The 288358-nt window shown below is 39.6% G+C and overlaps 2 protein-coding genes, 1 long non-coding RNA gene and 1 pseudogene across 5 annotated transcripts; 1 reads left to right on the plus strand and 3 right to left on the minus strand.

The window, feature by feature from the left end:
• Positions 1-59283: 59283 nt before the first annotated feature.
• MAN1A2 (mannosidase alpha class 1A member 2) lies at positions 59284-212428 on the minus strand. 3 transcript variants are annotated; one of them, XM_070467237.1, is made up of 13 exons: positions 211288-212428; positions 175559-175814; positions 162626-162722; positions 145084-145202; positions 139497-139577; positions 123653-123747; positions 115459-115582; positions 110425-110518; positions 100985-101100; positions 97793-98012; positions 90881-91053; positions 87800-87915; positions 59284-65159 (listed from the first exon to the last, which is right to left on the minus strand). In XM_070467237.1, the coding sequence occupies exons 1-13, from the start codon at positions 211587-211589 to the stop codon at positions 65027-65029; spliced, it is 1926 nt and encodes a 641-aa protein (XP_070323338.1). In that variant the 5' UTR covers positions 211590-212428; the 3' UTR covers positions 59284-65026. The 3 variants fall into 3 exon arrangements, with proteins under 3 accessions (XP_070323338.1, XP_070323339.1, XP_070323340.1); XM_070467238.1 differs by lacking the exon at positions 211288-212428 and adding an exon at positions 207678-207961; XM_070467239.1 differs by lacking the exon at positions 211288-212428 and adding an exon at positions 180677-180807.
• Positions 180912-186210, minus strand: LOC139035117 (uncharacterized). The gene is made up of 2 exons (XR_011487627.1): positions 184966-186210; positions 180912-182322 (listed from the first exon to the last, which is right to left on the minus strand). It is a non-coding gene; the product is annotated as an uncharacterized lncRNA (long non-coding RNA).
• On the minus strand, positions 182520-184950 carry LOC139035115 (ubiquitin-conjugating enzyme E2 J1 pseudogene; annotated as a pseudogene).
• Positions 212429-230203: 17775 nt separating the features above from the next.
• Positions 230204-236075, plus strand: LOC110134685 (thymosin beta-4-like). The gene is made up of 3 exons (XM_020889345.2): positions 230204-230828; positions 232846-232910; positions 235505-236075. The coding sequence occupies exons 2-3, from the start codon at positions 232888-232890 to the stop codon at positions 235704-235706; spliced, it is 225 nt and encodes a 74-aa protein (XP_020745004.2). The 5' UTR covers positions 230204-230828; positions 232846-232887; the 3' UTR covers positions 235707-236075.
• The last annotated feature ends 52283 nt before the right edge of the window (positions 236076-288358 follow it).

Genomic DNA, 288358 nt, shown 5'->3' on the forward strand with positions numbered 1-288358 from the left:
GTACAAGTCAGTTTTTTTTGGCTGATTTTATATACATTAATATGCGAGAATAGTTACTTTACACAGACTTTGCTGACAAAGGTCCATGTGGTCAAAGCTATAGTGCTTTCAGTAGTCATGTACAGATGTGAGAGCTGGACCATAAAGAAGGCTGAGCATGGAAGAATTGATGCTTTCGAACTGTGGTGTTGGCGAAGACTCTTGAGAGTCCCTTGGACTGCAAGATGATCAAACCAGTTAAACTTAAAGGAAATCAACCTTGAATATTCACTAGAAGGATAGTTGCTGAAGCTTAAGCTCCAATACTTTGGCCACTTGATGCAAAGAGCTGACTCATTGGAAAAGACCCTAATGCTGGGAAAGATTGAAGGCAGGAGGAGCAGGGGGTGACAGAGGATGAGACGTTTAGATAGCATCACCGACTCAATGGACATGAATTTGAGCAAACTCTGGGAGATAGTGGAGGACAGAGGAGCCTGGTGTGCTGCAGTCCATGGGGTCACAAAGAATCAGACATGACTTAGTGACTAAACAACAACAGAAACAACTATATATAGAGTATCTGGCAACTCCGAAACTCTTCTAGACGAATTGAATGTTCAAGTTAGAAAGTTAGATTAGAAAGTTACATTAAAATCTTCCAAAGTTCTGTTGTTCTTATTAGGAATAATGATTATCATTGTATCGGAGAATCCTAAAATGGCATTTCTAATCATTAGAATTCAGGGTAAGTCAGCTTCTACCTCATTAAGCCTAAAACCCTGGCAGACATCCAAGAATTATATCAACCCCAGACAAACTAGCTGAGGACCCAGGTGGGAAGGTTTCAGAGACCTGGGTTCCATTCTTGGCTCTCACTTTGCTGTGTGACCTTGGGCAAGTGTCTCTGAGCCTTGGGGGCTCCCATCCACACAGTGAGGGGGGTATTCCTCAGTCTCATACTTTCTAACCTAGAGTCTGTGTGTCTGAGTGAGCTGACCTTTGTGTTACTGTAGAATGACGCTTGGTCTTGGTTCTAGTTTAACAGGCCAGAGGGCAGTTAGACTCCATCCTTGCTGCCAATGATCCAATACAAAATACATTTCTATTTGTTTTGCACTGAACCAATTCCCCAGGGCAGCCATCCAGGCGGAGCAGAGTTGGTGGTAATGGAGAAAGCCCAAGATGAGGACGTAGTTTCCAGCACTAAGGCCATTAGCCAAGTCTTCCTGACGCCAGGATGGTGAGAAGAAGAGTGGACCTCTCCTCCAGGCACCCACTCATGGAGCCTGACCTGTTGCCTTTGGCCACTGTGCCGACAGAATCCTGTGTCTCTGGCATTGTGTAGAGGGGACACAGCTCTGAGGGGGTGGGCTGAGCAACCATGGGTCCGTGCCACCCATCACACTCCTGTCCTGGGGAGCACATCCAGGAGAGCAAGGCCAGCTTCTTCATGGCCATCATGCCAAGATGGCGCTTGGCAATGTCTGTCAGAGGGTGAGGGCTCAGTCTGGCCTGTCCCTCCAACTGGCCAGTGTTCCCCGGGCCCTTGGTCACATGGATGACAGGGGAGGCTCTGTAGACTGCGGGGAGGAGGCAAGGCAGATTACAGAGCTTTGGAGCAAAGCTGGCCCACCCTTTCTGCTGAATTTGCCTCTTCTCCACACTCATCCTTGTGCCTGGTTATTCCTGGCTGGGTCTGGCCGTGAGCTGTGAAGCAGTAGCAGCTGGGAAGGAGGAGAGGCTGCCGGGGTCGGTGCTAGTGATATTCTGAACAGTAGCTCACAGTTATTTAACACACCGGGAGCCGTACCAAGAGCCGTTTCCTAGAGGTAGGATCTTTTGTTTCACATGGAAAAACTGACGTGGGAGACTAAATGATATGTCAAAGCCACAGGGCTAGTCAGCTGGGAAAAAAGATTTGAATTCAGGCATCCAGCTCCAGCTCTGGCCTCCACTGAAGAGCAGCACCTTTCTCGAATTTTCGAGGGCGGACGGCCTCCAGACACCTCCTGGGCAGCTCTGGGCACACTTTCTTTCAATCCCCTTTTTTGGAGCTTAATGCCATGGACAAGGGGAAAGCAGACCTCTCCTTGAGAAGTTCTCATCATTTGTGCCTTTGTTCCTCTGTCAGAAGCTGCAGGCAGGGGGCACAACCTCTGCCCTCCTAGTCCCAGCTTTTTAAATGCTCCTCAGGCCACCATCTGGGGGAACTGTTAGAAAGATCAACACCTCACACCCACCTCACAGCTTCTGAACCATAAGCAGGCAGAGTGCCTCTTTGGGGAACAGAGCACCAGCGTCAAGGTGGAAAGACCAGGGCTTATGTGCTATCCAGCCGGCTCCATAACCCTCTGAACCTTTGTTTCCTCTGAAAATATGGATAGTGATGACTGCAGCCTGCCTACTGCAGCTTTATTTTAAGGGTGAAATGGGATGTGACAGCTTCTTCATGAACTTTAATAACCAGCTCACCTTGACTGAACTTTCAAACTAAGGACTCGACAATGAATGCTGTGTTCATTTCCTTTAGATGCACAGAAGGAAGCACAGAGAAGTTCAGGGATGGCCGGGAAGTTGATGCTTAGAAGCCGTAGGCCCAGACTTGCTCTTGGCTCCGAGTCAGAGCTGTTGCCTCCCTGCCCAAGCTTCAGTATCCCACATATGCAAGGTAATGGTGATTCGGGACCCACTGGGAAGTGAGCCCAGTGTTCCAGAAAACAGGGTGGAGTAGAGATGCTGTGTAGACGTGTGAGAGCCATTCCAATCAAAAGCAAGCCTGAAAAACATCTCCCGCTGATAGAATCTGCCACTTCAGTCACTGGGTGTGGCTGTGTTACTGCTCTGCCTGCAGACAGAGACACCTGGTGACTAGCGTCTTCGGCCAACCCCAAGTCCATGCCCTGGGCAGTGCTTCACCCACTGCTTCCATCACCCCTTTTGTCAGAAGCACTGTCAAAGAGAAGGGGGATGCTGGGTCAGAAGGACATCCCTTCTGTCACCTCTGCCGCCCAGCTCCTCATTGCTGAGTCCAATTCACTCCCAGCAGGCTTCTGCACCCTAATCTCCCAGCCTCACTGGCCTGAGGGGCAGCCTTCATTGCCTCCACCCCCACTGAGGGGCTTAGCAACCTTCCCGAGAACCCAGACACAGGTGTTTGTACTCTCTTGGGAAGCCTGGTCTGTGGCTGAGCTCTGGCGCCTGAATCTGCAAGCACCAGTCCTTCTAGGTCCTAATGTGTGCAACGAACATATTATAATTTTATAATAGTGTTGGTTACAAAGGAATTGTTGCTGTTTTCCAGAGGACTAAGTCCACATGGGCACTGTGCTGTGCCCTTCACTTCCATTTTCTTAGGGAATCGTCCCAACTAGGAGACTCTTATTCCCATGGGATAGGTCAGGAAACTGAGGTGCAGAGGTCAGAAGTGATTAGTCAATTTCAGCAAACAAGTAAGTGACAGAGACAGGGAGCATGCCGGGCTGTTGGGCACCCAGGCCACACTGGCATGGCCACCACCCTTGCTCCTGGTCGGACCATCTGCCCACATCCAGACTCTGTCACTCCTCTGCCCTCCTAGAGATCAGAATATGGGACCCATGCCGAGATTCCAGGACCCGCAGGTCCCATCTTCTCTGACTTGGCTCCTTCTCTAGTCTCCCAGGCCTCTGCACCGTCCATTAGTCCAGGCTCTGGCCAGCTCTTAGCCAAGCCCAGCATCTTTCCAGAGCCTCCCATCCTGTCTTCAAGCTTCCAGGTTTCTTATGCTTCAATCCATTCTCCGGTGGCTGCCTCCTCCTGAATTACGCATACCCCTTCCTCTGTGTGACGAACTTAGACAGCATATTAAAAAGCAGAGACATTACTTTGCCAACAAAGGTCCATCTAGTCAAAGCTATGGTTTTTCCAGTAGTCATGTGTGGATGTGAGAGTTGGACCATAAAGAAGGCTGAGCACAGAAGAATTGATACTTTTGAACTGTGGTGTTGGAGAAGACTCTTGAGAGTCCCTTGGACAGCAAAGAGATCAAACCAGCCTGTCCTAAAGGAAATAAGTACTGAATATTCATGGGAAGGATTGATGCTGAAGCTGAAGCTCCAATATTTTGGCCACCTGATGCAAAGAGCTGACTCATTAGAAAAGACCCTGATGCTGAGAAAGTTGAAGGCAGGAGGAGAAAGGGATGAAAGAGGACGAGACAGTTGGATGGCATCCCCGACTCAATGGACATGAGTCTGAGCAAGCTCTGGGAGGTGGTGAAAGACAGGGAAGCCTGGTGTGCTGCAATCTATGGGGTGGCAGAGAGTTGGACATGATTGAGTGACTGATCAACAACAACAGCTTCCTCAGCATGATGCTCCAGCCTCAGGTGCAGGTGACAGAGTCAGGCCTAGACTTCGGGCCTGGCATCTGAGGCCTCAAAGTTTGACCTGAACTCCCTTCAGCCTGTCTCCCTCCCTGCCCCTGCTGCCTGCAGTCCAACCATGCCTGCCTTCCCCTGCTCCTCACTGGGTACCGACGATTTCTCCCTCCAGTCACGTCAAGGCACAAGATCACTCATTTAGCCACTCAAGAATACTCATTGATCATCTGCACATGCTAGCATCATTCAGGCACTGTGGGGACCAAAATCCCAGCTCCTGTTGCATGGAGCTAGATTTGCCAAGGAGACAGAGTTAGGTGTCTTTGAGGAGCTGAGAGGCCAGGGTTGTGGTGCAAGGTGGGCTGGAGGCCTCTTGGCAAGTTTGACAGCAGCCACACGGAGGTGGCTCCAGCCAGCAGAGTGCAGCAGAGCTGAGAGACCCCACAAGGGATGGCAGTGACTGGAAGCCCCCGAGCACGAGACAGCATGCGCGGTCAGAAGCACAGGAGATAGAGAGGAGAGAAAGAGGGAGGGCAGGAGCCGTGGAAGCAGCAGCAGCCGGGAAAGGCCGAGCTGCAAGGATGTTGGAGACACAGGAGCAGGGAAGAGACGCTGCAGCGTCTGAGAGACCAGAAGCCGCAGGGCTGAGTGGGGAGGAGCCCGGAGGCAGTACTCCACAGGCCCTGCCGAGCCAGCCAGAGCTTCATTCCTGCTCACAGACTCTGCCAGCGATGCAGGAGGTTGCCCAAGCATGCGTCTGGCCCTTGCACCCCAAGAGCACCAAACACAGGCCAAAGCTGCCAGGAGCTGGCTACGGAGGCGGCTTCTTCAAGGCCTTCTGTGACGATTACCCAGAGTAACCACACTAGACCAAGATTCTGCCCGGAAAGTCTTCAGTGCAAGGAGCATTGGGTGGTAAATTGCAGGATTGGAGAGCACAGAAAGCCACAGGAAAATTCCCGTCAGGGCCAGGAGCAGACACAAGGGGAGAGAGGCCATGAATGACTCCCTAGCTGGGAGGGGATACAGCAGCCGAAGCCCAGCTAGATGGTATGGGGGAAAATAAAGAACTGATGGAACAAATGCCTGGAATCCCCGAGCGGAAAGGCTGGCAGGGAGGAAGGGAACTATGTGACCAGATGTTTGCTTTGCCTCCTGGATGGCAAGCACTGGAGATGGAAAGTTTTCCCGGACCAGTGAGGTCAGAATCTCTGAGCAGTCCCTCTTCCAAACAGCAAGATGCCGGTGTGGGCCAGACCCTGGGACCCCTCGGGAAGGACGCAGGGGCCAGAGGGCAGGCAGCTCGGTCGAGACCTCAGCCCTCTCTGTCTTTGGTCCCCTCTGAGAAAAACCGCTTCTGGACCGGAGGGAGTGTGGCAACGCACCATCTGCTCCCCAAGTTTACAGACCTGGCTCTGGAAGGAAGACCCACGGGGAGAGAACGGCATCCAACCGGAGGCCGGGAAATGTTTCCGTTGGTCTGCGGTGGGGGCTGGTGTTGGCGTGCCGCCTGCTCGTCCACAGCAGGATGGCATAAGTGAGGGCAAACAAAACGGGAGCCAAGGCAGGCAGCTTCTTGGGCTTTCTAATGAGAACGATCCAGAGATCGAAGCCAGGAGCAAGGGAGGAGGGGTGGGGTGGGGCAAGACGACCCCGTGGGAAAGCTGGCCAGCTCCAGGGACCTGCTGAGTAGTGCAGGGTCTTAGGGAAATACAGGGCAGACTCTGCTGAGGTTTCCTTGTGTTTCGTGTGTGTGTGTGTGTGTACACCTGCGTGTGCGTGTGTTTTGTCTACTTCAATCCCCTCCTTGACCTCAGCCTCCAAGACTTGACACCTCTCCTCTCAGTAGGTGGTGGGACATCTCCTTAGAGACCCTTCCCTCCTTCCCCTCCTCCACTTCCTCTTCCTTGTTCTTCTCTGCTTTCTTTTCCCCCAGCTTTATTGAATGTAATTGACATACAGCACTGTATGGGCTTCCCTGAAGGCTCAAAGAGTAAAGAATCTGCCTGCAATGTGGGAGACCTGGGTCCGATTCCTGGGTCGAGAAGATCCCCTGGAGAAGGAAATGGCAACCCACTTCAATATTCTTGCCTTGGAGAATCCCATGAACAGAGGAGACTGTGGGCTATAGTCCATGGGGTTTCAGAGTCAGACACGACTGAGCAACTAACATAGCACTGTATAAGTTTAAGTGGTGTAACAGTGATTTGACTTACATGGATCATGAGACCATTACTACAATAGGTACAGTAAACATCCGTCATCTCATACAAGACAACACTTGAAGAAATAGAAAAAAAAAAAAAAGTGTAGTTGGTCCTTGTGATAACTCTTAGAATGTATTCTCTAACAGCTTTCATTTCAAACATAGAGCAGTGTTAATTATCCTTATTGCGTTATGCTTCACATCCCTAGTATTTATTTACCTTATAACTGGAAGTTTGTACCTTTGACCACCTTCATTTTATTCCCCTCCCCCTGTCCCCCCCACTCCTGCCTTTGATAGACACAAATCTCATCTTTTTTTCTGTGAGTTTGTTTGTTTTAGGAGTGTATTGACCTACAACACTATGTTAATTCCTGGTGTACAACATAATGATTTGATATTACTATACATTTCAAAATTATCACCACCATAAGTCTAGTTACAATACATCACCATACAAAGACATTACAGAATAATTGAGTGTATTACCCACGCAGTACATTTCACCCCTGTGACTCCCTTATTTTGTAACTGAAAGTCTTTACCTCTTAATCTCCTTAATCACCTATTTCTCTCCTTTTCCCCACACTCCTCTCCCCTCTCAAAACCACCTATTTTTCTCTGTATCTATGAATCTGTTTCTGTTTGGTTATGTTTATTTAAGAAAGCTGAGAGCCGAAGAATTGATGCTTTTGAACTGTGGTGTTGCAGAAGACTCTTGAGAGTCCCTTGGACTGCAAGGAGATCCAATGAGTCCATCCTAAAGGAAATCAGTCCTGGGTGTTCATTGGAAGGACTGATGTTGAAGCTGAAACTCCAATACTTTTGCCACCTGATGCAAAGAGCTGACTCTTTTGAAAAGACCCCGATGGGTCCCTGATGCTGGGAAAGATTGAGGGCAGGAGGAGAAGGGGATGACAGAGGTTGGATGGCATCACCGACTTGATGGACATGGGTTTGGGTGGACTTGGGAGTTGGTGATGGACAGGGAGGCCTGGCGTGCTGCAGTTCATGGGGTTGCAAAGTGTCGGACACGACTGAGCGACTGAACTGAACTGATTTGTTCATTTTGTTTAGATTTCACATACAAGTGAAATCATAACAATATTTGTCTTTCTCTATTTGACTTATTCACTTCGCATAATACCCTCTAGGTTCATCCATGTTGTCGCAAGTGGCAAGACTTCACTCCTTTTAATGGCTGAGTAACATTCCAACCCTTCTTCTTCCTAATAAATGTGTCAGTTTGGCTGCAGTGACAAGCAACCACAGCATCTCGGGGCCTCACAATCATACACATTTCTTCTTCCTGCCCATCATCTGCAGGAGCCTGTCGGCTGTGGCTCCTGTGGCTTGGCCCCATGACTCCTCATCCGGGGCCCTGGCTGTAGGAGCTGCCCCAGGGTCAGCTCATTTTTCTGATGCACTTCTGAAGCAAGTGCAATGATGGAAACTCTCTTTAAACTTCTGCTGAGAAGTGGAACACCTCATCACGTTTATTCACAATCTGTGGGCCAAATTGTATTACACAGTCAAGCCCAAAGTCAATGGGGTAAGAATGTACATTTTTCTCACAAGGAAAGAGGGTGTGAATAAGTGCAAACTACTATGTTATGTCTCCCTGGTAGCTCAGACGGTAAAGCATCTGCCTACATTGTGGGAGATCGAGTTCGATCCCTGGGTCGGGAAGATCCCCTGGAGAAGGAAATGGCAACCCACTCAGTACTCTTGCCTGGAAAATTCCATGAACAGAGGAGCCTGGTAGGCTACAGTCCATGGGGTCACAAAGAGTCGGACACGACTGAGCGACTTCACTATGTTACTATATACTGAATGTTAATACAGTCTCCCTCCCTTCCAGCAGATCTTTCCACAACTCAGCAGTCTCCTTTGGGCAAGCCTGTTCTGTTCCCCCAACAAGCTTACAAAATAATAGCAATGGCAAAAGCATACTTTCTTTGTGTCATTCTAAGTGCTTTATAGGCATTCTTTGAGTTAAAACTCACCAGTTCCATGAGGTCAAGACCACTGTTATCCCCGTTTCACGTGGAAGAAAACTGAGGCTAAGAGGTTAAGTGACTGACCGAAAGTCACACAGCTGCTGAGGATCGGGTCTGGGATTCACTCTGAGGGCACCAAAGACTGGACTTTCAACCCCAACATTATGTGGCTTCTTCCTATGAGGCTGTGGTTGGGTAGCAGCCCCATATGACAGATGTGAAAACTGAGGTTCAGAAAGGTGACTTGACCTGACCAAAGATACACACTGTAAATAGAACTAAAATAGAAATGACCTGGGGTCTTCTCTTCCTCAGCAACCTCTCCCCTTTACCAGGATAGGGGCATTGTTGTCCAGCAATTTGGGGAGGCCGGCTCCCTTCCTGACCTAGAGCCCTGCAGAGGGAGGGCCTGGTGATGGTGCCTGCCCCGTCGGCTGGCTTTTTTGCACTGGTCAACCCTGAGGCCACATACTGATATAACTGCTGATGGCCTTGGCAGGTTCCTCAACCTCTTTGAGCTTCACCATCCTGGTGTAAAACATGAGAGCCACAGAGCTCAGGGTGTGATGCCTGCCTCTAGTGACTGGCCTCACTTTCACTTGTCAGCTCCTCCACTCTATGGAGGTGGTTAGTCACTAAGTTTTATCCAACTCTTGCAACCCCACGGACTGTAGCCCACCAGGCTCCTCTTGTCCATGGAATTCTCCAGGCAAGAATACTGGAGTGGGTTGCCATTTCCTTCTCCAGGGGATCTTTCTGACCCAGGGATTGAACCTGGGTTTCCTACATTGCAAGCAGATTCTTTACCAACTAAGCCCCCAGGGAAGCCCCCTTCACTGTAAATCATGCTGAATTTCCTTGGTTAAACCACTCTTGGCCCCTGCCTTCACTTTCTAACCCACACTCCATCCCTTCTTCTTAGGCTCATGTCACCTCCACTGTCTGCTCAGATGGTTTTGAGAGGAGGTGTGTGATGAGGTTGGGACCATAGTCCCACCATACTTCAACAAAGGACCTAATGGGCTAGCTCTCTGCACTATCCGCCTGGATATACATATACACGCCTGCACACACATGCACACATGTGCACATCACATGCACATGTATAAAATACACAAAACACATATATACCAGTACACAAACTTGCACGCACATATCTCTGTATGCACACACCTGTACTCACATACACATATGTACATGCACACACAAAACACATGTATACATATACACACAGACACATGGACACATATACAGAGACACACATGTGCACATGTACATACATATCCACACAAACACCGCATACATGTACACATCTACACAAGACACTGGTATATATGTGTACACACATATCCACAAGCACACACATGCATATATCCATTAACAGACACATGTATACACAAACGCACAGATATACTCGCTCATGCATGCACAGCCACTGGTGGGGTGTGGCTTGTGGAGTATGTAATGCTGACTGTCAGCCACGCCTCCCTTGGAGGGCAAGTGCTTTGCTGGGGGTGGGCCCCTTTCACAGCCAGAGAACTGGACAGCACAGGGGGGCTTTTGGAGGTCAAGACCTTCCCCCAGCTGCATCTTGCAGGTGAGGAAACCCAGGCCCAGAGAATAATTACAGCTTCTCAGTGCTTCAATATGCCAGGCGTGGAAGTGTCCCCGCTCTTCATAAGTATTAACCCACTGAAACTCACAGTCCCCATTATCTTCTTTTTCCAAACTGGGACCCTCAGACCCAGAGTCACAAGTTAGTGGCCACCCAGTGTGCAGTGGAGTCAGGTTCAGGCCCTAGCCTCAGTGACCTGCTCAGCTGAGCTGGCTCTCTGCCACCAGCTACCACTGGGTGACCCTGGGCAGAACAGTGACGCCGACTCATGAGGCAGGTAAGACCCTGCTTCTGACCCCTGCTAGCTCAATCAGCCTTCCCGAGAGGCGCCATTCACCACAAGGGAGTTTATAGGGACGCAAGGACACATGCCAGACAGGTGGGGCCGAGGAGGGGAGGCGCCCGGGCCTGCAGGACGGTGTGAGTGCCGCTGCGGCTCTGCCCCTCCTGCCCTTGGCGTGTGAACGCCCCCACCTCCCAGCCCTGCGAGGGGAGCCCCGTGTCCGAGCAGGCCACATGTCTGGTTTCTTTGGCGACTCAGCTCACATTCTCCTGGCTATGCTTCCTGGGGCTTGATGTAAGTTTAATTCCAGCCGGAATGACTGGAAATACCAAGTATTTCACTAGGATTAGTGTTTGGCTGGAAGAGCCAACTGCCTCCACCACAAGCAGGTACCATGGACCTCAGAGGAGCGTTAATCCTGAGGAAATCTCTGTGACCCAGCCCCGGTGGCTTCTCAGCCCCAGGAGGGCCAACCCAATGTACAGACACCCAGGCTGGGCCGCTGCTGAGCCAGGGAAGGGCAGAGCCCGACAGGATGGCTGGCTGAGCTCAGAGCAGCCCAGCTCTCCCCCGCTCCCACGCAGGGACCCACCCTGGCCAGCCTCAGCAGCACAGGCTGCGGGGAGAGCGGGGGGCCAAGGGCACGGGGCAGGAACACAGGCCGGGCAGAGCTCTGTTCCCTGGGGACGAGCAGGCCCCATGCGGCGGGCCGGGGCACAGCTACCAGGCTTACCAGCACTTAGAGCTTCGCGACCTTGGCCACCACATCTAACTGCCCTGAGCTGTAGCTTCTCATCTCTATGAGAGATGATAACAGCACCTCCCACACAGAGCAGAGAGGATGAAGATTAAGTGAGGCAATGTTTTCAAAATGTGTAGCACAGTGCCTGGCACACGGAGAGCCCCAGATAATACTAGGCATCAGCGTGAAACCCTCACTTGTCACATCTGCCAAGCCTTCAGCATTCTGTAAAGGACACAGTCCAAAATGTGAAACACGCCCCTTCTCAAAGGAATGGAGCTAGTTTTTCCTTCCTACCTATCGGCTCCAGCCTGACGGAGTTCTCTACATCAGAGGAAGGTCGTCTAGCTGTAGACTCAGCCCCACCTGGCAGCTCCTGGCTCCCAAGTAGCACTCGGGGCCTCGCTGTCACTGCCCAGGGCAAAGCATCCTTAACTGATGCTTCTGCCCTACCCCATGGACTTGGCTCCATCTTCTCTGCCCTGGTTCCCATGCCTGGCTCTGAGCAGCCCCGCTGCTGGAACCCCAGGTGCCCTCCGAGGTGGAGCCCTGCTCTGAGCCCCGTTTGGTGATCAGTGATCAGCTGGGAGGATTGACCTTCCTTCCATCTGCTTAGCTCCACAGCTGGGGTCCTGTCACTCACAGACAGATCCCCACTAGTTCACTGGGCATTAGCTGCCCCCTGGAGTCCTTGCTCTGCACCTTTTCTCTCCACAAGATGCTGGAGCAGTTCCAGACCCTGCCGTGTGCGTGAGGGAGTCCTGCAGTGCTTTGCACCCAGGCCCAGACTATCATAGAAGGGGCAAACCCAGACAGAGGCAGGCATATTAGAGGGTAGAGAAGAGAAGGCCTTGGGGAAAGGATGGCAGGTACAGAATGCCAAGGAATGTTAATCAGGAATTTGAGGCTGAAAGCAGCCAGTGAATGATTGCCCACACTGCTCTCCAAGATGAATGTCTCCTTTCTCAGAATTTTCTGATCACCCCACTAGCCCAGCAAGGACTTTATCAACGATCATAACTTTTGTACCCATCATAGACCTTCAGTCCTCCAGGCTGTGCAAAACCTATTTTTTTCTGCTGGCACCATGTGCAAACTCCTGTTTATCCTTCAAAACCCAGCTCAAATGTCACCTCCTCCAGGAGGCTTTCCCTGAATACTCCCTCCCATGTTCAATCACACCCTCTTGAGGTGTCCCACAGTATGCCCTATATCTACGTATCTCTCTGTGTTGTGGTTGATTAGTTCATATGTCATCTTCTCTGTTTTTCTCAGGACAATGAGTGTGTCTTATCCATCTCCACGCCCCCAGCTCCTGTCACAAAGCTTAGCACTGACTGAAGACTCAGTTAAAATTTGCTGACAGGGAAGGCAACAAGAACAACATCTTTTGACTCACCCTTCACACACACACACACACACACACACACACACACACACCCATCCCAGCAAAGCAAATCTGAAGACCCAGCTCAAGGCCTCTGAGGGGCTGGATGTGTAAGATGAACATCAAGACAAGTTCAAACATCACACAGCCTCACGGAAGTATCAGGATGTGCCTGCCATCTGCAAGGGTGAGTCAGAAGGAAGCTTCCAGAATGGCTCAGAAGTCCCCCACTGGGTGTCCTGCAGTGAGAAAGCCATCCTGGCAGGTGGAGATCTGAAGCACCAGAAGAATGAAGAATAAAAAGGCAGGAGTTCCCTGGTGGTCCAGGGGATAAGACTCCACCTGCCAATGCGGAGGACATGGGTTTGATCCCTGGGCTGGGAAGATTCCACATGCTGCGGGGCAATTAAGCTCATACAGCAAAACTATTGAGTCCATGCTCTAGAGCCTGAGTTCTCCGACAAGAGAAGCCTCCACACCACAACTAGAGAGGAGTCCCTGCTTGCCTGCACATAGCAACAAAGGCTCAGCACAGCCCAAAATTAATTAATTAATTAAAAATAAAACAATGAATTTGCTGTATGACCCAGGGAACTCAAACAGCGGCTCCGTATCAACCTTGAAAGGTGGGATGGGGAGGGATATGGGAGGGAGGTTCAAGAGGGAGGAGACATAGGGATACCTACGGCTGATCCGTGTTGATGTTTGACAGAAAACAATAAAATTCTGTAAAGCAATTATCCTTCAATTAAAAAATTAATTAACCATAAAAAAATAAATAAAAATAAAAGAATGAAAAGGCAGAGTGTGACCAGAACTGAGAGGCTGTACTTGCAGGTAAGAGCAGAGGCGGAGCCCTGCAGGAGAACCTGATCAAGGCCTGACCTCTAGCCCAGGGGGCTCCAGGCAGAAGGAGAGCCTGGTAATGTCACTCAAGCTAGGCACCTTGTGGGGACTGAAACTGTCTCCTAAGAGCACTTCTCGATGCCACAGCTCCAGGCCTGACTCCATCAAGACTGTCCTGAAGGGGCCACCACTGGTAGGGGTTGGCAGCTCCAAGTCTGCCTCTTGGCCCCTAGCACATGATGCTGCCACCAACTGCCTGAACTTATGGGGTCCTCTCCTCTCCCAATTGCCCAAATCCAATCTCAGTCACCATCACCTCCCAGCTCCTAGCAGCCAACCTCTGGGTCTGTCTCTCTTCCAGGCTTGCCCCCACGATGCAGCCAGACAGTCCCTGTTAACATGTGGATTAGAGCCTGTTTAAAATTCTCCCATGCAGCCCTTCCTCTGGAGCAAAAAAGGCAGGGGGTCTGATGCATGAGAAACTCCCTGCCCAGCAGACCTGATGCCCTCTGCTCACCTGTCCAACTGCTTCTCATCAGCCCCACCAAGCGACCTCTGAGGCTCAGATGACAAAGCTCCTTCCTCCTTTTTCCACCTGCTGCTCTCCAAGTCTGTTCCCCCAACTGAGAGAGACCCCCCAATATTCCCCAACCCTCCACCCCTTGTCTGCTTTTTTTTTTCATCCCTTGTCTGTTATCTGTCTCTCTGGACTAGGAATTCTGAGCTCCAACTCCTGAGCACTACCAGGAATACGACAGTAAATCAAACAGAAAAATCACGTACTAGATGGAGCATACTTAAGATGCATATGTGAGTTTATATATGTACACAAGATGTTTGGCGCTGGGGAGAAAATATAAGCAGGAGAAAAGGGAGTAAATGCTGGTGGTGATTTAAATAGGATCTGAGGAGGGGAGACACCAGTTGTTGGGAAACTGAGGGAACTTCGTGCTGTGGGGAAATACTCTATATCTTGACTGTAGCAGTGATTACACAGTTGCATACATTTGTCCAAAATCATTGAACTATACACTTTAAAGCGATGAATCCTACCTATATAAATTATATTCCTCAATAAGCCTGACATCATAAAAGAGTGCCCCAGACAACAGAAACCCAGAGGCAGGAGTGTGCCCAGCAGATTGGCACAGGATTGGAGGAGCCACAAGCCAGGCGCTGTGGACAGTGCGTGTATACATGTGCTGTGTGTGTGCGTGTGTGCCCCTGCGTCTGGTGTTCTGGGTGGACCTGGGAATCAGTCTCCTGTGAGCACCACTGGTGTACATGGTGCTTACCAGCATCTATGCTGGCAGCCCCTGGAGGGCAGGGATTGCGCTCCACTCATCTCTGCCTCTCCAGGAGGAACCAAGGAGGTGCTCAGTACACGGTGGGTAGAGATTAAATGGTGTTGATTCCCACCAAACCACATTGCAGGAATCCGAGGCTATCTGTGGCAGTGGACACCTCCTGCCACCCACCCCCCTTGCCCCCCGCCTCCAAGCTGGAGTGGCAGCTTTCCACGAACCTTATAAATGCCCACATGTGGCCATGTTCCATCTTGCTAGCAGCCTCCCAAGCGTGTCAGGGAGGTGAAGCAACAAGGGATGGAAGGGTTAAGTGGCTGCCAAGATCACACAGCAGTAAGTGGCAAATCAGGGCTAGAGCAGCCCCCTCAAAGAGCAGCATCCATCTCCCACCCATCCATCTGTATAATCATCTGTGTGCTTCTGGAAGGCCTGGATAACCAGACTGGGTTGCCCTGAATAGAACTGAAAGAGTGCTAGAGCCTGAGTGTGCCCCCCTCCACCCACCCAGATTCATATGTTAAAGCCTAACCCCCCTGTGGGCTTCCCTGGTGCCTCAGACAGTAAAGAATCTGCCTGCAATGCAGGAGACCCAAGTTCAATCCCTGCGTTGGGAAGATCCCCCTGGAGAAGGGAATGGCTACCCACTTCAGCATTCTTGCCGGGAGAATCCCATGTACAGAACATCCTGGCAGGCTACAGTCCATGGATTCTCAAAGAGTCAGACACAATTCAGCAGCTAACACACACACACAGCCCCCGATGTGATGGCATTTGGAGTTGTGGCCGTGGGGAGGAGACTGGTTCCTGAGGGAAGAGCCATCAGCAGCAGAATTAGTGCTCTTGCAAAAGAAACCCTGGAGAGCTCCTTGCCCCTTGCACCACGTGAAGCCGTGGAAAGAGGACCGCTGACTACGAACAAGGAAGTGGGCCCCATTAGGCAGAGTCAGCCAGCACTTTGCTGTTGAACTTCCCCACCTCCAGGACAATAAGAAGTAAATGTTTGTTGTTTAAGCCACCCAGTCTATGATGTTTTTGTTACAGCAGCCTGAACAGAGTTCAGTCGGGGCAAGGGTACCAGGACCTCAGAGTTTGGAGGAATAATGTCAACCTCCCTATCTGTGCTCCCTGGGGATCAGAGCTGAGCTGGTCAAAGCAAGTTGAGTCAATGATCATTTGGTTTGGGAGCTGCCAAGGAAACATCTGCTTCAGCACTGGGGCTGGCAGACAAGCTGAGATTGAAAATGATCCATCCTTCCCTCTAGCCAGCCAACAGGCAACAACCAGAGCTCCAGTGTTTGCATGTGTATATGAGGAGGCCTCTAACCCTGGGTCATCAGGTTATTCATAAGTTCTCATCAGTTACCCCTTTGGGAGTCAGGGATGAGGACCATGCTGGTGAGAGGCGGGAAGGAAAGGAAACCCTGTCCTTCCCTGAGCACAAATGCTAATGCCTCTGGAACTCTTCTAGGAAATAAAAACTGCCTTCCACCCCTTCCCACCCCTCTAGGTTGTCACAGAGCCCCAGTTTGTGTTCCCTGAGTCACACAGAAAATTTCCATTGGCTATCTATTTTACATATGGTAGTGTATATGCTTCCATGCTACTCTCCTGGGAGGTAAGAGGGAAGGGACATATGTACACCTATGGTTAATTCATGTCGATATATGGCAGAAATCAAACCAAGATTGTAAAGCAATTATCCTTCAATTAAGAATAAATAGATTAAAAACAAAAACTGCTTTCCATCTGGTCCCCACATTTACCTTCTCCCAAGTTCCCAGACAGGTATCCAGCAGATGGACCGTGGGGCCAATAAGCTCAGGGCATGGTCCTCCAGGCCTGGGCGAGCTGCTCCCTGATCCAGGCGCAGAGACGTGTCCTTTGTGCAGGGACCAGCTGACACCTGGTCCGTCCTGTGCTTCCCAAGCCTGTCACTGCCAGGTCCCTGTTTTGGGTGCGCAGTTCTTTTTAGCCAGGAACACCAGTTGCCACAGAACTCCCTGTATATCATCATGCCAGAAAAATTTTCTGCCTAAGGGCTTCCATTCCCTATTTTAGGTCAGCACTCGAGGGCTTTGCATGCACACCTGCAGGGCTCCCAGAATCAAAGTGCTTTTTTCATAAGAGGCGTTTTAGAGTGTGCATCATGGACAGTAGCTTTTGTGTTCCCCTTTTCAACAAATATTTATTGAGCTCTTCTACTGCTTTTCCCTTTGTTAAATAATTGCTTCATATGTACTCTGCAGCGGGGTCCACAGGAGGCAAGCATTTCTCACCAGGGCTAACACATTCCTGAGCCCTCGGCCCTTCCCTTGCCGCTCTCTTCATGAGGCTAGAGGAAAACTCCGGATCAGGCGTCCTGGCCAAACACAGAACCAAGCCAGATCAAGCCTTCTGCCGGTGAGGTGTGTGGGAGAAGAAGGGAAGGCTGGGGCTTCAGAGATGCCAGAGAGCGGCCTTATGAGGTGGGAGGTGATCATGGGGTGATCATGGAGACAGGCCCAGGGAGAAGCCAGAAAGCCTGACAGAGCTGTGGCCTAAACCAAAAGGTGAAGAAAGGGAGACTTCTTAGGTGGTCCAGGAGTTAAGGCTACACCTTCCAATGTGGGGGCTGCAGGTTCGATTCTTGGTCAGGGAGCTAAGATCCCATAGGCCTCATGGTCAAAAAAATAAAACATGAAAGAGAAACAATATTGTAATAAATTCAATAAAAACTTTAAAAATAGTTCACATCAAAAACAGACAAAAAAAGGTGCTTTCTCTCTATGGGGCAAATAACGTCAGAACTCAGTCCAGATTTGGGTTCCCTTCTAGAGCTAAGGGCTAAGGAAGTAGAGGTGGCCTGGGGGAGAACGGCAAAGGGCAGAGGCCCATGGGCCAGACCAGGACAGAAAACAGCAACGCCATGAGAGCGGGTACTGGGGGCCTGCACGTTGAGCCACAGAGCAGTCACCAGCCAACACAGACTCTCGGAGCCTTTTACTGGTGACATCCAGGCTGAACGGTGCCAGATCTCAGCACTGTCTTAGGTGGAACTGTGAGAAGGCCTGGGCTTCAAATGGCAACCTGCTCCAGTATTCATGCCTGGAAAATCCCATGGACAGAATTGCCTGGAGGGCTACTGTCCATGGGGTCGCAAAGAGTCAGACATGACTGATTGCACACACCCAGAAGAAGGCCCTGCAGAGATGAGCCTAACACAGGTGTTCTCAAAGTATGAATCACCCCAGAACTGGTTAGAAATGTAGACTCTCAGGCCCCATCCCAGACCCACTGAGTCAAAACCTCTGGGAGTGGGGCCCGTAGTCTGTTAACAACCCCTCCCCCACCGCCAGGTAGGTGCATTTAAGTTTGAGAATCTCTGGTCTGAAGGAATCCTTGATTCTCTTTTCCTCCAGCATCCCAAGGCGGGGCTGCATCACGGCGGACGGGGCCTGTAGACTTGTGTTCTTGAGAAACCCACACGAGAGCACAGGAATCCTGTGATTGGAGAGTGGTCAGAGTCCAGCCTGCCAGATCCAACGCAGCATCTATCGTCCTGCTGCTCCCCTGCTGGGGGTGCAGTCAGGCTCCCGGGACTCGGGTCCCTCTACCAACCTGCCTCCCAAGAAGAGGCCTGGCCCAGGCACAACATCCCATGATGGGACTTCCCAGGCCCTGAACAAGACCCGTCAGGGTGCCAAGAGGGCTCCACCTCCATTTCACCCCCCTTTCCCCCCAACACCAACCCTATTGAATTGAATACTCTCAGCATCCTGGTTTTACAGTTGCAGTTTCACAGTTTCAGAGAGTTCAGTACCTAAATTGACACCGCTCACTCCTAAGCTGCAGGGGTGGGTCTTGAACCCCTTCTAGCTGCGCACTGCTTCTCCTAATCTCAGCCTCCACTCCATAAATCTTCACTCCAAGCTTGCTTGCTGCCCATCCCCACAGCTTGTGGGTGCAGACCGGCATCTCAGTGACCCTCAGGTTCCCTCTTAGGAGTGGGCATTTGAGTCGGCTTTCTCATCCCAGAGCTTGTGAAAGTGTATTCTGTGTCCAGCATCTCTTAGGAGTTTGCTTACGGAAGGAGTCTCTATTTCCAAAACTTCCTTTCCTAGCCCTTCTCCACCCAGCCCCCCGCTGGCATCCGCAGCCATCTGCAGGCAACACAGAGACCAGCAGGGGAAGCCCACCTTGTTTCTGGTGAGTCAGCCTGGTGGGGCCCCACTTTGACAGGACCCTGCTTTGTGGGGCTCTTGACATCTCGTTTCCACTGTGTGCCCACTTCTGGAGGAAAACAGATGTGACAGGTGGTGCGTGGGCAGGAAACCACAGGGCAGCCTCCCGCCTCGTCCGTCCCCATCACTCGAGGCAGCCCTCTGTGCTGACAGAGGGAAGCTCCCCGGTTTCGATGCTCCTGAGCTCCAGGCTCAGCCTGGGGGGTGCGGTCAGGGTGTCCCGAGGCAGCGGGAAGGTGGATCTCAAAGCTGTGCAGCTGTCAGTGGGAATGGCTAGAAAGGCAGGCTGTTGGCCCAGACTCAGACCCGCTGAAGCAGAGACTCCTTTGGTGCAGCCAGGCAGCCTGTGTTTTAACAAGCCCTCTCGGCAACTGCAATGGGGGATCCTCAGACGGCTGCAGCCGTGTTCACAGCCTCTTCTGTCTCCACAGGCCCTCACCCTCACGCTGCCCTCTTCCTGTGTTCATGCTCATCCTTCCACCAGCGTGTCCTCTTAGCTCTTCTCAGCAAGCCAGCTCTAGGCTACCTTTTGTCATCCCTGACCCCCACAGGCAGCATCTCACGTCACTTCCTTTCACAGCTGCTTCCTTCCACATCTGACGTTCCCTTCCTACGCTTTTGTCTATTTTTCTAACACCAAAAAATCAAAGCATTTGTTCGTAGCGCACCTGCCTCCGCCTACTCTTTGTCAACTGTTTACCACTGTGGATATGGCAGCAGGCAAGCCAGGGGACCCCAGCTCTCACAGAGCTGACGGTGCAGTGGGGACACCTGGAAGAGGTGGGCAAAGACCTTTCCTGAGCTGTCCGTTTACTCAAGAAGCAACAGTTACAACCAGACATGGCACAACAGACTGGTTCAAAATTGGGAAAGGAGTATGACAACGCTGTATATTGTCACCCTGTTTTTTTAACTTATATTCAGAGTACATCATGGCAAAATGCTGAGCTGGATGAAGCACAAGCTAGAAGCAAGATTGCCAGGAGAAATATCAACAACCTAAGATATGAGGATGATACCACTCTAGAGACAGAAAGTGAAGAGGAACTAAAGAGCCTCTTGATGAAAGTAAAGAGGAGAGTGAAAACGCTAGCTTAAAACAACATTAAAAAAACTAAGATCATGACATCTGGTCCCATCACTTCGTGGCAAATAGAAGGGGAAAAAGTGGAAGTAGTGACAGATTTTATTTTCTTGGACTCCAAAATCACTGCTGATGGTGACTGCAGCCATGAAATTAGAAGATCCTTCCTCTTTGGAAGAAAAGCTATGACAAACCTAGACAGTGTATTAAAAAGCAGAGACATCACTTTGCCGACAAAGGTCAATAGAGTCAAAGCTATGGTTTTTCCAGTAGTCATGTATGGATATGAGAGTTGAGCTGTAAGGAAGGTTGAGCGCTAAAGAACTGATGCTTTCAAATTGTGGTCCTGGAGAAGACTCTTGAGAGTCCCTTGGACAGCAAGATTAAACCAGTAGGTCCTAAAGGAAATCAACACTAGATATTCATTTGAAGGACTGATACTGAAGTTGAAGCTCCAATACTTTGGCCACTTGATGAAAAGAGCTGACTCATTGGAAAGACCCTGATAGTAGGAAAGATCGAAGGCCAAAGGAGAAGAGGGTGACAGAGGATGATATGGTTAGCATCACTGACTCAAGGGACATGAATCTGAACCAACTCCAGGAGACAGTGAAGGATAGGGGAGTCTGGCATGCTGTAGTCCATGGTTTTCCAAAGAGTGGGACACAACTTAGTGACTGAAGAAGAATAACAACAACTGTTCACTCTCAAGGCACCATCAGGCCCTTTCTGGATATGTCACTGCTGTGAGCACATGCTGTGACCAACGCCACACCAGGCCAACACTGCTTCCTCCCCAGGCCAGGCCCAGGACTCAGTGCTGCATCAGCAAACCGGGAGGTAATGAGCACAAGCCACACACACCAACACATGTGTGCCCACACACTCCTCGCAGCCCTGCTTGAGGCGGGGACAGAATGCACTGGGCATGGCTGGGCAGCACCCCAGATAACCTTGGTGTCCACCTTCATCCTTAGCACTGATCACTCTTGGTACCACAGGGAAGAGGCACAAGGAAACATCCCCCTTCACTGAACATAAGGGAAAATGGATAAAAGCCATGTTCCATCTGCTTTTTAAAAAAATTTTTTGCTTTCTAAAATGCTTTTATTGCTTTTTAAAAAAATTAATTAATTTTTAATTTTGGTTGCTCTGGGTCTTCAGTGCTGTGAGCCAGCTTTCTCGAGTTGCTGCGAGTGGGGGCTACTCTTCGTTGCCGTGCATGGGCTTCTCACTGCTGTGGCTTCTCTTGATGGGATGCACAGGCTCTAGAGCTTCAGTAGTTGCTGCATATGGACTCAGTAGTTGTGGCACACAGGCTTATTCGCGCTACAGCAAGTGGAATCTTCCCAGACCAGGGATTGAACCCACGTTCCCTGCATTGGCAGGTGAATTCTTATCCACTGGACCACCAAAGAAGACTTGCATCTGTTTTGTGTACCTTGCCTCCTCTGATGGAGGCCAGCTCCCCCTTAGGTTGTCTCAAGTGTTGCTGAATCTCCTGTGAATGGTATTCTCAAAGAGGCTGACCAGAGTCGGCCCCAGCCATGGGGTCTCAGGCTTTGCAGCCCCTGCCAATTCCAGATTGACTGACCAAGAACACCTCTTGCCCATTGCCAGACAGTACAGCAGCTTTAGAGTGTGGTAGGTGAGGGTGTGGCCCATAGAGTCAGATTATCTGGAATCGAATCCCTAATTCACCACCAACTTACTCACTGTGTGACCTTAGACACAATTACTCAACCTTTCTGTGCCTTCATTTCCTCATCAGACTGTTAAGATGGGCATAATAACAAAGCCAGTGTCATGGGATTTTTACTAGGATTAAATTGATTCATGCACACAGTTTATTGAGTAAACATTCAATACATGTTAGGAATTGTGATGAATGGCTGGATGGATGACTCAAAGTCTTGTATTTCTGAGGACTGGCATTTTCAAGTAGCAGATGGCACCTGAGATCCCACCACAAATCTTCTGATAGGAGACTGTCTGCAGGATGGGTAACTCCCTCATGATTGATTATCTACCTTACCAATTAGGCTTCCATTGGAAGGTGCCCTGGGAGTTTTCATAAACCCATAGAAAAGATTCAAGGAGTTGAATATATCCAGTTACTAGTTGAGTTTTAACACGTGCGAGGTAAGGTCAGTTTTCAGGGGATCATCCAAATGGACGAGCCAGACGGACGCCCAAGCTGGTTACTAATCTACCTCCACTGGCATTGCCAGCACTGCTCACAGATGGGTTGATGTCTCAGCCTTTCTTTTCTGGAAGGGTGCTTGGCAACACACAAACAGTAAATGAGTTTCTACCCTTTCACCTAGTAATTCCTCTTCCAGGAATCCACCTCAGGGAAACAAGCAGGGAGGTATACAAAAATTTATGTATAAGTTTTTCCATCATAGCATCATTTGCATTTTAAAATAAAATAGGAACAAATGTCAAATGCTAGAGAAGTTAACTCCATTCCCTGGTAGTCTAGTGGCTAGAATTCGGTGCTTTCAGCGCTGCAGCCCAGGTCTGATTCCCACTCAGGGAAGATGTGTTTAGGCTTCCCTGGTGGGTCGGAGGGTAAAGAGTCTGCTTGCAATGTGGGAGACCGAGGTTCAATCCCTGGGTAGGGAAGATCCCCTGGAGAAGGAAATGGCAACTCACCCCAGTGAGAATCCCCATGGACAGAGGAGCCTGGTGGGCAACAGTCCATAGGGTCACGAAGAGTTGGACACGAAGGGAAATTAAAGGAGGTACATGCCTAGCCTTTAATAATCTCTTCACCCTGGAGCATGGAATGACAACCCACTTCAGTACCCTTGCCTGGAAAATTCCACGGACACAGGAGCCTGGTGGGCTACAGTTCACGGGGTCGCAAAGAGTCAGACATGACCGAGTGTACACACTGTATCTCTTCAAAGATGTTTAACGTTGGCACACGGGCTGGTGGGCTTCATCTGCTCTTCTGTGAAGGAGGTGACCACACTCAATCCAAGGGCTCCTCTGAGCCTTCACCCAGAGAGGCCCTGAGCCCCACAGAGCGAGGCCACCTGTTAAGTGCTCAGTAGAGGGGCTGCTTTACTAGGAGCACCCAGCAGCTCCTGGGAGGTAAGGGCCAGCCTTCCATTTCAAAAAGAAGGAGCAGAAGGGGCTGCAGGCTGGGACAGTGCCGATCCAGGCTCAGAGGGAGAGGGTGCTGCTGCGACTCTCCTCAACGTGCCTTTCCCGTCCTCTTTGGCTGGCACCCCCATCTGTGTAGCCCCTGTCAGCTCTCAAAGCACACTCTACGCGTTATTGCCACAGATCAGTCTGCAACCCATGAGCCCGGCTGGACCAGCGTCACTCCAAGTGCCCAGCTTGAGAGAAGCAAATTCAGATCCTGACACCAGGACTTAGCGGCTGTGTGAACCTCGCAAACCAGCCTCGCAGGGTCTCAGATTCTATTTCTGTGGCTTCAGCCTCTTCTGTCATGAGGAGAAGATGTGAAAGTGTCTTTTCACTTGAGAAGTGCAGTGCCTTGCTCTGTGCCATGCTTTTCAAAGGAGGAAACTAAGGCTCGAAGAGGTTTTAAAAAAATCCTGCTCCATGTCCTGGGGTTAGGTAGACACAAATTTGGGAAGCACCAGCTCTTCCACAGTCCTAACACTTCTTTTCTTATTTTTTAAAGAGTTTTTTAATGTGGACTATTTTTAAAGTCTTCAGTTAATTTGTTGCAATATCGCTTCTGTGTTGTGTTTCAGTTTTTTTGGCCAGGAGGCATGTGGGGTCTTAGCTCCCTGACCAGGGATTGAACCAGTGCCCTCTGCATTGGAAGGTGAAGTCTTAGCCACTGGACCATCAAGGAAATTCTTTATTTAAAAAAAAAATTCTTTAACAGTTTTATGAAACATAATACGTATGCCATAAAACTTACTCCTCTAACCTATACAGTTCAGTGGTTTTTAGTGTATTCATAGTTACACCCCCATCAATACACTCTAACTTCAGAACATTCTTATCACTTCCCCCCAAACAAACCCTGTCCCCACCAGCAGTCATTACCCATTTCCCCCCAAGTCCCTCTGCACAGGGCAACCACTAATCTACTTCCTGTCTCTAGAGACTGGCCTAACCTGGACATTTCATTTAACTGGAATAATACTACATGGTCTTTCATGACTGACTTCTTTCATTTGGCATAATGTTTTCAAGGTTTGTTTATGTTGAGCATGAATCAGTCCTGCGTTCCTTTTTATGACTGAATAATATTCCATTGTGTGGATATGTTGGTTATTCATTCATCAGTTCCTGGACATTGGATTGTATTCACTGTTTAATTATTATGGACAATCCCACGATGAGCTTCTGTGTACAAGTCCTGTGTGGACATGTTTTCGGTTTTCCTGGGCATACACCCAGGAGAGTAACTGCTGGGTCACCCTGCTTTCATTGTGCTGTTTCTCAGAACTTTTTGACATAATGTGCATTTTCCAAACTTACTTGGCCAGGAAACCCTTTTTTTTTTTTTTTCCAAAAAGCATCTCGGATGAATTTGGGAAAGTCTTATTTAGCCCAACCCCCTCATTTTGGGGAAACAGAAGCCCAGAAGGGTTCAGCACTCTGCCAACATCACACAGAAAGTGAGAGGTGCAGCCAGTACAGAAACAGTAAAGATGCGTGACTATCTGAATAGGAAAGGCAAACCAGGAGGGACAAGAGTTACCCCTTAAACGTGAAAGATACTGAAGAAATCAAAAAGGAAAGGAAAGATGGGCATGGTTCACACATATAAACTTCTGAGCCTCTGTGCTGTGCTGTGCGCTTAGTCATGAGCAACTCTTTGTGACCCCATAGACTGTAGCCCACCAGACTCCTCTGTCCATGGGATTTTCCAGACAAGAATACTGGAGTGGGTTGCCATTTCCTTCTCTAGGGGGATCTTCCTGACCCAGGGATCGAACCTGCATCCTCTGCGTTTCCTGCATTGGCAGGTGGATTCTTTACCACTGAGCCACTTGGGAATTGACTGAACCTCAACCTGCATGTAAACAAAGTTAGCAAGCAGATGATGACATAAAAATAGACTACCGTAACCCAATCCTGGTTATATAGGAGAATAGCCTCAGGAAAGTGAACAATTCACAGGCCCAGAACCTGCCCACAGAGAGGGATTTAAGTTTTAAATGGGCATCTAGAATTAAATGCTAGAGGACCTAGTGTTCATGTAATTAACAGATAAACACTTATTACAAGATCAGTAAGAAAAAGTCCTGTACTTCAGTAGAAATATAGACAAATAGCAAACACATTATCTTCTCTTATCAGAGAAGAAAGATAAGAAGTATGAAAGTTCAACTCTACCTCTAGCCAAAGAAGTGGAGACAATATATTTATTAAGCATCTACCATGTTCCATATAGCTTACATTAAGGGGGGTGTGTGTGTATTAATTTCTCAGTTGTGTCTGACTTTGAAACCCCCTAGACTGTAGCCTGCCAGGCTCCTCTGTCCATGGAATTTTCCAAACAAGAATACTGGAATGGGTTGCAATTTCCTTCTCCAGGGGGTTCTTCCTGATCTAGGGATTGAACCCAGGTCTGCAGGCAGTTTCTTTACCATCTGAGCCACCATGGATGCCTCTCAACAATTCCGTGATGTAGCCCCATCCTACAGATAAAGAAGCCAAACCCAAGGAGTGTGGCCTGGTGTGAGCAGGGTTGTGCAGCAGTGGGGGCAAAGCTGTGACTGTGCCCAGCAGTCTGCCCCTAGAACCTGAACTTAAACCAGCACAGCATGTGGAATCATGAGGCCAGGGGATGGATTTACCCATTGCATTAAAGACACTCTGGAAAAGTTAGCTTTCCTTGTTGAAGAGGACCCGCGGAAAGAAATGCTTTCATCCACTGCTGGTGGAATTTTCACCTCTGGATAATCTCTCTGGATAACCATTTGGCAATATGTAGTGCCTGCCTTAACTTGCAGATCTCCTTTGACCCAGGACATCCACTGTTCTGAGGAATAAGTGCAGGTGAGGACACAGGACATTCGAAAGAAGCGGAATCCTGATCCCATTTCACAAAATGAGGAAACAAGGACTCAGGAAGATGAGGAATATGCCAAAGTATCTTGGGTCATAGAAGACTAGGGGTTGCCATGTGGAGTCAGAGGCCCTGAGCCAAGTCTAGGGGTGTGGCTGGCACCTCTCAGAGTCCAGGACTGTGCAGCTATCCAGGGACCATGTATGGTTCCGTGTTGTAACAATCCAGTCCTCCCAGAAGCAGTCGACAGCCCTGTCTGGGCCAGGAGAGGGCTGGAGGAAGACATGACAGGAAGTGGGGTGGAGAGGGACGGCCCACAAATGGAGTTTAACACATGTCTCCCTGTAAAACAGAGTGGAAACACTGTCAGGAGGAGAAGGGGGCAACAGAGGATGAGATGGCTGAATGGCATCACTGACTCAAGAGACATGAGTTTGAGCAAATTCCAGGAAACAGTGAAGGACATAGAAGCCTGGAATGCTGCAGTCCACGGGGTCTCAGAGTTGCACACGGCTGATCAACTGAACAAAAACTCCTTGCATAACAGGTATAGGCATGCATGATTATTCTTATTACCCAAGGCTCCAGTGGAGCAATCCTGAGTCCATCTTTGGCTCCAAAGTCCTGGAGGTCAGGGTCTGGGGCTTGCTCCTATCTTAATCCCAGCCCCTGGCCTGATGCTATCTGGATCACCAGAGGTCAGGGACAGAAAATGTTAAGTATTTAATAATGGTTAGTTATCCTTCAGTGACCCTTGCCTGTCAGATCTGTTCTACTGCAGGACAGTGACACCAAGGATTATTTGAGGAACAAGTCCTCACGACAGAGGCTAGCAGGAAGGAGAGACCAGCCCTGTGCCTGGAGGCACCTGACCTGGATTCCAAACCTTGGAAGTCACTGAGCTTTCCTTCTCAGGTTCCTTGTCTACAAAATGGTTGCAGTGGTAGCCCGGTAGCCCCGAGATATTAGGAAGATGACCGGTGTCATTTTGATTCTGGCATTCCAGGACCTGTCTCAGGCCAGAGGGTGGATGTGTGGTTTTCCACAGGTCTTCCCAGTCCCCTCAGATCACACACTGCTTCCGCATGGACCCATGTTCTAAATTCAGATGGCGCTGCGTGGCTCTGAACCAGGACTGGGAACTCGTCCTGAGCTGCCCAGCCTCTGCCCCGTCTATGCGCTCTCCACACAGCTTGACACGGTCTCCTGAGGACAGCTGTGGTTGCTGACCCACTCTGGCCCACCTGAAGCCCGTAGTCAACACCTCTCTGGGCTACCCAAGCAGATGACTGCTCTCCCTGGCCCTCCCTTCCCAACACCTTCCCCACTCACTCTCCATTCTGTCACCAAGGTGACGCTGAGTATGGTCTGTGAGAGCGGAAAGCAGGTGTCTGAGCTCTCCCAGATCCATTAGTCACTAAGCTGGAAGTGCCCTGGAGCCTGGAGCCTAAGGTGTAGGCAGACACTGCGCACCCCAGGGGCGGGGAGTGGGACTGGTCTCGGAGGCCTGCATGTTTGCTGACCTCGTTCTAGCTCCACGCGCACTGGCTGCATCAGTTTGCCCAGAAGTGTCCAGTCAGCCCTGCAGGGAAGATCTGGCTGGGAAGACCCACTCTCAGCCCTGCCGAAGCTTTCAGAGGCAGGGAACATGGCCATCGGTAAGGCAGTCCCATAGCCCACTGCCTCCCCCAAATTTCTCCCCCATTGTCGCACCAGAGATCTAGAATTCATTGTTGTTTTTTTTTTTTTTTAATTTTTCTTCCTTTTTATTAAAAAAATTTTTTTTTATTTTGTATTGGAGTAAAGCTGATTTACAGTGTTGTGATTGTTCCAAGTGGATGGCGCAGGGACTCAGCTATACATGTATGTGTATCCATTCTCCCCCAGGGGCTTCCCTCCTGGCTCAGTGGTAAAGAATCTGCCTGCCAATGCAGGAAACTTGGGTTTGATCCCTGTGTGGGGAAGGCCCCCTGGAGGACGAAATGGCAACCCATTCCAGTATTCTTGCTGGGAAAATCCCATGGACAGAGGAGCCTGGTGGGCTATAGTCCATGGGGCCACAGAGAGTCAGATACAACAGGCATGACTGAGCACACATGCATGCATTCTTCCCCGAAACTTCCCTCCCATCTGGGCTGCCACATAACACTGAGCAAGTTCCCTGCCCTATACAGGAGGTCCTTGCTGGTTTTCCATTTTAAATACAGCATTGTGTACATGTCTATCCCAAACTCCCTAACTATCCCTTCCTTTCATCCTTCTCCCTTAACCCTAAGTTAGTTCTCTAAAGTCTGTGAGTCTCTGTTTTGTAAGTAATTTCATTTCTGTCATTTCTTTTTAGACTCCACATATAAGGCATGTCATACAATATTTCTCCTTGCCTGCCTGACTTACTTCACTCAGTATGACAATCTCTAGGACCATCCATGGTGCTTGCTGCGCTGTGCTCAGTCTTGTCTGACTCTTTGCAACCCCATGGACTGTAGCCCGCCAGGGATTCACCAGGCAAGAACACTGGAGTGGGGTGCCATGCCCTCTTCCAGGGGAGTTTCCCGATCCAGGGATTGAACCTGTGTCTTTTGGGTCTCCTGCCTTAACAGGCAGATTCTTTAACACTAGCACCACCTAGGAGGTCCATCCAAGTTACTTAGAATTCATTTTTTGACAAATACAATGCTGCAGGCACTGGGCTAGATGTTTGAGTCCCTGCCTCATGGAACTCAAGTTTAGTCCAGGCAGCCACAGACAAAAAGAAAAATCACAACACTTTATAAGGAAAGCCTGCTTTGGGAACAGGTGTGGGGATGAAGCCGGAAGGCTTCCCCGAGGAGGGGACAGTGTCTTGGATTGAACAGGGGCTGTGGAAGGGCTGCTATGTAGAGCGTGAGGCTGCACCCTGGCTTATGTAGGGAGCTTCTTGTTTGATTGGTGATGTCTGTCATGGAGAGAAGATAATGTCTTGTGCCAAATACTCACTGACTCTGTATTGGGCCTTAGCTTGAACAAAGTCATCAGATTCATTCTAAGGAGCTGACAAGTGGAACTCAGATTGTTTTGATTATAGCAAACATTTATTGTTTCTTATATGTCAGGCATAATCCCAGATGATTTCACAACAACCCTCTGAAGTAAGAACTATTTTTATTTCTATTTTCTAGATGAGGAAATTGAAACCTAGAGAGGTTAAATAACTTGCCCCAAACCACAGTCGTCAAATGTCAGTATTTAACCTCAGTGATCACTGGTTGAAAACCCTTCTTTTACAGAGGAGAAAAAGGAAGGCTGGAAGAGATATGTTTTGCACCAGGTCATTCAGAACCAGATATGCAGACAACATCACTCTAATGATGTCAAATCAATCCTGAATATTCATTGGAAGGACTGATGTTTATGTTGAAGTTCCAATACTTTGGCCACCTGATTCAAAGAGCCGACTCATTGGAAATGACCCTGATGTTGGGAAAGACTGAGGGCAGGAGAAGTGGGTAACAGAGGATGACATGGTTGGTTGTATCATCGACTCAATGGACATGAATCTGAGCAAACTCCAGGAGATAGTGAAGGACAAAGAAGCCTGGCATGCTGCAGTCCATGGGGTTGCAAAGAGTCAGAAAAGACTGAGCGACTGAATGACAAATTGAGAGCTGGAAGGATGAGGAGTGGGCCCAGACGCAGCCAGCTCAGGGGTGGGCTGTGGACAGCTAGGGCCTGTCCAGGCTCTGTTTAGAGCGGAAACCTGAGTGGATCACTAACTACCCCAAACATCCGCATAACCATGTAACCTTTTGTTATTCTTTTTTTGATGTGGACCATGTTAAAAGTTTTTTATTGAGTTTGTTACAATGCTGCTTCTATTTTATGTTTTGGTTTTTTGGCCTCAAATCACCTGGGATCTTAGCTTCCTGATGAGGGATCAAACCCACACCCCCAGCACTGGAAGGCGAAGTCTTAGCCACTCGACCATCAGAGAGGTCCTGTCTCCCCCGCAGTCCACCCCGCTCCCACTACCTCATGCATTTTCCATTTGAATAATAAACCTGGTTTAGTTTCGGCTGGGGACAGGGCTGCGGCACTAGAAACAACTACATTTCCCAAGCACCTTTGTAGAATGCGTGGCCATGTGACAGTATAGGCTGAGAGATGTTAACTAAAACAACTCAAGGTCACTTCCCTAAAGACCAGCTCCACACCCTTTTGTCCCCTTCTGGCTGTCTGAAAAATAGTGACGTGAGGGGCACCAGATGTGGAGGGTAGCAGGCTGCCCCAGCACTGCTCCCGGAATGGCCTCTGGGTCTCCTCAGGAGAAAACAGAGTCCTTCACAGTCTCGTGCAGGTGATGTAATATGCATCTCAGAAAGAGTCAGTGTCGCTTTAGCCCTAGACTAGCTCCACGCATTCACCCAGCCACAAGGCACCTGGAAATCAAACCCTACCACGTGCCTGGAAGGTGCTGAGCCTGTGGCAAATAGCAGTAGTGAGGCCACAGGTTACTGTACAGTTCTGCCTGGGCTGCTTCAGAGAAAGGCTGCCCCCGACTCATGAAGTGCAAAAGCCACAGCCTCTAGAGCCACGGCTCACAGACGGACTCGTAGATCAGTGTGGGGGCGTAAAGTCCTCCTGGGTTCCCTGGGCCGCATACCCCGGAATGCAGAGCTGGGTACCAGCCTCTCCACCCCCAGCACCCCCTCCCCCCAGCCCCTGCCCACCTTTGTCTTCTCAACACCCAATCAGGACCTGACTCAGAACAGACACTCAGCCCCAGGTGATGGCGGGTGGATGAAGGGAAGGCTGAGTGGCAAGGTGGCAAGTAAAGCTTAGGCCTCCCTCTTGCAGGGGGGCCCACCCAGGGCTTGTCTGTTTCCTTCCGGAGTCCAGACGGAGTTGAATTTGCTCCTCAGGTTTCTGAGTTGCGTCTGAATCCTGGATGGATCTGATTCGATTCCACAGGCATGGATGGAGCCTCTGCCAGACAACAGGCCCTTTCTGGGCCCTTTGGGGCCACATGAATGGATCCTGCACAACTCCTGCTCTGTCTGGGGCTCTTGGCCTGGAAGGGCTGAGAGACTGTGCCATGGAAGGAGCCACCCAAGGTAAAACTGTCTGAGCAAGCAAGCGAGAGAGGACAGGAAGCAAGCAAGGATCCGGGAGCACAGGGAAGGAGCAGGCACATCTGCAGCCTGGAGGTGGGGGAGGGGGAGAGAGCTGTGAAGATGTCCTGAAGAGGTGACAGGTGAGTGAGCCCTGCATGATGAGTGGGCCGTATGGGAAGGGAGGGATGCAGGAAGAGGGAACTGCCTGAGTGAAGCAGGAGGGCAGGCTCCAGGTCCCGCAGGCAGAGCCAGGAGGGCAGGGGATCACCTCTCCCTTCTAGCCTGGTGAAAGCCGACCCTCTCCACTGCTGTGAAGCGGAAGCCCTGGACAGCCCTGGCTGTTCTCAGGCTGTTTGCCTTGGCGACCCATCTATCCCTCTGGGCCTCAGCTTCCTCCTGGTAAATGAGGGCCCTGAACTGCAATAAGCCACCACAGGAGGAAGCCGCGGGAGGGAGGCATTCCCATTGTCCCTGGGGCTCTGGCACCAGGCTCTGCTCTGCCCCTGGGGACTCCGACACCTGTCGGGCTGGGCTGGGCGGTTGGTTCCCCAGGGTCCCACCCCTGTGGCCTGGGACCTGGGGCTCTCTCTGAAGGTGAAGTGGTGACGTCAGCCAGGGCGCTGTGCACCTTTCCCATCAGCCCTTCCTCCTCTTCGCAGGTGCTGATGACAGACATGGACCCTGGCAGCGGCGGGGAGAAAGGGCCTTTGATGAAGAGGGGCTGGGAGGGGCTCGGCTCTATTTGCTGACTATAAAAATGTCAGCTCCTTTGGGCAGCTTCTTGAATCAATATTTGCTGTTCTGAGGCTGAATTCAAATGCTCAGTAATCCATCAGCCTGGCTTCTTCCTCCCTCACCTGGGTGAGGACTCACCCACCAATATTTGGTAGGGCCCTTCACTGCCTGGGATGGGGAGCCTTCCCACCCCATCCCTCAGAGGGGCTACCCTGAGAGTCCTGTGGGCCAAAGGTAGCTCCCAGAAAGGAGGGTTCCAGGGGAAAGGATTTCCGGGTGTCATTGGTTCATCTGAAAAATGGGTGCAATAATAACTCCTCCTGCCCGTGGTGTTGTAGGCTAAAATCCAAGAAGGGCTGTGCGAGGGTTTCAGCAGCATGACAAGCGTAACGACGATGCTGGTGAGGCTGGTGATGGTGAAAGCCATCTGTCGAAGCTGTCCACATGTTGCTCTGGGGCCATGTTCTCCTCTAATCCAGTCTCGTGGCAGTGATCTGAGAGCAAACAGATTCTGGGACACTTTTCCTTGGGAACCTCCACACCAACTGGTGGTTCTTAGCCTCCAGCAGCTGCCCACCCCAGCCCTCTTTCTGATAAGGGGCCAGTAGAATGTTCGTGGTGAAACATGGGACTCTGAAGGTAGGCGGATCCTGATTCTCCACTTAGTGCTGTATGCCTTTTGGCTGATGACTTAACCTCTCTGAACCTCAGATCCTCTCCTACAAGATGGAACAGCAAGGCTAACCCTGAAGAGTTAAGGGGGCTCAGAGACAGTGCACATATGACACCCAGCGGAGCATCGGGCGTATAGTAGGTGCATCACAAGTATTCATGCTCCTGTTCCACACTTGCTGGCTTGCAATCTAACATGATTTTCCCCCTCACACACCATCCTGGGCATCAACCTGGACAACACCATCCTCAGAAACCATGAGGCTTTTTAGCTGACACATGAGAGGCTATTACTATAGAGACTGCTTCCAAGTTACTGTCCCCTACCTTTGTTTAGCTTCTGAATTGGCTTGGCTGCCAGAGTTGGCAAGCAGTTTGCTACCTGCAAGGCACAGACATCCACTTGGGGCAGGTGGAAGCCTGGAGTCTGATGCTAAGAGCAGCCTTGGAGGGAGGGGTACAGATTAGGTCTGACTCACACGGCACCAGTCTGGGGCTCGTAGCATCATTGCAGATGGACGCAGGGCCCCACAGACTCTCCCAACCCACTGCCATTTACCACGAGATTTCAATAAGAGGGCCGTGCCTTTGTGGAGACAAGGGGGAAAATCTCATGTGCTGGAGGGAATTAAAAAATGATACAACTACTTCAGCAAACAAGAAGTTTCTTTGAAAGCTAAACATACAGTTACTCTATTTTATGAAGAACTATAACAAAACCATACTCTTTCCTTTGAAATGTATTTAAAAATGTATCTTTTATTGAAATTATAAAGGTAAATATCAAGTAACTCAGTAAGATAAAAACAAGAATCGGTAAGAAGGAGGAAGGGGACACGTATGCCTATGACCAGTTCATGTTGTTCTATGGCAAAAACCATCACTGTATTGTAATTATGCTCCAATTAAAATAAATAAAAATGTTTTAAAAGAATTGTCTTCAATTCCCCATTTCCTTTTCCCAAGAGGGTTATCATTTTCTCAATTCTATTTGTTGCTTCCTTTAGCTTTTTTTTTCTTTTCAGTTTTTCATATTTTTCATTCTAACTGACTTTTCACGTTGGAAGATGAGAATTTAGGTCTCTAACCATCACTACCACACATGGAGAAGGAAATGGCAACCCACTCCAGTATTCTTGCCTGGAGAATCCCCTGGACAGACGAGCCTGGCGGTCCACAGTCCATGGGGTCGCAAGAGTTGGACACGACCTAGCGACTAAACTACTACTGCTACCGCACATACCAATAGCTCTTCCCCTACCATCCTTCCTGGGTGTCTACATCTTGGTTTTTGTTGGATATTTAGTATAATGCTATGACTAAATACTGAGTATTTAGTAATGGCTGAGCCATGTACTATACTAGTATTATTTTTCCTTTCTTACACTACTTTTAGTTTTTGTTGAAGTTTCTCGTTTAATCATTTGTTCAGTTTTAATCTTGGCCTAGATCTAATCTAGCCAAAAACTAGAGTTGGGAGTAGGGATTTAAGTGCATAGACCTCCTTTGGGAGATGCAAATCCAGGTGTGTGAGGATGAGGGATACGGAAGGGAGACAAGGAAAGCGGGGGGCAATACAAAGTGGTGTGTTATCAGGCTTGGCAACACAAGAGCCACTAAAGGACAGAGTGGGCTGCTCAGCAGATGTGTTCACCTGCCCTTGCCATTTCCCTAGCTGAGCCATGCCCAGGGTCCTCTTTAAAATAAGGGAGAATTATCTGCCTGTCTCCTTCTTCTCGCTGGTTTCCCATTTGGTAAAATTCATGCCATGTTAATTTATTCCCTCATACTTCCCAGTTGCACTCTCTAGTTCCTTAGTGGGCTGCCCACCTGGGGATACTAGATCCCACGTCCTGTGGATCGGTGTTTCATCCAACACTGGAAGTGATGAGAGGAGACAAACTCTGGGGAGTTTCTAGTTGGCCCAGCTACAGGAATAGCCAGCAAAGGCTCACAGAGTTTGAGTCTGATACAGTTTTCCATATACTTATTACTAACGCAACCCCAGCTCTTATCTGTCCACTTAGAACTCTCTTGACCTTTCAAACTATCAGATTTTCTGTAAGCTTTGACTTCCTGGAGCTCCGTCTCTGGATGCTGTTGACCTGCTCTATTTGGGACTGGTTGCTAGCTATACCTGTTGCACAACTACTGTCCTAAAATCTCCTTTCACCATCATTTGGCGAATTTCTTCCTCCCTCTCTTAAGTTGGAACTCCTGTTTCCTGAATCTCATATTTTCTTCTTTCTTGGTTTACACCTTTGTTTTGGTAGACAGTCTCCTAAGAAATGGGGTATAGTATGCATAAGGTGCATACTAGTTTGATTTTGGCCTTGCTATGAAGCCTCAGCCTTAAAAAGACCAAGGAGCCAAATGCATACTTCAGCATAATTCCTTGCATTCATGAGTTTGTGATATCAATAATCATGTGACTTTGAGAGTAACTATGATATATAATTAGTGCAAAAATGTCAGCGATACGAATATGTCAAGGCATCCAAATTACTGGGTTTTTTTCCTGAGCCACAAGGCATGCGGGATCTTATTAATAGTTCCCCAACCAGAGAGTGAACCCATGCCCCTTGAGTGGAAGCATGGAGTCCTCCCCCCTGGACTGCCAGGGAAGTCCCTAAGTTACTTTTAAAATTAGATTATTCATCTTCAGATATAAGCAATCCCTTGAGATGTATTTTGGAAAGAGAACCTCCTTCTGTTTTAATTCTACAAATTATTTGAATATAAATATTATTCCAAAACTGAAATGCCACCATAATTAAAGAGTAATTTTGTGTATAGTAACAATTATTTTAAAAATTCAAACAGGGAATTCCCTGGCAGTTCAGTGGTTAGGACTCCATGCTTTCACTGTGGGTTCAATCCTTAATCGGGGAACTAAGATTCCTCAAGCCATGCTTGACATGGCAAAAAAATATTTTTTTATTAGTTAAATATATAAGAAACAATTGACATGAGGGTAAGAAAGAGTGTCAATTGACATGAGGGTAAGAAAGAGTGGGTTAGAAAAACAGCTATAGGAAGAAATTTTTGAACCAAAAGTGTTTTTAAAAAGGCCTAATATTACAAAAAAGAATAATACAGGTTAGTTTATAGCATGACTTGAATCATTATATTAATAGACTGGTTTGATATATTAGCAATCTGGAAACTAACAAAATAAACTTCAAGAACTATTTTTAGCTTTTTCATTTAGGCCAAAGATATTTCAATAAAATTTGTCAAGGCTTGTGAGAACATACTTTGCCCCTTCAACATTCCACAAGAAAGAAAAAAACTCCAAAACCATGTATGTCATTATACATGATAAATCATCATCTAACTAAATATCATAGATAAATAAGGGATTAAAAAAAAAACTTTTTAGGAAAAAGTGTGGTAAACAAAACATATTTTCTTCTCACTGATCAGATTTCAAAGTAATAGACATCACATGAGTACTTTAAGATGGTTTTTCATTGTTTTGAGTCGTAGGAAGTTAAAAATGTAAACAAAATACTTGATGAAAGAACTGAATAGGGCTTCCCTGGCAGTTCAGTTAAGAGCCCGCCTTGCAATGCAGGGACACCAGTTCCATCCCTGGTCCAGGAAGGTACCACATGCCACTGGGCAACTAAGCCCATGCGCTACAGCTACTGAGCCCGCATGCTGGAACTGCTGAAGCCCGCATGCCATAGAGCCCGCGCCCTTCAACAAGAGAAGCCACTGCAGTGAGAAGCCCAGGTACCGCAACTAGAGGAAGCCACATGCAGCAGAGAAGACCCAGCACAGCCGAAAATAAATAAATAAATAAATAAATAAGAACTGAGTAAGCTGCCATTAATTTTCAGCTTAATTAAAGATGATGCATTTTTGAGACTTGGTCAAGCTATGAATTCCAGGTCAAAAAAAAAAAGCATATTATGATACTAGAAAACCTACTCCTAATATCTGTTATTAAAAAAAGGACAATATTAGTAATGCTTCTGATATTATGTAATAACACCAACTTTCTTTTGATTAGTATTTATTTTCATGGTGTACCTTTATCTATTTTATTGTTTATAACATTTCTTCTCCTTGTATTTCTATTGAATTCCTTGACAGCATCATATAACTTAGCTTTTTTTTGGTTTTTGTTTCATTTTTTAGTCCTGTTGCTGATAGTTGCTTTTAATTGCAGTATTTAGTTTGTTTATGTTTAATGTCGAGACATTTGGATTTAAGTGTCATCTCATCATTTGTGCTTTATTTGTCTCACCTTATCTATGTGGCTTTTTCTCTCATAAATTTTTATTAATTATTTCTTCCTTCCATTCCATTAGCTTTTATTTTTCTTTTAATGATTACCCTTTGAATTTACAGCAGGTGTCTTTGACTTATGAAAGTCTACCATATATTAAGTTTTTTTACAACTTCCCAGATATGGTATAATAATGTGATATAATGAGAGATATAATTTGATCTTTATCTTCAGTTCCTGGTTAGTGCTCCTAAAACTCTTTGTAATTTCCTAAGTAATAAAGGTGCTAGGTACATCTTTATTCCACCTATTACTTGGTTTTTGATTCTGGTTCCTGACAGAGAGTTCCTAAACCTCTTGGAATTTCCTGCAATAGAAGCATCTTTTGTTCCAATGAGGTGATTCTTGGTGGGTTACTACTGGATAGCTTCAGGATAGGGACTGCTCATCAGAAAGACCAACCAATGATTAGAAGGTTGGAACTTTTAGCCCCAACTCCATCTTCTAGGGAGGAAAGAGGGACTGGAGACTGATTTTATAATCAATTATGCTATATAGTCCATAGGGTCGCAAAGAGTCAGACATGACTAAGCGACTTTCACTTTCACATGCCTACATGATGAAGCATCTATAGAAATCACTGAACAATGTGGTCCAGAGGGCTTCCAGGTTGATGAAGACTTCTTATGTGCTGGGGGGTGACACACCCCAACTCCACAGACAGAAGGTCCCGCTCTCAGGACCCTTCTGGATTTCTTCATGTATTTCTTCATGGGGCTGTTCATATGCCTCCTTTATCATATCATTTATTATGTAATAAACTGAGAATACACAAGTGTTCTCCTAAGTGCTGTGAGCTCTTATAGCAAACTACTGAACCTGAGAAGGGGTCAAGGGAACTCCCCATTTGTGGCCAAGACAGATCGAAATGTGGGTAACCTGGGGGACCCACAGTTGTGATTGGCATAGGCAATGGGGACAGTCTTGTGGGGCTGAGGCCTTAATCTGTGCGGTATGACGCTAACTCCATGTAGACAGATTCAGAGCAGAAACAAATTGTAGGACACCCAGCTGGCACTGGAGAATTGGTTGGTGTCAAAGAAAATCCACACATTTGGTGATGAAGTATGGTGCGAGTCGTAGTGTTTTTTCTTTTCATCAGATAACATTTTAATTCCTTTTACCACCTCTTGCTTTCTGTGCCTTTCATTATGCATTTTAAACATATATACATATGTCTTTGACCCAGCCATAAATTATTGCTATTATTGTTTAATACGGTCAATATTCATTTAGATTTAGCTTCATTGATGTAGCCTGATCATTACTCTCCATTCCTCCTGTATTCCCAGGTTTCCATATGAGATTTTTTTTCTTTTTCCTAAGGAAGTATTTGTTTTGGTGTAGCATCAAATTCTCCCAAGCCTTGTCCCCCATAAAATATCTTTATTTCATCTTCGTTTTTGAAGGATATTTTAAGTTTCCAGTTGTTTTCTCTTCAGCACTTTATAAATATCATGCCAGTATCGCCTATCCTCCATGGTCTCTGTTGAAAAGAAAAGTCAGCTATCAGTATTTTTGTTGCTCCTTTGAAGATGTCTTTTTCCCCCCTCTGACTGTCATTTATTTTGGTCATTTTCATTCTGATGTGCCAAGATGTGACTTTCTTTATATCTCTGCTATTTTGATTTCATAGAACTTTTAAATCTATTGTCTGAATTTTAGAAAATTTTGGCCAGTAGCTCTTAAAATATTGCTTCTGTCCCATTTTCTTTTTTCTCCTCTTCTGCAACTCTAGTTGCATTTATATTAGACCTTCCAATGTTTCACATATGTCTCACGTTCGTCTCTATATTTCAATATTTTTTTTCCTACTCTTTGCACTTCAGTATATATATTTTCTATTAGCCTGTCTTCCTAGTCATGAATTCTCTCATCTTCAGTCAATCTGTATAATGCTTGGTTTCAATTAATTTATTTTTTCCATTTTATAATTTCCACTTGACTCTTTCCATGGGTTCCAATTCTCTGGTGAAATTCTCCATCTTATCACTTTTTCTTAAAAATATTAATCAATTATTTTAAAAATCATGTCTAATAAACTCCAATACCTGGATCATCTGTGAAACTGTTTTTAAGTTTTTTTTCCCTCTTGGATTTTAGTTATGTAGTTCTATATCCTATCTAGCCTGGTATTGAATGGTAATTGGTATGTATAAAAAATTGTAGAGCGAATTTGAGGCTCTGGATGATGTTATATTTCTCTGGAGGGGACTTGTTAATACTTTGGCTTTCTGATAGAGTTAGAGGAAGGACAGATTATATTATTCCAGTGGGAGAGGGTTATACTTGGGTTTCAGTCATTTGTGAGCACCATCTATTTCTGATTTACCCTTGTCCCAGAGTCAGGCTCTTGGGGGTCCTAACGGAAACCTAGGGTGTTTATTAGGGCCAGTTCTTGGTGATCTCAGGACTTACTTTTTTCCCTTAGACTTTTTAGACTACAGAAAACTCTGTTAACTCCCTAGCTTCTCAGCTCTGTGTTGCTCCTAATTGGCAAATGGGCAAATGTTTCAAAGAAAAAGCACTGCAGAATATGGGGTTCATCTCTATGCATCTTTTTTCTCTCAGGGATCTGGCCACTCAAGTTCCAGTTACCTTCAATCTAACTCTGTGATGCTGTCAAGAGGATGCATGTTTGTATTTTGTCTTGCTCTTATTTATTTATTTATACTTTTTTTGGTGGGAGAGTTGATATGCAATAAAACACCCCACCACTACTATTTAATAATGTAATTCAGTGTGCTCCTTCTGTAGCCTGTTCTTCAGTCATTTAGACAAGCAGAACCAGGTAGAAGATTTTTTTTTTTCAGAAATGGTCACCTCAGTGGATTAATGATGAATGTTTGCCAAGGAGTGGGGGTAGGAAAAGGAAGACTAACCCAAAGACCGGTGAAACTGATAGAAGACAGTCACTGAATAGAAAATCAATCTTTAGAATGACAGTAGGAAAACCATGACTTCCCTGGAGGCTCAGACAGTAAAGCGTCTATCTACAGTGCGGGAGACCTGGGTTCAGTCCCTGGGTGGGGAAGATGTTCTGGAGAAGAAAATAGCAACCCACTCCAGTATTCTTGCCTGGAAAATCCCATGGATGGAGGAGCCTGGTAGGCCACAGTCTATGGGGTCGCAAAGAGTTGGACACGACTAAGTGACTTCACTTTCACTTTCAGGAAAATCATAGAGAAGAAATTACAAGCAAAAAACTTTGTTCACATCCTTAAGTTGTGTATTCAGAGCTGTTAACAGTATGTTTTAACAAAATTCCAGGCTGAAGCAAAAAGATAATGGGCCATTTTCATCATTTTCCTTTGTAAAAGAGAAACTATGTGACTTTGAAATTGATCTGTCATTTACTGATATGAGATGGTCAACCAAAATGGAACTGCAGCTATTACATATTAAAAATGGCTTGACTTTTTAAAATGTCTCAATATTATATGTCAGGTAATAATAATACTAAGTTAGTGGGATTTGTTAACAACCCAAAAGTGAAAGTGTTAGTTGTTCAGTCATCCTACTCTTTGCGACCCCATGGACCATAGCCTACCATGCTCCTCTGTCCATGGAATTTTCCAGGCAAGAATACTGGGGTGGGTTGCCATTTCCTTTTACAGGGGATTTTCCCCACCCAAGGAATCGAATCCAGGTCTACCTGCATTGTGGGCAGATTCTTCACTGTCCGGGCCACCAGGGAAGCCACTAACACTCAAAGGTTAGAGGCAAAGAAATAATTCATTTGTTGGAATCTGCTGGAAAAAATAACCAAAATAATGAACCTCGAGAGGGCAACCTTTTCTTCTATTGTACCTGTTGAAATTCTTTCATCTTTTTCTAGGGAAGATGCCAAAATTCGTAGGCATGCAATAAAATCTTAGACCTAGATGAAAAAAAAAATTTTAACAACTTTAAAGCATCACGTTTATTTTTATGTTATTATTTTTAAACTTTTTGGCTGCATTGTGGGATCGTAGTTCTGTGACCATGTATTGAACCCAGGCCTCTGGCAATGAGAGTGTCAAGCTCTAACCACTGTACTACCAGGGAATTTCCCAGATGAAAATTTATAGAAGGGTTTATTATTCTGAAACCCAGTTACGTTACTTCATTTCCACACTTGTTTATCCTCAGTTTAAAGAAATACAAATCTAAGTGAGAACAAAAATCTGAAGTTTTCTTGTGAAAATATAGCTACAATACAAAACTTCAGTTTGCTTCAATCAGATGGCATCTTCATCAGCAACTAAGTCTTCAAGAAGGTCTTAAAATAAGCATTATCTTAGTTGCAACAGAGACAAGGAAAGATTAATATGTTGGGAGCATCTATACCATCAGAGGTACCATGATGCTGGCAAGGAGACACTAAAGTAGCTGCTGTTCCATAATGATCATAGGACTAACTGAGCATCTTGATGAGCTGACAATTTTCATTTCTGCATTATAATGTCAAACTTTAAAAATTGACTTTTAATAATAAAATTATATTATTGGGACTTCCCTGGCAGTCCAGTGGTTAAGACTCCATGTTTCCAATGCAGGGGGCATGGGTTTGATATCTGGTCAGGGAACTAAGACCCCACGTGCTTCATGGTGAGGCTAAAAAAAAAAAAAAAATTATTAAGTAAACTCTAAAAATAAAATTGCTGGTTTAGTCATGTTTCTCAGAAGTTCATTCAACAAATGGTGACTTTTGGCTTCAGCCAATAGCCAATTTAGCTTGGCGATTCTTCAGCATCTCTTCTTAGGTGGTAAAATGTTAAGAGCTGGCTTGTCTGAAAAGTGTCTTTATTTTAGCCTCTTCCTTGATAGTTTGAGCAAATATAAAATTCTGGGTTGGAAATAATTTTCCCGCCAGATACTAAAGTAATGCTCTAGATGTTCTTGTTTCTGGGGTTACTATTGAGAAATCAAATCTATTCTGTTCCTGAACTTTTTATCTGACTTTTATACACTTGACCCTCTTCAGATTTTCTTCTTTATTCACACTGTTCAGAAATGTCAGTTTCACATACGTGGTCTATCTTCATCTCTTGTGATGGGCACTCAGAGTCCTCCCAATGTATTGACGCATGCTTTTTAGTTTGAGGCAATTGTCTTTATCTCTTTGATGACTTCCTCCTCTATTTTCTTTCACAGGAGCCGCTATTATTTGGATGTTGTCCTTCCCACGCCTCAGGAGCTGCCTTCTGCCTCTTGAATTGAGAAGTCTGTTAAAGCCCAAATGAAAGGTTTTATATTTATCTAAAATTTTTCCTTATTTTGTTGGAAAAAAGCAAACCAAAGAAGAAAGACTAGTGGGTGGATGTGGATGGAAATATAGCTGGAGTTGGCCAGTTTCTCTTTCACGGCTCCCTCCCGTCACCAAAACAAGTTCACACCTGACGACAGAAAGAGAAGCTGGCCCACACCAGACAACCTGGTTTCCATTCTCAGATTTACCGCTTACTGTTGAGGCCAGCCACATCAATTTCTAGATTGGTGTCTCCTCATCAGTAAAAAGAAATGTGAAAAACAGCAACCCATCCAGCCTAGCAAAATAACATTGCCTCCCATGGAGAAGGGTGAAGGTCTTGTGACAGCAGAGTTTTTAGATTATCCAAGCTTTGTTCCTGCGGGAGAAAAATTTATTGCAGTGACATTAGAGTTGGTAGTTTTAAGATACCGTGTGTGCATATGTGTTTCTGTCTCTCTCTCAATGTTTTTCTAGTTACTGAGAGAGCAAAGCCACAAATGACAACCCCAGAGACAGGGTTTCAACTTGACAATTTGACAACCACCTCCCTTGACAGCAGGCTTAGAAGGCCTGGACTGCTTAGAGTACTAATGTTGTCAGTTGTAAGTGAAAAAAGGTCAACTTCTCACAGTTCCAGAGGCCTTGACATGGAGCTCAGAATTCAGGCCTGCTTTTGGTACAATGGCTTACATGTCCCTGCTTGAGATCACAAGCTTGAGGCTGTCACTTTTACTTTATCTTAGGATAACCACTGGTGGCTCAGAAAGTAAAGAATCTGCCTGCAGTGCAGGAGACCTGGGTTGGATTCCTGAGTCGGGAAGAAGGAAATGGCAACCCACTCCAGTATTCTTGTCTGGGAAATCCTATGGACAGAGGAGCCTGGTGGGCTACAGTTCGTGGGGTTGCACTGAGCAACTGCCACCAGGATAACTGACAACGTCTTTTACATCTCCATCCTGCCTGTCCTCTCTGTCACTGCCCCAGCCTCAGCTCAGACCTTCCTAGCCTAGAGAATAGAGAAGCTTCCTAACGGTCATTCCTGTCTCCCATCTCATCCCTTAGTCCACAGGCCACGGTACAGGCGACTTCATCTTCCTAAAAAGCACAAGTCAGATGAGTCACACTCTCTTTATGTCAAACCCCTTCATCAGGGCACTTAACTTTTCCCTGTCCTTATCCACTCACTTATGCTTGTCATTAACAGCATATCACTGTTTGTTTTTTTTTTAAGTGCAACAATTTCTGTCTTTCTCCATTTTTCCTTTTTTAAAAACAATTTGTCAAGTTACTTTCTATATTTCTTTTTTTCCCCTTTCTTTAGACATTTGAAATGTTCGCATGCTGTTTTTGTTCTTTCAGTGACCTTCAAAGTTTATCATACATCTTCATGACCCAAATAACCACCATGGTGTGATCACTCACCTAGAGCCAGACATCCTGGAGTGCGAGGTCAAGTGGGCCTTAGGAAGCATCACTATGAACAAAGCTAGTGGAGGTGACAGAATTCCAGTGGAGCTATTTCAAATCCTAAAAGATGATGCTGTTAAAAGGCTTCACTCAATATGCCAGCAAATTTGGAAAATTCAGCAGTGGCCACAAGACTGGAAAAGGTCAGTTTTCATTCCAATCCCAAAGAAAGGCAATGCCAAAGAATGCTCAAACCACTGCACAGTTGTACTTATCTCACATGCTAGCAAAGTAATGCTCAAAATTCTCCAAGAGAGGCTTCAACAGTATGTGAACCATGAACTTCCAGATGTTCAAGCTGGTTTTAGAAAAGGCAGAGGAACCAGAGATCAAATTGCCAACATCCATTGGATCATAGAAAAAGCAAGAGAATTACAGAAAAACATCTACTTCTGCTTCATTGACTACACCAAAGCGTTTGACTGTGTGAATCACAACAAACTGTGGAAAATTCTTCAAGAGATAGGAGTACCAGACCACCTGACCTGCCTCCTGAGCAACCTGTATGCAGCTCAAGAGGCAACAGTTAGAACAGGCCATGGAACAACACATTGGTTCCAAATTGGGAAAGGAGCACATCAAGGCCGTATATTGTCACCATGCTTATTTAACTTATATGCAGAGTACATCATGCAAAATGCAGAGATGGATGAAGCACAAGCTGGAATTAAGATTGCCGAGAGAAATATCAATAATCTCAGATATGCAGATGATACCACCTTTATGGCGGAAAGAGAAGAGGAACTAAAGAGCCTCTTGATGAAGTAAGAGAGGAGTGTGAAAAAGCTGGCTTAAAACTCAGCATTCAAGAAACTAAGATCATGGTATCCGGTCCCATCACTTCATGGCAAATAGATGGGGAAACAATGGAAACATTGACAGACTTTATTTTCTTGGGCTCCAGAATCACTGTAGGTGGTAACTGCAGCCATGAAATTAAAAGACACGTTTTCCTTGGGAAAAAAGTTATGACAAACCTAGACAGCATACTAAAAAGCAGAGACATTACTTTGCCAACAAAGGTCCATCTAGTCAAAGCTATGATTTTTTCAGTAGTCATGTGTGGATGTGAGAGTTGGACTATAAAGAAAGCTGAGTGCCAAAGAATTGATGCTTTTGAACTGTGGTGTTGGAGAAGACTCTTGAGAGTCCCTTGGACTGCAAGGAAGTCAAATCAGTCAGTCCTAAAGGAAATCAGTCCTGGATATTCATTTGAAGGACAGATGCTGAAGTTGAAGCTCCAATATACTTTGGCCACCTCATGCAAAGAACTGACTCATTCGAGAAGACCCTGATGCTGGGAAAGACTGAAGGCAGGAGGAGAAGGGGGCAACAGAGGATGAGATGGTTGGACGGCATCACTGACTTAATGGACATGAGTTTGAGCAAGCTTCAGGAGATAGTGGAGGACAGGGAAGCCTGGCATGCTGCAGTTCATGGGGTTGCAAAGAGTCAGACATGACTGAGTGACTGCACTGAACTGAACTGACATCTTCCTTCCTCTCCTAGAATTCAGCTGCCTTCCTCCCTCTCTGAACTCACATAGTGCTGTTTGAATATTTTTTAACTCAGCAAAGACATTTTTGAGTTTATTGATATTATTACCATTTATTTGCTTCCCATTTTCCTTCCCATTTTCTTCCTTAAAGTTTTTTTTAATGTTTATTTATCTTTATCCTTAGCTGTGCTGGGTCTTTGGTACTGAGTGTGGGCTTCTCTCTAGTTGCAGTGAGCAGGGACTACCCTCTAGTTGTGGGGCATGAGCTTCTCATTGCCGTGGCTTCTCCTCTTGCAAAGCACAGGTGCTAGGGTGCAAGGGCTCAGTATTTCTGGGGCACAGGCTTAGTTGCTCGGCAGCATTTGGGATCTTCCTGGATCAGGAATCAAACCTGTGTCTCCTGCATTGGCAGGTGGATTCTTTACCACTGAGCCACCAGAAAAGCCCATGGAACTTATTTTTTTAAAATAGTTCTCTTGGTGGTAAATGTTCTCAATTTTGTTTGTTCCCTATAAATACTTTGCCCTATTCTTGAGCAATACCTCTGCAATGTGTACAAGTCTAAATTGAGAGCTATTTTCACTCAGTCCTTTATGGTCCATCTTCTGGCTTCTATTGTTCTGTTGAGAAGTCTGATGAATCACTCTCATGTTAAACCCTTCCATGCTAACATTATTCTGATTGCCCTTTTTAAGAGATCTGTCATCTCTTTCTGGCTGCTTTCAAAGCCTTCTCCCCATCTTTGATGTTTTCTCCTTTCTCTACAACGTGTCCAGACACGGATCTCTTTTTTATTTATCTCGTTCCCTGAAGTTTAGATGCAAGCATCCCAACTGCCGGCTCAGTATCTCCGCTCGGCAGTCTAACGGCCTTTTCCACATGCCACGTTCAGACATGAGCCCCTGGAGTCCCCCGCCCCCAGCCTTGCTCCTGTTGCTATTTTCCTGTATCAGAAAGGTCAACTTATTTTTGTTTCTTAAATTGAAAATATTTCACAAGTCCTCCTTGCTTCACTTCTTGACCTTTTAAAGTTTATTCTCAATCCACAGTCATAATCATCTCTTAAAAACGCAAACTGGATCATCTGAGTTCCCGTCCAAATTCACCAGCAGCTTTCCATTCCCCTTAGGACACGACCCAAACTCCGAAGTCGGCTCTTCCTACTTGGCCTCTGCTTGCCTCCCAATTCCTTGTCCCCTCACTGTTCTTCTCATTCATGACACTCCTGCCCCCTGGCCATCAAACATGTTTCCGTCCCTGCCATTCTCTCTGTCTGGGGTACTCTTCCCCCCAGAGCTCGCAGACTCATCTGCTATTTCATTCAGGCCTTTGCTCAAAAGTCCTCACCTTAGAAAAGCCTTCTCTAACACTCTGTCTGATATGGAATACACATGCCTTCCCCATCTGTACTATTTGTCTCCTCCACCTTCTTTTAATTTACAGCACTCATCGTCACTGACATGGTGATACATTCATGCATTCATTTGTTGGCATCTGTCACCCGTCTCTTCCTTCCTGGAATGTATGCAAACGGTTAGGCCTTTGTCTGTGTTACTCATTGCTGCATTCCCAGTCTAAAACAGTGCCTGGGACATAAATATTTGGTGAATGTCTGGATGAGCAATTAAATAAATGAATAGACTTGGCTGGGAAAAGACAGAAAGTATAGGAAACAGAAGAAGGTACAACATCAAGGAGGACTGTTTTAACTCTCTAAGGCCACCTTCTTCATAATGTCCAGCCATGTGGTCTTATTCTCTCTGCCACTGCATGTAATCCTTTTTATGGCATATAATCTACCTTGTAGTTTGGATATGTTTAGACTGTGATCTCTTTGGAACAAGGACTATATCTTATTCATTTCTACACCCCTGGTGCCTAGACCAGTACCTGCCAAATAACAGATGCTCACTCAGTGCTGCTAAGTTGAATTAAAACCATATTGGCTAAACTTTAATTTAAAATGTCTTTATCCTAATTGTTAGCTGAGTCATTTTGCCCAAAAAAACCCAAATGTAAATTTTACTAACAAAAAGACTAGATGGAATGAAGCCCTTTCCAGGGCAATTCAAAGCATCCTGAAAACAAAGTTGAAATGACAATAGAGTGATAGGTCCTTAAGGCTAGATACTAAATATAACTATTTAATATAGTTATATTTATATATATATACAATATAACTATTGTAAACACTCTAGCAGCTTGGCACTGATGATCACTGAATGTGCTTTGTAAGTAAACAAAAGTTGCATGAATGAATTTTTAGAAGAGTCTCCTCTTTCTGACACCTTTTTTTTGTTTGTTTCCTAAATTGCAAATTATCTCCAAGGGCAGTATCTAGGATCTCTTCAAACTAGATTTTTTAAAAATTCTGACTTCCCTTTGACATATATACACTATCATGTGTAAAATGCCAAATAAATAAAAATAAACATTAAAAAAAATTCTAGCTTCTTTTAGGAGGAGGTTGATGGTTCTTAAGTCAAGAAGGAGAAAGCTAAGGGAACTTCAATGTGCGGGGAAGGCACGCTGGATTTGCCCTTTGCATCCTCTTCTCTGCTAATGTTGCTGGGAAACCAGGAAACATGTCAAGTGAGGTCCCTTCTGGCATCTCCTGGCTCCTGGAGAGGCCAAGGAGGACTCCACCTCCCTGCTCTTACTTTGTAAGAGCCTTTGCTGGCCTAGGAGCTTATGGTGCAAGCTCTGGGTGAATGCAGGGATTCTCCTCTCTCTGGTAGTCTCCCACGGCTTCCCCTTGCACCAAGGGGGCAAGGCCTTGTGAGCTGAGTGTGCACAGCCAATCTAAGCCCTCATCCTGAGCCGGGCTGACGGGGAGTGTGGGTGGAGGAAGAAAGAAAAGACTTGAGTGAGCGAGGTGTCACAGGGGCCCTATAAATCATAGACGTTTGCCAAATGGAAAAATACCCAACTCTCAGAATGTCTCATTTTGCATTTCTTAGAAACATTTCGTGAAAGAGGTCAAATGAAATGCACCAACTCTGCTGGAACCAGGTGTGAACTGCTTCCCTCTGTCCTCCACAAACAGGGTCCATTTTCCAGTCTTTGGTCTGAAGCGTGCTGGGCCTGGAATGCCCAGAGGCAATGGCACACACAGTATCACTGCCCTTTTCAAGAGTGTCTTCTACATGCCTGGGAAGCTTCCTGCAGTCTCTAGTCCTCTCTTCATTCCGGAGCTCTTCAGGGACTGCACCCTGGACAGCACAGCTTCCGTCAGCCACAGTCCGAGCAAGGAGGAACCTCAGGGCCGCTCGAGTCACCCCTCGGAGCCCCCAAGGCTGGAGGCTGGCCAGGCTTCTGAGGTCTGTTAGGTGCAGATCCCGGTGGGAAGCCCAGCACTCCAACTAGACTCATCCATGCCAAGCAATGCGCCAGGACCACGATGTGGAAGAAACAGCCCACCTTGCTCTGATGGAGACTGCAGGATCCCTGTACCTTTTCCAGGGGGCCCACAGGGAAGATGGGCTTCAGGCTGTAAGCTAAGGCAGCCAGCACTGGGCCCGCAGACGGACTCCAGCTGTCCTCATCAGAGGTGCTGTGGTTAGGAGCATACTCGCTCATTTCTTTTTTTTTTTTTCCATTTATTTTTATTAGTTGGAGGCTAATTACTTTACATCATTGCAGTGGTTTTTGTCATACATTGAAATGAATTAGCCATGGATTTACATGTATTTCCCCATCCCGGTCCCCCCTCCCACCTCCCTCTCCACCCGATCCCTCTGGGTCTTCCCAGTGCACCAGGCCCGAGCACTTGTCTCATGCACCCAACCTGGGCTGGTGATCTGTTTCACCCTTGATAATATACATGTTTCGATGCTGTTCTCTTGAAACATCCCACCCTCGCCTTCTCCCAGAGTCCACAAGTCTGTTCTATACATCTGAGTCTCTTTGTCTATTTTGCATATAGTGTTATCGTTACCATCTTTCTAAATTCCATATATATGTGTTAGTATACTGTAATGGTCTTTATCTTTCTGGCTTACTTCACTCTGTATAATGGGCTCCAGTTTCATCCATCTCATTAGAACTGATTCAAATGAATTCTTTTTAATGGCTGAGTAATATTCCATGGTGTATGTGTACCACAGCTTCCTTATCCTTTCGTCTGCTGATGGGCATCTGGGTTGCTTCCATGTCCTGGCTATTATAAACAGTGCTGCGATGAACATTGGGGTGCACATGTCTCTTTCAGATCTGGTTTCCTTGGTGTGTATGCCCAGATGTGGGACTGCTGGCTCATATGGCAGTTCTATTTCCAGCTTTTTAAGAAATCTCCACACTGTTTTCCATAGTGGCTGTACTAATTTGCATTCCCACCAACAGTGTAAGAGGGTTCCCTTTTCTCCACACCCTCTCCAGCATTTATTGCTTGTAGACTTTTGGATAGCAGCCATCCTGACTAGCATATAATGGTACCTCATTGTGGTTTTGATTTGCATTTCTCTGATAATGAGTGATGTTGAGCATCTTTTCATGTGTTTGTTAGCCATCTGTATGTCTTCCTTGGAGAAATGTCTGTTTAGTTCTTTGGCCCATTTTTTTATTGGGTCAATTATTTTTCTGGAGTTGAGCTGGAGGAGTTGCTTGTATATTTTTGAGATTAATCCTTTGTCTGTTGCTTCGTTTGCTATTATTTTCTCCCAATCTGAGGGCTGTCTTTTCACCTTGCTTATAGTCTCCTTTGTTGTGCAAAAGCTTTTAAGTTTCATTAGGTCCCATTTGTTTATTTTTGCTTTTATTTCTAAAATTCTGGGATGTGGGTCATAGAGGATCCTGCTGTGATTTATGTCGGAGAGTGTTTTGCCTATGTTCTCCTCTAGGAGTTTGATAGTTTCTGGTCTTACATTTAGATCTTTAATCCATTTTGCATACTCGCTCATTTCAAACGACCATGGTGAGGCTACTTAGTCTGTCTGAGGCTCCATTTCCTACTCTGTAAGTGGGAGTGATCACAGTCCCTACACTCCATGTTGTTACGAAGATTATATGAGATATCTGGAGAATGAAATGGCAACTCACTCCAATATTCTTGTCTGGAAAATTCCATGGACAGAGGAGGCTAGGGGCTACAGTCCATGGGATCGCAAGAGTAGGACATGGCTGAGAGACTAAGCCATCACCACCATGAGCTGATATCTGCAATGTCCTAGCAAGGTACCTGGCATTTTAGAAGGGCTTGGAATACAAGGGCGTTATTGCTAAGCTGAATGATGAGAGCCTGAATTATAGAGGGGTTTCTAGTCATTACAAGATGTACAGCAACCACCCTCTGCCAATAAGAGCCGTGTTAGTCTGAGTTGTTGAGCAAGGCTGAAGCCAAGCGGTGGGTCTGAGTGAAGCCCTGGCTCCTTGATCTGGGCTCCCGTCCAGAACAGCTGTTCAGGAAACAAGGGTGGTCTAAGCCTCAGCTGGTCTAGCCTGGTGGTGCCACATGGGACAAGCTATTTAATCCTCCCAACCACCCTGAGAGAGGTATGTAATATCTCATTTTTCAGATGAGAAGATTGAGACCTAGAGATGTTGGATTTGTGGCTGGTGGTCACCAAGTGAATATGCACCAGACCTGGGATTTGAACCTGTGATGTTCAACTTTACAGAATATCTGTCTTTTCTGTTGTTATTTCTTGCCAGCACTCAGAACTTCTAAGTTTTAGGGAATCCCTTACTATGTGAGTTCAGTGGGAGGAAAGCTCCTTGCCCCTGTCAATCAGAGTGAACAATTGGATCCATCTCCACTGTTCACCAGGCTTCCCTGGTGGCAATAGTGTGAAGAATCCGCCTGCCTATGCAGGTAGATGTAAGAGATGCAGGTTCAATCCCTGGGTGAGGAAGATTTTCTGGAGGAGGGCATGGCAACCCACTCCAATATTCTTGCCTGGAGAATCCCATGGACAGGGGAGCCTGGTGGGCTACAGTCCATAGGGTCGCACAGCGTCAGACACAACTGAAGCGACTTAGCGCACATGCACCACTGTTCACCAAACACAAACTTCAAACCTTGCCCGAGGCTGCAAAGCCCTAAGAACAGGGCTGTGATGGTTCCATGACGGAGGCTGTCTGATCCTGCCCGGGGCTGTCCTGTGTCCCCGGCTCCCGCCCCTTCTCTAAACCCATGCCTCAGGCTTTCTGCAGCTCCGCTGTCACAGGAATTGCAAAATTAGTGTGTTCAAGAATAAATTTTGAATTCAGCCCTCCTAAATCTTAATCTTTCCATTCAGTAAATGGTAACTCTATTCTGCTGGTTGTTCAGGTCAAGAACTCTGGAGTCAACCTTGCCTTCTCTCTCTCTCTCTCTCATGGTCATATCCAACCCAGGGACAAATCATGTGAGCTTTAATCTTCAAATCATAGACCCAATCACTGTCTTTGCCACTGATGTGAGTCACTACCCTTCCTCACCTGGATTATTTCAGCAGCCTCTAACTGGCCCTGAACAATCTGCTCTCCACACAGAAGCCAGAGTGACCCTTTACAAGCACAGAGAAGACCTCACTGCATCTCCCTTGGTCTTTCAGGGGCTTCTGTCTCAGTTATCATAAAAGCCAGTGACTGGGCCCATGTCTCCTCTTGGGTCCCCTCCCCTTCTATGCAAACATGTCATGCAGCCCTGCTTGGAAGGACTGGTTGCTCTAAAGTATAATCTTCAACTTGCCTCAGCATCTTAAATATAATCATATTAAAGATTATATTTCCTTCCCTAGAATGACTAAGGTTATCACTCATTGGCGGCACATGTCCCTGGCTTCTTACTGCTGAACTGCTTCAAAATACTGTGCCCATGCTAATATGTTTTGGAGTCATCCAAAGGTGGGATGAGTATTTTTAAAAGATATTTCCAGGGGACTTCTTTCAACCTTTTCCTAAATAACATTCATTTTGTGTATCTCGTGGGCTCTTTGGTATTGGTAGATGACTAAACCCAGAATTTCAGAAGGGATAGCCACTCCTGGGATCTTGGTGAGCACCCCTGCTTGCCTATCCCAGACCATGGGCAGTGTGGTCTCAGGGCCTAAAAAGGTCTGCATGAGAGGATTGTTCTATGGGTCTCAGTGAAATGGGTGTCCTTTCTCAAGTTCAAGGCTGCTGCTTGTGCTTTGGATCTCATATCCTCATATCCTCTCCTTTCTCAGGTACCTCTGCCTTGTCAAATAGGCTCCTTTCCTCCTTACCTTCAAACTCTACTCCTTGAAAAATTCAAATGTCAGGTTTTAAAAGAATCTTTCTTGATTATTTTCTCTCCTCCTAAACCTGTCCTAAGCTTGATTGAGATGGTCCTCCTACTCTCCCCTATAATATGAATGCATTCCCTCTGATAGAGCATTTGTCATATTAAGTGGGTCAATCCCTGTTTGGGAACAGAGATTTTATTTTGATTGCTATATACTTGAAGCTTACTAGAGCTTCTGGAAACAGAAGGTAAAAGTGCAATAAATGTCTGAGATATATTATAACCATATTAATTATGTCATGAATCACATGCAAATTTTCTAGTCCAGATTCCTCATTTTATAGAAAATACATGGAGAGCCAGAGAAGTTGAATAACTTGTATAAGATTTTACAATCATTCAGAGGAAGATAACAGTCAACAGTCTTGGATCCTTGACTAACCAGAGTTCTCTGTTTATCCCATTAGGCCTTCTGACATTTTGTGCACCAACTGCACGGGGTATTTACCATATTTGCATAAAAAGGACACAATATATGACAAATCCCTTTTCTAATACCTAGACTTTTCTTAGTGTATATGGTTTTGACAATGTTTTCATTGCTAGAAAAACTCCAAATCAAGATAAATTGACCCTAAACTGGGGCAGCCTGGCTTGATGGAGGGCACCGAGGTCTGAGAATGGGGTATTTATTTGACAGATAAAGAAGTTGTTAAGTAGATTAAAAGATGATCACCATACTCTGTCCTTAAGCCTCTGTCAATCTAGTTGGGGATGTAAAGGCATTTCCACAAATAAACGTTAAGACAGAATATAATAAATCAAAAGAGAGTTAAGAATAAGAACAATGGATGTACAGTGTAGAAGAAATTACTCAGGAATGTCAGCAAAGGTCCTGTAAAAGTTCCAGTGAGAACACAAAATGAGTGGAATTTTGATAGATGTGGATAAAGGCCTTTCAGCTGGGAAGAGGAAACTTTAAGGCTAAACTATCTAGAGGAATTTATAAAGAATATCAATAAAAACATCCATCCATCCTTTATTTATTTACTTCTGGAATGGCAGATGGCAGAGTGAGGGGCAACTCTTTTCTCCAAAAAGGAATAAAATAGACAAACTTTCCAGAAATTGGGGAAGGGCACACAACAAATCAAGAAGCATTTATTCAAGAAAATATCACTGGCCTTCAGGTAAGAAGAGTGGGTCTGTAGTATTTCAGCCTAGGACTTCGCCCATCTCCTTAAAGCTCCATGAGCATGGCAGGTCTCCCAGGCGGGACAAGCTGGGGTGGAGGGTGCATTAAAGCTCCACTTTTCTGGGCATTGTTAGAAATAGCAATCTTAGTGGCAAAAAAACAGGAAAGATCAACACAGCTAGCCTGAGATTTTGGTTCTGGTTGGGACAAGCAACAGATTGGCAGACTAGCCAGAAATTTAACAGGGTCATAGGTCCATGGAATGACACAACCATAGTGTACCTAGACATATCCCTGATGGTTGGGAAGGCTGCAAGCAAGAGCAAGGCAGAATATTCAGGGGAGACTAGAAAGAGCCTTGATGTTGTTGAGTTGCTAAGTTGTGTCCAACTCTATGCAACCCAATGGACTGTGGCACACCAGGCTTCCCTGTCCTTCACTGTCTCCAAGTTTGCTCAAACTCATGTCCATTGAGTCAGTGATGCCATCCAAACATCTCATCCTCTGCTGCCCCCTTCTCCTCCTGCCCTCAATCTTCCCCAGCATCAGGGTCTTTTCCGTTGAGTTGGCTCTTCATATCAGGTGGCCAAAGTACTAGAACTTCAACTTCAGCATCAGTCCTTCCAATGTTGATTTCCTTTAGGATTGACTGGTTTGATCTTGCTGTCCAAGGGGCTGTCAAGAATCTTCTCCAGAACCACAGTTCAAAAGAAAGAGCCTTATTTATCTACATACATTCCTGGCTGAATGTGAGGCCTTGGACACAGGCAGCTCTCACTAACGAGGGCCCAAGGTAAAGTGAAAGCTACATGAACTTGTAAACTGCACACAATTTGAATTGTTCCACAGCCTACACACAGATCCACTGGCAAAGGATGGAAGACCTTACTGGCTAAAGATATATTGGAGTAAAACTTCTGATAGATCACTCACTGGCTGACCACTAAGCTATGCTGATGCAGGTGTGAACAAGTTTCAAAACATACAACACTGAGCAGAGATATCAGTGAGCATGAAGCCCAGGAAAGATTATCTCTGTAGAATTAGCCCAGACAAGACAAGTGAAAGTCGCTCAGTCATGTCCGACTCTTTGCAAACCCATAGGCTATAGTCCATGGAATATTCCAGGCTAGAATACTGGAGGGGGCAGCCTTTCCCTTCTCCAGGGGATCTTCCCAGCCCAGGGATCAAACCCAGGTCTCCTGCATTGCAGGCGGATTCTTTACCAGCTGAGCCACAAAGGAAGCCTAAGAATACTGGAGTGGGTAGCCTATCCTTTCCCCCGTGGGTCTTCCCGACCCAGAAATTGAACAGGCGTCTCCTTCATTGCTGGCGGATTCTTTACAAACTGAGCTATAAGGGAATTAGTCCAGGGAAATCACTAAACAAACAGAAAAATGGCAGTAGCAGCAATCACCACCTTCCTGGGTGCAGGAGATCAGATCAGAATCCAGAGTTGCTATGATATTATCTAAAATGTCCACTTTTATATATATATATATATATACACACACACACACAAAGAAACAGGACAATGGCTTAATTTCAGGAAAAAAATAAATAGCTAATAAACATCCCTGGCTTCCACCCACTAGCTGCCAGTAGTATCAGCCCTCAATTCCTAGGTCATGACAATCAACAATGTCTTCAGACATTGACAAATGTGTCCTGGAGGCAGGGAAAAAATTACCCCCTTATTCAGAACCACTACTCTAAAACTACAAGTAAGCAACATAATGTGCTATTGGCATCAGTTCAGTTGCTCAGTCATGTCCGACTCTTTGAGACCCCATGGACTGCAGCACGCCAGGCCTCTCTGTCCATCGCCAACTCCTGGAGTTTACTCAAACTCATGTCCATTGAGCGGTGATGCCATCCAGCCGTCTCATCCTCTGTCATCCCCTTCTCCTCCTGCCTTTAATCTTCCCCAGCATCAGGGTCTTTTCAAATGAGTCAGTTCTTCCCATCAGGTGGCCAAAGTATTGGAGTTTCAGCATCAGCATCAGTCCTTCCAATGAATATTCAGGACTGATTTCCTTTAGGATTGACTGGTTTGACTTCCTTGCAGTCCAAGGGACTCTGAAGAGTCTTCTCCAACACCACAGTCCAAAAGCATCAGTTCTTCGGCACTCAGCTTTCTTTATAGTCCAACTCTCACAAGCACACATGACTACTGGGAAAACCATAGCTTTGACTAGATGGACCTTTGTTGGCAAAGCAATGTCTCTGCTTTTAAAAATGCTGTCTAGGTTGGTCATAACTTTTCTTCCAAGGAGCAAGTGTCTTTTAATTCCATGGCTGCAGTCATGATCTGCAGTGATTTTGGAGCCCCCCAAAATAGAGTCTGTCACTGTTTCCACTGTTTCCCCATCTATTTGCCATGAAGTGATGGGACCATGATGCCATGATCTTACTTTTCTGAATGCTGAGTTTTAAGACAACTTTTTCACTCTCCTCTTTCACTTTCATCAAGAGGCTCTTCAGTTCTTCTTCACTTTCTTCCATAAGGGTGGTGTCATCTGCATATCTGAGGTTATTGATATTTCTCCCAGCAGTCTTGATTCCAGCTTGTTCTTCATCCACCCCAGAGTTTCTCGTGATGTACTCTGCATGTAAGTTAAATAAGCAGGGTGACAATATACAGCCTTGATGTACTCCTTTTCCTATTTGGAACCAGTCTGTTGTTCCATGTCCAGTTCTAACTGTTGTTTCCTGACCTGCATAGAGATTTCTCAAGAGGCAGGTCAGGTGGTCAGGTATTCCTATCTCTTTAAGAATTTTCCAGAGTTTGTTGCGGTCCACACAGTCAAAGGCTTTGGCATGGTCAATAAAGCAGAAGTAGATGGTTTTCCGGAACTTTCTTGCTTTTTTGATGATCCAATGGATGTTGATCCAATGGATGTTGGCAATGTGATCTCTGGTTCCTCTGCCTTTTCTAAACCCAGTATTAGCATAAGGAAAGACATAGATCAAGGGACAAACTTGAGAATCCAGAAGTAAAACTACATTTATGATCAGTTGATATATTGCAAAGGAGCCAAAGCAATTTAATAGGGAAAGGATAGTCTTTTCAACAAATACTACTGGGATAATTAGATACCAACATGCACAAATGAGACCTTTATCATATATAAGGAATTAATTTGAAATAAATCATACACCTAAATTTAAGAGCTAAAACGATAAAACTTTTAGGAGAAAACACAGGTCTAAAGTCTTTGTGACCTTGGATTATGCAAAAAAGGAAAAGCCAGGAAAGAAAATATTGCTATATTACACTTTATCCAAATTAAAGTAGGTTGGATTCAAAATAGAGCATTAAAAAATAAAGACAAACTACAACCTTAGAGAAAATAGATACAGTATAAAGAACCCATGCAACCCAGTAAGAGAGTCCAGTTTTCAGAATGGGAAAAATATTCTGAATAGACATTTTACCAGACATCTGCACAGCTAGTAGCACAGATTCAACATCATTATTCATTAGGAAAATGCCAATGAATGCTGTATTCAGAAACAATTTCACACCCACTAGAACGGCTCTAACAGACAATAACAAATATTGGTGGGGATGAGGAGAAACTGGTACTCTTGCCCTTATACATTACTGATGGGTATGTAAAAACAGTCACTTTGAAAGACAGTATGGTAATTTCTTTAAAAGTTATAGATAACTTTGCCATGTTATCTAGCATTTCCAACCCCTGAGTATATACACAAGAGGAATGAAAACAAATGTCCACATGAAAACTTGTCTGCAAGGTTCATAACAGCACTGTTTACAATAGCCAAAAAGTAAAAACCAAAATGTCTATTAATTGATGAATGGATAAACAAAATATGGAATATCCATATAAATCAAATGTTTTCAGCAATAAAAAGGAACAAACTCTTGATACTTTGCTACAGCATAACTATAGCTTGAAAACCCTATGTTAGATTAAAGAAGCCAACTGAAAAAAAAGACAGCACAAAATGCCCAGAAAAGGCAAATCTATAAAGACCAGGGCTTCCCTGATGGCTCAGATGGTAAAGGACCAATCAGCCTGTGATGCAGGAGGACCCAGGTTCAATCCCCAGTTTGGGAAGATCCCCTGGAGAAGAAAATGGCAACCCATTCCAGTATTCTTGCTTGGAGAATTCCATGGACAGAGGAGCCTGGAGGGCTCCTCTGTCCATGGGGTCATAAAGAGTCTGACACAACTGAGAGACTTAGCAAGCACACATAGAGACCAAAGGCAGATTAATGATTCTCAAGGGCTGAGGGAGGAACAGAACTGGCTGCAAATGGGCATGGAGGACCCTTTGTAGATTGTGGGAGGGTTGTACAATTCTATAAGCTTACTAAAGATCACCGAACTTCCCATTTAGAATGGGAAAGCTTTGTGTAAATCATACCTCAATAAAGCTGTTAATTTTAAAAGTTAAACAAGCAAATGGCAAACAGTAATTCTCTTATATCCTTGCCTCAAAAAGATAACTGCTGTTAACTTCCAGTTTTTTTTTCATCTGTGTGTTTTAACAAAATGTTCTACCATACAGTTTTAAAGCTGATTGGTTCACATATATTAATATATTTGTGTGTCATTAATAACAAACTTCATGGAACACTTCATGAAATGATACATGATGAAATTGAAAAACCACTTTGGGGATCATCCAATGCCTTAATTTTACCCCCTTTTGGTTTCATTTCATTACATATAAAACAAGAAAGTAGAACTAGTTTTCTTAGTTCTTTGCTGCCCTGAACCTCTTTATTAAATTTTTTCTACTTCTTTTGGAATTATTACTCCAATCTGTTGCTAATGAACATAATTAAAAATAGCAACTAACATGGCAAGCTTATTTCAGCCTGGATACATGAATTTTTCATATTTAATTCTCCTAAAAAATCTATATTATCTTCCTTTTACAGATAAAAAATTAAGATTTTCTTAGGGTTAAGAAATTGAAATTCTCTTGAGGGAAGCAGAGAATGGGGAATTATTCCTCAATGGTTACAGAGATTGTTTGCAGTGATGAAAAAGTTTTGGAGATAGATACTGGTGATGGTTGAACACTGTTAATGTAATTATTAGCGCTACTGGGTTATACACAAATATGGCTAAAGTGGCAAACTTTATAAATTATATTTAATTACAAAAAAAATTTTTAAGACATTTGTTAGGTCAGCTAATAGGACTCCTTTTTTAAAACAGCCTTAATGAGGTACAACTGGCATAACATGCTGTTAATTGAAGCTGGATATGCTATGATATGGGGCTTCCCTGGTGTCTCAGAGGTTAAAGCATCTGCCTGCAGTGCAGGAGACCTGGGTTCAATCCCTGAGTCGGGAAGATCCCCTGGAGAAGGAAATGGCAACCCACTCCAGTATTCTTGCCTGGAGAATCCCACGGAGGGAGGAGCCTGGTAGGCTACAGTCCATGCGGTCGCAGAGTCGGACACGACTGAGTGGCTTCACTTCACTTCACTTCTTCATGCTATGATATATGCGTACACTGTGTAATGGATTACTCAAGTCCCGTAGGCCTGTTTTTGCTCAACAATCACTTAAGAAGAGTCATGTAACAGAAAGAGATCCAGTGATTATATAATTTTTAAGCTTGATGGTCTCAGAGGTTGGACTAGAGTAGATAAAAGTCACACAGGCCTATAGCTTGTTTTCTTAAAATTAGATGGCATGAAAATTTCATCTGGCAAGCTCTTCATCTTTCTATAACACTGAGGAATATTAAGATTAGCTGAACCAAAAGAAATACTCTCTGAATGTTCCCACAGTCTCCCAACTGAAAGTCCAAGTTGTTCTACAAACAGGAAGACTGAACTGTGCTGTCATCAGTGGGTACAAATGAAGGATAAACAGACTTTTCACTTAAAGAACATCTTTATTTAATCTTTAATATACAATATTACCTTTAATTTATAAAAATTACGTATGGAGGACATAACTGGAAATCAGTTCAGGAGTGGCCGGTGGGTACTGATTTAGGAGGTTATACTTGCCCCACATGTTAGTTTAGGGAAAAATTATACCAGTGAATTTGAGACCAGTAAGATTGAGAAATGGCATTTCAATTTCTGAATCCAGTATTAAAACTGGGGATGCTTTATTCAACTTATCCAACAAAAACTAATTTCTAAATTTTCTAAAAAATAACTATTCCCAAGAGGTGAGCTTATCTCCATGGGTTTTTCTGGTATATAATTTGCAGTAGAAGTCTGTAGCTTTCCAATAGCTGCAACACATTTTTATTTAAAATCTTCTGCATATTAACATGTATGTATGTGGGTGTATGTGTCTGTGTACTCACACTGATTCACACTGAGCTGAAGCCATCTGTATTGCATGCTGGACTCAGAAAGGTAATTCATTTATGGTGTGTGTCCCCCTGCCATTCTGAGTACAGGCTTCCCCTCTTCTAGGATTTCCAAATATAGTGAAATATTTGGTAAACTTCTTTGTGAAAAAAGCTATCCTCAGGAAGCTCGGTGCACTGCAATGTACATACATACTAGCCATGTGGTATCATGTAATTTCATGAGTTCTGCTGGGCTCAAAGTTTAAAGTGGATTAGTTGTTAAACAGTTAGAAGGCTGAGGATGCTTTAATTTAAATATGATGCACACTGACATTCTGAAATACTAGACCTGAAAAGGATGGAGCAAGTGCAAGAAGAGGAAGGGAACTCTTCTTTGGGACACATGTTTTTTTCTGCATTCCTCAGATTTAGGCTGTTGTAGAGGTAACAAGGGCAATGGTACCTTTCTGCAGTCTAAAAAAAGGAATAGTGGTTGCCACATGGCAACTGAGGCACATAACCCATTTTCTGTTGCTTAAAATTTTTTCAGGAGACTGACTTCTGTAGCACAAAGGTCAGAAATATAATTTCACATTCTTGTCATAGGGCCCTAAGAGTATTCAAGTGGAGGAATTTTTGCAGTTCCAGCCATCCAGAGTTCTGGCCCAAAGGTTAATGGGCAGGCAGAACCTGAAGCAAATATACTTATTTTGATACCACAGAGATCCTTTCTTTTACATGGAGACTCTGGAATTGTGGCACTAAATGACAAGGATAAGGGCTAAGAGCATACCCCACAAACAAACAAAATGCCTCTTTCAAGATAGTTGTACCATACTGAAACCTGAACAACCTCCAGAGTATAGCTATTTTCAAGACAACAAATATATAGCTTTAGGTTACACAAATACATATGATCGTACATACATGACTTTTTTTTTGCTTTAAAAATGAATTATGTATTCAAAACACAGATAAAAGATGCATATCAAAGATTATAGGGTCTTACACAAATTAAAATTGGGATCAAAAGTTAACAACTACGATCCATGGGCCAAATCTAGTCCTCCATGTTCCAGAAAATAAGGTTTTATTGGAAAACAGCCACCGATACCCCTTCCTTTACATGTTGTCTACACTTGCTTTGATGGCTTAACAGCAGAACTGAGTAGTAGAGAGAGAGACTGTATGGCTCACAAAGCCTGAAATATTTACCGTCTGACTCTCTGGAGGAAAGCTTGCTGATCCACAGATCACAGAGAACATGACCTGAATGAGTTGAAGGAAGAGAAAATCATCTTCATCAATGTTCCGGAACCAAGTACATTAAAATATCTCCAGATCATATTTGGTTACTCAAATATTCTGCTTAGAATTTTTGCAGCCAAAACCAGTTAACAACGGTGTTCATTAACAGAAACAATACTAAAAATCTTTCTGTATATCATTGTATTTATGTATATATCTACATAAAGAGTAGATTAAGATATGAACTAGCCAATCTGAGTGTAAGGAAACCTAAAGAAAAATAAGAACTCAAAATACCATTACTAGGAACTGTTATTAGGAACTTAGAAATATTTCAGTATATTCTTCTTTTATATTTAACAGCATGAGACCATTACTAGGAACCACAGCAGAGCATAAACAATTTACAACTAACTGCAAATTTTACCCATTTAATTATGTGACAAAATTTTTTGAATATAAAATAACCAGCATTTCTATAAAACATTAACTTTTAATTATGCAATTAAAGTGATAATAGCAAAATAAGAATGTTTTTATTTCTAAAGTAGATATTTTAGTCAAAGTTGCATCAGAAATCAAGTATTTCTTTTGACATTTTTCAAGAGACTTTAGTTATTAACTACAATTATAGCTGTTAGTATTATATAGTAGCACATTGTTTAAAATATATTATAAACCATTTCTTTTCTTCTTTAATTTAAAGGAAATATAAAATTAAGGATTTTGTAACATGAATCATACTGAAAAACACTTAGAACGGTATGAACAACTCTTATACAGAAAATGCCACTGGAATCACAAAGTGTTCTGACACCTGAAAGTGCCGAGCACAATGCTTGGCACACATTAGGTATGCTGTGCTTGTTCACTCACTCACTCACTCACTCACTCATTCATTCATAAGGAATCCACGCCTAAGGAGAAACTACAAGGGCAAGCACAACAAATTTTACCAACAAATTTGAAGTTTTGACAAAGACTTTGGCAATGGAGAATGGGAGAGGAGACGTTAATGATCAAAATTTCAAACTGCTTGGTTAAAATCTACCAACTGAAGCCCTGGGTTGTCCTAGAGAACATCACAGAGAATCAGGGTCAATATCCCACAACAGGAATATATTCCTTCAATATCCAGGTTTTGCTTTTACACATAAACATCTGCTCAAAGACAAGGATAAGTTGGTGTCAGACATAAGACAGCACATCTCTGCAACCCACCAGAAAGTAAGAATCCTGTGGCTGGGTACCTATTTTTCTGTACTGAGACTTCTTTTCAGTTGGGACCACATTCTCTTGGTTTTAACAACTTAATACTGGTTTGAACCAAAAATGTGATTCCAAAATTCTAAAAGAAAGAAAAATAAATATAGAAGGTAGAAGGGTGTTCAACATCTATTTTTTTCGCTTGTATACCAAATGATCTATCTACTCTGCACATTTGTGCCAAAGGCACAAAGTAATGTGTCTGCTTTTGAGGAGGCACCTGGAAAGGAGCATTTCTAGGCTCTTTGCAGAAGATCTTAAAAATGTAACGAATGTTTAACCTGAGTCATAAGGGCTACAAAATGCAAAGGACTGTAAAGGACAGAAAAAAGTAAAGAATACTCTCGGAAACTAGCAGAATATGGGAATAATATAGGATAAGGATTGATCTTGGAGAAAAGAAATTTTTAAATCCTTAACAAAAATAAAACATGACACTGGCAACTCGTAGCTGACTTAAATGTAATTGCCTTTGGTATTCAGAGAAGAAAAAAAAGAAAAAGGAAGCATTGTCATAAGCTCTAGTCTTCTCACCATCCCAAGGAAGAGAGGAAATGATGAAGACTCTTCCTTCGTCCCTCTCAAGAGTCTTTGCTTGTACCAGAACTAGCCATGCTCATACCCTCTCTGTCTTCTCTTGAGCTCCACAAATACAAACAGATCAGTTGGTGTGGGGGTTGTGTCTTTTCATTTCTTGAGAAGTTCCTGGGGAACCAAGAAGGTTCCTTTACTCTGCATTCTTCTAAATGAAGTGAGGAAGTGTTCACTGCCATCTACAAAGCTGTTCTGGGTCTTTTGCCAAGTCAAGTTTTTCATTTTTTTTAAGTGACTCATAAGTGGGCTTGTGCTATTTTTAGGAGAAAAGCTAATGTTTTTTGAGAACTAAACACTTTCCGTTTCTCTTCTAAAGTTAGTCATCTATGCTTTTCATTTAAAATTTTTAGTTTTTCAACTAGTAAAAGATATTACAATTTCAATATATGTACTAAAATTTAAGTCTCCTAAATGTTTAAATAATGCAACTGGCTCTACATCCTTACTCTCTATGTATACTGAAAATCTTGAGATGGTTATCATTTATGGATCATCTTCTGAACTATGTGAACTGTATGACTAATTGTGGCATAAGATGAACACCCTTAAAATATTTAATCATATTCATTTACTAAATCTTTCTCCAATGTAAATCTACCACATGCTAATAAAACAATAAAAAAAACTATCAAAATAAGACAACAAACCTTCAGAACTCTAAAGTGAGCTTCCTACTCATTGTTTTATGAAATCTTCAAATTCATAGTAAATATCAGACTAATAATACTACTCCCAACTATTACTGCCAATGGAAGCTGTTTGTATTAAGTGTAAAGAAGAAAAAGCATCTTGCACTGTGACATAAATTTAAGGGGCAGAAAATTTTATAAGCCTTATTTATCTTTTAGTTCCTGATAAAATTTAAGTTATTCCCCCACAAATATAAAGAAATATTGTAAAATCTATTGATGGTAAGAGAAAGCCCCTTAGATATATTTCAAATTTAGTGTAATATAATTAAATTATACCACATTTTAATTACTAAGTATTATTTTGAAACTGCTCTGATTAATTCTTTCAATTTATATAAATATCCTTGGAGAAAAAAAGTTGAATTTATTTTTTACATAAAATGTTTATGAAAAGCTCACTCATCTGATGGGATAACAAAGGATCCCCTATCCCAAAAACAGTTAAGGAAGTTTCACTACATATTGTTTTTTATTTAATAAATTGTGAAAGTAATCTGGCTCATCAAGGTAAATTCAGAGCTGCACACAGTGCAGTGAATTTTGCCAAGCCACACAAAGAGCTGAAAATTGAGGGAGTCTACTAAGGTGAAACTGAACGAAATTTACTTGGTAGATTTGCTGGTTTGAAAAAATAATCTCCTACCAACAAAACCAAGGCTTTCTCTTAGAACAGGTTTCAAGGCAACAAACTGCAGCATTTTCCCCACTTTTTGTCATGCTACCAACACGAGACTGAACAACATGCACGGAATTCCAAACCCAGGCTCGTAAGTAGTGGTGATGATACACAGTAGTTTCAATGATTCCATATGGAGACAAAGACTTGAAGAGTATTCTTTGTGAATCATGTCCCCAGAGAAATCAAATTTAACCAAGAAATTTCAATGGACTAGACTGCGACTTGAAATGGCTGCCAGTCTGCATCTAATGGGAACTTGAAAATTCAGAGAGGGATAGGCATTCTGTTTCTTTTTCGAGTCTTCCTGGGGCCGATGCAGTTACATTGTTCTTTTGCTCTTGTTTATTTTAATTCATTCCATTATTAAAAATGGAGGGGGAAAGAGGACAAACAATGTGTAAATATTGTGATGTGAGAGCTGCTCCACTTTGGGAGGAAACAAATGTGTAATTGGTTCCAAAGGCCATCTCCAACTCCTGCAAGGTGCTCCACATTCTTGGCTTATTCTTAGGAAGTATAGCCTCCAGATTCCAGGACTCTAGAAACAATAGCAACAGGCATAATTTCTCAAGTGACCATCTCGTTAAGAATCAAAACACATCAGGTCTCTGTCCTACATACACCAGAATATGTTTTGGTCAGGTATAAAATGGAATCATTTCAAAGTTGAAATATCTACAAGTTGAAAAGTCTTGCAGGGAATAGTCATGTTTCACCCTGCGATGTTGACTTAAGAGGTCCAGGTTTTCAAAAGGCCCCTCTCCAGACTAATTTCTGTAGTGGTCCATGTAAACAAAACACAGGTGAGAATGGTCTTTCTGGAGCTACATTCATCGAACAGCAGGATTTCTTGAAAGTGTGGTGTTGGCTAAATGTAACACGGGCAGAGGGTGAGCCTCTGTATTAAATACCCAGTGGTCTAAAGGTAAAAGGTCATCACCGGAGAACAGCAGATACAAATACCTGAAAATTTAAAAAAAAAAAAAATGAGTTTCAACTAGAATTCAACAAGAAGATCACGTGATCTCAGTTATAATGGGAGAGGACAGCAGTAACCTATTTTAAGCAACTTTGATAAAACACACACTAAAAAGTGAACCTAAGTCATTCAAATGATTAAAAACACAAAATCAATGTATTCCAGAAAAGTGCATAATAAAATCCAGTAAGATGAACAACTAGACCTCTGAAAGAAGGCAGTTAAAAAGCAAATTCCACACACCTGTCTGAAGCACATAAAACAATAATGCTGTAAAATGGCATAAAACAAACCAATCCATGATTTTTTAGAGACATTCTTTTAAAATTCAGATATAATATCAATCATACGTTTTGGCAACTTACAGAGATCACAGTATAACTACAAATTAATGTGTGTGTGTTTGTGTGTTAGGCACTCAGTCTTGTCTGACTCTTTGGGACCTCATGGACTGTAGCCTGACAGATTCCTTTGTCCATGGGATTTCCTAGGCAAGGATACTGGAGTGGGTTGCGACTCCCTTCTCCAAGGAATCTTCCCAACCCAGGGATCAAACCTGGATCTTCTGCATTGCAAGCATCTACATTTATTAACAAACACTAAAGGAAATAAGTAAGCCATATTATTTGGGCACAGCAATGACTTTATATACTCCTAATACATGAGTTTTTATAGTTCTTGGAGAAGATACTACAAACTGTTCAAAAAAGTTCTAGAAACATTATGGATTTACAGGAGGGTTAATCATTCATTAGTCTCTCTTAATAGGTAATAGCATTGTTTATATGAAGACATATATATTTACACCTCTCCATGAATACTGCAGGGCACAGGGGGAACTTAGAAATTTAAAACAGTTTATACAATGATTCTTACCATTATAAGTAAAAATATATGTATATCACATTATATAATTGGGCAAGTTCCAATATGAATTCTATTAGGGGGTTATCAAAGTGAGCATAAAACAACTATACAGAGTTGGCAATCTGGGTTATAACTCTTGATCTTAGCAGTAAGTAGCTGGGCTTTACTTAAGGCTTTGGTGAAGAATTCCTTTACAGTATCTTAGCTAAACTTCCTTTATTTTAAAAATAGGCACATTAACATCTTTTCATTTTACTGTTATTGTTCTGGGTGACAGAATAAAACCATATAGCACTGAGGTAAATGGAGGCTACTTATCAACTGTATAACCGGTAAAGCTGGAATGGAGAGTAACAGGGCCTCTAGTTTCACTCTTTGATCCCAGACCTTGAGATCTGCTTGACCAACTTATTCACCAGGTAACAGGCAGAGAAGCTGGAACGGAAAAAGACTTGGATGGACACAGCAAGAGACTCTGCTGGGTCTGCTTACTGTATGGAGATGAGAAGCACAAGCTCTCTATGTTCTGGGCACAAACATGTCCAGAAGAGAGCTATGTTCTGTGCAGTTCCATGTCTTTTGGTTAAATGTGGGCTAATGTAGCAGGCTCACTCTAACTGCAACACTTCTTGGGAGAGGAGTAGGTAAAGAAATAAAGAGAAAATGCAGTTTCTTGTAAAATGATTTTTTTACATTGTAAAGTGCTATAGAAGTACCTTACATAAATACACAAGTTATGTGAAAGCTTTAGATAACAGAAAGTGGTATTTTATTTTTAAACAATCATGAAACAATAAAACTGTAGTGGGTTGAGTAGCCTCCCTATTCCCCAACTCATGTCTATCTGGTGCCTCAGAATGTCACTTTATTTGGAAATAGGGTCTCTGGTATATAATCAGTCAAGGATCTCAAGAGGAAACCATCCTTGACTTAGGGTGGGTCCTAAAACCAATGGCTTCTATCTTTACAAGAGAAAGGAGAGCAAGTGATCTGGACCCAGAGACATGAAAATCATGTAAAGGCAGAGGCAAAGACTCAAGTTAAGCTCCCACCATCCAAGGAACACCTTCAGAGGAAAATTATTTCTGACTTCTGGCCTGCAGAGCTGTGACAGAATAAACTTCTGTAATGCCACAAAGTTTGTGGTGATTTGTTACTGCAACTCTAGGAAATTAATACAACTTTCATGCCAAGCTTCCAGAGGATTCCTCTGGACCTTAAGCAGTGGTTTGGATGAACTACTTGGAGAGTCAAATAGGCCCTAGACAGCAGGAGCTAGACTATAGATGCATATTTAAAAATTTATAGCAAAATAAATGTTTGAAATTAAAGTAAAATAGCTAAACAACACATGTTAAGGCCATGGTACATTATTACTGACAGAGATTTTTAACTTGGATTTTAAATACAGAACAACTGGAGAAGTGTGATCTTTGCTATGAAAGTTGAGAAAAGTCTAATTCAAATTAGCTATCAGACTACTAGATACTTTCTCTTCCAGTAAGGATTTTTTATGACTACAGTTCAAAGTTGAAGATAACAGATGACAAACGGCACTGCCAAAGGCCTGTAAGTATATAAAAAGTTGCTATTAAGAACCTCAGTTTTACTGGATGTCTTGCTTACTTTTTAGAACTATTTTAAAATGCTGTTTACATATGTCTCTTTTATCTTTCTTTTATCTAGAAAGACAAGACATTCAGAGGAGGTGACGGTACGAGAAGCAATCTCAACCAAGTGTTGGTAGTATTCACCAAATAGGAAAGTTTTACAGTCAAATAGGAAAGAACAGTCAGCCAAATCTCAGAAGAAACATTTAAGCGTCTATGGAGAAATGCTAAGGTTAAAAAAGAACCAACTACCAAGCTAATGTGCTCTTTACCCAATTCTTTATGTTTATCAAATGAGCCTTGCTGACTTGTTTATTCTTTTCCACCACTACCAGGGGTGGTGTTCAGGGTATTATGGATAGATGCTACAACCCTAAAGGCTTGCATTAGGGACTACAACTAACTCACAGGAAAACCTTAGACTCTGAAAAATAATTTACTTTAATCTTCCATTTCATTCATACTCCTAATGTTTAAATAATGTCTTAGGATGGATAAATTGAAGACACGCAGTAGAAATTATATTCTAAAAGATGATACATTAAAATATACAATTATTAACCTCTCCAAAAGATCTGCCCCTCTCTGCCTTTCTTAAATCTTAAAGTTGTTTCCTGGTGGGAAAGGGTGGGGAAGAAAAAAACACTGAAACAAACATGGCAGTATTGTGGATTCAAATCCATTTTTTGAAAGATAAACTAGAAGTGGAACATTTGTGATCTTGAGACACAAAGGGGCTGCGAAAAATTCATCTTCCTCTCTTTTAGGGGTCAAATAATTTAGGGTAACTTTCCTATAGGTCAGAGGACACTGAAACTACATAAACAGTTGGGATTATTTCGTATAACAAAAAGCCCAATAGTTGTGAGTTGGTTATATGGGAAGAGGAACTGGAAAGGATAGGAATGCTAATTTGCTCATGTCAATCACAGGAAGCAAGACTTTGTCTAAATCATATCAAGAAATAGGGGCTAGGTATAAAAAAAAAAAAGCCCAGAGGTAGATGGTAATCTTGGTTAAAGATTAATGAAAAAATAATTTTTTTCCTGGTGCCAAAAGGCCTTATCCCTTTTTCCCTCTTCTTAGGTCATTGTCTTGAGAAAACTTCCAACTATCCCTTTGATACGTATGTAAATCTTAATTAACCCCTTGTCATAAATATAGAAGTATTATTTTTCCTTTGGATAAAGAGAATTAATTGGATAAAGAGAATTAATACACATGGCCTCCCCAGTTACCTTATGAATTCAGAATGAACTATGTATAGCAAATGGTGCTGTCAAGAAACTATCCGTTTCTCATCACACTGCCTTTGTACCTTTGTCAAAAATATGTCTTCCCACCACTTCCTAGATCCTGTTTCAAATATTTGTCCACAAATTGTTATTGTCTATTACACCAATAGATTTTGTCTACTGATCTATTTGTCTATTGTCTCTTTTGTCTATTACACACAATGGATTTGGTATTGTCTATTACACCAATCAGAACCACTGTTCTGATTATGATAGCTTTATAATAAGTCTTGAAATCAGGCAGTATTAGGCTTTCAACTTTGCTTTTTTTGAAACTTGTTTTGGTTATTCTATGTTCTTTGTATTTCCATATGAAATTTAGAAACAGTTTATTAATTTCTACCCAAAAGAACTTCCAGAAATTTTTATTGGGATGATGTAACTACAGAATAATTGAGGGAGAATTGACAATACTGAATTCTCAGAACCATAAAGTGAATCTCTCCATTTATTTAGATCTTTAATTTCTCTCAGCAATGATTTTTAGTTTTCAGTGTACAGGTCTTTAATGTGTTTTGGCAAGATTTACCCCTAAAATTTCATATCATTTCATATGCTATTATAAGGGGCAATTTTTTCAGTTTCAATTTCTTGATTGCTCACTGCTAGTACATATAATTGATTTTAATATATTAATCTTGTGTCCACAACCCTGCTAAATTAACTTACTAATTCTAGTAACTTTTTGAGAAATGCCATAAGATTTTCAAAGATGACAATCATCCTCTACAAAAAAAGTCTTTTCTTTTGTCCGGCTGCAGACCTCCATTACAAGGCTAAGTAGAAGTGAAGAGAACAGAGATCTTTGTCTTGGTCCTAATCTTAGGAGGATCTTAGTTCTTCAATATGATGCTAACTATACATTCTTCATACATGCCATTTATCAACTTAAGAAAGTTCCTTTAGGTTTTTTGTTTGCTAAGAGTTTTATCAGGAATGGATATTGGATTTTGTCAAGTGATTTTTCTGTCTATTGAGGTAAGCATATAGTTTTTGTTTTATAGTTCATTGACTGATCTTCAAATGTTAAATCAAGCCTCCATACTTGGAATAAACCCACTTGGGTCATGATGTAGTAACTAATATGTTGTTAGACTTGATTTGCTAAAATCTTATTTAGCTATTTTATACTTAACTAAGTTCATGAGGGATATTAGTCTTGCTTCCAAGGAGGACTCTCTGTCATTGTTATATTTGCTGCTTTTTGCCTAACTTGTCTTTTCCCTCTGGCTGCTTTTAAGATTTCTTTCTTTATCACTATTTTTGAGCAATGTGATTACAATGTGCCTTGGGTGGAGCATTTTTTATGTTCCTTTTCCTTGAAGTTTAGTCTGTGAGTACAGTATTTGCGAAAAGTTTGAAAAGACTGGGATCAGTTTTCATCCATGCGGCCGTCCTCTTCTCCAGAGACGACGCTTTCACATGTTTTACCATGTGCAGCTGTTACACCGCTCACAAGCTCTCTTCATTTCTGTAAGATTCTTTCTTTTGCTGTTGTTTCATTTTGATTTCTATTCCTATGTTTTCTTGTTCACTAACCTTTATTGCCTGCAATGTCTAATGTGCTATTAATCCTATTTGGTGTATTTATTTTCCAATCCAGACATCGCAGTTTTCATTTCTGGAAGTTTGATTTGGGTTTTAACATCTTCCACATCTATACTTAATGTTTTGAATACACAGAATACAGTTATAACTGTTTTGATATTATCTGCTAATTTTAACATGTCTATGAGTTCCAAGTTAATTTCAATTGATAACCTCCGTGTTTGTTCCTGGATAGTTTTCTGTTACTATAAATCTTAACTTTTGTTCAGGAATATCATTAAGTTACTTGGAAACAGTTTGATCCTTTCAGGTCTTGTTTTTATGATTTGTTATATAGATCCAAAGCTGTAGATTATTCCCCTCTACTGAGGCACAAACTAGATTTAGAAAAGGTAGAGGAACCAGAGATCAAATTGCCAACATACACAGGATCATAGAAAAAGCAAAGGAATTCCAAAAACCATCTACTTCTGCTTCACTATGCTAAAGCCTTTGACTGGGTGGATCACAACAAACTGTGGAATATTCTTAATGAAACAGGAATACCAGACTGTATAACCAGCCTCCTGAGAAACCTGTATGCAGGACAAGAAGCAACACTTAGAACTGGACATGGAAAAACAGACTGGCTCAAAATTGGTAAAGGAGTACGTCAACGCTGTATACTGTCACTCTGCTTATTTAACTTATATGTAGAGTACATCATGTGAAATGCTGGGCTGAATGAATCACAAGCTGCTATCAAGATTGCCAGGAGAAATTTCAACAATCTCAGATATGCAGATGATACAGCTTTAATGGCAGAAAGTGAAGAGGAACTTAAAGCCTCTTGATGAAAAGTGAAAGAGGAGAGTGAAAAAGCTGGCTTAAAACTCAACATTCAAAAACTATGATCATGGCATCTGGTCCTATCACTTCATGGCAAACAGATGAGGAAAACATGGAAAGTGTCAGACTTCATTTTCTTGGGCTTCAAAATCACTGTGGATGGTGACTGCAGCCATGAAATTAAAAGACACATGCTCCTTGGAAGAATAGTTATGACAAACCTAACAGTGCATTAAAAAGCAAAGACATCACTTTGCCGACAAAAGTCCATGTGGTCAAATGTGGATTTTTGGTTTTTCCAGTAGTCATGTATGTACGGATGTGAGAACTGGACCATAAAGAAGGCTGAGAGCCAAAGAATTAATGCTTTTGAACTGCGGCGCTGGAGAAGACTCTTGAGAGTTCCCTGGACAGCAAGGAGATCAAACCAGTCAATCCTAAAGGAAATCAACCCTGAATACTGATGCTGGAAGGATTGATGCTGAAGCTGAAGTTCTGATACTTTGGCCACCTGATGCAAAGAGGTGACTCACTGGAAAAGACCCTGATGCTGGGAAAGACTGAGGGCAAGAGGAGAAGGGGGTGACAGAGGATGAGATGGTTGGATGGCATCACCGACTCAATGGACATGAGCTTGAGCAAACTTCGGGAGATACTGAAGGACAGGGAAGCCTGGCGTGCTGCAGTTCATGTGGTCACAAAGAGTCAGACACGACTTAGTGACTGAACAAGAATAACTGAGGCGGGACTTTCTTGAGTAATCAATTTGGTGTCCCATAAATTAGGAGCATTTCCAATCAGGCTACTGAAACAAGACACTATTCCTGGTCCTGTGTGATCACCACAAACTGTTCCCTTTAATCCCTTACAGATGACTCTCCCCCTCAATTCAGGTAGTTTCTTCATCCTGCTGAACACTACAGACTCTTGGGATCTCTGTACAGCTCCTCCCTCTCTGGTACTTTCCCGTGAACACTAGCTATCATAGTTTCCTTGGAATCACAGCTCCATCTCCTCGAGGAGTCTGCTGCACTCTGCCTCAGAAGCCCCCCTTCCGGCACAGTAAACTGCAAACACTATCATCAGACAGCAAGCTGGGACAAACACCAGGCTCAGCCGGCTTGTGCCTCATCGCTCAGAGATCTCAGACCTTCACTGCCTTTTGTCCAGTGTTTTGAAAACCACTGTTTCATACATAGTTTATCTGCTTGTTTCAAGGGGAAGGGTAAATATGACCCTTGTTATCTCACCTTGGAGGAAATGGAAGTCCTACTCTTCCATTTTTAAATACTTTGTTAAATGATTTGCTGAACACCATGCAATTATGCTCATGGAATCCCTTATGCTCTGTTATTAACCCAAGTAAAAAAGATCATTAGAGTTTATCCAGCAAGAACTTGTTGTTAGGAACACTTTCTGGCTCTTCATGATCACTGATTCTTCTCTAAAGACTTCATACCCTGACCTTCTAGAATTTTGTGAAAATGGACATTAAGTTCATCTATCTTCATTTTTCTCAATCCAACTTTTCCCTTCTTTAAAATTATATATCTATTCTGTTGTGCTTCTCTCCATCATTCCCGAAAGAACATTAATACTGATTACAAAATCATATTTGTAGTAGTACTTTGGTATGTAATTTCTTTGGATAATTGCAATCATTTAAAATAACAAGTTACCTTTCTCCCTTTGGGACTCTCTCTGTCCTATCTATTTTCCTTTCATTACATTCCAGGGTAAGCCATAGGGAATACAGTTAAAAGTACAGATGCTTTGGCATTTTTTTTCCCCCCACAAGTTCCCTTGGTAGCATGCCATTGATTCTCTAATTTTTCATTGGGGTAAAAACACATAACATAAAATTTACCATCTTAACCATTTTTAAGTTCAGGAGTGTTATGTATATTCACATTATTGTGAAACAGAGCTCGAAAACTTCATCTTGCAAAACTGAAACTCTATACCATTTAAACAACAACTTTTTCTCCTCCTCCAGCTCCTGGAGGAAGCTCCATCTTCTACTTTCTTCTTCTATGAATCTTATTAAGGATATTTCAGGTAAGTGGAATCATAACAGTATTTGTCTTTTTGTGACTGGTTTATTTCACTTTACATAATGTCCTCAGTATTCATCCATATTCTTGCCTCCCTAATTTTGATTCTGGAATCCTAACTCCTATTACTTCTAGTAAATATTCTTTAGTCAGGCTAGTATTCTTCCTGTATTTTTAAAGAAAGGTAGCATTTATTTTCTCAAGCTGGATCCATGAAATGACTTTCTGCTTTACCTCACTTATTAATACCTTATGCATTACTTAGCATCATTTCAATCTTTGTCATGACTACTCCAGCCCACACCAAAGTTCCTTTGAATTTCCAAAACATTTATATTCTCTTGAGCACTATACACGTGCATGCGCACATGCACACACACACACATTTTATACTTTTACTGAGTTTGCCCATGACCAGAAGTTAAGAGATTTCTTTTTATGTTGTTGTTGTTCATGCTAGATTCATTTGCAAAATGATGAAAAACTCTTTACTGTCCTGAACAAAAACAGGACAAACGATAAATGGATTTTAATAAAATACATTTTCAACATTCTTATTTTCCTAGTGCTATCCATAGGAAATCTAGCTTACTTTGTGAATATTAAGTATAGGAATTCAACTATATGTACTTGACAAAAAAGAAAACTGATGACAAATACATACATTACTGATGTCTTAAAGGATTTAAAAGAAGAATTTGGATTAACCTCAATTTTAGTCTTTTGTATTAGAACTTAACTTTCATGTACGAAACAATTCTACTGTACCTAATTTTTTGAAATACGATTGCTAAAAGAAAACTGAAACTTGGAAGCTTTCTGTAAGGTAAAACTAACTTTGATAATATTTTAAAGTTTTCATGTGATAACTATTATTAGTTTTATAGTCTTTATAAGGTAATTTTACATTTACTGAAGATAGTCTTTTAACCGCCTTAAAGCCGAGATTTCTTAACTAGATTGTAAGCTCATGATTATAGTGTATGTTTCATACATTTAATTCTCAAATAGCACAATTCTGACAGGAGAGCAGCTACTTAATAAATACTTTTTGACTTGACTCAGTTTATAAATCAGCTTTCAAGGGTTAAGTGAGCAGAGAATAGCAAAAAACAGGAGATTTAAAGCTACTTTTTTCATCTAGCTGGAAAAATAGTTCTCTCATGTTAGAAAGCTAACTTTTAAGATACAGTTACAGATAAGTTTATAAGAGATAAATGGAAGAGAATAGTGGCTTTGTTTCTTCAATCTTCCCTCTTGAACTAATTTTCCTGTGTAAGAATCCTCACCCCAATAATCTATCTCATTGATTCTCCCTCTCTCACAAATAAATTACTAAGACACTTCTGATAACAAACTTGAATACTACTCTTGATGCTTTGTTGACAAAACCACTATCAAAACTGTCTTTGAACCTACTTCAAAGACACTTTTGATAGTCTGATAGCTGGCTAACTATACATTCATTTATGTATATGGAGAATAACTTTACAGGCAAAGGAAGATAACAGTAGCTATAAAAAGAATTAACAGAAACTACTACAGGAAATGACAACAATATCAGCAACAATATCCGGCTTCTTGATAACAATTTACTATCTTCCCTCCCCCCCACCTCAATATTATAAAACTTTCAAACCTACAGAAATTTGGAAAGAATTTTACAGTGAAAACCATATGCATTCCCTTTCTAGATATTACAATTAACACTCTGGTAATCTCATCACAAATCTATTACTCTATTCATGTATTACTAAAATAGTCCCCTAGAAAAAGCATCTAATTATTCAACTTAGCTAAGTATCAAGAAAAACATGCTCAGTAAAAATGCTTGCAGGACTTCCTGATGGTACAGTGGATAGGAATCTGTCTGCCAATGCAGGGGGTATGGGTTCGACTCCTGGTCTGGGAAGATTCCACATGTCATGGAGCAACTAACGCTCCCCACAACTACTGAGCCCCGGCACCAGAACTACTGGAGCCTGTGTGATCCAGGGCCTGAGAGTCACAACTACTGAGCCTGCGTGCTGCAACTACTGAAGCTGGAACATGGCTAGAGCCCGCACGGTCTAACTTCTGAAGCCTGTGTACCTAGAGCCTATGCTCTGCAAAGAAGCCACTGCAGTGAGAAGCCGGTGCACCGCAACGAGAGAAAGCCCCCGTGGAGCAACAAAGACTCCGCACAACCACAAAGAAATTAATTAATTTAATTTAAAAAATTGCTTGCAAAGGGAGAAATAGAAGTCTCGCTAGAGTTTTTTTGAAAGCCAAAACAAACTTAGAACAAACTTCAGTCAACAATTTTACTGGAGTTTTAAGAAGAAGATTGTTGTCACAAATTTTAACTCTCTGTCATCTCTGCTTTAAAGAAGCACCAAGATTAAAACATTTAGAATTTTACTTCATAGCAAATTATTTGATAGTAGCAAAATGTATTAGTTAATTTTAAGGGAAGAATTAAAACATTTCTAGATTAAAAAAACTAAGATTAAGACACTTGTATGTAATCAAACATAATTCCTTTTTTTCTAGATTCCTTTTAAAAGTATATGATTAATGGACCATCAGTAAGTGAATGAATAAATAAAATGTGGTTAGCCAGCCATATAACAGAATACTTATCGAGAGAAAGGAATAACCTGATACATGCACCACCACCCACTGATCAAAAAAATATTATGCTAAAAAGAATGTCAAACAAAAATAAGTGCATAATGCATGATTGCAATTATATGAAATTCCAGAATAAGAAACCTACAGTGACGCAAAGCAGCTATGTGTTCAGGGACTCATTGGAAGATGAGGATAGAAATGTTCCATATTACCTGTGGTTGTAGTTACTCAGGCTTATATACTTGGAAAATACAATGAACTGTACACTTAGAATACATTAATAAAGCCAATTTTTAAAGTTAAGAAAAAAGATCGATGGAAAAGAAAAATAATCTTATTATGTGTTATTGCTACATAAGTACATTTTGAGTTGTAGCTCCCTCTACTGCAGGAAAAGAAAACTGGCAAGGACATTTCAAAATACAGTTCGGAAACTGAAAAAACACTCATATTAAACAGTGCAAGTGAAATCCATTCTGTGTGTGCGTGTGTGTCCCCTGGTGTCTAACATTTAGATTGCACTGACGCTGTGGTAAGTCCTGCATGCTAAGTCACTTTAGTCATGTCCGACCCTTTGCGACTCTATGGACTGTAGCATGCCACACTTCTCTGTCCATGGGATTCTCCAGACAGGGATACTGGAGTGGGTTGTTATTTCCTTCTCCAGGGAATGTTCCCAACCCAGGGATCAAACCTGCATCTCTTATGTCTCCTGCACTGGCAAGCAGATTATTTACCACTAGCACCACCTGGAAGCCCCAGGTTAAGTCCTGAGGGGGATTAAAAAATGTGGAGACCATGGCTGTGGTTCTTCAGTATAATGAGGAGACTGGACTACATAAATATATACACTTGAGCAATGATTTGCCCACCTGACCTCATGGTATACTAGCTATTCCTTGTCAGGATAGGTAACTCCTTGATCCCTAATTGCATCCATTAAGTGGTTTCCTGAGTCACAGGTGTCAGCGGTTCCTGAAGTGTGATCCTCCAGACAGCAGCATCAGCGTCACCTGGTAACTTGTTACAAATGCAGATTCTCAGACTCCACTCTAACCTGCTAATCAGCAGCTTTGGCGAGGGTGTACAGGATCTGCGTTTTAAGAAGCTTTCCAAGTGACTCTGATGCATGCTCAAGCTTAAGAACCACTGCCCTAGGTTTACCAGTTTTTGTAACTTTTAACACCACTTAGTTTGTACTGTTTTTGCTTTTCTCCTTCATGTTGGCATCTGATCTGTGACTCTCTACTGAAAACAGATCAACTTTCTTGGTTTCCTCACTTTTCACATCTTGCCTTCTTCTTGCTTTATCAATTTCTTGATTCATTATTAACTATATTCTAGCACTAACTGAATTCATGCCCTGAGCCTCAAGCAGGAAATAAAATAGGTCTATTATTCTCTTCTTCCCGCTCCCATTTTGGCAAGATCTTGTAAAACTTCTGTTTTTCTGCTCTTGCTCTCTTGGAATCAAATGATTCCAATCCTTTATCCCACAAATATTTAATACTGAAACAAGTATATGTGACTTCACCATTGATGCTGGGGATACAACAATAACTAAAATATACAAAAACACTGTCCTTGTCGGTTCATATTCTAAGGCAAATATTCTTATATCCCTGAAGAAATTACATACTATGTTAGAATACAGATGCTATGGTGAAAATTAAAGAGAAAATGAGGGGACAATTTGAAATTTTACATAGGAAATCAGGAATGCTTTAAAAAATACAGTTAGAAATGATAAAGTGGTACAATTAAAAACTACTACTTAAGATCTGAAACTATAAGACACCTAGAAGAAAACAGAGAAACAGCTCCTTGACAGGGGTCTTGGCAATGATTTTTTGGGATATGACACCAAAAGCACAAGCAACAAAGGCAAAAATAAATCTAACTATATCAAACTAAAAAGCTTCTTCAGTGCAAAAGACTCCAAAAAATAAAAAGGCAACCTACAGAATGGGAGAAGATAATTGCAAGTCATGTATCTGGCTGGAGTTAACATCCAAAATATATAAAGAATACACCTCAATAGCTAAAAACTAAATAACCCAATTGAAAACAGGCAGAGGAATTGAATAGACATTTTCCCCAAAATACACAGAAATGGCCAATAGCTGTATATGCAAAGATGCTCAACAGTATTAATCACTAGGAAAATGCAAATCAAAACCACAATGAGATATCACCTCATACCTGTTTCAATGACTGTTACCAAAAAGAAATAACAAGTGCTGGTGAAGATGGGGAGAAAAAGAAACCCTTGTGAACTGTTGGTGGGAATGTAGTACAAGTCTTGCACATAATGTTCCACACAAAGAATACTTAAATGATGATGACGATGACATAAGAACATCTCATTCCATACAGTTCTTGCTGTATAGTTATTAGATTTTCACACAGAGACAAGCACATGCACAACAGGTAAGTTTAGTAACTATACAGCATGATGATCTATCCATTAAGTGGAAGTGGATCATCATAAAGGTCTCCATCGTCATCATCCTCATGTTGAGTAGGCTGAGGATGAAGAGGAAGAAGAGAGGTTGGTCTTGATGTCTCAGAGGTGGAAAGGGAGGCAGGTACTCAGTATAGCTTTATGGAAATACAGCATAAATTCTGACTTTTTTGCTTTTGCATTTCTCTAAAAATGTTTCGACGTGGTACCAATTACTCCTATCATAGAAGGTCCATGTCGTAAAAGAATTCAAAAGCTGTCTTAAATAATCAGAACCCTCCTACCAGGTACTCTAAGGTCAATTTGTTTCCTAGAACTGCTTCTTCCCCATCATCTGCCACTGGTTTGGAAGGGCTTATCTTCTGTTAATTCTTCTGGTGTGGAGTCTAATATCTCTCGAATTTCTGCAAGATCCATATCTTGAAACCCTTCACCTCCTTCTTTTTTATTTTTTTCCCCCATATCCACAATTTCTCTCATGATTTCCTTGATTGGCTCTGTTGTAGATCCTGTGAAGTCATGCATAACATCTGGACAGTTTTCTCCAGCAAGGATTTACTCTGTTGGGCTTGATGGCTTTCATGGCTTTTTTTAAAAACAATGATGGCATCTTCAAGGCTGTAATCCTTTCATTCATGATGTCTCTATTGGGGTTCTCGTCCACAGTATTAAGTCTTTTATGTAAGTACCCTGTGTAATGAGCCTAAAACATCTGTATGACCCCCTGATCTAGAGGCTGACTTAGAGATGTTATGTTTGGAGGCAAGTAGACCACTTTGATGCCTTTGGTGGTGAACTCTGGAGTTCTAGGTGGCCAGGGTCATTGACCAATAATGAAAGAATTCTAAAAAGCAGTCTCTTATTGGCAAGGTACTTTCTGACTTCAGGGACAAAGCAAGAATGGAACAAATTCAGAAAAGGGTTCTCCTCCAGGCCTTCTTATTGTGCAAACAAAACATGGTGTTTTTTTTTTTCCTTCAAGGCTCAAGGGTTATTAGCAGCTTTGTACATAAAGGCAGTTCTGATCAACCCAACTGCATTTGCACAAAATAGCAGAGTTAGCAGTTAACAGTAGAGCTATCTCTTTCTGCCTTAAATCCTGGTGCTTACTTCTCTTCTTTACTAATAAATGACCTCTGTGGCATTTTTTCCCCCTAGAATAGGGCTCTTTTGTCTGCATTAAAAACCTGTTTAGCCAGATATTCTTTCTCCTCAACGATTTCCTCAGTGGTGTCTGGGAACTCATCTGCTGCCTCTTGGTCAGCAGATTTAAAGCCAAATCTCTTTCTAAAATTTAGCAAACCATCCTTTATTGGCATGAAATCTTCCAGCTTCAGACCCTTCACCTTCCTTTTGCTTTGTCTTATAATGACTTTTTTTCTCAAATTATACTAGTCTGTAGGAATGCCTTTCTTATAGCAATCCTGCACCCACATAAAAAGCTGCATTTTAAAGGCAAGATAAAGGGTATTTTGCAAAAAGTGCAAGGTTTCTGTGTCTGCGGATGTAGCTGCAGCGATGAATCCATGAATTTCTTTTTCTTCCCCACAAGAATCCTTACACAGATTCATTTATCATGCAGTGAGAAACCGTAGCTGCAGACCTCAATCTATAGTAAATGTCAAGCATTCAATTTTTTCTTGCAATGTCAGTGACTTTACTTCTTAGGAACATGTTCAGCATCACTAGTGGCACTGTAGGGGTACCATGGTGCTATTTACAGTTCACAGTATTGCACTAAACATGATGAAAAATATTTAAAAACTACAAGAGACCACTGTTTCCTTGATAATACAATTTACTAGAGAGATGAACTGCTCCTATGGAGATGATTAGCATCACTCTTCATTTTAAGCATATACTCAAATCATTGGACTGCAAATATAGTGCCATGTATAGTCTATGTTTGTGTGTGTTTTGAGAAATTTTAATTTTAATAATATATCTGTATAATATTTCATGGTAGTCTATGATAAAATAGACTAGTATGTACATATATTTTATGAATTCATCCTGTACCTGATTTTTTCCCTTAATTTTTTCAACATTCCTAGGTCACATGGTTCATTTGCAAGTTTTTTCAAATTGCCACAAAACTCTAAAAAACTTTCCAATATACTTATTAAAATTAATCTATATATAAGTGGATCTGCACAGCTGAACCTAAGTTATTCTACGGTCAACTATAATTATCTTTGGGAAGTGAAACTAAATGTGGCATACAGAAAAACTTTTATTTTTCATTTTTTTCTGTTCCATACTACTTAATTCATTTTGCTATATCCAGGCTGTTTTTATACTTTAAAAATATCAACATTCAAAAAACTAAGATCATGACATCTGGTCCCATAACTTCATAGCAAATAGATGGGGAAAATGTGAAAACAGTGCAAGACTTTATTTCCTTGGGCTCCAAAATCACTGCGGACAGTGACTGTAGCCATGAAATTAAGACATTTGCTCCTTGGAAGAAAAGCTATGATAAACCTAGACAGCACATTAAAAAGCAGAGACATAATTTTGTCGACAAAGGTCTGTTAACTCAAAGCTATGGTTTTTCTAGTAGTCGTGTACAGATGTGAGAGAAGGATCATAAAGAAGGCTGAGCACCAAAAAAGTGATGCTTTCGACCTTAGTCCTGGAGAAGACTCTTCAGAATGTCTTGGACAATAAGGAGATCAAACCAGTCAATCCTAAAAGAAATCAACCCTGAATCTTCATTGGAAGGACTGATGCTAAAGCTGAAGCTCCAATATACTTTGGCCAGCTGATGTGAAGAGTCAACTCACTGGAAAAGACCCTGATTCTGAGAAAGATTGAGGGAAGGAGGCGAAGGGGGCGACAGAGGATAAGATGGTTGGATGGCATCACCAATCAACGGACATGAGTTTGAGCAGACTCCAGGAGATGGTTGGGGATAGGGAAGCCTGGTGTGCTTCAGTCCATGGGCTCACAAAGAGTCAGACATGACTTGATGACTGCACAACAACAGACTAATTTTATACTTTAAAAATATCTGTATTAAAAACTATTAGCCTTGATTACTGAGGAGCTACACAAGACAAAGGAAACTGATGTTCATCTAATTTTAATGTGACAAGTGCTATGCTCTTCATTCTGTACAGTTCAACAAACATTTGTTGAGTGTATGTATACTCTATCCCAAACATGAAGCAGTGATGATAATATTTGCAGACTATCAAGACAAAGGAAGTACTTTAAGTACACCTAAAGATGGCCTAATCCTGTCTTAGTTTTGGAGAGGACTCCCAGAGACAGTGATATTTGAGCTAGACCTTGAAAAAGTAATAGGATTTTGTAAGGGATATAAAAAAGAAATGATAAATTTCATGCACAAGTAAAAGCAAGAGTAAAGACACATACACTCAACAAATGTTTGTTGAAATGTACAGAATGAATAGCATAGCAGCTGTCACATTAAAATTAGTCAGATAAACACATCTATTTCCTCTGCCTTGTGTAGCTCCTAAGAAATCAAGGCTAATGTTAACTGTTTTTAATACAAGTATCTCTAAAGCATAAAAATAGTATGTGGATATAGCAAAATGAATTAAATAGCATGGAAAAGAAAACATACAGTAGGCAGGCATGGATCAAATAAATGCAGGGGGAAAGTGATGTAGTAGATGTAACTAAAAAGGTACATGCAGAACTCAATCTTAATCATTCAGCAAAAGAGCAAAGAATATAACAAACACAGAAATAAGAAACAACCTTTTTCATCCATCTTTCTCACTTGTGGAAGTAATGTCTAGAAGTAGGATTACTGAAGCAAAAATAATGTGCTCTTAATATATGAACATGTTCTTTGTAAAAGATTTCCCCACCCACAACAAACAATGTACACTGTCACTTCCACTGCTTATAAGTGACTAGATCCATACATTCTTATTAACAGCAGAATGCGAACTTTTAAAATCTTAAGTAATTGATAGTGAAACCTGGTATTTAATTATTCATTTCATTACTTTATCAGTGGGTCAAATATGTATTTTTCATGTATTTATGGTATTTCCCATCTGTTTTCCAGTGAACTGCCTTAAGTTTTTCCTTATAAGAAAATTTACCCATTGACAGGCATAAGTATTGAAATATATTTACACTGTAAAAGACATTGCATCAATTGTCTTTTACTTTGTCTGATGTTCTTCCCCACCACCACCCCCGCCCTTGCAGATGTTATTTTTCTGCAGTTAAAAATTTAAATCTTTTCTTCTATGGTTTCTGGGTTGTGTGTCATGCCATCTTCATCCCAACAGCTGGGGAGTAAAAAAAAACTTTAATTTGTTTTAGAATTTTATTTCATTTTTAATATTTAAAGCTATTTTCTATATAATTTCAGTTTTAGTATTTACAGGAATCCAGTTTGTTTTTCTAATGGATAATTTTTCTAACTTCATTTATTAAATTATTTAACTTTTCCTCAATGATCTGAACTGGCTTTTTTCAAAGATGACATTTCCACATATAAGTGGGCTTATTTTTGAAATCTCTCCTGTTCCACTGTTTATTCTTACATCACTTCTAAACCTTTTAAATTAGCATAGCTTTATAATACACTTTTAAAATGATCTATTTTATATACAAATATTGCATATTATATGATATGAAGTAGGTTATATTTTTCATTATCTGCAAGATTTGTCTCCTGTGGTGATCATACTTTGTCGGCATAACGAAGCTGGAACTATATTTGTCAGAATTACTTTCTCTGTACAGTTCTGAGTTAGGGTTCGCTACCAAAAGCATACATATAATGTGGAGGAAAAAAAGCATGAGCCATTATGCTCTCAGGGGCAGTGTAGGGTTGCCACGTGCTGTTAAAAGTTATGCATATTGTCAGTGATTACCTGGCTCACCTTGGAGGTGTGGGCAGCTGCCAAACCTGTGGTTTTTTGCAGTTACTACTGGAGCTCCTCATCAATTTCTCCAATTTCCAAGACAGGCTTGTATAGCCCCATGGCAGAAGGTGCCAAGCACTTCTGCAAGTCACCTGCTTATCAACACTGGAGGAAGTGAGACAGATGTGGGATCGTTTGTCCTGTGACTTCTCCAGTTTGTCCTCATTCTCCTTTGCTTCACATCTGCCTTTCTTTCCCCAGCTCCTAGCCACACTGTCCTATAGACACTTTATACCTTCCACCTTATATTTTGTGCCAGGTATAATTCTAAGGGCTTTGCTGTATTAATGCTCATAATAACCCTTTTAGGTGATACTATTATTAATTCCTCTTTTACAGATGATGAAACTGAGGTAGAGAAATGAAGCAATTTGTCCAAAGTCACACAACTATTAAAAGAAAGAGTTGGGAAAAAACAGATAAGTAAGAATACATGGTTAGATGTCTTTAATGTCTGCTTAACTTGGGTATATACAGACAAGACATATCTATTAAATCTGTGCATGACACAAAGCTGGAATAGATAATACATTAAATGAAAAACTCAAGGGTTCAAAAATCTTTCAATAAATTAGAATATGTTAAGCCTACCAAAATAAAATTTAATGAGCAATGAAGGGAAAAGGTAATTAAATTTCAGAAAAGCTAATCATACCAATGTAAGAGAGAAAATAATTATCTTAGTTCATGTTTAAAAGAAAAAAGACCTATAGCAAAATTGCAAGATATATTATCATGGCTACCATAAAACAGAATAACAATACTATCTTCATGTATAAGTATGGCTCAGTCCCTTTGCTGTCCATTTGAAATAATCAGAAAATTATCAATCAGCTATACTCCAATACAAAATAAAAAGTTTAAATAAATAAATATTTTTAAAGAAAAAATATAATAGTATCTTGCACTAATGAAGGTGTAACGAGCAACTCAGTGACTGGTACTCTGCACTGGTTTATTCACATCTGATACGGTGTTCAGTCTAGGAAACCATGGACTCATTCTCCAGAGACACCAACCAGAATGGTATCAGAAACAAATAATTCAGAAACTTGTCATCTTTAGCCAAAATATACAAATATTTTTAGTTTACATCCATGTAGAAGACTCCATATTTCCAAAGGGTAAAGCATGGAACATAGAATGGAAATCACAGTGAAATAGATTTTTAACTCAATATAAGACAGATGCTTCTAGTAAAGATAATTCAAATTGGAAAAGTTAAACTGTCACTGTTTGCAGATGACATGATACTATACATAGAAGATCCAAAGGATGTTATCAGAAAACTACCATCAGAGCTCAGTGCTCTGGAATGAATTATCAGAGCTCAGCAATGAATCTAGTAAAGTTTCAGGCTATAAAATTAATACACACGAATCTGTTGTATTTCTATAGATTAACAATGAAAGATCAGAGAGAGAAATTCAAGAAGCAATTCCATTTACTATCATTCTTTGCATCACAAAGAATAAAATATCTAGGAATAAACCTACCTAAGGAGACAAAAGACCTGTACTCTGAAAACCATAAGATGCTGATGAAAGAAATCAAAGAAGATATAAATAGATAGAAAGATATACCATGTTTGTGGATTGGAAGAATCAGTATTGTCAAAATGACTATACTACCCAAGGCAATCTAAGAGTTAATGCAACCTCTATCAAATTATCAGTGGCTTTTTTCACAGAACTAGAACCAAAAAAAAAATCTCAAAATTTGTAATGGAGACACAAAAGACCCTGAAGAGCCAAAGCAATCTTGAAGAAGAAAAATGGAGCTGGAGGAATCAGGTTCCCTGACTTCAGACTGTACTACAAAGCTACAGTCATCAAAACAGTAATGGTACCACATAAAAACAGAAACATAGATCAATGGAATAGGATAGAAAATCCAGAAAGAAGGACATGCACCTACAGTCAATTCATCTATGACAAAGGAGGCAAGATGATACAATGTTGGAAAGACAGTCTCTTCAACAAACGATGCTGGGAAAAGTGGACAGCCACATGTAAAAAAAAATGAAATTAGATCATTCCTTAACTCCATACACAAAAAGAAGCTCAAAATGGATTAAAGACCTAAATGCTAGACCAGACACTATAAAACTCTCAGAGGAAAACATAGGCAGAACACTCTCCAACATAAATCACAGCAACATCTTTTTTAATCCATCTCCCAGAATAATGGAAATTAAAGCAAAAATAAACAAATGGGATCTACTTAAACTCAAAAACTTTTGCACAGTAAAAGAAACAATAAACAAAATGAAAAGACAACCCACAGACTGACTGGGAGAAAATATCTGCAAATGATGTGACTGATAAGGGATTAGTCTCCAAAATTTACAAACAGCTTATTACATTTAATAGCATCACAAGAAGAAACTCACTCAAAAAATGGGTAGAAGACCTAAATATACATTTCTCTAAAGAAGACATACAGACAGCCAACAGGCACATGAAAAGATGTTCAACATTGCTAGTTATTAGAGAAGTGCAAGTCAAAACTACAATGAGATATCATCTCACACCAGTCAGAATGGCTATCATCAAAAAATCCACAAACAACAAATGTTGGAGAGGGTGTGGAGAGATGGGAACTTTCCCACACTGTTGGTGGGAATGTAAATTGGTACCACCACTATAGAGAACAGTACAGAGGTTCCTTAAAAAACTAAAAACAGAACTACCATATGACCCTGCAATCCCACTTCTGGGCATACATCCAGAGAAAAACATGGCCCCAAAAGATACATGCACTTCAACGATCCTGCAGCACTGTTTATAATAGCCAAGACATGGAGACAACCTCAACGACCATTGACAGAGGAATGGATGAAGACATGGTACATATAGACAGTGGAATATAACTCAGCCTCCAAAAAGAATGAAATAAGGTCATTTGCAGCAACATGCGTGGACCTAGAGAGTGTCATATTGTGTGAAGTAAGTAAGATAGAGAAGGAGAAATATATGACATCCTTTATATCTGGGATCTAAGAAGAAATGATACAAATGAACTTACTTACAAAACAGAAACAGACTCTCAGACTTGGAAAACAAATTCATAGTTGCTGGCGGGGTGGGGGTGAGGGGTGGGGTGGAGAGAAAGCTAAGGATTTCAGGAAGGTCATGTACACACTGCTAAATTTAAAATGGATAACCAGCAAAAACCTATTGTATAGCACAGAACTCTGCTCAATGTTATGTGCCAGCCTGGATGGTAGGTTTGGGGGAGAATGGATAGATATATATGTATGGCTGAGTCCCTCTGCTGTTCACCTAAAACTATCACAACACTGTTAATCAGCTATATCCCAATACAAAATGTTTTGGTGTTAAAAAAAATAAAATTAAAAACAGGAATGTGCTTCTAATATTAGTAATAAAAGCTTCTGAACAATGCAATGGGTTAGCCTTATAAGGCAGTGATGTGCTTCATCATCTAACGAGAGTAACAAAACACCTTATGGCATACTGTTCTTTATGCTGTGAAGAGATCTGTAGCATTGGGAATGTCCATATATAGAGAGGAGGAATGGACTGCAGTGGTGTTTGTTGGATCTCTAGAGTTTTTGCAGCTCAAAAAATTTCTTCTGATTCTAAGCATAAAGACAGCAACTGAATTTGAGGAAGGAAAATAAGCAGTTTATTTTTACCTGATAACAAAAGCAAAACCAGAAAAGGATCTAAAAGAATAACACCAATAAGGTACATCACAGTATACATTTTGATGTTGTTGAAATACAATTAAGACATTCATCTCTCTATATATATATGTGTGTGCACTTAATAACCTACTTAATATTATACTGTGAAGAGTCTATAATATCCATTGTGGATGTGCAATAATTTATATTTAACTTTCCAACTAATACTAACCCAACAGTAACTTTTTATAAACATCCAATAAACATTCATGTACATAAACTTTTTCCATAGCCTTGACTATATAAGCATATTGATGTATTCTTATATAGCTTTCCAGAATTCTGCCATTATATTCAAATTCTGAATTTTGAGATAGATAGGGTAAAAAAGCACATAAGCAAAATACACAGGTGCACACATGCTAAACAATTTCTGCCCCAGAGATTCTGATACCAGTGAAAACAGACACACCATAGTAAGTTGGTCTTGATTTTATGCATTTCTTTTTTAACAGTAAATTTGTTAAGAAGACAATGTTAATGCACAGTAAAGAGCTAAAGACAAAATAAAGGTACTCTTATTTGACAAAATAAGAGTCTAAGTTATTCTTCCATGAGATGAAACTAAAAATTGAAGACTCAACTACACAAGGCTTCACTATATATTTGGAATAAAATTTACTGGAATAAAACATAGTCACAATTGATCATAGAGTGACCACATAGCAAAACCAGCCTACAGTTTAAAAAAATTTTACAGCATCTACTTACTTTAATGTTTCAGCAAGAAAGAAGCTCTGCTGTACATCATCATGCGTAGGAGTAGAGGAGTACACATCCTTCACCCCAGAAAATCCGCCACTGACTCGGCAGTACTTTTCAATAGCCTGTGAAAGAGATCAGACAAGAGTCAGTTCCATAGAATTTCAAGTTTTGAAGGACAAGTTAAAGAACCATAGTCAAAAGAGAGTCTCTATGAGAAGTTTATAGTTTCAGAATAAGACTTTTTAAATCAAATGGAAATAGCCTTGCACTGGAAAAATTAACTGAAGCATCCTGTTTGATGTAGAATGTCTCTCTCTCCAAAACTCTTTAATCTTTTTAAGACATTTTATATTTTCCTAACTTAGGAGTCAAATTTAATCTATTCACACTGAGTTAGATCTGTCTGGTACAATAAAACCTCATTAATTCTGACAAATCAAGAGGGAAGTCAGTTTGAATTAAAAATTTTAAATGCAATTTTATCACTTCCAAGGATAAACAATTCAAATCATGCTAAAAGGTGTATTACTGAAGGAGCTCTCCACAGCAACAGCAATATGATATTTACTATAAACATACTATATGCCAGACAGTGTATTATCATAATCCTATGAATTAAGCATTATAGTTGGTATAAACCGGCAGGAAGAGCCCACCCTCACACCTATTACAATAATAACCACAAATATTGAGAGCTAACAATCATTAAGAATTTACTATGTGCTGAAGGCTTTTCTAAGAGCTTTAAATCTATTAACAATTAAATTTCTAACAACCCTATGAGGCTATCTTAATAGCTTTACTATTCAGATGGGAAAACTGAGGCAAAGAGTAATTTGCTCCACATTATTATTAACGACTATGTTCTACTGCCCAAAGGGGAGTTTATATTCTTAATTTATCTTTCTTCATCTTTGAACCTGTCTGAATAAAATATTCTGAATTAGAATCTATTCAAAACCCTGTTAATTTAAAACTATCAAGCATTCTGCTTTTGTAGGTGTATTACACTTTACAATTAAGGCATACAGAAAAAGTTGAAAGCGTGTATGGTTTTTTCTTTCTCTACTCCACCTAACCCAGAGAAGCTGAATGAAGGCATGGTTATTTTACTCATCCTTAACAGTAAGCTGTGGCTTACTGTTTCTAGCCTTGCTACTTTTCTTACTTATCTGGTCTTCTTCCTTTCTGAAGAAGAGCTAATTAACACTTAGACTATTCATTTTTACATAATTCCTCTAAATAAGAAGCATTAAATGTTAGGAGACATTCAAGTCATATTCACTGCAGGATTACCTTACCTCTTTCCCCTATATTGGAGAATGGAATGGCAACTCACTCCAGTATTTTTGCCTGGAGAATCCCGTGGACAGAGGAGCCTGGCGGGCTACAGTCCATAGGGTTGCAAAGAGTCGGACACAATTGAGTGACTAACACTCACTTCTCCCATACATTGATTTACCTCAGCATTAGTAAGGCATTACTACACAACAGAAGTGTGTGTGTGTCCTAGTCTCAAACCACTGTGCCAACATTTTGTCTCTTTCTCAACTGTGGCAGGACCCTCCTGCACAAAATTCCCCTAGCAGCTGTGGTCCCAATTTTGGACCCAGGCAGAGAGAAGCAGCAACAATAAATGCTTTGTCTGTTCCTGCTCTGTATTTGTAATCACCTTGCTTCTATTAATAGTCTCTTAAACTCCATAAAGAACATCTATGTCTGAATGATAAATGACACATAAGTGCCCTCACCTTAGTTCAAGTCTTTATCACATCATTTCTATATTATTGCAGTGGTCTCCAAAACCCACCAACTTGCAGATTACAATCAGATCCTTTTGTTGTGTTACTCCCCACTAAAAAGTCTTCAGCAGTTCCTTCCCCTTTCATAAACTTTTAGTAGTCCCAGGATGGATTCTTAAAGTTAAGGAGTTTTAGTGGGTAAGAGATGGAGAAGAAAAAGAAGATCAGAGGGATTGTGAGCTAGGCAAAAGACTTTCTACCCCTACTTCGCAAATGAGAAACACTTGCATAGTACATGAGAAAAGTGTGTGTATACGATGTCTGAAACACTAAGTATTCATGCCTTGACCTGACATGCAAGACTATCTACATAATGGCTCCAAACTTTTGTTTGTCTAGTTGACCCGTGAAACCTTCTTTTTACATAAACTGGTCTACATTCTGATCTAAAATACATCTTACACATTCTTGTCTGTGCAATTTATTAACACTATCTCACCTAAATGTCCTTGGTTCTAGCAAGACTCCAAGTTTAAGGTAAATAATTTGAATATGAATATCCATTGTAATTAGTACTATTTATCATAATTAGTATGTCTCAGAGAATAAAATACTTCCTCACTTCCAGTGATAAGTTATACGTTCATGAAAAATTTTAATGATTTTTCTTTCTCCCAGGTACTGACGACAACGGAATTCTCTGAAAGGTTAGGGTTTTATAAGTAAACCATTTGCTTACTTTACTTACTAACCATTAAAAACTCCTCATTTCAAATGTGCATACACACACCCAGGTGGCACAGTGGTAGAGAATCTGCATGCCAATGCAGAAGACAAAAGAGAGGTGGTGGGTCTGATCCCTAAGTCAGGAAGATTCTCTGAGTAGGAAATGGCAACCCATTCCAGTATTCTTGCCTGGAAAATCCCATGGACAGAGAAGCCTAGGGGGCTACAGTCCATGGGGCTGCAGTCTGACATGACAGAGCGTGCCCACAACACACACACATATGGAGAGACAGACAGTATGTTTGTGTGTTGGCATTATCTTTCAGTGCAGAAAAATTTTAACAACTCAGTAATCATTCTTGTGGTTCCACTAAGGAATTACTCTGAACACAGACTGAAGTGAATGGGGGTTAATCTACCTAGGCTGTGAATCTGGGCAATTCTACAATGATTTTACTTTACTCTAGAGGTTAAGCATTAACAGTCAAGTAGAGAAATTTTATAATCATAGTGAAAAACTGCCATGCTAAACATGAAGTAACATGGATGAGGACACATGGCACTATAGGAGGCTTAATTTAACACTCTTGCACATAAAATGAAATACTGGCTTATTTACCAGTGCTGCTTCCCAGCCCCACTCCCTGTATCTTGGATCATGAGTGAATCGCCACAGGTACCAATAGGTTTCAATGACTTCTGGACGGAGGATGTAATACTTTTCAGCCTGTCGGACTGCCACAGCTTCTACTGCACCATCAAACTTGAATGATTCAGGACCGAGCTTTAATGCTGTAACATGACAAAAGAAAGAAATGGGCACGATAAACCATTTTTGTTGGGTTTACCAGAGATTTTCCCTCCCCTGAAAGAATACAGTATGAAGTAATTTTATAGCTGTTTTATTGTTGCTGTTTTGCAAAATCAGTGACTTTAAAAGATCCACATTTGATTTTCTTATAATATTCCTACTATTCTGACATGAAATATTTCTCATAAATAATGTATATCAACATACTGCTACATCTAACTAAAGTGACAAGAGTCTAGTAATTCTTTAGAAACAAATGTAAGGCTAGACATAAATTTCTGTTTTGGTCCAAAATCAAATGAAACAGATAAATAACTGTATTGTGCAAAATTATTTTTTAAGAAGTCAAGACAATTTAAGTCTTTTTAACATAACACATACATGTAAAAAAACATTCCAAAGCTCAGATTTTGAGTTAGATTTAGTTGCAGATTATAATCTTTTAAAGTATACCACAGTGGTGGGAACGCAAACTAGTATAGCTGCTATGGAGAACAGTGTGGAGATTTCTTAAAAAAATGGAATTAGAACTGCCATATGACCCAGCAATCCCACTTCTGGGCATACACACTGAGGAAACCAGATCTGAAAGAGACACGTGCACCCCAATGTTCATCGCAGCACTGTTTATAATAGCCACGACATGGAAGCAACCTAGATGCCCATCAGCAGACGAAAGGATAAGGAAGCTGTGGTACATATACACCATGGAATATTACTCAGCCATTAAAAAGAATTCATTTGAATCAGTTCTAATGAGTTGGATGAAACTGGAGCCCATTATACAGAGTGAAGTAAGCCAGAAAGATAAAGACCATTACAGTATACTAAAGCATATATATGGAATTTAGAAAGATGGTAACAATAACCCTATATGCAAAAGAGAAAAAGAGACACAGATGCACAGAACAGAATTTTGGACTCTGTGGGAGAAGGCGAGGGTGGGATGTTTCGAGAGAACAGCATCGAAACATGTATATTATCTATAGTGGAACAGATCACCAGCCCAGGTTGGGTGCATGAGACAAGTGCTCGGGCCTGGTGCACTGTGAAGACCCAGAGGGATTGGGTGGAGAGGGAGGTGGGAGGGGGGATCGGGATGGGGAGTACATGTAAATCCATGGCTGATTCATGTCAATGTATGACAAAAACCACTACAATATTAAAAAAAAAAATAAAGTATACCATAGTATGTTAAGAAGCAATACGTTTTAAAACTTAAGCTAGTTTTAAAATCATCTCTCTTCTATAACCTCTGTATATACAGCTAGGAAGAGGTTCAAATTGCGAACCACTAAGAACTTCATCAGTAAATTGCCCATTTATCAGTCTGAATAAATATCTGAAACTAATAATACTGTAAATCAACCACAGTTAAAGAAAAAACTTAAAAGAAACCTGGCCATTACACATATACAACATCACATAAAATACCTTAAATGATAGGATTTCCATTCAGGCTGGAATACAGTACTACATGAAAGGCTTTTAAAGAGCCTCTTTCTAATCACACGCAGCACTCTAAACCTGGGCAATATAAAATCACCCTCCACGGGGATGCTGGAGTCACACACAATTACCACTCTCAGCTGTCATCTTTCTTTCTTTTTACTAGTTTGTATCAGTGCCAAATAATTTCAAGGTCTCTCACTTCTCTCAAGAAATGCTAGATACTTTTATATTTTCTCAGAAAAGGTAGCATAAGAACCATGCCAAAACAAAAGCATGCCATATTTGTTGGCATGATATTCACAATGGCCAAATTTTAGCATTGTAAGGGTGACACCATAAATTCCAAATAATCATAATTAAAATAAAGCATTTCATACCACTCCCCACACCAAAGAAAAAGCACAAAACCAAAAAACACTGTAGTGATGGTAGCTCTGTTAAAAGCAAACCGTGATCCATAAGAGAGCTAAAAACCAAGTTGTTACTGCTAAGTCTTGGAGAACTAAAGTAGAACTTAAGCAGGCGTTTTTAACCTGAGGACATAACTCTATGGTAGGCTTTGGAAGAGGGAGACAATGTTGTGTCCAAGAAGCCTCTGAAATTGCATGCAAAACCTTATGTGTGCTCATATAGTTCTGACCACCTCCTCAATGGGATGTGAGGTAAGGACTAACCAAGAAATTATTAATATATTGTAAGAAAACTTCTACTCAGCTTCCTGACAAGATCTGGCATACAATCAAATATTGTTTGTCATTTAAAAATCTTTTTAAAATAAGAAAAGTCAAACAAACATCATAGGCGCTGAAATTATAGTAATCCAATAAATAGGAAGATAAGTCATTTACTCTGGGTTTCATGTTTTTCTTTTCTCAAAGACTAGGAGTGTTAAGTGATCATATGGAATTTTCAAATGTTAACCTTAAAGCTAACTTTAAATTAGATAATAATCCCATAATCATAATATCACTTGAATTAAAGTAGACACTGGCTGTGTGGAACTAATATTTTAGGCTTCTTACTAAAATTTTTATTTCACTGATTAATCATAACTTCATTCATGAGGAGTTGGTGAGTAAAAACATATAAGTCTAACACACATACCATATCCATTATTTTTGCCAAATCATTGCTTTCATGTTTCTGAGGGCATTACTTCTCAGGTGCTCTTTTGCTTAAGCAATGTTGTAAAAAATAATTTCATAACATTCTACCTCTACTTAATTTCTATTCCTTACCTAAAATTTCCCACTTACAAGTGATACATCATTTCTAAAAGGAAAATAACTAATCCAACAAGAAAAATTTTGAGTCAAAATCATAAATAATTTAGTGCTTGAGTAAAAAGAACTCTAGAGGATGCAAAAATCATATAATGAAGGTGAAGGAAAGAGATATGCACAAATTTGAAAAATGAAAGTAAAACATCAAATGCAATAAAAATTCAGTTGTAAGACAGTAAGAGATAATTTTAAAGCAGGCACAGGTTTGTAAAGTCTTGGGAAATAAAATTCATACGTGTCTTTCAAGGCAGGTAGAATCTGTAGAGATGGAAAAATAACTACACTTAAGTTAACAAAAGATATTTAATAAAAGCTAACAAGCACATGACAGAGGATGAGATGGTTGGATGGCATCACTGACTCAATGGATATGAGTCTGAGTAAACTCCAGGAGTTGGTGATGGACAGGGAAGCCTGGCGTGCTGCAGTCCATGGGGTCGCAAAGAGTCGGACATGACTGAACGACTGAACTGAACTGAAAAAGCACAAAGAATGTTCTTGAACAGAAAAAGAGACTCAGATGTATAGAACAGACTTGTGGACTCTGTGGAGAAGGCGAGGGTGGGATGTTTCAAGAGAACAGCATCGAAACATGTATATTATCTAGGGTGAAACAGATCACCAGCCCAGGTTGGATGCATGAGACAAGTGCTCGGGCCTGGTGCACTGGGAAGATCCAGAGGGATTGGGTGGAGAGGGAGGTGGGAGGGGGGACCGGGATGGGGAATACATGTAAATCCATGGCTAATTCATTTCAATGTATGACAAAAAACCACTGCAATGTTGTAAAGGAATTAGCCTCCAACTAATAAAAATAAATGGAAAAAAAAAAAGAATATTCTTGGACATGCAACCTGACTACAGTTTGAATGGTCTAATAGCAAGAGAAGAATTTAAACTATTTTCCTGTATCCTTTCCAATCAACTTCTCTTAAGGAAACAATAGCTGTAAAAACTCTTAAAATATGTCCATTTCTCCATGTTCAATGGATGCTTTGTCCATTGGATGTGTTATATCTAAACAGATTAAATTCCCCTCCCCCCAGATGTGACAGCACATAGTCTAAGGAAGGTTTTATCCAATTTCAATATGAAGTAAATTAAGTTATATAATAGTCATTATTTTAATAATGTTCAGCAGTTTGTCTGTCTTTTTAATCTAGAAACCCAGATAGAGAAAGTACTATATTCTGGACGTCTTAAGATCTGGTTTGGCATTTATTTTGCATTATATCTCAGAATATGGGCTTCCCTGGTGGCTCAGATGGTAAAGAATCTGCCTGCAATGCAGGAAACCTGAGTTCAACCCCTGAGTCAGGAAGATTCCCTAGAGAAGGAAATGGCAACCCACTCCAGTATTCTTGCCTGGAGAATTCAATGGACAGTGGAACCAGCAGGCTACAGTTGCAAAGAGCTGGACATGACTGAGTGACCAACACTTTCACTTTTCATACCTGAGGTATGAATAAACTAAAACAAAGTATCAATCTAGTGGTAAAGAACCCATCAGCCAATGCAGGAGACATACAGTACATGGGTTCGTTCCCTGGGTCAGGGAGATCCCCTAGAGGAGGGCATGGCTACCCACTCCAGTATTTTTGCCTGGAAAATTCACAAAGACAGAGGAGCCTGGTGGGCTACAGTCCACGGGTTCACAAAGAGTCAGATACAACTGAAGCAACCTAGCACACACCACTAAATTACTGCTCTGTTTCATGAAGATTCAGCAATGTTTCCTACAAACCTAGCTAAATATTAAGCAGTAGGCCATGTAAGTGGAATATATGAAGAATACCAGATTTTGAAATAATGTTAATTCTAATTCCAACAAACTGAAGTGAAATCCCAAGGCAGTAATTACTGCATGAAATTAACCCAAGTAACTACTAAGAAGTGGATATATTTTTAAACAAGTTAGCCAAAAATTATAGCACAGCTATAAGAAAATACAGCAGAAGATGTAATAACCTGGCGGGAAGTAAGCAAAACTAGGACTGTACTTTTTAATTAAAAGATCTAAGCTGGAGATTAAAGATAAGCAAAAACAGTGAAAGACTTGAAAATACAGGATACAAATCAAATAGTAATCTTTCGGGGTATACTATGGGAAAGAGAGCCACAGGTTCTTGACTGGCAATGTGAAAATGACGTCAGAACAAGCATGATAGCAACAACCATAGACTGCATTTTTTAAAATTTCATTTAAACTCAAAACATTCTGAAGAAAACAGGCTGGATGTTATTATCCCAATTTTTTGCAAATGGCAACTGAGGCTTAGGAAGGTTAAATGATTTACCTAAGACTCTTGGTTAATAAATAGTGAAATATGGGATTTTTCAACATAGTTCACACATTCTTTTCATAGTATCAGTGTTTAAAATCAGCTTTGGCAATATCATTATGAAATGTGAAAGTCAGAGCTGTATAGTAATATGAGGAATCCTTTCATAACTCTGGCATTCTATGAATTTTTCAAAGGCAAGGAAGACATCTTATTCACACTTTAACCCATAAGAATCTAGCATAATGCTCGGCACAAAACATGTGCTCCATGTTTAATGGAATGAATGATTAATTATAATAACCATAACAGACCATATTTTAATGTGTTTGTTGAATGAAATCCTACTATCTTAGATCTAGTATTTGATTTGTGGTCAAAATTTGCATAACAAGTATTATTATCATGGGTCCTAGTACAAACACTTAATATCCATTCTGTTCCTCAATGTCTTACTAATTTCAGCTATATTTTAAGTATATATTTGATATCCTACAATATATTTTAACTTCAATTTGTAACTCAGGTCACTGACTTCAGATGCATTATGTACTAAGTTAAATCACCACAAAACGATGTCTGCTTCAATGTCCTTTTGACTTAGTTGTATTTTGTCAAGAAATGGAATCTTCGCTTTAGTTACTGAGATAAGCTGAAGGGTCAATTTCACAGTAAGTTCAATTCCTTATTATATAAAAATAACTTGACAGATTAATAAACTAGGATAAAATTTAAGCCAATCGTATCAGTTTCATAGTACCTGATGATACATTAACCCTGAAACACAAATTTAGTTATTTAACTAAAGCAATAATTCAATTTCTGAAATCACAATCAGAAATTCCTAGCTTTCAGTTTTTCAGGGAGCCCATTATCCATTATTTCATATAGAAACATACATTTTTAAAGCCAGAGGAAAAACCTGGAAGACCATGCTCAGTGTTTCTCAATGCTATTCTTCAGGCTTTTATTTAAATCTAATTGCCTTCTCCTTCCATGAAATCTTATATTTAACAAATACATATATACTGTTTATCTATCTATGACTAAATGCATGTGTGTATATGTGCGTGCGCACACACACACAACAATATTTTTCACCCTCAGAAACCAACTTTTGTCACCTATAAAACTGAGTATCATCTCACTTTTTTTAGGTGAGGACACTGAACTCCAGAAATACCACCTATTTCCCTAAAGCAACATGAAAGCTTCTTTTTAAAGGCACAAACAAGTTAAAAATTATTGGTGAACTAAGAGACAAACTACCAATTATCTAGATACCAATTATACATTCAATTTGACTAATATCTTTTGGCTATTCCCAGTTTCACAAGAAGATAGGCAAGGCATGTAACCTAAATCAATTCTATTTTCTTTTAAGCAACTCATTTTATAGAAGTGGAAATAAACTAATTCTTCTATATTAAAACAATGTTATCCCATACATTAAGCCCTACCTATTGTCTTTAAAACAACGTCTTCAAAATCTTTATTTAAAAAAACAGAATTCAGAATAATAATTTAAAAAAAGATTCAGGAACACGTATTTAGAATTAAAATTAAAGTTTTTAAAAAAATAACTTACTATGTTAGAATAAATTATTTTGAAGTGAAAATGCCTATTTTCCTTCTAATCCCTGGACATATTTTTATCTTAAGATTATTTTAAACTAAACAATTAGCATTATTAATATTCTTACCAGTTCTGTCATAGGACTCATGACATGTACGTGCAATTTCTGCCCCCAGCTCTAAATAATGTCCAGCTTTATCCATTTTGGAACCATCTGCTCCTAGTACAAACATTCCCCCAGCAAAACAGGCCAAATGCCCCATCTTCTTTTCCAAGTGTCCATTCTTCCATTCTCCAATAAAGGTAAGACCTCCACGAGACTTCCTAATAAGATGTTTTTCTATAGCCTATGAGAAAAAGTAGATATTCAAAATTTTAGAGGCAAAGTGTTAGTATTCAGATTTACTACATCCTTCTGGCACAAAACCTTGGTAAGACGATATTCTACAAAGCAGTAACTATCCTGAACTGAAAGACTTAGCTTACAATAATTAAGTTTGGGAATGAACAATCAAGCTACATATAATGTTAAACAAGTATTTCAATCACTACTATACTGAGACAAGGTGGGAGAGAGAAGACTGGCCTGAAGATTACCTTTCAACATAACATTACCCGTATTACTGTTTTTCTACATTTTGCTCTAAAGGAAATGTATAATAACCAGTCAGTTGAGGTCAGGATGACAAGTTACAACTCAGAGACCCTGCTAATTTATTTTCTATTTCATACAACAAAAAGTGAATAGGAGGAACAACACTCAAGTTAAACAGAAAAATACGATTTTGATAATTAGTTAAAATGGCTTCTTTTTCATATAATTGTTCAAGTATTTTAAGAAGGCTTAGTAGGTGAAATATCTTAATGTTATAAAACTTAGAAAAATAAATTTAAAGTTCAAACATAAATCCTTAGTCCCTTACTTCACAAACTTAGGCATTTGTTTTGGAGACTGTGCCATGGTTAAGAGAGGCCATGAGATAATATCAATTTTATCCATTCTCCTAAAATGTCAATTTTACTTCTTCTGAAATGTCAACTTTACTTAAAGGAATGGGAATGATGAGAGAAATCTGTACTAAACCTGAATATAACACAAAGTGAAATCCATAACTACACAATTTTTAAAAAGAAAGCTAAGATGTAAGATCCAGGGATATGGATACTTGTAAGCGTAGAGGAAGGCCAGATGAGGATGGAATAATTTAAATACACTAGTTTAGAAAGACAAATTTACAAATGATTTATCTTAAATTAGAAGCAATCTTAAAAATTCATAATCATTCCTATCTCTTCCACGCATACAACATGTCATTTATTTTACTATCTGTATATACTCTATCTTCTAACATAATTCTGTTATCAAAGATAATTAACATTGCAAAAACTGCATACATGTCTCAAAATGAAAGTCAGCTAATTGGTTACTTAAACACTCTTACAGGTGCCCATTTTTGACCTAAGGACTAATAAAAACAGGATACAGACAACAAATATAGAAAGAAAATTAGGACACATAACATATAGCAGATGATTCATGGAAAATAAATTTTAATTTATGAGATTAAGTTTCAAAACAGGCATCATGCTTTTCAGAGTAATATATGTCATTTTAAAACAATGACAAATATGTTCTTTTTCCTGTAGGAAAAATTATTAAAAATAAAAGGGAAAATGTTCTCAGATTTAAATTATTATAAGAAAGTAGTAAACTATGAAGAAAAAAATGATTACACAATATACGACATGTCACACTTTATAAAAAATAAAAATATTAAATACACTCATTTATCAAATACTTTTTGAATACCTATTGTTTCAGGTCATGCAAGACAATAATAAATAAATTAGTCTGTCTTCAAAGAAGCTACAATCTAATGGGAATGAGATGTGTGGCTATTTTCAACACTGTGATACTAAAAATGCTACATTCTTCCTAGATAGTAACTTTTCCTGCATCATAAAAATTTCTAGGTTTAAAGTTTAATAACAGAATAAAATTCTCCAACTTTTCAAAATGCAAGGCTTCATAAAGAATTTTAGAAGTCACCTACTATTCCTGATTATAATTTAGTTCATTTTCTTAGTCAACACACTCCTTCAAGAAACATTTATACCTACGGTAGGCAAACCAGTACAATGCAACATATTAGTTCAACTCCTGTGCATTTTTATAAAACTACGGAGATCAGTTCCTTAAAAAGTGAGAATATATATGGGTAATAAGATCCTTGGTTTAACTTTAAGACAAAAGAACTATAACTCTGAGTATGGGTCATTGACTAGAGTCAGAATGGTGTTGTTATATATAAAATATACAACTTTAAAATATGATTAAATTATTAAAGGAATATGGGTTTATACTAGATCAGAAGCAAATAATTTACAAAGTGACTAACACTTGGAAATACCACATATAAGTGTTTCCAAGAATGAAATCTGTCCCAATTTTAAATGGCCACAACACTGTAGCACAAGGTTACATAAATATAAAACAATATAGAATAGTGGTTAAGAGTACAGGCTCTGGACCTAGACTTTTCAGATATGGGTTCCATCACTAACTAAGCTATGCAAGGTTTACTTCTCTGCACTTTGAGGTCTCATGAGTAAAACGGTAGAGAAGATTAAATGATTTCACATAAGTAAAAGGAATCAGAACAGTGCAAATACTGTAAAATGTATGTTTCGAGAGAACACCATCGAAACATGTATATTATGTAGGGTGAAACAGATCACCAGCCCAGGTTGGATGCATGAGACAAGTGCTCGGTCCTGGTGCACTGAGAAGACCCAGAGGGATCGGGTAGAGAGGGAGGTGGGAGGGGGGATCGGGATGGGGAATACATGTAAATCCACGGCTGATTCATGTCAATGTATGACGAAACCCACTACAATATTGTAAAGTAATTAGCCTCCAACTAATAAAAATAAATGAAACCAAATAAAAAAAATACTATCAAAGTGTTTTGTCCTTACATTTCACCTATAAGGCTCTTGATGTGTAGGTTTAATTGGTCATTTCAAAATAGAAATGCTTATGGAAAAGTATGTTAAGTCAGAAGTTTTTCCAGGCTCTGCAGAAAATAGCTACAAATAATTGAAATAATTTTCATCCATAAATATGCTACACTAAATTCTTCAACAATTACTTTAAAGTGCTACAATAAAGGAAAATAATATATGACTATTATATTGAAATACTAACAAACTCTAAGTGAATGTAAATAATGAAATATATACAGAATGTTCATCAATTTCTACCAAATACATAATATATTTGAGATGTTAAGCAGGTAAATGTTCCAATAATAATTACCTCAATAGCATCATCATACATTTTTCTGGCTTCATGGTCTGTTTTATCTGACATCAACCATGCTTTCAGTAAGTACTCATAAAAACTGTCTCCTAGCCCGCCAACTGACGTGTGATCTGCAACAGAAAAGAAAAGGATGGAGGTGGAAGAAAGAGAAGACAGAGGACAAAAAATAATATTCTTTAATTATAATGACTATATTGCATATCAATAATTTAAACATTATATTGACAGCCCTACTGCCAACATACTTCAAATTTAATCCAGTAGGAGGGTACCATAATCACTTTCTCTACATCTGAACCCAATTTTCTAGAAAACTTTTTCTGCTTGATCTGATATTTTACATGGTTAGTAGTCTTTTTCAAATATTGACGAATACGTGGAAGAACACCAATGATTGGAATGTACATCCACTTTGGAAAACAATTTGGCAGTTTCTTTAAAAGATAAACATATATACCTACCATAAAATACAAATATTCCACTCTTGGTTTACTCATGAGAAAAAAAGGACATACATCCACTCGAAGGCTTGTGTGTTCATAGCACTTTATTTGTAACAGCCCCAAAGTGAAAATAAGCCAAATGTCCATCAACAGGTGAATGGATAAATTGTGGTATTCCACAAAGTGGGATTATGCTCAGAACTACTAATACACACAAAATGGATGAAGCTCAAAATAATTATGCTGAGTTAAAGCATGTCACACGCTAGTAAAGTAATGCTCAAAATTCTCCAAGCCAGGCTTCAGCAATACGTGAACCGTGAACTTTGAGATATTCAAGATGGTTTTAGAAAAGGCAGAGGAACCAGAGATCAAATTGCCAACATTTGCTGGATCATCAAAAAAAGCAAGAGAGTTCAGAAAAACATCTATTTCTGCTTTACTGACTATGCCAAAGCCTTTGACTGTGTGGATCACAATAAACTGTGGAAAATTTTCTGAAAGAGATGGGAATACCAGACCATCTGATCTGCCTCTTGAGAAACCTATATGCAGGAAGCAACACTTAGAACTGGACATGAAATAACAGACTGGTTCCAAATAGGAAAAGGAGTACGTCAAAGCTGTGTATTGTCACCCTGCTTATTTAACTTATATGCAGAGTACATCATGAGAAACGCTGGGCTGGAAGAAGCACAAGCTGGAATCAAGACTGCTGGAAGAAATACCAATAACCTCAGATATGCAAATGACATCACCCTTATGGCAGAAAGTGAAGAGGAACTAAAAAGCCTCTTGACGAAAGTCAAAGAGGAGAGTGAAAAAATTGGCTTAAAGCTCAACATTCAGAAAACTAAGATCATGGCATCTGGTCCCATCACCTCATGGGAAATAGATGGGAAAACAGTGTCAGACTTTATTTTTTGGGCTCCAAAATCACTGCAGATGGTGATTGCAGCCATGAAATTAAAAGACGCTTACTCCTTGGAAGGAAAGTTATGACCAACCTAGATAGCACATTAAAAAGCAGAGACATTACTTTGCCAACAAAGGTCCATCTAGTCAAGGCTATGGTTTTTCCAGTGGTCAGGTATGGATGTGAGAGTTGGACTGTGAAGAAAGCTGAGCGCCAAAAAATGGATGCTTTTGAACTGTGGTGTTGGAGAAGACTCTTGAGAGTCCCTTGGACTGCGAGGAGATCCAACCAGTCCATCCTAAAGGAGATCAGTCCTAGGTGTTCATTGGAAGGACTGATGCTGAAGCTGAAACTCCAACACTTTGGCCACCTCATTCGAAGAGTTGACTCATTGGAAAAGACTCTGATGCTGAGAGGAATTGGGGGCAGGAGGAGAAGGGGATGACAGAGGATGAGATGTCTGGATGGCATCACTGACTCAATGGACATGTGTTTGAGTAAACTCCGGGAGTTGGTGATGGACAGGGAGGCCTGGCGTGCTGCGATTCATGGGGTCGCAAAGAGTCGGACATGACTGAGTGACTGAACTGAACTGAACTGAAAGGAGCCAGAAAATTAGAGTACATATAAAGGATTGCATTTATATAAGATTCTAAAAAATACAAACCTATCTATAATGATAGAAAGCAGATCACTGGTTGCTTCAGAAAGGAGAAGGGGAGTAAGGAAAAAAAATCATGAAGGGATTACGAGGAAGTCTTTTGGGGTAAACATATGTTCATTATTTTTTATTGTAGTGGTAGTTTACATAAGTATATACTTATTTTAAGCTTATTGAACTGCATACTTCAAACACATACAGCTTATTCTATGTCAACTTTACCTTAATAAAACTGTTTTTACAAAATCAAGTAGACAAAATAAAAAGGATATTTGGAATCAGTCCAAACCGATCAGTAACATCAACAAACTTAATTTGTTTCAATTCATCTTTTAAAATAAACTGAGACTCACTCTGGATTTTTAAAAACTCTATATTCTTAATCTATATAAATACTTTTTACTAAAGACACACATAAACACTAAAATTGTGCAGGAAATTAACAAGAAATGGTGAAAAGACAGATGAGGACGGATAGTTTTATACAGAAGATTTAAGGAGAGTAAAGAAAAAGAAAGTAAACTGATCAAAGTTAGAGCTGTCAGGGGTACTGGTGATCCAGTTAGAATTGGATATTATAAATTTGTAGTCATCTTAGTCGCTCAGTTGTGTCCGACTCTTTGCAAGCCCGCCAGGTCCCTCTGTCCATGGGATTTTCCAGGCAAGAATACTGGAGTGGGTTGCATTTCCTTCTGCAGGAGCTCTTCCTGACCCAGGGATCGAACCCAGGGCTCCTGCACTGCGGGCAGATTCTTTCCTGTCCTAGCCATTAGGGCCCAGGTGTGTTATAAATCTGTAGTGACTTTAACCTTTATTATTGATGATTTTCACCAGCAATGCTCAGCTGACAACAGACGAATGGAAAAGGTACACGGCTGGGTTGATACAAGCATTGGATTTGTAGGACAGATAACACAGAAGACTAAAGGTACTGGAGTATTCTCACACTGGTTCAGATACTATGTAGTCTAGGCTGGATAGGAAAGGAAGCAACCGGTGATCCTTACTCCACTGTCCACCTATTGCACCCAGCCAGTAAAAACATCAGCCCACCTGAGAGTCTATTTTACTATTATCCCCAAATTCACAATTTTCACCATCAATGAGAATCTCAGCATCGCTTGTCAAGTTTTCTGACTCCGTGATTTGTGCTCTTTCCCATTCCTTAAAGCAGAGATTTTAAATCTCTTTTTCAAAAGATCTCTAAGGGACTTCCCTGGCAGTCTAGTGGTTAACAATCTGCTTTGCAATGCAGGGGATGTGCATTTGATTCCTGGTTGTGGAACTAAGACCCACGTGCCACGGAGCAACTAGGCCTGTGTGCTGCAACTACTGAGCCTGTGTGTTCTAGAGCTCATGTGCCACAACTAGAGAGTCCATGCTCTGCAACGAAGATGCTGTAACTAAGACCCAACATGAAAAATTAAATAAAGAATAATAATTAAAACCTCTACAGCTCTACCTCTTCCTTAATCTCAGCAGACAACCAAAACTTCAAATTCATAGAAAAAATACAGATCACGGACCCCAAAAATGCATCTTTCAACTATCCGTACCCCCATCTATCAATTTATCTGTTTCTTTTGCCTGTTAAAGAGGAAAAAGTGTTCCTTCTCTGCTGTATACACTCTATCTAGCTCTGAACACTAACCAATTCTGTTTCCTCTTCAGGAGTCTCTCCTCTTGGTTTATCTTTAACTTCTACCTGTCAACTGAAACTACCTCTTATTATTAACACCTTAAAATAATCTAATCTTTCCTGACTCTACCATAATCTTTTGGTTTGATATCTATCAGGTATTTACTGAAACAATGAAGAAAGAGAAATCATGGGTGAAGTCTAGATTTCTTGCAGGTGCAAATGAGTGAACAAACAGTGGGGCGCTCTTCCCTGAAACTGGGAATACTAGAGGGGGAAATGACTTAAAGTGAAAGGAGTCTGAATCTTGGGCATAATGAATCTGAGGAACTAAATGGATATCTAAATGGGTATATAACAAACATGGAAATCCAGAGAGATAAGTTGGCAGTATACCTTTGGGAGTTATAAAATTGGGATTTATAAAAATGTATCTGAGCCATTGTGGAGTTCACTCAGACAGCATGTAAGACATGATCAAAGGACACAAATGGTCCTTTGGAACATCACAGTTATAAAAGTAATTAAGATAATATGTAGGGCATTTAAGAATTTTGCACTTTGGCCTCACACATATATTTCTCAATATACTGTAGATCTAAGGATTAACAAATGAGCAGAAGAAGAAAACATAAAAAATTAAAGTAGATGAAATAATGAGAAAAACCTTGGAAAGGTAAATGTCTTGTCATCACAGTTTAGAGGCAATGATTTTTAGATATGTGAATTACTGCCAGGGTTTACAGATTTAGTTACAGGTTAGTTACTTAGGTTATAGGATGCAGTCCCAGTCCTGCCTAACAGGTTCTCATCAGCTCTTCTAGAATGTTAGTTCAGTAGATGTTTATATATTCAATAAATAAATACACAGCAGAAGCCTGAGATCCCTGGTTAACTATGGAATTTATCACCCAGTAGTCTGACTTTATTTGAACCACTAACCCATGCCCGCCTTGGTGTCAAATTTGATGTACCATGTCACTCCATGATCCTTTTGAAATTCAGAACTTGATAACGCATTAGAAAGTACTACTAAATACCAATGGTTACATTATATGTCTTAACATGTCATAAAGTTAATGAGGTCCTAAGAAGCTAATTCTTGAAGTGTTCTTATAAGAAATTCTAGAATAAACATATCTGTATCATATGCTATAGAGTTTATGAAGTTTTTAAATATATTCATTATCTCATAAATATGATTCACATAACTGTCTTAATAAAATAAGTACAAATAACAGATGAAGGAACAAAGGCATTAGGTTAATTAATTAACTAAATTATTAGGCAGAAAAACCTGGATTAGTCTTTCAACTCCAAATATTATACCCATTCTTACTTTTTTCATATTTTAAGTCAGTGGTATGAAATTTAATGAGTCACTAATGATAAGTTTCCTATATCTTCTTCACTTAAGTCATTAAATGGCATAGGTTAAGTAGTGTACTTAGAAAACTAGCAAAAAATGAAGCAAAAAAAACCCAGGTATTAATGATGTGCCTTTAAATCTAGGCTGCTTACTACATTCTTTTATATCTGTTGCTAAGTACTTTTCCTGAAGGTAATTACCATAATTCTTCTCTGTGATTGCTGTGTGCATGTCACAGACATTATCATTACTCTAATTATAATACAGTTAGCCAAAGCTGAATTGTTACATTTCAGCTCAATTCACTGTTTGTTTTGCAGACTATTTATAGTTATGACAGATGCATACTGCTCAAAGATAATAATGGAATTTGATATACTTTTCAGAAGCTGATATGAAATATACAGAAATAGGAAAAGGAACAAATTGGACAATTTAATAAGGACTGCAGCTGCTGAAGGGATATCAGGGTAGCTCCCCTAAAATTTTAAAGACCTCTTGCCAAAACAACCAGTGAATAGCTCTTTTTATAACATTCTCAAAATTAATAACTGCTGCGGGGGAAGAAATTCTAAAGAAGTAACTGGATTCGTTTTGTGGGAAAAAAACAAGTATGAATAAAATAATTGATTTTTACTTCAATTTTTACTGTGGTAAAATATATGCATATAACACGTATGTTGCCATTTTTACCATTTTTTTAAGTGTACTATTCAGTGGCATTAATTACATTCACAATGTGGTACATTGTCATTATTTCCAAAACTTTTTCATTGCCCCAAACAGAAATGATGCATCTATTAAGCAATAACTCCATTCTCCTCTCAACCAAGCCCCTGGTAACCCCCAATACACTTTCTGTCGCTCTAAATTTGACTAGCTATTTGATATAACCGGAATTATATGTCATTTTGCAACTGGCTTTCCTTTTAGAATAACATTTTCAAGGTTCACCTATGTTGTAGCATGTATAAGAACTTCATTCCTTTTTACAGCTAAAAAACATACCACTGTATATTTATACCACATTTTATTTATCCATTTGAAGGATGCGGACACAACTGAGCAACTTCACTTTCACTTTTCTTGTTTCCACTGGTATTGTGAATAATGTTGCCATGAACACTGGCATGCAAATATCTCTCTGTGTCTTTGCTTTCAAATCTTTTGGGTATATACCTAGCAGTTGAATTGATCGATCACATGGAATTTTATGCTTAACTTTGTGAAACCACCCAACTGTTTTTCACAGTGGCTATACCATTTTACATTCCCACTAGTAGTATGAGAGGGTCCCAATTTTTCCACATCCTCACCAACACTTATTATCTGTCCTTTTGATTACAATCTTCCTAGTAGGTGTGAAGTGACATCTCATTATGCTGTGATTTGCATTTTCCTAATGAATAATAATCTTGAGCATTTTTTTCATGTGTTTATTTTCCATTTGAATATCTTCTTTGGAGAAAACTATTCAAGTTCTTTATCCACTTTTTAATTGAGCGTTTGTCTTTTTGCTGTTGAGTTTGAACATGAGTTTGAGAAGCTCTTTATACATTCTGGATATTAAACCCTTATCAGATATATGGTTTGCAAGTATTATTTATTTGCAAATAAAAACTCTCATTCTGCTGGTTGCCTTTCAATGTCAAAACAATATCCTTTGATGCACAAATGTTTCTAACTTTAATGAAATCCAATTTATTTTTTCTATTGTTGCTTGTACTTTTGAAGAAGTCACTGCCAAATCCAAGGTCATGAAGATTTGTCCTTCTAAGAGTTTTACAGTTTTGGTTCTTAAATTTAGGGTCTTTGATGCATTTTACTTAATTTTTGAATCTGGTATAAAGTAAGTGCCCAACTTCATTCTTTTTCATGTGGCTATCCAGTTTTCACAATACCATTTGACAAAAAGAAAGAGTTATAATTTTAATTAAAATGCCATCAATGAGATACTATTGGTCATTTGAAAGGCTGGCAATTCTCAAACAGTGGTTTATTTTTTCAGTATTCTAAGATTTTGGTGTGCAAGATAGCATCTTCTTCTTATTTAAAAATGCTTTTAATTTTACTTCAAAAGTAAATTATCAGATTAGGTTAATGGAGGTAAACAAAATTAGAAAATAAAAACAAACATTCAGAAAAAAAACACAGGGGACAATCTGGTTCCTATTCTTGTGGTGTTTGTTTTCTCTCTTTTCCTAAATATCTTTCTGCTGCTGCTGCTGCTGCCAAGTCACTTCAGTCGTGTCCGATTCTGTGACCCCATAGACAGCAGCCCACCAGGCTCCCCTGTCCACGGGATTCTCCAGGCAAGAATACTGGAGTGGGTTGCCATTTCCCTCTCCCAAATATCTTTCTAGATACTTCATATTTATCTATGTCAAGTATTCTAATAACATAACTTTTATTGTCTATATAGTGTATCACACCTGGAGGGACTATAACTTAACCAAATCTCTTTCACAAGAGGTTTAAAAACTGCACTGTTCAATGTGTTAGGCTCTAGTCACAAATAACTAATTAAATAGAACATTTTTTTCATCACAGAAAGTTCCATTGAACAGGAGTGCTTTAGAATGCTTCCAAATTATCCCTATTATGTGTGTGTGTGTGTGTACACACACACACACAGAGGTCTGAAAATTTTTTTGAATAAATGCCTAGCAATGAGTCACTGCTTCAAAGGTCATATGAATTTTCATATTTTCTGAAGCACTGGATATACTGGGATGTGTCCATTCTGTTTATCAATTTAGTAGGAAAAAAACATCATCTTCTGTTTAAAAGCTTCACTGATTTGATTAGGGACACAGTAAAGTGGAAAGACAGCAATAAAGGTCTCTGATGACCAAGAGATGCTACAAATATGGTACTAAACATAGTAGTCTTTTGCACATTCTACTAAAGTAGCACAGAAGGAGTGCATTGTCTCCATGTGTCACATATCTTCGTTAGCACCACTCTTAGGATTAAATGTGAACATCTGTGTACTGTCCATTTGTGTTTTGCTCTTTCATAAACTAACTACAAGAGATTAGTTTCATGTTTATCATGAAAACTTTATTTAATGTTATTTAAAAAATCAGTTCCTTCAAAGATCAGTTCTAAGACTCTAATGAGGTATCATCACCCCCTTCCCAAACAAAACACAGTCTCCTGAGACAGAGGAAATCACTTCTACCACAGTCTCACCTAACAACTGGTACATTTCCTCTACTACAACATTTATTTCATTATATAAACCCTGCCTGCTAGCCTGAGAGCTGACTGAATTCAAAGTCCTATATATTCTTCCCCAGTCTCCAGTCTCTTCCAAGAGCCCAGTAAATAACAGACACTGATGCTGTTGTCCACTTAGTCATGTCCGACTCTGTGTGACCCCATGGACTGAAGCACGCCAGGTTTCCCTGTCCTTCACTGTCTCCCAGAGCTTGCTCAAACTCATGTCCATTGAGTCGGTGATGCCATCAAACCATCTCATCCTCTGTCACCACCCCCTCTCCTCCTGCCTTCAATCTTTCCAGCATCAGGGTCTTTTCTAATGAGTTGGCTCATTGCATTAGGTGGCCAAAGTACTGGAGCTTCAGCTTCAGCATCAGTCCTTCCAATGAATATTCAGGACTGATCTCCTTTAGGATGGACTGGTTGGATCTCCTTGCAGTCCAAGGGACTCTCAAGAGCCTTCTCCAATACCACAGTTCAAACTCATCAATTCTTCAGCACTCAGCCTTCTTTATGGCCCATGTCTCACATTCACACAGGACTACCAGAAAAACCATAGCTTTGAATACGCGGACCTTTGTTGGCAAAGTAATGTTTCTGCTTTGTAATATGCTGTCTAGGTTTGTCATAGACGCTTGCTTTTCTTCCAAGGAGCAAGTGGCTTGTAATTTCATGGCTACAGTCACCTTCTGCAGTGATTTTGGAGCCCAAGAAAATAAAGTCTGTCACTGTTACCTTTTAAAATGAATGATCAGATATGGCTTGTCCCAGAGCAATCACACTATTTTCCAGTCATTTAACACACTCAAGTCTTCTTCACATTACTCAACCAAAGACTTATCTCAAGCAATGCTCTTATTTATACCAAGATATAGTTTACAAAGAAGGGCTTAAAAGTATAACCTTTTGCAAATGCCACACTGTATTTTAGCAAAGTACTTACACAAACATGAAATAAAATACTCTTGTGAGATGGCGTATTAATATTTCCATTTTAAACATATAAAAACTGAAACTACAAGAGATGAGAAACTTGCCAAAGGTTACAGGACTAGCAGATCCTACCAGGGTTATATACCATCTGGGTTTCTAATACTACATGTAGTGTACTTATCACTACATCAAGCATAAGTTTTCAGACTATCTTTCAACAGAGCATCGGTTGTAACAGAAATACTTACATTGACCCCAGCGACCTGTTCTTGGGTTCAAATAATTTGGATAAAGACCATTTGGACGATCCATTCTCTGAAGTAGTTTCCGAATGTGCATGACCTAAGCAAAATAAAGAATGCAATCATGAAAAAAAAATCACTAAAGTTTTATATTAATCTGGGCTTTGTTTTTTTTCCCTTACTCGGAACCTACACTCCTACCCCCCACTGTGTGTGTGTGAGACAGATGATAAGAAAAGGCTTCTCTTTTTTAAATGACTCATTATTTCTTATAAGAGAGAATATGAGCATTATTTAAAAATAATAAATAAGCAACAATAGAGCATAAAGAAAAGGGCATAAAACCAATTTTAATTTCAACATTCTACTTTCCAGAAATAATCATCAGGAACATCACTGGTAAACATTATTCTAGACATATTCAGTATGTACATAACTAAATGTTAAGAACAGAAACAATTTCATAAAAATATAATCATAATAGAACATTTATAATACAAAGTATGAAACCACTCTGAAGTTAAGAGATGAAAAAGTAAAACTAAATTGCTGAACTTTAAATATTGATCCCGTAAGAGACATCCCTAAATTCCTAGAATTCCTAAACTTCCAATTCCTAAAAGATATCCCTGAAGTTAACAGGGGGAAATCACGAAATACATTAAGAAACTGGAGACTTTCCCAGGGACTTCATTTTGATTCATCTCTAGATTGGATGATGGATTTTTTAAATGCTTAAAAAAAAATTTTTTTTAAAGCACAAACATGTTCTTTCTTATATTCTTATTTCAGAATGTTATCATCACATCTGAACAATAACCTAGCTGGCATAAATGACTTGAGGAAACATTTTTTTATTCACAGGACCTTATATATACACTTCACTATTTTCTGAACTTGAGCATAGCACTAACCCTTTTAACTCACAGTTTCCAATCTTCTTTTATTCAGCTGGATTCTGTCATCACGGAGTTTTAGGAATTGGCTCAGGGAAGCTTATTACTTGTACCTTGCATGTTTGAGACCATATTTATGTACAACAACCTCAATCTGAATAATTGCACGAAGCAGGTTTAGTCGGTTCTCTCGCCTTCTGAGAATTACACGTACATTGAATCCCCTCAGCTTCTTTTCTACATCTACATTTCCTTTGTAAACCTTTTTATCTATCTTTTAATTTCCATGTTCACTAGCTTGTCTCCATTTTGCCTTCCAAGTCCCTCACTATATTTTGAATGCTTTCTTTGTATTGCTTCCATTTTGTCCTTCATTTTGACTATAATTTTTTCTTACACTCTATTACTGATATGGCATCTTATTATCTCTGAGCACCTGTATCTCTTTTTATATTCTGGTTTCACATAAATGAGAGCTTCATTATCTTCTCTCTCATGGTGATGCTTGGTCAGGTCTTCAATTGCTATTTTCTGATAAATATCTTTTGGCCATCATTTATTTTTCACATTCCTTCCCTTTTCTTCTGGTAATATTATTGTATAAATTCTACATGTGTTCTTTGTTGATGACTTATTACTATTTTTCTTGAACCAGCAATTCAGAAGGGTTTTGACATAAAAGGATAAGTAAAGTCCAGATGTGAATGTGGTTTCTTAAGCCTTTGTTTCTCATCAGGCAACTGAAACCAGCAATGCAGCACTAGAGAATCACTGTCACTCATTACTCTTCTGTCACTAAAGTGTACAAGTACAAAACAGCTCATCAGTGAGATCCTTAACTGAACTGCTTTTCTAGACACATCATATTTAGTGGGGTCCAAAAGAAGAGTCTACCATCACTCTGTAATCTGTTCCCACTGCTACTAATGAGGATTTGGTTTTGTACCTCAAGAGGTATCACTTACTTTAAAGAATTGCTCTATGAGCTTTTATTTTTGAAATCTACAGCCACCAATATCCTCTCCTCTGTTATCCAAACAGCGCTCTGACCTTGATTGCTTATGCCAACCTTTCTTCCTATTTTGTTACATGAAATATCAAGTATCTCAATTTTGTTAAAAACAAGTTAATAGTTCCATTTCTCCTTTTGTTGTTTTTAGGTGATTTTGGTTAAGATTTCTCCACTTAAGAAATATTATATACTAAATTATCTGTTTTACAAATTTATCATCTTTTTAGTCCCTTTATGTTTTTCCTTATTTTCACAATGATCATCTCTTGCCTTTATTTCATGCCAGTAATTCATTTTCAACTATGTACAGGTTACTTGTTATTTTTCATTTGTTTTATAGAAATATGTAAGGTCTCAAGTTGCTTTTTTAGCTCTACTATCTTACTGTATTATTTTATTTTTGGTTTCAAGTTTTAATTTTACTGAATTCAATCTCAATCACAGTATGAACTGCTCATAGACTTACAAAATTTCAAGCTGGGTTCTTGGTCAGTCTCTTAAATGCTCTTTACCACCCTGCTTTTGTTTCCTGCGGCATGTCTGCGTAATCGCATGCTTTCTCTTTCATCGTGCTAATGTTTAACTGGGCCAACTCTGACCTGAGCTTCAGACTGATACAGTGAAGCTGAACTGTCCTCAAACTCCTTCCTATTGCATGTAGGTGGTTGGGCGGAGGGGGGTGGGGCAGGGGGGATGTGTATCTCCCCTCCAGGATACACTAAGATTTGGAATACTAGTGTACTAGCTCATTTCCTGAAGCCTATGTGCTCAGGAGGACGGAAGGTGAGAACACATTTGGAGCTGTGGGCAGTTGTATTCTGTGGCACTGGTCTCCCTTGTAAGATTAATAGAGAATATCAGGAATTTACTGACTTTCTTTCTCTGCCCAGTAAGGATTCAGGATAAGGCAAGAGACAGACTTAAGATATCACAGCAGAAATCTTCTGTTTTTTTATGGCTATCACATGTTTATGACATAAGGTTTCAGCCTTTCCTTCTTTCATTGTTACTGATTAATTTTTGCTGGTCTTTACTACTTTTCCTGTTATTGCTAATTTAATCAAGAAAGGGAAAATTTTGTGATTTGGCTCCCTTTTGCTAACTTCACCTGAAAATTCTTCTAACTGATAAAATATTTCATACACAGAAAGGAATATATAGAGATTCTACTCATACTTAATTTAAGAAATACAACACGACATAACCTTTGCTATTCTGTTTACCATTACACATTCACATATCACTGACTTTTTCTGAAATGTGCTCACAGTCTTGAATTTTACGTTTGTTATTATCTTGATTCTATTAAAATCACTTTGAATCCCTAAACAATAGTCTGTTCAGCTCTGCTTCTTTTTAACTTTTTAAGAATTGTATTATATATATTCTTTTGATTGATGAATGTGACCATAATTAATGTATTTTCACTGCTGTATTGAATCTTATCATATAAACTGCTAATACAAACAATGATTTTATATGTATGATGTAAATGTACATACCAAAGATTGGAATTATTGGGCCACAGAGTATATGTATTTTCAGCTTTACTAGATTTTGTATTTTAAATTTAAGTCTTTAATGTTCCTAGAACTGTTATAATCTACAAAGGTACCATTGTCACACTTCCACATAAATGTGGGGCTGTTTAAGGGCTATTTATTCTGTTTATCAGTTTTACTTGTCTCTATGCACCAGAACTAATATTGGTAGTGTTGATAACTGAGTAATGCAAATGCATCCACCATGTTTTTCTTCAGAAGTATTTTGAATATTTCTCTCTTGTTTAAATTCTAGAAATGTCTAATCAAGTTCCAAAAAAAAAAAAAAAAAAGCACCAAGTAACTGACTGGCATTGAATTGAGGCTATAGATAAATCTGGAGGTAACTGAAATTTGAATATAATGAATATAATATATCTCTCCATTTACTTAGGGCCAACTCAATGTTATTTAGTAGTTCTGAACTTTGCTTATTTGTTGTTAGATTTACTTGTGGAAAATTTATACTTTTGTTCCTACTACATAAGATTTGTTTTTATAAGTGATACATTTTTGCCTGCTGCAGCTGGTAGAGAGAAATACTACTGATTTTTAATATATATGTTGATCTTTTGGCTTCCCAGGTGCCACTAATGATAAAGAAACCGCCTGCCGATGACAATGATACAAGAAAGTGAAGTGAAAGTTGCTCAGTCATGTCTGACTCTGTGACTTCATGGACTATACAGTCCTTGGAATTCTCCAGGCCAGAATACTGGGGTGGGTAGCCTTTCCCTTCACCAGGGGATCTTCCCAACCCAACCCAGGGATCAAACCCAGGTTTCCCGCATTGCAGGTGGATTCTTTACCAGGTGAGCCACAAGGGAAGCCCAAGAATACTGGAGTGGGTAGCCGATCCCTTCTCCAGGGGATCTTCCCAACCCAGGAATCAAACCAGGGTCTCCTGCATTGCAGGTGGATTCTTTACCAACTGAGCTATCAGGGGGAGATATAGGAGACACAGGTTTAATCCCTGGGTTGGGAAGATCCCCTGGAGGAGGAAATGGCAACCCATTCCACTGTTCTTACCTGGAGAATCCCATGGACACAGGAACCTGGCAGGCTATAATCCATGGAGTCACAAAGAGTCAGACACAACTGAAGCAACTGAACACAGCACATCATGTTGATCTTTCATTCAAACTATAAATTAAGCTCTTGTTTAATAATTTAAATGTGAAAGTCTTAGTTGCTCAGTCGTGTCTGACTCTTGCAACCTCATGGACTGTAGCCCGCAAGGTTCCTCTGATTATCTTAATATTTTAGGTAATCATTTAATCTGTGAGTAATTACTGTTTTCTTTCTTCCTTTTCAATCTTTACCTTTCTGTTCACTTTGTCCTATTTTACCATACTGACTAGGAACTTCAGCACAATGCTAAATAGAGACTATATAATGTAATTTCTTGAAAACCTACTAGTGATTATATCTTCTCAGATAACAGAAAATGTATCAAATCTGTTCTAAATATAAGATACAGTTCTTTACATAATTTTTAAAAAGGCAAATATTTTCTAAGCATTAATCAAATCTTTGGGGTAAAACCTAAAGGATTCTCTTATAACAAAGAAAAGAAAGCAAGAAAACTAACCTTTTTGTAGTAAATTGGGTTTCCTGTCAAGTAGCTGAGGTGGACAAACTCCATATGTAGTGTGCCAAATTCAGCAAGAATGCTGCTACCTGCAGATGCCCAGCCCCAGTTTCGCCCTACTCCACTGAATGAAACAAAAGGTAAAAGGAGACAGAATTGGGAAAAGACCAAAACATTTTTTAATGAGTATATAACTTTTAAATAACTCTCTCAGAAATTATTATCACAAACACAATAGATTATTATACCTAAAATCTTACTATTTTAAAATTATTTTGAATAGGATATTCATATGTCCTAAAAATAAAAACAATGTAAAAAGTATATGTTAAGTATTTCACCTCACTCTCATCTCTGTTCCCCTTACAGGCCCCAAATATAATCATTCATTAGCTTCTTATGTGTTAGCATAGAAATTTCTATGCATAAATAAGCAATCCAAATACATATTCTTCTTTTCCCTCCTTTCTTAAAATACAGCAAAGTATACTTAACTCCTCTGTAAGTTAGATTTTAACTATTAAGAAGTACCTCAGTAGGCTTTCCAAAGTTTATAAACAACTTTCTTATATTTTTTACTTACAAATGCATAGAATTCCATGACATTAATGATTTTCAATTGAAATGTCTCATCCACACAAAAATGTGTGAGAGCATTCTAAGTTGTTTTAACCTTGAAAGTACAACTCACATTTACTGTGCTAGGACCAATGATGTCACAGGATTATGACAAAGAACTGTCTTGCCTCTACTGCTGATAGTGTATGAAAACTACTACATTATACAAATAGACATACTTTACTCAATCCTCTACTAGTGGTCCTCTGGCACATTTCCAGTATTTTGCTATTGTGAAAACCATTACAGTGAATAACCTTGGGTGCACTTCATTTGTGCAGGTATATTTCTAGGATATCTTTCTTTTTCCAGGGTGCCTTATAAATTTTTTACTGGAAGCTAAACTATATAAATGAAAAGTACAGACTCTTTGGATGTTATTCTCTTCCCAGAAGGTTAAGCTTGCTCTGAAACATAGATTGAGTACAGGCAGATAACCTTGGCTCTGCGCTTTGTTAAGGGTTAAAACTATTCTAGTTTTACCTGTACTTCCAGGAAGTGGCCCTATAGGATCTTAGCTGAAAGCCTGGGGTGTTTACCAAGGGCCCTTCACCATGGCAGCTTCAAATACTAACTCTGTCTCCTCAGTACCATGAAGTTGCCAGTACCATATAGCTGTTAAATTTTCTTCTTTGTATCTACTTGTATACTGGCAACTCAATATGCTATGTTGTATTTATCTGTGTTGAGAAAACATTAAAATAGGTATCAGGATAGCTATAAAATAGGTATCAGGATACCACTACCTTGTTTAAAGTTCTTTAATTTTTTGGTGCTATTTTTGTACTGTTTTTGAAATTATGAAAGGCAAATACCACTAACAGATTTTTTTGAAGCCAGACATGAGAATCAAAGAAGAAATATGGATACAATAACTATGTAGGACAGTCATTCATTTCACAAATATGAAGTACCTACTCTTATCTGGGATATATAACTGTGAACTCAGAGGGTAAAGCGTCTGTCTGCAACGTGGAAGACCTGGTTTCAATCCCTGGGTCGGGAAGATTCCCCTGGAGAAGGAAATGGCAACCCACTCCAGTACTCCTGCCTGGAAAATCCCATGGATGGAGGAGCCTGGTAGGCAACAGGCCATGGGGTCACAAAGAGTTGGACACGACTAAGCGACTTCTCTCTTCTCTAACATGTAACATTCCTGTTCCCATAATAAGTGGTAATTGTTATGAAGAAAATTAAACATAGAATACTTAGTTGAATAGAATACTGAGTACTAGTGATAGAGGATGAGTTCAAAGACTTTATGTATAATGTTCAAAGAGTTTCTAAAATGACACAATTTAAACTGAGAACTGAATGATGAGAAGGAGCCAGTGATGAATACATCTGGAAGAAGAAAATTCTCAGTAGAGGAAACAGAAATTGGAATGGCCCTGAGGAAAAAAGTCAGTTAGTGTGGCTAGATTGATTTCCTGAAGGAAATCAACCCTAAATATTCAATGCAAGGTCTGTTGCTGAAACTGAAGCTCCAGTACTTTGGCCACCTAATGCAAAGAGCCAACTCATTGGAAAAGACCCTGATTCTGGGAAATATTTAAGGCAAAAGGAGAAGTGGGTGGCAGAGGTTGAAATAATTAGATAGCATCACCAACTCAGTGGACATGAATTTAAGCAAATTCATAAAGAATTTATCAAGATAATGGAGGACAGAGGAGCCTGGCATGCTACACTCCATGAGGTCATGAAGAGTTGGCTGAACAACAGTAACAATGTAGTTTGGCTGGAGCTCAGGAAGGGGAAATGATGATATACGATGAGGTTAGAGCGTGGGTATAATCTAGACTGTATAGAAATTCTGTTGGCTATGGTGAAATTTAAAATTTAAGTATGAAGGAACATCATATAGAATTTTAACGAATGTAACATAATATTTAAAGGATAAAAGCATACCATTTAGAAAGATTACCTAGGCGTCAGCAAGGTGGATGGATTATAGTGCAGTCAAGTATAAATACAAAATCTCATTTCCATGTAAAAACTTTCTATCTCAAAGTCCCAAATGAAAGCTTCATTCACAGTGCATTTAAGCACTATCAAAACACTAAGTTCTAAAAAAAGTATTTTTCACATTTTTACATACAACCTCACAGGGCCCTCCACCTTGGCAGCCTTAGACATTAACTCTGTCTTCCCAATACCAAGTAGCTGTTAAATTTTCTCCTTTGCCCTTCAGCCTCCAAATGCTGTTTTCTAGTTTCTTTATTTCTTTGTCCTGTGCGTGTGCAGGCACAGAATCAGCCAACAGCAAGAGGAAAATCTGTAGATAAATTTTGGGGCTTTTCCTCTGCAATTCCTTCCTGACTTGAGATACTCATCCCTTGTATTTCACCCCTTTTGGCAGTTTCCAGACTTGACCACAGTCTTCTTTGCTCTACATGATGACTGTTTTAGGGCTGGCCTCAATCACACTCAATTTAGAATATACCCTTAGGGGAAAAGCCAGCTTTCTACAGAGATGAGCTTCAAGTAGGCCCTTTGGGTTCTCCCTTAGGTGTTACTCTCCAATCCCTTCAAACCATTTTGTTGGGTTTTATGATTACTTTTGATGGGAAAGTTAACCTGATATAAGTTATCTCAGGGCTGGCACTGGAAGTCTAGATTCATTATTCAAGAAAGTCATGGTTATTCCCACTAGAACTCTAAAACCATTCTCTATCTAGGGTCTTTTCTACTTTTAGGAGGAAGTGAAAAATATAAATCCTTCTCTCATAGAAAGATGGACACTTTTGGTTTCGGCTCTTTTAGCACTAGTTGATTTTAATTTAAACTCTGTATCACCTAGAATAATATTAAATTAGGTGAGACAAATGACAAATACAGAATAAATATGAGCTTTTTTAGAGACAAGAATCTTAAAATCACCACTAAAATGTATGCAGAAGAGTAATACATGATTTGGTAGAGAAGTTGAAGTACATGTAGAAACTACGGATATAACCTTAATACTGATGTAGCACATAGGCTCCTAGTCCTGGCATTAATGAACTGAAGGATCTTGAGCAAGATATTTTCCTTCTCTGAGACTCAGTTTCCTCATCCACAATATAAGAATTTATGATAACTAGTTCACATGACTGTTAGGAAAATTAAGGACATTTAAGATTGTGAAAACACCTCACAAAGAGCCTAATAAAAATAGTATCTAATGAGTTTTTGAATAATTTTATTCTCAGTTATTTTAACAGTTTATCTAGAGAAAAAACTTCCTCAGTCTGATAAAGGCAACTGATTAAAAAAAAGCTACAGCCAACATCATATTGATAATTAAAAAAAAAAAATTATAAAAACATTTTATGGAAATCCAGGAGACTATAAAATACAGGTGAAGACAGTCTTTTTAACCAAGACTGAAAACCCCAAAGTTATAAAAGACATATTTGAATATATAAAAAAATCAAAACTTAAGGCTGAAAAATTATTATAAAAACAACAAGTAGTAGAACAGGGGGAAAAAGTAACTCTATAACCTGTAAGGCTCTTTTATAAGCTAACTAGAAAAACACAACTCGATCAACACTTAGAAATAGACAGTTCACAAAAAACAATCTAGATGTCCAATAAACTTATGAAAAGGTGCTTGAATTCACTAAGCAGAAAATACGAATGAAAATAACAACAGTGACATTTCATAGCCATCATTCTCTTGAAAACTAAACAGAACATATACTTATAGACATTTTGGTATTCTCACATACTGCTGGTGGAAATATGATGAATTACAGCCCTTTTGAAAAATATGTGGGGAGTAACTACTAAACTCAAAAAAGAAAATATAGCCTTTGATCCAGCAATTCCATACTTGGGAAATCTATCCTACCAAAAAAAAAAAAAAAGACATATGCCCTTTCAAGTAGCAATCTTATTTTTAAGAATCATTTTTAGAAAAACTTCCTCACTCTACAAGGACATATATGGTGGTGGTTTAGGCACTAAGTCATGCCCAACTCTTGCGACCCCCTGGACTGTAGCCTGCCAGGCTCCTCTGTCCATGGGATTCTCCAGGCAAGAATACTGGGGTGGGTTGCCATGTCCTTATCCGGAGGATCTTCCGGATCCAGGGATCAAACCCAGGTCTCCTGCATTGCAGGCAGATTCTTTATTGAGTGAGCTACAAGGGAAAGACATATATAACAGGATGCTACTGTAATATTTATGGTAGCAAAATAATGGAAATAAACAAATACCACTGATATGGAATAATTAAATACATCATGGTATAACCTATGTATTTACAGTATATCCTATGTTTTACTCTGTAGTTATCAGAAAGTATGAGTTAAAGCTCTGTGGCATGACCTAGAAGAGCATTTCCATGAGATTTTGTTGAGTGAGAAAAATAAGAAGTAGAAAGAAAATAAGAATAAGAAAGAAAAACAAGTATCCAAACAAATCATATAAAATTTTAAAAGCTCCACCAGTATGTATGTATGTATGTATGTGCTTCTGTGTGCTAATCATATTGCAAAAGATAAATAATGCTAGATTATTAACAAAAGTTGGATTTCAGACATCACGACAGGAATAAAGTCTATGTGAGAGATAGGTATAATTCAATCAAAACACAAAAGCAAAAACCTTTAAAAATAGGTAAATACACCTGTGTTCTATAAACTCAAGTAAAATACATATTTATATGAATATATACAAATATACAGTATGAAAATTAAGTTTATGTTCAAAACACGGTCCTTGAAAGCTTCTACTTTTTTGTCTCAATGTAAATTTGAAGTTTTGCAATGCTGGATTTTTGCTTATTTTTTATCTAGATGATAATAATAATAATATCTTAAATATTTCTTCATCTCAGACTTAAACTGTAAGTTAATTAAAATTCTAATCATATAAGAAAGTTATATGACTGACAATGCTACTGAAGGAAACACCAGAAAATCTGTAATGAAACTAAGAACAAAAAAGAACAGGTATGTGCTTAACACCTTTGGCCATATCCTTTGGAGGAGGCTGGTATGGAACTGTGGCTAGCTTTTTCCTCACAGAGTCAGTTTACATCATATATAGTGTATGACAGCAAAGAACAATAAAGTTAGATTTCATGTTCAGTATTAAATAATGATTTCTTGATGAAAATCAAAACTTCATCAAGTTCTCCATTAAAAAGAAATGACTAAAATAGATTCATTTTCCCAAATAAAGCTGTCAGAGAATCATGCTTCACTTTGAGCTTCAATAATTTTGATATCATAAAAAGGACCTTACAGTTGATGTCTGAGGAGGCCTTACAAATAGCTGAGAAAAGACAGGAAGCAAAAGCAAAGGAGAAAAGGAAAGATATACCCATTCGAATGCAGAGTTCCAAAGAACAGCAAGGAGAGATAAGAAAGCCTTCCTTAGCGACCAATACAAAGAAACAGAGGAAAACAATAGAATGGAAAAGACTAGAGATCTCCTCAAGAAAATTAGACACCAAGAGAATATTTCATGCAAAGATGGGCTCAATAAAGGACAGAAATGGCAGGGACCTAACAGAAGCAGAAGATACTACGAAGAGGTGACAAGAATAGACAGAAGAACTGTATAAAAAAGATCTTCAGGACCCAGATAATCACAATGGTGTGATCACTCACCTAGAGCCAGACATCCTGGAATGTGAAGTCAAGTGGGCCTTAGGAAGCATCACTATGAACAAAGCTAGTGGAGGTGATGGAATTCCAGTTGAGCTATTTCACATCCTGAAATATGACGCTGTGAGAGTGCTGCACTCAATACGCCAGCAAATTTGGAAAACTCAGGAGTGGCCGCAGGACTGGAAAAGGTCAGTTTTCATTCCAATCCCAAGGAAAGGCAATACCAAGGAATGCTCAAACTACTGCACAATGGCATTCATCTCACACGCTAGTAAAGTAATGCTCAAAATTCTCCAAGCCAGGCTTCACCAATATGTGAACCATGAACTTCTAGGTGTTCAAGCAGGTTTCAGAAAAGGCAGAGGAACCAGAGATCAAATTGCCAACATCTGATGGATCATCAAAAAAGCAAGAGAGTTCCAGAAAAACATCTATTTCTGCTTTACTGACTATGCCAAAGCCTTTGACTGTGTGGATCACAATAAACTGTGGAAAATTTTGAAAGAGATGGGCATACAAGACCACCTGACCTGCCTCTTGAGAAACCTGTATGAAGGTCAGGAAGTGACAGTTAGAACTGGACATGGAACAACAGACTGGTTCCAAATAGGAAAAGGAGTATGTCAAGGCTGTGTATTGTCACCCTGCTTATTTAACTTACATGCAGAGTACATCATGAGAAACGCTGGGCTGAAGGAAGCACAAGCTGAAATCAAGATTGCCAGGAGAAATATCAATAACCTCAGATATGCAGATGACACCACCCTTATGGTAGAAAGTGAAGAACTAAAGAGCCTCTTGATGAAAGTGAAAGAGGAGAGTCAAAAAGTTGGTTTAAAGCTCAACATTCAGAAAACTAAGATCATGGCATCTGGTCCCATCACTTCATGGCACATAGATGGGGAAACAGTGGAAAACATGGCAGACTTTATTTTTCTGGGCTCCAAGATCACTGCAGATGGTGATTGCAGCCATGAAATTAAAAGACGCTTACTCCTTGGAACGAAAGTTATGACCAACCTAGACAGCATATTAAAAAGCAGAGACATTACTTTGCCAACAAAGGTCTGTCTAGTCAAGGCTATGGTTTTTCCAGTGGTCATGTATGGATGTGAAAGCTGGACTGTGAAGAAAGCTGAGCACCGAAGAATTGATGCTTTTGCACTGTGGTGCTGAAGACTCTTGAGAGTCCCTTGGACTGCAAGGAGATCCAACCAGTCCATCCTAAAGGAGATCAATCCTGGGTGTTCACTGGAAGGACTGGTGTTGAAGCTGAAACTCCAATACTTTGGCCACCTCATGCGAAGAGCTGACTCATTGGAAAAGACCCTGATGCTGGGAAAGATTGAGGGCAGGAGGAGAAGGGGATGACAGAGGATGAGATGGCTGGATGGCATCACCGACTTGATGGACATGGGTATGAGTGGACTCCGGGAGTTAGTGATGGACAGGGAGGCCTGGTGTGCTGCGGTTCATGGGGTCGCAAAGAGTCGGACATGACTGAGTGACTGAACTGAACTTAAAAGTTGATGTCATGAGTTATGTCTTCCTTTATCATTAGTAAGACATTCAGCAACAGGAAGCCCTGATTTTAAGGTATGTTGTGTTCTATTCTGACTAGAAAAAAACCAACAGGTAGTGTACAAAAAAGGAAGAGAGGGAAAGCACTTTGAATCCATTCCAGCACTAAGTAGACATAAATAAGCAATCTTAAAGAAACAACTATATTGTAACAATAAAGGTGTGGGAGAGAAATCTAGACTTACAAAAACAAGCAGTAGAAATGAAATATAGTTTTACTGTTTCTAAACAAAGAATGTATTTTAAAAATCAGGCAATGCTTGAAAGAAATATCCTTCTGTATACATGTAGAGAAAAACAGTTTTAAGTCTTAAAAAGTATGGTGAAGGCTCAAAAAATCAGTTAATCTAGTATATTTAGAACAAGAATAACCATATAAAAATAGAATTTACCTTTTAAGATTCACCATTGCCCAAGGAATTCCCGTAGGTGTGTTAAAGGCAGGAAGGAGTTTCTCAGCCAACTGGACTGCTTTAATCTTGAATATCTGGGACAAAAACACAAACATTCATAAATTATGAAATTATTGCTGTCAATAAAATTTCCTGATCTCTCCTATGATGCATACCACAATGTACTGGATATGTGAAAGTATGGAGGGAAAAATGGCATCTCTTGGTACCATGGAATATACAGCAATCAGAGAAAACTGTTGTAAAGTGGATGGATAGTGAAGAAAAAGCTGAAAGTGAAATGGCCTGAAACTACTATTAACTGAAAGGGAAGGACTGGTTTTGGTGTTAATATCTATATTTTCAGCTGGCAAAAAATCTGAGCAAAAACACTAGGCTATTAAATTCATCCATGGTATCAAGCTCAGAATAAATATTAAAACAAAAGAAAGAGATGCAACCCTATTTCATAAATGCCCTTTAATTACTATAATCATATTTATATCTTACACATTTATATCTTGACATTCTCCATCAAGGTTCACCCATAATTATTAAAAAAAAAGAAAATATTTAAGTTCACATTCCAAGCTTATGAGTTATAAATGCTTCAGCCCTTGGTTCCAATTACCGCTTTTTTTGGTATACAAAACAATAAGATGCCTAAATATCAATGGTTCTCAAACTTTTAAAACCAAGGTACTAGTACCAGGACATTTTCTAATATTTTTAACATGTATCTCATTTTAGAGACTACTGACTTAGAGACTCAAAACTGAGAGTCAAAATACCCTGCTAACAAAAGTGGCCTGTTCTTCTATATGCCTCAAGGCTATCCTTTCAAAATCATTCGATATTTAAGGTTCCATCTTTTTACTGTGGTCAAGTACTTTTGATAAAATATTATTGGATTTTTCAAATAAGTTGAAAGCATGGTCTAGATCAAAGTTCTAAGTGGAGATGATATTAAACAAAGCACACCTACATTACTGGGGGTATAAACTAGAGAGGAGTATGTGCAAGTATACAAAGCAATATGACATTAATATATTTTGCAAAGTTTCTTAAATAACAGAAAATTTTCAGCAGAACTTCAAATTAGATATTCTCATACAACTTACCACTTCCTTGAATACCTACATAAATATTACTAACAGTTATATGTTAGTAAAGAGAAACTGAGGGTTTCCCTTGTGGCTCAGATGGTGAAGAAACTGCCTGCATGAGAGAGATTTGTGCTGGATCCCTGAGTTGGGAAGATCCCCTGGAGAAGGGAATGGCTATCCACTCCAATATTTTGCCTGGAGAATCCCACAGAGAAGCCTGGCGAGCTACAGTCCATGGGGTTGCAAAGAGTCGGACATGACTGAGTGACTAACGTGCACAGAGAGACATTACGTTATTTGTGAATAGCACTGCTTCTTTATCTCACACTTTACCAGGGGGACAAAGGGACCAAGTTCTTAACTAAGAACTAACACTAATGACATGTGTTTGCTGATCATATCTTTTACATGTAAAACTAATATTCCAAACGGTAAAATAACTTACAAACATAAGCTTTTTTCTAAACAGAAAGCATTCTTATTTCACTTCAAGAAGTAATTAGTGACATATTTTCTAATTTTGAACTACCTATGATAGTTAACATATATAGTACCAATAATAATAATACAAAACTCAATAAAAGCACCACCCCAATGTCATAGAGAAAAAAAATTCCTTACCTAGAAGGCTTATTCAGGAAAATACAAAATCTTTAATGATAAATATACCACAGCCTTACAGTTCCTATTTTCAGAAACATTTTGGCAGACAACAGCAACAGCTAATTTAAAACAAATTAGCTAGTATGCAATGCAGGTGAATAATACAAATCTAAAAAGCACCCATTATACAGAGCAAAGTAAGCCAGAAAGATAAAGACCATTACAGTATACTAACACATATATATGGAATTTAGAAAGATGGTAACGATAACCTTATATGCAAAAAAAGAAAAAGAGACTCAGATGTATAGAACAGACTTGTGGACTCTGTGGGAGAAGGCGAGGGCGGGATGTTTCAAGAGAACAGCATCGAAACATGTATATCTAGGGTGAAACAGATCACCAGCCCAGGTTGGATACATGAGACAAGTGCTCACGACTGGTGCACTGGGAAGACCCAGAGGGATGGGGTGGAGAGGGAGGTGGGAGGGGGGACCGGGATGGGGAATACATGTAAATCCATGGCTAATTCATTTCAATGTATGACAAAAACCACTGCAATGTTGTAAAGTAATTAGCCTCCAACAAATAAAAATAAATGGAAGAAAAAAAAAAAACAACAACAACAACAACAACAACAAAAAGCACCACCCCAATGTCATAGAGAAAAAAAATTCCTTACCTAGAAGGCTTAATTTATTCAGGAAAATACAAAATCTTTAATGATAAATATACCACAGCCTCACAGTTCCTATTTTCAGAAACATTTTGGCAGACAACAGCAACAGCTAATTTAAAACAAATTAGCTAGTATGCAATGCAGGTGAATAATACAAATCTAAAAAGCATCAAAGTAAAAGGTAAGTCTCTTTTCTAGTCCTAACCGTTGATCACAGAAGTCCTTCTATAATGCAAATAGCTATTAATTTCTTAAGTATCTAGTAAATATTTTGTGCTAAAATCAGTTCCAAGGTATATATAACTCCTAGCATGTCACATCAAATTCTCATTTTCCATTTCTCAGAACAGAAATTCTATTACAGACACAGTCTTCTGCCTCCGTTGCTCTGTCTCTCAAACACAGAATATCATATACTTCACTCTTAACTTGTTTCTTTCACTTATTGTATATTGGAGATCTTTCCATATCATTCCACCTCTTTCTCTTCAGTGGCTGCAAAATTTATCCTTGTATAAATAATACTGTAATTTACTTAATCAATCTTCTATTCATAGACATATGTTTCCAAAACTATGTACCTCTGTAAGATAAATCATAAGAGTGAAATTACTGAAGCTATGGATCCATTCATTTGTAATTTCAATAATTAATGCCAACTTGGACTACAAGGAGATCCAACCAGTCCATCCTAAAGGAAATCAGTTCTGGGTGTTCACTGGAAGGACTGGTGTTGAAGCTGAAACTCCAATACTTTGGCCACCTGATGTGACGAGCTGACTCATTGGAAAAGACCCTGATGCTGGGAAAGATTGAGGGCAGGAGGAGAAGGGGATAATAGAGGATGAGATGGCTGGATGGCATCACCGACTTGATGGACATGGGTATGAGTGGACTCCGGCAGTTAGTGATGGACAGGGAGGCCTGGTGTGCTGCGGTTCATGGGATCGCAAAGAGTCGGACACGACTGGGCGACTGAACTGAACTGAATGACAACTTTTTCACACCTCTCACATATTTACATTTCTATCAGAATTTATGACCAGCTGTTTCTCTATATTTTTGTTAACATAAGAGTTGTCAAACTTTCGATCATTGCTAACCTGAGAGTTGAAAAAGGCTACTTCACTGTCAATTTTATTTTCATTTATTTCAATATGATGTGGTAATATTCAACACTCACTCAAATATCTTTTCAAGCAAAATTCATACACTGCAGAGGATGGAAAACTATACATAACATTTCCCAGATTCCATCCCACCTAAACTTCAAGATAAGGCCTAGGCATTGGTAAGTATACATAAATAAGCAATATCTGGATGGAAGAAGTAAACAGTTTGAAGCAGTGGTCTTTCATGCAGAGGTGCCTGATTCTTACATGTTAGCTCTGACAGAAGTTCTAATGACTAGTCCCGAGTTTCAAAGATAACATGTGGGCAATACAGGGAATGGGTCTGAATCACACTATAAAAGCCACAAGGTATGCTTAAGCATCCAAGTACTGCATTTCGGACTCTTTTGTTGACCAAGATGGCTACTCCATTTCTTCTAAGGGATTCTTGCCCACAGGAGAAGATATAATGATCGTCTAAGTTATTTTCACCCATTCCAGTCCATTTTAGTTCATTGATTCCTAAAATGTCGATGTTCATTCACTCTTGCCATCTCATGTCTGACCACTTTCAATTTGCCTTGATTCATGGACCTACCATTCCAGGTTTCTATGCAATACTGCTCTTTACAGTATCGGACTTTACTTCCAACACCAGTCACATCCACAACTGGGTGTTGTTTTTGCTTTGACTCTGTTTCTTCATTCTTTCTGGAGTTATTTCTCCACTGATCTCCAGTAGCATATTGGGCACCTACCAACCTGGGGAGTTCATCTTTCAGTGTTCTGTCTTTCTGCCTTTTCATGCTGTTCATGGTGGTCTCAAGGCAAGAATACTGAAGTGGTTTGCCATTTCTTTCTCCAGTGGAGCACAGTCAGAACTCTCCACCATGACCCGTCTGTCTTGGGTGGCCCTACACAGCATGGCTCATAGTTTAACTGAGACAGACAAGGCTGCAGTCCATGTGATCAGATTGGTTAGTTTTCTGTGACTACGGTTTTCAATCTGTCTGCCCCCTGATGGAGAAGGATAAGAGGCTTAAGGAAGCTTCCTGATGGGAGAGACTAACAGAGGGGGATATTGGGTCTTGTTCTGGTGGGAGGGGCCATGCTCAGTAATTCTTTAATCCAATTTTCTGTTGATGGGTGGGGCTGTGTTCCTTCCCTGTTATCTGAAAGTGAAAGTGAAGTCGCTCAGTTGTGTCTGACTCTTTGCGACCCCACGGACTGTAGTCTGCCAGGCTCCTCTGTCCATGGGATTCTCCAGGCAAGAATGCTGGAGTGGGTTGCCATTTCCTTCTTCAGGGGATCTTCCCGACCCAGGGATCGAACCCTGGTCTCCCGCATTGCAGGCAGACGCTTTAACCTCTGAGCCACCAATGAAGCATTCCCTGTTATTTACCTGGGGGCAAACGATGAGGCAAGGCCAAAGAACGCTCAAACTACCGTACAACTGCACTCATCTCACATGCGAGTAAAGTCATGCTCAAAATCCTCCAAGTCAGGCTTCAACAGTACATGAACTGTGAACTTCCAGATGTTCAAGCTGGTTTTAGAACAGGCAGAGAAACCAGAGATCAAACTGCCAACATCTGTTGGATTATCAAAAAAGCAAGAGAGGTCCAAAAAATAATCTACTGCTTCTTTATTGACTATGCCAAAGCCTTTGACTGTGTGGATCACAATAAACTGGAAAACTCTAAAAGAGATGGGAATACCAGACCACCTGACCTGCCTCCTGAGAAACCTGTATGCAGGTCAGAAAGCAAAGGTTAGAACTGGACATGGAACAACAGACTGGTTCCAAATAGGAAAAGGAGTTTGTCAAGGCTGCATATTGTCACCTTGCTTATTTAACTTATATGCAGAGTACATCATGAGAAATGCTGGGATGGATGAAACACAAGCTGGAATCAAGATTGCCAGGAGAAATATCAATCTCAGATATGCAAATGACACTACCCTTATGGCAGAAAGCAAAGAAGAACTAAAAAGCCTCTTGATGAAAGTCAAAGAGGACAGTGAAAAAGTTGGCTTAAAACCCAACATTCAGAAAACTAAGATCATGGCATCTGGTCCCATCAATTCATGGCAAATAGATAGGGAAACAATGGAAACAGTGACAGACTATTTTGGGGGGCTCCAAAGTCACTGCAGATGGTGACTGTAGCCATGAAATTAAAAGATGCTTGCTCCTTAGAAGAAAAGTTATGACCAAGCTAGACAGCACATTAAGAGCAGAGACATTACTTTGCCAACAAACATTCATCTAGTCAAAGCTTGGTTTTTCCAGTGGTCATGTATGGATGTGAGAGTTGGACTGTAAAGGAAGCTGAGCACCAAAGAGTTTACGTTTTTGAACTGTGGTGTTGGAGAAGACTCTTGAGAGTCCCTTGGACTGCAAGGAGATCCAACCAGTCCATCCTAAAGGAAATCAGTCCTGAATATTCATTGGAAGCACTAATGCTGAAGCTGAAACTCCAATCAATACTTTGGCCACCTAATGTGAAGAACTGACTCATTTGAAAAGACCCTGATGCTGAGAAAGATTGAAGGCAGGAGGAGAAGGGGACAACAGAGGATGAGATGGTTAGATGGCATCAAAGACTCAATGGACATGAGCTTGAGTAAACTCCAGGACCTGGTGATGGGTAGGGAGGCCTGGCGTGCTGCAGTCCATGGGGTCACAAAGAGTTGGTCATGACTGAGCAACTGAACTGAACTGATGTTTGAGCATTTCTCCTGTCTGCATGTTTTCAAGCTATATAACAAAATATCTGATTTCATGACCCTCCCAAAGATTCTGTTAGCTGGTCAGTACTTTCTAATAAATCACTAGATAAAATAGATTGTTTTCTGCAACTACAACCCTTGGCTAATAAGATGATGAAAGTGTTTAAAAGTTTCAACAACATTTAAATGAAAATTTCCAAAACATATATTTATAGAAAAAACTTTTATGTATTCATCATCCATTATGTAAAATCTCCCAGTTATTTTTACTGGAACAATTTGTAAGAAACATTAATGCAGTGAAAGAATGCTTCTGAATACACCTTATGTATCCATGTTGTTACTTTCAGATAATAAGATTGCTAAAGTGGGTTACTGGGTCACAGAATTTTAAACGTTTATTTGACAGAAGCTTAATTATTTTCCAAAAAGTTTGTATCATTTGTATTCCCTCCAAAAGTATATCAGACATTTGTCAAAATTTAAATATAATTATATACTATATTTTTAAACTGGGTGCATTTTATTGTATATAAATTGACTTCAATAGAGCTGTTTAACATAAACACATTTCTAAGTTTAAACCTGTAAGCTTTTTTAAGTGCTTACCAGGCAGAGAATGTGGAAGGTTAAGAGTTTTTCAGGCAAAAAATTAAGGTTTAGCTCTAAAACCACATAGTGAAATAAAACAATGTCGTCTTAACACACAGTTTAATGCATGCAGAATTTGGGGCCTCTCTGTGGCTTTCTTCTGTCCTGGATTTTACACCTAAATTTCTAGTACCTCTAAACTCTGTCTTCTGACATGATTTTAAACAGGATTTTTAACTTTCTGACATTTCACTGTTAGTGTGAAGAAATGCAACAGATTTCTTTATATTAATCATGTATTCTGATACCTTGCTGAGTTCATTTGTTAGTTCTAATAGTCTTTGTGTGGATACTTTAAGGTTCTCTCTATATATAGAGTATCATGCCATCTGCATATAATAACAATTTTACTACCTCTTCCAATTTAGACACCTTTTATTTCTTTTTCTTGTCTGACTGCTATGGCTAGGACTTGCAATACACTGTTGAACAGAAGTGGTAAGAGTGGGCATCCTTGTCTTGTTTCAGAATTTAGTAAGAAGACTTTCAGTTTTCTTCATTGAGTACTATGTTGCCTGTAGATTTGTCATAAATGGCTTTTATTATGTTGAGGTATGTTCCCTCTATACTCATTTTGGTGAGACTTTCTATCATGAATGGATGCTGAATTTCACCAACTGCTTTTTATGCATCTACTGGGATGATCATATGGTAAACTCTATCTTCTGATCAAACCGGTAATCATAACTGTAATCAACTGTCAACTGGTATTACTACTGTGACTTTAAACATGTAAGAATGCATACAAATGTGTAGATGAACTCACACATATAAGATGAAATGTTGGGGAGTATATTTAAAATGGGATACCAAAGCTTGGTGGAATGTTTTGTCCAACTACCAACACATCTAGAGAAAATGCAGAGGTCAGACTTTGAATGGAAATTGCAGTAACTTCTAACGCAAAAATAAAATAAAAATTAGTGCAATAAGGACAATGATGGCTAACATTTAAACCAAGAAAAATTAACTCTATTGTTTCACTTTTTTATTTAGAACTTTAGGGCAAAATAAGGGGCCTCTATTTGTCTTAGAAAATATCCCTGAACCTTTTCAGAAATGACCTTACCTACAGATAGCAAAGTACACATTTGTGTTTCAGTAAAGAAAAACCTGGCTGTTGACGCTGTTTATTTTGTTTTTATATTCTGTGAAACATGTCTTAAACTTTACATAACCATTTCTCTATTTTATCTGACAGATTTCAGATGCTGTTATCCACATAAATTACATTATTATCTTACTCAGGAAAGGATGGCACTTTGATAACCATTAAAAAATGAGAAGAGACAATACTGTTAAAGAAATGTCATATATTTGAGGCTAGCATCAAGTAAACATAATAAATCATCAAGATTTTTTAACTTGTGAATATTTAAAATAAATAGTCTTGTTCTGAGAAAATAAAATGATAAAGCTTCACATTTATAATATTAATAAATCATAGGACAGAGGAACACTTTGTTAGGACAGCATATAACCCTCATTTGGTTCACCATACAAGAACATATTAATAGAACGCATGCAAAATGCTCTTTATTCTGGTTACACTCTTCTAAATATAATAAAGTTACTTTGGCATGTTATAAATTATAGCTAATTTTCTGTCTTATGTGAGATATAGGGATTTATTATCTATCCAGTATTAGAATAATCTTATATTCAATGTTTTATTTATTATTAACAGATCTCAAGGATTTATTGTTTGTTTCCTGGAACAGACATGGATCAGAGCTTTCAATGTAAAATGATGAAGTAGAAAAGTAAAATGGTCAGTAAAATCTGATTTTATGAGAAAGAAAAGTAAAACATGTTCTTACTTTTATGGACAGTAAACTATCCAAAGAAATTAACTTATGATATCTGTTTTCAGATATCAGACTCCCCTGGTCACTCAGACAGTAAAGCATCTGCCTACAATGTGGGAGACCGAGGTTCGGTCCCTGGGTTGGGAAGATCCTCTGGAGAAGGAAATGGCAACCCACTGCAGTACTCTTGCCTGGAAAATCCCATAGACAGAGGAGCCTGGTAGGCTACAGTCCATGGGGTTGCAAAGAATCAGACACAACTGAGCAGCCTCACTTTCACTTTCATCTGTTTTCAAGGAGCTTCTCTGGTAGCTCAGCAGTAAAGAATCTGCCTGCGATGCAGGAAACACTGGTTCGATTCCTCCCTGGGTCAGCAATATTCCCTGAAGAAGAAAATGGCAATCCACTCTTGTATTCTTGCATGGGAACTCCATGGACAGAGAAGTCTGGCAGGCTGCAGCCCACGGAGTTACAGATAATTGGACACGATGTAGTGACTAAACACTAACAATCTATTTTCAATTAAGTAAAATAATTTTCTCACTAAGCAGGACAAGACTTAGTGACTAAACAACAACAATCTATTTTCAATTAAGTAAAAGGATTTCCCAAACAGTATATTTACCGTACAGGAAAAAATCCAAGGAGGAGGAAAAATAAAGTAGTATCAGATAATACTGTTAGGCACTTTTGAATAATTTAATCCCCACAACAACTCTCAGGTGAACTCTTTCATTCTTTCATAGATAACAAAACTTAAATTACAGGAGGTAAACAGCTTGACAAATAACCATTATGAAAGGGAGGCAGAGTAGAGCCTCAAACCTATAGCTCCGAAGTACTTGTGCTTCCCTCTCCTCCACAGTGTTTCCTCCTGAAGTCTGAGGTATTAAAACTGCAAATGTGGAAATACTGGTAACACTGCATACTTTTTCAGCATTTTAGTGTTTTCCTGTGACAACAGCAACCAAAATTTCAACATTTTGTTTCAACCTTCAGATAAAGAGCCGAATGAAACAGAAGCCGAGGCTTCTTTTACATAAGTCGTTCATAATTAATTTTGAATCATATGCCTTTTGGTATAAAAATTAGTCAACTACACACAAAAAGTTTCGTATTTCCTCTACATAGTCAGACAAGCATGAAATAAGAAAACAGTGCTCTATCTCAATGACATCATATAACGTGTAACCTGGTAAAGACTAGGAGGAATGGAGCAGCAGTAACAGCGGTTCACGGGGGAGAGGGACAGGCTGTAGACGCGCCCTCTCTGAGGCAGAGGCATGCAGCGGACACCGGAAGTAGACGGCAGAGCAAGGGCCTCAGGAAAAACTTGCCTGCAAAACAGGCTCACTGCAACGACAAGGCAGTGTGAGAGGAGTCTGAAGACAGTGGTACACTGCAGGTAATCTTAGCAATGGAAGTCCCAAACCCGTTTCAACTCCGACTAAACTGACTCAGCTCCTAGCACTAGCAACACAGACATGCTATTCCGGCACAAATGTTATTAAACTCAGTCTTTAGCATACATGGTATTTTGCATTAACGGTCATCCATACACAGTATTTTGCATTAACAAAATATTATTAAACACTAAAGAAAGCAAGAAAAGTTAATCCACTTTCTAGAGACAAAGCAACTGACAATCCAGACTCAATGAGGTTGAAATAATCATAAAGAATTTTAAATGACTATAATTACTATGTTAAAAGACCTAGTAGATAAGGTGGAAAACATGCATAAAGACAATGAGGAATTTCAGCAGAGAAATGAAAACTGTAAAGGTCAAATGAAATATCAGAAATAATAATTTTAAAAATCAAGATAAAATAGTGATGAAAAACACCTCCAACATGCTCAAAAGTGTATCACATAGGTTAGAAGATAGACCATATGACATTACCTGAAAGAAAGAGTAACTATAACAGAATCAGACAAACTAAAGATAAGACAGAATATGAATAGGGATAAAGAGAAAAACTTTAAAACAATAAAAAACCAGATTTACTAAGGAGACATAACAATCCTAAATATATACACACTTAAGAACAGATCTCCAAAATAAAGTAAAAACTGACAGGACTGAAATGAGAAACAAACAAATCCATAATTTTAGTCAGAGACTTCAAGACTCCAAAACTTAGTATTTGACAGAACAAGTAAACAGAAAATTAGTATATTTACAGAAGCTCTGAGCAACATAATTATCCACTTTGACCTAACTGAAGTTTTAAGACAACCACAGAAGAATAAACATCTTTTCAGGCACACATTTTTTTGATAGACCATATTCTGTAAATATGAAAAAAGCTCATGAAATATGAAAGCTCATGAAACAAGCTTTGACAAACAACAGATTTTTTTCTCTATTCATTGCCCATTAAGCAAACTAGAAATCAGTAACAAAGATATGTGGTAAATTCTCAAATACCTGGAAATTCAACAGTATACTTCTAAATAACTCAGCAGTAAAAAGGAAGAGAAATGAGAAAATATTTTGAATAAAAGGAAAACAAAAACATATCAAAATTCATAGGATGCAGCTAAAGCAAGGCTGAGAAGCAAATCTTTGATTATTAATGCTTATAGACTACTAGGAAAAAATTAAGTACAGCACAGGGAATATAGTCAATACCTTAAAATAACTTTGATGACGTATATGCTATAAAAATATTGTATTACTATGTGTACATCTGAAACTAACAGAATATTGTAAGTGAACACTACTTCAGTAAAAAGATAAGAACAAATAAAATAAGAAAAAGTGTTATATTAATGATCTAACAAGCTTCAACCATAAGAAACTGTGGGGGGAAAAATAGGGAAAAAGGTGCAACTTAACCCCAAAGAAAGCAGAAGTAAAGATAAAAGCAAAATTAATAAAATTGAACACACAAAAGTAGAGAAAAATCAATGAAACAAAAACTAATTCTCTGAAATAATAATATTAATACACTTGTAGCCAGACTGACAGCCAAAGAGAAGATGAAAACCCCATAGACTGTAGCCCACTAGGCTCCTCTGTCCATGGAATTCTCCAGGCAAGAATACTGGAGTGCGTTGCCATTCCCTTCTCCAGGGGATCTTCCTGACCCAGGGATTGAACCCTGGTCTCCTGCATTGCAGGTGGACTCTTTACCACCTGAGCCACCAGGGAAGCCTGAAATAAAAATGCCCTTTGTAGCCAGACTGACAACCAAAGAGACAATGAAACAGGGAACATTACTTAAAGACCCTACAGATATGAAAAGCATAACAAAGTATTACAAACAACATTATGTCCACAATTTAGAGGAAACACATTCCCTGAAATAAACAACAAGAGCCACACAAACTCACAAAAGCCACCTAAGAAGAAAAAACCCGAATAGTACTATATTCTACCAAAGAAACTGAATACATACATTGTAAAATTTAGTGGGAAAAAAACAAAAAACTCCAACCTCACCTGGCTTCACTGGGAAGTTCTACCAAACACTGGAGCAGGAAATGGAAACCCTCTCTAGTATTCTCGCCTGGGAAATCCCCTGGACAAAGGAGCCTGATGGGCTACAGTCCACCAGATCACAAAGAGTCAGACACAACTGAGAGACTAAACAACAATACACAAACTTCTCCAGTAGAAAGAAACACTTTCAAACTCATTTTACATCGTCAGCATTACTCTTTTACCAAACACATACATACATACATATATTTAAACTACAGATCAATATCTCATATGAACATACATGCAAAAAATTCTCAACAATGCATTATCAAATCAATTCCAGCAATATTTAAAGAAGATAATACAGCATGACCAAGTGGGATTTCTTCCACAAAACGGAAGGTGATTTCAAAAATGAACTAGTATAATTCACATTATCAACAAATAAAGAAGAAACATCATATAATCATCTAATTAAACGCCAAAAACATTTGACAACATTCAATACCTATTCATGAGTTTTAAAATCTCAGCAAAAAGGAATGGCAGGGAATTTCTTCAAGATGATGAAGGGCATCTGCCAAAAAACCCATTATGCTTGATGGTGAAAAACTAAATGCTCTTTCCCTCTTATCAGGAACCAGACAAGGAATACACTCTCATCACTCCCATTTAACTTTGTATTTAGTGTAGGTTCTAGGCAAGAAAAAGAAAAAATAAAAGAACTATACAAATAAAACTGTTCTCTAGATAGAGAAATAAAACACCTCCGTTCCCTGATGACATGATTCTTTAAAAAGAAATTCCCAAAGAATCTATTGAAAGGAAGGAAGGAAAAGATCACTAAGTTGTGTCCAACTCTTTGTGACCCCATGGACTATATGTAGCCCACTAGGCTCCTCTGTCCATGGGATTTCCCAGGCAAGAATACTGGAGTGGGTTGCCACTTACCCAGGGAGCAAACCCATGTCTCCTGCATTGGCAATCAGATCCTTTACTGCGGAGCCACCAGGGAAGCCCCAAAGAACCTATTATAATCCATTTAAAAGTGACTAGAATTAACTAGCTAATATAGGGTAATCTCAGGCCACAAGGTCAATGTAAAAATCAACTGCACAGTGCACAACAATGTGAATGCTATTCTATTATAATTATGTACATTTTACCACTTTTTAAAAAAATGATAGCATCAGAAAAGTTATCCAAAGAAGAAAAAAATGTCCTGAGCCAGCTGCAAACTTAAGCTTTTATTAAAAGCTGTTTTAAATCAATTGTATTTATATACACTGACACTGGACAATCAGCAATTAAAATTTAAAAATGCAGTACCACTTTTAACAGCATCAAGAAACGAACTATAAACCCATGAAAATATATATAAGATCTGTAAAATCTAGGAACACCAACAAACAAAATTAAAGAACTAAATAAATGTAGAGATATGTTATGTTCATGCACTGGAAGATATCAATTTTCCTTAAACTTACCGACAGACTCAATATAATCCCAATCAAAATTCCAGTAAGATTATTTTGTGGCAATCAGGAAACTGATTCTAAAGTTTATATAGAAAATAAAACTAGAATAGCCAAAATAATTCTGAAAAGGAACAAAGTTGCAGGATTCATGCAACCTAATTATGAGACCATAAAGACCATGATTTCAATTCTATAAATCCATAATTATGAACACAGAATGGTAATGGCAAAAGGACAGACATACAGATCAACAGAACAGAGTCTAGAAGTACACCCACACTTGGTCAATAGATTTCATATATGGTCAATTAATTTCGAAAAAGGTGCAAAATCAATTAAATAGAGAATGACTAGTCTTTTCAACAATGGTTGGATTTTCAAATTCTAGCAATGGTGTTAGAATTTTTGTATATCTATATGGAAAGAGATGAATCTCAATCTCCACCTCACAGCATGTAAAATTTAACTCAAAATGGACTATAGATTTAAAAGTATAATAAAGTAAAACCATAACACATTTAGAAGAAAATTAGAGAAAATTTTTGTGACCTTGGATTAGGCAAACATTTCTTAAACAAAATATCAAATACATGAACCATAAAAGATAAAACTGATAAACTGGACTAATTCAAGATGTGACAACTTCAGTTCTTCAAAAGATACTGTTAAGTCACAGAAAAGCCACAGAGAGAAAATACTTGAAAACACACAGGTTATAAAGTCCTAAGTCCAGAATATACAAAAAAAACTCTCAACATCCAAAAATAAGAAAACAAACAAAATCTAATGGCCAAAGACAGAACAATTAAAGAAGATATATGAATGACAAACACATGAAAAGGTGCTCAACGTGATTTGTCATTCGAGAGAAGGGAAATAAGACCACAATGAGATACTACTACACACCTATAGCTAAAAATAATAAAGAAATTCTCAATAGCAAGTACTAGTCATGAGAGAAGACAATTGTTGGAAAATGAGTCCAGTGAGTTCTTCCAAAGTTTACTAACCACTTGATCCAGCAATCCCACTTCTAGATATTTACCCAAGAGACATAAAAATTTATGATCCTACAGAAACCTAATGCAAATATTTATAGTGGCTTTATTCATAACCTCCAAAACTAAAACAAATCCACTGGTGAATGGATAACTACCTTAGAGTCACACAATGCGATACTACATACAGCAGTTTGAAAAAAAAACAAAAACCTACTAAATATATGAATAAATCTCAAATGCATTGTACTATAGAAAGAAGCCAGTACTCCCCTCTGTAGGAATGGAAAACCTATCAATTGTTACCAGAGGCTGGTGGTAATGATAAAAGGGAATTTTATGGGATGATAAATTCCTCTATATCTTACTTGTGCTTACTAGACTGTATGCACCGTCAAAATTCATACACTAAACTGAGTGAATTTTACTGTGTAAGTAACACTTCAGTAAGTCTGACCAAAAAATCCTATCTATTAACTTACTATGATCTTATTGATAAAAGTGAGGTGGTGTACTTGTTAAGTATGTTTCAAGCACTCTTTCTTAAAGGTGATTTTTGGAAATGATGGTTCTGTACTTTGAGAAACTCTAAACTCTAAAAGCTGGGTCAGAATTTCTCAAAGTACAGAACCATCATTTCCAAAAATCACCTTTAACAAGGAGTACTTGAAACATACTCAACAAGTAAGTACACCTTTAACAAGGAGTACTTAAAAATATAAATAATGGTCTCTATTTCAAACCAACCGAATTTCAGTCCAAGACTTCCAAAAAGGAGAATTTAGAGTTGTTGCTGTTTTATTTTTTTAATTTACAGCAATAAATTGCATTCAATTTCCAAATAGGCACTTTTTTTAACAAAATTTTTGGACTTAGGAGGATCCACATTCATTCTTACTGATTCATTCCTTTATTCTAATCTTATTAATTCATTTTCTCCTTTTGTTTCAAACATGTAATTAACTGAAACAGCAAATTCTAGAGGATTACCCCTACAGAGGAGACACAGCGTACATAATGTTAGGATCTGTGATAAATTTGTCTTACTGATATTCTCAAAATGAAAAAATCATTATCCCCAAGGAACAGAGCTCTATCTGAAGATCTAGTTATTTCAGCAAACCTGCAGATTAGTTCAATATTAGACAATTTAAAAAGATGACATTCTGCTAGGGAAATCTTTCATTTTACTAAATTTCATTCACAACCTTTTTCCCCAAACAATTTATTACTTGATTTTGCTCACCTCCTCTCCTGAAAGGTAATACGCTGCAAGCAATCCTCCAATAAATCGAATGTTGACTTCAAACACAGACACTTCTGAATTCTGTGAAAACATATTGAAAATGCTCACATATACACAAAGCTGAGAAGGTTTCAAAATATTTTCAATACTTCATATGTTTCTCACAAACACACTAGGGAGAATATTTTTTTCCACTTTCTACATCTTCATTTCTCATGCAACTGAAATCTCACCTCCCATTTGTTAATGCTACTGAGACTCCTCTACTGTTATCAGCACAGCTTCCTAGTTGCCATAACCAAGGGGCCATTTTCATGTGCCTTACATATTATTATGAAATTAGCAAGATATTTGATGCTGCGGACTATTCTCCCTCATGAAAGCCTCCATTTCTTAAATTTTGAAATAGTGCTCAATCTACTGGTCCCTTTCTGTTCTATGCTATATTCACTACACTATAAATTCAGTAAACTGTATGTCCATTTTTACTTCTATCTCTTCTCATGAATTTTAAATACTTTTCTAGTATGTATAACTTAATCAATGTTAAAGGAGGTACCAAAAAGTAATGACAAGATGATAGATTTTTTCAATTAATAATGTTGAAAAACTGACTCCTAGGTGAGAAATTGATTTGACTCTTATATATGATATACACATATTTATCAAAATGAAATCAAAATAATTTAGAAGTAGACACAGAAGTACCAAAAAAAAAGTAGAAGAAAATGTGACAATATATCTATACTCCCTTGAGAAAGCAGGTACTTTATAAGTATATAATCAATTGCACTGATAACAAATAATGACAGAAAGACATGAATTTCCCCATAATGAAAATTACCTATAACAAAAAAATTATGAACAAAATTAAAAGGCAAGAAACAAATGGAAGGATATCTGCCACAAATATAGAATAACTTACCACATATAGTCTACAGGTTTGTATTTAGATATGGATAAAGATATTGCTGAGAAAGATTCTAATGCATGGAAAGAAAAGTAAAGAAGTGGCAAAGAACATGACCAAAGAATCCACAGAATATACAAAAGTGACTAATAGAAAAATAATATTTCTAATTAACTTTTAAATAAAAATTAAAAGGAAATATATATTACCCTGAAGTCTTTCCAATATTCACAGGCAGAAGACATCATTTGCTAACACAAGCATAATTCTCTAATACAGAACTTTCACAATATAATTATTTTAATAACATAAACTGTTATTAATCCTCAAAAGCAAAGTATTTATATTACTTCATATATTCCCAATATAAAGCATACTGCAGGATATATAGTAGACATTCACTAAATATAGAGAGGAAGCAAAAGAGGGAGAGAGGGCCTCTGTCACTCACTAGAAGAAGAATACCTTCTAACCAGTTTCCCTGACTGTACTTCCCAGTACTCTATTTGTTCAGTACCATATAGCTAGAGTGTAATGCAACTTTTCAATCTTAAATCAGCATAAATTACCACTCTGTGCAAACTTTTACAATGGTTTCTGGTTACACTCAGGGTAAAATGACTTATTAGACCCAACATAATCAGATTCCCCACAACCTCTCTGACATTATCTCCTAACAAATATCCCTGTGACTCACTTTATGATTACACCAAATGGGTCTACCTGCCATTTGAGAATCGTCAAACTCACTTCTGTGTCAGTCTTTACGCTACTTGCACATCTCTATGAGCAAATTCCACTTAGAAAGTTTTTCTGACCACACAATATAAAATAGTGAAGTAATCCCTCATCACTAATATGCTTTATTCTGTACTATTTCCCCAATTAACACTTATCATCATCTTAGTATGGCATAATTCTTTATAAAATTCAAATCTTTCCTCACAAGAGACAGAAGAGAAAGTCTAGAGGACAGAACAGAGAGGATGAGGAAGAAACATTATTTACAGGAGTAAAGAGAGAACCTTCCTAAAGTTCTGAAAACAAAAGTCCTTAGACTAAAGAATATTATGAGTCCTTTATGGAATAATCTAAATACAGAATGGTAAAGAAACTATAGAAAAACACAGCAAAGAAAGAAAATATTAACAAGGAGGGGAAAGATAACCTTTTAAAAATTAAACTGACAGCATACTTTTCAACAGCATATTAGAAAGACAATGAGACTGTATCTTTAAAAGGTTAAGAGAAAATAATCATCAACCTCTAATTTTATACTCAGCTATAATATCTATTAGGAGAAAGCTTGGCTCTCTCATATCCACATGGCTTCCCTTGGGTGTCTTCTCAGAAAAGTTATTACCTTCAATAGTCATCAGATATAAAAACAGCAACTTCTCACCACTGCTTACTCCTATTTACTCACCAGTTTACTCACCAATGCTATTTATTTACTCTTCTTTAAGAGTAAGAACTTACCACTACCTGATATGTTATATACAACTTTAATATGCATTTACTATTTTTCTCCTATAACTAAAATATAAACTAGTATAAACTAGAGGTAAAACTGTTTTGTTCATTCCTGTATCCATAGATCCAGAACAGTGTCTGTCACAGAGAAAGCACTCAATAAATGTTTATTTTTCTATTCATTACCTAATTTTTCTACTCATTACTTTAAATGCAAGCTGGGACCAACTGGACAACAATTACACATAAGACAAGAGGGAAATGAGCTAAATTAAAAGATCTTTATATTTTTCAGAAGAAAGAGAAACTGATTAATTTTCAACTTTGGTAAGTATACCTATTAAAATTTCAAGAGTAACCCCAAAATAAACAGAAATGTAAAGTATATAATCAAACTGGTAGAGGTAAAAAGAGATACAAACTAAAAAGTAATAGAGGAAAAAACAGACATGAAGTAATTTAATACAAAATAAGAAAGAGAGAAAGGCAAATGAGAAGCACAATAATAATATAGGTAGCAAAATAATGATGGAAGATACAACTCCAAAAATATGTTACCATACTAAGTGTAAATATTTCAAATTTAACAGTTAAAAGATTCCAAGACTGGATAAAAATAACAATATCTAAGTACACATCATATGTAAAACATGCAGCTAATACAAATGACACAGAAAGGCTAAAAGTAAAAGAATGAAAAATAACTGTGCTGATTATTAAGCTATTTTTTCCTCAGCTTCAAATCCATCCTTTAACATTCTACTTTGGTATACAGAAACCAGAACTCTTCAAATGCATTTCTCATTTGCCTGTGGGCTCCCCAAGAGGCCCTGCCAATGACAAGAAGTGCTACAAAGATAATACAAAGATGAAGGAAGGAAAAGGAACTTACTCCTTCTAGCTTACTTCTGGCTTCTGACACTGTCAAACCAGCCACGGTTCTTCGCCCTGGCATTTGCTTCCAAGTTCCAGTTCCCCTGTCACAGACACATTCCCCAAGTTGGCCTCTTTATGCCCTTTTGAGATACCAAGCTCGAGCTAGGTACCCCCTCTTCAGATGTCTGAGCCCTAGCTCCAAGAGGATACATTTAAGAACTCCTAAATTATCAAAATCAGAGCCCCAAGCTACTAAATGTTATTGGTCTCAGCCTCTTCTGACTGTTCTCAGAGTTCCAGGCGCGGCAGCTGTTTACTGCAGTTATTAATACTACCTCTTGTAATACAGTAATGTGCTACTTTGCCTTTTCAGTGCCCCATTACTTGTCAACAATTCTAAACAATAAATCCTCTCAATTAAAAAATTGCACAGTTTTGGTTCTTGGTTGAGCCAACTGACACAATATACCAACAAATTATCAGGCATAATAAAACTGCCATGTTAACAAACAGGAATGTTGGAGATTCACAAATGCCAAATCTCTCCAAATTAATCTATAAACTGAATGCAATCCTCATCAAAATTTCAACAGGGTTTTCCAGAGCTTAAAAGAACAAGGAACTGAGAACTGCTAAGATAATCTCCTAGTAGAATAACATCAATAATAGCAAGATTCAAATATAGATACCAAGTTGTCTTATAAAAATATTGTGGCTAAGGGTACAATAAATATTTAGACTGCTAAAATATTGATGTAGGTATACATGACTAATGTGGCATGTACAAATAGCAGGGAAATATTAGTAAACAGAATCAACTATTTGTTGATCAAGTGATAATTGCCTATCAGTCTACCTACAAATTTAATTATATAAGAACTAAAGACCCAAATGCAGAAGTTTAGAATGAAACATTGGAATATATCTTCATGACCATGAAGTGAGGATTTCTTAAATAAGATACACAAAGCACAGTCTCCAAGGGCTACATAACTATACGGGGTGGGGAGAAGGGGTGGTGTGGGAGGGGGAGATGGACTACAATTCTCAACGCCCTGTACAATAAGATGTGGCCACATGAGTAAGATTCACTCACTAATACACAAGCAAAAAGGGGGTAACCAACTTTTGAACAATCACGTATCTTTTCTCTATTCCTTCCTTCCTCCTTTCTGCCACTGGGCACTTATCCACCTTATCTTGAGGAATCATCTATGAAGATGAAGCTTTATACTGCAGTTGACAGAGCAGTAAGACAAAGGATCCTAGATCACTGAGGAGCTATGCAAATCAGTCCTAAACTGCTTATCTCTGCACTTGATTTCCAGGAAACAGAAATAAATTCTCTCTCTTGCTTAAGCTATTTCATACTAGATTTTCTGTTATGCACAGCCAAACCTAAACCTGATAATAAAAATTGTTGTGATATATGCTCAAAATGCTAAAATAATACAAAAGAAAGTAATCAATTTTTGTCTAATTAGCATCAGGAAAGGCATAAGAAATAATTACAGATTTAAATCATAATTTGAATGATACAGAGTCTGCCAAAGAAAAAAACACATAAAGGAGTGGTTTCTCACCACAGTCAGAAGGAACACCAAGTACAAATATCATGAAAGATAATAATGAATATGACAAAATAGCCCACACATCTTTCAGGTGAAGACTGGTAGCAATGAAAATAACTGCTATCATTTACTGAACACTGAATATGTACCAGATTATCTCAAATAATCCTCACAATACTGCAAGAGGAGAGCAATTTTATGACAGGTTTAGAAAGTAGCACTTACTTACAGGTAGATTTCCCAAGGAGTACTAGAATGTAGCTGTGCTGGGCTTCAAACCTAAGCAGTACCACTTAACAACTATGCCAAAATTCTGGGATGATGAGCACATGCCTATGAAGACTCATCAAAACTGTGCCATATGCACAACACGATCAACTGTACTTCAATTTAAAAAATAAAATTTTTAAAAGATGTTAAAAAAAAAAACTGCCAAATCACTGTATCTTTAAAAAACAATAAAATATTTATTTTAAAGTTAATTTATGATTTTCCTATATTTCCAGTTCAACGTGTTTTTCCCCCAACTCTTGCTTTAACACACTCAACACATTACCTTAAATGATAAGAGCAAGAAAAGTAAAAGGAAAATGGTGAGAAAAGGTGTCTATTTTATGCAAAAACTAAACAACTGACAACTGCAAAAGAAGAAGGGAGACTTGGGATTTCCTTAAATTCAGTATAACACTCAAAACTATTGTTAGAGACTGTGTTTTTCTTCATAGTCAACTGAATAAATTATGAACTGTATACTCACCACACTGAAATCAAGGTTGTTTTCAATCCATTTTTGCCCATCTCGGAATTCATCATGAAGTCCCATGATATAAAGGGTATCCAAAGCATCTACTATAGTAGCACCCATTTGTGAAGTTCCTATATTTAGAGAGAAAAATGTCATTAAAAAGATACCCTTCATACAAGACTTATTTTCATTTTTCATATATATAGAAAGTAAACCAAAGTAGGAATATAGGGATTAAAAAAATATCCAACATCATCTACTTTTCCATTAAATAGACAATATACATTGTTTAAAACATTTTTCTAAAGAGAAACATTGATAACTAATAGGAAGATAAAGGAAAACTAAAACTATAATTCTTCTTAATTTTCTTCCTGGTTCAGAAAATGAGATCTATTTAACTGAGATAGATTAAAAAAAAAAAAAGGATTAATTTAAGAAATGGGAAGGGTGGTTCAAGATGGTAAGCTAAGTCATAAGACAACCATGAACAATGCTCTTTTGGTCCAAATTCATAGAAAGGGCAAAAAATATATTTAAAATAATAATAAAAGTATAACAAGGCTAAATAACTGTAGTGGGAATATAAAGTATAATAATCCTTAACAATCAAAAAGCAGAACATATTTTAAAAGAAGGAAGTCATAAAATGTGAGTAGAGAAAATCAAAGTACTAAGATCTGCCTATCTACAAAAAGAGATCATCTTGATCTTAAAGAAAATGTTTCAGGGAGGGAGGAATTAATTCAACAAACCAGACTAACTGATACTAAAACCAGATACTGGACACAAGAAAACAGAACAGGCCCACCTCACGAATGAATATAACTGCAAAAACCTTGAATAAGATACTAGTAAGACAAATCTAGTAGCACAGTAAAAGAACAAATAACAGGGAGCAACTAGGTTCTCCCTAGCCCTAGGAATGAAATTATTATTTCTACCTTCTGAGAATGAAAATCATCCACACAGCTTACTGCCTATATTAACATAACTTTATTATTACACTGTCATCATCAATGAGTTTATTCTTATAGGAAACATACTCAGAAAGACAGAAGTTGCAAAATAAGTTTACTGTTCATTCCAGGAACTTCTTCAAAGATCCATCAACTCTTTAACAGATAATGATGGCTAACACTCCAAAACTCTAAACCTCTTGCCTTTAAATTCTCTGATCATGTTGCTGTGGTTTAGTTGCTAAGTCATGTCTGACTCTTTTGCAATCCTATGAATGATAGCCTGCCAGGCTCCTCTGTCCATGGAGTTTCCCAGGCAAGAAATACTGAGGTGGATTGCCATTTCCATCCCCAGGGGATCTTCCAGGGATCGAACTCACATCTCCTGAATTAGCAGGTGGATTCTTTCCCACTGAGCCACCAGGTAAGCGCATTACATGATGATCCGTTCCCAATCATAACCAAGATATAATCAACCATAATCCACCAACTGAAGGGCCCTTACTAAGCAAGACTCAAAATCTCAATATATATCTGAACTTCTTCCTTCCCTACTAAGCAAGACTCAAAATCTCAATATATATCTGAACTTCTTCCTTCCCTGTCTAACAGGCTACTAAGGTTCTGCTGAGGGAGTAACCTCCCTTACCACTGTAAACATTATCCTCGGCTAGGGCTTCTCTGATAGCTCAGTTGTCAAAGAATCCGCCTGCAATGCAGGAGACTCCGGTTTGATTCCTGGGTCAGGAAGATCCACTGGAGAAGGGATAGGCTACCCACTCCAGTATTCTTGGGCTTCCCTTGTGGCTCAGCTGGTAAAGAATCCACCTGTAATGCAGGAGACCTGGGTTCAATCCCTGAGTTGGGAAGATCCCCTGCAGAAGGGAAAGGCTACCCACTCCAGTATTCTGGCCTAGAGAATTCCATGGACTGTATAATTCATGGGATTGCAAACAGTCAGACACGACTGAGCAACTTTCATTTGTCTTACCAACAAGTTACCTTGGTGATATTTTAGGAATCTGTATGATACTACTTAGGTTCATTGTTGTTGTTGTTTAATCACTCATCATGTCTTAACTCTTTTGCAACCCTGTGGAATGTAGCCTGCCAGGCTTGTTTATCCACAGGATTTCCCAGGCATAAATACTAGAATGGGTTGCTATTTCCTTCTCCAGAGGATCTTCCAGACCCAAAGATCAAATTCGCATCTCCTTCATTGGCAGGCAGATTCTTTAACACTGAGCCACCAGGATCAGGCAGATTCTTTACCACTGCAGCCTACTTAGGGTCATTTAATATTCCTTTACTATCCCTTCTATTTAATATTTATTTAATATTCCATTTAATATTCCTTCTATTTATTTATTTTGGCCACACTGCACTGCATGTGCAACTTCTCTAAACAGGAATCAAACCCGTGTTCCCTGTAGTAGAAGCTCAAACTCCTGGTAGCCAGTGGACTACCAGGGAAGCCCTTTACTTTCCTTCTTAATTCCATACTTTTTTCCCCAAGTGTTTTCTTACAATGGTTTAAAGCTATACAGATTTGTTCTTATAATGCTTGTTTTTAACTTACATCACACTTTCTTGTTCATGTGCTCCTAATTATTTCTTCAACTTACCAAGAAGGATATCTTTCTACTAACAAAATGAGTACTCCACCACACTCTTGACAAATTCCTTGGTCTTCTCCCCACTCAGTTCCCTTCATGTTGATATCAACTATAACATTTGTTCTGGGTTATTACAGACATACTTTCCATTTCTTTTTTGTTCCTCAGCTTCCTATTAACAAAAATGTTATCAAGCCATTTAATCACCCATATATCACTATCTCTTGCATAATCTTTGGCTACCTGATGCGTAGAACTGACTCATTGGAAAAGACCCTGATGCTTGGAAAGATTGAAGGTGGGAGGAGAAGGGGATGACAGAGGATGAGATGGTTGGATGACATCACTGACTCAATGGACATGAGTTTGAGCAAGCTCCAGGAGTTGGCGATGGACAGGGAGGCCTGGCATGCTGCGGTCCATGGGTTCACAAAGAGTCGGACATGACTGAGCAACTGAACTGACTGACTTGAATCACTTGAATCAAATATGTATCTCTATTTTAGTATTTTGTCCACAATACATATTCATGCATATCTTAAATCCTTAGGAGTCCCTGTTTTTGTTCTTATCTCAATTTTTACAGGTAGCTATGCTCAGTTCTCTAGTTAGTTATTTAGTCCTTTAAGTACATGTTCCTCTAAGTTGTTGACTATTCTGAAATGGAAAAAGGTCTGACCCACATACCTGTACTGATTTTGGTTGATTACACAAGGAGAGGTTTGTGCCACAGGCTAAGCAGCACAAAAAAAGTGAAAGGCAAAATTGAAATTACTGGCTATCATTATGACTGTTTACCTAGATAACTGAAGATTTCAATTGGAAAAAATTAAAGGGTCTAAAACTACTCTTGGGTGAAATAAAAATTAAAGTATGACACTACAGAAGATATAAAACATAAACAAAGATTTATTATGAGAACACAGGAATCAACCAGTTCTGAGGAAAACTCATAACTTGAAAATTTTGTACTATTTAATAAGAACAAATGAAAACAACTGCACTCTGTTCTACTAACAAAGTAAGAAAAAGAATGATAAACTTGAGCAACAAAGTAGAAGAATCAGAAAAGCTAAAGGCAGAAGTAAATGAATTAGTAATAAAGAACTATCAGAATAATAAATTCAAGAGATAATTCTATGAAAAGAACTATACGATAAATTTATAACTAATTTTTTTAAAGTAGTCATTCAAAAGTGGAAAAGGAGTACATGAAGGCTGTATATTGTCACCCTGCTTATTTAACTTATATGCAAAGTACATCATGCAAAATGTTGAGACAGATGAAGCACAAGCTGGAATCAAGATTGCCAGTAGAAATATCAAAGACCTCAGATACACAGATGATACCACTCTAATGGCAGAAAGTGAAGAGGAACTAAAAAGTCTCTTGATGAGAGAGCAAAGTGAAAAGGCTGGCTTAAAACTCAACATTCAAAAAACTAAGAGTATGGCATCCAGTCCCCTCACTCCATGGCAAACAGATGGAGAAAACAGTAGAAACAGCAGCAGATTTTATTTTCTTGGGCTCCAAAATCTCTGCAGACGATGATTATAGCCATGAAATTAAAAGATGCTTGCTCCTTGGAAGACAAGCTATGACAAACCTAGATAAGATATGAAAAAGCAGAAACATCACTTTGCTGACAAAAGTCCATATAGTCAAAGCTATGGTTTTTCCAGTAATCATGTATGGATGTGAAAGTTAGACCATTAAGAAGGCTGAGCACGTAAGAATTGATGCTTTCGAACAGTGGTGCTGGAGAAGACTCTTGAGAGTCCTTTGGACAGCAAGGAGATCAGACCAGTCAATCCTAAAGGAAATCAACTACGAATATTCACTGGAAGGACTGATACTGAAGCTCCAATACTTTGGCCACCTGATGTGAAGAGCTGACTCACTGGAAAAAGACCATGATGAGGGCATGAGGAGAAGGGGTCCACAGAGGATGAGATGGTTGGATGGCTTCACTGACTCAATGGAAGTGAGTCTGAGCATACTCTGGGAGATAGTGAAGGACAGGGAAGCCTGGAGTGCTGCAGTCCATGGGGTCTCAAAGAGCCAGACACGACTTGGCAACTGAACGAGAAATGGGAATATATAAACACAAAAAAAGGAACTGAGAATGCTACAAGAGACAGATATAAAAGAAATTAAGAAAACTTGAAAAAAAAATTTAGTTGTATCTTCCAAATAAATTTGAAAATGAGTGGAACTGATTATTTTCTAAGAAAATGAACATTATTTTGACTTATGAAAAAAGAAACAGAAAAATCTAAACACAGACCAAGAAAAAAATTGAGAAATTTTCAAAGAGCTACCCACAATACAAGATTTGTACTGTAGAAGTTTCATAGAATAAACTCTACTTTAATTTTAAGGATGACGAATACTAAATAAATCTTGACAGCAACACAGGGGGACAAAAACTTATGAATTCTGCATACCATTGATGCAAAAATGTAACTTAGTAAGAAAAATAAAACTATTGGCTGATCTCATTTGTGAACATCATGGAAATATTTAGGTATGGACTTGCTAGCAGGTATGGTGAGTTTATGTTCAATTTTGTGAGAGACTGACAAACTGCTCTCCAGAAAGTACCATTATATACTCCCAAAGCAATGTAAAAAGTCTAGTGGCTCAGTGGGTAAAGAATTCGCCTGCAATGCAGGAGACACAGGAGATGCGGGTTCGATCACTGGGTCAGGAAGATCCCCTGGAGAAGGGCAGGGCAACCCACTCCAGTCTTCTTGCCTGGAGAGTCCCAGGGACAGAGAACCCTGGCAAGCTACAGTCCACGGGGACGCAAAGAGTGGGAATACGCACGCACTGGTCGTCCTACCATCCTTTCTCAATGCTTGACGCATTGTTGGCCTTTTTAACTGAACTCATTCTAGTGGGTATGAATAATGGGATTTTGCATTATAGTTTGAATTTTAATTTCCCTGATGACTGATGTGCTTATTGACCATTCATCTATCTTCTTTGGTGAAGTATTATTTCTATATTCTGAATACACACTTACACATGTACCACAAATATTTTCTCCAATTCTGGGGCTTACTTTTTCATTTCCTTAATGTCTTTTGGAGAGCAGAGATTTTTAATTTTTAATTTTCATGAAGTCCAATTTATCAATTTTTTTCTTTAATGGTTTACTCCTTTTGTATTCTTAAAACTTCTAGCTCACCTCAAAGTCACAAAGATTTTCTCAAATGTTTTTTACTGGAAATTTTATATTTTTAGTTTTTATGTTTAGATTTATGATTCATTTCAAGTTCATTTTTGTACAGTGCTGAAGAGTCAGTGTTTTTGTTTTTTTCTGTAGGAGTATATAACTGACCCAACACCACTTATTAGAAAGACTTTCCTATAACCCATTGAAAGCATTTTTGTTGAAAATCAATTAAAAATGTATGTATAGCTCTATTTCTTTTCCAGTGATTTCGATGTCTATCTTTACACTAAAAACCATACTGTCCTCATTACTAAATCCACAGTAAATCTAGACTCAAGCAGCATAAATCCTTCAACTTTGTTCTTTTTAAAAACTATTTTGATTATTGTACATGCTTTGAGTTTTCATACAGATTTTAGAATCAGCCTATCAATTTTTATGGAGAAGTCATTTTTACTTGGATTCCTTTAAATCTAAAGACGGATTTCAAGAGAACTGACATCTCAACAATATTGAGTATTCCAACTCATAAACATGGCATGTCTCTCATTTAAGTTCTTTTCAATTTCTCTCAATAATCACAGTTTTCAGTGTACAGATTGTGCACAGAGTATGTTAAATTCATCCACATGTATTTCATGTTTTTATGCTACTGCAAATGATATTATTTTTAACTGTGTACTGCTAGTATCTAGAAATATAATTTACTTTGTATATTGAACTTGTATCAGTGGCCTCACTACTAAATTTGTTTTCCTTCTAGTACTTTGTTGTTATTGTTTGACAGATTCCCTAGTATTTTCTTCATGAGCAATCATACTGACTACAAGTGAAGACAGTTGTACTTCTTCATTTATAACCTTTGTACTTTTCTGTCTTTTTCTTACGTTAGTGCACTGGCCAGGGCTCCTTGCATAATGTTACATAGAAGCTGGAGAGCAGAGACACCTTTGCCTAGTTCACAGTCTTCAGGGAGAGTGTCTAGTCTCTCAACATTAAGTATGTGGGGATTCTTTTTCTATTTGTTTGGTTTTGGATATGTGTCAGTGGAGCGAGGGTAGGTGTATTTTAATGCTTTTTATCAGGCTAAGAGAGTTCCCCTCTAGTTCAAGTTTGCTGAGAGTTTTTATTATGCTTTTATTATGGATGGATGTTGAGTGTTGTTAAATGCTTTTTCAATACCCACTGAGAAGATCATATAATTTTCCTCTTTTAGTTTCTTAATATCTTCAATTATATTGACTAAGTTCCAAAGGTTAAACCAACCATGTATTCCTAGGATAAACCCCACTTGGTCATGAGGTATTATTCTTTTTACATATTGCTGAGTAAGATTTACTAAAATACTAAATTTTAAATACTAAAATACTAAAATTTACTAAAATCTAATCTGGCCAAAGATTCTTATGTCCATTTTCATAAAGGAACCATAAGGAACAATGGTTTATAAGTTTCCTTTTACTGTAATATCATTGTCTGGTTTTGGTAATAGAGATTTGGTGGTGGCACCAAGGAGATATATATATTAGGTGTAAATATCTAACAAGAGCACTTCAAAATATATAAAGTAAAAGCTGACAGAACTGTAAGGAACAAGAAAGAAATCCAATACAGAGTTGGGAACTTCAACACCCCTCACCTAGTAATTGATAAAACTATAGACAGAAAATCAGCAGGGACAGAGGAAGCCTGAACAAACCCATAAACCAATGAGATCCAACTGACATTAACAGAACATTCTATACCCAGTAACAGTCACTATATATAATACACATTCTATTCAAGCATAAATGGAACATTCACCAACACAGGCCATATTCTGAGTCAAAAAGTAAATCTTAAATAATTAAAGACTTAAAGAATTGTAACCACACAAAGTATATTCTCTGACCACGAGTATGTGTGTGCTCAGACTCTCAGTCACTTCTGACATTTTGCAACCCCATGGACTGTTGCCTGCCAGGCTCCTCTGTCCGTGGAATTTTCCCAGCAAGAATACCGGGGTGGGTTGCCATTTCCCTCTCCTGGGGGTCTTCTTGAGCCAGGGATTGAGCCTGTGTCTCCTGCATTGGCAGGGGAATTCTTTACCACTGCGCCATTTGGGAAGTCCATTCTTTGACCGTGATGGAATTAAATTAGAAATCAATAACAGAAAGACAAAAGAAGAATCTCTAAGCATTTAGAAATTAAACAACTTAAGCTAAGTTTTTAAACATACTGAATTGAGTAAAAATGAAAACATAATATATCAAAATTTTTCAGATGCAGCTAAAGCAGCACTTAGCAGAAAACTATTTGGCACTAAATGCTTACACTGGAAAAGAGATCTCAAATCTATAATCTAGGCTTCTAGTTCAAGAAACTAGAAAAGCAAGAACAAAAGCAACCCAAATCACGCAGAAGAGTAGAAATAACAAAGAGCAGACATCAAAGAAAACTAAAACATAAAGGAAACATAAGAAAATCAATGAAACCGAAAGCTGCTTCTTTGAAAATATCAATGAAATTGATAAAACTTTTAGCAAGACTGACGAAGGAAAAAAAAAACCCATAAATTACTAATATTAGGAATAAAAGGGGATTATAACTACAGCTGCCATAGATATCAAAAAGATAATATTACTCCAAACAATTCTATGTACATAAAATCAATGGCTTAGATGAAACAGACCAATTCCTCAAAACCGTCAATTACCAAAACTAACCTAAGGTGAAATAGATATTAAATGGCCCTTATAGCGATGTGAAATAGAGAAACTGAAATTGTAGAAGTTGTAGTTGAAAATCTCCCAGAAAAAAAAGCTCCACATGCAGATGGTTTCACTGGCAAATTATATCAAAAACTTAAGAAAGAATACCAAATCAACAGTACAGAAAAACGAAGAGCAAACTTCCAAACTCAGTTTATTACACTAATACCAAAAGAAGACAAAGACAGTACAAGAAAAATACAAAACAATATCCTTCCCTAAATATAAATGCAAAATCCCCAACAAAGTATTAGAAATAATTAGCAAGTTAAGAAATAACAAAAAGAATACCTGGAAGATAAAAGGCACATTCAAAAAAGCACTGTAAAAACAAACAATATTCTTTTCCAAATCAAAATTCTTTCAAATATAAGATCTATCCCTAACAAAAATCTTTCAATTCTCCAAAGTATCTAAGTAAACCTAATTCATCATGACTATTAATCACTGCTGGAAAAATTATTATCAGTGGTAACCTATGTCCAGCAACATTTTCCTTTCCCCACTCACAAGGTCCAGGGCTGAGCCCTAACTAGACAAAATCAAACCAATCTATCCTGCTAAGATGTCAATCTGAAGATATAAACACACAGAGGAAAACAGAGGAAAGAGATAAAGAAAAATGCTTCACTGGAATCAGATCTACTCTAGAACATCACTGAGCTCATTAAATTTTTTTTAGTTTAAGCCATTTTGAAATGAATTTTCTGTTATCTGTACAAAATGAAACCTTGATGCCAACCAAGTACAAACTAGACAGAAGTCAGAGGAATATGATTTCAGTTAACATATAAAAGAATGTTTTAATAATCAAGGCTAAGAAAAAGAAAATGGACACATTTTAAATTTCCTTATAATCTAGAATATTATGAAAAGTGAAAAGCGAAAGTGCTGGTCACACTCGTGTCTGACTCTTCACAGCCCGATGGACAGTAGCCCATCAGGCTTTTCTGTTGATGGAATTCTCCAGGCAAGAATCCTGGAACAAGTAGCCATTTCCTTCTCCAGGGTATCTTCCCAACCCAGGTATCAAACACATGTCTCCTGCACTGCAGGCAGATTCTTTACCATCTAAGCCACCAAGAAGGTTCAATTCCTGCCTATATGCTCCTATAGTAATAGGTTAAAATTTTTAAAGTTTCTTCCAACTTTTACAATTCTAATTTTATAAAGGCATATGGAATCTGGGATATCAAATGAGACACTATGATCCTTCCCTTAGAAGGATCTTCAACAAAAAAGCTAAAAACAGATTAAAAAAAAAAAAAATCCCAAATAATACTCACTAGCAAGAATATGAGATGTAGAAAAGGAACAAAGTAGGAAAAAGTCAAACTCCTTTTATTAAGCCTTTAGTAAACTAACTTCATGTCTAAAACCATCAGACAAAACAAAAAATAAAGGATTCAATCCCACTTAGTTTATTCCGCTGGAAGAAAAATGTAACCCCTCAAATATTTTTCTAAAAGTATCAATATAAGCACTTAATTTTGACTACTGAAAATAATATAGATTGCATTTTCATTTTTTCTACCTTTTCAGTACAATTTTGTCATAATAGATTCTTCCCATGTGCTGGTATTTTTTTTCCCCGTCTTTAAAGTGAGCTGAAGCAGAATTAGAAGCATGAACTTCAGCACAAAGTTGCCTATAATCAAAATCTGGCTCCACTGTTTACTAGCTGTAAAACCTTGAGTAGTTTAGTGAACCCTAACTGTGCCTCAGTTTCCTCCTCTGTAAAATGGGAATAATAATAATAGTACCTGCCTCATAGTGCTCTAAGAGTACTAAATAAGCCCACTCACATAAATCACTTATATCAATCCTTGGTATATAGTATGCTTATTATTCTGCATGGCTTACCATAACAAAACACTATCCACTATGGGGCTTAAACAACAAAAATTTCTCTTCTCACAGTTCTGGAGATTAGAAACCAAGAGCAAGCTTCCAATCTTTAGAGGAACAACTTCCTCTTGGCTTGATGTCAACCTTCTTGCTATATCGTACCCACTCAGCCTTTTCTTAGTGTATGTGCAGCAGGAGAAAAGAGCTTGGGTGCTTCTTCATATTCTTTAAGGGTTCCATCCCTTTCTGATTAAGGCCCCTAGTTTAATCTTAATTACCCCCTAAACACTCTATCTCCAAATACAGTCACATTGGGAGGGAGAGCTGCAATATGAATTTATGGAGCACAAGATTCAGCCTACAGGAGTAATACTGTAATACAGGAGTACATATAGGAATAATACCGGAGTAAATACTGTTGATGCTGCCACTAGTAATGTGTATGTAACTATTGTTACTAGTAATGTAACTAGTAATGTGTATGTAACATACACACATACAAAGGAAAATACAGTTTTACTCACAAACCCAATTACAGAATCTCTAAAGCAAATAACTACCCTCATACCTCAATAAAAAGGTAAACATTTTATTGGAAAATACTTAACTAATACTCATTACAAGATGATCCCTCAGAAACAGCAAACCAAAACTGACAAAATCTTGCTTCTATACCAAGTGAAAAGACTAATTTTGTAAAGTCACCCTTTCCAACTCTAGGCTCCTTTAATTTCTATGATCTCACAAATAACTTTGTTTATCCAGTAAACCAGTTTAAGTGCTCCTAATGACCAACCAGTAAGAACTCACCTGACAATAATCTGAACCTGTCATTGCTCTGGTCATCATTTGCCAACCTAACCAAATAGTGATCTACAAAGGTCACTTATGAAGAAGTCTGAAAAATTAAAACCACTTTTCATAAGGGAATTCCCTGTTGGCCCAGTAGTTAGGACTCCAAACTTTCACTGACATGGGCCTGGGTTCAATCCTTGGTCAGGGAACTAGGATCCTGCAAGTCACGTGGTGTGTGGCACAGCCATAAATAAATAAATAGCAAAACCACCTTTCATAAAAATGCTATTTTTAAAAAGAGAAAACATTAAGTCAAAACTTACCCATTAGGATTTTAACAAAATCACATCTATTTAAGAAGGAAATGGGCTTGTCTGGTGGCTCAGATGGTAAAGAATCTGCCTGAAATGCGGGAGACCTGGGTTCGATCCATGGGTTGGGCTGATTGCCTGGAGAAGGGCATGGGTACCCACTCCAGTATTTTTGCCTGGAGAATTCCATGGATAGAGGGAACCAGCAAGCTATATAGTCCACAAGGTCGCAAAGAGTTTGACACAACAGAGCAACTAACACTTTCAGACTTTAAAATGGAAACAACCATTTTGCTCACTAAATGAATTATATTGACTCATAAGGAATAAAATTTTAAGAAATTACTTGAAAGCTCATTTATCTTTAAATTCAGCAAACAATCATACCTTACAGTTATAGCCATGATTAAGTAAAATAAATGTATGTTATTTACCTACTACCTCGCCTAGGACCATACTATTTGATAAGTCTTACTTGCTATATTAGATGTTCTGAGAAATAAGATTCAAAACACTAAACAGAAAATTAACATCCAACTCATTTTCAAAGGGCTCAGAGTTTACCACTGAGTTTAATACAAATGGAGAGTTGCAGAGAGGATCTAATTTTAATTAATCACTAAATATCTTTTACTGAGCTAATGTCTCACTGTGGCCTCCACAAAGCAACAGTCACTCTTAATTCTGTAACCTCTGCTAAGGAAATAAACTGTACTTCATTAAGTGATAGATGCTAAATTAAATGTCATATGTGAGATCTCTGGCGTCTTTCATTATCTAAAAAAAATTTTTTTCATTATTCCTCCATCCCTACGTCTCCCAAACCCAGAAGAAATTATCTTTTCAGTCATTTTCTTTTTTGACAGGAAACAATCAAGCATTGAAAAAATTATGAGGTATCACTGCACAGGAAAAATTCTTCCACAGTCACAGTAAAAAAACAGTTATTACTGTGGTGCTGCATTACAATTAGTGAAGATGATTGCACTGCATGTGGCTGACAAATGTGCTTTCTGATTCCATTAGTATTTTCTTGCCTTCACCTACTGCTATTTCAAAGATATCCATCACATCAAGAAGTACCTAAAATGAGAGAAAGATGTGAAGACTCTAAAGAACAAGTTGATAATTCTTAAGACTTACTCCTGGGTTAAGTAAAAGTTGTTAAGGTAGTTAATACTCTCTTAAACTGAGAAATTAAACAAGTGAACTGAACTCAAGTGAAGTAGAAAGTTATTAAATTCAAGTTAAAAAAAAGCTCTTCCCCAAACCTGCATCCACACACACACTGTCAATTTCTCCCTTGGAACTGTGAATATACTGTACATTTACTCAATTTACCAACTGAATCACATTGGGCATGTTACTCTTTTTTTTAACATGCATAGCTAACACTACTGGAATTTCCTATCCTTCTCCTCCCCTGCAATGTGTGAGTATCAGAATTGGGACTATGTTAAAGAAAAAGAATTACAAATAGGTACGTACCTTTCTTATACTAAAGAAAAACAATGCAGAAAAAGCTTCAAAATACAAATAAATGACTAAAACACCTGTATGCAAATACAAAATTTATCACTTATCTGTGATAACTAAATCTTGACTGAAACTTACAAAAAACTACACCTTGCTTCAAATTATAGTTCCATAGAAATACAGTTGTTACTGTTGTTTAGTCACTAAGTTATGTCTGACTCTTTTGTGACCCCATGGACTGAAGCCCATGAGAAATAAAAAAGTCCCCTTTATCTCAAGGTGCCCAGATACCTGGAACCCTGGAAAGTACCAAACTCTACTTGTTTTTTTTCCAAACATACATATCTATAATAAAGCTAAATTTATAAATTAGGCACAATATGAGACTGACAATAACTAATAATAAAATAGAATAATTATAGTAATTTACTGCAATAAACATTGTGTAGATGTGGTCTCTCTCTCTCTTCCTTAAAAGATCTTACTGTACAAATGTAAAGACTTCTCCATCTTAACTAAACATTTAATTATACTACAGCCATAACCTGTGCAGTCTGAATCACAACAGCAAAACTAGCACAAATTTCCTTCCTCACAATTTCATGATTAGAATATTTATTCTTACCTTAGATCTTAACCTCAGCATACGGTCCTTATTAAGTGAAGAACTTTCATCTTTTCACTTAAAGAAAGCACTTTACAGTTTCTCTTTGGCAAATCCAAATTGCTGGCATCACTACTCTTGTGTTGTGGGCCTAATATTAAGTAACATAAGGACTACCTGAACACAAGAACTGTGATATCTCCACAGTTGATCTGATAACCCAGACAGATGGCTAACTAACAAGTAGGATATGCTGGACAAAGAGATGGTTCATATCCCAGGCTGGAAAAAGCACAAAATTTGAATTTATGAATTATTTCCATTTAATATTTTCAGACTGAGATTGACTATAAGTAAATGAATAGAAAGAAAACAAAAGCTTAGATAAGCAGGGATTACTATACTCAGGTTTGAGAAAGTATCTAAAAAGTTAGATCCTATTTTTTTTTTCCTTTTTTTAATTTACTTTTCTTTTTTTAAATTTTTTTTTCATTTATTTATATTAGTTGGAGGCTAATCACTTTACAATATTGTAGTGGTTTTTGCCATACATTGATATGAATCAGCCATGGACTTACATGTGTTCCCATCCTGAACCCCCCCCTCCCACCTCCCTCCCCATCCCATCCCTCTGGGTCATCCCAGTGCACCAGCCCTGAGCACTTGTCTCATGCATCCAACCTGGACTGGCGATCTGTTTCACAACTGATAATATACATGTTTCAATGCTATTTTCTCAGATCATCCCACCCTCGCCTTCTCCCACAGAGTCCAAAAGTCTGTTCTATACATCTGTGTCTCTTTTTCGGTCTTGCATACAGGGTTATCGTTACCATCTTTCTAAATTCCATATATATGTGTTAGTATACTATATTGGTGTTTTTCTTTCTGGCTTACTTGGGCTCCAGTTTCATCCACCTCATTAGAACTGATTCAAATGTATTCTTTTTAATGGCTGAGTAATACTCCATTGTGTATATGTACCATAGCTTCCTTATCCATTCATCTGCTGATGGGCATCGAGGCTGCTTCCATGTCCTGGCTATTATAAACAGTGCTGCAATGAACATTGGGGTGCACGTGTCTCTTTCAGATCTAGTTTCCTTGGTGTGTATGCCCAGGAGTGGGATTGCCGGGTCATATGGCAGTTCTATTTCCAGTTTTTTAAGAAATCTCCACACTGTTCTCCATAGTGGCTGTACTAGTTTGCATTCCCACCAACAGTGTAAGAGGGTCCCCTTTTCTCCAAACCCTCTCCAGCATTTATTGCTTGTAGACTTTTGGATAGCAGCCATCCTGACTGGTATGAAATGGTACCTCACTGTGGTTTCGATTTGCATTTCTCTGATAATGAGTGATGTTGAGCATCTTTTCATGTGTTTGTTAGCCATCTATATGTCTTCTTTGGAGAAATGTCTGTTTAGTTCTTTGGCCCATTTTTTGAGTGGGTCATTTATTTTTCTGGAATTGAGCTGGAGGAGTTGCTTGTATATTTTTGAGATTAACCCTTTGTCTGTTTCTTCGTTTGCTATTATTTTCTCCCATTCTGAAGGCCGTCTTTTTATCTTGTTTATAGTTTCCTTTGTTGTGCAAAAGCTTTTAAGTTTAATTAGGTCCCATTTGTTTATTTTTGCTTTTATTTCCAATATTCTGGGAGGTGGGTCATAGAGGATCCTGCTGTGATTTATGTCGGAGAGTGTTTTGCCTATGTTCTCCTCTAGGAGTTTTATAGTTTCTGGTCTTACATTTAGATCTTTAATCCATTTTGAGTTTATTTTTGTGTATGGTGTTAGAAAGTGTTCTAGTTTCATTCTTTTACAGGTGGTTGACCAGTTTTCCCAGCACCACTTGTTAAAGAGGTTGTCTTTTCTCCATTGTATATTCTTGCCTCCTTTGTTGAAGATAAGGTGTCCATAGGTATGTGGATTTATCTCTGGGCTTTCTATTTTTGTTCCATTGATCTATATTTCTGTCTTTGTACCAGTACCATACTGTCTTGATGACTGTGGCTTTGTAGTAGAGCCTGAAGTCAGGCAGGTTGATTCCTCCAGTTCCATTCTTCGTTCTCAATATTGCTTTGGTTATTAGAGGTTTTTTGTATTTCCATACAAATTGTGAAATTATTTGTTCTAGTTCTGTGAAAAATACCATTGGTAGCATTGAATCTATAGATTGCTTTGGGTAGTATACTCATTTTCACTATATTGCTTCTTCCAATCCATGAACATGGTATATTTCTCCATCTATTTGTGTCCTCTTTGATTTCTTTCTTCAGTGTTTTATAGTTTTCTATGTATAGGTCTTTTGTTTCTTTAGGTAGATATATTCCTAAGTATTTTATTCTTTTCATTGCAATGGTGAATGGTATTGTTTCCTCAATTTCTCTGTTTTCTCATTGTTAGTGTATAGGAATGCAAGGGATTTCTGTGTGTCAATTTTATATCCTGCAACTTTACTATATTCATTGACTAGCTCTAGTAATTTTCTGGTATAGAGTCTTTAGGGTTTTCTATGTAGAGGATCATTTTATCTGCAAACAGTGAGAGTTTCACTTCTTTTCCTATCTGGATTCCTTCTATTTCTTTTTCTGCTCTGATTGCTGTGGCCAAAACTTCCAAAACTATGTTGAATTGTAGTAGTGAGAGTGGGCACCCTTGCCTTGTTCCTGACATTAGGGGAACTGCTTTCAATTTTTCGCCATTGAGGATAATGTTTGCTGCGGGTTTGTCATATATTGCTTTTATATGTTGAGGTATGTTCCCTCTATTCCTGCTTTCTGGAGAGTTTTTATCATAAATGGATGTTGAATTTTGTCAAAGGCTTTTTCTGCATCTATTGAGATAATCATATGACTTTTATCTTTCAATTTGTTAATGTGGTGTATTACATTGATTGATTTGCAGATATTAAAGAATCATTGCATTCCTGGGATAAAGCCCAGGATCATAATGTATGATCTTTTTAATGTTGTTGGATTCTGTTTGCTAGAATTTTGCTAAGGATTTTTGCATCTATGTTCATCAGTGATATTGCCCTGTAGTTTTCTTTTTTTTGTGGCATCTTCGTCTGGTTTTGCTATTAGGGTGATGGTGGCCTCATAGAATGAGTTTGGAAGTTTACCTTCTGCAATTTTCTGGAAGAGTTTGAGTAAGATAGGTGTTAGCTCTTCTCTAAATTTTTGGTAGAATTCAGCTGTGAAGCCATCCAGTTCTGGGCTTTTGTTTGCTGGAAGATTTCTGATTACAGTTTCGATTTCCGTGCTTGCGATGGGTCTGTTAAGATCTTCTATTTCTTCCTGGCTCAGTTTTGGAAAGTTATACCTTTCTAAGAATTTGTCCATTTCTTCCAAGTTGTCCATTTTATTGGCATAGAGCTGCTGGTAGTAGTCTCTTATGATCCTTTGTATTTCTGTGATGTCTGTTGTGATCTCTCCATTTTCATTTCTAATTTTGTTGATTTGATTCTTCTCCCTTTGTTTCTTGATGAGTCTGGCTAACAGTTTGTCAATTTTACTTATCTTCTCAAAAAACCAGCTTTTAGCTTTGTTGATTTTTGCTACGGTCTCTTTTGTTTCTTTTGCATTTATTTCTGCCCTAATTTTTAAGATTTCTTTCCTTCTACTAACCCTGGGGTTCTTCATTTCTTCCTTCTCTAGTTGCTTTAGGTGTAGAGTTAGGTTATTTATTTGACTTTTTTCTTGTTTCTTGAGGTAAGCCTGTATTGCTCTGAACCTTCCCCTTAGCACTGCTTTTACAGTGTCCCATAGGTTTTGGGTTGTTGTGTTTTCATTTTCATTCGTTTCTGTGCATATTTTGATTTCTTTTTTGATTTCTTCTATGATTTGTTGGTTATTCAGAAGTGTGTTAGTTAGCCTCCATATGTTGGAATTTTTAATAGTTTTTTTCCTGTAATTGAGATCTAATCTTACTGCACTGTTGTCAGAAAAGATGACTGGTAGTTCCTATTTTTAAAATGAAGGTAGAAAATGAAAACAGTAAAAAAAGTAACCTTACCAAATATATTAGTGGAGTGTCCTTTCCTTGCAATAGGTCTGAGTTCATTATGCCCCCATCCATATATCCTGTAATTATCCCAGGCATGTTTCATCATCTGAGAAAAGAAAAATTATAACCCATCAATTTACATTTTTCACAGACCGTTATCCTTATATTTCATGCAATTTAAAGATTCTATTACTATATCCTTACACATTCTCCTGTATCTCCTACATTAGTATACTATTCTGTTAACATCGGTGTCAATATGAAAACATACATAATCATGTTTAACTTAAGTCTACACAACAGAACAAAAAATTCGGTGTAATAAAGAATCTCTTTTTATTGGGGAGCAAAGTGTCTATTTGGCATTCTCTCCTTTTAGGAACTGCCAATCCTTTTAGAAACAGCTCCCCTTCCCTCACTGTGACCATGACAGAGCCATCAAAAACAGGCTCTGATTCCACAATCAATGAACACAGCCTGACTTTAGACCAAAGATCAGCAAACTCTTCCTATAAAGTAAGTATTTTAGACTTTGAAGTCTATATGTTATATATGCTAACCACTAAACTCAGCTATTGCAGCAAAAAGCAGCCCTGGACAATATGTAAACAAATGAGCATGACTGGGTTCCAATTAAGCTGTATTTTTAAAAAAACAGAAAGTAGGCAGAATTTGGCCAGCAGGTTGTAGCCTGTCAATCCTTGACCTACACTACATGACTGGGTACATGTGATTCAGTAAAGGCAATCAAGTCCTTTCACATATATTGGTATAGATACCATGAGACAAAGAACTCTCTTGTTTTGCAATCTCAAGACCTATGCAATATATACCCCTGAAGCTGATGGGGGCTAACTCTCCCAACATGGAGAAACGAGGTAACAAAAGAAAACAGACAGAGATATACATATCTGTTAACAATAACATCTGGAGGGTTGGACTGAGCCAAATTTGAAGCCCTGGTTTAGAGCCCCTAAGCTAATAAATATTTTTATATCAATTAGTTTGAACTGAGTTTTTTACAACCCAGTGAGTACTAAGCTATACAACAGCACAGTATTTAATTAAATATCAGTTGAATTATGTAACAGTAGCTTATGGTTTATCAAACATAATATTCATTAAAACATTTCTCAACCTTTTTTTGCAGCCTGCATTACTCAGACACAAAACTAGGCAAAAATATTACAAGGAAATTAAAAATCAATATATCTTAAAAACACAGATGCAAAATTCCTTAACAATTCCTTAACAAAAATTAACAATATATAAAAAGGATACTACACAATGACCCTGTGCAATTTAAGTCAGGAATATAAGTGGAATTTAACATTCAAAAACCTATCAATATATTTCACCATGTTAACAAATAAAAGGGAAAAGAAACATACAATCATCTTTTTAGATGCAGACAAAGCATCTGTAAAATTCAACACCCAGTCATGATTTAAAAAAAAACAAACTCTCAGAAAACTAGAACTACAGGACAAGATCCTCAACTTACTAAAGGGCATCTCCAAAAAAACCCTACAGCAGTCATCACACGTAATGGCAGAAGACCCTACTCCTAAGGTTGAGAACAAATCAAATACGTGCATGCTCACCACTTCTTTTCAATAATGTACTGAAGGCCCTAGCCGGTGCAAAAAGAAAAGGAACAAAAGGCATAAAAATCAAAAAGGAAAAGGTACCTCTATTCACAAAGCATATGCCTATGTACAAGGAAAACCAAAAGCAATCTTAAAGAGCCAATAAAACTACAAGATGACTTCAGTAACAAAAACTTCAAGTTCAGCAAACTAAAATCAAATACATTTCTACATGCTAGTTATGATCAGAAATGGAAATTCAAAAACAATTACACCTATAAGATATCAAAAAACACGAAATAGAATATGTGCAAGAACTATACACTAAGACCTACAAAACACTGTTGCTAAGAGAAATTAAAGAAAATCAACAAGGGTCACTTGTTGAACAGTCACTAAAGGCTTTTTCATACTCGGTACATTTGTAGGGCTTTTCTCCAATATGAGTTCGCTGGTGTTTGCTGAGGTTTGCATTCTGGCTGAAGGCTCTATCAAAATTCACTGCATTTATAAGGTTTCACTCCCGTGTAAATCCTCTGGTGCTAAATAAGAGATAAGCTGAACGCATTGGTCACAGCAAACACCCTCTTCCAACAACACAAGAGAAGACTCCACACATGGACATCACCAGTTGGTCAATACCAAAATCAGATTGACCATATTCTTTGCAGGCAAAGTTGCAGAAGCTATATACAGTCAGCAAAAACAAGACAGGAGAGCTGACTGTGGCTCAGATCATGAACTTCTTATTGCAAAATGCAGACATAAATTAGAAAAATAGGGAAAACCATTAGACCATTCAGGTATGACCTAAATCAAATCTCTTATGATTATATAGTGAAAGAGACAAATAGATTCAAGGGATTAGATTTGATAGACAGAGTGCCTGAAGAACTATGGACAAAGGTTTGTAACACTATGCAGGAGGCAGTGATCAAGACTATCCCCAAGAAAAAGAAATGCAAAAAGGCAAAATGGTTGTCTAAGGAGGCCTTACAAATAGCTGAGAAAAGAAGAGAAGTGAAAGGCAAAGGAGAAAAGGAAAGATAAACCCATCTGAATGCAGAGTTCCAAAGAAAAGCAAGGAGAGATAAGAAAGCATTCCTCAGTGATCAACGCAAAGAAATAGAGGAAAACAACAGAATGGGAAAGACTAGAGATCTCTTCAAGAAAATTAGATACCAAGGGAAATTTTCATGCAAAGATGGGCACAATTAAGAACAGAAATGGTATAGACTTAACAGAAGCAGAAGATATTAAGAAGAGGTGGCAAGAATACACAGAAGAGCTATCCAAAAACTATCTTCATGACCCAGATAATCACGGTGGTGTGATCACTCACCTAATGCCAGATATCCTGGAATGTGAAGTCAAGTGAACCTCAGCAAGCATCACCACGAACAAAATTTGTAGAGGTGATAGAATTCCAGTTGAGCTATTTCAAATCCTAAAAGATGCTGCTGTGAAAGTGCTGCACTCAATATGTCAGCAAATTTGGAAAATTCACCAGTGGCCGCAGGACTGGAAAAGGTCAGTTTCCATTCCAATCCCAAAGAAAGGCAATGCCAAAGAATGTTCAAACTACCACACAATTGCACTCATCTCCCACACTAGCAAAGTAATGCTCAAAATTCTCCAAGTCAGGCTTCAACAGTATGTGAACTGTGAACTTCCAGATGTTCAGAATGGATTTAGAAAAGACAGAGGAACCAGAGATCAAATTGCCAAAATTTGTTGGATCATCGAAAAAGCCCAAGAGTTCCAGAAAAACATCTACTTCTGCTTTATTATCGACACCAAAGCTGACTGGGTGGATCTCAACAAACTGTGGAAAATTCTTCAAGAGATGGGAATACCAGACCACCTGACCTACCTACTGAGAAATCTGTATGCAGCTCAAGAAGCAACAGACTGGTTCCAAATAGGAAAAGGAGCATGTCAAAGCTGTATATTGTCACTCTGCTTATTTAACTTATATGCAGAGTACATCATGAGAAACAGTGGGCTGGAAGAAGCACAAGCTGGAATCAAGATTGCCAGGAGAAATAGCAATAACCTCAGATATGCAGGTGACACCACCCTTATGGCAGAAAGTGAAGAGGAACTGAAGAGCCTCTTGATGAAAGTGAAAGAGGAGAGTGAAAAAGCTGGCTTAAAACTCATCATTCAGAAAACTAAGATCATGGCATCTGGTCTCATCACTTCATGGCAAATAGATGGGGAAACAATGGAAAGAGTGACAGACTTTATTTTTTAGGGCTCCAAAATCACAGCAGATGGTGACTGCAGCCATGAAATTAAAAGACACTTGCCCCTTGGAAGAAAAGCTATGACCAACCTACGTAGCATATTAAAAAGCAGAGACATTTTTTGCCAACAAAAGTCCTTCTAGTCAAAGCTATGGTTTTTCCAGTAGTCATGTATGGATGTGAGAGCTGGACTATAAAGAAAGCTGAGCACTGAAAAATTGATGCTTTTGAACTGTGGTGTTGGAGAAGACTCTTGAGAGTCCCTTGGACTGCAAGGAGATTCAACCAGTCCATCCTAAAAGAAATCAGTCCTGAATATTCATTTGAAGGACTGATGCTGAAGCTGAAACTCCAATACTCTGGCCTCCTGATTTGAAGAACTGACTCATCTGAAAAGACCCTGATGTTGAGAAAGAGTGATGGCAGGAGAAGGAAATGACAAGAGGATGAGACAGTTGGATGGCATCACCGACTCAATGGACATGAGTTTAGGTTCCAGGAGTTGGTGATGGACAGAAAGTCTGGTGTACTGCAGTTCATGGGGTCGCAAAGAGTTGGACACAACTGAGAGACTGAACTGAGCTAAACTAAGTGGATTGATAATAACATGCTCAGGTAATGAAAGACTCAATGTTGTTTTCTTTTTCTTTAATGTTGTTAAAATAACAGTTTTTCCAAATTCATTTTGTAGATGAATTTCAATCAAAATTTCAGCAACCTTTTATTTTCATAGAAAAGTTAATTCTATAAAGGCAAAAGACTTAGAATGACCAAACAAGATTTTTAAAAGAACAAAGTTGGAGGACTTACCTGATTTCAAAACTTACTACAAAAGTTACAGTAATCAACACAGTATCATAGTCTCATTAAGAACAGGAATACAGATTATTGAGTAGAAAGAATAACATCTGATTCTGTCAACCAATTTTGAACAAAACAGTCAAGTTAATTCAATCAAAAATGGATAATCTTTCCAAGAATAATGTTAGAACACTAAAATGCCCACCCTATGAGGAAAAATGAAATACAATCTCTACTTCACATAATAAAAAAATTAACTCACAACAGATCACAGACTGAAATATCAAACTAAAACACATTTATAAGTATATATAAAGACTTATATACAAATGTAAACAGCAATTTTACTCCTAACAGCCCAAAACTGGACCAAATGATGAACAAATGGTCAACAGGTGAATGAATAAAACAAATCATGGTACATCTATACAGTGGAATAATACTGTATCATTTGAGATTTATGGAATGAATTTCAAAAACACGCTGAACAAAAAAGCCCAGAAATAAAATATCGCATCCTTATGATTCCATTTGATTGAAACTCTAGAAAAGACAAATCTAATCTATAATGACTAAAAGCAGATCAGTAGGTGCCTGGGGCCAAGGAATCGGGTGAACTGGCTGAAGAGGGACACAAACTATTTTGAGATGACGGACGTATTCACAGCTTGATTGCAACTGTTACACCGGTGTGTAAAACTGTCCAAACTCATCAAGCTGAACTCTTAAACAGACACATTTTACTGTATGTAAAATATGTCTCAATAATGTTGAATTTTTAAAAAATCTAATAGCCTGTCCTATCTTCCCCACTTTCCTAACTTTCCCTTTTTCTGAGCCAATTACTTAAACTCTTCCACCTGTTTTTCTACTTACCACTGTATACTTTACAGGGCAATTTGTTGATTTAAAAAAAAGTTTGAGCTATTTACTATAGTCCCATGTAGTTAATTTAGCTTTCTTATAAACTATCAATCCACCCCTATACATACTTCTCCATTTATATTCCCTGTCTCACACTCTTTCAACATAGTTAACAGTTTTTTCTTATATTACTGTCGATATATTAATTTGTTCAACTTTTGTATTCCCTGCTGTTAACTACTGGTCTGAAGTTTGGTGGGGTTTATTGTTGATGTAGTTTTAGTAAAAATTATTAATTTACTTCCAAATTAAACTTGAGTTTCAAAACTTGTCTCAAGATAATCAAACACTTCAGAAAACTGTCAGTTTCACTTTATTCTCTGATAAATCTTTTCTGAGGCTCTCTTTCTTCTGACTCTAAAGGGGAGTTTTGTTCTCTACCTGAAGCGCAGCGATCATCCTACTGGTTCCCGTTTTCACAATCCTGACAGTGCCCTTGCTTTCTCTCTCTAGTCACAGCTCACCTGTTTCCAAAATCACTATATCTATTTTTATGCTGAAGCATATTTTCTAGTAACAATCTCATAAAATGTCTAAAAACATATTTCCCTCAGATTTGAGTCATAATTTGGCTGAATATATAATTCTTTCTAAGCCTTAGCTCCACACTCTTTCAGTTTCTAATATTACTGTTGAAGAATCTAATGTTCCATTATACACAATCCCAATCTTTTGGGTAGAACTATTTTTTTTCTCTATAAACTTTTAGCATCTGTTTGTTAATGCCATTCTTTCTAAATTTTCTAAAGCTTCGTTTTCTTTTCTAAAATTTCAGTAGGAACCTTTGAATTGTGTCTTTGAATTCTTCCCCTCTACTTTCCCTGTTCTCTTTTCAAAACCACTAATCAGCCATTTATTAGATGTTGTAGACTGATCTTATCATTTTTCTTATTTTCTCGATCTTTTGTCCTTCTGAGAAAGATGCTCAATTTTATCTTCCAATTCTTCTCTTGAATTTTTTAAACTATCACATTTTTATTTTCCAAGAACTCTTTCTTATTCTGTAAACGTTCCTTTTTATAACTAACTCACATTTTATAAATTTAATTTTTTGGCACTGTAAAGATGTTAATTCTTTTTAGATATCTGTATTCTTGTCTCTGCATTGTTTCTGTATCCTCTAAACTTTCTTCCATTTCTCTCATGTAACAAACTTTCTTTACATGTTAGGTGTTCTTTGGTTTGCTCTTCACGTATGAGTAAAGCATTTACAAAATAATCAAAGGCTGTCAATGAACAGGCTAGACTTGTTGACTGAGTTTCATCTTAGGGAGATCAGGTGAAACCCAGGGAGCACTTTACTGAAGAACAGAGTAGCTCTTTCCTCTTGTGCCAGTCATAGTCAGGTCTCCCCAGAGAAAAATCCTTCATTTTCCTGCTTAATGAAAATAAATTTTACTAGCAGAATTTTAAAAGTCTAGCAGAATAAAGCTGTCTCAATATTCAGAATCCATTTTTCAAATAATGCTCTCCACCTCCAACACTCTTCTTTTTTTTAGAATAACTTCTGCCCTTTCCCCTCAGCCATATCATACCTGGTATTTCCCAAATCTAGATCTTCTCTAATTTATCCATCCAAAAATAAAATTCTGGTTTTCTTTTGGGAAAGGGAGGACAGTATCCAGGACGCTTAGGCTAGAGAATTGGAGATTTAGGGGTTAAAAGCTCCTTTAAAAACTTTCAAATAATGTTTTTCCATCTCTACTTTATACCCCTGCCTTCAGAGGTAAATAGTGCTTTAATTCTTGAAACTTTAAGATATTCTGCAGGTAACGCACATCACCTTGCCTCTTACTAGCATCTTCCCCTGCAGGTTAGGTCTCAACTTTCTCTCCTTGCTAAGACATCAACCATAATCTTTAACAAGACCCCACACAGGGATTCTTAACAAGTTTTATGTTAATCTATAAGAATACTAGATAATGCGATGTTATCTAAAGGATTCACTCAGCAAGTCTGGGTTGTCCAAACGCTGCACATCCTCAGAGAAGATTTGGCCTAAACCAGGCTCCTGGAAAATAACCTCTAAACCTTTATTATTCTGCCTGTTAAGAGCATTTTTGTTTACCTAGAGCCTGAGTCATGTCAGACAGTTTATGCTAATAACGTGACCTATGGTGGGGACCTTGAACCGCATGGAATCAGCCTGGTCTCTGGAGGGACTGGAGAATTAAGACCAACCAAGCCTACATGGGCCTCCCTGGTGGCTCAGATGGTAAAGAATCTGCCTGCAATGAGGGAGACCTGGGTTGGGAAGATCCCCTGGAGGAGGGCATGACAACCCACTCCAGGATTCTCACCGAGGGAATCCTCACAAAGGAGCCTGGCAGGTTACAGTCCATGGGGTCACAAAGAGTTGGACACAACTGAGCGGCTGAGCACAGAACAAGCAACAGATTTCCCAACCTGGGGATCTGGCAAAGGGGCTGAGAATCCCCAGGGAATTCAGTGGGATTTGACTGCAGAACTTCCACAGGACTGGGGAAACAAGACTCCTGAAGGGTACAGATAAAACCTTTAGTGGACGAGGAGCCAGAAGAAAGGAACAGGGTCTCCACAAGGAGCAAACTTGCCTGTGAGTGTCCAGCAATCTCCAGCAGAGGTGTGGATCAACAGTGGCCTGCTGTGGGGTCAGAGACACTGAATACAACAATGTGTGCACAAGTCCTTTTGAAGGAGGCCACATTACCATCATTACCTCTAACACAGTTTCGTCTCAGGCCAAAAAATAGGGAGGGAACAGAGCCCCAGCCATCAACAGGAAATTGGATTAACATTTACTGAGCAAGGCCCCGCCGATCAGATGCAGTTTCCCCCCTAGTCAGTCTCTCCCATCAAGAAGCTTCCATAAGTCTCTTGTCCTTATTCGTCAGAGGACAGAGAGAATGAAAACCACAATCACAGAAAACTAACCGAACTGATCACATGGATCACAGCCTTGTCTAACTCAATGAACCTATAAGCCATGCCATGTAGGGCCACCCAACATGGACAAGTTATGGTGAAGAGTTCTGACAAAACATGGTCTACTGGAGAAGGGAATGGAAAACCACTTCAGTATTCTTGCCTTGAGAACCCCATGAACAGTATGAAAAGGCAAAAAGAAACGATGCTTAAAAAAAAAAAAAGAAACGATGCTGAAAGATGAACTCCCCAGGCTGATAGATGCTCAATATGCAACTGGAAGAGAAATAACTCCAGAAAGAATGAAGAGACAGAGTAAAAGCAAAAACAACCCACAGTAGTGGATGCGACTGGTGATCGAAGTAAAGTCTGATGCTGTAAAGAACAATATTCCATGGAAACCTGGAATGTAGGTCCATGAATCAAGGTAAATTGGAAGTGGTCAAACAGGAGATGGCAAGAGCAAGCATCAACATTTTAGGAATCAGTGAACTAAAATGGACTGGAGTGGGCAAATTTAATTCAGATGACCATTATATCTACTACTGTGGGCAAGAATTCCTTAAAAGCAATGCAGTAGCCCTCATAGTCAAGTCTGAAATGCAGTACTGAGTACAATCTTAAAATGATAGAATGACCTCTGTTTGTTTCCAAGGCAAACCATACAATATCACAGTAATCCAAGCCTATGACCCAACCACTAACGCCAAACAAGCAAAAGCAGAACAATTCTATGATGACCTACAAGACCTTTTAGAACTAACACCCAAAAAAGATGTCCATTTTATCATAGGGGACTGGAATGCAAAAGTAGGAAGTCAAGAGATACCTGGAGTAACAGGAAAATTTGGCCTTGGAGTACAAGATAAAGCAGGGCAAAAGCAAACAAAGTTTTGCCAAAAGGATGCACTGATCACAGCAAACATCCTTCTCCAACAACATCAGAGACTACTCTACACATGGACGTCACCAGACGGCCAATACCAAAAGTCAGATTAATTATATTCTTTGCAGCTGAAGATGGAGAAGCTCCATACAATCAGCAAAAACAAGGCCGGAGGTGACTGTGGCTCAGATCATGATCTCCTTACTGTAAAATTCAGACTTAAATTGAAAAAAGTAGGAAAACCACTAGATCATTCAGGTATGACCTAAACAAAATCCCTTATGATTATAAAGTAGAAGTGACAAATAGATTCAAGGGATTAGAACTGATAGAGTGCCTGAAGAACTATGGACAGAGGTCCATGATCTTGTACAGGAAGCAGTGAGCTGATAAGACAGTCAACTTGAATTTATCTTTGATAAGAATACATGCCACTGTACATTCAGATATTATTTAAAACTGCAAACACACTGTTCTATATGTAAGGTACTGTATGTAAAACTCTTTATTAAAACAATTTCACATATAAAATTTCAGCTTGCCTTTTTGCGGCCTTATATATATTTTTTTTGCAGCCTTATATTTTTATGTAAAGATGATTAAAAGAATGTGCAAAGCAGTAATTAGAAATTTTTATTGCCTTTTGTGATTCTCCAACTTGACACATGTGCCAAAGATCACAGAGATAAAATACAGCCCTATGTATTTACTTATGATGCATTAACGTTGTCAGAAGTCTTATTGAGAAATAAAAAGCTTTAGTAGAAGAGATACAAGGTAGTTATTGTTTGAATATTAAAGTAAAAAAAAAAAGACCATCACCAAGAAAAAGAAATGCAAAAAGGTTTTCATTCCAATCCCTAAGGAAGGCAACCCCAAAGAATGCTCAAACTACCACACAATTGCACTCATCTCACGCTAGTAAAGTAATGCTCAAAATCCTCCAACTCAGGCTTCAGCAACATGTGAACAAAGAACTTCCAGATGTTCAAGCTGGTTTTAGAAAAGGCAGAGGAACCAGAGATCAAATTGCCAATATCCGCTGGATCATCAAAAAAGCAAGAGAGTTCCAGAAAAACATCTATTTCTGCTTTACTGACTATGCCAAAGCCTTCAACTGTGTGGATCACAATAAACTGTGGAAAATTCTGAAGGAGATGAGAATACTAGACCACCTGACCTGCCTCTTGAGAAACCTGTATGCAGGTCAGGAAGCAACAGTTAGAACTGGGCATGGACCAACAGACTGGTTCCAAATAGGAAAAGGAGTATGTCAAGGCTGTATATTGTCACCATGCTTATTTAACTTATATGCAGAGTTCATCATGAGAAACGCTGGGCTGGAAGAAGCACAAGCTGGAATCAAGATTGCCAGGAGAAATACCAATAACCTCAGATATGCAGATGACACCACCCTTATGGCAGAAAGTGAAGAGGAACTAAAGAGCCTCTTGATAAAAGTGAAAGAGGAGAGTGAAAAGGCTGGCTTAAAGCTTAACATTCAGAAAACTAAGATCATGGCATCTGGTCCCATCACCTCATGGGAAACAGATGGGGAGACAGTGGAAACAGTGTCAGACTTTATTTTGGGGGGCTCCAAAATCACTGCAGATGGTGATTGCAGCCATGAAATTAAAAGACGCTTACTCCTTAAAGAAAGTTATGACCAACCTAGACAGCATATTAAAAAGCAGAGACATTACTTTGCCAACAAAGGTCTGTCTGGTCAAGGCTGTGGTTTTCCCAGTAGTCATGTGTGGATGTGAGAGTTGGACTGGGAAGAAAGCTGAGAGCCAAAAATTGATGCTTTTGAACTGTGGTGTTGGAGAAGACTCTTGAGAGTCCTTTGGACTGCAAGGACATCAAATAATTAGTCCTCAAGGAAATCAGTCCTGAGTATTTATTTGAGGGACTGATACAGCAGCTGAAACTCCAATACTTTGGCCACCTGATGCGAAGAACTGACTCACTGGAAAAGACCCTGATGCTGGGAAAGATTGAAGGCAGAAACAGAATGGGATGACAGAGGATGAGATGGCTGGATGGCATCACTGACTGGATGGACATAAGCTTGAGGCAAGCTTCACGAGTTGGTGATGGACAGGAAAGCCTGCTATGCTGCAATCCATGGGGTCAAAGAGTCAGACACAACTAAGCGACTGAACTGAATAAAAAATAATTATAAAAAACCCCCAAAACCTGGACACCAAGGCTCGGGTTTACTTCTCTGGTTGGTAATACATCACACACACTGCCAACACATCATTTCTGGGAGAATTAAGCACTGTCCATATCACTCCACTATGAGAGGACAATGAGAAGCTTTTGCCTGGGCTCTACTGGACTTTGTCCTATATGCCTTTTCTATTGATTTTAATCTGTATGCGTTCGATGAATAAACCATGAATGTAACAGTTTCCTAAGTTCTGTGAGTACTCCCAGTGAATCACTGAGCCTGTGGGGGGTACTGGGTCCCCAGGGAAGCCTGACATGCTGCAGTCCATGGGGTCGCAAAGAGTCGGACATGATGAGCGACTAAACTGAACTGAAACACACAATGTTATCTATATGGAATATTATGTAAATCAGAAAGTATTTCAATAGATTCTAATGACATGAAAAAAAAATTTATCAAAGTCTCCTCAACACTGCCCAAAGAAAGTGCCTCAAGCAGCCTGAGCACAAAACATAGACTCCAGAGTAAGGCAAAATCAGAGTACATATCTTATACTAATTCATAAAGGATGCTTAAAATACCTGCAAATCTTCCATATTCACTACTAGAATATATCTTAATAGATATCTATTTGAACTAAACTTATTGTCTTATGTTATGAAAAACAATCAATTTGAAATACTGTTTATGCTATTACAAAATCTGTTTCTTCATAACAGTAAAACTAAAACTCTACCCCGCATTAGCAGGATTTCTAATTAACAAAGTTCTACTAAAACATTCACTAGATTTCTTCTCATTCTGGTATTCTATCTCCAAAGAACCCCTAAAATAACAAAACTGAAAGACTCCTGAGACCAAACAAATTTCAAGAATGCTGAATTCAATCCTTCCCTATTCAATCCATTGAGACTCTTTGGAAAGATATGTTCTTAATCTGTAGTATGGTTAAGTGGTATTGACAGGTTCCTTGAAAGATGGTACATATAAAGCTAGCTCTTCAGAAACTCGCTAACTTTTCAGGAACTAGTAACTAGCAGAGGTCTGTGGAAACAGATACTTATGAAATTTCTTATTAAATGATAAATTGTTTATGGGTCTATTCTACATTATTTACAAAATATTGAGTATCAAAAGTTCTCTGAACACAAGATAAGGAGCGTAACTATCCAAACAATATTTTATCAAAAATTGTAAGTACCCTATAATTGTTATGATTGATATTAAGAGAGAGTTTTAGCACTTGCTGCCATCTTGCAAAATGAACAATTCTGACCTCAAAACAAACTATTTGATCAAAGTACAACAAAGTTTGTACCACAGATGGCATAAATACAGATAGATAAATTTACACCCAGTCAAATGCATATCCATATCCCTAACCACCCCATAACACAAATCTCAGCTTATTACCTCTTTAATTTTGTCCCTTTTCTCTCTTAGGTCATTATCTTCTGGGTCTCCACCATGTGTTCCTATAAGGTTTGGTATAGGAACTGCTGGCAGTGGCTTTTTCTCTCTTATCTTCATTTCTTGGACTACCTTATTTTTCTCTGTCTGTATTTCTGCTCGGATTTCCTCTCTTGACTTTTTTAATTTTTCTTTTGCTTCTTCTAGTGCCTTCTCATGATCAGCTCGAATTTTATTTCTCAAACGTTCTTCTTCTTCCCTGTAAGAAGAGGAGAAAAATAAATATAAAACTTAAAGCTTCCTTCACCAAACCTTGATAGTTGTTTTCTACTCCTGCCATTGAAAAGAAAGAACCCATGAGAGAGACCTGGATCTACCTACACAAGTCAAAGTGAAAGTCGCTCAGTCGTGTCTGACTCTTTGAGACCCCATGAACTATACAGCTGGAGAAGGAAATGGCAACCCACTCCAGTATTCTTGCCTGGAGAATCCCAGGGACAGAGGAGCCTGGTGGGCTGCCATCTAAGGGGTCACACAGTCGGACAAGGCTGAAGTGACTTAGCAGCAGCAGCAGAACTATATAGTCCATGGAATTCTCCAGGCCAGAATACTGGAGTGGGTAGCCTTTCCCTTCTTCAGGGGATCTTCCCAACTCAGGGATCGAACCCACGTCTCCTGCATTGCAGGCAGATTCTTTATCAGCTGAGCCACAAGGGAAGCCCAAGAATACTAGAGAGGGTAGCCTATCCTTTCTCCAGCGAATCTTCCTGACCCAGGAATCAAACAGGGGTCTCCTGCATTGCAGGTGGATTCTTTACCAACTGAGCTATGAGGGAAGCCCCAAGAGTAGGATAAATATATCTTAGTATGAGAAAGAAAATAAGCCCCAGATGCTGAGCAGCAAACACTTTCCACAGTAGGAAGAGGGAACCTGGTAAGTTACAATTTAAGGGCCAAGTGAAAACAGAGAAAGTAGCGATCAATAACCTATTAGACACATTGGAGAAAAAAAAAAAGAAAGACCAGTGAAAAACTAGATGGGGGAAGAGAAAATGAAATATAGAATTAAGCTTTGCACAGTGGTAGTATCACAGCCAATTAGGTTTATCCAAGGCAAGATTATTTGTAACTGAAAAAGTAGAATTAAGTATTAGAGGGGACCGTATGATAAACAACAAGGTCCTATTGTATAGTACAGGGAATTATATTCAATTGTTGCTGCTGTTCAGTCACCAGGTGGTATCTGACTCTTCGCAACCCAATGGACTGCAGCACACCAGGCCTCCCAATATTCAAACACTATAATAAACCATAGTGGAAAAGAATATGAAAAAATACATATGTGTATAACTGAACCACTTTGCTGTACACTAGAAATTAACAGAACACTGTAAATCAATGTTACTTCAAGTTTAAAAAAATTTTAAATACATAAGATCACTTCATAAACTGATGTGAAAAAGAGACAAGGAGATATAAACATAGGGTCGAAGAGAGATAAGGAAAAAAAGATAATAAGAGGGTTGGAAATTTTTTATTTGTTACATATACATTACGTTGTTGTTTAGTCACTAAGTCATGTTCAACTCTTTGTGACCCCATGGACTACTGCAGTCCACTAGGCTCCTTTGTCCATGGAATTTTCCAGGCAAGAATACTGGACTGGGCTGCCATTTCCTCCTCCAGGTGATCTTCCCAACCCAGGGATCAAAAACACATCTCCTGAACTGGCAGGTGGGTTTTTCACCACTGAGCCACCAGGGAAGCCCCATATGCTTCTGAATTTTTATATTTTGGAAATTCCATAGACCTTATAACACAATGGTCCAACTAATGTGGGCATGACCACTCAAAATTTGCTTTAGCCCTTGTTAAAAATACAGATTCTAATTTAGCATGTCTGTATGAGATCCATGAATTTGAATTATAAAGAGTTCCCCTGATGATTCTGGTATGCATACAAGTTTAGAAACCACTACTGCAGTAGATACCTACCAGGTTTCTACCCAGTCCTGAATCTTTTCTCCACCTCCACCACAATCCACATGAATGAATATATGAGTGTTAATTACTATTTTTCAAATCATCCAATGATGACTACTCTAAGGGGTCACCAGAGTTACCTCTAGAAATTTAATTCAAACCCTAGACTTACATTTCTGGTGAGAAAGTAAAACGAATGGTACAGCCACTTTGGAAAGCTTTAGCAGTTTCTTTAAAAACTAAACATGTAACTATCATAGACTCCTGCAATTTCTTGGACATTTAACCTATAGAAATTAAGGCTTATGTTCATATAAAAACCTATACACAAGCCAGTCACAAAAAGAAAATATTGCTTAATTCCACTTATGTGAGAGTCTTAGGGTAGGTTAAAATCAGAAAAACAGCAGAATGATGGTTAAAAGAGGCTTGAGGAAAAGAAAAACTGGGAAGTTATTGTTTAACTGATAAGCAGTTTCAGTTCTGCAAGATGAAAAGAGTTCTGGAGATGGATGGTGGTGATGGTTGCACAGTAATATGAATGTATTTAATACCACTGCACCGTACATGTGAAAATAGTTGAGATGGTAAATTTTACGTTATGCATATGTGTGTGTGCGCCAAGTCACTTCAGTTGTGTATGATTCTTTGCAACCCTATGAACTGTAGCCCATCAGGTTCCTCTGTCCATGAGATTCTCCAGATGAGAGTACTGGACTGGGTTGCCATGCTGTCCTCCGGGGGATCTTCCCAACCCAGGATTGAACCTGCATCTCTTAAGTCTCCTTCATTGGCAAGGGGGTTCTTTACCACTAATGCCACCTGTGAAGCCCCTATGTTATGTATATTTTACCACAATTTCAAAAATTGGGGGGAGGGTGGAATCCTATACACAAATGTTTATAGTAGCTTTATTTGTAACAGGCAAAAACTGGAAATAACCCTCATGTATTTCAAAAAGTAAATGGTTAAACAAACTACTGTTTATACTGTGGTACAGTCACACTATGGGAACACTACTCAGCAATAAAAAGAAATAAATTATTCAAACATACAATTTGAATGAATTTCAAAGGTAGTATGTGAGTTAAAGAAGCTAGTATCAAAAGTTAGTCTAAATGATTTATTTTACATGACATTCTCAAAAAGACAAAAAAGAGGAATAATGAATATATACATTTATATATATATGGATGACAGGAGTTATGGAAAGGGGAGAGGTTAACTATAAAGGAATACTACAGAACAGTTTTTCTGGATTGTAGCACTGTTACATACCCTAATTTCTGTGCTTACACAAATGTGAACATGTGTTGAAAACCACAGAACTGTATATCAAGAGAAAAAAAAAACCCAATTCACAGCCTAGTATTAAAAATAAAATGTTAAACATTTAAAGAAAAATAAAATTGGATAGCTCACTATGAAAAGGGGCTAATGAGAAAACAGAAAAAAGGAGGAATCACAGCAGAGTCAGACAATCGGGAACAAACAAGGTCATTCAGGTAGGAAGAAAAAAATCCATCTCAGACAAACTAGATACAGGAAACGTATGGCAGAAAACAAACAAGGTTGGCCCCAGTATGCATCCAAGGGTAATTCTGGGCTGTTCTGTTCAGGAGACTCAGGCAGATGAGGGCATCAGCAGCAGATAAGCTCTGAATGAAATCTTAAATAAGATAGTGATAGTCGCTCCAGCCTGTCCGACTCTTGGGACCCCCACGGACTGTAGCCCACCAAGCTCCTCTGTCCATGGGATTTCCCATGCAGGAATCCTGGAGTGAGTTGCCATTCTCTTCTCCAAAGATAAGATAACTATGGTAAATATGCAGGCACCATCAAACTGCCTTCTAATCCCTCTCCCCCTCCTTACCAACAGAAGACATTGTTGCCTAGGCCTAGAGAATAGATCCAAGAAGAATCATTTTGCAGTTAGAAAAAAGGTACTTTCACTAAAAGTACTTAACCAAAAACTCAGTAGACAAGGATTGTGGTTCTATCTCTGCCCTCAACTTACTCTGTAACCTGACACACATCACTCAAAAACCTCCAAGACGAGTACTATCCTCAATAAAGATAGCAAGACAGGTAATACTATCCTAATACACTTGGCAGAAAGTGAAGAAGAACTAAAGAGCCTCTTGATGAAAGTGAAAGAGGAGAATGAAAAAGTTGGCTTAAAGCTTAACATTCAGAAAACTAAGATCATGGCATCCGGTCCCGTCACTTCATGGCACACAGATGGCAAAACAGTGCAAACAGTAGCTGACTTTATTTTAGGGGGCTCCAAAATCACTGCAGATGGTGACTGCAGCCATGAAATTAAGACACTTACTCCTTGGAAGGAAAGTTATGACCAACCTAGACAGCATATTAAAAAGCAGAGACATAACTTTGTCAACAGAGGTCTGTCTAGTCAAGGCTATTGTTTTTCCAGTAGTCATGTATGGATATGAGAGTTGGACTATAAAGAAAACTGAGTGCAGAAGAATTGATGCTTTTGAACTGTGGTGTTGGAGAAGACACTTGAGAGTCCCTTGGACTGCAAGGAGATCCAACCAATCCATCCTAAAGGAGATCAGTCCTGGGTGTTCACTGGAAGGACTGATGTTGAAGCTGAAACTCCAATACTTTGGCCACCTGATGCAGAGTTGACTCTTTTGAAAAGACCCTGATGGGTCCCTGATGCTGGGAAAGACTGAAGACGGGAGGAGAAGGGGATGACAGAGGATGAGATGGTTGGATGGCATCACTGACTCAATGGACATGAGTTTGGGTAGACTCTGAGAGTTGGTGATGGACAGGGAGGCCTGGTGTGCTGCAGTTCATGGGGTTGTTAAGAGTAGGACATGACTGAACTGAACTGAACTGAACTGAACACTTGGCTAGTGATATTCAAGGTAAGTATAAGGGCTTAGTAAATTGTAATTTTCTATATACATGTAAGCCATTAATTATACCAAATCTTTTCATCTCTGTTTTTGTGTGTATATAGTTTTTGGATTTGCTGTTTATGTGAGGTTTTGATACAGCAATCTATATATGTAGCATGAGGCTGTTTTAAGTTGCGGGTCTCTTTCCTGCTAAAGAGTTCCTTTAGCATTTGCAGCAAAGGTGATTTTGTTGATGGTGAGTTACCTCATCTCCTGTTGTCTGAAAGTTTTTGATTTCTGTATCAAATCTGCATGAGAGCCTTGCTGGGTAGAATATTCTTGATTGTAGGTTCTTCACTTTCATCATTTAAATACATTGAGCCACTCCCTTCTGGCCTGCAGAGTTTCAAGAGAGAAAGCAACTGATAACGTTATGGGAGTTCCTTTGTATGTTGTTGTTTTTCCTTCCTTGCTTTTATTATTCTAAATCTGTCTTTAATTTTTGCCAATGTGATTACTATGTGTCTCTCAGCATGTCCCTCCTTGGGTTTATCCCACCTGGGACTCCCCGCACCTTCTCACCCTGGGTGGTTGTTTCCTTTGAAAGGTTGTGCTGTGCTCAGTCACTCAGTCATGTACGACTCCTCACAACCCCACGGACTACAGCCCACCAGGCTCCTCTGTCCATGAGGATTCTACAGGCAAGAATACTGGACCCTCCTCTAGGGGGTCTTCCTAACCCAGGGATCAAATCCAAGTCTCCTGCATCGAGGGCAAATTCTTTACCATCTGAGTCACCAGACATGCCCAAGAATACTGGAGTGGGTAGCCTTTCTCTTCTCCAAGGGATCTTCCCAACGCAGGAATTGAACTGGGGTCTCCTGCATTGCAGGCGGATTATTTACCAGCTGAGCTACCAGGGAAGACCTTGTTAGGGAAGTGAACTTTCAGCTATTTTCTCTTCAAATATTTTCTCAGATCCTTTCTCTCTCTCCTCTCCTCTGGGACTCCTATAATGCAAATGGTAGTACATTTAATGTTGTCCCAGAGGTCACTTATCCTGTCTTCATTTCTTTTCATTCTTTTTCTTTTTGTTATTCTGTTCCTCAGCAGTGATTTCCAACATTCTGTCTTCCAGGTCATTATCTGTTCTGTTCTCAGTTATTCTACTGTTGATTCCTTCTACTGTATTTTCAATTTCAGTTATTGTATTGTTTATTTCTGTTTGTTCTTTAGTTCTTCTTCAGTTCAGTCATTCAGCCGTGTCCAACTCTGTGACCCCAAGGACTGCCGCACGCCAGGCTTCCCTGTCCATCATCAACTCCTGAAGCTTGCTCAAATTCATGTCCATCAAGTCAACGATACCATCCAACCGTCTCATCCTCTGTCATCCCCCTCTCTTCCTGTCTTCAATCTTTTCCAGCATCAAGGTCTTGGATCAGGTGACCAAAGTATTGGAGTACTTTGTGCATATTCAGGACTGATTTCCTTGAGGGACTGATTGGTTTGATCTCCTTTTGGTCCAAGGGACTCTCAAGAGTCTTCTCCAACACCACAGCTAAAGAGCATCAATTCTTCAGTGCTCAGCTTTCTTTACAGTCCAACTCTCACATCCATACATGACTCCTGGAAAACCATAGCTTTGACTAGATAGACTTTTGTTGGCCAAGTAACATCTCTGCCTTTTAATAAGCTGTCTAGATTGGTCATAGCTTTTCTTCTAAGGAGCAACTGTCTTTTAATTTTGTGACTATAGTCATCATCTGCAGTGATTTTGGAGCCCAAAATAATAAAGTCTGTCAGTGTTTCCACTGTTTCCCCATCTATTTGCCATGAGTGATGCGACCGGACACCATGATCTTCATTTTGTGAATGTTGAGTTTTAAGCCAGCTTTTTCACTCTCCCTTTAACTTTTTTTTTTTTTTAAGACTTTAAAAATGCTAATTTATTAAAATTTATGAAAACTGTGCATTATATCATAGTACAATATGTTCTTATTTTAGATACAGACATAAACTGGGCTATCAAATGAAAGCAAATGGTGTCTAACAGTTCATAGAACCAAAGCCCAATGAGAGCAGGAGTAAAAACTAAATTGGCCTTTAAATCATTTTATAAATTGCTTCTTTATTGCCCATAATAAACCACATAAGGACTTTATAAACACCACTCTCCAAAGTACTCAAGATACATTGTGGACAAACTTTTGTTGTCCTGCCTAGAACCTAAACACAATTTACAACACTGAGTTGTAAAAAAAAAATAATAATAACTTACAAATGCACTTTTAGAGCATAACCTATTGAAAGTTGGGGACTGCCTGTATTTAAAAATTAAATCTTGATTAGCAATACTCTCGCAAGTGCCCTCAATGCTGCTACTGAACATGCTGAAGGCAATGTTTTCCTGTGACTATATGTTCTCACCAGGCATTATTCACGATGATAGTTTAAATTATCTACTAGAGTCTGTGGAGCTAGCTAGCACTAAGTTATATATTGATTTTTGCACTGAAAATGATCTCTTGGGCTTTGATTACGTAGGCAATTCTAAGTAGAGGTTTTTCTAATTTCTATCACTGTTACATGGGCCCTGAGCTTTTTTATTAAAATGGTACATGAAATAGTTCAATATTATGCATATTACTAAAATAATTAAATTTATAGTGATTATAAAGCTAGGAATATAATACAACTCAAAAGACATACAAGTCCGGGTAGAGCAAACACTCGAATCTTAAGACCCTCCCATTTACCTCTGGGAAGAACATCAGGCCATTTCCTGGCTTGGACCCTTCCTTCCTGATTTCAGAGGTCTAAGGAGGATTGTTTTCCTTCTTTTTTAAAAAAATCTTGTGTGTGAACTGGAGAGAAGGGGATAACAGCATGTCAAAGTGGTTACAGACCATTATTTCCCCTTCAAGTAACATCCAGTATAAAGATGTAATCTCATTTCCTCAGAAATGTCTGACCAAAATAGTTAATTTCACCAAAGAATGTTTAGGACAAAGAGTCAGTCATAGAATGGGCAATCCCAGTATCTCTCACATGAACGCGTTTTAAGCAAGCTATTTGAGGAGTTTTATTTTCCCTTTTCAACTCTTATCTCCATGTCATTCTACATAAGTAGAAACAGAGTACTCAATGGTATCGAGTAACTAGTAATACTCACTGGAACTTAAAATACCATCTTTTATCCAAAAATTCCAAAGGGCTATACAGAAAAGAATCACAAATTTACATAAAGAAAAGCTGAGGCATGAAAAACAGCAAATAAGTTATTTCCCGGTAGAGCAGGTTGGATAGAGAGACGAGGGACTTTGACTTCCAGTCCTTCAACTAAGCAGGACACTGAATGTCTAGATATATTTATACTGAATTTATAAGGATCAAAAAAGGAATGAAGAGTAAATATAAAATAATTATTTTGTAAACAATTCTTAGATTATACCCAATGCAGAATGTTTAATGAAGCAGCTGAGTCACAGCTCTTAAGACACAAAACCATATTATAACTCAAAGTCAAATATGTACTCATTGGCCAGATATATTCGCCGGAATATAAGAGCTGCCAGTGCCAAAGTCAAGACGACAATCAAGACAGCAGACCCGCCGTGGTCGGTGTGGTTGCCTCTCGGCTGCTGGCCCTGGGTGGTGTCTGGGGAAGCAGACGGCCGTCTCTGACTCTGCTGCTGGGCCCGGCGCTGTCGAGGGCTCATGGAGGTGCTCTTAGCTACGGGCTGGGCAGGCTGTTGAAGGGATGCTGCTGAGGGGTTCTCGGTTCCATACGATGTACTTGCGGTAGCACCCTGGAATGTTGCAGGTCCGTCATCCTGTAAACCACTTAGTGAAAAAGAGTGGTTTAAGTCCGACTCAGCAACAGTCTTTCCAGATGAATTAACTTCTGCCTTAAAACTGATTTGTCTAGCCAGTTCCTTGGCTTCTTGGTCAGCCTGGCTTGAATCGCTTCCAGATTTTAAAGGCAACAGGACATCCTTCATGGCAAAGCCACATCCCTCACAACAGAAATCTTGTGATTTTTTGGCGAGAGCTCTTCTCTCCTCGGGCGTGTAATCCAGAGACCCTATGGCCCCCTCGCCTTTCGTCGGCATGAACCCGATGATGGCTAACAACGCTGTCCTTATGCTCCATGAAGGCTGCCAAGTTTCAGGATGATGTCCTGAGATGCTCAAACAGATTTTCTTGCCTACTTCAAATCGTCCATTAGCCGTTAGGAGAATGATGCTGGGTGGTTTCATGGGGTACTCCGGTGGCAGCACTATTCACCCATGATAAACTCCTCCATCAAAATCAGAGTCTGGGGGCCCTCTAACTGTGAAGTGCCATTCAAAAAGATTATCCTCTAAAGGCTGTGCGTGGTAATGATCTGTTGGGTCTTTCAGCTCTGCTGCTTCTTTCATTAAGCGTTTAACAGCCGGACTCTTCAGGTTGTAGCGGGCCTCCATGGCGGGTGGCTGGCTCGGCTCCAGCCTCCCGGCCCGCCGCTGCCGCCTCTGCGCGCCGCCGCCTCCCGCGTCTCCGCTCTCCCTTTACCTTTTATCAAGAGGCTCTTTAGTTCTTTTCTTCCTGCCAAAGGGTAATGTCATCTGCATACCTGAGGTTATTGATATTTCCCCTGGCAATCTTCATTCTAGCTTGTGCTTCATCCAGCCTGGCATTTCACATGATGTACTCTGCATATAAGTTGAATAAACAGAATGACAATACTCTTTGCCCAATTTGGAACCAGTCTGTTGTTCCATGTCCAGTTCTAACTGTTGCTTCTTGAGCTGCATACAGATTTCTCAGGAGGCAAGTCTGGTATTCCCATCTCTTAAAGAATTTTCCACAGTTTGTTGTGACCCACACAGTCAAAGGCTTTGGTGTAGTCAATAAAGCAGTAGTAGATGTTTTTCTGGAACTCTCGTGCTTTTTTGATGATCCAACAGATGTTGAAAATTTCATCTCTGGCTCCTCTGTCTTTTCTAAATACAGCTTGAACATCTGGAAGTTCATGGTTCACATACTTTGAAGCCCGGCTTGGAGAATTTTGAGCATTACTTTGCTAGCATGTGGGATGAGTGCAACTGTGCAGTAGTTTGAACATTCTTTGGCATTGCCTTTCTTTGGGGTTGGAATGAAAATTCACCTTTTCTTAGTTCTTCTAGGTCTCTGTTAAACATTTCTTGCATCTTCTTGATCCTTGCCTCCATTCTTTGTCCGAGACTCTGGATTGTCTTCCCTATCATTATTCTGAATTCTTTTTCTGAATAGTTGCTTATCTCCACTTCACTTGGTTGTTCTTCTGGGTTATTATATTGTTCCTTCAACTGGGACATAATCCTCTACCATTACATTTTGTCTTAAGTTTCTGTGATTGTGGTTTTTGTTTCATAAGTTGTAAGACTGTACTTCTCCTTGCTTCTACTGTTTGCCCTCTGGTAAATGAGGCAATCTAGTAGGCTTGTACAAGCTTCCTAATGGGTGGGACTCGTACCCTAGAACTCGGTCCTATCCCTCTGGTGGGCGTGGCTGTGCTAAGTAAAACATCAATGTGCTTACCTGTTGATGGATGGGGCAGCGTTCCCTCCCTATTCATTGTTTTTCCTGAGGTGTCCCAGCACTGGAGCCTACAGGCTGTTTGGTGAGGCTAATGGTGGCCTCTAGAGCAGTCACATGAATGAGTAATTCCCAGGACCAGTGCTGCCAGGGTATTTGTCCCAGCAATGAGCCACCAGATACCCCTCACCTCTGAGTGGTGAGCACACACGACTTTGTGTGTGCCCTCCAAGAGCAGAGTTTCTGCCTCCGCCCTCCCCCCACCCCCCATCCTGAGGAAGTCTTGCAATTAAACCCCACTTCAAAGCCAGATTCTCTGGGGACTCTTCCTCCTGTTGCCAGATACCCCCACGCTGGGTAGCCTGGCAGAGGGCTCAGAACTTTTATTCCAGTAGGAGAACTTCTGTGCTACAACTGTTATCCAGTTTCTGGGTTGCTCATCCAGTGGGTATATGATTTGATTTTATCACAATTATGCCCCTCCAACCATCTTATATTTCTCCTTTGTCTTTGGGTGTAGGGTATTTTTTTTTTGGCCAGGTTCCAGAGTTTACTTTGTTGGTGATTGTTCAGCAGTTAGTCGTGATTCCAGTGTTCTTGTAAGAAGGAGTGACAGCATGTCCTTTTACTCCACCATCTTGAGCTAGTCTGTCCTCATTTCAATCTCATTTTCAAGAGGCTCCTCAAATTTTGCTTTAGTGCCCAAATTTCTAGATTTTAAATTCCATCAGTTGGATCAAATTTCTAGATGTTTATTTTCACCTGAATGACCTTTCTTTTACTTAAATCTTTTTAAGATTTTTTTTTGTAACTTTGATATCTTCAACAGATAATCATGGTGAACTTCCATTTGTCTCCTGCTTTTCATCAGTGCCTTGTATCTTTCCGTGTAGTAAAGAATTTTGCATTGTCCAAAGACATGTCTGGCCTTGTTGTCACCTTATGGGAGGTAATCTGTCTACTTTATAGATGTGTCCTTGTTTATTTATGGTGGGTGCTGGCCACACCAGCTTTTAGGGTGGGGTTGGCCACATTCAACAGTTCCAGGGTGGGGGCTGGCCATACTAAAAAAAAAAAAAAAAAAAAAAAAAAAATCCAACAAAACAACTTAGGGTGAGGTTCCAGGTCATAAAGTATCAGTCAACATGGAGAGTAAGTTGCTTATTCATGAAGGCAATCAGTTACTCATTCCTCAAAGCTCACATGAGCTTACCTGGGTGACAATACACACTGTCACAACTTGATATACCAGGAGAGTAATGTCCTGACTTTGTAAGAAGAAGATACTAGAAGCTCTATATCTGGAACCTTCCTGGAATATATGCTATGTGCTTCTTTCCCTTGGCTGATTTTAAACTCCATCTCTTCACTATAATCTGTAATCCTTTCATGAGTCGGTAACTTTTAGTGAGTTTTGGGAGTCCTAGCAAATTATCAAACCTGAGGATGGCTTTGGAGTCCCCTGAAACTTCAGGTGGTGTCAGAAGTAAGGGTGGTCTCGTGCAGGACTGTGCCCCCAAACTTTGCAGAATGGCTAACTATGGGTACCTTCCAAGATTTCCAAAAAATATCTAATCTTATATCTGCAAGTTCACATGAGATTTGAAATTACTTTTTCCAAAAAAAAAGGAAATTACTTTTTCAATTATATCCTATGTGTAAGAGTTGAATCACTTTTTAATATCCCATAAATTAATAACAGGTTTGCATTTTTTGTAAGTTGTTGTCTCATTTTGTTTTTATTTTTTCCTTCCAGACACTCTTGTCCTTGAAAATCAAAGGCAAACGACAACAAAACTAATAATTGTCGTTGGCTTAGATATACCAGGCACTTAGTCAAATACAAGATTACCTTATTTAGTCCTCATACCAATTTATGAGGCATCCTATACTTAATACAGTTCTCCATCTTATTAGGAAAACACTAAGGCACAAAGATAAAAAGGAAACTGTTCAGGGTCATGTATGGATGTGAGAGTTGGACTATAAAGAAAGCTGAGTGCAGAAGAATTGATGCTTTTGAACTGTGGTGTTGCAGAAGACTCTTGAGAGTCCCTTGGACTGCAAGGAGATCCAACCAGTCCATCCTAAAGGAGATCAGTCCTGGGTGTTCATTGGAAGGATTGATGTTGACGCTGAAACTCCAATACTTTGGCCACCTGATACAAAGAGCTGATTCATTTGAAAAGACCCTGATGCTGGGAAAGATTGAGGGCAGGAGGAGAAGGGGATGACAGAGGATGAGATGGTTGGATGGCATCACCAGCTCAATGGACATGAGTTTGGATAAACTGCAGGAGTTGGTGATGGACAGGGAGGCCTGGCGTGCTGCAGTTCATGGGGTCGCAAAGAATCAGACACAACTGAGCGACCAAACTAAACTGAACTGTTCAGGGTTACAGAGCTTGTAAGCAGTGAGCCTAAGTACAAACACATGCATTTTAACTTCTTAAATACAGAAATACTGCATTTCACACAAAATATGAATTTTAGAGATTGTCTCTTGTTATGTAGACACTGATACTTATCTCTCAAGTATTTTGGTCCCTTCCTCCTAAGTCCTAGAGCTGCCAATTTTTAGCCAGGCATTTGCTGTTGTTATTTTTCAATTGCCAAGTCTTGTCTGACTCTTTGCAACCCCATGGAGTGCAGCCCATAGCTAAACACAGTAGTAGTGTTAGTCACTCAGTGGTGTCCAACCCCATGGACTATAGCCTGCCAAGCTCCTCTGTCCATGGGATTCCCCAGGCAAGAATACTAGAGTGTGCTGCCATTTCCCCCCTCCACAGGATCTTCCCGAACTAGGGATCAAACCCAGGTCTCTTGCATTGCAGGCAGATTCTTTACTGTCTGAGGTACAGGGAAGTCCCATAGCTAAGCATACTCTCTTACAAAATAAAAATTCTATTTTTCAGCCTCCCTTATTGAAACTATCCTATGGATCAGAAACAGACTTCTGTCTTGCTTAAGCCACTGTTATTTTATGATTTTTATGTCTGGTAAATGACCTAATCTTTGTTGAGCCACTCTCTGTCCTAGATGTTCTCTTTCCCTGAGATACTCATTAGTATCTGAGGGCTGACTTGCCATAAATAAACTAACTACCCAAGTTGTGTGATTCACAAAACTCACTAAAACCAAATAATTGGCTTGCTTCTTCAATTAGAGTGTTTAAATAAATCATGTTTGGAAACATTATGAAGGACAAATACAATCCTAGATTACAGAAGAACAGATAAAATTACATTGAAATCTTGTTCAGCAAAGATTTAGTGGCTACACTTTTCCTTTTATATTCATTCCATCCCTCTTTACTAGAGTTTTACTTTTTACCTACAAACATTAAGCCTTATCCACCTTAAAAAATTAAATAAAAACTTCCCTCATAACTGCCTCCACCTCTACCTTCATTGGTGTCCCCACCTCCTTCCTTTTGCCACTACACTTTTTCAAAGAGCACTACACTTACTATTTCTAATTTCCCTAATCTCACATCATCCTTCTAGCCACCAAAGTTAAAAACTGATAGCTAAGTTTTTCCTTCCTTTAAACTCCTTCTTTATCCATGGCTTTACCACTATCAATGCACCCCCAAAATGTTGTATTCCATTTTCACTTCTGTTCTTACTCTATATACTCTTCCTATTGAACATTATTCATCTGTATTTCTTCAACTACTATATCAAAATATATATGGTCGGGGCTTCCCTGGTGGCTCAGTGGTAAGGAATCCGCCTAACAATGCAGGAGATGCAGGTTTGACCTCTGGAGAAGGAAATGGCAACCCACGCCAGTATTCTTGCCCAGAAAATTCCAAGGACAGAGGACTACTGGTGGGCTACAGTCCATGGGGTCACAAAAGAGTGGGACATGACTTAGCAACTAAACAGCAACATATACGATCAGCCTTTTACACATTACTAAGTACTCCAGATCCAAATTTCTAACATTATATAAGACACTTGCCAAATACCTCTGATTTAACATGTCCAAAACAGAACTGAAGGATTACCATGGAAAAAAGACAATCAGAGGCTAAGCTCATTCATGAACATGGAGTGTTTTTAATATTAGCAAAGTCAGCAACATTTTGAAAAATAGCTGGCATAGTGGATAAAAGAATCCACGTGCTAATGTAGGGGAAACAGGTTCAATCCCACATTCAGGAAGATTCCACATGCCACGGAGCTACTAAGCCTGTATGCCACAACTACTGAAGCCCATGCACTCTAGGGCTCTCAAGCCACAACTACTAAGCTCATATGCTACAACTACTGAAGCCCATGCACTCAGAGCCTGTGCTCCACAACGAGAAGCCACCACAATAAGAAGTCCCATGCATGGCAACAAAGAGAAGCCCCCATTTGTTGCAACTAGAGAAAGCCCATGCAAATCAACAAAGACTCAGTACAGCCAAAACTAAAATAAATAAATTGAAAACTTTTTAAATTTTAAAAATAGAAAAAAAAAATTCATCATAACCAATTGGACTTACCCAAAAAGTGAGAATAGTTTAATATCAAATAATTCTATCCATGTAATTTACTATTAAAGACAACTTGTATAAAGTAGAAATAGAAAACTGACAAAATTAAACACTCATCCTCAAAACTTCACAGCAAAGGAAGAAAAGAGAACTTCAATTTCATAAAAGATATTTCCCAATGTCTCCAACAAATATCATTCTTCACAGTGAAACTTAAGAAGCATTCCCTTCAAAATGAGAGAAACAAATAAGGATGCTCACTATCACACTTCTATTGATTACACCTCTAGCTTTCTTGGTGGCTCAGAGGGTAAAGCATCTGCCTGCAATGCAGGAGACCCGAGTTCGACCCCTGGGTCAGGAAGATCCCCTGGAGAAGGAAATCGTAACCCACTCTAGGATTCTTGCCTGAAGAATCCCATGGATGGAGGAGCCTGGTGGGCTACAGTCCACGGGGTCACAGAGTCAGACACGACTGAGCGACTTCACCTTCTTTTTCTAGCTTTGGGCTCCCCTGGTGGCTCAGACAGTAAAGAATTCGCCTGCAACGCAGGAGACCTGGGTTCAATCCCTGAGTTGAGAAGATCCCCTGGAGGAGGGCATGGCAACCCACTCCAGCATTTTTGTCTAGAGAATTCCCATGGACAGAGGAGCCTGGCGGGCTGCAGTCTACGGGGTCACAAAGGGTCAGACACGACTGAGTGATTGAGCACAGGCACGCCAGCCAGCAAAGTAAAATAAGATGAAAATAAGATTAAAATATAAGAGAAAATTAAACTTCCCCCAAAATGTCTATATAAAATTCAAAGAATCTACAAGTTATTATAAATAAAAGTGCAACAAGGAAGGACAAAAACCCAACAGACAGAAGGTACTCAGTAATTTCCTTCTCTTACTATTCATTGGATCTCATCTTTCTAGACTACAAGCATTTAAACTTCTGCTGATACATTCTTTCCTAATACTAATAGTAGCATTATTTACATCAGCTTTCATTTATATCCATTATTTCACTGCTAAGATTTCCAGGTTCTGTTCTTCTGACTAACATTTAAGAAACATGAGAGCCCTTAAAACTTTGGCATAAAACTACTCTCAAACCATTTATAAGGGAATTTTACTAAACTGACCCTAACTAATCTTCAATTTTTAAGAAAACTCACCAAAGCCCTTATGAACCAATTTTTTAAAATTGCTGAGTAAATCAACTATGTAATTCAATCTTTTAAAAGGTAAAAGACAAAATATAGAGTGGCCCTTGTTTTTAGTAACAAAGTTAGGTACTAAGCAACATTTTCAAACACCATGTATTTTAGTAATATTCAAAAATATTTCAGAGGATCCAGGCAAGCACAACAAAACCAGTTGAAGCAGTTATACAAATAACTACTTATGTACAAGTACAGGCTAAAAATGGTTCTAGGAAACAACCATACGAGGGTCAGAAACTAGTACAAAAAATACCGAAATTAACAGTATTCTACAGAGGTCAGTGGCAAGTGCCTAAAGGAATTAAGACCTTCCAAAGAGAAATGCCACTCCTTCAACATCATGAAGAACTCTTTAAACTCAAAGTAACCAAGAAGTACTGACTATTTTTAAGAGAGTTGTTCACAAATACAATCTAAGATGATCTACAACAGCAAATTAATATATTCTATTTGAACAGAATAACACTGTCATATAAATGACAAAGAACTTTCTGAATGTTACTCTTTTAAGCTAAACCATGTATTCTTCTGGTATACTGATTTATAGGTAAGAACCAAATAAGACAAATTCGCTCACATTTGGGCTCAAAATTCTGTAAGAATGAATCCCATTCTTAAGAAAACATATTAATGTAAAAGTCCAACTGTTTCTCAATATGAGTAACTGTTAGCCACCTGAAAGAGGATGAAAGCAATTCAAAGCAAAGCATGATGAAACTTATTGACCTTCAAGTTTCTATACCGAATCAATTACTTTATCATGTGGCTCCCACAAAATACCAGCTTCTTTAGTGTTATCATTTTAATACAGCAGTTCATGAATCATCAACCCAAACTCACTGTCTTTACCTTAATTTTAGTTAGATACAGGTTATTTCTGTGGGTATTAAAAGGTTTTATTTACAGAGAGCTGCTCTAGATCAATATAACTTGGGTTTTAGGGGATTTTAGTTTAAATTAATGGTAATTACAGGTTAAATGGGCTTCCAAGCAAGTGCTGGTGGTAAAGAATCCGCTTCCCAATGTAGGATACATAAGAGACAAGAGTTTGATCCTTCGATCAGGAAGATCTGGAGGAAGAAATGGCAATGCACTCCAGTATTCTTGCCAGGAAAATCTCATGGATAGAGGAGTCTGGCTGGCTACAGTCCATGGGGTCACAAAGAGTCGGACACAACAGAGCATCTGAACCACAACCCACAGGTTAAACAGTTATTGGTCATTGAATTAACTTCAGCTTAACTCACTGATAATCAACAAATATTTACCAAATGTGAGGCACATTGAGCGAGGTGCAGGGAATATAAGAAAAAGAAGACAAATTATTTGCCCACAGGAGTTCACAATCTAATAAATACATTAACAAAATAAGCACAAAACAGGTACATCACAACAGAGGAACTAAATAACTCTAGGTGGGGTACCAGGGAACCATATGTTAGATAAAAGAGGTAAGACGGTCACAGAAAAGCACAGGCATTTGCTAATAAGCACACATTTCAAACTACTGTACAAATCTGCTCATTTTACATGCCAACAAGGTTATGCTCAAAATCTTTCAAGCAAGGCTTCAGCAGTACATGAACTAAGAACTTCCAGGTGTACAAGCCGGGCTTAGAAGAGGCAGAGAAACAAGAGATCAAAGTGCCAATATTTATTGGATCATGGAGAAAGCAAGGGGATTCCAGAAAAACATCTACATCTGCTTCATTGACTACCCTAAAGTCTTAGACTGTGTGGATCATAACAAACTGGAAAATTCTTCAAGAGATGGGAATACCAGATCACCTTATCTATCATCTGAGAAACCTGTATGTGGGTCAAGAAGCAACAGCTAAAACCAGACATGGAACAACTGACTGGTTCAAATTTGAGAAAGGAGTTAGGACAAGGCTGTATACTGTCACCCTGCTTATTTAAGTTATATGCAGAGTACATTATGCAAAATGCCAGGCTGGATGAATCACAAGTAGGAATCAAGATTGCCAGGAGAAAAATCAACAACCTAAGGTGTGAAGAACTAAAGAGCTTCTTGAGAAGGGTGAAAAGGAGAGTGAAAAAGCTGGCTTAAAACTCAACATTCAAAACACGAAGATCATGTCATCCAGTTCCATCACTTCATGGCAAATAGAAGGGTAAAAAGTGAAAGCAGCAACAGATTTTAACGTCTTGAACTCCAAAATCACTGTGGACAGAGGCTGCAGCCATCAAGTTAAAAGATGCTTGCTCCATGGAAGAAAAGCTATGACAAACATAGACAGTGTATTAAAAACAGAGACATCCCTTTGCCAATAAAGGTCCATATAGTCAGAACTATGGTCCAGTAGTCATGCACAGATGTGAGAGTTGGATCATAAAGAAGGCTGAGTGCCAAAGAATTGATGCTTTCAAATTGTGGTGCTGGGGAAGACTCTTGAGAGTTCCCTGGATTGTAAGGAGATCAAATCAGTCAATCCTGAAGGAAATCAATCCTGAATGTTCATTGGAAGGGCTATTGATGAAGCTCCAATACTTTGGCCACCTGATGCAAAGAGCCAACTCACTGGAAAAGACTCTGATGCTGGGAAAGATTAAAGTAAAAGGAGAAGGGAGCAGCAGAGGATGAGATGGTCAGATAGCATCACTGACTCGATGGACATGAATTTGCGCAAACTCCAGGAGATAGTAGAGGACAGAGGAGCCTGGCGTGCTGCAGTCCATGGTGTCACAAAGAGTCAGACATGACTGAGCGACTGAACAACAACATGAGCATGACTTGAAAATAGATCTACATAGGAAAGTAGCATTAGAAAGGCATACTCTTCAAATAGAAATTTAAAGGGGAAAAAAGCAAATTTGCCAGGCAGATCAAGAAAATAAGGGCATGCTAGATAGAAGCGATAGTGTACAAAGAAGAAGCAACACAATGTAACAGTTAGGAAATGAGTTGGTATGGCAACTAGAGTATAGTGTACAGAGTGGAGAAGGTGCAGTAGTGTAGAATAGACTGGGCATGGTAAGAAAGCCAGAGAAGACAAAAGTTCAACCGTGAATAAAGTCTGTTTTGCAACCAGAGGACAAAGCAAGCTTAACTGAATATAGGCTAAAGAATTCCTAATTGAAAATAGCATTCCTAAAAAAAAAAAAAAAAAAAAAGAAAAGAAAAGAAAATAGCATTCCTGATGGAAACACAGAAGACTCCTAATACCCAAAGCAATCTTGAGAATGAAAAACAGAGCTAGAAGAATTAGCCTTCCTGACTTCAGGGTATGCTACAAAGCTACAGTCATCAAGACAATATTGTATTTTGACACAAAAACAGAAATATAGACCAAAGGAGTAAGATATAAAGCCCAGAGATAAACCCACATACCTATGGGCACCTTATCTTTGACAAAAGAGGCAAGAATACACAATGGAGCAAAGACAGCCTCTTAAATGCAGCCCCCAATCGTTTTGGCACCAGAGACCAGTTCCATGGAAGACAATTTTTCCATGGACTGGGGCGGTGCAGGGGTGAGGGGGAAGGATGGTTCAGGTGGTAATGCAAAAAGCTATAGGGAGATGAAGCTTCACTTGCTCGCCAGCTCCTTACCTCCTGCTATGCAGCCAGGTTGGTTTCTATTATTTAAATATGCAATGCTATTTAAACAAATATACAGAAGGACATAGAGAAATATGAAAAATTATTATCAGTGAGATGATTGGATGGCACCATTGACTCAATGGACATGAGTTCGAGCAAGCTCTGGGAGATGATGAAGGACAGGGAAGCCTGGCGTGCTGCAGTCCATGGGGTCACAAAGAGGTGGACATGACTGAGCAACTGAGCAACACCAACTACATAAAAATCCAAAAAGCAAAATATCATAAAGGAAAATATTCTCAATTGCATTAAAATTTAAAACTTCTATAAAACTGGAGTATAAAAATAAACAAAGCATGAAAATCAGACATCCACTGCAAGAATTTATCTTTAATGCATATAAGTAATGAAGAATTCATCTAGAATATATAAATAATTCCTACAAATGAGTAAGAAAAAGAACAATCTCAAAGAAAAATTGGCCAAAAACAAAAAAAAAGTTAACAAGCAACTCAAAGACTAGGAAACTCAAGTAACCAATAAGTATGCTTAAGAAAAATTCCATCTTACTTGTAATCAAGAAAAAACTAAAATTTGTATCAAATTGCTAAAGATTTCTAAAATTTAACAATGCCATGGTTTACAAAGATCCAAGTAGGAGGTAAATTGGTACAACCACTTTAGAGACTAACTTAGCAGCAAAACATGCAGTCAATGATGCATATAATTTACAACTGAATAACTGTATTAGTAAGCTTTTACCTTGGAGGAAAAAACACATGAGCCCAAGTACACAAGTACAAGAATGCTTCTGCAGTAACAATATGGAATTAACATTAAAAAAATCTATCAAAAGGGGCATATATAAATAATCTGAGGTTTAATCATACAATAGAATATCTAAGTGAATAACTGAACCAGAGCCTGATATGATAATATATCTGATATGATAATATGAATAAATCATTTTTAAAATGTTGAATTAAAAGAACTTGCTGAATGAGACATACAATGTTTAAGAGCATGCAGAATATAATTATATATTTTACAACTGTTTGTATATATAACATATCAATATATATGGAGCATAAGTATAAAACCATGTATTGAAAAAGACTATCAAACTCAGAATAGAGGTTTATCTCAAGAAGGGTAATCTTCAGCTAAAACAGAAAAATGTTAAGATCTGAAATAGTGTATAGTGACAATGTTAGCTGTTAAAAGACTTTTATGTATGCTACTTTTATGTATGCTCTAACAAACAAACAAAAAAGAATGAGAGGACTTATACCTGATATCAAAACATACTATAAGACTTCAAATGGTGGCTACTTTTGGGAGTAATCAGAACGATCCATGGGGGTTTAAAGAAAAAAAGAACTCTGTATACTCTGGGATATATTATCTTTTATTATATTAAATTTTTTTTTTTTTAGTTATGTGTTTATTTACTTATTGGGGTTGCCGGATCTTAGTTGCAGCACTCAGGATTTTTTAGTTGTAGCATGTGAACTCTTAATTGCAGCATGTGGGATCTATTATAGTTCCCTGACCAGGGATCAAACCCTGGACCCCCCCACATTGGGAGCACAGAGTCCCAGCCACCGGACCACCAGGGAAATCTTGGGATATATGACTTTTTATTTAACCAATTCCCTGAGGACAGACATTTGGATCATTCACCAAATGTCATGCTACAGCTTCCAGGGACATTCTTAAACATTTCTTTGTGCACTGATGTAATAAAGATTTACTAGGATAAGTTCTTAGAAGAATTTCTAAATCAAAGAATATGTACTTTAAACTGGTTGGTATTTATTAAATTAATTGATTACTAAATTGTTCATTATAAAAATTCTATTATTTTACACCTGCACCAACAGTGTAAGTGCAAGTGGAGCCAACTGCTCAATATACACTGCCCCTAGATATAAACAATCTTTTTAAGTAGAGGAAAAAAAACCTAGGTCATGAAAAGGTAAATGTTGATTAACAGTATCATAAATTAATAGAAAAATTACATATTTATTATACACACCAAAAAGATATAAAGTTTATATCAGATGCCACCTTACTGCAAAGTAATGGAAGAAGTCATGTACATAAACTTTTTGAATAAACTTATGACCATAACTCTACACAGCTATATATAAATAGTTTTAGATACCTGAAGACATATAATTGTGTGAGATGCCAATTTAGCACAATGACTTGCATACTTTTTTAGATGCCAGGGTCTGGTTCCTTATTGAAAATAGCTTCAGAACACTGCACCTCACTTCCAGATAACCCAGTCCATGTGCCAGAAATGCATAAATTAATGATACAAATGTTTATTAGGAGAAAAAAGAAAGGAAGAAAGACAACTTATGTGAACTCTCAAAAAATACTAATGACCTAACTGCATACCTGAGCCTCCCCTAGGTGAAAAAGTATCCTAAGATCCCTAGAATCTGACTCCAGAGATGATAATTTATGCTTAAAGACAATGTTGAGATTTGAATCTCAGGTTGAACATTTTCAGTAGTGTCCAACTAAAAATTTATCTTCTATAATATTCTCCAATAACCCCAATACTTAGTATAATGCTTGGCGCAACATAAATACTCAAAAAAACCACTTGCTGAATAAATAAATGTGTTATCACTATGGAGAGGTCAAGAGATCTATCTGCACAAGTAATAGAGGTTGATATCATAAATATGTAAATGTCAAAAAGTAAGAAGAAAAACGAGATACTTGTTGTTCTTAGCAGTCTCCAGATTACATCATATCCTTTCTTTTTTAAAACTATATAACTTATCTCTAAAGTTCTTATTGATATGGAAGACAAAAGAACAGACACTTTCAATGGCATCTTTCCATATTAAGGTTAGGAAATGATTATCTCAAAGAAAATTCTGCACTGCGGTAATAAGAGCCCTACAGGGTCTGAGGCCTGAATTATTCAAGAGCTCTTGTTTTCCAAAGAATCTATTCTAAAGTTTTATATAACAAATTAAGCTGTTATATAAAACTTTATATGCAACTGTTAACTGAGCTCAAAAATGACACCCGGAAATACTTTTGTAAACATACCTATTACCTTCAGGCTGGTATAAAAAAAGTGTTCAGTAAGTTATACTTTTAAACTTATGAGAAATAATGCATAAAAACACCATTTCAGTCATTTACTCTCTAAACTGGCACACATTTCGTTATACAAATAACCATAATATCTATAAATGAATTAGTCATTTATAAAATTATTTTTCAAACCTTAATTTTTATATATAGAAATGACACTAATTCCTACTTAGAATGCACTGTATTTTCAAAGTATTTGTCATGCCTTGAACTAAATTACTATACATTCTTCAGTCCCCACTTCATAAAATTACTGGTATTTCATATGCATGAGCTGGAAGGAATCTTTGAAGGTTCAATCAATTCCTTCATTTCATAAACAAGGCACAAAGAAGTTAAACAGCTTAAAGAAATACATCCAATAAGTAAGGACAACACTGAAACTAAAGCCCCTATCTCTTAACACTGAGCCCAATGCCCTTTTAAATATATAATGATGTCTTTGTTCTGGACTATATAAAATTCCAAGATAGATATTGGAATGAATGTCTTTAAAGGAGATTTCTCCTTTATAATAAATCCTAAAAGCCAATCTATATATAAATCTCCATCCATGCTTCATTTTAACTGTGTTCTAAAAGGAAAAAACTCCAGCAAAAATTTAGTGGTAATCTAAATAAACTTTTCTGACAGAATATGCACAGAATATGAAAAATAAAATAGCAAAGTGACTTACCTAGCCAAGAATATATAGTCAGCTTATACCATAATGTAAAATACTTTTCATAACTTTCAAACAATAGTAAACATAACATTTGCCCAGTTAATTAATTAAATTAATGTTTACCATGTACTATAGATTTCATATAGATGTTTAGCTTCTGTGATACCAACTTTCCAACACTGTCATGATCTAAATTTTAAAATATCTATATTGGTAAAAATAAGGTTAGTAATACCTAACTTACAGGTCTGATGTAAAGAATAAATGCTAAATATGTGAAAATATTCATCACATACTCTCTATTATTTTCTTTTTTCCTAAAGAAGGAAAAATTCAATGTAAGGGCATGCAAAATAACTTAGATACATGTGTAAGGATAAGTATTTTCTAGAGAAGGCCAAAGTGAATAATTTGCAAGTTTTTAAAAATTATTTTTAATAAAGGGCCTTTATTAAACACTGTATCCTCACTTTCAGACATTATTCATCCTACTTTTACATCTTATCTCTCAATATTGACTTACATTGTTTATATGTCCTTTTACAGAATTTGTCACCTTGCCATGGACATCATTTATTCAAGATACATACTATATTCTAAATGGCTTCAGTGGGGAATTCTACCAAACATACAAAGAAGAACTTATACTGATCCTTCTCTACTTCTTGACTGAAGAGGAGGAAACACTCCCAAAGTCATTCTATGTGCCACCATCATCACCCTGATATCAAAACCTGAAAAAGACAACACCAAAAAAGAAAACTACAGGACAGTATCTTTGATGAATTCGGATGAAAAATTCTCAACAAAATATTAGCAAACCAAATTCAATAAGACATAAAAAAAATCTTACACCACGAACATACTGGATTCAACCCAGGGTCACGAGGATGGTTCAAAATACACAAATCAAACAATGTGATATACCACATCGATAAAAGAAAAGACAAAAATCACATGGTCATCTCAATAGATGCAGAAAAAGCATTTGTTAAATTCAACATCCATTTAGGAATAAAAACTCTTACCAAAGTGAGAATAAAGAGAATGTATCTCAACACAATAAATGCTATTTATGACAAATCTAAATGGCATTTATTATGTTGAAATACAGTCTCAACGTATTTATGACAAATCTGGACTTCCCTGGTAGCTCAGATGGTAAAGAATCTGCTTGCATTGCAGGAGACCTGGGTTTGATCCCTGGGTCGGGAAGATCCCCTGGAGATGGAAATGCCAACCCACTCCAGTATTCTTGTCTGGAGAATTCCATGGACAGACCATGGGGTCACAAAGAGTCAGACATGACTAAGCGACTAACACTTTCTTCTATGACAAATCTACAGTTAACATAATATTCAATAGTGAAAAGCTGAAAGCCTTCCTGCTAAAACCCAGGATAAAACAAAGATGCCCACTTCTAGTATCAGAAGTCCTAGTCATAGCAATCAGACAATAAAAAGAAAGAAAAGTATCCAAATTGGAAGAGAACAGGTAAAACTGTCATTATATACAGATGAGATGATACTATATACAGAAAATCTTAAAGACTCAACAATAAAACTACTAGCACTAATAAACTCAGCAAGGGAACAGGATGCAACATTAGTATATAGAAATCAGTTTCTTTATACTAACAATGAAATATCAGAAAGGAAAAGTAAAAATCAGTATCTTTCAAAATTGCATATATATACATTTACACATACATATACACTTAGGAAAAGGCCTGACCAAACTGGAGGAAGATTTATATGCTGAGAACTATAAAACACTGATAAAGGAAACTGAAGATGATTTTAAAAAATGGAAAACTATCCCATGCTTTTGGATTTGAAGAATTAGTACTGTTAAAAACAATATACAGATTTAATAACATCCCTATCAAATTATCCATGACTTTTTCATGGAACTAGAACAAATAATCCTAAAATCTACATGGAACCATAAAAGACCCAGAATTGCCAAGGCAATCCTGAGGAAAAAGAATAAAGCTGGAGGCATAAGTCTCCTAGACTTCTGACAATACTACAAAACGATAGCAATCAAAACAGTGTGGTATTAGAAATTTCCTGGCAGTCCAGTGGTTAGGACTCAGTGGTTTTACTGCCGTGGCAGGGTTCAAACCCTGGTTGGGAAACTAAGGTCCCACATGCCAGGTGGCATGGCCAAAAAGGTGGGAAAAAAGCACAGTATTGGCACACAAAAAAACAGACATATGGATCAATGGAACAGAATAGAAAGCCCAGAAATAAACCCACTCAGCTCTGGTCAATTAATTTTCAACAAAGGAGACAAGAAAATACAACAGAGAAGACAGTCTCTTCAGGAAGCGATACTGGAAAAGATGTATAACTGCATGTAAATCAATGAAGTCACGTTCACACCATACAAACTCAAAATGGCTTAAAGACTTAAACATAACACATAACACCATAAAACTCCTATAAAAGGACACAGGCAAAGCATTTTCTGACATAAATTGTCAAAAAGTTTTCTGACAAAGTTTTCTTAAGTCAGTCTCCCAAGGCAATAGAAATAAAAGCAAAAATAAATAGGACTCAATCAAACTAACAAACTTTTGCAGAGCAAAGGAAACCTTCAACAAAACAAAAAGACAACCTACTGACTAGAAGAAAATATTTGCGTATGATGCAATGGACAAGGGCTTCAATTTCAAAATATACAAACAGCTTATATAACTCAGAATCTAACAACCCAATCAAAAAATGGATTGATGACCTAAACAGACATTTCTCCAAAAGACATACAGATGCCAACAGACATATAAAAAACGCTTAACAGCACTAATTATTAGAGAAATGCAAATCAAAACTACAATGATGTACCACCTCACACTGGTCAGAATGGCCATCATTTAAAAATCTACAAATAACAAATGTTGGAAAGAGGGAAAAGGGAAACTTCCTACCCTGTGGGTATGTAAACTGATGCAGCCATTATGAAGAACAGTATGGAGGTTCCTTAAAAAACTAAAATTAGAGCTGCCATATGATTCAGCAATCCCACCCCAAGGCATGTTCCTAAAACTCTAGAGTTCCTAGAGTTCCTAAAACTCTAACTTGAAAAGATACACGCACCCCTATGTTCACAATAACACTGTTTACAGTAGCCAAACATGGAAACAACCTAAACTGTCCATCAAAAGATGAATGGATAGAAAAGATGTGGTATATTTACATAGTGGAGGATTACTAAACCATAAAATACAGAGTGAAATAACGCCATTTGCAGCAACACGGATGGACCTAAAGATTACCATACCAAATGAAGTAAGTCAGAAAGAGAAAGATATGGTATCACTTATATGTGGAATCTAAAATATGATAAAATGAACTTATATATGAAACAGAAACAGACTCACAGACATGGAAAACAAACTTAACATTACCAAAGGGGAAAGTGGGTGAGGAAGGGATAAATTAGAAGTTTGGGATTAGCAGATACAAACTACTATATATAAAATAGATAAACAAAATGGCCCTACTGTCTAGCACAGGGACCTATGTTCAATATACTGTACTAAACCATAATAGAAAAGAATATATATATAAAAAACTGAATCACTTTGCTGTACACCAGAAACTAAACTAACACAACACTGTGAATCAACTACAATTCAATTTTTAAAATATATACATACTTTCATTAAGGGTCAAATGAACATTAAGCATTGGAGAGACAAAAATAATTAAAAGACAATCATCCGCTTACAAGGAACCCATGTTCTGTTGGAAGCAACATGTAAGCGAATGACTGTAAATATGCAATCACAGACAATATATGAGAAAGATAAAAGTACATGGCAAAAAGACTGCTTAAAGGCAGGAAAAGTAAAGGAATAAATTTGTCTGTGAAAATGAAAGTCACTCATTCTTGGGTGTTGGCAATCTTAGATGTTAATGGGTAAATTAATATTAACCAGAAAGCTATAGATCAGAGAGCATTATTACAAAACAAGATTAAATGCAAATCAAAGTAATTCAAGCACAGATTTATAATACTAAATAATGATGACAAATTTAATCTTAGACTACATATTAATTTTATAGATGCTACATAAGTCTATGTAAATATTAATAATATGGAAGGAATATTCTGAGATTGTATGTTTGATCCATTAGTATCCATTAGGAAGAAAAATCAAAAGAAATATTAATAAATAAGAGTAAATAAACATTTCATAACCTTAAAACACTTGTTATAAAACCAAAAAGAAACTTTGGAATGGTTATTATAGCTTACAGCAAATAAACTATATTTGAACAAATTTTATTTCCTTAAAACATTTAACTTCATCTAATAAATAATGCTTACTTATTAACATTCAACTTCTGGGGCACTGAACAGCAAGCAATTTCTAGTACATGCTGACCAACATGAAAATCAGGACTTATACCTTGGCATTCTGCATTTTAATCATACCATACTAGCTCTTTATTCATTTCTGAGAAAAATGAAAAACATACTGATTTTATAACTGATTTTGTAATGTAAAAGCAAAGTCACGGTCACTTTGCTTAGGATCAAAATTAGACTCTAAATAAGAGTACACAAATGTCATCTGGTAAGCAGCTCCAAAATACAGTCTCTTTCAAATTACTATTAATAATTATGAAAGATGCAGAAAAGAATAAAACCTAGGATATCAAAGAAATAAGAGCCATCATGTCAGAATCTGGAAGTATTCTTCAGTAACTTATAACCATATCTTACTCATTAAACAAAAAATATTCAAACTACATCACCCCAACTGTAACTTATCTCAGAAAGACCTAATCATAAAATGGGACAGAAACCTTCATGTCGTCAGAGCACTGTTCAACTTGCCTTCCCCACAGTATCTTCCCAGTTCTTACCTTATTATCTAACTAGCTAGGCTAGATCAGAGAACAACTCCTGGAGGATAGGGGAAGCAGAATGAAAAACTGTATTCTAGCTGGTAAGAGAACAAGAAGAATCTCAGTAGCTCTCTATGATGTCAACTGTACCCAAAATTGTGAAATCTACTCTAGTGCTACAAGTTGAGAGGACTAAAGAGATTAGAACAGAAGAAAAGAGACTGAAAGCTATGTAAATCACTCTGTCCTCCAACTATGGAGCTCAAACGGGTATTCACTCAATATATAAGCAGATCCAAAAAAAAAAAAGCATCAAAGACATCTACACCACAGATTATTGATAAATGTCAGGTATAAATTGATCTTACCTTATTCACATCTGAGTAAAGGGAAGTGGGCCTTAGGAAGCATCACTATAAACAAAGCTAGTGGAGGTGATGGGATTCCAGCTGAGCTACTTCAAATCCTAAGAGATGATGCTGGATGCTGTTAAAGTGTTCCATTCAATAGACCAGCAAATTTAGAAAATTCAGCCACTAGCCACAGGACTGGGAAAGGTCAGAATTCATTCCAATCCCAAAGAAAGGCACTGCCAAAGAATGTTCAAATTACTGCACAATTGCACTCATCTCACACACTAGTAAAATAATACTCAAAATTATCCAAGCCAGGCTTCAACAGCATGTGAACCGTGAACTTCCAGATGTTCAAGCTGGATTCAGGAAACACAGAAGAACCAGAGATCAAATTGCCAACATCCACTGGATCACAGAAAAACCAAGAGAATTCCAGAAGAACATCTACTTCTGCTTCTTTGACTATGCTAAATCCTTTGACTGTGTGGATCACAACAAACTGGAAAATTCTGAAAGAGACGGGAATACCAGACCACCTGACCTGCCTCCTGAGAAACCTGTATGCAGCTCAAGAAGCAACAGTTAGAACAGGACATGGAACAACAGACTGTTCCAAAGTGGGAAAAGAATATGTCAAGGCTATATATTGTCACCTTGCTTATTTAACTTATGAGCAGAGTACATCATGTGGAATGCCAGGCTGGATGAAGCAGAAGCTGAAATTAAGATTGCCAAGAGAAATATCAATAACCTTAGATATGCAGATATGCTACCCTTATGACAGAAAGCAAAAAGGAACTAAAGAGCCTCTTGATCAAAGTGAAAGAGGAGAGTGACAAAGTTGGCTTATAACTCAACAATTAAAAAATGAAGATCATGGCACCCAGTCCCATCATTTCATGGCAAATACATGGGGAAACAATGCAAACAATGACAGACTATTTTCTTGGGCTCTAAAATCACTGCAGATGGTGACTGCAGCCATGAAATTAAAAGACACTTGCTCCTTGAAAGAGAAGCTATGTCAAACCTAGACAGCATATTAAAAAGCAGAGACATTACTTTGCCAACAAAGGTTCAAATAACCAAAGCTAAAGTTTTTCCAGCAGTCATGTATGGATGTGAGAGTTGGACCATAAAGAAGGTGAACGCCGAAGAAGTGCTGCTTTTGAACTGTGGTGTTGGAGAAGATTCTTGAGAGTCCTTTGGACTGCAAGGAGATCCAACCAGTCAATCCTATAGAAAATCAGTCCTGAATATTCATTGGAAGGACTGATGCTGAAGCTGAAGCTCCAATACTTTGGCCACCTGATGTGAAGAGCCAATTCATTAGAGAAGACCCTAATGCTGGGAAAGACTGAAGGCAGAAGGAGACGAGATGGTTGGATGGCATCACAGACTCAATGGACATGCAAGCTTGGGGATTTGGTGATGGACAGGGAAGCCTGGCATGCTGCAGTCCACGGGGTCACAAAGAGTCAGACACGACTGATTGACTGAACAACAGCCAAAAAAAGGGAAGTAGGAAAAATAACCACAAGACAATTAGGGAAAATATACTGCAACCTCTCTAAAACAGAAGCAGTAAGCCCTAAATAAGGAACAGGATGCAGGGAGAGGAGGCATGAGAGATGAGGTGAGGAGAGGTAATAAGAAAGCTAAACTCCTGATGGTGAAATATATAAAATCTCTACTCCTGCAACAGAAAAGTAAAGTGAATCAAGCCAAAAATACAAACATAACCTGAAAAACTTGAGGAACTCTCACTACAACATGCTACAATCTGGACTAGCCATATGTCACGTTCAAAGGCACATGACATTAGTGACTATGATATTGTCCAACTCAGGTTTAAAGTGATTCTGTCTAGTACAATGTCACACAGCTAGTTAGTAAAACCAAGATGCAACTTTAAGTCCTTCTGACTCCAGATCTTGTGTTCTTTCCTTTTGAGCAAACTATCAGAAGTTAACATACACCCAACCGCAAGAATTCAATTTATACTTGCAAAATTTTGACTGGAGGATGAAATTTATTGGTAGTTCAAATAAATATTTCAAAAAACAAAAACACAAAGCCCACTTATATAATGCCAACATATAAAACAAATGTCAGGGTCAAAAGTGAAAATTAATAAGTAAAATTCTTATCAGATAGGCCTGTTATATACACAAATTATGAACATGATACTTTACATATATCAGTGTATATTTACAATATTTCATGTATACTATAACCACTAGCTAAATGTTTTGGTTACTTTAAAATCACAGATGCTAAACATGTACCATGAACATCAAATGATACATCATTCTATGTCATTATCGTCTGGAAAGTATATATTGCTTGAAAACTCTGTATTACTTATGAACCACTTAATGGGAGGGACCATATAGGTTTTCTCAGGAAAATACTTTATCTTAAATTCATGTAACATCAATTATAAAAAGTATTCATTAAATATAGTGTATATTTCTTAGCAATCCATAACCATGTCTCTCAGAAACAGTTATCCGAGACTACTTCCACATTCAACCAACCACCAATTTCCATGCAACTTAACAGTTTGAATGTCTCTTGAATCAAGTACTTTTCTCCACTAATTTCTCTCCTCCACTTTCACCACTGTAGTCTATACCAATATTCTCTGTGACCTATGCTCTCCTAACTGATTTCACTACATTTCCTCCTGTTCCCCTCCAACCCAGTGTAAGTGATCATTTATATTTTTTAAATATTAAATGATTATGACATTTTCTTGCTTCAAAGAAAACTCTTCAATGACTTCCCACAGTACTTAAGATCAAAATACTTGACTAAAAACTCTATGGAATTCTGCCTAGGGATTCCAAACTCAACAACAACCAGGTTTAATATTGATCCATTAAATTTACTTATCTGGCAACTTAACTGAGTGGCACAAAATGAGGAGCCAATGCCCCTCTAGAAGGAGGAGCAGCTGCCTGGATCCAGCTGAGCATTTCCACCTGAAAATACAGGCTTGGATGTTGCTATATCCTCTACTTTTACAAAAGAAATTCGAAATCCGGACTGTGTGTGAAATTTCCCTGATATGTCAACGCTGGCAACTCATTCAAACTTTTCAAACAATAAGGAAGCCGAATATGACTCCTCACCTAGTCTCTTCCCCTAGCCCCACACCACTAATCTCTATATGAGCCACACTAGCCACACTGAGTATTTCTCAGATCCTCGACAGTGCTGAAACCAACCACGATTCTGCACAGCCCTCCAGGGCACAAAACCCTTTTCTGTGTCCCAGTCCTTGTTTGTAGGAAAAAGGCTTTCCACCTCCAAGACCTTTCCTAAGTCCACAGGGCAGATTCAGTTACTGACCAGGGAAGTGAGGGAACAGCAGAAAGAAAGAACACAGCAGTGATCCTCCTCAGGGAGGTGCATAACAATATGACACATACCTCCAAGTTCTGACACAACTAGGGCCTCCATCCAGGATGAAGACAGTATCTCCAGGCTGAACACAAGCATGTTCTGGCTCCAACCCTAATTGGTGGGAATCAGAATGCTGATGACTGAGATTCCTAGAACACCACCCTGTTACCTCACCACCAACAGATTCAGAGGAAGTCACACACCCTACAGCCCTCTCCCCAGAACTTTTGTCTATGAAAACGCTTCCCTGAAAATTACCAGGCAGTTTGAGTCTTTGGAGCATGAGTTGTCCCATTCTCTTTGCCTGGCCCCTGCAGTGAACTTTACTCCAAACTCAACGTTTGCTCGGCCTCATTGTGCATCAGGCACATGAACTTGGGTTCGACAGTAATACTACTTAGGGCTCTCACACATGTCGTGTTCTCTGCTTCGATCTTTTTTTTCACCCATAACTCTACCTGACTTAGCAATCTCCTACTTGTAAGCTTCTGAGCAGTTGTTTCCTCAAAAAGCCTCCCTCCTCCCACTGCCTATTCCCCACTCCACAAGCTAACTCACATCATTATGTGTTCTGACAACACAATACATCTTGTAACACTCATCACACCCAAAAAATAAACTTGTCCATTTAATGTCTGTCATCCCTTCCCACCCCTCCCCCTAAGAGGGAAGTGACATAAAAGCAGGGCCCAATACACAGCAGACATGCAATACACATTGATTGCAAAATAATTTGATGATAAAATATTCCTTTAGATAATAAGGTTCTGGTGCACTTTTAAAAATTAATCTGCACCCAACTTTTCAGAAACATGTACAATATTTAAAGGTACATGTAAGTAGACTCCGAATTAAAATACTCAAAATATAATTATTAAAAATAATTGCTAATATTTACTGAGCATTTACTAAATGCTAGAAACTACACTGAGCACTTTGCATGCACTATATCTCGTTCAATAAAACAATCTGTAATCCAGAGGAAGCAACTAAAGCACAGAGTTTGAAAATCTGTTCCAAATCACATATTTAATCAATGACAAACTAGGGTATGAATCCATGCAGTCTGACTCCAGAGCTTAAGCACCTAACTACTACACTAAACTAAGTAATTAAGAAAAGTCAATTCAACAAGTATCTGTTAAATACTGTGAATAAGAAATAATGGCCAAGATTTATTTTTCATTACTTCTCCATTAAAGTAAGGCTCCTCATCCCTCTATCCTGCACTCTTCTCCACACACACAAAATTAAGATAAATCATCATTTGTATTTTCTCAACTAGGAAAGATGATCCTTTGACCACATCCAAAATAGGCATGAACTTAGTACCAAGTGTATCTTAAAATGCCATCATCCTGAATTACTTTTAAATATGTTAATGTTAATTCAGAAAGACAGCATTTTAACAGACAGGATGAGATGGTTGGATGGCATCATCGACTCAATGGACAAGAGTTTGAGCAAACTGTGGGAGGTAGTGAAGGACAGAAAAGCCTGGTGCTGTAGTCCACAGGGTGGCAAAGAGTCGGACACAACCAAGTCACTGAACAACAACATTAAAGTTTACACATTAATGTTTCATATTTTACATTGAAATCTGATTATTTGAATGATATACTATTTGGAATGTATTTTGTTGCTCAAATTAGAAAAATTACTTGTAACTATAAACTGTTTCCAGATATGGTGACAATCAATATAAAAATAAACTGACTTACCACATAAAACATGCTCAGATATAATAAAGGGATCCCTCAACACCTGAACTCTATCCCAATTCGTGCTTTCCAAAACTCAAGAACCAAACAGATCTGAATAAGCGTCTCCCATAAATGATTTGTCGTCCAGACTCTTACTACCCAAAACCTAAGATTTGGCTCACTCGCCATAACCTTGTTAAGAGAATTCAGTAACCAATCTCTCACTCCAAACTCAGAAATCCAACAGTTTTGTACAGCGAAACAAAAAGCATATGTATTCAAGGGCTATATAAATTTAAGAGTTCTTGTTTTAAGAGATTTAAATAGGTTTTTAAAATGTGGGAAAAAATGCACATATTGCACATATATGTATTTTCATTCAAATTTGAAATTGAAACTCCACTTAACATAATTTTTCTATGTGAACATTTTTAAACTAGAATGTGCCACATTTCTTAACCTTTAAACCAGTTTAAAATATAAAGGAAACTGTTAAGTATATGACAGATAACTATAAGAAAGTTAAATAATGTTAATTTGTGGCGTCAAAGAACTATGAAGTCAGTCTTAGCATCTTTTTTAAAAAAAAATACTTATCATTATAAATACTATGGGAAATAAGGTTTTCAAGGAAAGCAGTACTTTCAGTGTTAATTTTTCAGCAACATATTTCACAGGTCACATCAGATTTTTCTCAAAGCCACAAAGAGCAAAGGACAAAATAAAAGAAACAAATTTAAAGAGTACAAAAGTTGAAGATGATGGCAAAAATTGCAAATTAATTTGGTTACAGACAAATGGTATGAAACAATTTTAGAAGTAACTACTCCATAAGGTTCAGCCAAAAGTCAAAGAAACAGCAAGCAAAGAACTAGACTGAGAAAAAGGAAAAATCAGCTCTCATTACAACAGTCCATTTTCCTAAAGTATTTAACTTCAGATAACATTTGCTCAACAAGCTTTTTCGAAAACTTTGTGCTTGAGGAAAAGTTTAACATCAGTTGAGAACGGAATATAAGCCTTTTTTTTTTCAAACATACTCAAAAATTAATTTAAGAAATGGAGCAAATGGGGAAAGATGGAGCAGGGGAAAAAAAGAAAACAAAACTGTAGGTTTGAAGAAAGCAAAACTACTTTCCTAGATTCTTCTTTTGATACAATAAAATATTTAAAGAGAGCTAGAGCTCCCATTTTATCCTAATTTGGATACATTCTCCCAAGAGCTCACTTCAGATTTAGTGACTGGAAAGAATGTGAAAACCCTTTAATTAAGCAAATTTCAAGAGTTACTTGACACACAGTACCTTCCACAAAGAAGGGGGAAGAAAAAGGTCAGAACAAAATTATATTTAAAAACATAACCAAATCTTGTCTACAAGACTCACAAAGTGAGTGACTTAAGATTCAGTGAGATCTTTAACTTAACTGATTCCACACAGAGCACCAAAATACATCTACTGTGCCTGTGCCTGTTCTACCAAAATGCTTAAGCTTCACTGCTGAGGTTAACTACCAGCCAGAGAACGAGAGCCCTTTGAGAGACAACAAATCCATAGATGTCCGGATTCCATGGATCCATTTCACAGGGTGGCACAGTGACATAAAGCAACACCTTCTTAAGAAATGAAGGCACGGCCTATTTCACTATTTCTTCAGCTAAGTTTTCATACCTCCACTCCCAACTGTTCACATCAGACCCAACACCCCTGAACACAAATGTTCCTCCTACATAAAAGGAAGGAGCTGGACTTTGGATGGGGCTCTGGAGTCCTTCCAGTTTGTGGTTCTCTATTTAACTAGCTGTGAAATCACAATACAGCTCTCACAACTCAGGGAAAGTTACATTTAACTGCCCAAAAATAACAGATCTGATGCAATAAACCATACCTCGCTCTGCCAAACGTTAATACCAGAACTTCTGAAATAAACAAACCTGTGTCTATGCTCATCTGGTCCATGGATCAGGAAGATTCCAGAGTGTTTCGCCCCTTTGCCAGCATCTACATGAGGAATTAACACATCTTCCAAACCCAGATCAAAGCGTTTGTGTTTTGAAGAGTCTGGAAGAAAGAAGAATGCCCCAAAACACAGGGTGATGAAGGCACTTAGAATAAGGAGGAGGATAAACTTCTCAGAAAGTCTCAAGGTAGCCCTGTGATGCGGGAAGGAAGGCGGCCCCAGGTTCAGAGGAGGTATCCTTCGTCCAGAGAGGGGTAGCAGCGCTGGGGTAGTCATCGTTTAAGCTCTTGGGCAAAATATTTTATAAAGTTCTCATCTTATATCAAACGTACGATACATTGAACAGTCTTCGGAATCTTGGCAAAAATGGGAAAATCCAATTTTTCTCCTCTTAAAGGACTGTTGTGCTTTTCAATAGGGCACCTCTTTCACGCTCAATCAATTACATGCAGAAACGCGTGTGGCCCCAAAACGATCACTAGGTTAAGTCCTGTGATATTTTTCTTTGCCATCTGGCTTTCGGTACCTCACCGGGTGATTACAAGTCTCCTCTTCATTCCCAAGGGTAGATCAGGCTAGCAACACCGCAGAAAGGATGCAAGGTGGGCTCTTCCATTCCTGCACCTCCTGGAGATGCTCCAACGTGGTCTCCCGCCCCAAAAGGGAGACTGACGTGATCCGAGGAGTTGTAGAAGGTTCACTTGGGCTCCTCTGATGCTTCGACTGGAGAATTTGTTAATCTCAGTGGTGGAAAAACAAGGGGCTCTTCGGAAGTCGGCCAACAGAGAGGAGGGGTCTCCCGCCTCAGCGCGAAGCCAAAAGAGCGACGCTGGGTGAAAAGCAGGAAAGAGGGCTCCTACGCCCGCGCCTCCCGACCCTTCCCCCCGGCTCCGAGGGCAGGCGACAGCTCCGACGTCGCCCCCTCGACAGTCGGCGCGAAGGGCATTCGCGTCCAAAATACCTGCGCCCTCCCAGCCGCGGCCGCTGTTGCTACCGCTCGGATCTGTCAGCGAGCGGAACTTCCTCCTCCGCGGCCACTGAGAAGCCCCTGCGTGTGCTGGGGGAGGGGAGGTGCGTCGACCGCCCCCGCCCGGCTCCTCCTCCTCTCGGCGGCCGGTTAAGTTAACCCCGGGGCCGACTCCCCCAGAGAGGCCGCCGCTGACCCCGCCGCACCCGGGCCCGGCGACCGAGCCTCCGCAGCCCGGAGGCGTAAGAAGCAGCCGAGCCGCGGCCCTCAGGTCCGAGAGCCCGGGGCAGGCGCCTGCTCATTCCTCCCTCAGCCCGGGGGCGGCGGCGGCCCCGGGCGCGCGGGAGCAGCCGCGCCTCAGGCGGGCAGAGGTCAGTTCCGTCTCCTTCCTCCCCGACCGCCGGTCGCCGTGGGGGCCTCCGCCGCGCAGCCTCGGGTCGTTCGCAGCTGCTCTCTCTGGCGGTGGCGGCGGCTGCGGGAGAGGCAGCGCGTCCACGCGGTGCGGGGCTGCGGCCCGGTCCTCGCCCTGTGGCACTGTAGGCCCCGAGAGCGCGGAGCAGCCGGGGGCCTTCACCGTTGGGCACACGCCGGAGAGGAGCCGGCGTGTGGGGGTGGGACGGATGGCGCGGGCCGGCCTCCGGCCCCAACTCGCGAGTGGGCGTCCCCGGGCGGCGGAGTGTGAGGTGCGCGCGCACGCTCCCGGCCCCGCCGCCGCCCCTCCCCCGGCCCGCCCGGCCCGCGCTCCGGCCTCGCGCCGCTGCAGGCTCCAGCGCCGCCCTCCCGCCAGCCGACGGCGCGCCCCCCGGAAGCGTCCTGCCGCCGACGTCTGGGCGCTTGGGGGGAGAAGGTCTCCAGTCCGCGCTTCAGTGATAACTTCACCCGTGCCGGGCTTTGCCAGCGTCATTCGTGGGACTGACCGAGCGTTTGGGGCGGGGCTGGGGAGTGTTCAGGTCACCAAGGCTTCGCTGCAATCAAATTACTGGGACTCAAAGAATCTGATGGCCAAGGTTAACGATTAATCTTGCTCTGTGGAAATCATGTCTTCAGTTGTGGACTGTTGATCCCTTAGGGCTCAAAGACTGGGTCTCCAACTTCTTTGCAGCCCCTATGCACGTCGTTGGGCACCCGAGGCTCAAGTCATCTCTGTTGAGCATCAACCAAGTGCCTGGCTCTGTGTTTAAAATGGCGACCTTTCATTTAGGTGTCCTGGTTGAGGAGTCTCCAGCAGCAGCCCATATGACCCCACAAGACTGCAGCCTCGTCGTCGTTCAGTTTCTGAAAGACCTTCTCCCAGCATCTCCTTCACACTCACCACCACCGCTCCTGCAAAAGAGATAATAAGTATAAACGAGGAGGTGCTAGAACCCCAAAAGACAACCATATTGTTTAAATTAAGCCTGAAAGGCAACCTGAGTTGATTTCTGTTATCCATAGTGTTCAGAACCATGTTGTGATTGGTGATGGTGGTTTAGTCGCCAAGTTGTCTCCGACTTGCGACCCCATGGGCTGTAGCCTGCCACGCTCCTCTGTACATGAGATTCTCCAGGCGAGAATACTGGAGTGGGTTGCCATTTCCTTCTCCAGGGGAGTCTTCCCGACCCAGGAATTGAACCCTGGTCGGTCACCTGAATTGCAGGCAGATTCTTTACCAACTGAGCTATGAGGGAAGCCCCCGGGTTGTGATTAAGAACAGAAAATTTATATGATACACAAATACTCTTCCAACTTTGAGATTGTGTTTGATATTAAGATGTCATTCCCTCTACACATCCTTAGTGATAACTGGGAATTGGAAAGGAGTCCCTTAAGTGGCAGGGACAAAAGGTCAGCCTTAGCTAAAAATCAAACAAAAAATCCTCATTCATTGGCACGGTTCAAAGTACATTCCAGTCTGCACTATTTCCAGAAGTTCTGCATATCTAACTACCTACCATATGACAAAAGAAGTCATTGTCATTGATTCACCAAGTGAAACAAAGACATAAAAATGTTATGTGCCACCTCTCACCCATTCAGGCTGGCAGCCCAATCCAAAGTGAGATTTGTGTTGGACACTTGTGAAAAGTAGATGTAAAAAATTCCCTGCCTTCCCAATGTGTCTTTATAAAGTGTGCCAATTTTATGAATAAGTTTCTAATGCTGAGCCTGTCTGTAAGCCAAAGAAGAAACCCGTGGGTTTCCAACTGTTGAGGTCATTACTTTCCATGGAAAGATCAGGGGAAATAAATTTGATTTCTAAATGAAATAGCAAGTTATATAATCCTTGAAGGATAAATATTATCTAGATCAACACCAAATTGTTAACCACAGTCATATCAATCATGAAACCTGCTTTAACCTAGTAGACAAGTATGACTCATAGCTGGTGGAGAAGACTTACCTGTGTCCCCCCTCTCTTGCCCTTGCCTGTTTTGCAAAATTCACTTTTCCTTCAGGAGAGTAAAAACATCATTACTTAAATTAGAGGTTATTACAAATGCAGTCTGCAATTCTAAGGCCATTGATGATGCTGTTGATTATCTTACTGTAATCCTACACAAGCATCAAAAAGTGTGTGTTTCCATTCTAGAGACTAGTCCCTGAAATGATTTTTAAAAGAATCAGTATTGTTTTGTTGATCTTTAAAAGCAAGTCAAAAATATATTCGTAAATTATGACTACAAGTATATAAAAGTATGTGTATAAAAAATTTTAAGGGAATATTTGAAGAAGACTCTAGCTGTTGTTAGCCACAGACTTATCAATCGTGAAACCTGCTTTAACCTAGTAGAAAAGAAATGCAAAAAGGCAAAATGGTTGTCTGAGGAGGCCTTACAAATAGCTGTGAAAAGAAGAGAAGTGAAAAGCAAAGGAGAAAAGGAAAGATATTCCCATTTGAATGCAGAGTTCCAAAGAATAGCAAGGAGAGATAAGAAAGCCTTCCTCAGCTATCAGTGCAAAGAAACACAGGAAAACAATAGAATGGAAAAGACTAGAGATCTTTTCAAGAAAATTAGAGATACCAAGGGAACATTTCATGCAAAGATGGGTTCGATAAAGGACAGAAATGGTATGTACCTAACAGAAGCAGAAGATATTAAGACGAGGTGGCAAGAGTACACAGGAGAACTGTACAAAAAAGATCTTCACGACCCAGATAATCACAATGGTGTGATCACTCGCCTAGAGTCAGACATCCTGGAATGTGAAGTCAAGCGGGCCTTAGAAAGCATCACTATGAACAAAGCTAGTGGAGGTGATGGAATTCCAGTTGAGCTATTTCAAATCCTGAAAGGTGATGCTGTGAAAGTGCTGCACTCAATATGCCAGCAAATTTGGAAAACTCAGCAGTGGCCACAGGACAGGAAAAGGTCCGTTTTCATTCTAATCCCAAAGAGAGGCAATCCCAAAGAATGCTCAAACTACCGCACAATTGCACTCATCTCACAAGCTAGTAAAGTAATGCTCAAAATTCTCCAAGCCAGGCTTCAGCAATACATGAACCATGAACTTCCAGGTGTTCAAGCTGGTTTTAGAAAAGGCAGAGGAACCAGAGATCAAATTGCCAACATCCACTGGATCATTGAAAAAGCAAGAGAGTTCCAGAAATACATCTACTTCTGCTTTATTGACTATGCCAAAGCCTTTGACTGTGTGGATCACAATAAACTGTGGAAAATTCTGAAAGAGATGGGAATACCAGACTACCTGATCTGCCTCTTGAGAAACCTATATGCAGGTCAGGAAGCAACAGTTAGAACTGGATGTGGAACAACAGACTGGTTCCAAATAAGAAAAGGAGTACGTCAAAGCTGTGTATTGTCACCCTGCTTATTTAACTTATATGCAGAGTACATTATGAGAAATGCTGGGCTGGAGGAAGCACAAGCTGGAATCAAGATTGCCAGGAGAAATATTAGTAACCTCAGATATGCAGATAACATCACCCTATGGCAGAAAGTGAAGAGGAACTAAAGAGCCTCTTGATGAAAGTGAAAGAGGACAGTGAAAAAATTGGCTTAAAGCTCAACATTCAGAAAACTAAGATCATGGCATCTGGTCTCATCACTTCATGGCAAATAGATGGGGAAACAGTGGCAGACTTTTATTTCTTTGGGCTCCAAAATCACTGCAGATGGTGATTGCAGCCATGAAATTAAAAGACGCTTACTCCTTGGAAGGAAAGTTATGACCAACCTAGATAGCATATTAAAAAGCAGAAACATTACTTTACCAACAAAGGTCTGTCTAGTCAAGGCTATGGTTTTTCCAGTAGTCATGTATGGATGTGAGAGTTGTACTGTAAAGAAAGCTGAACGCCAAAAAATTGATGCTTTTAACTGTTGTGTTGGAGAAGACTCTTGAGAGTCCCTTGGACTGCAAGGAGATCCAACCAGTCCATCCTAAAAGAGATCAGTCCTGGGTGTTCATCGGAAGGACTGATGCTGAAGCTGAAACTCCAATACTTTGGCCACCTCATGCGAAGAGTTGACTCACTGGAAAAGACCCTGATGCTGGGAGGGATTGGGGGCAGGAGGAGAAGGGGATAACAGAGGATGAGATGGCTGGATAGCATCACTGACTTGATGGACATGAGTTTGAGTAAACTCTGGGAGTTGGTGATGGACAGGGAGGCCTGGTGTGCTGCGGTTCATGGGGTTGCAAAGAGTCGGACACAACTGAGTGACTGAACTGAACTGAACTGATAGCTGTTGTGTTAAGATGGTATTACATATGGTTTTTCCACATGTGCTCTGTTTGTATTACTTTCATAATTAAATAAAAATTTTTAAATAGACTGACATTTGAGAAAGTTAAGGTCAAATTTCAAATAAGTGGACAGAGTTGTATCAAGATGAACACACATCTGAAGGCAATCAACAGGAAACAGAGCCTATGTGAGCAGTGGCATTTCCCTATAACTCAGATAGTAAAGAATCTGCCTACAATGCAGGAGACCTGGGTTCAATCCCTGGGTCAGGAAGATCCCCTGGAGAAAGAAAGAAAGAAAGAAAGAAAGAAAGAAAGTGAAGTCGCTCAGTTGTGTCCAACTCTTTGCGACCCCATGGACTGTAGCCTACCAGATTCCTTCATCCATGGGATTTCCCAGGTAAGAACACTGGAATGGGTTGCCATTTCCTTCTCCAGGAGATCTTCCCGACCCAGGGGTTGAACCTGGGTCCCCTGCACTGTAGGCAGACGCTTTACTGTCTGAGCACTAGGGAAGCTCTGGAGATGGCAACCTGCTCCAGTATTCTTGCCTGGGAAAGCCCATGGACAGAGGACCCTAGCAGGCTATAGTTCATGGGATCAAAAAGAGTCAGACACGACAGAGCACACACCCAGACATAGACAAGATTCCAAAATGACAGATGAATTTCCCTTTTATAAATCCATATAAATTAATATTTTAGGAAATAGGAATTATTAAGTTCATAATAAAACAAAATTTATCCCGACGGTTCAGATTTATAGGACCGTTACTGAGATCCACTTATGTATTACAGTCTAACAGCTATTTGTTCAATCATACCTTTTCCATTATTGAAATAATTTAACATCTATTAACACATACATCTATTAGCATACATACATACATACACCATCTAGCTCTGTTTTCAGTGAAACTGAAGTCATATACTAGAGAGAAAAAATATAGCTGGAATGCAAAAAGAGGCTTTTGATTTACTTATATAACCTGTTCCTTCTTAGTTTCAACTGGTCCCCAAGGAAGATGTTATAGGAGAAATTATGACATCACCATTAATGTGTAGAAAAATTACTACGTTTTGGCCAGCTCTTTCCACTCTTGCATTCTTCTATAAAGTTTTTTCCCTAGAGGTCAGGGATAAGCTGAAGTTCAAGGTTATGAAACTCTCAAGTTAGCTCTCTGTAACTAAAGGATAAATGATCCTTTAACTAAAAGCGGATCCTTTACCACTGAGCCAGCAAGGAAGCCCCTAACCCATGAGCCCTTGAGGCTTCAGTTTGTCAGATAATTGTCAATGCTCACCTATCTCCCCGCACCGGACTGTGTGCTCATTGAGACAGGGATTCCAACTTATTTCTCCAAACCTCTAGCACCTAGTACAGGCTATATTACATGGTAGTCCTTCAACAAATGTGTCTTTCATAAGCAAATGCCCAGACAGACAGGTGAAGTTTTCTGGACTCTGCTGACTTGTTGATATCCTTTACCTTGATAAAGGATCAGGTTAGGGGCTTCCTTGCTGGCTCAGTGGTAAAGGATCTGCCTGCCAATACAGGAGATGCGGATTGGATTCCATCCACGGGTTGGAAAGATCCGCTGGAGAAGGAAATGTCAACCCACTCCCATTCTTGCCTGGGAAATCCCACAGACAAAAGAGCCTGGTGGGTTACAGTCCATGGGGTCGCAGATGAGTTGGGCACAACTTGGTGACTAAACAAGTCAGGAGAGTCCAAAAAACTCCACCTGTCTGTCTGAGGCAAAATACTTGAGGCACATTTGCTTATGAAAGACACATTTGTTGAAGGACTACCATGTAATACAGCCTGTACTAGGTGCTAGAGGTTTGGAGAAATAAGTTGGAATCCCTGTCTCAATGAGTACACAGTCCGGTGTGGGGAGATAGGTGAGCATTGACAATTATCTGACAAACTAAAGCCTCAAGGGTTCATGGGTTCACTGAAAGGGCACCAAAGTGAGGGGAGGGAGACTGGAAGTATGTCAAGGATGGTTTCTAGATCAAATGTTAGAGCTGAGCCTTTAACCAGCAGGGAAGAAGGCTAGTGTTCCAACATAGGGAGCAGAACATGCACAGGCATCCAGAGTTGCTTGTTACTACTGCTTAACCAAAAACTTCCCTGCTTTATTACAGTAAATATGTTGCTTGACCTAAACCCTCAATACTCTTGAACCATGCATACTTACTCCATCACTTCAGTCATCTCCGACTCTTTGCAACCCCATGAACTATAGCCCACTGGGCGCCTCTGTCTATGGGATTTCTCAGGCAAGAATACTGGAGTGGGTTGCTTCTCCAGGGGATCTTCCTGACCCAGGGATTGAACCTGTGTCTCCTGCTTTGGCAGGTGGATTCTTTACCATTGAGCCACCTGGGAAGCGGGAAAATGAAATTTTCAAATTTTAGAAAAACATGTGACGACTATGTAAACACATGACTAGGACCTCTGAGTAAGTAAGTATTAGTAACTGTTAGTCGCTCAGTGGTGCCCGACTCTTTGTGACCCCATGGACTGTAGCCCACCAGGCTCCTCTGCCCATGAGGTTTTCCAGGCAAGGATACTGGAGTGGGTTGCCATTTCCTTAGGGCTAAGCAATGAGGAAGCCAGATGCTTCAGCATCACTGGCCACATAGTAAATTGCTTCTCTGTGAACCCAGCTATACCTAAAGCTAGTTCATCCTTTGAACTTCTGAGTTACACAAGCCTGTAAATTTCTTTTACAGTCATAATTAGTTCCTGTGACGCACAATGTAAAGAATACCCAGGAAGTCTTTACATGGAGGTGCTGTGGCTCTCTCTAGTATGTGAAGCATCAATAGTTCCACAAGTATAAAGGATAAGGGACCAGAAGGAACTCACTCTTTCAGGCAACCATCAGACTTGGGTCAGGGATGACAGTGGGAAGAAGGCCTAAAATGGAATGGGCTGAACACAAATGACAGCAAAGGTATCTCAAACCTAGCAGCCCCTATTGTTGTTGTTTAGTCACTAAATTGCGTCTGACTCTTTTTCAGCCCCATGGACTGTAACCCGCCAGGCTCCTCTATCCATGGGATTTCGCAGGCAAGAGTACTGCAGGGTGTTGTACACCAGGGAGTTGTATTTTACTGAAACGCTCCTACCCACCCTTCCCCTACCATGGGAAAAGTGAGGCCAAAGAAAAGGAGTTGCCCCTAGCACATGCCATGTTCTTTCTCCTTCCTCCAACCTTTTCACAGGTTCTTCCCACTTTTTTCACCTGCCAACTCCTACTCATCCTGATGCCTATAGTAAAAACTATCACTCATATTTACTGAATCCCAGCTATGGGGGAAGCACTATCAGATACATGATCTCATTTAATTCTCATAACAACCCTATGAGGTATGTATTTTTATTTTAATCTTATGGTTGAAGAAATAAGAATAAAGAAGTTTTCCAGTGTTTCCAGCTTCACACAGGTCAATGGCAAAGGCAAGATTAGGTCCAAGATTCTCCAGTCCCAGAGCCTGGATTTTTTTCATTATATGCAGCTGCTTTCCATATTTCCTTTATCTTTTGATATCTAGAACATAGTATAGCACTGACAGTGGATGTGCAATACTATTTAATGAATGAATATATAAATCAGTGGCATATTTGTCAAGATAACTGCCATGAGTGGATTAAAAACAGCTTTACTATGAGGCTTTACAAAGAACGTTTAACCTCCTTTGACATCAGATTGCTCTTTATAAAGGTGGATGGGAGTATCCAATTTTGAAGAAATCCATAGGGGCCCCTGGGTTTCCTTTGTGCTTGTTAGAGAAAGTAAATAAATAGTCTTGTTTAGGCTTCAAAAATAAAGCAGAGTAAGCCTCCGACCTTGCTTCTAACCTGCCTGGACATTGCCCCAACTGTGAGTGACTGTAGGTGACTGCCTGCTGTGAGTTTAAGACTGGCAGCACCATAGAGAAGATAGGAAACTAATTTTGAGATTGTTTAGCCCCTGGACGGGGTCTGGTGAAGTAAGCCCCAGGCTTAGCAACATTCCAAGTTTTACAAGACAATGAAAGGTGCTCAGTCTTGTCTGACTTTTGTGACCCCATGGACTGTACAGTCCATGGAATTCCCCAGGCCAGAATACTGGACAATTTCCTTCTCCAAGGGATCTTCCAACCCAGGAATCGAACCCAGGTCTCCCCCACTGCAGGCGAATTCTTTACCATCTGAGCCACCAGGGAAGACCCTTGTTTTTACAAGACAAAACAAACAGCATTACCATGAAACCAGGCTTGCAATTTGCTCACAGACTGATGATTATATTAATTTGTGGGATTATAAGTGGGAACCCCAAACCAATCTTTGAAGTCTACCCAGGGAGTGGATGTGCTGCCTGGGACCTTTTCCCAATTGGACTCTGGATGTGCTGTGACACGTGACTTCCCAGTGCTGTTTAAGTCTGGATGTTGGTCAAAACCCAATTTGGTGATGTATCCTCTGCTCTTTCTATTTCTCTTTTAATGTTAGTATATTGAAAGTAAGCTAGATAATTCTCTAATAAGTATTTGGATTATTTAAACATATGTAATGAGTGGCTTGGGCTTCCCTCATAGCTCCAGTCGGTAATGAGTCTGCCTGCAATGCAGGAGACCCGGGTTCAATTCCTGGGTCAGGAAGATCTCCTGGAGAAGGAAATGGCAACCCACTCCAGTATTCTTGCCTGGAGAATCCCATGGACAGAGGAGCCTGGCAGGCTATAGTCCATGGGGTCACAAGAGTCGGACACGACTTAGTGACATAACCGCCGCCGCCGCCACTTGGGTACTTATATCACACCCCTTCACACTCAGGAGCGAGCTACCTGATTGGGGAGTGCTCTTAAATTCATTGGCTCATAGGCCTTGACTGAATGGAACTAATCTATTAAAAAGTCCCAATTACTGAGAACTCATTCTTTTGTTCCCTTTCTGCCCTGGAACTGGTGCAATGATCTTTTGTGAACATGTCTGCTTGTCAGACCCAGCATTCCCCTTTGGTGGGCTGTCCTGAGGCCAAGTTCTATGGGAGTGAGGGGTCAGCTGAGAGTGTCTGAAGCTTTTTTGGATTATAGATGTGGAACTTTGTTCTTTATTAGCTTATCTGTAATAAAACTGACATTAAAAAAAAAAAAAAAAAACCCTCCACTTGACTATCCTGTATGTCTTCATTTAAAATCAGTGGGGGAAAGGGGTGGAACATGCAATTTACTGATCCTCTCAAATAATTAATTATGGCTATAACATAGATGGTAGAGGGAGGGTATGTGAGAGATAAAGCTACAGATAAAAGTATTATATCTACTACTGTGGGCAAGAATCCCTTAGAAGAAATGGGGTAGCCCTCATAGTCAACAAAAAAGTCTGAAATGCACTTGGGTGCAATCTCAAAAATGACAGAATGCTCTCTGTTCATTTCCAAGGCAAATCATTCAATATCACAGTAATCCAAGTCTATGCCCCAACCAGTAATGCTGAAGAAGCTGAAGTTGAACAACTCTATGAAGAGCTACAAGACCTTCTAGAACTAACACCCAAAAAAGATGTCCTTTTCATCATAGGGGACTGGAATGCAAAAGTAAGAAGTCAAGAGCTACCTGGAGTAACAAGCAAACTTTGCCTTGAAGTACAAAATGAAGCAGGGCAAAGGCTAACAGAGTTTTGCCAAGAGAATGCACTGGTTATAGCAAACGCCCTCTTCCAACAATGCAAGAGACGATTCTACACATGGACATCACCAGATGGCCAATACCAAAATAAGATTAATTATATTTTTTCCAGCTAAAGATGGAGAGGCTCTATACAGTCAGCAAAAACAAGACTGGGAGCTGATTGTGGCTCAGATCATGATCTCCTTATTGCAAAATTCAGACATATTGAAAAAATAGGGAAAACCACCAAACCATTCAGGTATAACCTAAACAAAATCCCTTATGATTATATAGAGGAAGTGAGAAATAGATTCAAGGGATTAGATCTGATAGAGTGCCTGAAGAACTATGGACAGATGCTCATGACATTGTACAGGAGTCAGTGATCAAGACAATTTCCAAGAAAAAAAAAAAGCAAGAAGGCAAAATGGTTGTCTGAGGAGGGCTTACAAACAGCTGAGAAAAGAAGAGAAGCTAAAGGCAAAGGAGAAAAGGAAAGATACACCCATCTGAATGCAGAGTTCCAAAGAATAGCAAAGAAGAGATAAGAAAGCCTTCCTCAGTGATCAAAGCAAAGAAATAGAGAAAACAATAGAATGGGAAAGACTCGAGATCTCTTCAAGAGAATTAGAGGTACCAAGGGAATATTTCATGCAAAGATGGACACAATAAAGGACAAATATGGTATGGATCTAACAGAAGCAGCAGATACTAAGAAGAGATGGCAAGAATACACTGAAGAACTGTACAAAAAAATATCTTAATGACCCAGATAATCACGATGGTGTGATCACTCACCTAGAGCCAGATATCCTAGAATGTGAAGTCATGTGGGCCTTAGGAAACATCACTATGGACAAAGCTAGTGGAGGTGATGGAATTCCAGTTGAGCTATTTCACATCCTACAAGATGATGCTGTGAAAGTGCTGCACTCCCTATGCCAGCAAATTTTAAAAAGTCAGCAGCAGTCACAGTACTGGAAAAAGACAGTTTTCATTCCAGTCTTAAAGAAGGGCAATGCCAAAGAATGTTCAAACTACTGCACATTTGCACACATCTCACACGCTAGCAAAGTAATCCTCAAAATCCTCCAAGCCAGGCTTCAACAGGACATGAACTGTGAACTTCCAGATGTTCAAGCTGGATTTAGAAAAGACAGAGAAACCAGAGATCAAATTGCCAACATCCGTCAGATCATAGAAAAAGCAAGAGAGTTCCAGAAAAACATCTACTTCTGCTTTATTGAATTACCTGGTGGCTCAGATGGTAAAAGCGTCTGCCTACAATGCAGGAGACCAGGGTTTGATCCCTGGGTCGGGAAGATCCCCTGGAGAAGGAAATGGTATCCCACTCCAGTACTCTTGCCTGGAAAATCCCATGGATGGAGGAACCTGGTAGGCTACAGTCCATGGGATCACAAAGAGTTGGACACGACTGAGTGACTTAACTTTCTTTCTTTTCTGATGTATTGACTACACCAAAGTCTTTGACTGTGTGCATTATGGCAAACTGTGGATAATTCTTCAGGAGAGGGGAATACCACACCACCTTACCTACCTCCTGAGAAATCTGTATGCAGGTCAAGAAGCAACAGTTAGAACCGGACATGGAACAACAGACTGGTTCCAAATTGGGAAAGGAGTACGTCAAGGTTGTATATTGTCACCCTGCTTATTTAACTTATATGCCGAGTACATCATGAGAAATGTTGGGTTGGACGAAGCACAAGCTGGAATCAAGATTGCCGGAAGAAATATCTCAGATATGCAGATGATACCACTCTTATGGCAGAAAGTGAAGAGGAGCTAAACAGCCTCTTGATGAAAGAAAGAGGAGAGTGAAAAAGTTGGCTTGAAACTCAACATTAAAAACACTAAGATGATGGCATCCAATCCCATCACTTCATGGTAAATGGAAGGGGAAACAATGGAAACAGTGAGAGATTTTATTTTCTTGGGCTCCAAAATCACTGCAGATGGTGATTGCAGCCATGAAATTAATAGACACTTGCTCCTTGGAAGAAAAGCTATGACCAGCCTAGACAGCATATTGAAAAACAGAAACATTACTTTGCCGACCAAGGTTCATCTAGTCAAGGCTATGGTTTTCCCAGTAGTCATGTATGGATGGGAGAGTTGGATTATAAAGAAATCTGAGCACCAAAGAATCAATGCTTTTGAACTGTGGTGTTGGAGAAGACACTTGAGAGTCCCTTTGACTGCAAGGAGATCCAACCAGTCAATCCTAAAGGAAATCAGTCCTGAACATTCATTGGAAGGACTGATGCTGAAGCTGAAACTCCAATGCTTTGGCCACCTGAAGAACTGACTCATTAGAAAAGACCCTGATGCTGGAAAGATTGAAGGCAGGAGGAGAAGGGGACGACAGAGGATGAAATGGTTGGATGGCATCACCGACTGGATGGATATGAGTTTGAGCAACCTCTGGGAGTTGATGATGGACAGGGAAGCCTGGTGTGCTGCAGTCCATGAGGTCACAAAGAGTCAGACATGACTGAACTAAACTGGACTGAACTGAAAACCAGAAGGTTAAACGCTAGAAAGATTTCTGCTCATGTTGGTACAGTAAGGTCATGCTTTGATCTACAAACTTTACTTCACACAAATAGTAATGATAGTGAAAATAAAGAGAAAGCCAAACTGATGTAACTAAGCTCTGTATCAAAATAACTCTTTTCTTAAATCAGAAATGGAACTGAAACAGAAAGCACTTAGCAAGTCTGCAGCTATAGACCCACTCAGGTAGAAAGTTTGAAACCCAAAATTTGTGTCTCCTGTGAAGTGACAGCAACTAAACAGGCTCCAAACAAGGTGGAGGATAGTCTTAGTTGTTGAAGTCAGGAACATGTGAGAGGATACTGAAAATAAACTGCTGCCAGCCCACTGCCTGGGGAAGCAGAAGGACAAAAAGACACAACCTTGGAATCAGGAGCTAAGCCAAGTAGGTGGCCAAGTGACTAGTTCTGCAATATCCCCAACACCACTATGCAGTGGGAGTACAAAATGCTGACAATAATCCTGATTCCAGATCAAAAGTTCAGGAAGGCATCTGGAAGCAAAAATCATTGAGCCTGAAGGGGTGAGCACAAAGAGGGCAGGGGAGGGGGGAGCATACTAAATTAAAATAAGACAGAAAAAAGCAAATAAAAACTTCACTCAAAATGAGCCTGACCACCAAATTCCAAAGATATACATAAGTCTCATACTATGAAAGATGGCCAACAAAATGAACACTCAGAATATGAATTTACTCCAAATAAAATTACACTATGATATTATGTGACAAAGATTTTTTTAATTAATATTTCGCATTATCAAAGTGATAATTGAAGGCCCAGCATTCATTTTAAAAGGAAAAGAAATTAGGAAACAGATACAAGTTGCATGAAGAACAGGTAAATGAAGTAAATATGGGGGAAAAAGACAATAGAAATCTTGAAAATAAGTATATGGTCATTGAGATTTTTTAAAAAATCAATGGACAGGTTAACCCTGGAGCTGGCCAAAATTGAAGAGAAGAAGTAATTCATCCAGAACATAGTAGAGAAGAATTCACCCAGAACATAATATAGGAAAATAAAGGTATTTAAAAATGTGAAAAAAAAATTGGTATCAAGGGATTATATTGAATGGCTTCCATATATGTCTCTTAAGAATTCCAGAAGGAAATACTAAAAACTGAAGGGAAGAGTGGACAAGTTATACTTTAAAAATGAAGAAATGACTGAAGGTTTTCTAATCAAAACATCAAAACACCATGTGTACTGAGCAAGATAAATAAAAGTAAATGACGACTTGGGTCACATTATGGTGAAACTACAGAGAAATAAGGATAAAGATAAAATCTTAAGTTACCAAGAGGAAAATACTGATTACCTTCAAAGAGTCTATAGAGTTCTCCAAAACAACAACAGAAGAAAGAAAACAATTGAGTAAAAAAAAAAAAGGAAACAATTGAGTATCTTAGAAGTATTGAATGGAACATTATCAACCAAGAATTTTATTTCCAGATAAACTACCATTTCAGGAGAGGGCAGAACAGAGACATTTTCAATCATGAAAGACTAGGGAGCTTTCCACCCACAGACCTAAACTAAAAGATCTACTAAAGAATGTACTTCCCCCAATGAGAAAATTAAGCCCAGAGGGAAAGCATAGGATACAGAAGATTCTAGTGAGGGAAGAAATTAATAAACTGTGATGGTAGAATTGAAAATAACTACTTTAGGAGTATGGTATTAACAGACACAGACTACTACACATAAAATAGATAAGCAACAAGAATTTGCTATATAACACAGGGAACTATATTCAATATCTTACAAAAACCAATAATGGAAAATAACCTGAAAAAATACAGATGTATAACTGAATCACTTTGCTGAAACTAACACAATATTGTGAATCAGCTATACTTTAACAAACAATAATACTTTAGTATTGAAAAAGAAGGAAAGAAATGTTTTCAATGGGTAGTTAAAACATGCTAAGTCCTTTGTCATGTTTGGAAGAGTAATATAAATGATTGTGTCTGAATACTTTGTCTATAAGATATTTTATATTAATAAAAAACTGATCTGGAGCTTCTAAACCTGCAAAGAAAAAAGAGTAGCAAGGGATGAGGAGAGTTGATATGGAAAACTGATCATTCTATAGAAGGCAGAAAAGAAGAAAAAAGCATGTCAAACAAAACCCCAAATTAAATAGAATAGTAGAATTAAATCCTATTATCAGCAAGCACAATAACTAAACAGATTTAAGTTACTTATTAAAAGACTGATTATCAGATTGTTTGGAATAATATTCAGACATGTAACATTAGTGAAAAAACACAAAACTAAACCACAGAAATATTACATAAAAAGAGATTTGAAAAAAGAAGCTATCAAAATACTGTAAAAAAAAAGTTGATGAAGCATTATTAATATGAGACAAAAAAGTATTTTGAATCAAATGTACTAATTAAGAGTATCAGTACCAAGAAGATGAATGTACCTAATAACATAGTGTTCAGTTATAGAAAGTAAAACCACCAGAATTACAAAGAGAAATTGACAAGCCCACTGTCTGAGTGGGAGATTTTAATCTATCAGACACAACTATTATGTTAGTGCAAACATAATTGCAATTTTGGACCATGAAGTTTAAATAATTATAACTAGACTTAAATACATCTTTATTAATCTAAATAGGAACCATTATAATCAACAGATTTTTGCCAAAAAGAAATTAAGTTTGCTTATTCCTGTAGCATAAAAATCCATGCTACAGGATTCCATGAACTCTTGGAAAGTTTTTTTTTTGCCTTCTGCTTGTTGTGAAAGCATTTTCCCTACAGAAAGTTGTCAAGATGCTTGAAGAAGTGGTAGTCTGTTGGTCAGAGGTCAGGTGAATATGGAAGATGAGGCCAAACTTCGTAGCCCAATTTGTAAAACTTTTGAAGCATTGGTGTGTGACGTGTGGTCAGGCATTGTCATGGAGAAGAATTGGGTCCTTTCTGTTGACCAATGCCAGCTGCAGGTGTTGAAGTTTTTGGTGCACCTCATCAATTTGCTGAGCATACTTCTCAGATGTAATGGTTTCTCTGTGATTCAGAAAGCTGTCGTGGAACAGACCAGCAGCAGAGCACCCAACAGTGACCATAATCTTTTTTGGTGCAACATTGGCTTTGGGAAGTGCTTTGGAGCTTCTTCTTGGTCCAACCACTGAGCTGGACATACCAGCTGTCATATAAAAATCCACTTTTCATTGCTCAAACTGATTGAGAAATAGTTCATTCTTGTATACAATAAGCAAAATGACACTTCAACAATTTTCTTGATTTGGGTCAGCACTCGAGGCACCCACTTATTGGGCTTTTTCACCTTTCCAATTTGCTTCAAATGCCAAACAACCATAGAATGGTCAACATTGAGTTTTCTTCAGCAACTGTTGTTGTAAGAGGATCAGCTTCGATGATCCTCTCAGTTTGCTGTTGTCAACTTCTGATGACCAGCCATGGCGCTCCTTATCTTCAAGACTCTTGTCTCCTTTGCAAAACTTATTGAACCACCAGTGCACTGAATGTTCGTTAGCAGTTCTTGGGCCAAATGCATTGTTCGTGTTGCGAGCCATCTCTGCTGCTTTATGGTCTGTTTTGAATTTGAATAAGAAAATTGCTGAAATTTGCTTTTGCCCAACATCATTTCCCTAGTCTAAAATAAATATAAAATAAACAGTAAGTAATGTCATTAGAAAAAAAAAAAGTGAGAAATGTGCATTAAAATAATGTCTAACATAAGCACATTTATTTAAGAATGTATTCCAATATGAAATGCCAAATTTCAACAATGCAAAACTGCAATTACTTTTGCACCAACCTAATAGATCAAGTGGACAAAACAAACAAACAAACAGGTAATAGGAATTGAATCATGAAGGGCCTCTAAGAGGCTGCATTAAGGAGTTGGATTTTATTCTGAGAGCAATAGGAAGCCATTAAAGGATTTTAAACAGAGTAATGATTACATCAGATGTCCTTTTTTTAGAAGGATCACTCTGGCTATAAAATGGAGAATGGACTTCAGGATGATGAGACTACATAAAGACAAGAGGACTATTTTAGAAAACTCTTCCTACCCTCTAGCCAAGAGATAGTAACCTGAACTATAATAGAGTGATTGGTGAAGGAAAAAGTCATTGGTGAAATGTCCCAGACATTTCAAGGGACATTCAGATGGCATTGTTGATCAAATGGCAGAGGAGGAGGATCAAAGACATCTGTATCTGTGTTCTACAAAACCTGATACATAGCAAGGAAGAGGAGGAGCGGGGTTTTGCCAGGGGTAGGAAGAGGAAGTCGGGTGGTAGGGAAAGGTGGAGATATTGTGTCCTTGTTTTTTATTATGCCGCTTAACTCTCAGTCTGTCAATTTTGACATTCAAACTGGTTCATTAAAAAGTTAAATTTTAGGGACTTCCCTGGTGGACCAGTGGTTCAGAATCCACCTGCCAATGCAGGAGACACGGGTTTGATCCCTGGTCTGGGAAGATTCCATATGCCACAGGGCAACTAAGTCCCTGCACTGCCTGAATACCCTAGAGCCTTTGCTCTGCAACAAGAGAAGCCTGAGCACCGCAACTAGAGAGTAGGGCCCCCATCTCTGCCACTAGAGAAAACCGTGTGCAGCAACAAAGACCCAGCCCAGCCAAAAATAAACAAAATAAATAAATTTTCTTAAAAAGTTAAATTATGGATTTCCCTCGCTGTCTAGTGGTTAAGACTCTGCACTTTTAATGCTGGGGCCACAGGTTGGATCCCTGGTTGGGGAAGACTCTGCATGCTGCATGGGGACCAAAAAAAAGGGGGTAAATTATATTCAATATACAAGCGGTATACAAGTCAATTTTAAAAGGTGTCTACCAAAAATATACTACTTCAAATTATTGGTGCTTATGGAATGTTTCAATAATCTGGGCAAAAATTATACATTAACAATATCAGAAAACTATGTGTATATTTGAAATAATCATTTTTCATGTAATAATGGCCCTTTAAGATTATTTATATTTTTATTGAAGATTTTCATGCTTTTCTGTACATAACAGACTTTAATTTGCCCAAATATTACAGTGTTATACAGTTGGTAGGGCTTTCCTTAATGTACAGCAGGTATTATGAACAAGGAATTCCAATCTGTTGACCTGTGAATTTTTACAGTCATAGATTTCATGGCACATAGCTCCTTTTCTTTTCCTGGTTGTTCTTAATTACCTTAAACTAATTCCAAGTTTATGGTGTGTGTTTATATTTCAGAGGACAATCATTCAGCACTGACTGAAGCCAGGAAGGGTGTACGTATTTTACAGCCAAAGTGAGGTTACTTACAAATGCTGGAAACTAAGGAGCTATTTTTCCAAAGGCACTTTATTCAGTATCTACAGGCATGAAAAAGTTTAAAGAACTTACAGATTTCCAATTATGAGTTTTAAGGTTTTGTATTTCTTTTACCGTCATTCCAAATGCAAATGAGGTTCCGAGTTCCAAATGTGCTATGCAGTTTCAGCCTAGTATTCTAATGCATGGAGTGGAATGTGAGCCTGTAATACAGAAACAGGACTATTTGAACTGTCGAGAAACCCTTCGGATCCTTACAGGAAATCTGCCTGAAAGTCTGCAGACTGGAAGATTCCTGGTAGGAATAGAGCTATAAGGAGATATGTGATTCCAGTATTGCCTCTTAAGTGATGGCAAGGATGTGTTTTGAAAAGACTTAAACCCTTTTTGTTTCCGGTTTTTAAAGTTAACACTTATTTGAGCTAATTAATGCTAATATTGAATTAAATTTCACACACAGATTCTGCTGTTTATTATGAGCCATTATCATTTTAGTTTCAGTTCAGACCACATTGCTTCTTCAATTGCAGCACTCTGCATTCAGGGGTAGTGCAAGCAAAATAGTGAACTGGGCTCTTCTCCTTTGGGCCAGTTGCTGTATCACTCTACTTAAAACATAGTTTGGTTACCATCATGCTATATAGACATCTCTGTCTTGATGGAGAAATGCTATAACCAGAGATTCCACTATCAAGATGTTGTAGGGTTCTTCCCTATCATGGAAGTTGAAAGAACGGATGTATTATGCTTTCCTAATATTATTTAAAATTATAGTAATTTGTTAGTTTTAAACAGTATAAAAAAATTAGGCCACATCAATAAAATTATAATTCTTTATATTTCTAGCTGAGTCAGATATGTATTAAAATTAAAGGGAGTTTTCATTTCTGTCATTGAGTTGGTGGTAATTTTTTTAACCTTTATACTTCCTGGAAATACATATGCAAGGAAGGAGAGAGGGAAAGAATTGATGCACCAGTAGATGTGAATGATGCTGAAGATTTAAACGTGGTACACAGAAATTACTGAGGTGACCCAAAGACTAAAGAGTAGATAAAACCAAGGAAGGTCTTAGAATGCAGGAACAGAAAAACCAGACCCTTATCATCTTTCGCTCCCCCATGTTGTAGCTATTAATGGATTTCAGGTCCTCCTGAGCAGTATAACCTGTCACCCCTCCTACCCCATCAGTTCAGTTCAGTTGCTCAGTCATGTCCGACTCTTTGTGACCTCATGGACTGCAGCACACCAGTCCTCCCTGTCCATCACCAACTCCCGGAGTCCACCCGAACTCATGTCCATTGAGCTGGTGATGCCATCCAACCATCAAAGTATTGGAGTTTTAGCTTCAACATCAGTCCTTCCAATGAATAATCAGGACTGATTTCTTTTAGTCCTGACTGGTTGGATCTCCTTGCAGACCAAGGGACTCTCAAGAGTCTTTTCCAACACCACAGTTCAAAAGCATCAATTCCTTGGCGCTCAGCTTTCTTTATAGTCCAACTCTTGCATCCATACATGACTACTGGAAAAACCATAGCCTTGACTACCTCATAGGGAAACAGTATTTACCTTACTCTTCCTCCACCCAGTATATGTGCCTCATCCAATCAGCAAATGACCCACAAGACCCCTACTCCTTGTACCCTAGGTATAAAAGTGAACTAAGGACCTTGTTCGAGGTCAGTTCTTCCTTGAGCTGGCCTGCTGTTCTAACAGCGTTTCCCACTCTAATAAACTTTATTTCCCTCTCATTCTGGCTCATGTCTGGAAATTCTTTTCCAACCCACGCCTGGACCATGACATTTTTGGTGGCCTGTACAGGGAACTTGGGATCTCTTCCCCCACCTCTTCACTTCTCCTCTTTCATAGGGACCCTCTGCGAACAGGCAAGTGCTGTGGAAGCAACTGAGGAACTCTGGCCAGGGTTACCCTCTGCTGTGTTCCAAAGGGCCCACTGCTCACTGCGCCCCAGTAGCTGCCATCTGAATGGGTGAGGGTCTCACCTTTCGACTTCTTTCCAACTGAGGACTAGGCCAAAGAATATTGTGTGGGCACGAGTCAGGCACTGAAAATACATTAGGGCGCCTGCCACATGAAGACCCCTGTGTGAGGATGAGGGGGACACGGAACAGATAAGGCCACAAGGGCATCTGCCCCTAGCAAGACAACTTCTGTACACCGTGTCAGTGGTTGAAGCAAAACAGACCATTTTCCCCTGGCCACCGCCTCCCCAATAGGATTGTAAGGCAGATTCCTCAGCCTTCTCCCTTGTCCTTTCACTTCTTTCCCTTTCTGTCTGGATTGATTTACAGGAGCCTAGGTGTTGCCTCTGAGCCATCCCAAGAGCGCCTTCCATGTTTCAGGGAATCCCGGAATGGTGAGTCACCTGGTTGCTCCCAGGAATCTCTGTCTTTCTCTGCTTGGGCCACATGATGCCTTAGTTGCATGGTTCTCAGAGGTCACATCTCACTGTTGGACGCAACTGTTGGGACGGTCGCCCACTTTTGTGCCATTAGTTGCACAGAGATGTCACTGAGGCAAAAAGAGCCGGCTTTTTGCCAGTCGGTGACTCTCAGTGCCCCCATTCTGTGGCATATAGGCGAAGGATGGGTTCTGATATGTCTCAGGAGACTCTCTCAGACTCACTCCTTCGCTACATTCTCAGAAACCGGGAAATTTTGACCCTGCCAAAGGCCTGGGCCCAGTACAAACTGGGGGACCCAAAAAACACGGCCTCTGAATGGCACACTGGCTTTTGCCAAAAGCAGATCAAGGACTCAGAGTTTCCTTACGTCCAGTCCTTCATGGCCCTCAGTCGGAATCCGGGTTTCAGGAGCTCATGCCACATGTCTTTCTGCTGCCTCCCTCTCTCCTGTCCCCCTCTGTCTCTCTCCATCAGATTTCCCAGATGACCCCTACTTGACCTTTCATATCCACATGACCTCTAGGAAAGAATTCTGGGGTTCCCTTTGGTCCAGGTCCTTCTCCTATTTTCAAAAGCCTGTGGGATCAAAAAACTCTCCTAACATTCTAAAGAATTCCCTTCTAACTACTCCTGTTTCTCAGGGTGGAGAAGGACCAAGCTTCCCCCACTCCTGCAAATTCCCTTAACCCTTCCATCTTCTGATAGGACAAAGACCTCCCTTCTCAACCAGAGGGACAATCCAAGATTTTTATCAGCTGATCTGCCCCTGATATCAGAATCAATTTGAGCACTATTTGGTCTACGTTTTAGCTATGAAACTATGACTACAGAAAGGAAAGATGACTTTTTGACACAGGATGACCATGATATATATTCTTTAGACTCCGGAGAAAACTGGTTAAAATGAAATTTTTTTCTTGGAAACTGCAAAACCAGTTCTTTTTGCATATGCAATTAAAAACAACTAGCTTGTTAAAAAGCCTGCCTAGGGAAATGTTTGAAGTTAACCCTTTCTATATCCTTGAAATACACAGCCCACTTTGCCTGAGACCTCAGCCTTGGACAAATTAGAACTTCAAAACAAAAGGGGGGAAATCAAAAAGACATTTTAAATCTCAAGCGGAAAACTATGAAATCTCTGCCTGTCTGTCTGGATTTATATATGTCTCAGTGTGTGTCTTTTTTTTTTTTTTTTTTTAATAATATTGCTGAAGTTGTAAATGAGTTCTAATTTAATTGCCCTAAAGAAAAGTAAGCGCTTACAAATCAGACCATCCTAAATACAAGAGAAATTAACCTAAATGAATTTCAAATTTACGTGAACTGGGAAATATGCAATATTAAATATCTACTATTAACGTTTGTTTGCTAATCTAATAGAGATATGTCTAAGAGTCGTTAACATTAAGCATAATATTTTCATTGTGCCTAGGTTTATCATAAGTTAAATATTGTTATACTGTAATATGTTACAAGTTTGTCAGCAAGGAAAGTAACTCGAGTGAAGAAACTTTAAAAATATATGTATAAACGAGGCAAGAGCTTTTAGATAAACTATTAAGAATAATTACATTTTAGAAATATCTGTCTAAAACAGTCGCTCTAGATATTGGTAACCTGAATTTCAAGGGTTGCGCTAAACTAAGCGATGGAAGTTTATTGAATAGCTAGGTCATTTCCAAATAAAATAAGATTCTGAAACATTCATTACTGAACACTAACTTCCTCTTACAGAGAAACTAGAGATTTTGGACTATTAATGAATAATGTTTGATGCCATCCTGAGATGTTCTCTAGAATTTTTTTTTTTAAGAAATTTTCACTGGTAATTATGTTCACCAATCTATAGAATGCTAATACAAAGGTCAGTTCATGGTTGCTTAAGGAAAGTAGGATGTGTGTTTTCAGTAAAGAAGGTATAAGGAATGAAATTACATTTTATGAAGGAAAAAGGAAGTAGCTCTAACATAGAGGTGACTGTTTCAGGATGGGAGAATGAAGTAATGGGTACAGAAAAAGAAGGTTTTATGGAAAGTGGACCCCAAGAGAAGAGTTTTGTGCATAAATACAAGTTTTCTTGAGATGTTGAACTGCCTTTGATAATGAATTTTAAGTTTCTTTACCTTGGAAGTGATCTGTTCTGTTTGCCTTTGAAATCTTCTTTGTTACTTTGGTTAAGTGAATATATTGTTTCACAGTGATCTATATGATTCTATCTGACTGAGTGTTATAAACCCTTGTGATACTTATCAACAAAGCTTCCTAAATAACTTGACTTCTATCTAACTTTGGGATGCTTCAGAGGGTCCCTGAGACATCCCAAAGTGCTATTAAACTACCTGGGTTCATTGGACGTGTTAAATTATATGCAAAGTACTACTGAAGGGGTGATCAATCTTCTCAGGTTACACTGTATGATGTTACTAATAGAGACATCCTGAAATTCTGTGGAATTCATATAGATCTGATATGCTCTGATAAAATGTGGTCAATTATAATTCTAGTTATCATATTAAAGTGCTACTTTGTCAATTGCAATTTAATAGGATTTTAAACATGCCTTGTGGGCACTCGGCGGCGGCCACAGCGCAGACCAGACTTCACTCGCTTGCAGCTCACTCCGCGCCCTCTGCAACAATGTCTGACAAGCCCAATTTGGCTGAGATTGAGAAGTTCGATAAATCGAAATTGAAGAAAACGGAAACGCAAGAGAAAAATCCACTGCCTTCGAAAGAAACGATTGAATAGGAGAAGCAAGCAGGTGAGTCGTAATGAAGCATGCGCCGCCAGTATGCACTGTACATTCCACAAGCATTGCCTTCTTATTTTACTTCTTTTAGCTGTTTAACTTTGTAAGATGCAAAGAGGTTGCATCGAGTTTAAATGACTGTCTACCCCTTTTCACATCAAAGAATGGAGAACTACGGACAACGTAGGCCGCGAGGAAGCTGGGTGGGATGATAGTGAAATCTAGAGTAAAAAGCTGGTCCAAGGTATTCTGCGGGCTGTAAAATGCAGTTTAATCAGAGTGCCATTTTTTGTTGTTGTTGTTCAAATGATTTTAATTATTAGAAGGCACAATTTTTTTAATATGCAAATAAAAAGTTTTAAAACCTGAAAAAAAAAAACAAAACATGCCTTGCATGGTTTCACTTTGATGCCTTTTCAAGAATACTGCTGCTGCTGCTGCGAAGCCGTTTTAGTCGTGTCCGACTCTGCGCAACCCCATAGGTGGCAGCCCACCAGACTCTCCCGACCTGGAGATTCTCCAGGCAAGAACACTGACTTCAAGGTTTATGGAAAAGACGTTTCTAAGATTAACCGATAAACAAATTTTGTTTGTTTGTTATCCAATAAACGGATAACAGACTGGAATTTAGTCTACTCTCCATGTTAAGAGAACAAAGTTTTCTTAGAATGCAGCTTTCGATAACAGATTATGGATTTCTTGGCCTTTAAGTGATTTCTATTTGTTTTTTTAGTCTTTTTTTTTTTTTTTACTTTGGTAAAGTAAATAAGCATTATTTAAGATTATGGAACATGTAAAAGCTCATTCTGCTTCCACAAAAAAATAACCCCTCACTGTTAGACTTTTGCTATTCTGATGTCCTTACAACATGACAACAATCTACTCCTAAAATGGGGAATTATAAATGCGTGAACAGTAGCTGTAAATCAAAGAGTCAGGGCTATGGGAAATCCAAGGCAGCCACTTGGCTTTTCCTGGCTCCCTGACAAACCTCATTTTTATTTGATGGGTTAAAGCCTTTCCCTGGCTACAGGGTTAATGCCCTCACAATGACAAAAAAAAATTATATTTCACTTAATATTAAGTTCTAGTTTTGTTAATTAAGGTCTGTGTTTACTATGACTCATTTCTGAGATAGTTCCTTGTTGTTATGTTATATTGCTAAAAGGTTTAATTAATTAAGTTATTAGAAAGGACACTCTAAGTTTGTTTCTAAAGCTTATCTCAATAACCAATCTTTGGATAAAGGTCAGAGGCTCCATGATGTACAACCTGGAGATTCACACCTGGCTATAATCATTTAACTAAGTTGGATGACCCGGGTATACTGGGCTATACCTAATGAAAGTTCTTGACTTAAATTCTTGCTTGTGACCTTACTAATAACTGCTAGCTATATTATTTTCTATGTCACTTGTTTCAGAAGATTGTTTCTTACCTTACTCCATATGAGATCAATGATTGTAACAATATAACTCTAGCTATGGGAAGAAGCAACAAGAGGGAATATTTTCTTGGACCAAGAGGCTAGTAAGACAGGTACGGTCCAGAGACTTTTGCTACTTGCAAAGTCTGGCCTAGTAACAGCACACTGCATGGCCTGTCAATGGAATCTTCGTTAGACCTAGGAATGAACCCTCCTAGCACCACAGGACACAACAGCCATGAAATGCCCCCAAAGCATGGTCAAACATGTGGCTATGAACAGACCCTGCTGACTGGAAGTTGGCACTTGCCAGCTGCCTCTACAAAGATTACATCATGACCACTGCAACCTGCTGACCTTCAACACCCCCTGAAAGGAGCTCAGAGTGGAGATCAGAAATAAGGCACTCTGCTCTGGGAAAAACCCAGAAGAACTGGCCTTCAGATAGTCAGATGTTTTCAGGTAAAGATTTTATGAGCCCAAATTCTTGCATCTTCTTGTACCTAGAGAAACACTAACGTCACGAACCAATGTCTGGTCCTGGTTCTCCTGGCTAGCCCCTGAGCAACTTTTCTACTATTAATCTTTGGGCCACGTACACATTCTGTCCTTTTTGAGATTGCATCCAAGTACTGCATTTCAGACTCTTTTGTTGACTATGGTGGCTACTCCATTTCTTCTCAGGGATTCTTGCCCACAGTAGTACAGTAATGGTCATCTAAGTAAGATTCACCCATTCCAGTCCATTTTATTTGCTGATTCCCTGCCACAGGGATGGGGGCTCTGGGTGCAGCAGACTTGGGTGTGGCATAAGCCCTCTTGGAGGAGGTTGCCATTAACCACCCCCAAAGAAATGCCAGAACTTACACAGGACTGAGAGATAGACTCTGGGAGGGCACAAACAGAACTTTGTGCACCAGGACCCAGGAGAAAGGAGCAGTGACACCATGGGAGACTGACCCAGACTTGCCTGTGAGTGTCCAGAAGTCTCCAGCGGAGGTGTGGGTTGGTAGCACTGAGTGTAGCAGAACACGCGTGGGATCTTTTGAAGGAGGTCACCATTATCTTCATTACCTCCACCAGAGTTTGGCCCCAGGTAAATAGTAGGGTGGCAAATAATACACAGGTAAGAAGAGGTGGCAAGAATACAAAGAAGAACTGTACAAAAAAGATTTTCATGACCCAGAAAATCATGATGGTGTGACCACTCACCTAGAGCCAGACATCCTGGAATGTGAAGTCACGTGGGCCTTACTTGCATCACTATGAACAAAACTAGTGGAAGTGATGGAATTCCAGTTGAGCTATTTCAAATCCTGAAAGATGATGCTGTGCAAGTGCTTCACTCCATATGCCAGCAAATTTGGAAAACTCAGCAGTGGCCACAGGACTGGAAAAGGTCAGTTTTCATTCCAATCCCAAAGAAAAGCAATTCCAAAATTGCTCAAACTACCTCACAATTACACTCATCTCACAAGCTGGTAAAGTAATGCTCAAAATTCTCCAAGCTAGGCTTCAGCAATACATGAACTGTGAACTTCCAGTTGTTCAAGCTGGTTTTAGAAAAGGCAGAGGAACCAGAGATCAAATTGCCAACATCTGCTGGATCATCGAAAAAGCAAGAGAGTTCCAGAAAACTGTCTACTTCTGCTTTATTGACTATGCCAAAGCCTTTGACTGTGTGGATCACAATAAACTGTGGAAAATTCTGAAAGAGATGGGACTGTCAGACCACCTGACCTGCCTCCTGAGAAATCTGTATGCAGGTCAAGAAGCAACAGCTAGAACTGGACATGGAGCAATAGACTGGTTCCAAATCAGGAAAGGTGTATGTCAAGGCTGTATATTGTCACCATGCTTATTTAACTTATATGCAGAATACATCACGAGAAATGCTGGGCTGGAGGAAGCACAAGCTGGAATCAAGATTGCGGGGAGAAATACCAATAACCTCAGATATGCAGATGACACCACCCTTATGGCAGAGAGTGAAGAGGAACTAAAGAGCCTCTTGATGAAAGTGAAAGAGGAGAGTGAAAAAGTTAGCTTAAAGCTCAACATTCAGAAAACTAAGATCATGGCATCTGGTCCCATCACTTCATGGCAAATAGGTGAGGAAACAGTGGAAACAGTGACAGACTTTATTTCTTTGGGCTCCAAAATCACTGCAGATGGTGACTGCAGCCATGAAATTAAAAGACACTTGCTCTTTGGAAGGAAACTTATAACCAGCCTAGACAGCATATTAAAAAGGAGAGATATTACTTTGCCAACAAAGGTCTGTCTAGTCAAGGCTATAGTTTTTCCAGTATTCATGTATGGATGTGGGAGTTGGATTATAAAGAAAGCTGAGCACTGAAGGATTGATGCTTTTGAACTGTGGTGTTGGAGAAGACTCTTGAGAGTCCCTTGGTCTGCAAGGAGATCCAACCAGTCCATCCTAAAGGAGGTCAGTCCTGAGTGTTCATTGGAAGGACTGACGCTGAAGTTGAAATTCCAATACTTTGGCCACCTGATGCAAAGGGCTGACTCATTTGGAAAGACCCTGATGCTGGGAAAGATTGAGGGCAGGAGGAGAAGGGGATGACAGAGGATAAGATGGTTGGATGGCATCACTGACTCAATAAACATGAGTTTGGGTAAACTCTGGGAGTTGGTGATGAACAGGGAGGCCTGGCGTGCTGTGGTTTATGGGGTAGCAAAGAGTCGGACACGACTGAGCAATTGAACTGAACTGAACCTTTAACTTTCTTCTTAAGTTTGTTTCTTCTAGAATACAACAAATCTCCAAGTGGTAGTACAACAAGGATATTCCCTGACTAAGTAGAGGATGCTGAAACAAGTCACCTTATTATTCCATGGGCTCTCATCTCCTTCCTTAAATGCACCCTGACAGAGAGCAGGCAAAGGGCACCCAGAGCCCCATGATGCCCCTCTACAGCCTGAGGAAGCCAGAGCAGTCATCACCTCCCATCCCCCGAGACTGGATTCCCAAATGCTTGAGAAGGGAAACAGGTAGAGTTAGACATGAGCAGGATATCAACAGGGGCTAAAGAATTGGCCCTAAAAATAAAGAGAGGGAGGAATGTGGTGACCAGAGGACTAAAAAGCAGAATAAAACCAACAAGGGTCTTGGAATGCAGGAACAGAAAAACCAGACACTTATCGTCTTTCCCTCCCCCGTGTTGTAACTATTAATGGATTTGAGGTCCTCCTGAGCAGTATAACGTGTCTCCCCTCCTACCACATAGGGAGAAGGTATTTGCCTTACTCTGTTGTAGCCACACGTTCTGGGAAACCAACTCACTCAGAAGGACAATGCAGATAGTGGAGTGCAGTGTATTACACCGGCGGGCCCAAGGCAGAGTCTCTTCTTAGCCAAGAACCCCAACCAGTTTTTGTGAATACCTTATATACCCTAAGTGTACTTGCTCAAACCCACCTCCCCAAATTTCTTGAAACTACCCTGGACAAGGTAAAAGAGAGATACGATCAAAGTTAACCCATGATTCATGTGTCACAAGACTAGATAAACAGTGGATATTTATCAATAGGCCTGTGGTCATATCTCGATAAACATAATGGAATTTACCACTTTGTTCTGTTACAGAGATAATTAGCATATTCTTTTAGGCAACGGAGAGTCCAAGTCCTGAGGCTCTTTTATCCGGGGGGTGGGGGGGAGTGGGGCGGGGGTTGGGGGGGGGTGTCTGGTTTTCCTTTGGGATGCCATTTCTATAGACACCGGGCACAAAGTTCAGAGTCCATTGGGAGGGTGACCATGCATGTAGCCTAATGTTCACAGCCAGGCCTAAGACGGAGTCCAGCTCTGTGTGTTTCCTCCTTCAACTCTTCCCCCACCCAATATACGTGCCTTATCCAATCAGCAAATGACCCGCAAGACCCTTATCCCACTCCTTGTACCCTGGGTATAAAAGTGGACTAAGGACCCTGCTCAAGGTTGGTTCTCCCTTGAGTGGGCCCACTGTTCTAACACCATCTCCCATCCTAATAAACTTAATTTTCCTCTCATTCTGTCTCATGTCTGGAAATTCTTTTCCACCCATGCCCAGAACACAACAATTACTACTACCTCTACAACTACATCAAGATCTGAAGATAGGACAAAAACTAATCGTGTCATTCTCACAATAGCAATGTTAATCATTATATTAATGTAATGACAAAGAACCTGAAAAAAGTCTCTAGTACTTTCTCTCATTTTTCAGCAAAATATGTACAGTGTTCCCATAAGACATTGACTATCTGACTTTTATGAATCGGAGGACAATGAAGACCCCTCAAATGGTTGTCTAGCATTTTTATACAAAATTGTTCTATGCATCTAACTTGAAATTCTTTCCTGTCTTAACTTCTCTACCAGGGATTCCTATAGGCCAAGGGGAAAATGATAGTCACAGCCTCTCCTAGGTATCAGGTTCATTTAGGTTGATGTAACAAGAGAAGTGGAAATTCCTCATAGAGATAAAAGCAGAGCTGGGGAGTAACCATTAACTCCAAGCAATCAAACTGAGTACTGCACAAATAGAGAAGAGAACACCAGAGAGCAATCTAAATAAAACCTGGAGGGAAGATGGACCAAAGGGCATAGAGTTATAAGTCAGTTATGAGTAAGAGACACAGAAGTCCCATGTTGTAACTCTCTGAAAATGAGATGGGATTCTTGGCAAGACTATGGCACAGCAAAGGTAGGGAACTATCTTTATTTCTAATGAAATAATCAAATAGTCTGTGAGCATTTATATCCCAAGATTTCACTGAAGCATTCATTCATTCAACTAATTTTATTATTATTATCATTATCCTTATCCTCACCCTCACTGGTGTCAACCATTCTTCACCTTTTTTTTTAACCAGAGCGGTTAATGACTTCCATCTATTAACCAATTCCATAGGTTCTCAATTCTAGCTGTAGGTCATAATCACTGATAGAGGTGATTTTAATCTGCAAGGCCCTCCTTCCCTGAGCCACTAAAGGAGAATTGCTTGAGGGCAGGACATGGGCACATAATGGGCTAAAACACTTCCCTGGGACAAAAGTCTTTTGCAGCATCCCTGCTGTTACTGAGTCTGCTACAACAGGCCAATAATATCAGAGATGAGATATTAAGGCTAGGAATACAACTTTATTTGGAAAGCCAGCTGACTGAGAAGATGGCAGACTAACATCTCAAAATAGCCATCTTGTTGGGGTCTGTATGCTGGGTTCTTTTATAGAACAGAAAGGGGAAAGAGTTGAGGAAGTAAAAAGGCCATTATCTTGCAAATATCTCCTGTAATGGCCAACTTCAGTGAGGGGACATGTTAATCTCTTCTGTTTTGCAGCCATTCACAGGTGGGCAGGGTCAGATTATCTCCCTGTGAGTTGAGCAAAAGCACTTTTAGTTTAACAGCCAGAAGGACAGGGTTCCCGGAGGCAAGGCATTATGTATGATTATAATAACAAAAGGAATAGAAAGCAAAGGTTAAAGTCAAAGAAACAGATCCAACAGAGTCAGAATTGGCTCTTTCCTGCAACACTGCCATCCTTAGACTGAGGATTTCTGGAGCTCTTGAGAAGAGGCCAGGATTCCAAGTTGGGTGAAAAAGACACCCTTTTGCAGACACTATTCACTTCTGAGGAGCCAAATTTTGGGTGGTTGCTGCTGCTCTGAAAGTACAAGCTTTACAAATGCCCTATTGTTTGATGAAGGTGAAGGGTGTATGAGTCAAAAGCATGCAGGGTGGGGTGGGTGGTGGTAATTTATTTACAAGATTGCCTGTAAATGGTTTTGTTCTATATATTGCTAGAGAATGAACCCATGGCTTATCTTCCAGAATTTATACAGCAAACACTCCAAAACATTTGAGGAGGGAATAGTTAGATCTAGCTACTGATGGTTTGGGTTTCCCTCGTGGCTCAGTCAGTAAAAAACCCACCTGCAATGCGGGAGACCTGGGTTTGATCCCTGGGTTGGGAAGATCCCCTGGAGGAGGGCATGGCCACCCACTCCAGTACTGATGGTTTAGAACTCTGCCACTTGCTACTGTGAAACTTGGAGCAGGCTACTTGACTTCTGATCCTCAGGAAAGTCAAGCTAAGATTACTTCCATGGAGGTTCTTGCAATGACTAAAGGACAGAGCATAAGAAAAGCAGCTGGCACAGTGCCCAGACCAAAGTTAATATTAATAGTTAATACACATTTAGAAAAGCAGCACAGCCAAGTGCACCCAAACCTTTTATTTTCCTAATTTTGTCTCTTTCCTTATTTAATAAGAATGGATGTTACAACCATAATCGTCACCATGAAAACCCCAGAAAACAGGGGAGACAGGATGAAAGGTCAGAGGTTACTGCTCTGCAATTCTCTCAGGTAGACACTTATAAATTCTGATTCATTAATATTCATTAAACAACTTGTAGAGACCAGGTAGAGCATAAAGGGAAGATAGCCAACTGAGAGCTCAGCTGACTTTCATACCAGCTCCTCTGCACAGAAATTAATCCAACACAAAATCAACATTTGCAGAACTCAAGTATAAGACATAATTTAAAGCTCAGCTGAATTTGTCTCTCTTCCCCATTCGAGAACTTGGAGTCAGGGACAAAAGAATCATCAATCACACATCATATGTCATTTGAAAAATCGGTGTCTGTTTTGCTTTTTTTTTTTTTTTTTTAAACAATGCATCATTATTTATTCAGTATTCCCCCATTTTTATTGAGTTATAATTGACACTCATCACTGTGTAAGTTTAAGGTGTATGGTATAATGGTTTGACTAATGAATATTGCAAATCCATTTTGCCTTTGATAATAATATCTAGCATTTAATGAGTGCTTACTACGGACCATTTTTATATGTTCTCTCTTATAACTGTCAGAACACAGTTATTTCCATGTTAGAGATAAGGAAACTCAGGGCCGCTCTTGAAAGTGTAGAGGTTTAGAAATGTGCCCAAGATTGTTTGGTCAATAGGAACCAGCCTGTCCCCACCCCACCACCCCCACCACCCTCCACACACACACACAGCCTAGACTAGTACCCACTACACTGAACAGCCCTATCAGAAACTAGCCTTTCTCCCCAGCTGACTGGGCAGGTCTGGTCCCCATTTTGACTTCCCATCTCATTCTGGTGTCTATCTACCTGCGGCTGAGCTCTTCTGATCCCTGAGCTTAGTAATACCTCTCTCAGTCTGACGAATCTGTCTGATATTTACTGCAGGTTCATGACACATCTGAATTGTATGGAGGCTGGCCCTTGCCCTTCCCATGATGAAGAGAATGCTGTGATTTCATGGCAGGGTTCCCCTGGGGTAACTCCTCTCTCTGCCTATTTATTTAGGCAAGCAGTCTCCAGCATGATCCCCTGCTGAGGGAACACAGCCACTCGGGCAGATGAAAGAGTCTATTAACCAACAGCATGAACTCTGGGGGAGAAAGAGAGCCAGGAATAAGGCAGGTTGTTAGGGACATGCACTCACTGAGTCAGCGCTACCAGACTGTGGACTGTAGTTGGAAGCAAGCTGCCACTTCCATTACATTTGCACTGGGTGTCTTTCTCACTTAGAGGCCCCGTGACTCCTGAGCTCCCTCCAGCAGAGGAAAGTTGCTCCGGGCTTCACATCGCACATGAAGAATGTTCTATTTTGCAAAAAGTTCTAATAGTCTTAATTAAGAGATCTCAAAATATCATAACAACCACATTTCCTCATGCCTCACCCAAATCATGCTTATAGGATACTTTTATCTATAATAACTACATTATAATTTGTAAAACTTACATGCATTTGACTTGCTATTTTCAAAAACAAGATTAACATGGCTTATTCTCTAAGTGTTAACCACTTATGACCCACGCTCAACCCTCACCTCACCCCACCCTCACCCTCACAGATAGGAAGATGAAGAATGGTCATTTAATATTTTTGAGAAAACTCTCTAAGCCACATATTTTTTTTTTTTACTGATTCTGCATGTGGATTGTTTCTTTGCTAAGAAAAACCTCTTTTCATTCCAATCCTACATTGCCTTGGTTCTGTTTCCTAGAATGAGCAGGAGGAAACTGAATAAAATATCACTGTGTTTCCCATTTTCATTTTTCTGCATGAGGTTAGTGGTGATGAGACCTGCTTCTCAAAGCAATTGCATCTATGGCATTTGGCCAGAGTCTGAGACTGTCTGTGGCTGGCCTCAAGGTAGTCACCAATGCAGTGAGCTGTGGCCAAGACCTTTCTCGATTTAGCTGCTCTTCCAGGGAGAACACCCACACAAGAAAGGATCACAGCAAAGGCACTGTCAGTAGTTTTTCTTTTTCTTTTTTTTTTTTTTTGAGAAAAGAGGATAGCAGGTATGGGAATAGGGATGCAAAGATTGAGGATTTGAAGCACAAATTTTTAATTTTTTTTTCCAGAATTTCACAGCATTAAAGTGAGCAGAAAGATAGGTTGACATTGCTGAATCCAAAAGGTAATAAAAGAGTGCCCTCACCCTCTCTTACACACATACCCACCTCGCTCCAACTGTTTCTGTTCAAGTTTTTGCTTTCATTTTGTAGGAGTATTTTCTTACATGTGTGTGTGCCAGCTTAGTTACCAGTTGTGCCTGACTCTTTGCGATCCTATGAACCATGGCCCACCAGGCTCATCTGTCCATGGGATTTTCCAGGCAAGAAGGCTGGAGTGGGTTGCCATACCCTCCTCTAGGGGATCTTCCCAACCCAGGGATCAAACCTGCATCTTTTATATCTCCTGCATTGAATTCAGATTCACTAGGCAGGTGGCCTAGTGCCACCAGGGAAGCCCCAGGTGTATAAATTTTCTTATGGCAGGTCAGTTCAGTTCAGTTCAGTTCAGTTCAGTCTCTCGGTCGTGTCCAACTCTTTGCAACCCTGTGGACTGCAGCACACCAGGTTTCCCTGTCCAGCACCAACTGTCAGAGCTTACTCAAATTCATGTCCATAGAATTGGTGATGCCATCCAACCATCTCATCCTCTGTTGTCCCCTTTTCTTCCAGCCTTCAATCTTTCCCAGAATCAGGGTCTTTTCCAGTGAGTCAGTTCTTCGCATCAGGTGGCCAAAGTAGTGGAGGTTCAGTTTCAGCATCAGTTCTTCCAATAAATATTCAGGACTGATTTCCTTTAGGATTGACTGGTTGGATCTCCTTGCAGTCCAAGGGACTCTCAAGAGTCTTCTCCAACACCACAGTTCAAAAGCATCAATTTTTCGGTGCTCAGCTTTCTTTATAGTTCAGCTCTCCCATCCATACATGACTACTGGAAAAACCATAGCTTTGACTAGACAGACTTTTGTTGGCAAAGTAATGTCTCTGCTTTTTAATATGCTATCTAGGTTGGTCATAGCTTTTCTTCCAAGGAGCAAGTGTCTTTTAATTTCATGGCTGCAGTCACCATCTGCAGTGATTTTGGAGCTCAAGAAAATAAAGTCTGTCACTGTTTCCATTGTTTCCCCATCTATTTGTCATGAAGTGATGGGGCCAGATGCCCATGGTCTTAGTTTTCTGAATGTTGAGCTTTAAGCCAAGTTTTTCACTCTCTTCTTTCACTTTCATCAAGAGGCTCTTTAGTTCTTTGCTTTCCACCCTAAGTATGGTGTCATCTGCATATCTGATATTATTGATATTTCTCCCGGCAATCTTGATTCCAGCTTGTGCTTCATCCAGCCTGACATTTCACATGATGTACTCTGCATATAAGTTAAATAAGCAGGGTGACAATTCACAGCCTTGATGTACTCTTTTCCCAATTTGGAACCAGCCTGTTGTTCCATGCCCAGTTCTAACTCTTACGGCAGGTATATAAATCCAATTATGAAACACTGCCCATTTCTCTAACCCACAGAGAGGCTATCTCCATACTAAAACAACAACAACAAATGTGACTGTTGTTTTTGTTTTCCCTGTAGGTATATTAAAATTAGTTGCTGATTTCCTATTCTCTAAATTGTTTAATGGCAAGTGTTTTGGGGAGTCTTTATAAAAACAAACCTCATTTAGTCAAGGTGTAAGCCTCTAATTGAAGTAAATCTAACTTGCCTAAAGTGATTAAAGATAAGTGAGGCCAGAAGTTTGACTTACCTATTTGAAATTCTTCTCTGTCCACAAAGTATATATAAATCTTTATGGAGTGACTTATTAACTGCCTGCTGCTGGGATCAAGCTATGGACTTTGTTTCCATTATAAAGTAAGGTCACTCTGCTTTTGGCAAAAAATGGATGTAGCTGCTTTGATAATTAAAATCTACAGAGTCTTGAAGTGATAATATATTTAAACTTCTCGAAAACAATGTGGAAGCTATAAAATTACAAAAGGAGAAGGCATCAGCGTTCCCTATTACTGCTCATCAAATTTTATGTTGGTAATAGGGTATTGATGTCATTCTTTAACAAGGGATGTCAAGACTTTTTTTTAAAACTTTAAATCCAAATCCTGAAGCACTTCTGGTCTGTTTCACTACCAGTGGGCCCTCCTAGAGAGCGCTGCATAGGAGGATGTGATTTAAGTGTCTTCAGCCTTCTATGAAGGTGATCACGCTCAGCTGTTCAGTCGTGTGTGACTCTTTGTGACCCTATGGACCAGAGCCCACCAGGCTGCTCTGTCTGTGGAATTTCTCAGGCAAGAATACTGGAGTGGATTGCCATTTCCTCCTCCAGGGGATCTTCCCGACCCAGGGATTGGCCCACATCGCCAGCATCTCCTGCGTTGCCAGGCAGATTCTTTATCACTGAGCTACCTGGGGAAGCCCTCTGTATGAAGAGTTCTACTAAAACAATCCAAGGATGCTGCAAGGCAAAGAGTCGAGAGTCAAAGGAAATCAGTCTGGCCCTTAACACGGGGGGTTTACCCATAGAGAGACCTACTCCTTGCAAGCTTGTAGACTCCAACCTGCTCTAGGAAAAGCTCTTTCCTGACTTTTTTCTGCTGCAGTTCAGAGCAGGTGCTTCTGGCTCTAGTATGACAGCACCATCTGGAGAGGCAGTACCTAGAATTGAGATCAAATGTCTTATTCCTCATGAGGTTCCAGTGGTCCCATGAACTAGAATTTTTTTTTTTTTTTTTTTTTTTTTAGTTTTTGGTGGTACAATGAGACATGCAGAACTTCCTTGACCAAGGATTGAACCTGTGCCCTCTGCAGTGGAAGTGTGGAGTATTAACCACTGGATCACCAGAGAAGTCCTAGAATTTTTTAAGTTACGCTTAAAAGTAAAAAAATCTTTCAGGCTAAATTTTTGAGGTTTTCCTAACAAAGATACCCTAATCCTACCTTTGTCTAGATCCTTAGCCTCACTAAACCTCATTTTAATCATTTATAAGACAAGTAAATCATAATTTATTTTATGAATCACTAGATTGTTCTGAGTATTTAGAACAGTGATGCCTGTAGAAAGAGCACCGAGTGTCGTGCTGGCCCTTGTGAGGGCTTCTGAAATGCTAGGTACGATAAGTACAACTGGGCAAATAGCTTTAGTTCCATTTTACAGATGGGGAAACTGAGGCTGAGAGTTGAAGTGATGATGTATTTAAGTTAGAAAATAGTGAGGCAAGAATCTCGTATTAGTAGTATAGTGATCCAGTGCAGTTACTTCTAAGGGAGATGGTCTACAATTTGCTTCTTGTCACTGGTTGTTCTGCACACCCCTAAATGGCTGATTAGTCCAGTCTTCTCTCCAAATGGCAGGAAGGTGTGCACGCTGGCACCTCCCTCCTGCAATGCTTACCTGGCTCTCTCCCCTAACCCCAGAAGAACAGCCATGCTCCCTAGACAAACAGAGGTGTACTCTCTCCATCCTGTCCAGCCAACTGCTCACACTTGGGTTACTGTGAGACGCCACTGGAAATGTTGATATTTACATCCCCTAGAGGCGATATTTACATCCTCTCTTTCCCTTCTGTCTCTTCTTTGTCCACTTTCCTTTCTTTCTTGATCCCCTTTCTTTCTCTCTCTCTCCCTCCTCCCTTTCCCCCTTCTCCCCACTTTCCTTTCCCCTCACCTCCTTTCTCATTCTTCCTTTACCTTCTCTCCTTCTTCTGCCTCCTACACCATCACTACCATCCTTATCATCACTACCACCCTTATCATCACTACCACTTTCCCTTCTAGAAGGTCTGAGAGTCTTGAAGGCAAATAGACCTGGGTTTGAACCTGTCTCTCATAATAGTTGTGTGACAATGGGCAAGTTAATTAACTCGTGTATAAACTTCCCCCTTTCTAGAATAGAATGGTTGATGATAATAAATACTGGTAATGATGGAATTAGAAATAATGCTAGGCACACTGTGTCAGGACATGTGGGTATATGTTTCTCCTTGCCCATTTCTCAACATCCTGCCCTCCCTTCATGCCCATCATCAAACCCCATGGCTGCAGTTTGTCACCCCTCCGTGATGCTGCCACAGGGAGAGGATATGCCAGCAACTGCATTCTATTTGATTTACATGGTAGTAACATTTCTCACAGTAATAGATCAGCCCTTTGGTGTAGACTTTGGTCCCTCATGGGTTTGGTCCAGGCACTTCAGTTGCCTTTGAGAACACAATTCTGGGACATTGACAAGGTAGAGAAAGATCTTACAACTTGCTGACTCAATGGAGTCAGGACACCTGTGAGGTCTCTGAGGAGACAGACAGACTCTCCTCCCTAAGGGATGCACCAGCTTCAATCCATGCTCAGTTTGAATGGCAGTTTCATTTACTGGCTCTGCGGGCTAGAGTAAGTCACTAAACCTTATTGGACCAGTTACCTTCTCTGTACAGTTTATCTCACAGGGTCACAGTGAAGATCAGTGGTGAAAACGTTCCATAGACTGCAGTGTGCTATATAATTATAAGTGATTACTTTTTTATTATTTTTTTTAAGTGATTACTTTTTAAAAATTTACATTAATATCTAAGAAGTCTTATCATTCTGCTTCATTCTGTCAGTGTGAGGTCAAACCAACTTTAAAAGGAAACTTGAAAATTCAGAAAATCACATTTGGAATTGTACCTGAGAAACACTATTTTGAAGACTTAAATCTATACACATATTTACATCTTCTTATATATATATTAAGTATATTATTACATATTTATGGTTATTACATTGAGTCACTGTTATAACCCAGATGGTGGAATTTTAAGGCAACAAAACACAGTTTTATGTTAGTTAGCATACCTGCAGCTTCTGATGTGATATAAACATATCTTTTACTTTATATGTGATATAAACATATCTTTATTGGTCTTCTATTTATTTACCCTGCTCCAATCATTAGAAATTATTTTCTGAGGCATAAATGACAACTATAAGAGCCCCAACTGACCCATCTTTGCTTTGCTGTAAACTCGATTATATAGCAGAATAGCTAAAGGTACTGAATACCAATGTTTTGGGTTTGGAATTTTATCACTCTCTCTGGCCATTGAGCCTACCAGTTATAAATTACATTTTATTACCTTCTAGAAAAACAAATTAACTGATGGGCAATTCACATTCCATATGCAAAATGGCTAAACTGAGAAGTAAGACTCAGCTGGACAAATTACCATTTTTCCCACCGATGGGAGCGGGGAGAAAGGGGAGAGGGATGAAGAAAGTGTTTGTTTTGAAGTAGCTGAAATACCTGACTTACCAGTCGGTGCTGTTACTTGAGATGACCTAACAGTGGGCAGGGAATTCTCTGGCGGGCCAGTGGCTTTTACCCCTGAGGCCCAGGCTCAGTCCCTGGTCAGGGAACTAAGATCCCACAGACCATGTGGCACAGCCAGAAAAGAAACAAAAAGCAGTGGACAGTCAGAGTGGTATGTGGGCCATCTCACCAATATCACCTCCATTCCCTTTCAAGAAAAGAGAGCAAGTGAAATAAGTCAGAAAGTCAAAAACAAACATCATATATTAACACATATATATATATATATATACAGAATATAGAAAATGGTACAGATGAACCTATTTGCAAGGCAGGAATAGAGACACACAGAGAGAGAATGGACTTGTGGACACAGGGTGGGAAGGGAGGGTAGCAAGAATGGGAATGGCAGCACTGACATACATACAATACCATGTGTAAAATAGATAGCTGGTGGGAACCTGCTGTAGGGCATAGGAAATTCAGCTTGGTGCTCCATGGTGACTTAGAGGGGTGAGAAGGGGGTGTGGCAGGGGGTTCAAGAGAGAGGGGATGTATGTATACAGCTGATTCACTTTGTTGTTCAGCAAAAACTAACACAACATTGTAAAGCTGCCATACCCCAACAAAAAATAACAATAGAATAATAGTAGTTAATTAATCTAGAAAAAAATAGAAAGGAGGGTAGTTGATGTGGCCTACAGAATCAGTCTCCACGCTTATTTGGATAATGTCTTCTCTTGCTCATCTTGGTTGGGTGTTGGTTAGATGTGATGTCACTTGGTAGCTGCTTTCAGTCTTTAAAGAGTTTTTCCATCTTCCTTTTGTTAGTCGTCTTTGCTTGCATTCAAATGAGTTTATCGTCCCAGCTTCTTTTAATACCTTGCCTTATGGTTGTTCATTTTTTGCTTCTGCTTCATTTCTGCTTCATAATTTTCCTAATCTGCTTTCTAGACATTTTTTATACCTTCTTTCTCTGATTCTCTATCTAATTTCTACTCCATTCAAGGTGGATGTGCTTTACGTCATCTTGGGAAGGTCAAGAACTGTGTTTTCCAAAGCACACAGCACACAAACTGTATGTGGGCTTAAGTGGCCCTGGAGACAATGTTCAGTCATACGCAGACACTGACATTCAATGACACTGAAACATACAACGAGCAAGTTCTTCCCTATCCAATTCTCTCTTAGTCTTGCTGATTACTTCAAGGGAAAAAATTTCCATTTGGCCTCTGTTCATCTGTTATTTCCTAATCTCCCATTTCAAGTGAGAGCAGGCCTCAGGCTGAAAGCCTGTGGCATGCGATAGTACCTAGCTAGTCTTTTTTTAAGGATTGTTTTGGTTTTTATTACATAAATATGTACTTGTTCTTCTTGTTACCTTCTATTTATGGCAAGATTTTTTTTTTACAGTCATGATATAAAGTCTCTTTTTTAAAAGAATATGTATTCAGTCGCTTCAGTCGACTGTTTGTGACCCCATGGACTGTAGCCCACCAGGCTCCTCTGTCCATGGGATTCTCCAGGCAAGGATGCTGAGTGGGTTGCCTTGCGTTTCTCCAGGGATCTTCCCAAACCAGGGATTGAACCCACATCTCCTGCACTGTAGGCAGATTCTTTACTGCTGAGCCACCAGGGAAGCTCTTGAAAGAGTACATGGAAGTTTAAAGTGCATAATGGTTGAAAGACAAACATTAAATGAAGTAAGCACAAAGAGACGGGAAAAATATTAAAGGTGGTAGCATGGGAACAGTTAAAGTTTGGGAGATAATGGCTTAGAATCACTCCATCAATATGTTACTTTTTTCTTGCTTTACAGAATTATAGTTCATTTTCAAAGCATACTTGTTAATAATATCCAGGTCTAGACACAAGTCATTCTACTTCTGAATTTCTCCAATTGATATTATACACTGATTACATCATGGTCTCTTTTAACTCCTTTTAGTCATAGGGTTTTGACAAGCTTCTCTTCAAATAGACACTGAAAATCACTGATGTTCCATTTGGCAGACTAGGGCAAGTATTCTGGTTTAATTAATCTATTCAGAGTGCTACAATCTGTACTTATTTAAAAAAAAATCTTCCCTCTTCTGCCATGAGGCAGAAGATAAAGCCATAGGATTTTAAGACTTTGACATTTATTAAGAATTCTTCAAGGTGATCTCACTAATCCCAAGCAATGCAAACTCCGCAATGTTTCTCTAAAGAGAAAAAGGTCATATGTCTTCTGAAGACTACTCATTCTCATCTATAGAAAGGAAAATTTTGGTCTTAGAGAATAATATTCTCCTCCACCTCGCTTTTCACCCAGCAGGAAAACTCTCTAATATGTCTAAGTTTATTCTTGGAGGTCCAGTTGGATCATCCTCAAGAGCAGAGGCCTTTGGCACCCCCTGAAAATATCTAGGTGGGCTTCAGTCTGCAGACGTTGGGAGAGAACTTCCCGATCTCCATTCCAACCTGCTGGCCAGTGTGGAGCAAGCCCTCTGAATAAACCAGACCAGGTTGGCATCTGTGCAGCTGCTCCTAGACCCACCCTCTCATTTCAGGTACTGAGTCCCTGCCATCCAGACCCACCTCTTCCTTTCCTTCCAAAAAAGTCAGGCCTTGCCTTCATAGTTCCAAAGTAGGTACAGGTCAAACCTTTATGTTAAAACCTTAATCCTCCTAATTCTTGTAAAAGGAAGTGGGTCAGGCGTAGGTCACGGAGTAATTGCAAGGTAATAATTACTTTTGGTCCACTGTCCCACACCACTCAACACCAAATCCATCCTTGTTCTTTTGCGTCTACTCTGATATCTTTAAATCTCTGCACGCCTAATGACTTCTCTGGTGAGGGGTAGGGCCAGTTCTCATTTTAGCTGCTTTACTGGTGTCTGACTCTCTGTAATGCTTTTACCCTGGGAATTCTAAAGATGGGTTTTCTTCTTGATCACAATCTTTGCAGTGTAGCCTCGCTCCCTAGTCATAGCCCATTAAAAGGCAACTATGTTTCATAGATTTCTGAGCACCATTTCTCACATTTTTTCTTTGAAGATTGAGCCTTGTGACTAGCAAAGGGGCACCTATAGGTCTTCTCAGAAGCCTTAGATCTGAGGTCAAGACTTTGCTTTCCTGGCAGTTCAGTATCTGTCCCAGTTGATTTGGGTGATCCCTGGATTCCTGTCCTTACTCTTGGCAGCTGGAGGGAATTAGGAGCTTGTTCTTAGACTGGCAGCTGGAGTTTTGACTGATGCAGTCTTTTCAAGGCAGCCCCAATAATTACTTGTTCACAGAGAGCCTGATCTATATCTTCTTTACCACTGTCATGGGGTCTCCAATTTTAATAAGTAAGCTTTTTTTCCCCCTTTTCTGGTTCACTGATGATTTAGCAATTTTGCCCACATAACTCTACAGTTAACAACATTCCCAAATACCTGCTCGAGTTCTCGAACATTAGGCAGTCTTACCAAAGTACCACATGACTTAATTTATCTATGAACCTCAACTGTCAAGCTTTGAACGCTCTCTTGTTAACGTTACTCAATTTCCCAAATGAGGTAACGCTTGTAAAGTACTTTGCACAATGCCTGACACTTAGTAAGTAATCAGTAAATGTGAGCTATTGTTACATGTACTGTATCTGGTGCTGTTACTGTTTCACTTCTGATACCTGCCATTTTTGCAGTGTCTGAGTGGTTTTCCCTAGCCAGAGTCTATTTTTTTTTCCCACAGTGCTATGGTAAACTCTCGAGGAACATGCCACTTTTTGTCCCCATCCACCATGGATTCCACCACTGTCTGTCCCAGAACATGAGCTTATACACATATGGTGGCAGGTGGTCCGATTGGGTTTTAAATCCTTTGGTCAACTGTCTATCCAAGGACTCTGGTCATGTCTGACATCTACTGCACGTCTTGATCCAGGAATAAGTTAAATCTCTACAGAAATTCGGTATTTAAGGTAGAGAGGAGAGGACTGAACGACTACTTTCCAACACTTATCTCTCCAAGGGGTGTAACATAATTAAGCTTGAGCAAAGCTGCATTTACTTCCTCTTTCTTTCTGAGAAACTTGTCAAGCACTTTATCCCTTTCCAGGATCCTTAAAGAAGACTGTCAGGTGTTTTTAATTTCAACTTTCTCACTACTCACTGGCTCTCACAAACAAACAGAGAATGCACACCTATTTAGATCTCCCGCAAAGTTGTTGCCATTTCCAATTACCAATTCCCTCTAGTTCTTAGAAGGAAAATTTAGTCTTCATTACATGTGTGTAGATATAGTTCCTGGTGGTCTGGTGGCTAAGATTCGGCACTTTCACTGATGTGGGCCAAATTCAATTTCCCATCACTTGAGGCTGTCAAGCAAGACTGATGTACAGAAGACATGCCAGGCCATGCAGTCCTGTATTTATAGCAGATTTGGGCTCCAAATGCTATTGCAGTTCCTTGATGAGATCTGTGTTTTGCCTTCTTTTAAGGGACCCAAGTTTGCTATATAAAACTAAGTTTTATGTAATCAAATGTATCAATCTTTTCTTTATAACTTCTGGGATTTGTGCTATATTTTTAAAAATCTTGCCCATCCTAGAATCACAAAAATATACATCCATGTGTTCTTATAGGATGTCTGTGATTTTATGTTTTACGTGTATATCTTTGATCCATCTGGAACTTATTTTGGTATAAGAACTCAGATAGGGACCCAGTTTTACTCTTCCCACCAACCCAAAATGGCAAGTCAGTCAATCCAATTACCATTTATTGAATAATCTATCTTTTAAAGAAGTCCTTTAAATAGCCAACTTCTCCATGTACATTTTAATATGATTCAATTTATATAAGCTCTATATATGCATTTATAAAAGTTCTTTTTAAAACATAATGACCGAAACAGTTATGTGGTTGTGGACGGTTGTTTAAATGCTCCTCCTCAGTCTGTTTCCCCACCTATAAAAATCAAGACAACATTACCTTGCAGCAGTCTTGTGAAGATTTTAAATGCAAAATATATAGATGCTTCTACCTTGACAAATGAGAATTTCTTTCTGTTCAATTTTCTACAATAAGCAATGTGGGCCCTCAGAACAAGCTTCAAATTGGGGTCTTAGATTTGGTTTCTCTTTAGTTCCTGAGCACATAGACAAGGCAAAAGGGTCATGGCTTTTTCAACAATGACATGTAATTGTTTTCCTTTCTGGTCAGTGCTTAAGAAAGTGAAAGTGAAAGTCGCTCAGTTGTGTCCGATTCTTTGCGACCCCGTGGACTCTACAGTCTATGGAATTCTCTAGGCCGGGATACTGGAGTGGGTAGCCTTTCCCTTCTCCAGGGGATCTTCCTAACCCAGGGATCGAACCCAGGTCTCCCACATTGCAGGCAGATTCTTCAGATATCTTCTTTAATCCTCTTGAGGTATTAAACTTCACCTTTTTGGTTCCCCAAATATTTCAGTAAGTTATGGTGCTTGGCACAACTGGTACCACACAGACATGAGTTTGAATTCTAGTTCTTCCACTTACCAAGTATGTGAGCTTTCTTGAGGAATAACTTAAAGGGTGAGAATGACAGCCCTATGGATCCTTGTGTATTGCAAGCTCCATGAGGACAAGAACTCTGTCTTGTTAATCACAGTATCTATCCCCAGCGCTAGGACAGTGCTTGGTGTGCAATTGCCACTTATTCAATCAGTATAGAAGGAAGGAAGAAAGGATGGATGGATGGAAGGAAAGGAGTTAGAGCAATTAGCAAGTAGCTAAAACTTTCAGCTCTAAGTGGAGGTCAGAGGTAACAAAAATGTGGTCCTGCCTTCTGAGGTTAGAATCTGGATCTAAAAGCTAAGGTGTAGAGCACTTATATATGAAGCATAACAAAATGCACGGTATCACATGTGAAGTGAAGTGAAAGTCATTCAGTTGTGTCCGACTTTTTGTGACCCCACAGAGTATAGCCTGCCAGGCTTCTCTATCCATGGAGTCCCCAGGCCAGAATACTGCAGTGGGTAGCCTTTCCCTTCTCAAGGGGATCTTCCCAACCCAGGAATCAAACCCAGGTCTCCTGCACTGCAGGCGGATTCTTTATCAGCTGAGCCACAAGGGAAGCCCAGGAATACTATAGTGGGTAGCCTGTCCTTTTGCCAGCGGATCTTCCCAATCCAGGAATCAAGCCAAGGTCTTCCACATTGCAGGTGGATTCTTTACAAACTGAGCTATCAGGGAAGCAACAAAGTGCTTTGGAGGCAAGTGGGAAATCAGGAATTTCAAGTGGAGGATTAGGGAACTATTTCTTGGAAGAGGGCTGTGTTTATGTTGGACCTTAAAAGGAAATAGATTTTTAAAAAAAGAGATTTGATTTTCTAGGCTGGGGGGAAAGAAAAACACAAAATGGGGTAAGTGTTTGGCATATTCCAGGACCAGAGCTTAGTGTGAGTAATCAGAGTGCAAGTTTGGTAGAAGAAAGAGTGTCTGGAAGGTCAAGCATGGTGACCTTGAGTGTTCTACTCTAGTGTTTGACAGCTCACATATGTGAAGGTTTTAAAGTGGCTGAGTCATAGGGACAGATTATTATTAATATTAGGTTTACTTATTCATTATTTGTGTTCATTATTCAGAAATCAGTGCAAAAGATTAATTAGTAGGAGTAAGCATTTTAAAAGCTGTTGTAATAACTCAGGGGAGATGTCCTCATGGTCTAAACTCAAGAGCTGCTGAGGAATGGGGAAGGAGGAAGAGATGAAAAGTGAGGGGAGCACAGAGTCATAGGTAGTTGAGAGTCTGCTAGGCAGTTAAATGATGTTTCCTGAGGTCAGAAATATAGGAAGACAAACAGAGTCAGTTTGGTCAGGGAAGTGTTGAATTTAAGGATGTCTTCTGGACACTCAGTTGGAAATAGGGCATTGATACCCAAGAAGATGTCAGAAGGGGTAGAGATATGTCAGCCTTCCGTCATCATTAATGAGATGATCAAAGCTGCTTTTCTAAGATGTTTACAGTCAACATAAAATATAGAAATGGAACTATCTCAGATCAATGAGGAAAGATGAAATATTCAATAAATACTGTTGATAAAACTGGCTGGCTTTGTGGTAAAAAAAAAAATGTGGTACCCCATCTCACACTGTATTCAAAAATAATTTCCAAATAAAGCAAAAGTGAAATTGAAGATATAAAAAAGTCAGAAAAATATTTAGATAAGGAATAGGTGTGTATTTAAGTATACATATACATATCTGTGTATGAAGGCTTCCCAGGTGGTACTAGTGGTAAAGAACCCACCTGTCAATGCAGGAGACATAGAAACGTGGATTAGATCCCTGGGTCAGAAAGATCCCCTGGGGGAGGGCGTGACACCTACTCCAGTATTCTTGCCTGGAGAATCCCTTGGACAGAGGGAGCCTGGCAGGCTACAGTCCACAGGGTTGCAAAAAGTTGCACACGACTAAAGCAACTTAGTACACATGCACATGTGTATATGAATGGGTGTGTATATGTTCAGTTGCTCAGTCATGTCCAACTCTTTGCAACCCCATGGACTGGAGCCCATGAGGCTCCTCTGTCCATAGGGTTATCCCAGCAAGAATACTGGAGTGGATTGCCATTTCCTCCTCCAGGGGATCAGCCCAGTGCAGGAATCAAACCCACATCTCCTGTGGCTCTTAAATTGGCAGGTGGGTTCTTCACCACTGAGCCACCCAGGAGACCCCCAAGGTATATCAATATACACATTTAACTTGATTTCCATATCTATATATTTATTTTAATCTGTGAGCCAATGCTGATACCTCCAATATCAATTCAACACCACAGTGTTTATTTTCTTTCTCCTTTACCTTATTTTTAAGTCTCTCATATGACACTGAGAAATAGCTCTCATCATTTCTTTTCATTAATTTTGATATATTTATTTATTTGATCAACTTCACAGTATGTTAGCTGTTCCTTTCTCTGAATAGAGCCCTTCTCATCCTGTTTGAGTTCTGATACCCAACAACAGGCCATGCATCTGAATCGATGTCTACCTTGCTTTGCCCCATATGATGGCTTTAGGACTGAATTATTCAGAAAAGGGAAAGGAAGAAGAAGAAGAGGAAAGGTAATGGAGAAAAGACCTTTCTGTTTATTTCTGTTTGTTTACTGAGTGTGCATCAGAGTGACCCACCTTTGCAGTTGTATTCCCAAGGACAGAGGAGCCTGGCGGGCTATAGTCCATAGGGTCACAAAGAGTCAGACACGACTGAGTGACTGAGCAGACACATGCACCAATAAGACAGCCGACAGCACCACAGTGTGACCTGGCATAGCCCAGGCGGTTCAGCCAGGGCTCTGTGGTGGTGTTTTTTAGAACACTTATCCAAGCGACCTGTTTTGAATGGGGGATTATTTGAAATGATGAATTTACTTAAGAATGTGTTGCCCATTGGTTTAAAATAGAAAATAAATATTCTAGGAAACCAAAAATCTGCACATATATATACATATATATACATATATATTAATATATTTGACTCTATTTCATTCAGCTACCATTTATCAAACATTTTCTGTGCTTAATGCATTCTGGCAAAAATAAGGAAGTATTTCCCAGGGCATCGCTGACATTCAATAGTTTACAGTCTCACTGGGGAAATTAAACACGGAGACTTAAAACCAATAAATACAATTTAAAAATAAGCAGTTCAACACAATTCTGGTGCAAGCTGGTGCCAGATGCCCGATTTTCATGGAGCCAAGTGGATGAAGACATCATTTCTGCAAGCCTGTTTTATCTGGGGCTGGAACTGAAGCCTGATAGGGCAGGTTGAAGACTCCCTCTTACTAAAAGGGAGACAGCCCGTAAGAGCAAGTTTTCTTTTCAAGGACGTTTTATCATAATCTTTTCCTGCCAACTAAATAAAAATTGCTACCATCCTGTATATGCAGAACAAAAAGCTGTCTGCAGATCCTAATGGATCATTGCCCCATTCCCAAATAGAGCAGGTCTATGATCTCAGGGTTTCTTCTACCATCCAGGCTCCAAATGCGAGCTTCTCCTGGAAAAATGAGCATGGGAACTCTGACAATCTCTATTTTGTTACATAAATAATACAAATTCTTTTTTAGAAATTAGACATAGGCAAAAGTGCAAATATCACCCATAGTCTTACAACTTTTGAAGCAAATACTTTCAGAAATTTCTTTCTCTGTGTTTGTATAATCTCAAGTAGGTAATGTAATTAGTTGCTGTATGTCAGCTTCCTCATCTGTAAAATGAAGATAGTAGTAATATGATCTACCTCATACAGTGAGGGCAAAGTGTGAGTTAATATACACAAAGTGCTTTGAATAGTGATGTTGCATGGTAAGATCTGCAAAAAATAATATTACTTATTTTTATTTAGCATTTATCTATCTAGATTCAACTATCTATTTTTATTAAGAGAGAAGGAAGTGTTCCTATTTCTTTGTACCATTTTTTATTTCATTTAATGATATTACATGAACTTCTTTCCTTATGTGAAAGTTTTAAAAGAGCAAAGAGACCAGTAGATTGTTTGAGTGATTTTTCTAAGGTGAAAAGTAGTGTAGGGAATGGACCCTGGTCCTGCAAGGGTGTTGGTTCTAGGTGATGAGGTAGGTTAGGGCAAGGTCTGGATCTCTTAATAATACTTTCTGAAACTAGAAGGCTGGGATGCTGTTACATATAATCTTGAGCTCCTCTAGCTCATAAGTTTTCAACATTGTTAAAGCAGTAAAGCCATGTTTTCCCCCAACAAAATCTTATGTGGATCTCTACCCAATAAGTAAAACAATTTAAAACATCAGAGTAAGTGAGATTACTAAGGCTGCATGACCTGGTAGCTCAGACGGTAAAGAATCTGCCTGCAATGCAACTGACCGAGGTTCAGTCCCTGGGTTGGAAAGATCCTCTGAGTAATGGCCCACTCCAGTACTCTTGCCTGGTGAATCCCATGGACAGAGGAGCCTGGCCGGCTACAGTCCATGGGGTCTCAAAGAGTCAGACAAGACTGAGTGACTTTCACTCTCTCACTCAGGCTGCTTAAGAAAAATAAGAACTCCAACGATATGGATGATCATCACATTCTTAGGTAGCATCAACTTCCATACAGTGTTAATTTCTGTAGTCCCTTTAGCCCCACTGCCATAGAATAAAGTATTAGAACCAGTGTTCCAACACCCTTATTTTTCTACTAAGGAAATGAAGGTCTAGAGGTGTTGTGTAAAACTGCTCTGGCTTTTAACATGGACTGTCCCCAAAATAAAAATAATCTGATAACAGGATGAAAATAAATATTGCACTGAAGAAAGTATCTGGAATGGTTAAACGTATTATCCACAAAAACACAGTTTTCCATTTAAATGATTACCATATAGTTCTCCAATTAATAAAAATGGAAATGGTCAATTAACTTAGCAGCTGTTCTTTATTGTTTTGCATTATCCTCATAGCTTGTAAGCACTCAATTGTGCTGACTATGTAATTCGTATTTTATTCCATTAGTGGATATAGATTTACTGATTATCTCTAATAATTAAACTATTCATTTCAACTTATGAATCAGCATCTCATTTTCTACATATCAGCTCTTCTTGTCTTTTAAATATTCATCCCATCATCTGTAATTTTAGTTGTTTTCTAGTCACGAGGCTTGCTTACGAGATTCAGGAAACTACTATTGACAAACAGTTTGCTTCACTAATTAAACAAGGCCAGTATTCACTGGGGGAAACAAGTTGATTCTCTGTTAACCCTGCTACTTCCTCCTCATACCTGGACATGTGATGCCGACGCCTTAGTGTTGTTATAGCTACTCTGCCCTGCTTGTATGAGCACTGACAGCCCCCTGACCTCTGTGCTGGGCACAGTCCTGCAAAGCTTTATGTGTATTTCATTTTTAAAAAACAAAAAAAGGAAAAGCAGTCCTCACAAATGATCCAAAGTCAAGGTTTTAAAAATTACATTGAGAAATATATCATATATGAAAAAATGTATATGAGGTATTTACAGAAAAGTGATTTGTTCTTTCAAAAATTAATGGTATCATAAAATCACACTTGCTTATTACAGACTGTTTAGAAAATATGTTAAAAGTTAAAAATCTAATAACATAACTGAAAATCACCCATAAATAAATCTACCCTTCATTGTTTTCTCTCTCTATAATACATATATGTATTATACATATATACATCTCTATCTATAGATGTATACATACATATACCAAATATAAGAATAAGTACATCTATGTTTTTACATTTTTTGTGTCCATTTTCACTCAATAATATAACGTGATTATTTTCCCATGCATTGCATGTTTTTAAACAATCTCAAGGTTAAAAACATCTTTATTTCTTCCCCCTTTTTTTGAATACTGACTCTTCTTACAAGGGTTTTCTTATTGTGAATAAGATTTTGATGCAGAACTTTAGGCATAAATACTTGTGCTCATCTCTGATTTTTTCCTTTGTGTTAAGGTCATATTTCCTGATGTCAGATTTTGTGACTAGACTGATATTCTCTTAGTAATACTCCTAAATCTATTCTAGTCAGTATATAAATGATTTCAATATTAAAGTTCCTGGAAGAATTGTTACAGGCTCATGTCAATGATGTTGGTGAATTCCGGTTCCTGCTCTTACTTGGTTTACTGAGCTTTGGTTCCTGTAAATCTTTTGACTTCTGGAAGTTTCTTTTGGACTGAATTGTGTCACATGATGATGAATATGCAAATAAAACAGACTGAGATTTGACGGATGTCTAGATTTAATGGGATGACTTGCATCCAGCAAATGAGAGATGAGGAAGGGCAGAAGAGGTAGAAAGGAAAGGAAAGTAAAATCAAGTTGTGGAGTCTGAAATTAGAAAGAGAAAAATCAAGTGAGTTGTTGGGCAATGGTGCCAAAGGCAGCAGACAGAACAAGATGAATGAATCAAAGAGACATCATTAGATTTCATCAGAAAGTGAGCATCATTTACTTTTGAGCAGTTTAAGTGGAGCAGAAATGATAGAAGAAGTGATGGGTGGGGATTGCACCAAGGAAATGGAGTTAACACCACACAAAGCCTGAACCTCTTTTCTTGCCCTGTGTTCTTTCTGCTGGTTAGAGTACTATAACACAGGCAATTTCATTCATTTTCTCATTCCACAGGTATTTAGTTAGCACTATTCTATATGAGGCACTGTGCCAGGGCAAGGGAACATAGCAGTGAATAAGACAGACATGTTTCCTGCTCTGATTAAGCTTACCTTTTACTGGAGAGATAGTGGCTTAACAAGGAACGAGTCATCAAAAAAAAGAAAAAAGTATGAGGTGGTGATAGATGTGAGTTAAATTAGACAGGATAGAGGTAGATATTGTTTAAACTGGGGGGAAAGTTAGTTTACCTATGATAGTTAAAGTAAGTCCTTCTGAAAGGTGATATTTGGAGAGAAAGCCAGCATAGGGTATGAGCATTTTGGGCAGAAAGAACAGCATTAGAAATCTGGGAGATGGCAATGAACTTAGCTTTCTCTAGAAGCAGAAAGAAAGTTCATGTGACTAGAAAGGAGTAGATGAAGGAGAGGTTGGAGTGGCCAGTGAATGATAGGGAAGATTAGGCACGCAGATGTAAGCAGGTGGCCTGATCTTATAGGTCCTTACAGGATTTTGAATTTTGTTCTAAGTGAAGTTGGAAGTCAACTTTGATCGAGAAATAAGCCTGAAATCAAAGGATTGTGCCTTTACCTCATGCAGCATAAGGGCCTGAAAATAAGATTAGCAGGTAACATGTATGTCTGATTCACTTTGCTGTAGAGTAGAAATGAACACAGCAGTTTAGCAACTACACTCCAATAAAAATTAAAAAAATATTAGCAGGTAGAGAGGACATATTCTTGTTTTGTCCACCTAACTAACCTTTCCCATTTCTTCTGGTAACTGTATCCACTTGACCTACCCCAAACCAGGGACATCTACTAAACAGAACCTCATTCTCTCTGACCTCAGGAACGCACATACCACCTAGGTCAGGCCAACCAGGGTCCCTTTCCTCTGGCCACACGGACTGGCCCAGGCAGGGGTATATGATTTAAGCCAGAACTATCACATTTGTTCACTAATCCAGGTGGATGCTGGATGGGAAAAACTGTCTCCATCCTCTGGGGTCACCAAACAGGGATGATGCAAGCGTGACACCATCTGTGACCACTTCTTCCCTCTCCTACTCTAGGTTTCTCCTATTCTCACCTCCTCTGCATAGATTCACTTGTGTAATTGGAAAGAATAAGGTGAACACACAGAGTTAAGCTGAAAATGGAGAGGGAGAAAAAGATCTAGAGCTAGCCACTGACACATTTCCTCATTTCCTAACTCTCCCAGAGGCTAACTTCTTCCTAGACTTCCTGGTTGGAGGGCCTGATCAAATAAATGTCTTTTTCTTGCTCAAAGTATCTTGAATTTGGTTTCTGTCACTCGCAAACCAAAGAGTTCTGACTACTATTGCTATTGTTGTTTAGTTGCTAAGGTTCCTCTGTCCATGGGATTTCTCAGGCAAGAATACCAGAGTGGGTTGCCATTTCCTTCTCCAGGGGATCTTCCCGACCCAGGGATCGAACCTAAGTCTCCTGGTGAATTCTTTACCACTGAACCACCAGGGAAGCTCATCCTGGCTCTTCTAGTATGTTAAAGAGGGGAAAGGAAAGTCTGTTGACATTTACACACATTCTGCAGGCTTTCTCACTAGAAATAGGGTATGTGAACAGATGGGATGTGTATCAGTTGAGACTTCAGTTTCTGCGACAAAGACATTTACAGTAAATTCTCCAATGACCAGTCACTCTTTCTCTCATGCCTTCTTTCCAGTGATATGCTGGTAAACTGGCTTCTTTGGGGAAAAAAAGAACTGATTTGTAACATTTGGCAATTTCTGTTCCATAAATCCTCCCACTATGGCAGATTCTGCCAGCAAGATTCCTGAATGTGAGAGTCAGTAAGACCAGGCTCCAATAACCCATCGCTTTCCTCTCTCTTCCTGCGTGCAGTCTCCCTCCCTTCATTCTTCCCTCTTTGGTGCAGTTAGCTTTCCACTCTGCCACACGTCACCCACAAGTTCACCTAGGGTTTCCTTCCCGTTCTCCGAATCTCAACAGCATTATCGTCCTGTTTGATGCCAATGACATAAGGTTATTGGAAGGAACAGAGGTTTTGGTGTCGTGTTTAGTTTTAGTCACTTGCAACCTTGAATAAGTTACTTAATTACATGGAGCCTTGGTTCTCTAATCTATAAAATAATAATAATTAAAAAAAACCTGTGCCTCCCACATAATGGATATGAGGACTGTACAAGACAACTGATGTGAGAAATGCCAAGTGAAAGCTTTTGTCTTTCCTAGGCCGTCAGAGAGAGTGTTAACATCCCATCTGTGCCCCTGGGCATCCCCCAGCCCCCAGGGCTAGTTCTTGCCATGAGCATTGCACATGTCTCTCCCACCACTTTGGCTCTTTGACTGCAGGGCTTTATCTTATTCATCTTCATACCCCAGATCCTGGCTCAGTGTCTGGAACATGGTAGATGCCTAATAAATATTAAATGAATACTGTCTTTCTTACCATTTCCTATTTGATCATGGGAAGAGCTGGGAGAGAAAGAATTGGGCTGCAGAAGAAAATAGGAGGAAAAGGTTTGGGGCCGAGGAGACTGGCTGGGATGGATGTGGGCCGCCAGCGCAGCAGGTGGGCAAGGGTGGGAAGGCTGGCATGGAAAGCTGATTTGTTAGCATATGGATTGCTGAGTTCTCCCACGGGCCCAGCTCATTAGTTTACTTGGTACACAAAGCTGAACAAAGCCCAGGGGAAAGATAATTCACTCAATAGCATTCACTCTTTTTTCCTCTCTTGTTTATCTTAGCTGCTAGTGCTCATGTCACAACTTTAAGTTTCTTTCACTGATTGCCTTTTTGCTTTAAATCTTTAAGTTATTTTTTTCCTTCTTGTCCTGGAGATATATGAACCAAAGCCAATAAAGTAAGAGCTCTCTTTTTCCTTCACAGCTCGGAAAGCTTTACATAAGTGTTTCTTCACTTCTATTTTATGGCCAGGACCAGATGCAGAAGTGCTAAAATATTTTGATAAGAGCTGTCCTGGCAGTACTTCTTGCTTTTACAGCTATCCAGAGGGAGAGAATTAGCTAGGAAGTCAGCCCACAGAGAGGAGATGGAAGCTATGAAGTCTCTCTACTGACCGAGATTCTCAATTAGTTTAAAAAATCACTTGGATGAAGAAAGAAAGAAAATTTATTCCATAGAGCTTTCAAGATGAAAACTAGTAAGTAAATTTGAAGGCCATCATAATTCCTAACATTTATGGGGGTGAGCTCTTTTGAAGTTTATTAAGTGCCTTTATATACAAACATATCCTGAGACCTTGAGTTAACATACACTTCCCAATCCCATAATACCTGTAAAGGTAGGAACTATTAGTATCCTCATGAAACAGTTGAAACTAAGACCTAGAGAGATTAAGTGACTTGCCCATGTTTCTATAGCTCGGCAATCCCTAATTATTCTGGCTCCAGGGACCAGTTTCATGGAGATAACTTTTCCACGGACTGGGGTTGGGGGGGATGGTTTCAGGATGAGTCAAGGGCATTACATTTATTGTGCACTTTATTTGATTTTGTGGCAGTCTCAGGATATTCTGCTTTGACTTTAGCATTAGGGTTACGTTCCTATGAGAATCTAATGGTATGGGTGATCTGACAGGAGACAGAGCTCAGGCAGTGATTTGAGTGATGGGGAATGGTTGTAAATACACATGAAGCTTTACTTGCTCGCCGGCTGCTTACCTCCTGCTGTGTATCCTCAGTACTGGTCCATGCCCCTGGGGGCTGAGGACTCCTGACATAGCTGATCAGCGGTGATGCTGGCATTCAATCACTGTCACGTTTAGTTGTTCAGTCGTGTCTGACTCTCTGCAACCACATGGACTGTAGCCCACCAGGCTCCTCTGTCCATGGGATTCTCCAGGCAAGAACACCGGAGTGGGTAGCCATTCCCTTCTCCAGGGGATCTTCCTGACTCAGGGATTGAACTCGAGTCTCTTGCATTGCAGGCGAACTCTTTACTGTCTGAGGCACCAGGGAAGCACTGCCTCTCATCTGTTTTGCGGAGAAAAAGTCAGAAGTGTAGCAAGGTTGAGTTGTACAAGATGCCGTGGAACAGGAGGCAGAAGTGTGACATTTTTTCTTTCTCCACTCTGCAATGGGGTCATCACCTCACTCTGAGCCTGTCTTTGTCTCATATTCTTTTCCATCTTAAAACTTTCCCTTCATCTTGCCCACTCTTTTGTTTCACTTCACTCCACCTCATTCTGCCCTCTCGGTGTCCTTTGGGGGCTCCGTTTTCATCCCTCCTCCCAGGAGGAGGGAGTCACACATGTGACACATGTGACTGTGTTTCAGGTGATCTTGCTGGGTCCTTACCTTATGCCAGGAGCCCATCCCCATGCATACAAATATTAACTCATTTTTATCCCCCACAACAAACCTTAAAAGCAAACTCTAAGATTATCTTTATTTTCCAGATGAAAAAAATCAAGTCACCTCACCTGCCCAAGATCACACAGCTAATAGGCAAAGAAGACAAGCATCAAGGCTGAGCAGTCTGGCTTCAAAACCTCATCCTGAATCATTCAGCTGCCTCTCTCTGGGAACTTGACTTTCCCTATATCTGTCCTTCAGGATACATTCACGCACAGCTTTGCCTGGACATAGATGTTCTGGATGTCATTGCTCTCTCTTCCTTTACATTGTGTGAAGTTAGGCAGTCTGGGCTGGTAAGTGGCTTTCAAGAAAGGAATTTGTAAGGGATATAGATGAGATGAAATTTAAATTCACAGTCTCTGAGTCTCAGTTCAGGATTCCATTTATTCATTAGTTTGTTCATTCATCAGCCTGATGTTGCCTGCGACCTCCTTGAGAAGCAGCATTAAAAACTAAACAATTAAGCTACTTAAAGGATGGCTTATAATGGTAAACTGTTTGTTGAATAGTTCGTGGTATGTCTGCAGCTATAAGAAATATGTCATTTTCCAAAGGGAGAGAGAAATGTAGCCTGACAGAAGGGAGGATAACCAACATGGGAATAGGTAATAAAATAAAAATTCTGAATCCAATTTCCTTTGGTAAGATGTATTAGATTTTAATCATCTAAACCAAATGGCTGAAACTCATTGAAAGCCAGATCAGCTAAATTTTGCCTCATGTTTGTTTATGTAAGCATCTTCCGTTATTTGCCATTAGATTAAAAGCTCCTTGCGTATAACACTGAAGGTTACTCATCTTGGTCTCCTGCTAAATGCCTGGCACATTGCCTGGCACATAGCAGGTGCTCAATAAATGTTTATTGAATTGAATTAAAAAGAAAACATTCATTACTTATCAATTCTATACTCACCCCCAGAGAAAAAAGAATAAATGTGATGTTATGCTCTATTAAGTGCAAAAATGGAAACAAATACCATCTCAAGGTTGTTAATTTAAGAATGCAGGGACTCTGAAATGAAACCTCTCCACAGTGGAGAATTGCTTGCAAAGCATTTTATATATCAAGGTTTACTATAATACCACAGAGTAGTCCAAAGGCTTTCTATTTTAATTCCCAATTTTCCAAGATCAAAGAATAAAAACTCTCTGAAAAGCACAAATAGTCACTCATTATATTTGATCTCAACTTAAAGTTTGTCTTTTAACCTACTTATGTTTGAGGTAGAAGAACACAGGAATTAGAAATAGTCTTGTTAATTTTTCTGGATATGTTCAAGTTTTGTGTTTTTTTTTGTAGGGGGGGAGAAATATATAAAACCCTTATCCTTTTCACTGACATAAGAACAAATTGTGTGAGACACACGAGGGTCAGGCAAATGTAAATAAAAAATAAAATCTGTATTTATTTACTTATCTTTATTGACATATAGTTGATTTACAGTGTTGTGTTGGTCTCTGGTATACAGCAAAGTGATTCAGCTATACATAGTTCCCCAAGTATATCATAAGACCTTGTTTATCTATTTTATCCGTAGTAGCTTGTATCTGCTAATCCCAAACTCCTAATCTATCCTCCCTCCACTCTCTTCCCCCTTCGATAACCAGAAGTTTGTTTTCTATGTCTGTGAGTCTATTTCTGTTTCATAAATAATTCATTTATGTCTTATTTTAGACTCCACATATAAGTTACATTATATGGTGGTTGTCTTTCTCTGTCTGACTTCATTTAGTGTGATAATCTCTAGGTCCTTCCATGTTGCTGCAAAGGGCATTATCTCATTCCTTTTTATGGCTAAGTAGTCAAAAATAAAATCTTTATTGCTCATGAGGAAGGTGTTTGGAAAAGGTGCTTAGGTCGGTTAACAAGTGTGCTTGCTGAGACTATGCCCTAGATTAAGTTTTCCCATCACCCTGCTATAGCAGCCTTAGTCAAAACAGAACAGCCTCAGATCTCTGTCACAGGGACCTTCCCCTTAAAATTTATGGCAGATTGCAGGAGCCTGAGTGCCTGCTCCCTGCAGACATGTAGATCCCTAGGAAGAGGGAAAAGGGCTGACATAAGCACACCCAGTTTGGTCTGCCAGATAGAAAGTTAAGCCTGTTTTCCTGGAAGGGGTAAGAAGAGGGATGGAGCAAAGATTTGGTATGTTATCCTTATGGAAGTCCCTCCCCACAAAAAAAGATGAAGAGTAGGGACTAATTGTTCCTTCCAACACGTAACATATTTTACAACAGATGTACTTCATTGCCAATAACTTGTAAACAATTTGAAGTTTATCTCTTAGCAGTGATTTATTGAGTCCTACATGCCAGGCACTATACTAAAAGCTTTACAAATGTGTTGGCTCATTTGATCCTGAAAATAACCCATCAAGGGAAAATAGTTTGGTTGTTTCCTCAACAAGTATAACTTGGAATTACCATATGCCCCAGAAATTCCACTCCTGGGTACATACCCAAAAGAACTGGGAACAGGTGCTTAAATAAAAATTTGTACACAAATGTTCATAGCAGCACCATTGACAATAGCCAAAAGGTGGGAACAACCCAAGTGTATATAAACAAATGAACGGTGAAACAAAACGTGGTCTATTACAATGGAATATTACCAGCCATAAAAAGGAATGAAATACTGATCTGTGCTACAATGTGGATAAACCTTAAAAACATTATGTTAAGTAAAAGAAGTCAGGCAAATCCATAGAGACAGAAAACCAACTGGCGGTGGTTGCCAGAAGCTAGGAGGAGGAAAGAATGGGGAGTGATGGATTAATGGATACAGTTTCCTTTTGGGGTGATGAAAAATTCTTGGAAACAGATAGTGGTGATGGTTGTACAACATTGTGTACTTAATGCCATTAGACTATATACTTTAAACTGGTTTAAATGGTACATTTTGTTATATGTCATTTATCACAATAAAAAACATATATAGTCTTATCCCAACTTTACAGATAAGAAGACTGAGGTGCTAGAGAAATCTAGGAAATTGCCATTAGACAGGGGATGAATCTAAGTTTTGTGCAGTCTGAATTTTTTACAGTTTAAGAAAGTACCCTTACTCAGCCATTAAAAAGAATTCATTTGAATCAGTTCTAATGAGATGGATGAAACTGGAACCCATTTTACAGAGCGAAGTAAGCCAGAAAGATAAAGACCATTACAGTATACTAACACATATATATGGAATTTAGAAAGGTGGTAATGATAACCCTATATGCAAAACAGAAAAAGAGACTCAGATGTATAGAACAGACTTGTGGACTTTGTGGGAGAAGGCGAGGGTGGGATGTTTCAAGAGAACAGCATTGAAACATGTATATTATCTAGGGTGAAACAGATCACCAGCCAAGGTTGGATGCATGAGACAAGTGCTCGGGCCTGGTGCACTGGGAAGACCCAGAGGGATCGGGTGGAGAGGGAGGTGGGAGGGGGGACCGGGATGGGGAATACATGTAAATCCATGGCTAATTCACTTCAATGTATGACAAAAACCACTGCAATGATGTAAAGTAATTAGCCTCCAACTAATAAAAATAAATGGAAAAAAATTAAAAAATAAAAACGATCAGCCATATTAAAAAAAAAAAGAAAGTACCCTATTTAAGAAAAATATACAAAATTATGATTATGAAACTAAACTGCTGGGTACCTCCAAAAGTCTAAGGATCTTTGTAAGGGAGGACTCTGAAGCTTAGCTGTAATTAACCCCAAGGTAAATTCACATTTATTCTTAGTACGTAGAACTGGGAAAAGAAAAAATCTAAAAACCTGTAGTTCCATTTTCAATAACAGCAAAAGCTGTAATACTCAGCTTTTGTAATGTAATACTTAGGAGTAAATTTAACAAAAGATGTGTCAAATTTCTGCAATAGAAACTACAAAACATTGCTAGGAGAAATTTTAAAGGACCTAAACAAATGGATAGCTGAACCATGTTTAAGAATTGGAAGATTTAATATTAAGATGTCAGTTCTCCCCATGTTGATTTATTGACTCAAATCAATTCCACTCATAATTCCACCAAGGCTGTTTTTCATAGAAATTCTCAAACTAGCTCAAATTTATATATAAAGTACCTAGGTTGCCAAAGAAATGCTGAAAAAGAAAAAGTTCAAGGACGTACACTGGCTTCAATACTTAGAATAAAGCTACACTATCAAGACAGTATTATTAAGAGAAAAAAATAAATAAATGGAATCAAACAGAGTGCCCAAGAATAAGACCATTTACACAGTCAAATGATTTTCAACAAAGACACCATAACAGTCCAATGAGTAAAAAAAATTGTTTTCAATGGATGATGCTGGAATAACTGGACACCTGTATGGAAAAGTGAGTAGGCAGAGCTGGAATTTGACCCTAGGTCTGTCTGCCTCCGTCTGTACCCCTTCACACTACCTCTCTTCCCACCTTGCTTTGTCCTTGTCCTGCCTAAACCCCTTCTGGCTACAGTCTTCGGAAAGGTGACTCTAAAACTTGAGACAGTAAGGCCTCTGAACCAATCTTAGGGTCAACTGTTTGCTAGGAAGATTAAGGGAATGGAATCTTGACTCTGAAGGGGGTTACTTGCTTTGAGTCTTGAGAGGCCTGGGACCCTACTACCTGTTGTCAGAAAGGGATTTAGGAAGTCTGTCAGACAGGAAATAAAACTCAGAGCACATTTTCACTGTGAGTTAAATGATCGAAGCCTGCTCTCAGAGGTCACCCGTGGAGAGGGAGGAATTCTGAACTTGCACTCAGAATTCTTGGGTTCTGTTCTCTCTCTGGCTCTCTATGACTCTAGGTGTGTCCTTAGTTCTTCTTTGATCCTTGGTTTCCTCACCTGAAAAACACCTCTTCTATTTTACCACATGGGTTGCCATTAAGTTCAAATAAAGTAAAATATTAAAGTATCCTTTGAAGACTATGAAATCTTACATGATATAATTTATCACAGTTCTGTATATACTCTGTGTGAACTGAAATAAGTAATAATATTACCTTGTCTATTCTAAATTCAAAATTTACATATCAAGTTTATTCTATAATTATTTTTCTTGTTCCTTTTATGTTTATAAAAGAAATCAAACATTCTAGTAATGATTCAGAATTCCTTTATTAGTGCAGCTTTTGAGTCAGAGATACTTGTTTTAATTCCACCTATTCACTTATTTCACTCATTGAGTTTTTAAAAATCTCACTTATTAATTAATTCATTGTGTTCAATAAGTTCTTATTTAGTGCCTACTATGGGCAAGACACTGTTAAATGCAAGCAGTAAATGGATGAAAAGACATAATCTCGGTCCACAAAAAGCTTAGGCTGGTGAGAATACACACATATCCTTAAAAAGCCAATTATGATATAATGTCACCATTGCTATAAAGGACTTACAAGTCACTCTCCTGGAGGAGGAGCATCTGTGGCGTCAACAGGCTTCACAAAGGATGTGATCTTCCAAGTTGGAATTGAAAGGAGAAAAATGATTTTACCAAGACAATCTAGGCTAGATGGGCACCATAACTCAAGCACATATACCAAGACAGGAAACAGCATGTTAGAGAATTGCAAGAGAGTTTAACATATGTAGAGTTTAAAGTTAGAATAGGTGTGGCCAGAGAAGTGACTGGAGGAGCTGGCATAGAGTAGTAAGATCAGCTCTGTAGGTTAGAAAGTAAAACATGGCCAGTGGAGGACAATGTGGGGGGCTGGCTGGAGGTGGGGACAGGGGAACAGGCAGACGGGACCAAAGGATATGCTCCGCACTGTCAGAACTCATTTGGGAACTTCCAGACCCTTACCAGGAACTGCTGACTCCTGGTAAGGGTCTTGTTTCCTAAGAAACAAGTAGGAAAACCTGTTAAGCGGTCATTGCAATGGTCCAGACTGAACTAGACTCATGGTTATAAGCTTGGTCAGAGGACACTGATCTGAGATTCATTTAAGAAGCAGAACCAATAGGATTTAACAATTAGTTAATTGAACGTAATGAGTGAGAGAGAGAAACTCCGCTCTGTCCCACATTACTGACATGACCTTGGATACAGCGCCTGACCATCCCAATCCTCAGTTTCCTCACTTAGAAAATTGGGAGTAATGAAACCTAATATGTAAAGTTGTTGGGAGCCTTTAAGGTGCTCAGTGTAAAAGCACCTATCAGAGGGCTTTGTACAAAATAGATTTTCCAGAAAGACTGCTTTTCTCCCCTACTTTCTTCTCGTTTCCTCAGCCCGCACTGCACAAGAGCTCTTCTGAATTATGGAGACTTAGCTCTTAGAGATACTCATCCTGGACACTAAAAACATTGGGCTTAAAGACTTTGGGGCCACATGTTCTCCCCTAATATACATCTCTAGAGTTTTCATGATAAAGCAACTTCCAGGCTGGGTAGACCATGTTTGGGGTTCAGGTGGCAATTCTTAAGCTATCTGAGGAAGCAATCAGCAGTTCCTGGTAAAGGCCTGCAAGTTCCCAAATGAGTTCTGACAGTATGGACCATATTCTTTGGCCCCAGAATTCAGTTAACATTGTTCTCACCTCTATGATACAAGCTGATGGAGCTGGCATCCTGTGGCTCTCCTAGGGCCCAACAGGGCTCTGTGTCTCTTTCCTACAAAGAAGAATTCTGGATTTCCCTTCAGTCCACACAAGATCTCCCTGCTTCCCATTTAGAGACTCCAGATTTTTCTCATTTTCCTACTATGGCAGAGGTCACGTAGGCCTTAAACACAACAGTAGGAAACACTATTCCAATCCTGCCCTTTTTCTCAGCTAAATCGCTCAGTCATGTCTGACTCTTTCCAACCGCATGGACTGTAGCACGTCAGGCTTCCCTGTCCATCACCAACTCCCAGAGCTTGCTCAAATTCATGTCCATCAAGTTGATGATGCCATCCAACCATCTCATCCTCTGTTGTCCCCTTCTCCTCCTGCCTTCTATCTTTCCCACAGCATCAGGATCTTTTCAATGAGTCATTTCTTCACACCAGGTGGCCAAAGTATTGTAGTTTAAACTTCAGCATCTTTCCTTCCAATGAATAGTCAGGACTGATTTCCTTTAGGATTGACTGGTTTGATCTCCTTGTAGTCCAAGGAACTCTCAAAAGTCTTCTCCAATACCACAGTTCAAAAGCATCAATTCTTCAGTGCTCATCTTTCTGCAATCCTTCCTTCTACTGTCTTGATTGGATGTCCAGGTACCATTAGAGAAAGCAACACTTGAAGAGAGACAAGATGCTATGTGACACATCCCCGAGAAGGCGGAAGCAGATTTTGGAAAAATTTCGGTACAAAAGCTACTGCCTAGAGAGGTGTTGATTGAAAGGCCTGCAGTCTTCAGAGGCTAAGATAATTAAGAATTTAAGAGCTTTTTTAAATTAAATGGTCCTTTTATTTCTGACTGGCATTTCTCGGATGTTATTGCTGAAAAGGAGGGGACTTGTGGGTAACAATATTCTTATCCATGAATAATAATTAACTACCTCTGGCTTCCAGGGTCACTATACCCAATCAGGATTTATACCAGTCTTTTGAAAACCAGAGCAGCTCTGAAAATTTTCCTTTGTTAACCCATTTTCCTTTTCCCGGCAGATCAGCACTACAGACCATTCAGATGCTGAGCTCCTGGGAATTCTATTAAGACACACCAGAGGGAAGTCATTAATGAACTGCCTGGAGAAAACCTAAGCTCTGCTTCTCATCCCTGATACCCTCCTTTGTGATAGAGTCTTGTCTAATGGTGTGCAATGATGTGCCAGAACTTGGGGGGAAATTGAGCTCTCCTACAGGAGCTCCGAGCTGTGGCGGGGAGTTTTCTCTCCTGAGTGGTGTCTGCAGCTGAGAAAGGCTGGCACACTGCCTCTTCCCAGCAATTCCTGGGCTGCAGGATGGAGGATTGTGATTAAACCAGGGACATAGAGATGGTAGCAGTCCTTTCCTGGCTGCTCAGAAGTCCACAGATGTAATCAAGATAAGTAAGTCAGGGGTCTTATAGGAGATGTAATTCAGGGTAGTAGGAGGAGTCAAGTTATAATTATTGTGATAAAAATTCACACACAGTGAATTCTTAATTATCTGATAATGAAGTTCAAGAGAGGATACCAGAATTGCAAAGCACAGATAAACCGAAAAGCTAATTTCAGATACATGTTCTTTATCATCCAACATTTATCCAGGGCAGTGAATGTACTCTCTAGTGATAATAGTTCATGTTTATGTGTGACCTGTCATATATCATAGGTATGAGTGAGTTTCAAGGATGTTTTTCGCAGCAGATATATAGTATCAAACAAAATCTCCTCTAGCATCTCATAATATCAAGCAGGTAAAAGTGGAGCTGCTCTGATGCAGCCAGACCTTGAGAGACTAGAGCTCTCTATCTGAGGATAATTCCTCCCTTTCAACTGCCCCATCCCCCTTTTAAAGCCATAGCTTCTGAGAGACCACTCAGGAAGCCTGGAACCCAGAAGGATGCAATTAAAAAATTGGCTTACATTAGCTCTTGACTATCATGTGCCCTATAAAGCAGATATGTCAGGAATTAATATTCTTCTTTTCCTGATAAGATGCAGGGAGGCGGGTCACACAAGTAGTAACCAGTGGAGCTGGAACTTGAACTCAACCTTCTGATGCCAAATTTAACATCCTTTTAACTTTACCTATGTTCACTTTCTCAGGCTACCCTCTCGTATTGAGATGTCTTAAGAAGAAAATTCACCAAAAGAAAAATTAAGGGATGAGGTATTAGTTCAATAGAGAGTCTTCCATGTTTGCTGAACTGTCCTTTCCCCATTCTCCATGTGACAAATCAGCCACTGGTCTGATGAGAGTCGGGATGGAATGAGAGATGTTTTCTGTTTCACTGATCACCTTTAGTGATTGGAATTTCAATTGCTTAATAATTTCTGTCGCTTCCTGGCTGTGTCTAAATATTTAGGCAGATCCGTGCAGAGTGGATTTGTCTATTTGATGTGTTGCATATATTTTTGTGTTCTGATTGTCAGTCAGTGAGGAAACCACGCCACAGAAAGCAGATGTGATCTGACAGTCGCCAAATGTGGTTCTCACTATTCCCAGCATTCCCTGCACCTCTCAGAGGCAGAACTAATTTCTGTCTTTGAACCACAGACGCTCGCAGAACTCAACCTCCTGACATTTGCTTTCTATATTCACTTTCTGTGAAATCTTAGGCATATCCATGGCTTTAATTACATCCCTAAACTCTAGTGATTCTCAATTCTATATCCTTGGCCCTAACCTCTCTCTAGGTTCCAGGCCTACATTCCTAATTACCCATTAGACATGTGTAATTGGAAGCATACATACTTACTGATTCAAAATTAGATATTTCTAGTGAAAACAGTGCCTCTCGAGTTTCCTGTCTTGGTTAACACTGCTGCCACTTACCTCCTAACAAAACTAGAAAACTCAGTTTCCTTAAACCCCTTCCCTCCCTCATCATCCACTTTCAACTAACTACCAATACATTCAGATTCAACATTTTAAACATCTCCTGTCTTTAGTTCTCCCTTCCCCTTCCAGTTCCCACCATCTTAGTTCAGTCCTTGCACCTGACTATCATAATAATTTAATGGGTGCTTCTCCAATTAGCCTGACTGGTCTCCTTCTATTATGATTCATCATCCTTTCTGCTGCCCCTACACTTAAGCCTAGATTAACTCATAAAGGATCTACACAGTTGATCCCTGATCCATCTGGCCAGCCTCTGTTCCCATCACAACTCATTCTTCTCTTCTCCTTAACCCCCAGATCCATCCATCCAGTCAGAAATTCCTCCTGAGGTATATTTTACAACATATACCTCATAGCCACCCTGCTATGCTGTTCCCACTGCTGTTCCACCAGGATATTGCCAACCCTCATCATTCTTTGCCTGCTCTCTTGCAAATACCCGAGATTACAACTCATCTCCCTGTTCTCAGTCTACCTTCACTGAGGTTCCTTTTTTCAGTGTATCTATGTATTTGTTGTTATAGCTTTTTTATTATTTTTATTGAAAGATAATTGATTTACAATGTTGTGTTGGTTTTGGGTATATAGAAAGTGATTCAGTTATATACACAGACACACATATGTATTTATTCTTTTTCAGATTCTTTTCCATTGTGGGTTATTACAAGATTTTTAATATAGTTTCCTGTCTCATACAGTAGAACTTTATTGGTTATCTATTTTATATATAGTAGTGTGTATCTGTTAATCCCAAACTCCTAATTTATCCCTCTCACCTCTTCCCCCTTTGATAAGCATGTTTGTTTTCTATGTCTGTGAATCTATTTCTGTTTTGTAAATAAGTTCATTTGTATCTTTTTTTTTTTTAGAATCCATAGATAAGTGATAACATATGATATCTGTCTTTCTCTGACTGACTGACTTCACTTAATATCTAAATCTCTAGGTCATCCATGTTGCCGCAAATAGCATTATTTCAAATGAAATCAGGTTATTTTGTAAGATATATATTCTCTTGCTACATGCTCTTAGAATTGCCTTTTGGAATTTGAAGTTATTACATCCCACTATAATTCTTAGATGATAATTTTTTTTTCCTTATTCTTTTGGCACTCTACTAGCCTTTCAGTCTGAATTATTTTTTATTTCAGTCTAAAATCTTTTACCCTGGGAATTTTTAATCACTATTTACTTATACTTCTTATACAAATTATCCATTGTTGCATAATAAATTACCCCCCAAACATAGTGGCTTAGAGGAACAGCAATGATTTCTTAAGGTTCTGAGTCATCTAGGCGCTTCTATTGGTTTTATGGGTCATACGCCTGTGTCTGCCTTCAGCTGAAGGGGATCCAGTGGACAAGGCCCCTCTGGTCAGCTAGGCTGACTAGGCTTCTCTCATCATGGGGTCTTTCACCCTTAAGGGGGCTCAGCTAAGCTTCCTCACAGTCTGGGCAGTGTGCACAAGCACTTCTGAAGTCTCTGCTTCCTTCAAGTGTACGGATGTTAATTAGTCAAAGTAAATCAGGGTAAGTCACATGATCACATGTGCTCTCGCCCAGGTTCTTACATCTCTACTTGCTTTACTGATATCCAATCTGTCAAAGTAAAGCCCATGATCAAGCTCAGCATCCATGCGAGAGGAAACTAATTCTACATTGTGGGAGGCGTGGTTCAATGGGGGCCACAGTGTTACAACCTATCATGTGTGCGTGTGCGTGCAGTCACTTCAGTCGTGTCTAACTCTTTGCAATCCCTTGGGCTGTAGCCCGCCAGGCTCCTCGGTCCATGGGATTTTCCAGGCAAGAATACTAGAGTGGCTTGCCATGCCCTCCTCCAGGAGATCTTCACAATCCAGGGACTGAACCCACATCTTCTGCATCTCTTGCATTATAGTTAGATTCTTTTCTGCTGAGCCAGCGGGGAAGCCCACACCTACCACATCTCCTTCTATTCACGTTTTTCTTTCCTTCTGGAACTCCTGTTAAAATCCTCACTTCTTGCTTCCATTATTCTTACCTTTTCTAACTTATTTTTCCTCACTTCATTTCTTCCTAATGCCTTGTGAGATAGTTGCTCAAACTTATCTTTTGTTCACTTGTTCAATTTTGTCTGTATCCATTCTGTTTTTTAATCTCTTCGAGTTCTGAATTAAACCGCTATATTTTTCCTACCTGGTATTTTTACTTGATCTTTAAAAAATTGCTGTATTCACTTCATGTTATTATATTATTTGTCCCTCTTTGTATATATTATACTCTTCAATTTTTAAAATCTACCTCATCTAGTATGAATAATTTAGTTTTTTATTTTTCTTTGATTAGTGGCTGCATTCCTTAACTATCTGAGTGCTTTTCATTTACCTTCTAGGTGTCAGCTCTTCGTTTATGTGCCCTTAGTGGAGAGAAGCCTAAACTCAGCCTCTCATTTATGTCATTCCTGCAGATTTAAAGAAGGATGAGATGGCTCCCTAGGGAAGAGAATCAGTGGATTGGAGTCTGGGTTTGACTATTTCTGACTGCTGCCTTCTAATAAGGTGATCTTGTCCCCACAGTCTGAGTCCTCATGCTTCTGTCCTTAGCACTGGTTCGTTTGTTTGTTTCTTTGTTTTTGCTTTAACAGGAGTTTTACTTTCTTGACAGGAGGGAAGGAAGAATGGACCCCTTGGTCTAAACTTTTCTCCCATGGCCATCCATTCCCTCCTTCTCACACCAGGCTTCTAGACTCACATAAGGTTAATTCCCCAAACCTCTGCTGGCCTGAGATTCTATTTTCCTGTCTCTCAGTAACGTTAGGGTGAGCAACAATCCACTCAAAGCTCTTCTCTTTTGAAATCTTTGGGAAAATTTTTCTTCACTTTGACTATTCCTCTCAAGGGAGAGTTGGCCACATGCCAACTATGCCGGCATGTGGAGTCTGAAAACTCCCCTCACAAGTCTGTCAAACTCAACACCTTTATGAAATCCCCTCCTGGTGAAGATAAGTATTTATTAGTAATCTCTAGGTTTTCTAGCTCTTAGAACTGCCTTCCCTTTGCTGCCTTCCATTATGGCAGTGTGTTTGTTTTGCTATCTTAGGGGTCATCTCTATTTTTGTTGTGGGGGGATAGTCAGGAAAATTAAAGATCACATCATCTTAGCCACCATCTTGCCTCTAGTCCACTTCTAGCTTCACTTTTTCATCTCAACGACAGGGGAATTTTCTGATACTAAACAGATGAGATTTTTTCTGGCTCAAATACATTCAAGAGTTTAGCTTTCTTTTCCTTATTGGACAACACCCCAAATCCCTGAGGTCCTCCATTATCTCAGTTCAGTTCAGTTCAGTCGCTCAGTTGTGTCCCACTGTTTGTGACCCCATGGACTGCAGCATGCCAGGCTTCCCTGGCCTTCACCAACTCCCAAAGTTTACTCAAGCTCATGTCCACTGAGTCGGTGATGCCATCCAACCATCTCATCCTCTGTCATACCCTTTTCCTCCTGCCTTCAATCTTTCCCAGCATCAGGGTATTTTCTAATGAGTCTGTTCTTTGCATCAGGTGGTCAAAGTGTTGGAGTTTCAGCTTCAGCATCAGCCCTTCCAATGAATATTCAGGACTTATTTTCTTTAGGATGAACAGGTTGGATCTCCTTGCAGTCCAAGGGACTCTCAAGAGTCTTCTCCAACACCACAGTTCAAAAGCATCAATTCTTCAGTGCTCAGCTTTCTTTATAGTCCAGCTCTTACATACATACATGACTACTGGAAAAACTATAGCTTTGACTAGACAGACCTTTGTTGGCAAAGGTCCAAATATTCAAAGCACATTTTTAATATGCTGTCTAGTTTGGTTATAGCTTTTCTTCCAAGGAGCAAGTATCTCTTAATTTTATGCCTGCAGTCACCATCTGCAGTAATTTTGGAGCCCCCCAAAATAAAGTCTGTCACTGTTTCCATTGTTTCACCATCTAGGAAGCATCACTACAAACATAGCTAGTGGAGGTGATGGAATTCCAGTTGAGCTATTTCAAATCCTAAAAGATGATGCTGTGAAAGTGCGGCACTCAATATGCCAACAAGTTTGGAAAACTCAGTAGTGGCCAGATGCTATGATCTTAGTTTTCTGAACGTTGAGTTTTAAGCCAACATTTTCACTCTCCTCTTTGACTTTCATCAAGAGGCTCTTTAGTTCTTTGCTTCCTGCCATAAGTATGGTGTCATCTGCATATCTGAGGTTATTGATATTTCTCCCGGCAATCTTGATTCCAGCTTGTGCTTCATCCAGCCCAGCATTTTGCATGATGTACTCTGCATATAAGTTAAATAAGCATGGTGACAATATACAGCCTTGATGTACTCCTTTCCTGATTTGGAATTAATCTGTTGTTTCATGTCCTGTTCTGTTGCTTCTTGACCTGCATACAGATTTCTCAGGAGGCAGGTCAGGTGGTCTGGTATTCCCATCTCTTGAAGTATTTTCCATGGTTTGTTGTGATCCACACAAAGGCTTTGGCATAGTCAATAAAGCAGAAGTAGTTGTTTTTCCTGGTACTCTCTTTTTTTCAGTGATCCAGCGGATGTTGGCAATTTGATCTCTGGCTCCTCTGCCTTTTCTAAATCCAGTTTGAACATCTGGAAGTTCATGGTTCATTTACTGTTGAAGCCTGGCTTGGAGAATTTTGAGCATTACTTTGCTAGCATGTGAGATGAGTGCAATTGTGTGGTGGTTTGAGCATTCTTTGGCATTGCCTTTCTTTGGGATTGGAATGAAAACTGACCTTTTCCAGTCCTATGGCCACTGCTGAGTTTTCCAAATTTGCTGGCATATTAAGTGCAGCACTTTCACAGCATCATCTTTTAGGATTTGAAATAGTTCAACTGAAATTCCATCACCTCTACTAGCTTTGTTTGTAGTGATGCTTCCTAAGGCCCACTTGACTTCGCTTTCCAGGATGTCTGGCTCTAGGTGAGTGATCACACCATTGTGATCAGGTCCCCTTCTTTTGTAGCCTTGTTTCTCATTTCACATAATCTTTTTCTTTCTTGGAGAATGAATAAGGCTCCTTCTGCCTCTGCCTCTGCTCAGAATGTTCCCCTAACCTTGAACACTCCCAGCCCTATCTTCTAGCTCACCACATCTTCATTGTTCTCCAGGACCTATTAAGTCTTGCGTTTTCTAAGACTTCCCCTCCCATCCTCTCCTGTAAGCAATTATATTTATTGAGCACTCATAGTTAAATGCCAGGCAATGCTCTAGTTAATCCTGATGAGAACCCTCTGACAGACAACAATTATTATCTGAGTTTTAGAAAACAGAAACTCAGAGTGGCTAAATAGAACGTGGACAAGGTAACAGTCAATGGCAGAATGTCAATTTAAACATAACTTGTGTCTTCAGAGACTACACTCTGAAGTATTTCACTACTCAGGTCTTAGAGATGCAACTTAATGTTTTGGTCAACATTCTTGCAGATGTTTCTTTTTCTGTCTTTCTGTTTCTAGATATAGAGATACATGTGCTCTGTCATCTCTCTCCCTCCTACTCTCTCTGTCTCTCAGACACACACTCATGTAGATAGAAACTTTTGCATCAACTTCGTATAAAATTTGCATACATCACTCCCTTGATTCTTATAGTTATTAGCTACAGAAGCAGGAGCAGTCCTGTCTAGTTCTGCCTTCCAGCAAGATTTGAAATTCGTTGGTGACCTCTTGCTACTGAATATCTCCCTTCATAAGTCAGTGCTGAGCCCTGAGTAGGAGCTTTGTGCATGCTTGTTGATAGACTAACAGAAAGAAAGGATATAATTGGAAAATGCTTGTTTACAGATAGAGTCACTGATATGTTGTCACAAAGCTCTATGGAGACAGGAGAAATGCCCCATCTCCCTCTGGTCCCACACTTCTGGGTTACTTTAAGCAATATACTTGGGCTTCCCTGGTGGCTCGGTGGTAAAGAATCCATCTGCCAATGCAGGAGACGCAGGTTCAATCCCTGGGTTGAGAAGATCCCCTGGAGAAGGAAATGGCAACCCGCTTCAGTTTTCTTGCCTGGAAAATCCCATGGACAGAGGAGCTTGACAGGCTATAGTCCATAGGGCCACAAAGAGTCAGACATGACTTAGTGACTGAGTGTGCATGCATGCAAGCAAGATACTTAGGTGCGAAGGCTAAGAAATGAAGATCCTGTCTGCAGCTGTGAAGGATGGCCAGGCTTATCTATCATGGTCATCAGCTTGCATTCTGTGGAGGGAGGTTCAAAGCAGAAGGGAGGTAACATCTATCAACTGCTAGGAGCTTCCTGCAGTCAGGACCACACATGTACCAAGGATAATTGCTGGGGGGAGGAGGAGGCAGAAACCAGAGGGCCAGTCCTTGTGCTCACCCAGCAGGATGTGAAAAATTCAGCTGGGTTCTTTTTATAGTTTCAATCATCCCTGGTAATGAAGATTCTGCAATTAGAACTCAGCTGGCAGTTGTGCTGGGGATGTGTGAGGCAGAATAGAGTCCCGGGTCTGCAGGAGGGCAGGCCTGTTTGTCAGAAAGGCTTGAAGGCGCCGCTGGGAACAAGCGATGTGATGTAAGGACGAGAGCTATTTTTACAGACCATTTTCAAGCCATAATCACTCCTTAAATAAGTTCCACTTGGGCATTACAGCTTTAACATTTTATTGAGACTGCATTCAGTTCTCAATTATCTGTACAAATAGAGGGAAGTGTTAACACAGATAATAGAAAACAGCAATACCACGTTTATGTAAGCCAACACTAACTTGGAATTTATGATCATTTCACGTGGGGTTGATTGGAGTTTACCTGTGTATATTCTATGAAGAGAACATTTGATGAAAAAGATTCAAGGTGGATTAACCTACTTAAGAGGAAGTACTCTCTTCAAATATGCGTGCATGTGCGTGTGTGCATGTCCGACTCTTTGTGACCCTATGGACTGCGCCCTGCTAGGCTTCTCTGTCTAAGGCCTTCTCCAGGCAAGAATACTGGAGTGGGTGGTTGTGCTCTCCTCCAGGGGATCTTCCTGACCCAGGGATTGAGCCCACGTCTTTTACATCTTCCTGAATTGGCAGGAGGGTTTGTTATCACTAGCACTGCCTGGGAAGCCCTTAAATATGCATATTGATAAGTAAATTTTTATTGAGCATTTTCTATGCATTTAAGCACCATGCAAAACTCTTTACGTGCATTATTATCCCTAATTCTCTTAGACACCTTATTGGATAGGCACCATTATTAGTCCCATTTTATAGGCAAGGAAATGGACTCTTGTCCAAGATTACATATCCAGTAGGTGGCCAATTCTGGCTCTAAATCCAGCCAAACCTGACCTGGCCACTCTTACTCTCAATTATGAAATAGTAAGCTGGTAACAAGCCAGTCTCCTCTAATCAAAAAAACAACTCTGGTCACCTCTGCAAGGCATTTGCTGCTAGCAATAGGATTCATTATCACTGCTTCTTAAAAAATCTATGCAGTGAAGAATGAGGGAGAAGTATCAGTTTCTTGCTAAATTCTACAATGCCTTTCTCATTCCTTGCTCGTGTAGGTACCTCTTGGTTCCTTCTCTGTTAGATTTGAAACTCACATTAAAACTCCTACACTATGACAATCATTCCATTTCTCTAAATTGTCTTATGAAAACAGAAAACACATCTGCTCAAATTGACATTTCTATCCTGACAAACTCATCTGGTGAGCCCCAAGCTGCAGCTGTGTTCAAGTCATGTGCCTGTATCTGGGCTAGGCTGACACTACCTATCCCTTCCTGAGGTATAAGCCTGGGGTCACTTGTAGTAAATAGACTACTGGGTATGGGGCAATGGAGGCCCCATGAAAATATGAAAGAGAAAGAAGGAAAACTTACTGCTTCTCAGTGCTCTGATGGACTTCCCCGGTGACTCAGAGGATAAAGAATTTGCCTGCAATGCAAGAGACATGGGTTTGAACCCTGGGTCAAGAAGATCCCCCGGAGAAGGGAATGGCTATCCACTCCAGTATTCTTGCCTGGGGCATTCCATGGATAGAGGAGCCTGGTGGGCTACATTCCATGGGGTTGCAAAGAATTGGACACGACTGAGCAATTAACACTTACAGTAATACTCTGATAGAAAGCAATGAGCTTTTATACTTTTTAGAGGAGGGGTCATACTGATAGGCCCATTCATTCATATGTGAACTTAATTTGTCATGTGAGGAACAGTTATTGGTCTGGGGGTATGTTACCCGAGAAAATGTGCCGATCTTCTAGGTCAGGCATAACTTTCACAAAAGGTGAGTAAATACATACATACACACACACACACACACACACATATATAGCTAGTGCACACAATCAATATATTGGAAAATCCCACTCTTCTGACACCCTAAGCCTGAAAATCCACAGGTAAAATGTGAAGTTTTGTTTATATTTAGTTATGACAATGCAGCAAGTCTTACTTAGAGGTATCTGGTGCCAACATTCTGAAAAATTCATAAGCTAGTGATGCTTCCCTCTGAAGATTAGACTGGAGAAAGTGGCTTGAGATTCCACGAGACTTAGAGATTCGAGTGGATACGACTAAAATAAGAGAAGGTTTGGGGTGCTTTGTAAAATCATATTTACTAATACCACACACACAAAAGAATTTTATTAAAGATAAAATGGTTTGGAGAGGGTCTTCCTTGGTGGTTCTGTGGTTCAGATTCTGCATTTTCACCATAGGGGCACAGGTTTGATCCCTTGGTCAGGGAACTAAGATCCTTCAAGCAGGGAGCTCAAACCTGGTGTTGGTGACAACCTAGACAGATGGTATAGGGTGGGAGATGGGAGGGAGGTTCAAGGGGGAGGGGAAAGTCATTATGCCTATGACTAATTCATGTTGGTGTATGGCAAAGACCAACACAATATTATAAAGCAATTATCCTCCAATTAAAAGTAAATTTTTTAAAAAAGAAATGAAAAGTACTGCTTTAAAAAAAGATCCTGCAAGCCACAGGGTGCAGCCCAAACACAAACAAACAGAAAAGCATTTTGAAGAAATGCTATTTTGCCCTTGGGTTGAATATTTAGTTTCACAGAAAGGCTGCTATGTTATAATAGAGAGAGAAACCTAAGTATGTTTGTAATAGAGTGAACTGTGCCCTTTCATGCAGATTACCCAAAACAAATCTTTAATCTCTGGTAGGTTTGCTCTAAGTTCCTTCAGTCCTACTATACCCAGTAGACATAAAACGGAATACACATTAATTGTAATTCAAGCAAATCTATGCTGGGAAAACATCTACATTAAAAAGAATCACTAATTACATTCCAACAACAGCTCTCCAAAGCCCTAATTTTATGATCATCTGCTATTTTGAATGATACGTGCCAGTGCTCACTGCCATTTGTGTGGCTGATTAAGAACTGACTCTGTGCATGATAAATATTGACACACTCACATACGGAATTTGGGGCAACATGAAATTGTTCGCTGACTTAACTCAGGTAAGTCAAGAGACCTCCCATCCAAGCTGCTCGAAGCCTTCAGCTGGCCCCAGCAATGTTTCTGCCACCTCCCAAGCCCTTCCCCTGCCTGTCCTCATGTGTGTACCCCTGCCTGCCACACCTGGTCCCACCTTGAGCCCCAGACCCCTGCTCCCACTGTGCCCAGATATGCATGTGCTTGGAATAGCTTTCTCCCTAGAACATTCTGTGTACGTAGCTAGGTTTACAGCCCTGAATGCTACTTGAGTTCAGGCTGGGCATGGCAATGGGTGGTTCTGGAGTTAGACTGAGTCCTAGATTAGGCAGTAGGCAGCTGGGATGTGAAAGATGGTCTGAAGAGGTAAGCTGAGGGGGACAGGTTGGAAGCGAGAACCAAATCAAACTATGCTGCAAAGAGTTACCAGCAGTGAAAGGTCAAATGAAGAGCTGTGCAGAGCTGCCACCAGCCCATATGGTGCATTTTAGAACTTAGGGAAAGATGAGTCTCTGTGTGTATGCAACCTGGTGCTGGGGTTTGCAGCCAGACAAACACACCTCAGGCAGGATTTCAGCCCTTATTTGTCCCCTGGACTGGGTGCTTGTGTTCAGGATACAGACTGTACAACCCTGGAAGGTTGCCCTGGAGTCAACTGGAAGAGTCTGGAAAGATCCACTGGGGGATGGTTGGGGAAACATTATAAAGTTAAGAGCAATATATTTGCAGTACTAAAAAATATAGGGAAAAAAATAAAAGTAAAAATCTCTTATCTCACCAAAAGAAACCACCGTTGACACTTTCTCGAACATTATAAAAAAATTTATGAATGTACTAGCATGTGTAGTATTTACATAAAGTGTCCCTATAACACATACTTTTTGCACCTTACTTTTTTCACTTAATGTATTTTGAGGTAATTTAATATCAGTGTAGCTTAACCATCCTCTTATTTTACTGGCTATATGGTATCCCAAAACATAGATGCATTCTATTTAGCCAGTTTTTGTTATTGGATATTTAGATTCTTTCTTTCTTCCTTTCTCTCTCTCTCTCTCTTTTTTTGTTAGTGACTTATTTATTTTATATTTTGGCTGTGCTGGGTCTTTGTGGCTGCATGCAAGCTTTCTCTTCATTGCGGTGTGCACGCTTTTCACTGTGGTGGCTTTTCTTGTTGCCGAGCACAGGCTCTAGAGCGCGTGGGCTTCAGTAGTTGCAGCATGGAGGCTCAGCAGCTGCACCTTGCTGGGTCTAGATCACAGACTCAGTAGTTGCGGCACACAGGCTTAGTTGCTCCCCAGCACATAGAATCTTCCTGGGCCAGGGGTTGAACCCATTTCCCCTGCACTGGCAGGTAGATTCCTAACCACTGGGCCACCTGGGAAGTCCAATTTCTGAACTCTGACTATTTTGATATTTCAGTAAACGTCTTTAAAAATCACCCTTGATATATTGGTTGGGTAAGGAGAATGACATGGAATCACAGTGTCATGTCCACTTGAGGACATTGAGACCAAAACCTGCAGTGGAGAAGTTGACCTGACACATCTCTAGTCTTCTACAGACTTGACTTACCGTTGGTGGCTGATGCTGAGTGGGGCTTGGGGAGAGAAGGATGTGGGCAGTGCATTAGAAACGCCTGTTTTTCTCCCCATGGGTCTGACACAAACAGCAGCTCTCTTTCTAAGGAGAACCATAGGGGGACCCATGAACTCGCCTCTGCTGTGCCCACCCTCTCACCAACATGAGATAGAGAAGGACCTCCTTGTACTTAACACCCCTGCCTGGATGACAAAGCAGGTGAGGTTATGAGAACAGTCCCCTGATGAACACAGACCTTGTGGAGAAGCTGTGGATTCTGCTCCACTTGGCAAACTTGTTTCCAAGAAATGGGTCTTTTGAGAATTTCTCTGACTCTGTGGTTGCAGTACATTTCAGAATTCCCATGCTCTATTTATGCTTTCCGAGGAGAGTGGCTCAGTGGGCTGAATTATGCTGAATTATGCCTGGCTCTGCTTTCAGGTTTTCTCAAATGAGAAATTGAGGAAGAAGTTACATTAACGACCTTCTTTCTTCCTGAAGGTTCAATCAAAGGATAGGAAAGCAATCTACATAGTAATTATAACACCCCTTCGAGTGAATCCCTGTGCCCCAGCAGAGAAGAAGAGTGTGGAAATCATATCTATAATGAAATTCAGACCCA

This window comes from Odocoileus virginianus, chromosome 5 (genome assembly GCF_023699985.2).
Source record: "Odocoileus virginianus isolate 20LAN1187 ecotype Illinois chromosome 5, Ovbor_1.2, whole genome shotgun sequence".
In the NCBI taxonomy this organism is placed as follows: domain Eukaryota; kingdom Metazoa; phylum Chordata; class Mammalia; order Artiodactyla; family Cervidae; genus Odocoileus; species Odocoileus virginianus.

What these genes read in the sequence shown, in the direction of transcription:
- MAN1A2 (XM_070467237.1), bottom strand. Translation starts at nt 211,589, where the DNA reads ATGACTACCCCAGCGCTGCTACCCCTCTCTGGACGAAGGATACCTCCT. An exon ending in CCAGATGAGCATAGACACAG is followed by an intron (nt 175,815 to 211,287) that starts GTTTGTTTATTT and finishes CTCTTCTTACAG; the next exon opens with GGAAGAAGAAGAACGTTTGA. An exon ending in ACCCAATTTACTACAAAAAG is followed by an intron (nt 110,519 to 115,458) that starts GTTAGTTTTCTT and finishes TATTTTGCTTAG; the next exon opens with GTCATGCACATTCGGAAACT.
- LOC110134685 (XM_020889345.2), top strand. Translation starts at nt 232,888, where the DNA reads ATGTTTCAGGGAATCCCGGAATG. An exon ending in TTTCAGGGAATCCCGGAATG is followed by an intron (nt 232,911 to 235,504) that starts GTGAGTCACCTG and finishes GCAATTTAATAG; the next exon opens with GATTTTAAACATGCCTTGTG.